A 288,358-nucleotide genomic window follows, 5' to 3' on the forward strand; every position below is an offset into this window, starting at 1 on the left:
CCAATGCTTCACCTGCCATACACTAAGTCCCACGCTGATCAGGGGCCCAAGGCTACTGGCATGCAAGGGTACATCTTTTATTATGGACCTGGATCAGCAGGGTTGTGTCCCGAGGGTGGGACAAGACCTGAGCGGAGTCTTAGTCCCTGTCCAAGTAGAAAGATGTCTGCTCCCATCTCACTGTCACCCTCCCAGCAACAACAGTACTGCCTGGTTCACGCTACACTCTACCACAAAGCAGATAGGAGTCACAACTAGGTTTTCAATGCCAGAGGCTGTGAGTTATGATAGGCTGCTATGCTGTTCGATACCTGTCTGATATTGAGGAGAGCCATGGTGGAGCAGTTGGCAAGATATTATTCATTACCTCAAAAAGTTTAAGCCTTCTTCTTAACCTTAGAAGTCTTCTTGTGAGACATATCTCTTCTTAATAATATTGTTTCTTCTGCTATGAGACCTAATTAATATCACTCTTGCTCTTCTGATTTGAATGGATTTTCACTGAGGAATATAATCCCTTAAAGCTTTAAAGCATTAAAGAAGCTAAAAGAGAAAAGAATTTCTTAAACAGACAAAAAATGTTACCCACTGATTTGTTTTTTTTCCTGCCACAGAAAAGAACACAGTTGTTAAAATTCAGCATCCAGGAGGTTAAGGCCTTCTGCTTGCCGAGTGGAAGATGTGGTTGCCTGGAAGTCTCTCACACAGCTCCAGCGATGCTCTTGGTCTTCATCAAGAAGGGGATGCTTCTGAACATGGCAAAGCCAATTGACAAGGTGACCGAGCATGGCTGCATCTGTCTTTGAACAGCAGCAGCCCTGTACCAGTGGCTGAGAGACAAGGTCCACCTGGTCAACAGCTAAGGCTCCTTTTACAGGGCAGAGCCCAGTATCCTAACTGGTACTGTACCTGCCTGTCTTCCAAACTTATTTAGGCTGAGAGGTTTGGTTCACTGTTAGCTCTAATTTAAACAGGTGATTTCAGCAATGTTGCTTCCCTAGTTTTGTTTTAAAGCTATCTGAAGGCAGCTACTGTTGTTTGCCCCTGTGCCACACACAGAGCTGGGGATGCAGCGCTGTAAAGGGGAGCATCAGCCGAGTCCCCTGCCCAAGTACCACTCTGCCTTCACATGTCCCAGGGGCACAAACCTGGCCAGATGCCCTCTGTGAGAGGCACCATGCAAGAACTGCACCCTTGGCGCATCCACTGATCTGACAGACAAATTATTCTGGGGTTTACAGCATCTCTGCCTCCATGGCTGATCTTCCTATCACAGCCAGCTGCCCAGTGCCAGCTGTCCCAGCTGCAGGGAATTATTTTATATAAAACTGCCTTTTGGAAATGCTCTGGATGCATTCTTTTCAAGTCAAGGAGACTACTCTCCTTCAAACAGGACTTTAAATTCTAAATAATGTCACTTGTTTTTATAGTAAAAGATGACACTCAGTCAATAGGATGCCAAAGTTCATACACTACTCTATAATTAAAAAACAAGGGGAAAGACAGACCACTTAAAAGGGTTTCCCGCTGTGACAAGTTCTGTGAATAATATTTTCATACTGTTGTAAAAAGCTACTGCCTTGGCTGGAAATTCTCCAGCAAGGCTAATGAGTAGTGTAGTTAGTCTTTCATTTGTTTTGTAGTTTGATGCTCAATCTTTTCTGAAAATAAAAGCACAATGCTTGCATCGCTTGATCAATTGATCTAAAATATATCTTAAAGAAACAGCTTTGCTTCCCCTTCAGTACCTAATTTCAGCTGTCTAATTAATGCAATACCATTTGCATTTCTGAGGAATATGACTTTTGGTCTGCACAAATAAATGCTATGTCCATGATTTAATTATAGTCTTTTTTTTTTCTTTATTCGCTCACTTGTCATATCTTTCTGTACATTGGCTTCAATTTATTTTACTTTTTTATGTCTTCTATTTTTATTTTTAATTAAGTGTCACAAACTCTCCCATCTTCTCCTTCCCCCATAAATTTTTGTGGCAAGGACAAACATCTTTCCTCATCTGCCAGCAGACTCTTAGCACAAAACCCTAGGTGAAGCTCACTTCACAGCAGATAGCATTTCAAATCCTAATAGGCACAACCTTTAAATTTCTTTTGCACCTTTGTTAACCTCAGAGTATAGCAAGTTCACTGCTATTTTTTTTTGTCTAAAGTATAATGAAAGTGACCCCTCCTCCCATCTTCCTATTTCCTCCTGAGATTAAATGAAATGCAGCCCTCTAAACCTCCACTAATTTGTTTTGAAGCCAGCTATTTCCTCAAGCAGTTGCAGAAGATGAAAGTTATTGATAGGAGCTGCAATCTTTTTTCCTGTTCCATTGCTGCATGCCAGTTAAATCCCTGGCTTTGCTCCCATATCTCTTGACACATGTATCTGAGCTCCCATGGATAAAAACCACACGGCTCAAATACACATTCATTTGACCTGCGAGAGGCTTGGCTTGCGGTCTGCCTCACAATTCAGTAGAGAGCTGTGAATGCAACAGCAGAGGAGGTAGGAGCAAGAAGCAGAAGTTTAGAATTTAAGGTTATCGTGTCACATGCTACTTCAGGGGTCGGATTTTTCCACGCTTTCCCAGTCTCAGCACTTAAAAGCACACAGCTGCTCAGCCAATGCAGGCAGCAGCAGGATGGAGGGCTTTTTGGTTCAGCTTGCAAAAACACTTGATTACAAGACATTTATTTGAGTGTTGGAATTCAAAGCAATATAGGGACTCATTTTACCAAGTCATTGATTAAGAGATTAAAAGTTGTCTTTAATATACGCATGGTAGTACTTGCAAAAACTGTTCTCCTCCTGAAGGCTACACATGGCTGGGTTGTTCAGACAAAGCTCTCACTCCTTTTTATTTTTGTCACTGCAGTTAGCTTGATTTCATCTGAGTCAGTCTCATTCTTCAAGTGTCATGCTCTGTGTATGCTTCCTGCCAAATTTACATCCTAAGTTGGTTGTGTCACAACCTTCTGTATAATTATATTTTTTCCTTCTCAAATGTAGATGTTTTATTCCTGGGACTGAATCCCAGTTTCCTTCTATTTATTGTTGTCCTTAGTTTTCAGATTGATTGGGGCAGGGGCTTTCTGCAGTCCTGTTGGTGCTGGAGGAAGCTGAGCTGCAATTGATCTAGTACTTGAATGATGTACTATGTTTCTATTTCAATAGCTTTCCACACAACCAACCCTAAAATTAAATATACATTTCTAAATCCTTTCAGAGAGGTGCAAAACCACCCATTATGCTCATTTATTTGCTGTATAGCATTTGGTTGGTTTTATTTTTTTGCATTGGTCTAGTACTTTGCATCTCATAAGTAAAAGATAAAAGGGGCATCTAAGGGCCACATAAAGCAGGAAGACATGTAACCACCAGGGTCTGAATCATGGGGGTGTTTATTTCTGCTTTTGTTTCCACTGGCATTGGCAATGTTCCTAGCCCAATACAGTCTGTAAGAAAATGTCTTCAAAGTGCAGTTCTGTTGCTGCTTGACTGCACTTGTCTGTGGGTTTTTTGGCATTGACTGAAGAATCACTGAAAACTAGCATTGATTTCTAATGAGTAAGACTTTACCAAGCAGGTATTTAAACAAAGAACAACAAAACTCACTTTTCTCTGCACTCCAGCTGCTTTTGATCCCATTGAATACTGTCAATTGGGTTAGAGTCATGCGTGAAGTTTGTCACTTCTGAGTTGCTGACAGTACCTACCTCAATGTACTACATGCTATGAATTTTAAAGGATTTTATTGAAATAACCCCAAATTTATTGAAGTATTGCCATCTGTTATGTAGCACAATTCATCCCACTGGCAGCTGGGAAAAACAAGACAAAGTGGTTGCATTTTGCCATTAGAAATTTTATGTCTGGGAAATACGAACATTTCAGTTGCTGGATAGAAGTAGTCAAAATACCATACTCAGCCCATTTATCCCAGCACAAGTTTGACACTAAAATACAACTTCCCACTTAGGGCTGTCTATGCTTTTACATACATAAATATGAGAGAGGAATAAATTTTCTGTAGGCTTACTGATACAGAATCTTCATAGCACACTAAAGCAGCTTCCTTGACTTCCAGCTTTCTAAAGGACACGCTTCATTCTAAGTTTGCCCTCTCTGTTTCTCAGTATATTTGCATCTATTCTGAAGGACCACACAAAATGACTTTTGCACATCAGACAATCTGTCATGGACCCATCCATGAGTACACACGACAAGATGCATAATGTCTCACTTTGGGATTCCTCCAGTATCCAAAAGATGCCCTAGGATTATATTCAGTGTTGTACTGAAGACTGTTTCCGCTATATCTTTTTCGTAGAGGAGAATAATCAAAGAGAATACTAGATCTATTTGCAAAACTCAAGTTTGACTGTCAGAAATGTCTTTACCACTTACTGAGAAGAACACTTAGTATAAAACAACCAGCTCAAGCCTCACAGCATCACCATTTCATCCTATGTTTAAGACCATATTTCCAAGAGCCATAAAGAAGAAAATGTACTCATTGGGAATGACATCTCTGTGGTGAGATATTAAATTAAGTTACTTTTTTGTTTTGTTTTTAACCTTCCAAATAACTACAAGTTAGAGCATCATGTTCAGTGGTAAAATGAAGGAGGCCCTTTTTAATTCAATCTTCCTGCCTGATTCATACCAGAAAGCAGAGTTGTTTCCTTAGGAGACCAAATCTTTGATAAGATCTGTCTGTACCCAGCTATCTGATAAGCTGGGAACCAGAGATCCAATGTCACCTTTTATTTTATTTAGTAATTTATCTGTTAGCAGTGCAGAGATCTGGGGATACAGCCCTTCCAAAGTTTTCAGAATATTTACTTAACCATAATGTATAAATTAAATCCCAAAATACCTTTAAAAAAAACCACACACAAATTAAATATGATTTTCTGAAAGGAAAAGAAAAAGGTTTAAAATGGTTTAAAAGGTTTAAAAGCTGTAAGTCATTTCTCCTAGGGATATCTCTTAACATTTGTAGTCCAAATCATAAGGTCTTGCTCTTACTATTCAGAGGCCATCTGTGTTGTACTGGCCTAGCATTTTGACTAGACAAATAATAAATCAGTTAGATTGTTAAAATATTAACCAGGCTAACAAGCAGTTCTGAACTCCCCAGAAATCATTAGTTGCTGGGTTTGCTTGGTACAAAATTTTGTGTGAAACACCTTGGACTAAGATTTTATGATGTGTGTATTCCCAGGCTTTGCATTTTCATCTGTCCACCTGGCTATTTTAAGGTTTAATGCTCTATTTTGAAATCCAGGCTTGCTATTTTGAAAAAAAGTAGCCTGGAAAGATGATATAAATAAATAATGATTAATCATTTATTATTATTCAAGGGAGACTGCGGCATAATGTATATTTCAACATCAATGGGATTTATATAATGAAATTATTGTACTAGTAATGTAATTACAACAAAACCACAGTTTGGGGCTATTTATTTATTTTTGTTACTGTATATGCATATATTGTGAAGCTTACCATAGATCCTCTATAAGGCTTTTTAATGCTCTGATTTGACTATATCTTGCTTTCCCTGATTAAGACACACCAATCTGCAACTCTGCCTACTGTATTTAAACTTTAACTTTAAAAAGGTTGCCTAATGTCTCTGTGAGCATGCCCACTCCATGCCTTTTTATCAGAGAAAACCATCAGGAAGGAGGAATCACAGGAATCCCACTCTGGGCTCTGCTGGTCATTAAAGCTTGACCTGTGACTCTGTGGCATTCCCCACATCTCCTGTGCCATCATTCCTTCCCTGCTACAGAAACTCCTGGTTATTGCTGGTAGCAAAGCCGGTTGCTTTGATCACCTGCCTTGCAGGGCACACTTGCGATATTGGAAAATTGTCTACGCTGTTCCAGCACAGATACAAAAGCAAAATCAAGTGTTTTCCCAGCTTCTTGCTAAGTCAATAGTCCCTAAAATAAAAGTACAAGAAGTTTAGGCAGTATTCTGACTATATATGTATGGTGAGCAGGATGCTCAGCTGGTAGAATTCCTTTAGAGGTATGACGACTGCGAGCAAAATGAGTATCTGCCTCATCCCTTGTTGCTGTGGATTCCCTGTACTGTGCTATTACTACAGTTCAGTCGATCACGAGAAAGATGGCAATTATATTTTTTCCTTAAACACTGAAAACCAAAACCTTTATTGCCATCCCTGAACTACAACTTTCTAGTGAATACATCAGCTTCAATTCAAAGGCTTATCCTCAGGGTTGTTCCTTATGTTGTATTACATTTTTCACATCATCAATATTTTTCATTTCCTTTATACAGCAGCACGGATATTTACATAACCATATGACAATTTATTTTTCCACACACATTTTGTTTTCATTAATTTTCTTTAAGATATTGTGGTACTTAATTTCAAGAACATGATCTTATAAATGCTACTGACAAACAAATCAAAACAAATTACATAAGGAACAGAGCCTTAGAAGTGCTAAGATCTTCTTTTCTGCATTGCACATGCAAAGTTTTTCTAGTTAATTAAGAACAAACACACAGACACAGCATAACTAGCTCCTACAACATGAATTTCATTTCCTTGAAGCTAAATAAAGACCAAACAAACCCATTCTTGTTACAATTTCGATCTTCAAAGGAGTTTATTTATTTCCTTTTATAGGTCTGGATAGCCTTGAGCTTTCTGTGTTTAGATTAAATCAGCTCCAGAAACCTCCTGTACCTCTTAGCTATAAGGCTAGACTCCCATGGTCTAGAGCCCTGGAAGGTCTCGGTCACAGGGCAAATGACTGAAAATAGTGCCACAATTCCCTTTTTATTTACTGCAAGGGATACCTGCTCAAAACACAGTAACTAGCTAGCACCAGAGCACTCATTTCCATCTCCACTAAAAGCTCAACTGCTCACCTAAATTAGACTGTCTCTCTAGACTGCTTGTAAACTCAATTTTCATGATTGGATAGAAAAATGTTATTCAAAATAATGCAATTCACAAAGTCTTTTACTACATTCTGGTTGTTTCTGTGCTGTCACTTGAGAGGTTAGCTGAGATTGTCTTTCACAGAAGTGAAGCAGTTTATATTCCAGGGTCGACCTTCCTACTCGGGGTTGAAAATGCCAGAAGGGAAGCCTCCCTGCAAACCAGTGCAGCCACCACAGGTTAGTATTAGAAAGGAAACTACATTTTAACACAATAATTCAATAGAATACTGTATTGCAATAACCCCACATCACCATTGCTTATTCCTAGAGTGTTGCCATTGCTGTTTCTTTCAGTGAGTTCTACACCAATTGTGTAGACCAAGCTGCTGCCTCATCTTAGGTATGAAACAACCACTGTGAGATCTCCCTTGCCTAATCCTCGTATTTTTATGTCCACTCCCTATCTTCCATCATTTTGCATGAACAATTCCCCAGGAAAATGGAATTGTTGGATACTCACGGAGATCAATCACTGCAGGGGTCTAAACAGGGCTGTGAGAAAAATTGTTATATCCAGGAATGAACTAATGTAAAGAGGAATTTATACCTGTGTCCATTGTCAGATTGCATGTAGTGCTCAAACTGAGACGGTAGATGTGCCCTATATCTTGGCCTATCTGTGGAAAACCCACTCTATGCATGAAAACAAGGATTCTGATCCCCACCATTTCCCACCCAAGGTGCGCCCTGGCACGAGTTCATGCAGCATTGTACCTTTGAGACTTAAAAACGCTGTTACAGTTCCCCAGTGGAGGCATGGGTGAAACCTGCATAGGGAGCACTGTCACCACAGCCTGCTATCACACTGCATGACTCACTGCCAGCCTAATTTCTACTGACAAGGGTTACACCAGCAAAAAATCTTGGTGCTGCCAAAAATACTGGCTCTTAATTTAAGTATGACTAAGAATCAGGGACAGTTCTGTGTTCCCCAATGTACTTCAAGGTGCTACACATCATCAAAGACACTTTCCATGATCCAGTCCTCACCTTGAAAACCCTCTGGAAGGTCCTGAGCTGAGTGTTACTCAAGAGGTCAGACGCAACGATCACAGTGGTCTGTCTTGGACTTTTAATTGACAGGTCAATGAGACCAGTTTTGAGAGTATGCAGATGGGTAAAAATAACAATTTTGAGTGTTTAAGCAACATTAATTATCTTTTGGATATATTCGATAGAGATTCTTAAAATCAGAAGTACAAGATCTGAAAAAAAGGGAGAGTGGTTATGAAGATGAGGTCATGAAAATGAGGTCTAAATAATGACATAGACACAGTATGTTCAGTCACAGGAATATGCACTCATGTGAATGTAAACGAGCACTTATAGCAGAATATATGCCCTCTGGTACACGTGGCAGCTGGTGTCTCACACCCTTGCTTGTTCCTGCAGTGGCTGCTGGTGCTGAACCAGTGTGAGCTACTGATACGTTCACAAAGGGTAAGGCTCAAAATTTTCTCCCTTGCCAGTAACAGGAAGAAAATAACCTAGTTCAAATAATTCCCTGATAGAACACAGGTCATGCACAGTGATCTGCTGGCACACTTTCATTAAATTGTTTTTTAAGCCACTAAAATATATAAACAATAAATGAATTGGATTGCTAGTAGCAAACAGAAAGTAAAACACTATTTATCAAGAAAATTATGATGAAATATTCTCTGAACTCTAGTTAGAAGGAAGAACCCCATGAAGATGAAAATTATTTTAAAATATCATTTTATTTGGCTATAAATGTATTTTAATACTTTAAAACTGTATTTTAGTACTTTTAATACTTTTAATATTATTTGAATGTATTTTAACACTTGAATACTCAAATTGATTCTTGTAAACACAAGATTACCCGCATTAGTTACATTGGATAGCTTTTCAATTGTTTGAATAAACATTCCAATTAAAATAACATGAAATACAGTGAAAACAACCTACACATAAACTGTATATAGAACCCAATAACTTTTTTCCCCCTCGTTGAACAGGGAATTATGTCTGTCACCACTCTGTAATGAACATTGTCTGGAAGAAATAGAAAACTCTCATCAGGACAGTACCATGTTGAGAGGGCTGCAGTTCAAAACCTGGATGTTGATGCAATCCATGATGATGTTGCAGTACCTGAGAAGAGCATATTACTTGTGGAAAGTTTTTAAAGTTATTTATAATGTGCATTATAAAGTAACTAATTCTCAGATTAACCCAGTGTGCAAGGAATTCTGTTCTGTAAAAGCCAAAAGCATTTTTTTAATGAAAGTGAGGCTTAATTTTTATAGGCAGAATAGTTTTAAAACACTTTGTATTGAAAAAACAGTAGAGACAAACACCTCAGACAAGATCACCACTAATTTATATCAATGCGCCAGGCATATTTGCAGGTTGTCTTACTCTTAATCTCTTCTTATAACCACAGGAATAGCTGCACTTGCCCTCCTCTGCACAATACTTTCAAATCCAGAGGTGAAAGTAATAGAAAATCATTAGGTGTTATCTTACCAGTGGCAAGTATATTAAAAATTACTTCAAATCTTACATGGAGCAAATGCTGCCAAAGTTGAATGTAATTTTTATTGCATCCTTTTCATGTTATACAGGCAATAATGTATGCATAATAAAACTGAAAGACGTGATTTTTTTTTTTTTTCACTAGATGTAATTTTGTAATTAGTTCCACAGTATAGTTCAGGAGACAAATGAGACTGATAAAAGCATTTAGCTGTTTCATCTTCAGCATGCATGACTGTTCACAGATTACTAAACTGAATTTGCAACCACCCTCTGGGATTGCAGATTGGCCATGAGCTGCTGGCTTCCCTGGAGAGGCCATCCTTGTTTTGCTCCAGGCATGCTACCTCCACCACCACCATCCTCCTAACACCACTGGCTGTGAAAGCCAAGTAACCCACCAGTGAAATGAACTGTTTGTTTTTATACTGCTAAAAAATCAGACGTGGACTGGAAACATTTCCAAACAACAAAGTTAGTCACAAGGAAAGTTTCAGTGTGATAACCCAGAAGAGGAAATCTTATCAGTGTGAGCAAGAACCAGAATAAACAAGTCATTACAAATACTTTTTTCCCCTTTAATAAGTATTTGACTGAGGTCATCAGCCTTGCCTGAACTGGACCCATATTTGATAATGCATTTTACAGCCATCCCATGCTCGTCACTAATGATTCAAAAAAGTTTAGGTGATCTATTCCTCCATTTCATTTGTCTCATAGACAATATTTGTTCTATAAGGAAGAAATAGTTCAATTATTGCTCCGGTCCAAATTTCTCATTTTATGTTTAGACACATTCAGTTTAATTGTGCTTAGGTACATAGGCTAAAGAATGGGAACAAATCCAAGAAGCACTGAAAATGGTTATTACCAGTCGCAATGTATTCCCTCTCACCTATGCTTTCTGAGCTTTCTACCTAAATATCAGACCTCATCCTATGGGATCCTAATTGCCAGGTATTGCAAATTGGGATGTTTCCAACCTTCACTTTGCTTTATAGTATTTTCACCAATATCAGCTCATTTGGCATTTGCTGCGAGATTATTTTCACATACCTGTAAGTTCACGGTCTCACTGTACAAACTCACCAGTTACTAAAACATCTGAGGTCCCAAAGATAAAACAGCCATCATCTTGAGTTTGGAGGAAGATCGTTCTGATTTCAGAAACAAACATGGCAACTCTCTCAAATCCTCCAAGCTGACATCATAGTCGCACAGAACATGCTCCGCTTCCCTCTGAAACACAAAGCAGCTGATATCTCTCAAGGAAACTGCCTAGGTTCTTGATAATCAGAAACAATGGTGTCATTTTCCCCATTTTGCTGCTGGAGCACCAAGTTCTAAAAAATGTGGTGCTCCTATCTGCAATGCAGTGTTTCACACAGCCAAATACTTCACAGTAACTGCGGCAAAGCTGTTGAAACTCCGTACAAGAGATTTTGTAGAATATATTACATCTCAAAGGCTGAGAAAAACATGTCACAAATCGCCTAGCTGTCTGAGGGCCAAGGTGTTTAGTGATTTTCTTATCTCAAACTGTGCCCTGTAAATTGGGCATAAAAAGGACTCGGATGTCAGCAGACTTTACAGTTTAAAATGCCACCACCGTTCATGGGAGCTGAGGAAAGTGCATTACAGGCTCTGCTTCATAGCCAACATGAAGGGGAAATTCTCAGACCTTAAAACTTTGCCCTTGCTGTCACATTTGCTGCCTTACTGTTTGCAGTAATTCCCCAGATCTTTGGCTTTGCTATGAAGGTTGATGTTCACAGATCTGTGTCACCCTTAGACCAGTCATGGGAGCAGAGTAGGCAAGGTCCCAAAACGTGGAAGAGTATCTGCAAATATACAACTCCAAACTTTATGAGTCATAAAGTCACACGTACCCCAGCCTCTGACATATTGTCTGTATGGTCTGACTTTGTCCAAGCCATGGCAGGATACCCACAACTGTTCTGTTTTGCTACTTCAGCCACCAGCAATAAAAATAAAGAAAAATGAACTGTAAGACAGATACAGACCTAGCTTTCATTTTAGTAAATTCAAAATACACACTAGTTTTGACTTCCACAGCCTGTGGCATATGTCGAGATCTGCATGTTTAAGAGGAACAAGCTTTCTCAAGCATTTTTGCACTGCAATATTTCTTCTAATATTATTTATATCTGTTTCTCAGTGTTTTCTCAGTACATCCAAAGAACAAGAGCAAAGTGTTTCTGTGGCTAGTATAGTGACCACGAATTCTCAGACTATAGTGAAAGCTTGTGTGACCTCATGGATAAAGTGTTTGTTTCATATTTCGAAGGTCATAAATTGAAATCCTCTTAATAGTCTTCTTTTATTACATGTCTCATAGCTTATTTTCAGCAGCATAATTACACTCTGGGTCAGTTAATTATTACTGAATTCCTCCAGCAACAACAAAAAGGGCAAACTACTCACTAAAAACAACTTAGAAAGTAACACGTACAAAATGATTAGCAATTTAAACAATCAAATTAAATGAGACAATTAAATTTCAGTAGATTCCTCATTAGAGTAATTTTCTGTACTTATAACTGTACAGAAGTCATATAAGGCTTTTTGGGAACTGAGGAGCTTGATGCATTTCTATGAATATAAGTGTGGCATGACTGGGGTTCACGTGCATGTATTTGATGAAAGAATTTGGCTGGAGGAATTTATAAACATTCATATGGGAGCTCTCGGTCAGAGAGAGGGAGATCTATTTTCTTTGCTAGAATCTTGTTTAACCTACTGAAAGACATACCACAGGCCTTTCCTGACTTTATTGGGAAGAACGGTAGTATTCCATACTATAAGAGTAAATGATGCCTTGTCTTGAATCTATATTTCTTGGAGATGGGAGAACATAATGCAAATAAAATCAGCCCTCTGTGGGACTTTATGGTTGTACATCAAAATTAATGTGCTGCTTCATTAAGTAGCTGTAACATTTTGCATGAAAATACCTTGCCTTTCGTCACTTGTGACAACATACATTTGTTTCTCAGGGCTCAGTAGCAAAGCTTTTGCTTACACTGAAGAACACTTGACAGAATAAATAATAAGCCAGGAAAAATGTTTGTGATATAAAGTACAGTCGTGTTAGAAAGTCAGTTTGTGTTTTTAAGTCATGTTCTAGAATGTTAAAGAGATTTCTGATTGTAAGCTATGTGTCCTTGAATCCTGTGTTCAGTTCTGGGCCCCTCACCACAAGAAGGATGTTGAGGCTCTGGAGCGAGTCCAGAGAAGAGCAACAAAGCTGGTGAGGGGGCTGGAGAACAGGCCTTATGAGGAACGGCTGAGAGAGCTGGGGGTGTTTAGCCTGGAGAAGAGGAGGCTGAGGGGAGACCTCATTGCTCTCTATAACTACCTGAAAGGAGGTTGTGGAGAGGAGGGTGCTGGCCTCTTCTCCCAAGTGACAGGGGACAGGACAAGAGGGAATGGCCTCAAGCTCTGCCAGGGGAGATTTAGGCTGGACATTAGGAAAAAATTCTTCACAGAAAGGGTCACTGGGCACTGGAACAGGCTGCCGAGGGAGGTGGTTGAGTCCCCTTCCCTGGAGGTGTTTAAGGCACGGGTGGACGAGGTGCTAAGGGGCATGGGTTAGTGTTTGATAGGAATGGTTGGACTCGATGATCCGGTAGGTCCCTTCCAACCTGGTTATTCTCAATAGTCACTTGTATGCAATAATCCTGGAACCCTTTGCTGTGCAGTACTGCAGGAAAAAGGAAACAGGTTTTTAACTCCTTGAGAATTGAATCATCACTAGCCTATGAAAGTGTAAACAGCAGTAAGTGTAAAGGAAGAGCAAAAATGAAAAACAAGTTTGTGGAGATGGAGAAGTCAATACTGCAAAGAAACAAACCCACTCCAGAGAGAGAATCTAGTAAGACTCACATGTCTGGAGGTGGTGATAAAACAACAGCATGAATGAAGGCATAGGAAAGGAAAACCAAAACAAACCAATTAAACCCAGTATTTTATATTTTGACCTTCCCTTAATCCAGTAACAGGCCAATTACGGGTAACATTGTTTTTAAAAGTCTGCTGTACTCAGGAAAACTTTAAAACCTGATGTGCTTTGATAAGCAACTTTCTTTTAAAGTAAACCTGAACTAACAGATTAAAGCTAAATAATGTAGAGGCCTGAATTAAAAACTTTGAAAGGTTGTAAGGTTAGGTCGATGAGCTTACTTGTACCTAGAAAATAACTGCTAGTGTCAGATATTTATTGAACAGAATAAGCATGAACATAGCTCATGATAGGAAATTCTCCTAGGAGATTGAAAATGAGGCTTCCTGTCCCTCCTCCACAAGCTTTCAGATATTTTATTTAGTAGTGATTTCTTGCACTGTGGGTGAAAAGCCTTGTGAAGAACAGATTTGCCCCTTCTAAGGGCTGAGATCTAGAAACAAACATATAAAATCATCTTCCTATTAGAAGATGAAATCATCTTTATTAGAAGGCTCCAATCACAACATCTAAATGAAGGCATCAGGGACTGCTTCTAGATTCTTGATACCCACTCCTGTCAGTCTGCCCTGCCTCAAAATCCGGCTGTAGCTAAAAGAGAAAATGCCTAGCTATAACCTGTAAGTCAAAGCAAATCCCTTCACATCAGACCTGTCTTTTTTTTTTTTTTTTTGTAATTATCCCAAACTCTATTAAACAGAAACAAGTAAAAGAGATAAACTTTGCCAGAAACAAGATTATCAACTGTTCAAAATCAATATAGCCCTACTACCTGAAAGATTTTTCACTAACACCTAATAAACAAACAAACAAAAACAACCTAAAAGCTCTTTTTGCCCTGAACTCTCCAAGGATCTCAACTCCCCTGGGATCCACCCACCATCCCAGGTGAAACACATAAGCTCTGGAGTCACAGTGTGGGTATTGTGATATATAAATAGTGCACACAGAGCAAGCAAGGAAAGGATAGCACTTGTTTCTGAGGTAGAGTTGTTAGCAGAAATGATCTAATACATAGTGGTGGAGACCAGGTAGAAGTGTTGTGTAGGTGAGTTTATTTTGCTTTCAAAATAAAGCAGGAGAAAATAGAGAATTTGTATAAATTACCTATTTTAAGCTACTTTTTTTTTTTGAGGGGGGGATGACAAATTCCAGTGTTTAAAGAAGAAGGTTTTTTTTATACTAAATGCAGTATATTAATGAATAGTTATGAAGACTGAAAGCTGTATTGAGGAATGTCTCCCGTGACAGGAAAAAGAAAGCAGAGATAAGGAATAGTGGTAGCAGAAGAAGAGTGAGATGAGTAATTTATGCAACTCTCTAAGCTTTTTTATGGATTTCTGTTTAGAGGTAAGGACAGCCTGGTGCAGGGTCTGAAGTCTATAGTCTACAGATCTATTCAATACTTGCTTAACACACCATAATGATTTTGGGGCTATGAAATAACTTTTAAGGTGTCAGCCAAAATGTACAAAGTTTAAATACAGGATTTCTCTGGTTCAGAGAAAGATGCACTGCTTCTTCATTTTCTTGCTGCTGATTCAAATGCTTCTTGACCTTATCATATTAAGCCTTGAAACAGTTTCTGTAAAGCAGGATATAGACTTAAAGAAATGCGATGAAACCCTTATTCTAAATGCAAATATATGAGGCTCAGGTTCTGTGCATGAATGGTACTTTTCTTACAGTCCAAAAGGTGTACAAAATTAAAATAAAATTATGAGGAAGGACTAGGTTATTAAAGCCATATTTCTACAATATAGTATTTGAATAAACATGCTTGTAGAGTTCAAGTACAGTGTGGTCATGAACAGTATAATTAAATTACAATTTAAAATATGTCAGCCATCTGCACTGTAATGTGAACCATAGTGCTATGCTGGGAATATTGATGATGAGCTTTGTGTTACGTAGTAAAATAAAATCTACCGAAGCTCTGCCTATTTTCCAGTCCTTTCAACATTTGCTATCAGTAGAGTGTTCCCCTTGGCCTTGTATAACTTATTACTGAGTGTTACACTTCTATGGCTCTATAACATCTTCAAAGACCTTGCAAAGGCTGACTCTAATGTGTTTTGTCTTGTGTGCGCCTTTGCAAAGTTCATAGACAAAATAAAAGGAATAGGAAAGACACTGAGAAAGCTAGATGCAGGCAAAAGTTTCAAATGAAGAAATTAAAGCAGGCTGGAGAAGATTAAAAATAAAAGTTCCTCCTGGATTGGTATTTTTTATGCTAGCAGGAAATATATGAAAGGGTAGCAGCTGAATTTAATTCAGAAATCTGTTGGAGACATGAATTTGTTGCTGATATTTTGGCTTCTATTTTTTATTCTTTTTTTTTCTATTTTTGGCCTTGAGAGAAAGCCTTAGGAAACAGACAGGAAAAGATAGCTGATGTACTAAGCCAACAAGTATTTTTCAGCCACTCAAAAACACTAGTTTAATTTAATTCTTTAATAGAAGCAATACACAAGAACACTTCTGTTGCCCCTGGCTTAAAGACTGAAACTTCTGTGAAGATCAGTGGGACTGTGAGTGGATGTTTGGAGGTCATGGTATATGTGCTGCTGACACTCCTCCTAGAGGCTGCTTCCCAGGAGCTATCGGGAAAGACCCTCTAGATAAGGCTGAGCCCTTTGTTCCTATCCTTCCTACACCTGCACTGAGCCTTTCTGGTAGGGAGCAGGTGGCACTGAGGACCTGCTTACTTTCAGCTCTTACTGCTAGACTTTGAAACTTCAATATCAGAAAAAGGATCTTTCTTTGTTTTGCTGCTCTGCTGGCTAGTAGCATGCTTCATTTCCCAGTTTTCATTGGGTGCCAGGAAAAAGGACTGAAATGTGATGTGATGGGGATCCAGCAGCATGTTGCCAGGCAATACTATATGGTAGCCTCTAGCTACCACTTGGTCTTGCTGTGATTTCCACAGCTGATGGCTTTCAGTGGGATTTCAAGCTAATTCAAGGAAACTGGGGTAGAAGGGAGGTGAACAAAAGGATTATTAGGGGCTCTGGCAGTGAGGGAGAAGAAATTAACAGGGGAACTCTCCGAAGAGCATGATCAGGAAGTGGTGGAAAATCTTTTAAATATTCTTAGAAAGAAGTAGATGGGATAGGAGTAATTTGTTAAGCTGACTGGGCTATACAGCTGGACACCCTGTTAAATCAGAAGCGCAAACTGAATTGGTTCTTGGTAGGATATTTCAATACAATTCCTCTCACTCATACATTTTTCCTTTTAAGAAAGACTGCAGGAAGACTTGGCTGCTTTACTGACCACGGTAAAGGTAGGAGAGCTCTCAACTGTTTTTTATCATATGTATTTTGGAGGTGTTGTTTCTTCATGGACTGTGATATGACTGTGTGTACAACCCCAGGAGTTAGAGGAGCAGAACAAAGCTCCCATGATCCAAGAGGAGGTGGTTAGAGACTTGCTTGGCTAATTAGACATTCACAAGACCATGGGGTCAGATGGGACCCACCTGAGGGTATTGAGGGAGCTGGTTGATGTGTTGGCCAAACCCCTTTCCATCATCTTCCAACAGTCCTGGAAGACTGGGGAAGTCCCACTGGACTGGAGGCTGGCTGATGTTGTGCCCATCTACAAGAAGGGTTGCAGGGAGGATCCATGGAACTACAGGCCTGTCAGTCTGACCTCAGTGCCAGGGAAAGTCATGAAGCAGGTGATCTTGAGTGCTATCATGAAGCACATGCAAGAGAACCGGGTGATCAGGCCCAGTCACCATGGGTTCACAAAAGGCAGGTCTTGCCAAACTAACCTGATCGCCTTCTATGACAAAGTGACTCGGCTGCTGGATGAGGGAAAGGCTGTGGATGTGTCTTCCTGGACTTCAGCAAAACCTTTGACAGTTTCTCACAGCATTCTGCTTGAGAAACTGTCACCTCTGGCCTGGACAGGCGCACACTCTCCTGGGTGGAAAACTGGTTGGCTGGCCGGGCCCAGAGAGTGGTGGGAAATGGTGTGAAATCCAGCTGGAGGCCAGTGACAAGTGGAGTTCCCCAGGGCTCAGTGCTGGGTCCAACCCTGTTCAATGTCTTTATCAATGACCTGGATGAAGGCATCGAGTGCACCCTTAGCAAGCTGGCAAGTGACACTAAGCTGTGAGGAAGTGTAGATTTGTTTGAGGCTGGGGAGGCTCCAAAGGGATGTGAACAGGCTGGACCGCTGGGCTGAGACCGATCCGTGGAGGTATTTAAAAGACTGGTAGATGAGGTGCTCAGGGACATGGTTTAGTGGCAGATTGGAATGGTTGGACTCGATGATCCAAGGGATCTCTTCCAACTTGGTGATTCTGTGAACTACTTGTTTGTTTTAGCTCTCAGATTTCTGAAAATCTTAGCAAATCCAGTCCTAAATGCACTATCCCATATTCTTGCAGATTTGAGCAAGGGGGGAGGATTAAAAGCTGGGAGTAGAGGACAAAGATGGTTTTCAATGGTTTTCCTAAAGAAAATAAATCTTTTGCATGGAAAAAATAGCAACAGTGAAAAGGTGGCTTCATTTGGATATTTAATGGCATCTATATTTTAAAAGTAAGGCAGAATAAAGAGTCTGGATATTAGAAAACACTTCATAGTAAAGCACAATAGGAAAGTCAACTATGCTTAAATGGGAATGATTTTTTTTTTTGTCCCATATTGTTACACCTGTTTGTAAACTTGTTTTTTCAGACCTAAGTTATCTGGGACATACTGTACAAGCATACAATCTTCTCCAGTCATTCCCATCCAAAAGATACTGAAACTATTATGGCAGATATCCCTACTGCCATGTCCAACAGGACACCTTCTCAAAAGGGAGAAAGGAAAGTATATAAACTAAAAGTGAAGAGGTTTTCTTATTTTTTTTAGACCAAAAAGAGCATTAGAAGCTGATGCACAATTGAGATTGCATCAGATATCCCTATATGTTATGCAATAATAACGTTACAGCAAGCTTGTTGACTCAAGACTTTTAACACCAAAGCTGTGACAGCAGTCCTAGATGACTGATTCTCTCAGTTGTGGAGACTGCATCTGGATCAAAACCTTATTTCAATTCAAAACCTATGCAAAAGATAAATGATATGCTAGTCAACATCCTTCCAGTAAGTTTTCAGTGCACTTGGAGAAATTAGTCATGAGCAGAATCTCAATAAAGAAAACGGGCATCACTGTTAATGGATTGTATAGACCAGCAGGATGCATTTATAGTTTAGTTCCTGCAGTACATTACTGATAATTGGCAGCTCCAGTATTGCTCACTGAGGGGATTACTGTTATCTGTATTAACTGTGGACTGTGATCCTATGTGGCCAGATAGCTGTGGTCCTCCTCAGGCTAGGAACATTCACAAAGAGTATTTTTGGACTGCATCTGTAAAGTGTTCCTTAGAAAGTCTAAAATACAGTTGTATTGAAAACCCCAGGTAGATAACTTCCTTTTTATAATCAAAAGAACAAATTGCGTAGATGGGCATAAGCTGTTAAAAGGAATATAATAGTTATTGCTTCTTACTTCCTGCAGAGTAATATGTTGGCATGAGAGAATGGGCTTGGTGGGTTTTTTTAAGCTAATTGTACCTGATGTTTTATCCTTTTGTATGCACTCAGAAATACTTGTTAAATGACAATTTCCTTACACTTAAATGATTCTGTTTTGGCTGAATAAATACTATTTTTTTTGATTTAAGAGTATAGAGTAAATCAAATTAATGTAGTTTCTTTTGTTACAACAAACCAAAATCTGTGGTTTATCAGTTCTTAAACATAGGTAACAGGCTATTTATGAATCTTAACTTGAGAACATTAAAAAACAAACAAACAAAAAACCCAAAACAAAGCCATTGAACTGGCTGACCTAAATCCTCCTTCTATTTTACATGAAGAATAAGAAAACTTAATGTCTTTCTTCATTGCAAAATATGGACATATTAGACCAATTTTTAATCAAATTTATTTTTTGTCTGGAACAATTATACTTTCCATAGCTCAGTGATATTATCAGGCGTGATTTGCATATCAAATAAATAATGTATATTCCATCTAGTCTCTGAAAACCCCATAACAAAGACAAACTCCCAAAGGACTGCTGGCAGATAGAAAATTACTATAAAATATATATAAATGTCTTAACAGACCCCAATTAAAGTATAAAGAGGTAATTGAAGAAGGTACCTACATGCCATGCTTCCTCTTGTTGTTAACATTTTACTTTTCAATAGTTTTCTGAGCTAAAGTAGCAATGCAATATAGCTTTACTTCACAAACAGATTTTTCAACATTATCACAGCCTGGTTTTGTTACATTTAATGTAAGGATGACATTATCAGTTTAGTAAAAATAGAAAGGAAGGGGAGGGGAAGAGAACTTCTGTGGGACAGCCTTATGAAGTACATTCCAGTTGGGAGCTTTCATTTTTTGTCTCTGGGATATGAACCCCTCAACACTGCAAGGAGCAGCAGTTATGAATACCTGGCCTCCTGGGTAGGTCTAAAAGCATTTTCCATATCTTGGGTAGGTTTTCATATGCATGTTGATGTCATGGCTTCCTGCAGAGCCCAATAAGAGCTGGAACATTCAGTTATAATGCAGTGTTCTCATACCATTTTTTTGAGGAAGGCTGGTATTGCACCTGCATAGGGAGGTTGCAACATCAAAGGCAACAGATGAAAGGGAGAAAAAAAAAACCCAGTAAATTTAGTGATTTGATTATTTGTGTAAATCATCATAGATATGGCATCTTTCTTTGATGTAGCCAGAACAGCAAAAGGTTAGAAGGTCATACTTAAATGTAAACTGCTTTCCAGCTCCTACATTTGTCGTACTGCAGAGCAAAGTTAGGTGCAATAATCCCTCCTCTCCCCTAGCTTCTGTACAGAGCAACTGCTCATTCATTACTTATGTTGCTGCTGGAGAGAGCAGTACCAAAAGATGCTGATGCATAGCCCAGCCTCCCTTTTGGTATACTGAGGTCTTCAAATAGCCTTCCAAATATAAGTATAGGAGGATATTTCAATGAAGCTGAAATCTCCTGGAAACTGGGTTAGAAGTGGCACAAAGTGATGGTTCTTGCAAAACTAAGCTCCTGGTGGAGACAGCCAAGTAGGGAAGGTGCTCTGAGCCTGAGATACAACTTACGCTCTTCTCTGTGCTGAGTAGTCTAATGCTGAATGTCATTGAGGTTCATCTAATACCCCATCTCACCCATACTGGAGTTGGAACCATTTGCATCAACAAATGGTAAATTAAAAGGCTTACTAGTGTTCAGAATTTTACATAAAATGTGTTCTTTTCTGTTTTAATCATATTTGATTAAGACAACTGTAGCTCATTTGCTTGAGCTAATTAACTGTGATACTGTTATCAGTGTCTGTCAAATAGCATGGAGTTTTATACAGGCAAAGATCCTTATTAAAAGGTCTAGATAAAACTTCATATAGCTGCTCCATATCAAAATAGCATTGCCTGACTTAGCAAGCTTGGTGCAACTATGTCTACATGAGCTGCAATACTTCTTTTTGATGTTAGCCATAGCATGCAATCAATAAGTCAGGTTTGCTATGGGAATCCTAGCAAGCAGTAATTTCAGATAACAATTTGAGCATTTTTTGTACTCTCTTCTACAAACTCCTACTCATAAAAGAAATCCCAGTGAAGGCGGGAGGATTACCTTAGCAAAACAAACATTTTTAAAGCCTGATCCTGTCCTTGCATCTCAGTAATTTTTTTATCCCACAAGACATCAGGCTTTCTATGCTTTTATCTATAAAGCATCTTTCAAATGCAGAATTCCAAGGCCATTTCTCCTTTGTATGAGGGAAGGATTTTAGGGCTGTGCATGTGAAACAATAAAGATGTTCCTAAAGTGGAACTCTTCAGCCTCTTTATTATTATTTTGCAGGTATGGGTGGAGTAGCAATACTAACTTTGGAGAAACAGTATATCCAAGCTCAAGCCAAATAGTTTCTGTGATCTGGGCAGGTACTTGGAGAAATGCATAGATGTACTGGTAAACTACCCACAGGATATCAGAGATCTGTCCCATGGGGCTGTTAAGTGGATTAATTAGTAATGCTTGGTGAAATAGTCACAATTAATGTATTTTATTAGCTTGGTGTTTTTTTTTATTTCCACCCATGAAATTGCCTAAGAGAAGCCTATGGATTTTTTAAAATGCATGTAATTGGGATAGAAGTCCATCTGGGTTTCAGATCCTTATCCAGCAAAGCAACCTTTTTGTCTGCTCTGCCACAGAGATCATGCAGTCTGAAGTTCCAAAATGATGCTGAAAATGTATCACCTTGTTTCTTCACCTGCCTTAGTAACAGACCGGCTAATGGCTCTCACATCTTGGACTATAACATCTCTAACTCTGCTCAGCTCTAGGACACAAAATATGGCCAGGTCCTGCTATTAGTGAATAGTAGTTCACCCTGCAAGAGTTTGTTGCATAATGTTGCACTCCAAAAATTTTGCCATCAGGCAACAGTGATGCCTTCAATAGCTTGTGCATCAGAGACTGAATTTTGCCTTTAACATATTGGAGATAAGCTGTTGTAGGTAAAGGCCTGCCTGCTTAACTCCATGAAGATAATGTGAAGAAAAAATTCCAGTGACAATATCTTGAGGGGAAAAAAAAAAGAAATAAAATGCACGTTGTGGGTTAGAATTTGAGCCTGTAATATTGAGAGAAGCAGATGATCTTTTGGATCAAACTAACAGTGACTTAAAGATACCGTAATGTTTCAATCTGGAATTTCAGACAGCTCCAAGAGAGGAAACTGCTGTTTCCTATCCCATAATAAGACATTATTACTTTAAAAATACTTCAAATGCATCCTGAGGCATAGAAAATTATCCTACATCTTGAATACAGATTATGCACAGAGTACATAAAACAGGAAAAGTATTCTTTGGAAAACACATTTGATACACATTTGTTTCAGTGAAAAAAAAATGGATTTTTTCTCTTTTACATCAATCTTAATTGTCCTAATCAACAGACTGGTTTGCATATGGGAGCCTCTAGTGAAGTAGAGAAAAAAGTTGTATTGTTTTTATATGTATGTGGCATACTAAAGCATAATAATAAGAAAAAAAATTACACCTATATCACAGCTTTTATACCTCATAGTAATAAATTGTGCTTTAAATCTTATGTGGTGGAGCAATGAATTAAATAAAATATGCGTGAAAGCAGGCTAGTCACTATTTCTGAGAAAATATCCCTTGATTTTAGAAGGAACCAAGCTCTTTAACACTTGTGGAGGGGTCATGTGTTGGGGTGGGGGACAGAATTAAAGTTCCCATGAGTCTGTAGCTAAGGATTAGCTTTAAAATTCCTTGAAAAATCACATCTAGGTGAAATGTGATATGGCATGCTTGCTTGTTTGTTTCTGGCAAAGCCATTAATTCTTATGTGACCATCTCATTAAAGGTATGATCCAGGTGTAATTTTCAGAGGATTGAAATGGAAGCAGCAAGTAAACTGCTTTGTATACATGGTCTTTCCCAGCCCTGGTATACTCCTGGCAAAGGAGCATTGAGTGTGTGTATTTGAAATCTTTCTTGTTTTCATCAAAAACCATCTGATTAGTTTCATCATGGGATTAAGAGCGCATTAAGAAAGCCTATCACATTATGGAAGTGATGAAGTCTTTCTTTGAACATCTGTACACACAGGGAGAATGTTATTTTTCAGCAGCAGTCATGCAGAAGGAAAGGGGAGCTAACTGTTCTGTGATCACAGCTGCAGCTTTTATTCCAGCATAAGAGTTTGCATTTCTGTGCAGGGATCCTTCATATCTCAGCATGGTTTAAGGTAGCAGTGCTAATTATGACAAGGTCCCCAAACCTTGGAGGGGTGATGTTGCTCCAGTGGATGGGTCTCTGAGACCTCCTGGTGAAAGCTCTGGTTTTGAGATTGCTGGTCTGCCACTGTTTTACTGCACACTGCTTACACTGATGAGTTTGGATGGATGAATTGTTTTGGAAATAGTATTATATATCAATATGCTCAAAGTGAGTCCTTCATTCCCTTACGAATGTGATGGTTCTCATCCTTTTGACAGTGTTTTGTCAGACAGGAGAAAGGCAGCTTGTGCAGAAGGACAGGAGCGGGGAAGCTGAACACTCAGCCCTCAAGAGCTGGTGCAATTGGAGCTGCTGCTGTTCACCATATTGTGCACATCTGAGGGGACTGGAAACACAAAATAAAATATTGAAAATTACATCAACAGTACTCCAGGTAGCAGCTTTAGAAATATCCAGTGGCTAATGCATACGAATGACTAAAACCATTAGCCTTTCCTACTAATATTTCTGCTAATGATTTCCAATTGGCTTCTCTAACAAGGAAAGCCACACAAGGGAAGCGAAAACAAAGCCATTTGGCATGTGCTAGGTAAAGCTTATCAGCTGAAGAAAATGGTATAGCTTTAATAATTGGATCATTTTTCTTTTGCTCTCTTCCCCGGAAAATTGACAAAAACTCGACCAATAATTGGCTTTATGTCAATGTTCTGTCTATAGCACTGAAGAGACAAAATCCTTCTTGAAAGCCCTAAAGCAAGCTGCAGGGATGCAGCATGGCTAATTTGTGTCTGCGCCTTCAGCCTCTGGGCTGGCACAGCAGCTGTTACCTTTTGCATCCCCGAAGAAGCCTTTCCCAGCTCGTTGTTTTGCATAAGCACAAAGGGTCTTTTCCCTCAAGTCTCCCCTCAAAAGCAGCCTTTTAAAAGCTGGCAAGAAGCCTACCTCTCCACTGAGCAGGCCTTTCTGTGGGACCCCTTTCTGCTCTGCTGCAGATTTACTTTTACAGCCCTACAACCTTGTAGCCAGTTCTCTGTGGGGGGTAAATTCAGTCAGGTAGCTCAGCTGTGACATCTCTTTGTGTGTCTATATATGTGTGTGTAACTCTGACAACTTCAGCAAAATGGCTTGATTGTTGGTTGATCTGTACTAGACAGCGAACATCCAGATTTTTCTTCCCCAAGCACCTGCCCACCTTTGGGTGAACCTCTGCGGCTTCTAGGAGCACAAATAGTTTAAGAAACAGCTGTGCATGTCCAAAAAGTTGTTCTTCCAAAAGACTTTTATATTTGTGCTTAATGGTATTACAAACCAAGCCTTCTATTTATGCCTTGCATATATTCATGCGCAGAAAGATATATCCAATTCCTTTCTTCTTAAGCACATATAACAGAAAACTCAATTAGGATTTAATCTGCCTGGTGCAATGCCTGCTTTCTGAGATAGCAGGTATCCAGTTATTTTTAAGTGACTGCAATGTTCTCTTCACCCTGCAGTTTTTAACCTGGAGAAGCCTCTGGCTCCTCTGAGGCACCCAGCAGGTCACATTCTGATTTGTGCCACTGCCTCAACCATCAGTGCTGTCAGGTTACTCCAGTGTTCTTTCCAAGTGATGCTATCTGCCTGCACCTCTCTTCCTAGCTTGCTGATTCCTCCAGCTTTGCTGGGGTCCCTGGGAGACAGCTCTGGGATGGTCTCCAGCAGACCCTCTGCTGCTTAGGGCTGTTCTCATCAGAAATGCAAAAATTAAATAAATCCTTTGCTTTTTTTTTTTTTTTTCCTGAGCTCTCCACTCTGGAGAAAATGGTATTTAACTACCTTATGCCCACTAGAGTAAATGTTGAAATACTGATGTTTTCAACAGAGATGTGGTTTTGATTCTTCTACCAGCTGTACAGCACTGAGTATATCGCCACCTCTTTGTAATCAATACACTAAATTCTAAACTTTGTCTCTTCGATTAGAGCCCATATTGCTCTTGGCTTCATGAATTTACTTCCCTGTGGTACGGACAAGGTAGCCAGATCTGTTAGCCACAAAAAGCCTTCATAAAAATGCAGGTCCTCCCATTTATGTTACGAAGCAAGGCTGTTCAGCAATTAGATAAAGGGGATCAGATGGGGAAAGATTAAAGTGGATAGGCTAGAAGCAGCGTCCTGTTGGGGTGGTTGTGGTCTGTGTGCATGACAGTCATGCAGGTCAGCAGGATGGGAACATGAGTTTTCAATCCTTGCACAAGATTGTGATCAGGAGGGGGATGGAGTGCTGCAGCTTCCACAGATAACAATCCAGTGGTTTCAGTCTTCCTGTGGGTTTTTTCTCCTCTTGGCCTCTGGGCTGTCATTTGAACACCATAATACAGGAGTTTATAATATTTCTTTTAGAAGCAGGAGGTGGTTAACCAAACTGTGCTCAATGTACCCTAGCTTGAGGGGTCACATATGCCTGTACCCAAAACTGTCTCCATCCCTAGAAACGGCAACTACATATTTGTGCTGTTCTTAAAGGTGCTGTGCAGTGTTCCTGGCTCAGGTCAGCTGCTTCATTAGGATGGAGGAGGCTGAATATCAGCATTGCTCAGGTACTCTGTGGTTAGTATTGCACTCGCTTCAGGGAGGGCAGTGCTGGATAACTATAAAATTATTATTTGCATGTAGAGTTCACAACTGGGTCCAATAGATGGAGGTTGGTTTAAAGTTGCAACTTATCAGACTTGAAAAGAAATTTGAGAAAGGGAATTACAGGGATTCACCAAAGGAGTGAATGCTATGGCAAGTGTGGAAACATTGAAGGCCAGAACCTGGGAGCACACAGCCCCTACTGTGCCCAGGGCTATTTTGTGCTCTGGGGCCAGGAAGCTCAAGGGAGGCAGCACTAACCATGGTTGCATAGACTGCTGCTGCATTGCTCCTCAGGTTCAGCCCTGACCTTACTCAGAACCTGCCTCCAGGACTCTGGCTGAAGGGGACAACTGCTGCCCACTACCTTTCTCCAGTGACTGTGTCCTGGCTCCCAGGGGCAGCCCCATCACCCTGGAACGAGCCACCAGCTTCTCAAGTTACCCTATTTATGATCACATCTCAGAGCTGTAATTTAAAAAAAAAAAAAACAACAAAATCAAGTAGACATATCCAGTTAATCTGATAAAATGGCAAAATACTTCAGTGTACAAGATAATCATCTGCAGGCTTTCTACAAGTGCTCATTGAGAATAATGGCAGCCTTGTTCAGAGAAAATACCTGGATAAAACAGCACCTTTTCAGGCAGGTAATCATCAGGAAGATATTTTGATAAAATGACCTGTGTGTTAGAAATGAGCTATAGCTTTTGCTGCAGAAGAACTTCCCCACACAAATACTTGCACATCAGTAGCATAAAAATTAAGTTAATACCCAGCTCTTACACATAAAAGGTGATATAGACCCCTTGCTTCCACTGTATCTATGTCTCCTTTCACCAGATGAGGCTATGAATTGATGTAATTAAAAATTTTGTTTTGAAAAGCAGTTATAGGGAGGGCAAAAAAATTACGGATGACTGGACCACCTCTTCTTACATTTGCAGTGTCTCTATGCTCATAGTTTTCATTTCTTCCAAGAATATCAAACCTAAATACTGAGCTGATATTTTCCTGGTTGATGGTCAACTTTCTGGTGCTTTTGTTTACTATTTGCTCCAATAGAAACAGTTTGATAATTCTATGCAGGAGTAAAGAGTGTATTTTACTTTATTAAATAATTCTGGCAATTCTCTTAAAGACCCCACACCAACCAAACAAAAAGACTAGATGTTCCCATTTTAAGGTAGAACTTTTATATTTAAGGAAGGAATGGTCTCAGTATCACAGGAGTTTCCTGACATGGTATTTTTTTTCCTTTTGATATTAAAATCTCAATAATATTATACTATTACTTTTCATATAACATTATTAAAACAGTGCAATAAATAGAATTACTTCATTTCCATCCAGACTGTTTCCCTCCTCTCCTTTCCGGTCCTTAAGGACAAAGAGATACAAGGCAACAGAGTATGTAAAAATCATAAATGGAAATGTGTCCTTGTAAGGCACAGTTTCAAACATGACTTTCTCCATTTCAGCCTTAGACTAGCTTTTCATCCCGCTTCTTCCCTGTGTGGATTGTTAAGGGTAAAAAACCTACCAAAACCAGCAGTTTCAAAATGACATGAGTATTTTGCTTCAGGAACTCCCTCTCAATCAGAGGCTGCCTTGCAGGCATTCTGTAATTGCCTGTTGTGGGTTTTCCTGTGCCTCCATCTCCCATCAGAGACAGAATACAATTGATTAAAACCAGGAGTATGGTTATATTAACTTTATTTTAAAGTTCATTTTGAGCTGGAAGTGGAAGCACTAAATGTTGAGAAGCTAGGGAAAGTTGCTTTTTAAACTTGTAATTGAGTTTAAACTCTGGTCTCTTTTTTAATTTGTCATTTTTCTCTACCACTTCCTTCTTTTTTTTATGAACAAAAGCTTGTAAGGTGATAACTTTTAGTATACTTTAATGAGTCTGGAAGGAAGATATTTCAGTGTCAAATGTATCACTTGGAAGCAAACATTACACTCCAGCGAAGAAGTTTATTTTCAAATTTAAAGCAACTCTTTCTATAGGTGCCTGTGGAGTAAAGGTTCAGTTTTTCACATGGGAGAACAGCATATTTTTAGTGTTTTAGAGGTACTGATCAACAGCAGTCTCACATCTGTGTCATTTGATGAAACATCTCAGACTAGAGGAAGCAAACAAACTCTTTATAATTCATGTGCACTGGAAGTTTCAAATAATCTGGCTTAGATGCAGTTTATTATTTTTCTTTGCAAGAAGAGATTTCAGCTTAAGGGGCAGGGGGAGTTTTACATCTTTCCCATGTTGTTTTGGATTTTCTCTGTTTTCTTTTCATTACCACAGTGACCTAATTACTCCCTATGCATGTGTGTTTCCTCTTTGCCACCCCCACAGCCCCCCCATCTATCTGCTACATCCTTTCTGGATTTCCCCTTCCATTTGTTTTCTGCTTCACCCCCACTTCTGGGCCTACTGATCCCTATGTCCTTGTCCTGATTTCTTTTACAGACTGAACTCATTTCCTTTCTTGGCCATATTTCTCCTGACCCAGTCCAAGCTTCCTTTACACCTGCCCGGAGCTATTTTCCTGCCAAACCCAAAATACAGGAATTGTGCTATGAAAATCTCTTAAAAACGCTAAACACTGAAAGATGCAGAAAATGGATGTATTGTCTGCAGTGTTGTGTTGTGCTTGTACAGCTTCTGGTGATCCGAGTACATGTACTAGTGAAAACTATATCAGATATTGGGTAGCACGTATCCCAAAAATGTTTCTGAGCAGAAAAGGACAGATGAAACTTTTCAGTTGTGATAAAACAGTGATATTTTATACCAGATGTGAATTTGTTCCCTGGAGAAGTAAGGTAGTAGAGATTACAAAATATAGCACACTGGGTTTGCTAGTTTGTTTGCTTTTAGTGCAATAAACTTCCAGAGCTTTGTTTTGCGTTATGATGACATTGCTAACATGTCTGTACTTTATCGCGTGGAAAAAAATTATCCCAGCCTGGTCTGTTTTGTTCTGAGCAAGAACTTCTCCATTTACACTGCCCTTTTCTGTTTCCTGTCTTGCACTTGAAACTTTGGTTTCTTTACTCACTTTAATTTAAAATTCCCCTAAAGGCCAGGCAAGCACTGAGCATTAACTCCGTTAAGATCTAGGTTTGACCAGAACTCGTAGTTTCATTCCTTATAGCCTCCCTTGCTTTAAAATTAGCTAGTGCAGTGTTTCCCACATCAGGTCTACGATAAAAGCATCATAGGAAACAAGTTAGTATCGGAAGTTACTTCATGGTATTCAAACTGTGAGAGGACTCTGTAGTCAAAGATTAGCTTTTGTTTTAAGTCTGGCTGAACTGACAGTAAAGACATACAGAAAATGGCCTTCTATGCGCCCACATGCTATACTATATATGTAATCTAATGAGCAATGATGCTACAGATGGTAAAGGATGTTGCAGCCATAGTGTCTCAGGCTGTCATCTTGCCACATCTTAAAGTAATGTAGCTTTCAGGGCCAGTCTGCCTTTGGGAAGCTTCCAAAGAAAACCCAAGTGTTACAAGTGATGTTGGCGATTTAAGAGGTGTCACTTTCCTTTCTGTATTAGTCTTAAGCCAATGGCCCAGCATGATGCTGAAGAGAATTGCATTTCTAGAGGTGTTACACTTTGGAGAAGATGCAGAATGGAGATCCATTGCTCATGTCTTTTTTAACTTCCTGTCATTCTATGATAACCTATGTGGAAGTTCCATTCATCAAAATGCAGCTTGGATAAAACTGTATTTCTACAATAATTTGTTTCATGCTTGTATTATGTCTTTGAAATGCCTTAGTGCAATGTTACTTTCTTATGATATGTTGCATGTACTAAATGTGGACAATGGCCACTGGTTCTTGATGATCTTTAATCAAATAAGGAGAAACATCCATAAAAATAACTTGAAGAATGCAACTAGTATGTAACCAAGTGCTCTTGCTAATCCTACCTTTTATATAGCAAGCCAAAGTTTCAAACTGTAGTTCTTGAATCATTTTCTCAAGTTATTCATATGCAAATATGCAAACCATGTTTCTGAATGCAGGTAGATACTTCCTCATGGAAGTAGCTGCTTTGGCTTGATGCACTTATATGGTCTTTTTGCTCAACTGTTTCAAGATGCATCTGATGGCTCTGTCTGGAAATGTATCCTAGCACATTTCGTGAATCAAGAGATAGATAATACATAGCTGGGAAAAACAGTTACTTGCATAAGGAGTCTAATAACTTCTCCCAGCTGGTGGTATCTATAAGATACAGATGTGGGAAACAGCAAGAGGTCCTAATTAGTTGTGGTAGAGGGATAGTGACAGTGAGAGAAATAAAGGTAGTTATAAGCCAAAATTTTTTTCCCTGTCTGAAAGAACATCTGTACCGCTGGAAAATACTAAATGAAAGAGGCAAACACTGATTTCACACTTATTTCCCACTGTTACATAAAATCTAACAGGGTCACATTTTCAGTATTCCCTCTCTCCCCCAAATGCACATTGAATTTGATGGAGTATATCCTGTTGGACTACATATTGTCCTGTAAATTCCCTCTGCTACATCAGCCCCTCTCTGTGATGAAGATCAGCTGTACCAGATCCCAGCTGGTTACAGAGTAGCCAACTTTCTCCTCAAAACTCATCTTTCTTCTTGGCACTTGAAAGTCAAGGAATGTTTTCAAAATTGCTTTCTCTCCCTTCAATTACAAATGACCAATTTTCTTCCAGACCTTGGAAGTCACCAGTTCCTCTGGGCTGCAAGTCCAGGAAGGTCTAGTGAAGAAAACCTAAAGGCATAAACCTCTTTGGAATGGGGGATTTGTTTGCTTCATATTACAGGGACTTCACCCAGCATCAGGGGTTCACTGCGTTATGAGCTATGAGCACAGGGTGAGGCAGGTCAGGATGAGGAGTATTTGCAGAGACAGCTGCAAGATTTAAAAAAAGAAAAAAAAAAAAGCAGTGCTTGAGCAAAGATTAATCAATCAGCAGGCAGCAATCACAACTGTTACATATAAATGCAGTCTGTGTTAAATGAAGTCATAGCAATTAAGTTTGCATCTTTTTTTTTTTTTAATGTGGCTGGAGAAGAGACTTTTTCTAATTGTGATGTTCCAAAAAAAGCCCACCCTCCTTCTGTTTTTAACACATTTTCTTTCTGAAACTTTTACTTCTTCCAAAAATTAATTTGCCTCCATATGTCATAACCATTGCTGAGTAAAGATGTCTGATGGTGTTAAAACATGTACATGAAACATTTGGGCTGAGATACACATTTCATGTGATATGTTGTGTATATGACATCAACTGTGGCTTTTCCTGAAACCAAGGTGCAAACATCATTTTAGTACACCGCCCCAGGAGCAGAGTCCAAATCCTCACCCAGTTTCCTTGGTAAACTGTGTTGATTCTGCAGCTAAGTTGTATGCTGGTCCACTTTCTGGTGTGCTTACTAGAAGCAAGTACAAGTCCTGCCTTTGACTAGTGTACTCACCCATGGAATCATAGAATAACCAGGTTGGAAGAGACCCACCAGATCGAGTCCAACCATTCCTATCAAACACTAACCCATGCCCCTCAGCACCTCGTCCACCCGTGCCTTAAACACCTCCAGGGAAGGGGAATCAACCACCTCCCTGGGCAGCCTGTTCCAGTGCCCAATGACCCTTTCTGTGAAGAATTTTTTTCCTAATGTCCAGCCTAAACCTCCCCTTGCAGAGCTTGAGGCCATTCCCTCGTGTTCTGTCCCCTGTCACTTGGGAGAAGAGGCCATCAACCTCCTCTCCTCAACCTCCTTTCAGATGTCCTTATTTCTCTTAAAGACAGGAAGAAAATACAAAGTAAAGAATTCAATCTGCCAGACTACTATGACAGCAGATGGACAGGCCAAGGTTAGACACCGAAATAGACACAGAACGTGGTATACTTATTAATCAAAAATATTATGACACCTTCTTTTTGCATTGCCACTTCAATCTTTCAGTCACAAATGCCTTTACACAATTAACATGCTATTTTGAGCTCCAGTCGGATCAAACAGCAATATTTATGGTTAATATAACCCAAAATGTGATATAAAAGGTTTTATTTCTTCCAAGATAACATGATAGCTATATACTTAATAATAGGAAAACAAACAAAAAAGAGTATCCTGCTTATAAACCCATGACTAAACCCGAGAAAATTCTTCATCGCTGTTAAGGCAATTCCAGATATTCACATATCAAGCTCTATTATCCTGTTTCTTGGGCTCTAGGAAATTCCACTTACATCATTGACTTCCTGCTGCTTTGGAAAATAGATTTTGGTTATAGCTTCAAGTTCGAATTAGCCCTCTTCTGCCTTGTTCTCTAGTTCTCAACCACGCCATTTAATTACCCAGAAATTATCAGCGCAGTTTTTCATTTTTGACTCCTTTCATTCCTCAGACTTTACCTCTATTAAATAAAATCAAATTTTTGCAAATCAGAGCAAAAATAGGATTTAAAGCACTTAATGATGCTCAGAGCTAAAACTTCCCTTACTCTAAAAGCTATGCCCGACAGTGGGAATCTGAAAACTGGAGGGAAAATCATTCATTTCTACCATCAAGAAGAACTGCAAGGTTCATTTGCAGAGTTTTAAGGACCAGCAATAATGCCTTCATTGCCCGGGCAGCAGGAAAGCTGCTGTTTCTCATGACTTAATCCAAAATGCAGCCATGAACATTAGATTAGGATTGCTGCTGTTGTATGTCAGAGGTGTCTGATAGGAGCTGCCCTTTTTGGTGACTGCCTTTTGACAGTTTCCAGAGGTATCAAGTAGCTGATATACCAGTGGGAAGGTTTTTCTGGTTATGGAAGTGGCAGTGACCTTCAATGAACAAGAGGGGAGGGAGGACACGCATGACTGAGACATTAGTGTGATTTATGCATAATGAATTAATAAGAGTTGGTTTAGTTCTTGTGCTTCATCTCCTCTTTCCATTCTCACTCTCCACAACAACATATATTTGTTGCTTGTGTCCGGCAAGCATAAGAAACGATGGAAATAATCCCTATGATACTGGCAGAAATTTGTGCTTTTTTTTTTTTACTGTATTTCATATATTTATAGTATTTTCAGGGATGAGAACTTAAGGCAACACAACAGCAAGAGGATGTGATCTTTTTATCCTTCTGACTGCTGAGAAAAGATTCAGAGCCTAGAATAGGCTAGAATAGGCTCTGAATAGGCATCATTCCTTGAGAGAAATTGCTTTATTTGTTTTACATTTGTACCCCTAATGCTGTATTTCAGGGAGGTAATGGCTCCTTATACTAGCTCTGGAATAAATATTTGTGTATTTTTTTTAATAAGAATTTTACAACTCTCTTCGCTTTCTCAGCAGAGGGCATTTCCACATGAGGAGGTGTCATGCTCATCCATTCCCACCTATTCCTCTGGGTTTGTTTTTCATCTGACGTGCTTGCCAGCAGCTCATTCCAAGGGCAGAGTTTTCTAGCCCAGGGTATATCCTTGTTTACTCAGATTATTTTGCTGAGAGAAATGCCCTGCTGTGATATCAAATGAGAAGAAGACAAAGCAGGAGATTTGATTAATGAGCTGCTTGTTGATGTGAGGATGCGTGGGCAGATTAGGCACAAGAGCAAAATTACCCAGCTAAGCCTGGGTGCTGAGAGGGCTTCTCAAAGTGTTAAGATACTTGCATGTGTTTCATTCTCTAGAGTGGCATTTTAATTCAAGGTCTCGGATGCAGCTTATTAATAGTGAAACTGGGAGGCTTTGTCATTTGTCAGCTTACATGGGTATTAATTAGCCATTAGAGTGCAGCCCTATTTTTTATAATTAACTTTGTCAAAATTTCTCTGTTCATTATCTGTGGAAAACACTTACAAAACAATCAACATCCATTTTACTAGAAGTACTGTTAAATGCTCTTGTTTCCTTCAAGCTAGTACCTTCCAATATTACCACAAATCCCCCTCCTGCTTGCTAGATCCCTCTCCTTATCATGCTTTGGAGGGACTGAATCTGGATGGTGTAAGTTTTGAGGGCTTTCTATTTGTATTATCTCTAAGAACATATTTGAATACTTAGCAAATCTCATTCAGTGCAAGTAAATAAAACATAACTTTAATATTTGGTTTTTTAGTCATACCTAGAGGCGTAGTATATATCTATCTATCTATACTGCATTATAGATATCTATACTATATTAATGATTGCAAAGCAAGGGAAATGTTTTAAACTAGCTATCTGGTTTAGTCCTACCTGTATACAAAGTTTGTTAGTAGTAATGTGTAATTCTTTGAGACCCAATGTACCCTGTTGATGCTGCCTTAGAGCATGTGCAACAGTTATCACATTCAGAAGGTGGGTGGCTAAGACAGTGTGTCAATCCTGACCACTCTCCTTGTTTAATTCCAGGAGAAATAAAGTTTTGGTTGCAAGTCAAGGCTGAGGATTAGGCATTACATATATTTTTATTTCCCCAAAGGCTTCAGTTCTCATGGGAAAAGAACAAGGTAAATTCAGCTTTCGGACTGCTCTCTAAAAACAGAGGAGAAAGTGGGGTCTGTCAGATAGGGTGATCACAGTCAAATACTCAAAGGAGATGTCTCCTTCCAATGAACTCCTTTTCTCATCTTCGGGCATCGTGTAGGTATTATATGCATTCAAGAATTCAAAAGGCAACAAAAACTCTCCCTCTCCCAAAAAATCATTCTTTTCACTCCCCTCTCACCAGCTGGTAATAGGCGGATCACTAGCGTTGATGTCTAGATGATAGAAAAATATCCACCTCTGCAAATACAGAGACATATCAGACATTGGCCCTTTGACCAGACAAGCCTGTTTCTGAATGACTTTACTGCCAGAAAGCAAGAATTTTACTAACATGGGGACTTAGTGATGAAAAAGGCAGAAATGCAGTAAGAGAAAGTCTGATTGACCCAAAGGACATTCTTTTTCTGCCAAATCTGAAGTAAGCTAAAGAAAATTCCTCACAAGGAATTGTGCACTAGCCTTTCCCATCCCAGGGCTCCCTGACCTGCCTCTGTGTGTAGAGGGCTGAGTGCTGGCAGGCAGGAGCAGGGCATGTGCCCCAAGGATTCACGACGTTTGTAAAAACCTTTCCCAATTTATTCAGGATCATGTGCCACTGTTAGGAAGTACTTGGCGGAAAAGTGTATATAGAGACAAGTTTTGTATTTTCAATAGCCCATTCACAACAAGGCACAGGGTGTCAAAACTTGGAGTGTCTTAATCCACCTACAAAGGAAGTGCAGAGAGGTCCCTCAAAGACTGAACAGGCTGGACCGCTGGGCAGAGTCCAATGGCATGAGGTTTAACAAGGCCAAATGCCGGGTCCTGCACTTGGGGCACAACAACCCTGTGCAGTGCTACAGACTAGGAGAAGTCTGTCTAGAAAGCTGCCTGGAGGAGAGGGACCTGGGGGTGTTGGTTGACAGGGACTGAACATGAGGCAGCAGTGGCCCAGGTGGCCAAGAAGGCCAATGGCATCTTGGCTTGGATCAGAAACGGCGTGACCAGCAGGTCCAGGGAGGTTATTCTCCCTCTGTACTCGGCACTGGTGAGACCGCTCCTCAAATACTGTGTTCAGTTCTGGGCCCCTCACCACAAGAAGGATGTTGAGGCTCTGGAGAGAGTCCAGAGAAGAGCAACAAAGCTGGTGAAGGGGCTGGAGAACAGGCCTTATGAGGAACAGTGAGAGAGCTGGGGTTGTTTAGCCTGGAGAAGAGAAGGCTGAGGGGAGACCTCATTGCTCTCTACAACTACCTGAAAGGAGGTTGTAGAGAGGAGGGTGCTGGCCTCTTCTCCCAAGTGATGGGGGACAGGACAAGAGGGAATGGCCTCAAGCTCCGCCAGGGGAGGTTTAGGCTGGACATTAGGAAAAAATTCTTCACAGAAAGGGTCACTGGGCACTGGAACAGGCTGCCCAGGGAGGTGGTTGATTCACCTTCCCTGGAGGTGTTTAAGGCACGGGTGGACGAGGTGCTAAGGGGCATGGGTTAGTGTTTGCTAGGAATGGTTGGACTAGATGATCCGGTGGGTCTCTTCCAACCTGGTTATTCTATGACTTCACCCTGACTCCTGCTTTTTCTGTCCCCACCCTTCAAAGTCACCTGCTCATCCCAGAGGCTGTCCCCAAAAGCTCATATAGGAAAGCAACTGACAAGGAAACTTGAAGCTACTGTGGTATAAGTCCTTGCAAACTGCGGGTTAGCATAGCATTCTCCTGACTTTTCAGCCCCTTCCTTATAGCTTCCTATTTCTCCTTTTAATCCTAAAAGCAATTGAAAAAGGCAGAATTTAGGGATTTATTTTCTTTCAGGCAAATATATTTCCTCTTTATGAACTCAAACCAGATCTTTAATAGATCTGTTCCCCCTTCATTTAAACAACAGGCAGCTACCAGGTATGGCATCACTGCTGTCCACAATGGTAAAAAAGCTTGCACAGTATAACACAAATGGGCTCCCAGGAGCCATAGGGGCTAAACATAATGGTCCATCAACTCTAATTCTCTTTTAAAGTGGATGGTATGAACTGCATTAAAGGAAGTAGTTAAAAATTCTGCATCACACAGCTATTTGCTTGAACGGCTCTCTCCCAGGACAATTTTATCCTAGGTTTACATTCTGGAATGCAATTCTTCCCTTCCATTCCTGTTATTTTCTTGTATAAGAGGATGTCTTTTTTAAAAAAAAAGTTCTGTTCGTTCTTTCAATGAAAAAAATGCCATCTTTAAAATCATGCTAAACTTCTCAAAATCTCTTGGGACATGTTCCACCAGTCACTGCATGAACATGTATCTCCTTTAAAACATCACAGGCACAAAACATTCATCCACTGAATGCCTGTTGCTATTATTTTTGTGTTTATAAGAATGGACAAGGCTAGCTTAACTCCATTATGTCCTTCTTTCTTCTGCTTAGCTGCATGTTTGCTTTTAGTTGTCTTCTCCCTAAAGTAAAGGGGCCCTTCTCCTCAGTCACTCAGGGCAGCTGTTCTCAACCTGGTTCACCCAAGCAAGGGCCATTTATGAGGTGACCTGAAGGCACTCTTCCTGCTGCAAGATACAGTTCCCATCTCCTTGTGCCCCAAACATACAGTAATTGCTTTAAAATAAGAGTATTGCATTTGCTTGCTTCAAAGGAGCAGCTTCTTGGCTTTCCCATTTCTAAGCCTGCTTTCCCAGCCAGCCTAACATTTGAAAAGACAAGAATCACTTCACTTTAATTGTGTCTTTTTGAGATGAGTAACATATACGGTATTTTGTAAAATAGCACAGAAGACCATAAAGCTTCAGAAAAAGGCTTCCTATTTATTGCAGAACACCTTGTTTTCCTGCTAGTGCCAAGACTAAAAGACACAAAGACCCCCTTTCCCTCTAATCAGGTTACAGCATCACAATATGGCTCTCTTTATAGGGGTCATTAGATCTTTTCTTTGGGGAAGAGAGTTCTTTCCATAGCTTTGGTGAATTAACTCTTTTGTCTGTAACAGAAGGTGCTTTTCTCAAGCAAGGGTTTTTAGACTCTACAAAACAATCTCAGCTGCCTGGAAGTTGCATGTTTATTTTACTCCCTTTGTTTGCAGAAATATTTATAATACTTTCTGAAGAAAACACTAAACAAACTTCATGCTACCTCAAGTGCCTTTCTTTACATACTGGCTTGTTGTTTATGTGCCATTAGGTCACTGAAGATATTTGGAATAACTACCACAATATTCAAACCACATAAAACTTCTCAGAAGGCTGTCAGTGAAAACTCTCTGGCAATCATTGCTAAACCTGAATTCTGGACAGCAAAGGAAATGTGTTTGACTTTTTATCCACTAAAACACTAATTTTAAGAAGGAACGCATGTCAGATGAAAAAAAATGTCTTTATTCAGTTGAGTGGTGTGTGTATAATATCATATGAATTTGTTGCTGATTTACAACTTCTTTTCACATTGGGCTAGTTGCCACAACCTTAGCTTCCACCTAAGAACATAAGACCCTGCTGACAGCACTCCACAACTGGGGTTAAGGCCTAAATCACATAAAAAGATAGATAAAAACATAGGAAGATAGATATAGATACGTAAAGTCAGAAAAGCCCATTACTACAGCTTTCCATTGGGGAAATACATGTTTTTTATCTTGGAGCTCATTCATTACTGAAGCAATGTTTCCCTGTGAAGCCAAAGTGCCATGACAAAGCAACTCCTTTCCAAAAAGAGGAGAAAAAAGGTATATTATAAAGCAGGCAGAGGAGGTGTTTTGAGAGAGCTGCAGTGACCTTGGAGTAGGCAGCAGTCTCTAGGAGGGAAGTGAATGAATCACCTTGCTGGCACGTGACTATATGACAATTAACAGATTTTACCATAGCTCCAGATGTTATCTACAAGGGGAATAATATCTCATTTTATTATACCCAGAGGGTATAAAACTAGCTCATGCCATCTATCTATATTCACTGTAGCAAAGAGGAAAAGATCCAAGCAGTTAAATTCTTTGCCTGTGCTCTGCTGCTGCAGAATTGTTTGGCAGACATGGATGGTCACAGACATTGAGAAAATTAGATGCTTGGTGGCACACGGGCAAGAGAAATCAGTCCCTCAGTCACCACGCTGGCTGACCCTACACAGCTTTGAAGAGGAAGGTGAGCAGCACAAAGCAGGGTCAATGATGGGGAAAGGTCACAGTGTAAAAGTGAATAAGCAACTCACTCTGGCAGGAAATCCTACTGCTGTCATTCCATGCCCATGATATGTTACCTGCTGGCTTTCACCAGATCCAAAAGTACCAAACACCCTCCTGCTGTGAAAGACCAAATTGGGATTGCAGGTGTCAGTCAAAAATCTACCAACTCCTGTAAATGATTATACTGTTCAGTGGACAGTAAAAAAGGAGTTAAATATGTCCAAAAGAAGATGGGAAAAAAAACCTGAAGAAATTACATAATTATACATTATTTTTACAAAAAAAAAATTGTAGGCATTGAATGTTCCCACTCGATATTTTCCACAAAGCCAGAGTAAGATGATGGCATCTAAGTAATGGCTGAGTCATCCAGAATTGCAGTCCTAAAAATACATTATGAAATCCTAGATGATCACGGTACACTACCATTGGTGGGGCTCCCATTGATCACAGCCCACATGTGATTTGGATGAGTAACCTGGAGGACTTTCAATTGAAATCTTATGGATCATTAGGAGAGCCTCTTTGTTATTTCTGTTTACCTTCAATTGTACATACCTTCAGTGCAGATCTTACTGTTACCTTTACTCTTCCACACTTGTGAACTGCTTTGACCTTAATCATCTTCTTCCATTTGATTTATTCCTGACATACCTGAATTTGCTAAATAGTCTGCAGAGTTTTATCTGGGCCAAGCAGTCATACCATTTAATTTGTTATTCCTTATACTTCAGGACTTTTATTCCTGTCTTTGCATGACATCTGAGCTGTGACTCTGATGTCTTTAAAACTGGGACAAGGATGCTGTTGGGAATGCATTAGAAGAAGTAACAACGGTAACACTCTAACTCCAGCTGAAGCTGGGACCCATTGCACATGTTGTTCAGAATTTTGGAGATGTCCTCTGTTGAAAGTTAATCAGACAAATCAGATAAGGGAACAGTAGTAAAAAGAGGTGATGTAATCAGGCTTTATTACTCTATCTGCAAGGAAGAAGACACCATTCTCCAGGTTCCTAAATTTTGTACCAACCTTTTTTCCTCCTGATAATGTGTTTTGCTAGCAAACAGTATTAATTATTATGTCATAAGCTGAATGACCCAAAGCAAACAGATCAAATCCAGCCTGGCAGCAGTAAATAAACAACAAAGCCATGGCAATACAACTGAAAAAGTAAGTCGTGGGCTGCTCTTCAAAAGTCTTTTCAGAACTGATACTGCCATGTTGTGCTCATTCAGTAACCTTTGAAAGAACAATCCTCTTTTGCCAAATATTATTTTGGCAGGAAAACTTATGGAATAAGTTAATAAATCGAGCGACATCTAAGAACCATTTGAAGAGTATTTGCTTCTACTCACATCTCCTCCTTACTCCACTCTCACAGTTTACACTAATGGCTTTTGTTGCTCCACATAATAAGTAGTGGGGTTAATGGGTATCATGCGAGTAGTCAGAACTTGATATGGCAGCAGGCTCATAAGAGATGCTGACTCCAACGTCTGTTGGATGGAGAATGACCCGCTTGGTTGCTGGAAGCCCATCAAAGCCTGTATGGCACGTACTCTCTGCGGCGTGGGTGCGGTGGCTGATTGAGGCTCCCACACAGTGCAAACCATACACTGAACATTTCTCCCCCTTTAGCATGATCACCACTGCAGTGATCAGCTAACAGAGAGAAATTGCACAAGCACCAGTAGAGAGGCAGCAAGGGTTCATTCTAGGTTTTAAATAAAGTCAAGGCCAACGTGCTTTCCATTCATAAACCTGCTGATCTTCACAATGTTTACGAATACAGCTGCAAACACTAAGAATTAATGCTAACTAACCTCTGTAAAGTACACAACAATAACTGAGGAATTGTTTCCCTTAAACATAACTGCTACAATAAAAATCAACCGTAAAACCATCTTTGAACTTACAGATATTTTCCCTACATTTGCACTGCTGTCTATGAAAATATCCATGAGTGTGTGATAGACTCCGACAACATGTGTGTTTATTGGCGTAACAGCCAACTACAAAAGCAGGAATGAGGGTGCATATTTCTATATCTGAGCCTAAGACAAGGACAAAACATTTGCATAGCTCATACTGGGTGTCATTTTAACACAAGCATTATTGAACAGCACAAAGCTGAACAGAACTGCTCCCACTTTGTTTCTGGGTGATGGTCATCGGTTTTTATGTTCTACAATTTCATACTGTAGTTATTTGAAGGCAGAAATTGTCTCAAGATTAATAGGTCCTGTTTCCACAGTTGGAATTCTACTTGAATCCTGGTAAGAACAGAAAAAGGAGTATATTCTACATCTTAAGCTGAAAAAAAAAAAAATCAAAGAAAAGGTAAAAGAACGCTTTGTCCTTCACAGATGCTGCCCTCTGTCTCGGTGAGACAGCTTTACTGTTCCAGACTACTGGGTTTATTATAGTTACTTTTTTTTCTTAGATTCATTCATTGTCACAGGTAACCTCAGCTTTACCTCTCAATGATCTCAAAATAAGCTAACAGAATACCTGAGGAAAATGAATGCTCTGAAATTACAGTGCTTCTAAGTGAAATCATTGCTGGTTGTGTCTTTACTGTCTGGGGTTTGCTTTTTTTTGGGGGGGGGGGGTTGGAGGATAGGTAAAGCAAACCACTGGTACAAATCTTTATTTATCAATATATCATTGGAGTTCAAGAAATAAAAACAAAATGATGGTACTGTTTAATGGTGGTGAACCAATCTTTTAGCTGATGTGAATAGTCGTAGATTCTGACTTCTCTATAGCTGTCACCTTCTGAACCGACTAACGCACATGTCAAAGTCAAAGGGTGGCATAGGCCACTTGGGAGCTTGCAGTTTTATGCTGACTTAACATCATCTGTCCTATCCTTGACCTCAGTTAAAATACCTAGGAAGAAGAAAATTCATCCCCACCACATCAAAGTTCCAGTTCTGTAATATGCCCTATCAGTACTTATTTTTCTGTTGCTCATCTTTATACATGTGGCTTACTATTTATTTTTTTTTTACTTCTTTTTCTACATGTAAATCTAGAAGCAAACACTTCTTTCTTAGGCTCAGTAAAATTGATTTTCCTTTTCTGGGGGAACTACAGAATTTGGTGACTTAAATTATGAGAGAATAGCTGTAGCTGCAAAAAAAGACAATTTCTGCTAATGACTTCTTCATTATCTTGCCTCCTGCAGCATGAATACGATATCTATAGTGTCTGTTACAATAAGAATATGTCTGTTGACAGGCAAACAAAAGAATATCTTTAGCCTGTAAATAATATACTCTACTAGCAGTTGAACAAAATGTTACTCTGACGAAAGACAAATAATCAGTGTTTTGTCTATGATTTGCAAAACAAAGCAGCTGTATTAAAATAGGAACTGTACTTATTCAGCTACTTTTGCTGTTTACATGTTCTTTCAATATTTGGAGCCATGTAGTTTAAAACAAAAAAACGTTATAAGTAAACTGGAAAGCTGTAAGCTTGCCAGCAGTTTCCCATATCTCAAATTTAAAATCAGCTCTCTGCAACTAGGTGACAAATAATTTACTGTCCTATTGATTTATGGAGACATTGAAAATATCATGAGGTTTTCCTGGTTCTATTGAACCTATCCTGCTAGGTTGCTTCGGCTCACGTCCACAGTACTGGGATTTGGTCAGCCTGGTTTTCTTGGACACTTTGATGTTCACATGCTCTGTTGGGCTTCTTGGGATTTGCTCCTTCCTGATTAGGAAAAAAAAAAAAAAAGTACTCTCCCAAGCCCATCAGTTCCTGGCCCTTCTCTGAGCTGTGAGTCACAGGAGGCTAATTGAATCAGTGGTGCTCAATTCCCTCCATCCTGAGACCTGCCCCCAGCATTCAGCACTGACATCAGGGTATTGCAACTGAGAGCTGCTGATACGCTGGATACATACGAAAAATAAAATAAAGAAGGATTCTATTTAAAAGGAATAAAACAGTGACAGTTTAGTGACACCTGAGTAAATATTTACTGCAGAGGAGGGAATAATGCACGTTATGAGGTCTACTCTGGGATTTTTTTCAGACTAAGAGAGATTTCACACCTCCCTGTTTATGCATTCTTTGCCATCTATGCCTGAGCTTGCTGTGTCTCCTATACTTTACCTTGTTCTCCCTTATTTTGAACTAGAGAGGCAGGCTCAACCATGCCCCATAACAGCAAGTCCAGTGAGAGCAGCCCTGTACGGGCCACCAGAAAGCATGGCTGGAGGAGTAAGCTCCAGAGATGCTCATGGGTGCAAAAGGCAGGTTAGATAATAATCCAAAAAAGAGAGTAGCCAGCATCTTTCTTTGCAAGACGCTTTTCACAGATTCTGTGGTATCTGTTACACTTCTCAAAACAGAATAGAAAATGCCTCTGTCTGGAGAATGAGCTGTGCACAGCACAGGAGACGGAGATCAAGCCACAAGTCTCCACCTGCCAGGCAGTGCTGCAGCCATGAAGGCAGGTAGTCATGTTCCTTCTTGCAAGGTCCAATTGAAAAGTGGAAATACAGATGGATTTTGCAACACCCTTGATTACAGTTTCTAAAGTTTACAGAGGAGCCAAAACACACAAATTATATAAAACAACAAGAGAAGCTGGATCTTCACGTTTAGCATGAGGTTTGCACTGCAGTCGTGTGTCTGGAAGGCAAACAAGACTTTCGGGTGGGTTTTGCTGGGACGTGTCCTTTTACAGGTCTTCTTTCTCCTAGAAGGCCAGATTGCAGGCACTTTCTAGTTCACAGGTAGTGCCATGATTTCTTTATATTGAAAAGCCTAGAGGAAAAAAATATGCCAGCTGTGACTATCTAAATAAAAGTCCTATTGATTTACACTTAAATGCAGCTGTCACTCGCCGGTTATAGCCAGGAAAGAAAAGGCAATAGGACACGGTACTAAAACACTGCAGGGTGCTTGTACTTTTATGTGCTCACAAAGCACCTCGCTCTGCTGCTGTCTGAATAGCACAAGGTGGTAGGAAGAAAATGGGTGGCAATGAATGTCAATGTACAGGAGTGAACACGCAGCCCTGTCCTTCCAGCTTAATAAGCTGTTAGTGCAGGAGCAAACTCACCCAGCTCTGGGGGTGAATGTAGGGGCTCCATTTGCTTGCAAGGAACAGGAGGAATTGGACTGGACAGCGGGAGCCGCAGCTGCTCTCCTTGCTGGCTCCCTCTCCCAGTGTCATATGTCAGCGCTTGCACGCATAAAGCTTTATTGTTCACAGCCAAAAAATTGCCAGGGCAGCACTGGACAGTATCGCCGCCTTATGGCATCAGAAACTGCATGTGTTCTGTCTCACACCCACACAAGCAAACAGTCATCCTGAGTGTTCTGCTGACAGGTGTGGAGTGGGGTACCAAAAACCGCTGCTGACTTCAGGCTGTCCCTTAGCAAGCTTCTAGGTATCACCTACACCCTCAGAAGGATGGGAAGCAGTGGACTTCCCCACTGAGTGTGCATTTAGGTACTGTAGCTGGCACATCCGAGCTCAGCAGTGACCATGAAGAAAACCTGTATAATAGCTGAATGAATACCTGGTATTAAACTGCAGAGCTAATTCACTTGTGTTGGAATATTTGATTTTTACATGCGATTCTGGGGGTCGTCGAGCCCTCTGAAACATTTCTGAGCATAGAGTGATATGTACCAACGATAAAAGGAAATACTTCCCCTGTGCTAGTTCTTAATTCTGTATATAACAAACACTTCTTTCTTTAGTATTTGTTTCAACTCCATTTTTGAAGTTGATTTATATCTGCCTCCTGTTTTGCTCCAGTTTCAACCTTCTGGCAGCGTTCCTTGACAAGCCAGCCTAATGCCCACATGAGCCCCATTAAGCCACATGCTTATGTATAGGCAGAAGTACATGTTTTTTCTGGGCTGAGCTTTGTTTGCCAAATCTGGGCCTGTTTTCACAGATAATTACTTCCTTTTTGTCTCTTTCTCCTTCTGTGTACTTCTTATTCACACACAGTCTTTTCAAAATGTAATGTGACCCTCATTCATCACTTTTATCAGCCTTATAAACCCAGCATAGTATGGCGTATGATGTATGTAAATTCATGCACCTAAAGTGAGGTAAAAAAATCTTCCAGTTCTCTGTCAGGAACAGAGGAAACCTCTATATCATTCAGAGTCAAGTTTTTTTCTATGTGAAACTATTAGCCACAACAGTCCTGTATCAAGGATAAAATAAAAGAAATACCTTCTTTTCAAGATGTCATAATTCGTCTCTCCATTTTTTTTTAAATGGCAAAGTTCAGACATTCTCTTTCTTCTTTTGAAAGCATTAGCCTGCTTGTCTCACTGTTAATAAAAAATATTCAGGAGAAATGCAAAAATATACTTTTGGAGTAGTATTCATTTTGGTCATGATTGTAGAGGTGCACCTGTGTGCTAGATATGGAATCATTGCCAATGAGGTCTTGGTGAACAGATCTTTGCCATTGAAGTAGGGGCATGGTTTAGTGATTGATAGGAATGGTTGGACTCAATGATCTGGTGGGTCTTTTCCAACCTGGTGATTCTATGAATTCTATGATTCTATGAATCATAGATTCTATGATTCTATGAATCATAGATGGTTTGGATTGGAAAGGACCTTAAAGATCAGCCAGTTCCAACTCCCAAAGCACTCAGCTTTTCCACACCAGTCAACCACAGTTTAGAGTTGGAAGCAAATTCTGTAAGAAGAGAGCTGATTTAATCAGGGGCACCCTGAGAATGGTGGGGAAATTTTATGAAGTAGAAAAAACTTTCTCAGTGTGTTATGAGAAAGCCCACAAGCACAGCTGAAGAGCAGGCTGTAGGACATTGGATGCTGGTGAAGGATCCTCCATCGTCGGCAGTTCATACAGTGCTGCACAGAGGAAAATTCAGGTCTCGATGTTACAAAAGCACATGGGGATATGAGATTTCAGTTTGTTATGTTATACCCCTGTTTATTGATACTCCCTGATAGCATCTCAGATTTCTGAGGACTACAGGGACTTCTGTAAATGAAGTCGCCTCAATGATGTTTGTCCTAGACTGAATATGTTGAGGCAGACAACTGATAAGGGACCTACAAGCTTGACATCAATACACAGTTGCGCCGTCATAACAATACAATCTCAGACTCTAGGTTACAACTACTCAGAAATAAGGAATTCTCATTAAGGGGAAAGATAATTGGGAGTGGTTTCCTTGAAAGGAAAGCTGCTCCAGGCAGCTGCAATGTTGAGGGCAGCCCTTCACAAGGGTGGCATTGTTTAGAAGCCATTGACGTCTGCAAACAAGAATCTATTTAACCCGGTGTTACATTCTAAGAAAAAAATACCAGGAATCTGTTATCCTTCTTCTCCAAATAGACATTCAGTAAAGCCACCTACATTTGCAGATAAAACAAGGTTATGTTTCTGAAAGCCTTAATATGAACGATACAGATTTCCTCCGAGGTATTTTGTCCTTCTCTGGTAGATGTGTCACTAGGCTATCTTGGCAAATATCAGAAGTCATGTAGGGCCAGAGCACTAGAAATATTTTTCAGCAATGACTGCAACGCAGAATACCACGGTGTCTTTTAACTTTAAATATTTATATTTAGGTTAAATAAAACCTTTTCTTTAAAATCTCCTAGTCATGATATGTCTCTCAAAGTTTCCAATTCTACAGGCATAAGATGAGGACTTTTCTTTAAAGAACATCTACCTAGAACTGAATAAAAAGTGTTCAATCTATTGACAAGTATCTCTGATGTACAAACATAGAGATAGGTAGTCTTTACCCTAAAGCTCGTTATTTTACATTTAAGAAGCGGAGTCTGAAAGACCTGCAAGCCAAGCAAAAATAGATCAGATCTTCTCAATAATTACTCTTTCCAATGTTACAGCAGAGACTACAGCCATGTTCTTTGGGCCATAGCCTGTACTTGCTTGATGTCTAGTGCAAGTCCTTTTTGTTGACTTTTAGACTACCCAGTTATTTTAGATCCTTCATTATGTGGAAGGAAGAAAAAAATTTGGCTGAAAGTGTGACAGACTCAACCTGTTACAACATGTCTTACATTCTTACAGACTGGATAAATCAGGGCACTTGTGGAGGTGTACTAGATCTGTGCCCTTTTGTGTCACAGCTTGGGTAAATGCTGATCAGTAATTAACACCTCTGGGGAAGTTTCCACCAAGAGAGCAATTACAGGGACAGCAGCTCCTTGATGGCTCTTTCCAGAACCTGGGTTAAAAACATATTTGTGAGACCATGTGGTACCTTTCCCAATGGCATTAGTCACTTTGTGTGCCACCTGAGAACAGACAGATCTCTCAGAGCGAGACAGCCCTTGTACAATATTTGTTCTGCCACCCCTACTGTTTCAGTAGAGCCACCTTCTTCCTTTATTTCTCACCTCATGCCTATGGAATTCCCATTGAAATCAAAATGTGCTCATGATCTTGCATGTTTGCTAAATGAAATTCCTTGCTAAGAAACACCAAGAAAAACAAAAGCTCTTCACATGCAGAGGAGCGATTACAACTTGAGTTATGACATCAGTATGTCTAACTATGTACACAGAGCGTGCATCTATGTAGGTCTACTTCATCCTTTTTAAGTTAAGATGAAGCTGGATTTTCTTGCTAAATAAAAAAAAAAATAAGAGAGAAGGTTTTAAACAGACTCAGTTATGTCCATATTTCTATATTTGTCCTAACTCCTCTTTCCCCTCTTTCTCTCACTTACATTCGAGAACCCTCTTCCTGACTCCCTCCCTCTCCATATCTCTGTGTAAAATGCACCCATGCATATACATTATGGCCAAAAATGAGATGATATCAGTGAAAGAAACTATAGAAAAGCTCTTACATATTTCAAGTTTGCAAAGTGAGGACAAATTAGTGCTTTTGTGGACCAAACATCTTTTTCAGGTTTAAAATTAGGAGCCTTGCATGTTTTCTTGTCAGCCAAAAGAAAATATATAGCTGGAAAAAAAATCCTTGATAGTCACCTGTTATATATCAGTAGTTCCAATATGCTTAGTTTTATGAAGAAAGAGGTAGAAGTGAAGTATAAGTTGTTTTGGTTTTATGACAAATAAGCATAATTATGAGAAGAAAATTTATTATGATATTCAGACAATTCTTTCCTTTTCTGTCCCTGAGGGATTATTCAATGGCTGTTTCTGAAATGAGACACAAACAAACAAGAAAAGATAAAACAGAAAGAAAATCTTTTAATCTCATCTTTTACTTTAAATCCAATCTGTGTGAGACAGAATAAATTATTTAAATAAGAAGTTTGTATCTGAGATGGCACTTTTCAGTTCTTGGTCGGAGCACTTTACTGCCTGTGTTGACCGGGGGTGATGTTTTTCTCCACAGCTGTAAATCATATGCTATAGCACTGCCTTACAAAAACAGCCAGAACATTTAAACTATATTCATGGACAGCAAGATCTCTGACTGCAAAACCCATATTTTCTCCATTCTTTCAGCTTCCATTCTATTAGCTATGGAGTTTCATGGACTGCTATAGACAAATTATGCCCCCTTTTATGCAAATTTAGATGTTATCGTCTTTTTTGTTCCTTCTTGAGGAGCATTTGATGGGTACAAAATGGAAGATTGCTGTGATGGTAGAACCACACTGGGAAACTCTCACAGCATAAGTTTCTGAGCCAGGCTGGATATTAAAGCAGCCCCTTTCTCCTGCTGTTTTTGTCCTGCTGGATTTATAACATGGTCCTCAGCAGACTATACATTATTGAAGAGTTCACTGGGTAAGCATAGCCTGCTCCAGTCTCCAGCTGTACAAGAGACATTAGCAAGATGAAACTGTTGTGACAGCAGCCAACTCCTTTCACTTCCATTTCCGACTCCAGCATGAATCCGAAGGAAGTGCCTTTACCACTGCTGCTATAGTCACAGAGAATGCACCCTGCAGCCTGACAGGCTTTTATCTGGGGTCCAGGAGTGTAACCCATGCAAGGTTCCTTATCTCTAATGATGGCTTTTACCTATCTGCTCTGGCCATAAATAAATGTAAGCTTGGTGTTACAATACTTTTGTACTCTTAAATAAAAGCAAGGAATTTTTTAGATCATCTTTCAGCGAGAAAATAAAGGGGGAGGATGTGGAGCCCAGGAACTTAGTACAGGTGGCTGAGAGTTGCAGTTGATAGGAGAAGCCCTCTAAACTTTAGATAGGCTGCTCTTCCAGCTCAAAGCATGGCTTAATGAACACAACCACTGCATTTTGTTTGGCTTTTGAACAAGCATTTGGTGCTTTGGCACTGGAGAAATCAATGAATGGTAGTGCCAGCCACAGAACGCAACTCACTAATCTGTGAAGGGAAAGGGGCATGTAGCTATTTACTGGCTACCCACTGGGAACCAGGGGTGAAATGAGCAAGATGATACTCAAAATACTTATACAAATAAGCATACATCGGTCTCTGTCTGCAAGACTGATGACACTGACAGAATATTATCATTATCTATTGCTAACTCATCATGGACAGTGGGAAAATCATCACAGAACAAATGTGACTGAGGGTGTCAGATGACATGAATAGCTGAAAGGATCAGGGCAACTCTAATTACAACTGCTTGATCCCATCCAAAGATAATTCTTTCTTTCAGCCCCCTGCTCAGGAGGTGGAGCAATACACACTCAAGTCAACAATTCTCTTCTACATATGGCATATGAGCTAAGATACTGCAAGTTTCATCCAGTATTTGCATCAAACAAAGAGTAAAGCATGCTGCTTGCTTATTAATTAGCATAAAAATTTATTACCAACTGGTTTACTGGCTTACAAATATATTTTGGTAATTACAAGAACCTACTGGATACAAGCGCAAGGTGAAATCCTGGGAATTTTTCCATTAATTTAAATAAAGCAAAGATTGACCTCAATTCAGTAGAAGGAAGATGAACATTTTATCTTCTTAGGCATCTCTCAGTATTTTGAAACCTGTTACATGTAGTGATTCACATATGAATATACACAACATTTTATAAGCTCTTGGCTTATTTAATCTTCTCTGTATTTTTTTTTTTACAATACCTAGACATATGGAAATGCTTGGAAATAGATGAGTGTGCATAAGGCCAGTGTATTTCCAAATTTTCCTCCCTTAAGAAATAATAGTAAATATGCCAGTGAAATTTGTGCTCAAATAATCTCTAGTACTGTATTCTACTACATTTTGAAAATGCAATGTTCCTGTTCCTTTCAGTTCACAGTACAGACATTGATTTCATGTTATCTTTATAGCCTTTACTAACAAATATAACTTGTATTCCAGATTCTGATGCCACATGCTATTATCTTGGAAAGGCTTTGGTATACGAAAGTGTAATAACAGCCAGTTCTATAAAATGTTTCATGGGTTCCCGTATTCCCATGCAGCACTGACAACATTTTGTTAATTAGCAAAATCAGATTTGCCCAGGGAGGAAGAAGAGGTAATCAATATTAATAATGACAAGATCTTTCATGACCTAAATTACATATTTCGTAATAATAATCACAAAATTGTAGTCTCTGGAGGATAGAAAGAAAATCAGTTTTGTCAGGCATCCATTGAACAAGGGTAGAGAGGTGCTCAAAGATGAGCAAAAGATTTGTAGACTGAAGTGGACATATAGCAGCACAAGCTTTCAGACACAATTTCAGGCTCTAATTGGAATTATGAGAATGCTCTGCTTTAAAATACTGGTTAACGTGGACTTAGCAGTGAACATCACAGGACTTTTCTATGATGCAGCATTCCAAAGAATGTCAGAATCCAAGATGGTATTTGACAAAACTGGATTAAGTATAAATGTGAAAGGAAGACGCTGATGTCCAATTACCAGATATGTAGAGGAGAGAGCTCTTTTAAAGAACAAAAGTGCAGCTGCCCTGGTGGCATAAAGTGATGCCAGGAAGGAGAGGGTATAAAAGCAGCGTGCTGCTCTGCAGCTCTAACGTGTGCAGTGCAGAGTCCAGGACAGAGATGATCATTGATGTCTCTTTTTTTTATAGAGGTGGGTTGTCAGATGATCTCAGCGAGGCTTTGAGGAAATACGCTGACTTGGAAAACAGAAAGGCATCGGGATGTACTAAGGGTACTGATCGCTGCCTTTGAAAATGTTGAAGAAAACGAGTGAATAGCGCAGGAGGATGATAAACTGGAGGAACCTTAGTGGACGTTGGCAATTCATATGGCATTTTCTCAGTAGCATGAACAGACTTTGAAATCGAAGTTGATAATGGAGCAAGAATCTGTGTTGTTTATTACCTCGAGATGTCTTTGTTCAGGAACAAAGGCACGTGGAACCAGCCAGGCAGCGCAGGGGCCCAGTGGTGTCTCCTGCAGGTGCTCGTAGGGGAGAAACCTGGGCAGCCATCTCGAAACTACAGGCAGCTGCTTCAGTGCAGGAGGGGGCACATCCACCCAGTGCACACAAATCCTCCACCACCAACCACTGCTGAGCAAAATACCAATTTGCAGTGTATAACATTTACGCCACAAATTTACCTTACAATGCACGTGAGCCAAAGCAGCATTTCCTAGCAAAAAAAAAAAAAAAAAAGTCCATTTGCTCTACTGCAAACTACCATAATCCAAAGATTACAGGAGGATCCTAATCAAGGATTGTAAGCTATTGTTCCAGTAACCAGTTATCAATTATTATTTTTCTACAGGTAGTCATCATTCTATTATCTACCAAGTATCCTCCAGAATATCCTATTTGACATTAGTGAGAAAGATGGCGTTCATGGATTTTGCTTGTTGCTGAATTTAATTGTGTCTTATGGGGATTCCCTTCTGTCCATGATTAGTTGGATATTGATCCACGTAACTGCAGGACCTTTTTATATTTTTTTTTTAATAATTGATCTATAAACAGACAGTTGAAAAAAGCCACACTAGGCAAGGAGAGCTTTCATTCTTCAAAATCCTGTCAATAAAAAGCTTACTCATAATCTCTAGGTATCTTGGACCATGTCTTTTGCTGATGGAGAAAATTGAATAGTGTTTCATTGAACTGAAGTCAGAGTTGTTGTTTGCGGGGTTTTTTATTATTTTATAAGACATTCCATTATTTTTATGGCCTACAACAGGTGCAGGGAAGATTATTCAGCCAAGGGCAGAAAGACCTAATCGGAGGACTGCTATTTAGATGCTACCACCTTGATTATCCAAATGTCATGGGGACAGTGAATATGTTTGCATAATTAAAGCCTTGGCTAATGGTAGTGCTTTTAAATGTAATTAATAGCTTTCTGGGGATATGATTATTTTGAAAAACAAGGAGATTGTGCTAATTGAGGTTCAGATAACTGTGGAAGAACTAACAAGAGCTAGCTTGAAATGAGTGAAGAATTATGTGAAATATTTATTAATGAAGAAATGTGAAGTTATCTTTAGTTTTTTGAGGATGTTACCTAAACTTATTAGCAGATGACTTGCGGTCACAATATGTATTAATTTTAACAGAAAGCATGAAGGCAAAACTATATTTACAAAATTTGTGCTATGGTAGATTTAGAAAAGCAACTGACAAATTCATTCCATCAATTAATATTTTCCTTCTTTGAAAGGCAGTCATTCTCACTTTGTTCAAGGTTCCTTCCTGTAAGCGTAACAGAGATAAGATACTTTTTTCCAGTAAAATTTGCATTTTTGGAAGTGATGTATGTGATTTGAGCGAATTCTTCTAAAAAAGTTGAATTATATACAAGAAATTATATGCCAAAAGTCAAATTATATGCAAATAACATTCAAAATACAGCCCCTTAGAAAAGCAAGACTCCAAAGTAGCGAAATGCTGTTCTGAGGGTCCCCCCAACAAGTCCCCCACCAACCAGGTGGGCAAGAGTGGCTCCCAGCACAGTGGCCAGAGTGGCTGCCTGGGGCAGGGCAAGGCTGGCCAAACCGTCTGTCCGTCCATGGGGTGGGGCATGGGGGGAGAAAGATGGCTTGGTGTCCAGCTTCATTTGGAAATCTTTTCATACGCTCACATCTAGGCAGAGACAGCAAAATGGCATAGAATCACAGAATAGTTTGGGTTGGAAGGGACCTTAAAGATCATCTAGTTCCAACCCCCTGCCATGGGCAGGGACACCTCCCACCACACCAGGCTGCTCAAAGACTCATCCAACCTGGCCTTGGACACCTCCAGGGATGGGGCAGCCACAGCTTCCCTGGGCAACCTGGGCCAGTGCCTCACCACTCTTATGGTGAAGAAATTCTTCCTTATGTCTAGTTTAAATCTGCCCCTCTCCAGTTTATACCCATTGCCCCTGGTCCTGTCACTACAAGCCTTTATAAACAGTCCTTCCCCAGCTTTCTTGTAGCCCCTTTCAGGTACTGGAAGGTCGCTATAAGGTCTCCTCAGAGCCTTCTCTCCCCTAGGCTGAACAAGCCCAACTCTCTCAGCCTGTCCTCGTATGGGAGGTGCTCCAGCCCTCGGATTACCTTTGTAGCCCTCCTCTGGACCCGTTCCAACAGCTCCACATCTTTCTTATGTTGAGGATTCCAGAGCTGGACACAGTACTCCAGATGAGGTCTCACAAGAGAGGAATAGAGGCACAGGATCTCCTCCCTTGACCCGCTGGCCACACTTCTTTTGATGCAGACCAGGATATGATTGGCCTTCTGGGCTCCGAGCACACCTTGCTGGCTCATGTCAAGCTTCTCATCAACCAGCACCCCCGAGTCCTTCTCTTTACATAGATGCTCAAAAAAAAAATACTAAGGGTATTAGTTTTCACAAAATCTTTAACTTTCCCCCCCCACCTTTTAAGAAATAACAGAGAGCTACTGTACCCTGCTGAGACCAACATCTGTGCAGACAATTAAACCCTTTTAGACTCCAAGCAAGGGAAACTCAGAGGAACTGGCCTTTTTCTACTACATCCTCTGAAGGATTACAGATAAATAAAAGATTTTGCAAATAGCTAGGCACATGCATAATTACAAAGAGGTCCTGCTGATTTGTTTTTAAATAAATTTGGTTAACAATGAAGTTTTATTTTCTGAAAAATACTTGCTGATATTGGCACTTGGATCTGAAATGCAGCACTAACATCTTTGTTGTGTACCCCCTTTGGTAGGAAGCCAGATCTAAGAATAAAGCAGCTGAATCAATCCTTGGGTTTTATTCTTCAAATTTCACAGGAAATGATATATCAAAATTTGATACGCAATGATATGACACTAAAAAGCTCATTATAAAGCATTCTGTATTTTCTTTTAAAGAGCCTTTTATCTTCCTTAACTTTTTCTGGCATTTGTCTAGGGTTGGGCAGGTGATGTGGAATATTTCTGCAACGTATTTTCTCTAATTAAAGTTTATACCTGGGATTATAGTTAAGAAAGGGAATCCAAACAAGGAGGGATGCCACTGTGGAATGGGTGGTTTAAATGTGGAACAAGTTCAGCCCCTTTTCTGAAAGGGCTTAAAATCTAAACGAACAAGGTGAGCGAGGTGAGAGACTGAAATGAAGAATTATGCAAAAGGAAGATGACTGAAAAAGACACAATTGCAGATAACATTTTTATGGCACTTTCTGCATCTGTTGGAATTATTCTGACCCAAGGCTGTGTATTAACTGCCCTCAGCATTGATCACTGTACATGCTGCCCAGTGCACATAGTGTTCTGTAGAAACAGAAGTGCACACGTTTATCAAATTACGTTTCGTTCTGGGAAATGCCCACCAACAATTTCAGGTTTCCAGGCAAACAGACAGATGAGCTGTGGTTCACCTTCTCTGCATCCACCCCGCGCCCTCGGTTGTGCTGCAGGAGGGAACTCCAGAGGACAGGTGGGTGCTTTTCCACACAATGATTTCAGCAGTGCTTTGGTTCACTTTGATGGGTGGAGATAATACTGAAGAAAAGTACGCTGTGGGAAATAAGTAATGCCTTCAACTTGAAATAACAGCATGTGACACTTCCTATCGGACAGAATATGCCTTAACAAAAGTAAATTTGAAGGTAGAAGATAAGGTAATTAAGGATGTTTGGGTATGTCTGTGCATATTTTGGTATGCCTGACCTATTACCTGGGCAGCACATATTCTGGGTTATAGCTGCCTACAAACCTCATTGTCTGCAAACCTGAGTTGGGCTGGCAGGAGCACCCCCAGAGAGAACAGAAGCCCAGATAGGAAGAAAGGTTTGCTTATAAACATGGAGATAAACCTTCCTTTCTGAATAAAGTGATTATGCTTTATATTTAAACAAATACCTCAAATCCAGCCTGGTGTGCAATACAACTATAATATAAACAGTGATGTTTTCAAGAGGCACCAAAACCAAAGAGATGCAATTGTTTAGCTTGCTGTGAAAATATGAACTTCCACAACGTTTAATGTGCATTTAAGTATTTGTCTCAAAACAGGGCTCAGACTACAAAGACAAATATTTTTAGAGGAAATAATTGTTTAATTAAATTTTCTCACCAGGTTAACTTCATAACAAGATTTATAGATTCATAACAATATTTATAGAACATGTAATTAGGAGTGTTCGTCTAGTGAATGGTCATGAGATGAAAGAACACTCCTGCTAAAGAAGAGCAGTCAAAATTTAGATACCTGCAGTGCCACCCCATGGTGACACATGCTGTCCCTGCTCTGGGAGAAAACTGCTGGTCAAGAGACTCTCCGCTTTCAGGTACATTGTGCTTGAAGGAATTAGTTATATTTTCTTTCATGAATGGACTGAAATGTGTTGTGCCTCTTTACTGCTGTGCCTTAAAATAGAGACTGTTGAATCAAACACAAGCTTTTGGGTGATGGGCACATTACGAAGGGGGAGTTTGGTAGGCTTGGTTTGCAAAGAAATCATCCTTTTCATTCCTCCACTGAAGTCCAAGCTCAGAAAGGCCAAATGAAAATATGTCTGTACAGCTCTGAGTGCCATCCATCCATTGTTGTTGCAATGACAGCTTTTACTGGAACTGAGGCACCTTTACACTTTTCTCTCTGACTTGACTTCAGTGTGAGTTTTGTGTTACAATTCCTACTGGTTCCTGAGCCTGACATATTCAGGTGATACAACAGAAAGTAATGGGAAAAATAATAACAGAAATTTCAACATAAATATGTTAATTGGGGATTTTCATTCTCATTACCTCAAAATCAAATCGAAGCAGTCAACTGAAAAAGAGAGGATGGATCCAATGTAATGGACAGTGGCTTTTCCATATGGATAGTGATTCCTCAGGAAAGTGAAGCACTTCAGCTTCAAATACACCTTGTATACAAACAAATAAAAACCCCACCCTTGCTCATATAAGCAATCTTGTACTCTAGCAAAAGTTTCAAGAGAGCGTTTATTCTGAAATAATGCAGAGTGTATACTGCGTGTGTAAATAAAGTATTCCCTAAATAAAACCAAGGCAGAAATTTTAGTAATTAGCACTCCAAAATAATTTCAAATAATGAAGAGGCGTGCTCATTCTCCCTCTTCTGGTTGTCCTTTTCTGTTGCTGTTTCATTCTTTGACAGAGACAGACACACATATGTATACACATACATGTGAAGTTACACACACCAGAGAGGTTTATTATTAAGGCATCTAGCAACCTGAAAGCTGGCATATCAAAGAGCATCAGATGGACTTTGCTTTTCATTCAGAGGAGTGCTCCAAGGGGAGGATTCAACTTCTTACTGCATTTGACAGCTGTGCAAGAACACATGCTTTCTCTGCATGGATGCACATAGAGAGCAGGCGCTGGGGAAGTTATTGAGACAGAGGTACCTGAATGCATGAAATCAGCCCCGGTATAGTTTGGTTATGTTTGATTGTGGCTGTGATGTAAAAGGCACTGAACAAAAGATTCTCATTTTATAAGAATGAAAGATGTTTGGTGCTAGGCATTTTGCCAGCTGGTGTACAAGGAATTTGCCTGCTGGGGTCCTCCTTACTGCAACAAACAGACCAGCGTCATTGCTGACTGTTGTGATGGAGGCTACAGCTATGGATTCAACACTGAGAGAGAAAAAGTGGCTTATAAAGAGGACACAGGCACAAAATTTACATGCGTGCTCTACATGTAACATTTAATTCCAGATGATTATGCCTTTTCAGCCCTTCGTTTGCTCTGGTATCCTGCAGAGGAGGCAGGCTGCTTATTCACTTCCCCAGTGACGGAAGGTCCTTTCACAAACCATTAATGTGATGCGTGTTGTCAGTTCTCAGACAGGAATGTCACAATGGGAGTCTGAGCTGCCTTGGCAACTACCTGGGTAGTGTGGCCATTGTGCTGGATTTAGTTGTCAAATCCTCAGAAGACTTCAAGATTCCACTGATGGCTTTTCCGCAGTGTTAATGAGTCAGTCTTAATACCTGTCAGCTATGCAAAATCACTAGATCCTAGTAAAAATCACAGTGATAAATAAGATTGTGGCAATTTATCCATATCTACTTATTTTTGTACTCAATAACAATCAAGAATTTATTTCCTGGTTAAAAAAAACCAAACCAAATCCTAGCATGACAAAAGAGCTGATTTAGTATAAACACTAGTGAATGCAATGCTGGAGAAGCCTTACATCCCAGGAAATTAATGTCTAAATACGTGGAAAGCAGAAGCTGATGATCCATACTATAATTAGCCAACACCACCATGCTAAGTGTCAATAGTGTTTGGTTGATAAAGCTTTTTCAGTAGAACAGCAATATTTGACAAAGAAGGGACTCATTCTGCATGTCAAATGTCTCTCCTTCTTTATGACATTTAAATGGCACAGATTATAATCAAACCCAAGGTTTTAATGAAAGGCCTTAATAGGAGTTGAACCAAATGGCCAACCCACTTTTATGTTTTAATGTAAAAACTTATTTGATACCAATTTCTATATACTATTTGACTTAGTTTCTAATTTGGTATTCCTACTGTAACTTTCATGTGCAATCTATTTCTTATCTGTATTTGAGTTTTTAATTTATTTTAATAATGATGCATATTTCCAACCCATAAATAATGTTAGTAATTTCATAGAATTTGGTAGGAAAAAAATAAATACTTCATAATCAGCATTGTATTTTCCAATAACACCTAAGTATTTTTTATCGTAGTACTATCTAGTGATTTTACATAAGACATTTGTCAAAGCTTTTTCTCTCAGTGTTCATCATTAACCTGACTGTCAAACACATTCCTGTCTCGTACTCAATTTTGTAACATTGTACATCAAAATGATTTGGCACAGCTCTCACATAAGTATTTGTTATTCAAGTCCAAGTCAATCAAGTAAACAATATTGTAAATGTATTGGATAGGCTTTAGATATCCCAGAGATTGGTCACTCAGAAGGAGAAGCAAGCAGTATCTGATTAATTATTTGCCTAATCGTGTCTTTACAACCAAATAGATATGATTTAATGAAAAGCAGCTTCTCTGTTTGGGGTCCTATAACTTAAGGCAAGACTAATCCACGTACATTAAGTAAGGGTAAGGCTAACTTTGAAGTTCATGTTATAATATGTTTACAGGAGTGCTTATATGTCTATCTAGACAGGTATCTGAACATCTTGAACAAATTTCAAGAGGAAGTTCTTGTTTTGCCCATCTCCAGATTAATGGGCATCTTGGGGTTATCAAATTCCTCTTGCCAGGGCAGAGGCTGCAGGAGAGAGCTGCTCCTGACCCCCTTTTGCTCAGGAATCAGCCATCCTTTTAAGGAAACATTTCTTACCTTTTTTCTTTTTAGTGACGCTAACCTTGAAAACATGAGGGCAAAGGGTGTCATGTGGCTATTTCTCACGAAGACTGATATTGTTTCAGGGATGTTAACTGCCCTGGTATCCCTAGAGGATATAATCTCAGCGGTAACATGGCTATTATAAAGGTCACATCCTTGCTCCTCAAATCCTGCACCGTTTTTCTGTGGGAGAGGAGTTAGCAGCTGCACAAGGAGAAAAAGGAGCTGGCACACCAGGGGATGCAGGGCCATGGCACGGCTGACAGCATAACCAGTGATTTCAGGTCTGCATTGCAGTCCTGTCCATGAGGAATCAAAATTGTAGGGTGGCACAGAGGCATTACAGCTGCTTCTCCAGTGATGAGTAATCATTCCTCATTTACTGTCAACTCATGCGAGTTTCAGCTTCCATTTACAATTCTCATTCAGCATTCAGTTTGTTATACTTTACCTTAGAATGATGAAGGTATTTTTTAGGATGACCACTGAGCAGTAATATAAAGTGATTATGCCTCACAATTAGGGTCCTCATAATATGTTAGAAAATTAATATTACTGGATTTTTTTAAAATAAAGTTCTGCCTTAGTTACTTAACCAGTGAAAGTTGAAATGTTTGATTAATGTAAAATATGATGTGTTTCACCTTCTGTACAGCCTGAAGGCTCCAAGGTTTTTCCTTTTAATATCAAAAAGCTTTCATAGTAAATCACCATATGATACTCATAATGAGATGCATTCAGGTTGCTCAAAGCCTCATCCAAACTGTCCTTGAGCACCCCTATCCGTGGAGGCGTTCAAGGCCAGGTTGGATGAGGCTTTGAGCAGCCTGATCTAGTGGAAGATATTCCTGCCCATGACAGGGGAGTTGGAACTGGATGATCTTTATGGTTCCTTTCAACCCAAACCATTCTGTGATTCTATAATTCTATGATTGTAGAAGTAAAGATGTAAAAGCCTTGTTCTGTGATATTCCGAGCCTAATCTAATTCTGAAATCTTTAATTTTTTATTGATTGTGAAACACAATGATTTACTTTCAGATGATATATAAAACACTTAAAACACTTGCATCTCACATGACTCAGTACAAAGCCTGCATGCTGTTTGCACTTGAATGCTGCACAGTTTTTCTAAGGTATTTTTTTTTAAAAATGAGGTAGATGTGTTGCTCCCCACCACCACCATAGTGAGTACACAATTCAGAACGTTAAGCACATATTGTTTCTTACTTAAATTTAGTTCCTGCTGTTTCTTCATAGATTATTAACTATTAGCAACTTGGGTTGAGCAGCAAAGTTTCCCAAAGATGAGTCTGAGGAGATAACCAGCAGCAGCTGAGCCTTGTTAGCTGTCACTGCACCAACAGCTCAACAGGAGCTCATTTATTCAGGTTTATAAGCAGCTGGAAGTAGAGACTTGTAGAAAGAGTTTAAGTAGAGATTTAGGTTGTTTTAGGACTTTTATGGCTTTCTGCACAGTGTCTGACTAGAGGAGTGCAAAGATGCTGGGAAGTGGGAGTTGCTTTTGAGTGATGATTTCAGGTTTGCAGATCAGCTGTGCAATGACTGGTGGAGACAGCCCTTTAAAACATATAAATTATGGTACTGTATGCAGAAAATCTTTCTGACTAGACTTTTTTCATAGTTTTTGGTGGTGGTTTTTTGTGTTTGTTTTGTTTTGTTTTTTAATTTATCCTCTAATTACATCCATTCTGATACAGCTGCTATTGTAGGCCAAATCTATACCAATATTTTATTCTTCTGTGCTCCAAGTACTTTTCATATTATTGGCTGTACTGCTTGAAACACTGCATTCGAAGCATTATGGATACTTTATTTCTCTTCCTTGAACAAATGGCTTCATGACAAGGAAGTCAGTAAAGCACCACTTAGTATTGGAAAGACTGTCAATAAATCTGTTGAACGTCAAAGAATAGATTTAATTTTCAGACTTGTAGATTTTTCAGAGGTGTTTTATTGTGTAATAGGCTGTCTTTCTGATTCAGAGAAAACGTTTGGTATTTTTTGTTTGTTTTTTTTTTAATGAAGACAGAGTAAAAGCCTGGTAGGTTCCGAGTAACTGATGTATGAAGATGTTTTAGAGATTTACTGGATTCCAGATAAACTGTTTTCTCCAAGTCTCATTGTCAATAGTTGCATCCCACTACTAAATAAATCGGATGAGAACTCCATCCACAGCATGGTATACAGATGCTTGAAGAAGTAATAAGATGCATTCATTCACTTTCTTTCATGTAGATAACAAAGGCTAAACAAGTAATGAAATGCCCTCCAAATGTTTACCTGGATTGTCAGGGAGGGGGGAAAGCTGAAATCGCTTGAGCTTCTGGAACATGAGCAAAATTAGCTATTCATTTAGTTATTCATTATTTAACAATGCTATGTGTTCAAGGCCCAGGCCACAGTGACTCTGTGCAGATTATCTCAGCTGAACTCTACCATCTTGTGGGTTCCCAGGAAATTACAGTCTCAGTATCAAAACCATGTTAAGTTCATCAATCTAAAATTACTGAAAACAATGCTGTTCTTCTTAGGACTAAATGGCATATTACGAGCAGAACACAATTAAAGCTTTTCTGTAATTTGCGCTTTCCATTTGTGACTTTCCAAGCCATAATAAAACACATTCATCACACATTACAGCATTTGCCAGTTCTTTTAGACACTTCTTACTTGACCTGTGGAAGTTTTACAGTGACAATAGGAAAGTGAACAATGCAAACCTGTTGCTACTTAGGCTTTTAAAATTTGTGACAAGGAAATCAGAACAACAAAACTCTAAAGAAAGAAGTAAACAAAAAAGAAACATTAGCAATCACTTTGAGAATCATTTTCTTTTTTCTGGCCAGTTAAGGTGGCCTTAACTGCAGGTGTTATAGTACAGTTTTGGCTGAGAACTGCAAGATTTTTATTTGTTTGGGGAGGTTTCTGTGCCATGCTTTTTTTTTTCTAATTTTTGCTTTTTTTTTTTTTTCCTGTTTGGAAGTAATAAGAATCTGATGTGAACCTTCTGTTCATTTGAAAGGAATCTGACTTCAAGTGGAATAAAGCTGAATTTAACACTGGAATTGTAGAGGATGTTTTTAAAAATATTTAAAAAGGAGGTAGCTGCTGGCTTCAGCAGGGTTTTAGCAGCAGCCAGGTCATGAGCTATGAAAAAAAAAAATAGCCCTTAAGGTGTAAAGAGAAATGTCACAGCCACAATATACAGTTAAGAGCACTGCTGAGTACTCTACTACTCTAGCTGTTAAAGGGAAAAAACCAACACAAACCATACTGTTGCAGACAGGTACTGAAAAATGAAATTGTGATGTTAGGTAGGCTATAAAACAGGACAAACATGTTAGTGGTTTTTGGTTTGTGTGTTTTGGTTTTTTTTTTTTTTTTTCTTCTTCTAAGTACAGTGAGTGCATTAAGTGCTAAATATCAAAAGACCAATTCAGCTCTCATTAGCGTGACTGGGAAGGCAACTGAGAATTGAATCAAACTCGGAAGAGCTGTATGATGCTGTCCTTATCCGGGATGACATGATCCTCAGTAACAAATTATTACTATCCCAGTCTAAATTCTTTAGTGTTGGGGCAAGTAGAACCTGTATGTTGCAAGGACCAAACATGACATATAAATAACAGTGCTCTGTGATGTTTAATCTATTTTGCCTTTTGATATTAACTCATTCTGCTTGCAGTGACATGTGAACCATAGCAAGCTCCCTTGCAGCCTTGGTAGGAGACAAGCACACAGCCACAGCAAGGGAAGGAAGAAATACTTGACTTCTGCTATTTTTTTCTGCAACCAGTGAAAAGTGTGTGTGCATGTTGAAAATAACAACACTGCCCATGTCTGCAGATAGGATTTCCTACATCATATCAATTTCTAGGAAGAGTTTCTGTATTGAGGTTATAGTTCTGAGCCCTATCATGGTGTTTGTCAAAAAGTCCTGGGCAGAGCTGATTCACGTCCCTGGGTCTCATTAAATCATACTTTCCCCTCTGTCTTTTCCAGGAATAGTAGCAATTGTATATATTCACATTTACAGATTTTAAAATATGATTTTCAACTGATGACATGTGGAGCTCAGGAGTTCCAGGAGCAACTCCTGAAAATCTCTATGAAAGGCAATTGTGGAAAAACAACCCTTTTGTCAGGAAGCCTAAATTAAAAGCAGTTTTACTGCTGCCTTGCTTACTCTTGACTACAGTCTGGCATGTGTTATTTCCATCTCTCCTGTCACCTCACAGTTGGCCACCTGTACTCAAGCCTCTGTTTTTATGCAGAATAATAATGAGAAGGTTGGGTTCAATGGCTATTGATTTAAATAGACGTTTTTGTGCCTCTATGACTGCTAAACTGTGTCGTAAGAAAAGCTATTATTAAAATAATATTTTTCTCCTATAACATCAAAGAGACAGGAATGGAGCAGAGGTATTTCCTGCTGCATCTGCCCCTAACTGAAATCCAAAGTGGTGTCACAAATCTGAACGCAGTCGGAGAAAAAGCTCAGTAAAAGAACCAAAGAGGACTAGATTTATTCATTCACTTAATGGATGTTGCACCTTCTTAAAAAGTAATGTCTCAGATGAGGCAGTGGAAAAAGGTGAATCCATTTTCAGATTAAAAGCTAGGAAAGTATTCTGAGAAATCAAGAAACTGAACAAGAAGCTGGTAAGAAAAGGCTGGAAACTCTGTATGTTTATAGAATACTACTAATAAAAGCCCTCTTTGCCATCAGTAGGAAATTCACAATTTTATTATAAGACCTAGAATTTCCCATTACTGGGCTGGTCTAGGGCCTGAAATAACACTTCAGAGGGGGAAACAGATTCCAAAATGTGCCTGTGATAAACCAGTATGAAGCCTGATAATCTTGGGCTGCTTTGAGGATATTCACAATTCTCAAGCAATTTGGTCATCATAGCACCTCCAATAAAGTCCTGCCAGAACATGGAAATATCACCTCTGAGGGGTTTTATAGGCCAATAAAACAAGCTGGCTTGAATTGGCATCAAGACATAGAATATAAGCTTTAACAACAACAAAGAAAGAATTCTCAAATGTTGCTTTATGTGAGTAATGACAAGACTGCAAAAACCTCACACTAGACTACTGATGAGGAAAACATTTGTTTTCTTCAAGCACAGAAATGAGAAAGAATTATAACGTAAACCAATGCTGTACAAGTCAAACCGTAGCTCTGATGTTGGCTGCTGTAAAATGATACAGCTTTACAAATTACACAAAACCCTAGTGAGTGACATAAATGGAAATCTACCCTGTCCTGCCTGAAATCAACCCTTCCCCAAAACTGACAAATAAAAATGAAGTTAATACCCTTAAATAAAAGGAGCTTAGACAATTGACCTGAAACGTGGACACCTGCAAATGCAACTTATATCTTAACCCCTGTATCAAGTGCTAGTTTAGAGGCCTATATCATATTTCAAGATAATAAAATTAGGTTCATTGACTTTCTACTGAACGTTAAGACTAGGAGGCAGCACGGCTTGAAGAAATGACTGATATATCTAAGTATGCGCTTTACATTTTGACTGAACTATAATTCTGCCAGGAAAGCAAATATTTTTGTTAACTGTATTCAGCGGTCTGAAAGATCTTCTCCATTCCTGGCAGCTGCTGTAGACACACTTTATAATCTCTTTTCCTGGCATACAATGGCTGGGTACAATAACGTCAGCAAAGCAGTTACTCTGAATTCTGTTCTTTTTAAAACAATAGGGAAAGAACAACATTAGAATAACTCTTGGCTGAAATGCTGATTTTAAACAAATCCTCGAGTATATTAATGAAATACTAAGAGACAGTCAAATTTTAATACTAACCTTTGACACAGGCTGGAGACAGATAAACTGGTTACTCTATTGTCTGTCACACAGCCATAGAAGGCTCCTGGGGAATGCAAGCACAGAAGTAAAGCAATGAATGACAAGCTGGTTTGTAACATATTTAAGAACAGGATTTATCTCAGAAACAAACAAATCTAATAAAAATTGAGTTTGATATTGGTTTTGTGAGTAGTGATACTAGTGGGATGTTCCTGCCCATGGCAGAGGGGTTGGAACTAGATGATCTTTAAGGTCCCTTCCAACCCAAATATTCTATGATCTATGATTCTATTTCATTTAATCCTATATAAATCCTGATAAAATATCCCTGCTCAGAAAGCAGTCTGTGTTCAATACAGTTACACAAGTTGACTGCTGGACCTAAAAATGTAAGTTAATTGGTTGCCCTCATTCTGTTAAGGTGTTTTAGTGGCTCTGCCAGGAGCCATGTCATCTTGGTCAAATGCCATTCCAGATTTTTATCAATGGTCTAGAAGGAAATAAAATCAATTCTGATAAAAACATCTGCCCACAGCAAAATTTCTGGTGTAGCAAAATGATAAGCCAGTTATTCAAAGCAATTTGGAATGATTTTTCACTGAGATACAGCACACACCATAGGAGTGGTAATGTCCCCAGACAAGCTGCATTATTGGTTATCTTTACTCCTGGGAAGCTAAATGTGCACCAAAATGCTTTTTAACGTAGCATAAAGTTGTGTATATAGTATCAAGGAGTGTAGTTTACGTGAACAGGGTAGCTCTTGATATATTGCTAAGATATACTAAGATTTGAAAAATCTATCTGCCTAATTTCCTGCCTACAAAGTTCCCCAGCTCGGTGCTGAAGAGAAGTAAATGGATTTCATTGCTTTCTGTAAAAGCACAGGAATATCTTCCTGGAGCCACTTCATGACACTTCCATTATACATCATCCTAGTAAAACCAGAAACTACTTCCTGGGAAGATCTAGGTGGTTTTCTGGAAAGCTTCCAGCTCCACCATGTGCCCTTTCCAGAATGACATTAGGCAGGTGAGAAGACCATGTCCACCCTAAAAGGACTCTGATGTCTCCTGCTGTAAATGATTTTATGGTCACCTGTAGACCCCAGCCTCATTTGTATTGGAACGGACCTTTAAGATCATTGAGTTCAACTGTAATGATGTAAGTATGGGCAGGATTCCAGCTGCCTGCAAGGAAAAGTGAAAATGCCCAATGCCAAGTCCTGCATTACTTGGGAGTGAATCAAACAGGTCTTTTGTGGTCTTGCCTTCAGCTCATCACATACAAAACTAAGACACCTACCTGCCAGATCCACTAAATTTGTAATCAGTTTCTATTTCAGCCATAGAACAAAGTTCTCTCGCTTGTCTCATTATAAGCCTGAGACTTCTGAGGACCGTGTGAGATAATAGGTATGCATCCAATTTTTGTTTAGCTTACACAGCAAGATAACATGCTTAAAAACTTCCTTTCCTTCCTATAATGTTTTAAATTGCATTCATCAGCCCTCCACTTGCTTCTGTACATTCTATGCCTTTCAGCACAACATTTCAGCAGCATCACTGGCCACCTCAGGCAAAACAGTATTGGAAACACATTAAACTTGACAGCCAGATGTGTTGATCTGTTGACACTGGACACTGAAGTCACTATTAAGACTTTGCAGTGGAGTGCAAGCTGGACAGTGTCGGGATTAGAGTGCTTTTTTTTTCTATCTGGAGGTGAAAGGCTGATGAAGTGTTGAGCGGTGTTATCAACAGAGCTGTAGGCAAGACAAAAAGTGAAAATGGCCTTTTATTCACTTTGTTTCCATTCTTACAAGTTATGAGTGGTGGAACGCTTCTAGCACAGCCTTAACTGTATCTAAATTTATTTGTGTTAATCTAAAAGGGTTCAAAACTCTACTTGTGCTTAGGCTAGTGTACCACCAGAGCAATTCCAACACCGTGAGCAGGGATACTCTGGACTTACGCTACTGCAATGTGAAATAGAAGTTGGCTTAGGATGTCTCTGTTATGGTTTACTCATAGGCTCTAAGAACTGCAAAGAGGAACAGATCTACATGTAAAGTTTATTGCTATTAAGTAAAAAAACTTTCTTAAAATGCCCAGAATTTTAGATTTTTGAAGCAACTCGGGTAGTACTTCCACTGGGTCATGGTTTTCACGAGCTTTAGTTCTTTAGCAGCTTTCTTAAGCCAAAAAAGTCATAGGTTTATTTTAGTTTCAGCCTGAAAATCAGAGGCAAACTCTGCTGGGAGCGATGAATGATTTCTCTCCTGCTTTCTGCCCCAGCAAGTTCCTCAAATCTACTTTTTTCTGAAGGCAGGGTGGGGAGTCCTCACCTCAGCCAGCACTCTTCTTACCTGAGCCACTCAGCAAGACCTGGATGCGGGGGAGCTGTGAGCCTGTGGCTTGGCAAACAAGTGTTCCTTATTGTCTTTTTTTCCTTACGTCTTAGCCTGTCTTTTTACCACTGATACGTAAAAATAATGCAGTGTTTGTGACAGTCACATATGTATTTTCATACAAAGTGCTCATCTTTCAGGAAGCAAAATTAGGGGCAGTGACCGAGGAAAGAATGGATGCTGAGGAATTTATCACAATGTTCCATTAACTTATTTGAAACATATTGTGCTGACAGTAGCAGTGACAGCACAGGGAGGCTTGTGTTGGTTTGTATCTACCATACCTGTTTCAATTTCAATGGATTTTTTTTCTCAGCCATTAAAATAACTTTTTTAAAAATAAAAAGAATAAAGTAAAATTGTTCTTAAAACATCTCCAGACTTTGGATATGTCTATGAGACACTGGAACAGGTTACCAAGGGAGGTTGTGGATGCCCCATCCCTGGAGGTTTTTAAAGCCAGGTTGGATGGGGCTTTGGGTAAACTGATCTAGTGGGATGTCGCTGCCCATGGCAGGGAGGTTGGAACTAGATGATCTTTAAGGTCCCTTCCAACCCAAACTATTCTATGATTGAAATAGAAGCTCACATTAAGAATACAATACAGCTACAATAAGAATGTTATAATTTTGTTTTGCCTGAAATTGTTCTGGTTACCGAAAACTGGCTGTAAAGTTTTATATAATCTTCTGTAAACATTATCATTAGAAAAGCACCTTATGAGTCCTGTGCAATGGAATTTTGATATATTGAAACATCAGAAATGTAAAAGTTGGGCTTTCTCTTTTGTGGGTAGCTTGTATCTAGAAATACATCTAGGCTAACTTTACATCTATGGATACAAAAGTCTTGATTGAATTCTGTTTCTGAAACAATTTGCTGGTATTTACAGGCTTCATATTAAATCAGCAATATAATTCCAAATATTAAATTACATGGCCTGTAAACTGACAAATAGATACCATTTGATTCATTATCATAAGTGAGCTGCAAAATTTTGCAATGCGTTGTTTTGTGTTGATGCAACACAAAGGGCACAACTCAAAATTCTGGTATCCAATAATGACAGGCATTATTTGTGAGTATCTAGAAGAGAAAAACCTGGTGTTCTAAACCCTATTGTTTAGATATTGTCTCGTTTTCTAGATATTCTCTTTTCCAGAATTTTATGCAATTTCCTTAACTCAGATGTACATAATTTAAAAGGCTGATGTTGACCTCTCGTATACTCGAATTTGCATACTTTTGCAGTAGTATCTTCAATTTTGACATTTGAGAGAAAAACTCAGAGGAAAGTGTAAACTGTGGGCACAGAAAAGCTTGAGCAATGTTACAGCAAGATTGTTTCTGTTCCACACATAAAAATACTTGGTTAATGATTCATTCTGACCTATTCATTAGTGAATGGACTCAAGTCCTCCCAGGGGGTGTGAGAATGCCCACTGTGTTTCTCAGTGCTGTGTTTTTGACTTAGAGGTAAAATTTAGTCCGCAGATGTGAAAAATCCCATGTAGTGAGAAAAAACACTATTGATTAAGACATGGTGAATGCCTAAAGAGTTATTCTAGGCAAGTCAACAACTCGTGTTGTTAATCCTCCCCCTCCACCCCATATAATGTGTTTTTTTTTCTTGCAAATACAATATTTACCTTTGTTTTCTGCTGATTCTAAACACCTCATCTAAACTGGGAGCATTTTTATAATACAAATAAAGAAGCCACCCAGACATGCAGGGCTGCCTTTTGAGGAGACCCAGTGAATTGCTCGCTGCAGGCAAGGGTCGATGCACGCCTGTAGATGGAGTTAAATATCAAAGAACCGGTGCAGACCTTAACAGTGTTATGTGATCCAGACAGTCAGACAGGACTGATGATCCCGTCTTCACTGTCACATCAGTTTACTGTCAAGCTCCTTGCAAGAGGAAAGGAGATGTTTCCACTAATAGTTTCTAGATAAAGTTGCTATCTCCTGCTGAACCAGCTAGTGCAGCTGGAAAACGCAGAGCGCTTTCAGGCACAAAAGTCCTTCTCCAGAATGGCAGCAGGTACTGAAAAGTGCAAAACTAAATATGGGCCGAGGGCAGCTGCATCCAAGAGGAAAGCTCCACCACGACAACAGTGCTGGCACGGGGTGGGCACGCAGAGGGGATGAGTGCTGAGCACCAGGTTTTCCAGCCACACCAGCCCTCCCAGCTGGATGCAGTGCCCGCAGGGTCAAGTCTGGCAATAGGCATGAAGCTCCATCACCCAACAGAAATGGGCATTTGCAGGAGTAAATGGACTGAAATATATCTTTGCATTAGATGACAATACCAGCCAGGGCCAGGAACCACCGCTGTTTCCTTACTACCCATTTCCAGTCAAGACTCCTACTAATGTTTGTTTGATCTCTCTTTTTTCATCATATCCAGAGGAATAAGGAGAAATAAACTGCCTTTGATGCCTTATCCTCAGAGTTCTTCCAACTCCACATTACTCACACGCTCTCCTCAATCCCTTTCACCTAACTTCTCTTTTCTTACTTTTCTAAGTTGGAAAATCCACTGTAAGGTTCAGTCCTCACAGGGATGGGCCACTAACCTCTGTATTTGCTGATTTGTCATATGGCTATGCTGGATTCACCTTGTTCGGCTTAAATGCTGCCTACAGGTTGTTTGGCCACCGTGTTTACATCCGTGCTTGCACATAAAGGTTGAAAATTTCAAAATTAGACTTTTGCTTCTATCGGCACTGCTGGATTTGAGGCTGTCCCTGCCCTCACACTCGGCAGTGACCACACGCAGACTGGATTAGAGCTTTCTGGGTCATTTAAAGGTCGCTTTTGGGGATGAGAGCATGTTTGAGCTTTGGGTATGGCAAGGGTCTCGCCTAGACCAAGCCCACAGCTTCCATGTGAGGCTCCTGCATCCAGGTGATGCTTTCCCTCTCCCCTGCATCCAGCACAACCCACAGCAGCCCCCAGTACAGCCCCCTGCACCTAGCGCAGCACCCAGCACTCTCCAGCCCCTAGTGCAATCCCTAGCACCCAATGCAGCCCCCAGCTCCCAGCAGCCCCCCAGCCCCCAGTGCAGCCTCCAGCACCAAGCGCAGCCCCCAACACAGCCCCCTGCACTCCGTGCAGCCCCCAGCCCCCAGTGCAGCATCCAGCAATCCCCAGCACCCAATGCAGCCCCCAGCAGCCCCCCAGCACACAGCACAGTCCCCAGCATCCAGTGCAGCTAACAGCCTCCAGCACATCCCCTAGTACCCAGCACAGCCCGCAGCAGCCCCCCAGAGCCCCCAGCATAGCCCCTAGCCCCTCGTGCAGCCCCAAACAGCCCCCCAGCACCCAGTGCAGCCCCCAGCCCCCAACACAGCCCCCAGCACAGCCCGCAGCAGCCCTCCCAGACCCCAGCGCAGACCCTAGCCCTCAGTGCAACCCCCAACAGCCCCCCAGCACCCAGTGCAGCCCCCAGCACCCAACACAGCCCCCAGCACAGCCCGCAGCAGCCCCCCAGAGCCCCCAGCACAGCCCCTAGCCTCTTGTGCAGCCCCAAATAGCTCCCCAGCACCCAGTGCAGCCCCCAGCACAGCCCGCAGCAGCCCCCCCAGAGCCCCCAGCATAGCCCCTAGCCCCTCGTGCAGCCCCAAACAGCCCCCCAGCACCCAGAACAGCCTCCAGCACCAAGCACAGCCCCCAGCACAGCCCCCCAGAGCCCCCAGCACAGCCCCTAGCCCTCAGTGCAACCCCAAACAGCCCCCTGCACCCAGTGCAGCCCCCAGCCCCCAGCGCAGCATCCAGCAATCCCCAGCCCCCCAGCTCAGCCCCCCAGCCCCGCATCCCCCGGCCGAGCCCCGTCCCCGCGGTGCGGGCGCTGGGCAGCAGGGGGCGCTCCCGGCCCGCGCTTGCAGCCGGTGTCGGTGCCGGGACGCCCATCCCGCTCCGCTTGGAAGTTCGAGCCGCTCGCCCGGCGGCGGAGCAGCGTCCCGGGGATAGCGCCTTCCCGGCTTTAACCCCTTACGCTCCCGCAAGACGCGATAACAACCCTCGCAAGCCCCTCCGGGAGCCGCTTTAAACAAACAAAACCCCGCGACGGGGCCGGCCCCCAGCGCCCCGGCCCCCGCCGTGGCCCCGGGGCCGCGGTCGGTGCGGGGAGCGGAGCGGGACCCCCGGCGCTGCGGGGCCCCCGCGGGGCGGGGCGGGGCGGCGGGCGGGGCGGCGGCGGCGGGGCGGCCAATGGGAGCCGGGGGGGGAGCCGGCGCGGGGCGTCAAGAAGCGAAGGGAGCAATGAGCGCCGGGCAAAGCCGGGGCCGGGCGGCGGCGCGGGAGGAGCAGCAGCAGCAGCAGGAGGGTCCGTGGGGTTTGGAGTTTGGCGAGCGCGCCCCGGTGAGCTGCCGGCAGCCGGGGATGGTGGAGGGGGGGAAGAGGAGGAGGAGGAGCGGCGGAGAGCGGGGCTGCCGGCGGTAGGAGGCGGCGATGCGGAGCGCGGTCCCCGCGAGCGGCGAGGAGAGAGGGAAGGGGAGCGGGGAGAAGGGGCTCCCGCATCCCGGCATGGGCTGCCCCGGGGCTCCGCTGCTGCTGCTGCTGCTGCTGCTGTCGCTGCTGCCGCCGCTGGGCGCCGCCGCCGAGCCCCGGCAGGTCTTCCAGGTGCTGGAGGAGCAGCCGGCCGGCACCTGGGTGGGCACGGTGGCCACCCGGCCCGGCTTCACCTACCGGCTGAGCGAGCATCACGCCCTCTTCTCCATCAACGCCACGTCGGGCGCCCTGCACACCCGCGCCGCCATCGACCGCGAGAGCCTGGCCAGCGACGTGGTGGACCTGGTGGTGCTCTCCAGCCAGCCCACCTACCCCAGCGAGGTGCGGGTCCTGGTGCTCGACCTCAACGACAACGCGCCCGTCTTCCCGGACCCCTCCGTCGTGGTCACCTTCAAGGAGGACACGGGCAGCGGCCGCCAGCTCATCTTGGACACGGCCACCGACGCCGACAGCGGCACCAACGGCGTCGATCACGGCTCCTATCGCATCGTGGCCGGCAACGAGGAGGGCCGGTTCCGCCTCAACGTCACCCTCAACCCCAGCGGGGAAGGGGCCTTCTTGCACCTGGTTTCCCGGGGGGGGCTGGACCGGGAGGCCACCCCAGCCTACCAGCTCTTGGTGCAGGTGGAGGACAAGGGCGAGCCCCGTCGGCGAGGGTACCTCCAGGTCAACGTCACCGTCCAGGACATCAATGACAACCCACCCGTCTTCAGCCAGACTCTCTACGAGGCGCGAGTGCCCGAGGACGCCCCCGTTGGGGCCAGCGTGCTCCAGGTGGCCGCCGCCGATGCTGACGAAGGCACCAACGCGGACATCCGCTACCGGCTGGAAGGAGGCGATGGGGGTGGTGGTGGTGGCGAGGGGGCTGGCAGCCTCCCGTTCGAAGTGGACCCCGAGAGCGGGGTGATCCGGATACGGGAACGCTTGGACTACGAGATGCGACAGCAGTACTCCCTGACCGTGCAGGCCACGGACCGAGGGGTGCCGGCGCTGAGCGGCCGCGCCGAGGCCCTCATCCGCCTGCTCGACATCAACGACAACGAGCCCCGCGTGAAGTTTCGCTACTTCCCGGCCACCTCCCGCTTCGCCTCCGTGGATGAGAACGCGGCTCCTGGCACGGTGGTGGCTCTGTTGACGGTGAGCGATGCCGACTCCCCTGCAGCCAATGGGAACATCTCCGTATCCATCCTGGCGGGAAACGAGCAGCGGCACTTTGAGGTGCACAGCAGTAAGGTACCCAACCTCAGCCTCATAAAGGTAGCAGCCGCGTTGGACCGGGAGCGCATCCCAGCCTATAACCTTACGGTGGCGGTGGCCGATAACTATGGGGCCCCGCCACCAGGTTCCCCCACTTCTTCCGTTTCCCCCGATGGGGCTGTGGCAGCTCCCGTGAGCCGCTCGTCAGTAGCTAGCTTGGTGATCTTTGTGAATGACATTAACGACCACCCCCCTGTCTTCGGGCAGTCGGTCTACACGGTGAACATCAGTGAGGAGGTGCCCCAGGGCAGCTACGTGCGGGGCCTGAGTGCCACGGACCGTGACTCGGGCCTCAACGCCAACCTCAAATACAGCATTGTCTCGGGCAACGAGCTTGGCTGGTTTCGCATCAGCGAGCACAGCGGGCTGGTCACCACGGCTGGCCCCGAGGGTGGCACCACTGGGCATGCTGTGGGCACATCTGTCTCCAGTGGGCTGGACCGGGAGACTGCTTCTCAGGTGGTGCTCAACATCAGTGCCCGCGACCAGGGTGTGCAGCCCAAGTTCTCCTACGCGCAGCTGGTGGTGACTATCCTGGATGTCAATGACAACAAACCTCGCTTCACTCAGCCTGAGGGCTACCAGGTGTCTGTGGCTGAGAACTCCCCATCAGGAACTGAGCTGCTGGTCCTGAGTGCCACAGATGGGGACCTAGGGGACAATGGGACTGTCCGCTTCTCCCTGCAGGAGGCAGAGCCACCACCGGCAGCAGTTGGCCCTTCCTCAGTGACACCTCGCCGTATCTTTCGCTTGGATCCTGTGTCGGGCAAGCTCAGCACTATCTCGCAGCTGGATCGGGAGGAGCAGGCTTACTTCTCCCTGCAGGTTCTGGCCACTGATTTGGGCTCTCCTCCCCTTTCCTCGATAGCCCGAGTTAACGTGAGTCTCCTGGATGTGAATGACAATAGCCCTGTGTTTTACCCTGTTCAGTATTTTGCCCATATCCAAGAGAACGAGCCAGCTGGAACTTATGTGACCACAGTGTCTGCCAGGGACCCTGATCTGGGACCCAATGGGACCGTCAAGTACAGCATCTCAGCTGGAGACACCTCCAGGTTTCGGGTCCATGGCCAGACAGGGGTCATTACAACAAAAATAGCCCTTGATAGGGAGGAGAAAACTGCTTACCAGTTGCAGATTGTTGCCACTGATGGTGGCCACCTTCAGTCGCAGAACCAAGCCATTGTCACCATCACTGTCCTGGACACGCAGGACAATCCACCTGTTTTCAGCCAGAGCATGTACAGTTTTGTTGTCTTTGAAAATGTTGCCCTAGGCTACCACGTAGGTACTGTTTTTGCCTCCACAATGGACCTCAACACCAACATCAGTTACCTTATTACGACAGGTGACCAAAGGGGCATGTTTTCTATCAATAGAGTGACGGGGCAGATCACCACAGCCAGTATTATTGATAGGGAGGAGCAAGCGTTTTACCAGCTGAAGGTGGTTGCTAGTGGTGGGGCAATAACTGGAGATGCTATGGTCAATATAACTGTCAAAGATTTAAATGACAATTCCCCACACTTTATTCACACGGTGGAAAGTGTAAATGTGGTTGAAAACTGGAAAGCTGGGCATACCATATTCCAGGCCAAAGCTGTTGATCCCGATGAAGGCGTTAATGGTGTGGTCCTTTACAGCCTTAAGCAAAACCCAAAGGGCTTGTTTTCAATTGATGAGCAAACGGGTGCCATAAACTTAATAGGGCCACTTGACATAAATGCTGGGTCTTATCAGGTTGAAATCCTGGCCTCGGATATGGGGGTGCCGCAGCTGTCTTCTAACTTTATCCTGACTGTCTCTGTCCATGATGTAAATGATAACCCACCTGTGTTTGACCAGCTTTCCTATGAAATCACTATTCTGGAATCAGAGCCTGTGAATTCCAGGTTCTTTAAGGTACAGGCTTCCGACAAAGACTCGGGAGTGAACGGTGAAATAGCTTATAGTATAATTGAAGGAAATACTGGGGATGCCTTTGGCATATTCCCAGATGGTCAGCTGTATATAAAAAGTGAACTGGACCGTGAACTTCAGGAAAGGTATATTTTACTGGTGGTTGCCTCTGATAGAGCGGTAGAGCCGCTCAGTGCTACTGTGAACGTTACTGTAATTCTGGAGGATGTAAATGATAATAGGCCCCTGTTCAACAGTACCAACTATGTATTTTACTTTGAAGAGGAGCAGAGGGGTGGATCTTATGTAGGTAAAATAAATGCCGTAGATAAAGACTTTGGGCCAAATGGTGAAGTCAGGTATTCTTTTGAGCACATGCAGCCAGATTTTGAGCTGAACACAGTAACTGGGGAAATAAGAAGCACTCATCAGTTTGACAGAGAAGCCCTTATGAGACAAAGGGGAGCTGCAGTATTTAGTCTCACGGTCATAGCAACAGATCAGGGGTTGCCAAAGCCTCTAAAGGATCAGGCAACTGTACAAATCTACATGAAAGACATCAATGATAATGCCCCCAAATTTCTGAAAGATCTATACCAAGCTACTATATCAGAATTGGCAGCAAATCTGACACAGGTTCTAAGAGTTTCTGCTTCAGATGTTGATGAAGGTGTTAATGGATTGATTCACTACTCTGTAATCAAGGGGAATGAAGAAAAACAGTTTGCAATTGATAGCAGCACAGGCCAAGTGACCTTAATAGGCAAATTAGATCATGAAGCTACTGCGTCCTATTCACTTGTCATCCAAGCAGTAGACTCCGGGGCAGTTTCCCTAAGTTCGACTTGCATGTTGAGCATTGATGTGTTGGATGAAAATGACAACAGTCCTTCCTTCCCTAAATCAACGCTGTTAGTAGATGTCTTGGAAAATATGAGAGTTGGTGAACTTGTGTCGTCTGTCACGGCCACTGATTCTGATTCAGGTGACAATGCTGACCTCCACTATAGCATTACAGGGACAAACAATCATGGGACCTTTAGCATCAGTCCCAACACTGGCAGTATTTTTCTTGCAAAGAAACTGGACTTTGAGACACAATCTCTGTATAAGCTTAATATAACGGCAAAGGACCAAGGAAGGCCACCACGGTCATCTACGATGTCAGTGGTAATACATGTTAGGGACTTTAATGACAACCCACCTAATTTTCCCCCGGGAGACATTTTTAAATCTATTGTTGAGAACGTTCCTGTTGGTAGCTCTGTCATTTCTGTGACGGCTCATGATCCAGATGCGGATATTAACGGGCAGTTAACATATGCAATCATTCAACAGATGCCAAGGGGTAATCATTTCCGTATAGATGAGGTGAGAGGGACAATATTTACTAATGCTGAAATAGATCGCGAGTTTGCTAATCTCTTTGAGTTAACAGTCAAAGCCACCGATCAGGCTGTTCCTGTGGAGTCCAGGCGATTTGCTTTGAAAAATGTGACTATTTTGGTAACGGATCAAAATGACAATGTTCCTGTGTTCATCTCGCAAAATGCTCTCGCAGCCGACCCTTCAGTTGTGATCGGTTCAATCCTAACGACAATTATTGCTGCAGATCCTGACGAGGGCGCTAATGGAGAAGTGGAATATGAAATAATCAATGGAGATACTGAAACTTTCATTGTGGATCGCTATAGTGGAGATTTAAGGGTAGCGTCAGCTTTGGTGCCTTCTCAGCTCATATACAATCTCATAGTTTCTGCCACGGATCTTGGCCCTGAAAGGAGAAAATCCACCACTGAGATGACTATAATTCTGCAAGGGGTTGATGGCCCTGTCTTCACTCAGCCAAAATACATAACCATCTTAAAAGAAGGTGAGCCTATTGGGACAAATGTGATATCCATTGAAGCGTCGAGTCCGCGGGGCTCAGAAGCTCAGGTGGAATATTACATTGTGTCTGTCCGATGCGAAGATAAGAGTCTCGGTCGCCTCTTCACCATCGGGCGCCACACTGGTGTCATCCAGACTGCTGCCATTTTGGACAGGGAGCAAGGAGCACGCCTCTACTTGGTGGATGTTTACGCCATTGAAAAATCATCTGTTTTGCCTCGCACGCAACGAGCAGAGGTAAGGGTTTCATTCAATAACTATTTACCTATTTGCTTTCTAAATGAGCCGGTTTGTGTATTTGTTGTTAGCTGTTTTACAGACAGTAGCGCGAAGCAGAAGACCTGAAAGCTAAATCTGCTGATGCATTAGTTAAAGATAACCCTTCAATTAATGTACCTCAAACTGTTCTCCTCTAAGCTGCCTCTAGAAATTTGGGAGAGGCTTAGGCATGCTGCTTAAATTTGTCTACTGCAGGCAAAATGTTGATCAAATAAATTTTAGGTACTGAATACTTTAGATGCTAAGAGCTTTAATCACGGGCATTTTTGGAGTGTTGCATACGTTCTCATTTTAGCAGTGGTTAATTATTTTAAGTCTTTGCATTACTATGTGAATTACAACTGAACTTCTACAGTCATCATGTCAGCATATGCCTGAGAACTGGCCAGTAAGAGATTGCTTTCTGAACAGCTTATCTGGTGTCTCAAGTCTTGGATGTGCTTTGGCATTCCTGCGTGGTTAGGTCCTTCAGATCTGTCTCCTCATGCATCTCCAACTTTACCCTCACTAATGAGTATGAAAATGGTCTTGTTTTGGTTTTTGGATGTCGCAGGTGGTAGAAGTGTAACGTTTTATCTGGTAACTTTCCTTATCGCGAAGCCATTTGGCTTGACTGAAGGGTCTTTAAATGTTCTCTGTGTAACTAGCTTGGGGAACAAATTGTGGTAAACAGGTTTGAAACATCATCATTCGTGAAGTACAGACGTTTTATTTGCGTTGTCTGATAACTGAGCCACAGAGCTAATAACTTACGCTATTCTTGATGTCTTCTGTTGGAATACCAAGGAGCCTGGTGTGAAAGGGAGCCTTGTATCTGTTTGAAGTTGCACCATCTTCTGGAGCTGTCCTCTTCACTGTGAGCCATTTAACTTGCAATTCCTAGAAGGTTGGAGCCAGTGCTGCTGAGTTGGTTGACCAGCAGAGGATGCTGGTAGTGTGTAGTGGTTCAAAGGTTTCTTTCTCCAGCTGAGCATTATTACCTCAATATTGCACCCTTGTGCATCTCAGGCGTTACCTCCAACAGTACTTGCTCTTGGGAATTACATTTTTAGTTTTGAACCACGAAGGACGTTGTGGTGGTTTGGGTTCTTTCTTTTCGATTTTAGCAGATGTGGTACTTCTAATTCTTATTTTGCAGCTGTCGCTTTTTCTCTTCCATGACAACTTTTTTGTTGTTTTACTGTAGTTTAAATATAATCTGTATAGGCATGTAACCTTAGTCTCCTATACCAGCAGTGACTGATACTCTACAAAGTAATTGTTAGACAGGGAGTTTGAGCACTGTTAAAACTCAAAGATTTCTTTGTGTGTATGAGAGCTCATCTTAATGTGTGCGCTATGTGCTGCTGATTATCATGGTTTGAAGAGCAGCAGTGTATTGGAAAATGACCTGTTCTAGTATATGAATAATACATGCTGTTTTTGTGAGAAGATTCCTGTTATGCAGATCTTTGTGCCCCTGCTAGTAATTTTGTAAAATAATAAAGCCTTTATCACTTTTTTATTACTATGTCATATTTTGTCTTGATGGACAGTTCTTTTAGGGGTTAAACTTTTGTCAGTGGGTATTTGGATCACAGCCCTGCAACTTGAGTCATGCCTGCATGATAGAAGAGTTTCTTGACTGGAGAAGGGCTCATAGAAGCCCCTGTGGTTGCAATAGGGTTGCATGTTGTAGAAGTATTTAACATGAATATTTGGTGAGCAGGGGAGAGAACAATCATGGACACTTAAAACAATTTTTACGTTGTTGAATACAAACCCCTTCTGAAATCAAGAGCAAATGTTTTATTCTGTATTGATGTTTTATTCTTTATTTCTGAACATTAAAGACAATACTTGGGAGCCAGGATTTCATATTACAGTTTGCACCTTTATAGCTTCTAAAATGCTTCTGCTCCCAAACATTATTAGCTTATCATGCTTTTTAGAAATATATTGTAAATTATAATTAACTATCAACTTTAAAAAGTCTTAAAACCTTATGCAGTCTTTCTCTTGACTGATACAGTTTCTCTGGAATGGCTTTTGCTGTCCCACACTTGAAGAAGAACTAATGTAGAAGAACTTTGTGGAAGCTGACTGTCAGTGGGTGCTGAATAAGCTCTGCAGCTTTTTTCCATGTTGCTTTTGGATGTTAACTCTTTTTTTGTTCGCTGGGGTGGTGGTGTGGTTGTATTGAGTGTATATATTTTGGTCTCAGAGTTTACTGACAATCTTTTTTCATAAAAACCAAGCCAGCCAGCACCCAAGTATGTGGATATTATCTCTTACCTCTGGGAAGGCACCTTGAAACACACTGATGCTAAAGTCTTCGTGCATTTCAGAAGCTTTAATATTTTCATCCAGTCCTAGCTTTTAAAATAATGGTTTGAGTGTTGGTATAACCAGAACACTGACGAGGGGCAATTTATGTGCATGATCCTCTAGAATATACTAAGCCACAAAACTTAAGTGGTCTTTTGCACATAATGTCTTAAACTATTGTTTGGTATATACATGGCAGGATGAAGACTGATCTTTCAGATTCCTCCATGAGATAAGTTGTAAAGCATTGGTGCAGGTGCGCAGAAAAAACCTAATAGATCCAGTACCACTATACCTGGCAGTTTTCAGAGCAAATAAAATGTGTGGCTAGAAGTCTCGTTTGTGTGTTTTCAGGGTTCTTTGTGGAGAAAAAAATCTTATGTATTCTCTGGGTTTCTTTTCCTTACTTTTCTCATGAAGAGTATTTTGGGTTTTGTTTATGAATCTGGTTAAAGAAAAGGGGAAAAAAAACAGTAATGGGATATGCTTAACAACGTCTTCATTCTTCACTGCCCACTACACCTTCTGCCCTGATGCCAGACTTCATCTTAATCACACTGTGGCTTGCAGGCGAACCACTGAGCGCTCAGAGCCACCAGACGTCAAACTTGCTGGCTGAGATTGATGGAGAGAGCAGCAGTAGCAAGAAAGTTAATAGATCTTTTGTCAAATGTAGACTTTAGGAGTGGTTTTAGATGGCAGATACCTGGTGTGAAACAGAGATGTTTACAGCTTTGAAACGGTGATTACGCTTTGTCTAGACAGGCAGTATAAAGAAGAGCAGACTTGTGTGAAAACACTTACAATGGAAGTGAATTAACCCATGTCCCTGGAAAATGGTGTGATTTTTTTTTTTTCTTCCTTAAGTTCAGGAATACAGGGGTTCTACGCTAGCCCTTACTGAAGAGAGGGCTCAAGGGGACAGCTATGCAGTGGCAAAACTGTTGTGAATTCCCCCCTGTAGCCAAAGCAGCTGACATGCCTTGAAGCTGAAGAGTTACATTATATTTTCAGTAAAGCAACAGCAAAGAGTGTAGAAAACAAAGAACACTTTTTATGGAGTTTGTAGATTTTTTGTTTGTTTGTTTTAGCACTAAGTTTCATATTTGTGTATGTTTCTGTGCTTATTATTATATGGAGAGAAAAGGGGAGGGGTGTCACAATAAGTGCAAGTTGTGAGGTAAAGCTTTGTTCTCAAAGTACCAAATACTTTGAGATTTGCAAGGAAAATCCATTGTATTTCACAGCTAAGTGGAATAATTTTGGATAGTTATTAATGAATCTGAAAGCTTTTTTAAAATTACTTTGGACTTCTAGTGTATTTCTGTACAATCTACAGTGACAAACCAGATGCTTTGACATTGTGTGAACATGTTCTGTGATCTTTCTTAGTTTTTCCCCTCTTGTATTAACCATTAGGTGCTGCACTGCTCTTCTCAGATAAGAAAAAAATAGTTTAGGTGTCCTTAAGGGAGCCCTTCTGTTTGCTGTTTTACAGCTTATTACGTGTTTATGCTGAAAGAAAAACTCAGGAATTGCTTAGCTCCTTGGCTCTTGGACTTAAATTCTCTTTTAACCTCTTCAGGCAGGGCAGGGGGTTTCATCATCATGATTTTATATTTAATAGAGAATGACTAATGCATATTGACATCTCTTCCAAACCATGTGAATCCTGCTTCCCAAAACAATGATCGTGTGCTGTGGAATCTTTTGGGTGGTCGTATGATGTACCCTTTTTCTCAGCTGGCAGTAATAATAGGAATCCTGGGACAATACCTTATCTTCTGTGCTGTGTTATTAGGGATTAAACAGAATTAGACAGGATCTCTAGTTTGCATACTTAACCCTTTGGAGGATGGTTTCTCGAAAGGAACAGTGAGTGGGTTTGCTAGGAACTAGTAGTGCTAACATGTATATCATATATGGCAAATGAGAGGGCAACAGTTTGAGAGGTGAACTACTTGTTCAGTTAAACATCTTTCCTATACTTTAAATGGGTTCATAGTTTCCAAGGAAGGGAAGGAAGAGTGTAAAAGAAGAACGCGTATGAACTTTAAATGAAGGGTTTAGTGATGGTATTGTTTTGAAAATTAAAATACTTGGAGAGGCAGATCAGTGATCATACTAGCACTTTTTACCTGTGAATGTTAACATGCTCTCGAAAGAGGGGCGATTGTCTTCATTTTCAGACAGGGAAGCATGAGGCACTGAGTGTTCTTTTGCATTTGTACCTTCATAGCTGCTTCTTGTGCTACATTTATTGACTTGCACTATTAGTAAGCTTGGACTTCCAAGTTGAGGGGAGGCTTTTACCTCCTAAATCCACAGTCAAGGGAAAAAGCGTTCGTTCTTTAATTAGGCAAGATGTGTGGATTTTAGACAATGCTTGCTGCTGGCATAGTGAAGACCTGGAAATTATCGAAGACAGGCAGAATGAATGGCCCTTGTGTCCTGGAAAGAAAGTCATAGGACATTTTGTCTTGACGCAGTGTAAACTGCAGCCATGGTCATAAAACTGTGATCACACGATGCAGCTCGTTTATGTGGAGCTTTTTGATTCAGCCTAGCCAAGGTCCTGTGACATAGCTAGCTCTATGTCACTCGTGCACCACGCATGTCCCTGCTAGACCTAGGAATGAGATGAAGGCACTAAAAAACTGTCTCCTCTGTTGCACGTATCTAGTGCAGGGTTCCAGAAGCCTGCACTAAGAAAGAGAAGATGCTTCTAAGCAGAAATGACAGAATATGTTGCAGAACAGGCTGCCCAAACCATAGGAGTGCAATGCATCCTTTGCCCTGTTTGGGTAGGGATATGGGCCTGGACCTAACATCCCTTTGAGAGAGGGAAAGGGATGGATTGGTGGGGGTAAACATTGAAGGTCTTACTTTTCTGACCAAGCTGGCTAATGGTGGAGGGCTTTAAATTTAGTCAGAGAGTCTAAGACTCATTTCAGAGAAGCCTTATCTGGCATGTCTCGTATTTACCAGTACAGATAAGAACAATGGAGTACTCCTTGTATTCATACTATTTATAAATCGTTTTATTCTTTAATGATACATGGCACATTAATTGTAGCTTGACAAAGGAAACTACTTATGAAACGTTTGAGTAAACAATGAAAATATGCTGCCTTGTCCCAGCTCCAAAGCCAGTTTTTTTTCTTCCCAGTGCTGATATTGCTGATTCTGAGAAACATGGATTATTTAAGTTATTGCTATCGTTTGCACTGATCTGAAAAGGGATCTCTAAGCTCTCCTTGAAATAGAGTGGGAGATGAATGTGGCTTGTGTCAAAAACTGTTCCAAACCAGTTTGTGAGTTTCAGTTCAAAGTTGTCCCTTTTTTTCATCTTCTCTCATTTCTTTAATGATTCTGCCCTGCTACATTTTCTTAATATCTAGAATTTCTCATTTCTTTGTTGCTTTAGCAGCCTTTGAACATTCTTGCATTTGAGGTTGCTTCATAGTTTTTAAGTTAAAAATCACTAGACTTTAAACCAAGTCTTCCTTATTACGGAAAATATGATTTGTCATGCATCACTAATGAAAACAGTAGAAATAATAGCCAAAAAAATGGGGCAAAATTTTAATGTGCCTACTTTTGCTAAGTGTTAAATTCTTCATACAGATCTCTAAATGATTCTTGGGTTTTGTTGATGTTAATAAGTGAGTCCATTTCCATGTAAAGTGATACCCTCCCTGAGCTGCTGGAGTGCAGGTTTCTTTCCACGTCCAAGTGTTAGATGAAACAATTGGTGGTGCCTGTGCTCTTGGTATCCCCTGCTGTCACCAGAAACCTTACTTGGGTAAGACCGCATTGTTGTAGGCTCCTGACATCTTTGCTGTTGTCTTTTCTCATTTCCTGTGCGTATCTTGAACCTTGTTTTTGCATCTCATCAGAAGACGTTTGTATCCTTTTGATTGATGGAAGGAGGCTCCAGATGTTTCAATGGTCTTTCCAGAGGTTGGATGTTGTTGAACTGCCCCTCCAAGGGCCACTTCCCATCCCTCCAATTACAAGGTGCCTGTTTAATTTGTATCAAAGCAACCCCTTAGCACGACATAGTTTCACTGTTATAGTCTGCTTTAACTGTGTCTAGACTAGGGAGTAGCATTGTTGTTAAGTCAGTTGGGTTTCTTACTCATGTAATTGTGTCTGTCCAAACCCTGTACGTAGACAATCCCCAGTACTCTCAGATTCTAATGAGAAAAGAAATTTACAGTGACTAGAATTGAGGTAAAACAGACAGTTTTCCTAACATATTCTCATAGCCAGGAAAAGTGATGCCAGATCAGTATGGTACATAAGTACCATACCAATCTGTTTCAGTAAATTTATAGCCTTACTTTACTTTGCCAAGAATAATACCAGATATGTTACAGAAACTGTGTCTTTGTTTTGCCACAATGTTTCTCTCTATTCTAATAAATCTTTTTTTTAATTAGACCCTAGTCTAGACTGTCACCCAGGTTTGTTTTTGTAGTGATCTATTTTTGTTTACTTCCTTAGAGCAATAACATACCAAAAGGACAGTAGAACAGATGGAACCTGATAGCTATGATTGCACTGTAAAAATACATATAGTCACATTAGTTAATGCAAAAGAATTTCAAAGAGCCTATTATGAAGTGGTAATTTATGTGCCAAGAGCTATGCAAAAGTAATGAAAACAAGAGTTTGCCTTAGTATTTAGAATTCTGCAGCCTTCATGCATACACACTGTTAATAGGGTCTTGCTCATATTGACATAGTGAACTTCAATTAGTATATAAGGGTTCTATATTTAATGCAGGCATCCAGACGTCCAACTCTACAGACAGAAAGGCATGCTTGTGGTGAAAACATTCAGAGGTCTGTGAGGCTCAGTTAGGCAGGAGGAGCTTTGTGGGCTCCTTCCTTTGAAGAAGAGCATCATCTCGCAATGCATCACCTTCCCCCTTTGTCTGTGGCCTGGAGGTGGCATTCCCTGACCAAGTCTGGATTCCTTGCAGTGGCTGGGCAAGGGAAGATAACTCCTAAGAGCTTCATGAAGTTGATCTTGATCCTCCAACAGAGCTGAAACTCAAAGAAAGGACTTTTGTCGCACATCTTTAGGGGAAACAAATGGGAATAGCTGTATGTGCCGTAGGGCTTGTATGCGAAGTATTATCAACATCAACACAAAATCTTAACTTTCTTGATTTCAAATGTCCACATTTTCCAGCATTGTGGCTAGTTCTTCTAAGTATGCATGTACATATCAAATTCTCTCTTCAGCTACTCAGCTGGATGTGCTTTGAAAGCCAGCAGACTGTATCAGCTAATGCTGCAGGTTCCTTCTCTGTATCATCTGCCTGTACTGTTTTCACTTATCATCAGGTACCTAGCTAGACTGTTCCCAGCATGGGTCAAGACCCAAGATACCATTATGAGCAAAGAAATGTGTAAAAGGCAAGGAAAGTGTGGCAGTATGACTATTTGCATTGGTTTTTAGGTGTTTCAGAAGGGAAATGGGGACATACTTGTTTCTTCCACAGTTTCTGTGGTACAAGGTGAGTGATGAATAAGGTTCAGAGTGAAATCGCTGTGTTTTGTGTTTGGCGTCACGTGCGTGCTCCTGTGTTGTGCTATAGTATGTCTCCAGTAACCTAGAAAAAAACAACAAACTCTCATAATTTGTTGGGGGATTTCTGGTTTGTTTTTTTAAAAAGAAAAGTTAATATAAGGGCTTAAGAGAACACTAAAGCTGCTGTTTCCAGGGTTGACTTCAGTAGGTGTGTCCTGGGTCTCTGCCGGCTGCTCCAGCATGGCAAGAAGTCAAGTGCCCCTGCCTCCCCTGGGGAGCTGGGGTTCTGTACCAGAGCTACAATACCCAGCCTGCCATGCCCCCATATCTACTTCTTATTTAATTCTGTATGAACAGCACTGATAAAACTGATGAGCTGGAGACTTTGTGTCTTTTGAGTCATTTCCAGGGCCTTAGTTGGATGTATCTTTTATGGGGCAGCTTATTGGTACAGAGCGTAGCAGTCGCTGTTGCTGATGGGAACAAAGAGTGGGTATACAAGCTGTGCTGCCAGAGCGACCGCTTTTGGAGGTCTCTGGCATAGCTGCACGATTCATTCCTATCTTTTCTCCTAGAGAGCAGAGGTGGACCAGTGCTGAGGCACTCGTGTGCTTTTGGAAGCAGGTTCTGCAGTCCTGCCAGTGGCTTTCTGCCAGGTGTCGGATACGGAGCTGCTCAGAGCTGATTCATAGCTCTGATCTGATATTGCTGCTGCTGTGAGTTTAACGTCTACTATGAAGCAAAGAATGAACAAAACCCATTTTTTTTTTAACCCAGTGAGTTATGCTAGTGAGTCTTAGTTTTAGCTATAAAACTATCTAAGCTTTTTTCCTTAAGGTTTCCTTTAGTGATAGATATAATTTTAATGCTTTTGAAGCCTTTTCAAGGTGTTTATCTGGAATATGAGTGAGTAAAATACTAATTTACAGCTTGAAGCGAGTGCTTCATATCTAGTCCTCTTTGGGGTTTTAGGCAAAAGTGTTAATTGGATAGGTGCAACATTTCTTGAAATAGAAATAACCCAAGAAAATACTAATTCTATAGAATACGTCTGTGATATTTCACCTATTCAAATCTGTAGTCTTCTTTTTAAGCTATATTCAGAATTTATATCCTGTTTAGATCAAATTAATTTAAATAGCATTCAATGCTAGATAGTGCAGAAATAAAGTCAGAAATAGCAGTTGACTGTCAAAACAAGAATTTGATGTATAGCATCCTGAAGCAACTGGGGAGATATTAAAAACCAAGTTTACATCATGAGGCATAAATGTGTATTAAGATAGAAAAAGCAGTGCTTACACACTCCTCTAGCTTAAGTTTTTTTGCCATGGGCACTGTGTATGGGGAAACATGTGATGATGTTTCCTTTGTAGTGTACTACAAGATAAATTGTTCCTTGGAGAGCTGGAGAGAAAACTGAGTTGAAGGCTTTTCATGTCAACTCCTTTTTGAATAATTTTTGATAAATTAAGATAATTCTACTTGAGTAGTTTAGAGCAATAAAAAAGATGCCTGAGCTATGGCACACATCTGTAATACATATCCTTAAAGTTGAAATTTCCATAAGGGTTTTCTTTTAGAGTATTCTTGGTGCTTTTACCCTTCCACATTCTTTCTTTTCAATACAAGAAATCTTTTTAATCTATCAAAATGTCATGCTGTCTGAAGTACGAAGACATGTTGCAATTACAGGATTGTTTAGAAACAGAAGGCAAACTCAATAGTTTATTGCACTGTTATTCATTCGAGACCTGTATTTTTGTTTGTGTGTATTTAAATGACATTTTTCTGAGCACCGTTCTATTCCCTTTGGAAGTTGGCTAGTAAAGTTTTTATGCCTGTCTGCTTTTAGGCAAGAATCTGAAACTTTATGGTTTCAGTGAACAAATTAATGAAAATTCAGATTTTAACCCCAGCAGGGTCATTTCAGATTGTCTGGAAACTAATTTGTATGGCAGTAGTGATCTTATATGAAGTGGAGGTGTTCTTTCCACTGTTTTCTCTCTAACAGCTCTCTTATCTCCTGCACTCCTAACTTCCAAGGAGGCATCTTATTGTATTCAATTTTTATGTATAAATTTCTTAATTCTAAATAATTTCTGTGGTCAGCTCAGAAAGTCTCATGGGTTTTTATCATCTATTTATTTCTTTGTGCTGTGTTATCAAATGGGGTTGCAGTTACATGGAATGAGGTTAAGTGTTGAGATAGTAATTAATTAAGCATAGGCACCGATACCTTATTATTTCAAGTCCTGCAATCAACAGACTGAGAACACTGCTTGACCCATGTGCTTGTGGAGAGGGGAGGAAGTGGGAGTGGACGTTTTCTTGCAGGGCAGGATAATATTGGGTAGGAGCAAGCTGCGCACATGCCTGCCAAAATACTTGGATCAGACTAAAGGAACACAGATGGCTGAGGCTGATAAAGGTGTCTCTTATTGTTTTGTTGGGTTTTTTTAATTTTTTTCCTGCTCAATACTGTTTTGACTTTTTGTGCGAGAGAGGGGTAAGAAGGGAGGAAGACAACTACGTGGGTATGTTTATTTTAATACATTTTTACAGTGTAGGAAAGAAGTTGTATAAATTCAATACTCTGCACGTCTGTGCTCAGTAGGACGCCAAAGGCTGGAGCTAAGCCCTCCTTTCAGGTTTCTGTAACAAATGAACAATAATGTGTCCTCAGGGATTTATGTCATGCTGTCCAACATTCGCTTCTTATCTGCTAATAGAAAAAATCCAATGGAATGCTTAAAGTAGCTCCTAAAAATTGGACTGAGAAGCCTTAAAAGCACATGGTTGCTTCTGCTCATAATTGGCCTCAATGCCAGCTGCCCTCTAACACGGTTCCTTCATGTCTCCTTGTTTCTCAGGTTGTTTATTACCATGATTATTTGTTTATTAACATCCTTTGTGATACGTATTTATATCTAAACATGTGTACATGTGTATATCCACACATATATAGATAATATGTATTCCTCCATGGAGTGCCTGAGTCTCTCAGCAGCATGTTTGGCAGAGGAGGAAGCTGAGCCACCACAGGGCAGAGGTGTGAGTTCATAAGGGAAGAGCAAGTCCAACAGGCTTTGTAATCTGAGCAAAGTCCAGTTCTTCTTAGCGTCTGTTATTTATTGTTGTAGAAATTAACTGGTCTCCCCTATCTAAAAGTGGTATGTCTGAGCTTTAAAGCAGAAATTAATCATTGTCACCATACATAGCGGTTGTTCCAAGTTCATTGGATCTGTTACACCCATGAGCGACACCATCCATCAGGGCAGGGCTGAGAAGAAGGGAGTAGAGGTGAGTCTTCTTTTACCCCATTTTTTTTAGTCTTAAAGAGGCAGTGTCATTAGCAGACCTTAAAGATTCTTGGTTTGTAAGTTACAGCAGTAATGTTCTGCTCATTGAAGCTGCAAAACCACAGGATGCTCTTCTTGGTGTGCATGATAGACGGTACTTGAAAGCAAGTGAATTTAATTTTGAATATAATTTTCAATTTGCAGTTGTTAAGTTGAGATATTACAGTTGTTTTTCATAGAAACTAATACATTCAAAATTGAGTTGCAAAGCCATGCTTCTAATGGTATACACTAAATAACTAAGACCAAACTTATCCAACTGTGCTATTGGTCTCTTGTCTTCTAAATGCTCTTTCTCTTCTTCCTTGATCACCCCATAGGTATATTTTTTTAAAACAGACATTGAAATACTATTTTTTGGGGGGCAGCAAAGCTGACCAAAACTTTTGGAGGGCAACAGTGTTTCGTTCTGAGGTTCAATGCGATAAAACTGAATGCAATTTTTTTGATGCCTTTTGGGGATGCACAAACACTCTCCTCTATAAATACAGCATAATTTTATGAATATTAATTGTGGCTGCTACTATACAAATAGAAAAATAAATGCAGCTCAACTACTTTAACTACATGCCCTCTAAAAGAAACCCCAAAAAAACCAACCAACCAACCAAAACCAAACTGACCTTTGTGTGAGCAGGAAAATGCTAATATTTTTCCTGTGAAAATGTATCATTATTATTGCAAGTTTGCTTCTGCAGAGGATATATGAGGATGAGAATCTGGAGTTTATAAAAGAGATTATTAGTAACAGTGGACTGGCTTTTCTTTGAGTTATGCTAATTTTCCATTACTGTAACTATATCTTATTTAATTAAATTAGTCCTCATTTACATTGGTGTAACAAAGCAGAAAATGAGGCCCTGGGTAAATAAGAAAGACCTTTTATTTGTGTAGATTAAAATCTATATTGAAAGCGACACAGGGTAAACACTAAACATGTAACAAAAACCTTGCCTTTGCCAAGGAAATAAGGAAATAGAGATGTTCTACGGTCTATAATTAGGCACTTTACATGGATGTAGCTCTTTAAAAAGGAATACAAGACAATGGTATTAGCACAGTACTCCAAGGAGAAGAGCTAGCAATAAATTATAGTGCGAGTGGGCTATGGGACAACTTAATGGACAACAGTTGTGTAGGAGCCTATGTCCAGAAGTCAATTAAAATCTAGAAATTCATTTGTAAACATACACATTGCTTGCTGTTTGTGTAATTTTAAAAGTAAAGAGGAGCTTTATCTAGTATTAATTAAAAGTCCTTTCAGTTGTGATGTAGCTTTAAAAATACAAAAATCAGCTGCTTTATCCAACACAAGTCAGGGAGTAGGTAATTAATGTTTGCATAGGCTGGTAAAAAGAATGGAGAAGCCATCTAAATTAGTGCAAAGTGGGCATATATTGTACACATATCACATCTATTTCAGCTACTAATAGCAGCTAAGCTCACCGACATAACTTTATGAGTTTTATCTGAATGAAGATATTATTTAAAGTAAAAATTCTTGGCAATAAGAATGGTTCTTTACTGGGGGGAAGATGTAGATCGTGTTGTGGTTGAGAAACTTGAGTGTGTGCACACGTAAAGACCTGACAACAAAATCCTGGTATCTTCACTTCTCTGGTTAGTTCCATAGGGACCAGAAAAACTACTAGTGTAAAGCTAACAACATTTGATGTTCTGATGTCACCAAGACTTCTTGTAGGCCACCTCCTGATTTACATGAAAGCAAAATGTTTCCTATGTAAAATAAAATGGGTTGCTCACTAAAATGGGAAATCCTTGAGAAATGTATGCTGCTTCACCTAGGACATTTTGAATGGAGCTGTTTTTTTACTGCTGTAAGAACCAGGACTCCTTTCAATTGAAGTGGTGGTGAGTTTTGGAGTCACTTGCAAGCTCTCATCCCCTGCAAGTTTTCTCTCTCAGTATTTGGTTTACCTGGGGATTATAACATTGAGGTATTTCTTCATTTGGCTCTCCAGATGCACCACAGTTTCTGCTCAGTGACGTTACTTACATTTGTCTGTAACTTCTCTCAAGACACATGGTTTACTTTCTGGGAGCTTTGTTCTTTCAGAGAGAGGTTTTTTCTTGTGTTAGCTGATAGAACTTTGTAAATTACTGTGATTTCTGCCCCCTGGCAAATCATGCAAAGAACAGTAGGATAGATCTATGTGATTCACCACAACTTTTTAAATACAAAAGTATGTAATGTGGCAATCTTAAATCCATTTAACAGATGTTATATATAGACTGATGTGAAAGTTACAGCAGGGTAGTTTCAATGTGTTCATTTTAATTTATGTACTTTTAAAGATAAACCCTTTGTAAAAGTACTTTATGGCATTGTGGGTTTACACTGTCAATGCCAGTCAGTAGCTTCCAGCTCTATGTTTTTTGCTCAGTCCCCTAAAAGTCTATTTCCTTCTGAGCTATTATATTCAAACAGTGATAGTTTCATAAGTGCCAGCTTGTGCACACCTACACATTTGAAATTTAGTTTTATCATGACAGATGCTGAAATTGGGTTTCTTGCGGCATGTGAATAGTATCACAAAAATTTACAACATCAAGTGGCAGCCTAGTATATACTTTTGAAGGAGTGTTTGTGTTACAGGCTGATAGGTTTTGTCTGGCTCCCCTGGCTTTCTAAAACATTGGTGGGATGATGGCACAGTGGTGTGGCTGTCTGCTGGTCTCTCATCTGGATGATTTACTTTTCTTTTGAGGAATGTAAATTTTACTCCAGGCTGGTTTGTATTGTTTTGTTGTGACAGTGGATTTACTTTCTGAAAGTGGCCTGTACTGGACCTTAGTATCAAAGCTTTCAATAGGCTTGGAATATATGGGCATCTCCTAGGATTTTGTTCCCTTCTTGTGAGTCTGTTTTGGGTAGGAAGAAGTAACTTTGTAAGGCTGGACTTTGGTCTCAATGGAAAGGGCCACTGTATTGTATCCTTGACGTAACTGGAGTAACAGAATGCCTCTTCTCTGTACTGGGTGTACATCTGGTTATTTTTAGTTTTCTATGAAAATCTATTATCTATCCTTGTATCTTTTTTTCCTTTTTAATAGAGGCTTGTGTTTTTCTTTATCAAAGATATAACCATGTTCTTAATTTTTAAAACATTTTTTTTATATTTAATAGCTATTATTTGGAAGCCAGAAATGTTGTAGGAGTCAGACTTTAACTGTATCTTGCAACAAGTCTGCCAAAAAATAAGAAAGTTATCTAAGGATTTAGTTAGTAAAGCAACTGCCCCATCATTTCAAATGCAGACTAGCCTGGGTGGATAATGGGATCCAGGAATGAGCGGAATGAAGGAATGCAGCTGGATTCTGTAGCTCTAGAAGTCAAGGTCGTCCACAGCCAGGGCTTCAGCAGTCTCTGAGGGTGAACACTTGGCCAATTGCAGAGTGATCTTCCCCAGGCACAGAAGGCTCGTGGTTATTGAGTGTCCTGGCAGGGAACACCCGTGTCCCTTTTGCAGAGTATAGAGAGCCTTCACTGCATCACATGGAAGAGCGGAAGAGAGGTCATCAGGACAATATGTTAGAAAATGGGATGATAGATCATATCACCTTCCCTAGGGCAAGAGATGGAAACCTTGACCTGAGTAACCATCCTTGCTTGCTCTGTTTGTATTTTTTTTTTTTTGTTCCCTGCAGTCCCCCCACCCCTTCTGTGCCCTGGCTCCAAATCCTGTAGCCCACATCTCCCAAGCATTATCCTGGAAGGAAGGTCAAGCAGACCATGGACTAACTGAATGCATGTTCAGTGACACTTGCTCCAAAGGCTCCCACTACTGCTTGTCTCTCACACTGTTTTGTGAACTACTTACTGGAACAGCCGCCCAAAGTGAAGTGACTGCAAGGTAATTCCTTCCTCAGGCCTTGGCTCAAGAGAATCACTTAAAAATAGGGAGGACAACATACCTTTACTTTAGAAGAAAGGTGCTGTTTCTTTCTTGCTACCGTACTATGGTTTTCTCTGTCATTGGTGGCACCTAGGAATACTTTACTCTTCTGTTTATTTCCAAATGTTAATTATATTTGTGTGTGTGTTTATTTTAGTGTGTAGTCATTTGTGTTGTTTTTATTTAACACTTCATACTGCTCTGTTACTGGCAGCAGTATTTGATTTATTTCTGTGATTAGTTCTTATCCCTTTGAAATCCACAGAGCCTTTAAAAAAGAAGAAAGAAATCCTAACAATAATAGTAGCATTCAAACTCCTTTATCTTCATTTTGTTTCAATCCAATGGTGGATATTCCAAATTCTCCATGGTAATAGAGAAGTATTTCAGAAGCAAATATCTTGCCAGATCTTTGCATTTTCATTACAATTATTACTAAGGAGAAAGAGTACTTTATCAGCCATAGGCTTTGTAGCACTAGAACATGGATGTTTAAAGCCGATGCAAATGAGCATTCTCCTTTCATTGTGAGTTTACTGCTGAAGCAGTGCAATTTTTTAAGAACCAAAGATCTTTTCTTAGAAAAACTTCACTGGCATCTCTTTGGTAAGCAAGCGGCGCAATGCATCCCCGTGGTTTCTTACAGGCAGAATAGAAAGATCTCCTTTACTCAGCCTATTTTCTTACCCAGGGATTATGTGCATTAGCTGTTATCCCATTATATGGTACATTCATAACTGTTTTGTTCAAGGTCTGAAGTAGCCAGGTTGGGACTGTGTATAGTCCCACTGACACGAAAAAAACACAGACAAAAAAGACCTGAGTGTTTGGCTAGTGCAAGGACAAGTAATTAACCAAAGATTTTTATTTATTTACATCAGTTCAACATTTCTTTCTCCTTGTGTGTTTACCTGCCAGACTGCTAGACTTGGGCAGGCATCTCCCCTCTTTGGTTTCATGTATCACATCTGGCCTCAGCCGCAAAAGGGGAAATAATTTGTTTCTCTTGAAGGTTCTGCCTTATCTTACAATGGTGAAAATAAAATTTGGCTCCCGCACTGTAAATCTTACAAAAATAAGGTTTGGAAACTGTGGAGCTTCTCTACATTAATCAAAGACAATGTCGAGTTGCAGTAACAATTCCATTTCTATTTTTACTTTGTTTCATTCTTAATTTAATCCCATAACCAAGGTCCTACTTCAGACTGAATTCAGAATTAGCACTTGTAGTATTAAAGCCTTTTAATATCCATTTATTCTATTACAGGGCAAACACACTACACTTTTGAAAGAAAGAATTTTTTTTTTTTAATCTAAGCTTTCTTAGATCAAAAATAGTTCTCATTGGGTAAAGGGTTGGAATGAATGCAGCACTGTCCTTGACCAGACTAATTACCGAATACTTCAAATTAAGGATATTCATCAAGTAAACCCACAAAAGAAGTGATCTAATAAAAAATAGTATTTAAAGAGCTTTCATCTCCAGTGAGATTGCTTGGATGAATCAGTGGAAAAACATTCACCTTTGTTCACTGACAATTAAGAAACTAAGTAGCTTGGAGCTACTCCTTATGTTGTAGTTACTTAATGCTTAACTACCAATTGATGTATCTATAATGCAGAGGATTAATTCTGGAGAAATTGCATATGATAGCTAATTTGATATTTAAGACTTCCTTAATTGCTAAGCTAAATGATTATTAAGAGTGAAACTTAAAAAATATTTATAATAATAATTAGCATAGTAAAATTGTCTCCATTTTGTTTGTGAATATAGTATAGAATCTTATTAAAAATTTGTATGCCTACCAAGTTTGGCCTGCAAGGCAGTAGAGGTTTATAAGGCTTGGGCTGACAACTGGTTCCACCAATGGAACCACTCAGTTATGGCTGGGAAACGTATAATAATGTAAGACAGAGTACGTGGAATTGTTTGCATTTGGATTAATTTATTAAGTGCCTTTTTTAAATTAAGCTGCTTTCTTCACCAGAGTTTAATTACATTCCTAGCAGCGTAAGAATATGCATATTGGTGGGAAGAGGAAAATAATAAACTATTTTATGGAATTGTGAGAGTTGAGCCTCAAGGAGAACGTTGCAGTCAGGTCTGTCATGTATGTGTGTCCCTGTGTCAGCTAAATATATGGAACAATATGTAAGTAAAGGAAACGGAATTGTTTCTCTACTTACAGGCTTCATAGACATGAATTTTCATGCTAATAGATTACTTTTTAAGGCATTCTTTTTATGTGTCAGAGACACTAGTCACCTATTAGTTTAGATTAATAAACTTTACAAATCTGTATTTGGCAGTTTAGGATATATGTTGCTGATATTTCCCCTGTAGCTTGAGAGCTAAGTCACAAGAAGCACATGTTATGGCGCAGTAATCTATACTAGTGCTTGAACCCTCTGCATCTGCCCTGCTAGCTGCAGCCCAGTCCCTAAAGGTCAGAAAGACCCAGTGTTGTCTGTGATCATATCTAAAGGCAGTTTTCTCCCCCTCTGATTCTTAAATTGTTTGTTTCCTAGTCCTTTTTAGTGCTTGAGCACATTGTTTTATTTTCACAAATCCTGCCTTGCAGGTTCTCCCCTTTTCTTTATTCACAGGCTCTCTTGGCAGTGGGAAAACTTAACAGTTCTCATTAATTTCAATTCTTAATTTTGATTTATTCGATTTTTTTTTACTATTAACTGAAAGGAATATTGGTACTAAAGGAACTCTAAAGATTGGAACTCTACCAGTTGAATATTGTGCTGCTTTTTGTCTTGGTGTAGTTAGAGCTCGCATCACTAGAATATAACCTCTCTACTGAAAAGGAAAGCATTGATGTGGTCAATCTCTTTGCACCATGCTACTTTTGAAGCATAATGAAGACTTTTGAATAAACAAACTAAATTGTACCAATTATATAAGGTGGGAACAACTCTGGAGACAAAACTGAGTCAGAGATGATGCCTGCCTGATAGGAGCGGTGATGCCTCAGGTGTATGTATGTATTGAATGAGCTTTGAGTCAGATAATCTTCTGACTGATGACAAAAGATGTCTTGTGGATGCAACTTATTTTCAGTGATTTGTCAGTGTCTACCTGTCAGTGGCCCCAGCGCTGCTGATGTGGATAAAGAGCATTTCATAATGAACTTGTTAGATATTTGCCCTCATCCCCATGTTACTACTAATACTACACATAGGTATTAACTTCATATTAATATTTCAAATATTTTCATTTGAAATTTGTCTTAAACTCTCGCAAATAAGAGCAAATGCTTAGTTGTCCTTATAGTGTCATGTTTAAAAGTTTCTTTTCTTTTGTCTTACGTGAGCCGTATCTTCCTGTTTTCACAGACATAGTTCAGTTCTGTTCTTGTGAGCTGTATGAGAGTACTTATTTCTTAGAAGCTATCAAGTTTTTCTTATTTAACTTGCTGTTGACAAGTGGTTTTTGAAAAACATAATGCTCTTAGAAGGTCATTCGGCTTTATTCACTTTGTTAGACCAAACACTAAAACCTTATGTCTTTGGGTTCTGATTAGTGACACTTTAATAAAGTCACTTGAAGTTCAGTAGACTGAATTTTCTACCTTTTCTAATGTTTCTATGGTCACAGGGAAGCGACCTGTATTCAATCTTTTAAATGCAAATCTTCTAAAAGTTACTGTGCAATTTTGTGTACCAGACTTCTTCAAGGGTTACAAAAAGTGCCTTTTTTTTTAAACAGCTACAGCACTGTCTTTTCTCATTCTTTTCTGTTTTCCTCCTCTCTTTCTTTCTAGTGATGTGACAGCAATTGACTAAACTTGGGTCTTTTGGGATAACAAAGGATTGAGAAAAATCTTAAAGGTTTTTATTGCTGCACTTCTGACTGGGCCAGAGCAGACAAAGGCCTTTCCACTTGATTAGATAATAAGGCTAACGTGGGCTTTGAGTGAAAAATATCTTTGCATTCTGCTCTTCTTTTTCTCCAACCCAAAAAAAAGAGGGGGGTGGGTAAAAAGAAAACTATGCCTAATCAGCCACAATTAAATCTTTCATGGTGAACTCACTTTGGAGGAATTAATGCATTTTGTATTGCCTAACAACTCAAGTGAACATTAACAACACGTGAGAACTGAGGGGAAGAAAAATTATGGCCGTCTTTTTTTTTTGGTTCTCAAGGAATGGAGAAGGGCAGGTCATTGACTTGATTTTCATGGGAAGATTGACTCTGGAGTGCTCGCATATCCAGGAACAGAGCGAGGGGGTATTGACAGCTGGGATCTGGGGAGGGGAGTGTGCAGGAGGAGTGATTGTACCATGGTTTGTTGGGGGGCAAAACAAGGGAAGATGAAAACAAAGCCCAGAGAGGGAACAGTAGCTGCAGTGTCCCAGGGCTGAGGGGCTGCTTCTAGTCAGTGATGGATATGTGTTGTGATTGGACTCCAGCAGTTGTGGTAGAGAAATATTAGTATAATGAAAGGGGGTGCCCTTAAGTGAGAAACAGTTTGTTCTTAATGAAGCTGAAGAAGTTGTACCATGCTCCTCCGTGCATACTGTGAAAGAGTGCAGGAGATGCTCTTTCAGCCCTTTCATCCTCCTGGCTGTTGGAAGAACGGCTCATGCAAAAGAAATTTGGGAATCCAGATGCGTTTTCCCAAGATACTCTAATAAGCATTACAGGCTAAGAGCAATAACTAAAGGCATTTTTAGTTATTATTTGAAGATTTCATTCTTCTGACACCTGTTTCGTTCATACTCTGTGATTAAAAATAACCTGAATGCTGAGGTATGCTCAGATGAATAAATCAGTCCACTTATTTTCCCTTCACCTGCATGGGTCCTGAACTTTGTCTGACACAGGCAACCAGGCAGACCCTTACTCATGCTTGGGAACACAAATATTCATACAATCTTCTCACTGCTTCTCCTCTGAGGGAGAGGTGTACACCCCATCTTCTGCTCATTGTGCAATCCTACTATCTCTGCCATGCACGTCCCAAACCTTTTCCTCCTCCTCCCTCCACTCATGCGTGCTCATTCCCAAAATGGTCACAGCCCTATTCACTTGCCTGCAAGACCTCAAATCATCATTTGTCTCCTTTTACTCAATTAATCTCTTGCCTTTCTCATTGCACCCTTTACCTCTACCATCACTTTCCACTCTGACTGGATGCCAGGAGCTCTACCCCCAACCAAGATTCCTCTAATGCTGTGGTTTTTCCGATTTCTTACCCAGGAAGGTTTTGGTTCCTTTTGAACATTGCATGCAGGATACAAAATTGCTAGTCAAAGTAAATAATTCTTTTCTTTTAAGAAGCTCACACTTAGAGTGAAGTTGTTATCTATTAAAACGTAGTCTCTTGAGCTACTGAAATAGCAAATTATATGTTGTTTTGCAAGTAAATAAAAGATGAAGAGAGCCAAACCAAACAAGTTTGGCCCTTACGTGCTGCCTGAGAGAAGGCCCTTGCCAACCTTCAAGGCTTTTACCTCGGCATCCAGGCTCTCATCTAGGCTCTGAAAGTTGGATACCACCCACAGCAACCAACAGAACCCCTCTCCTTGCTCAGAGTCCCACACCTGGTTGTATAACCCAGTCCTGAAGGTTAAGTACATCTTCATAGTCTCATTTTAGAACCAAATTGTCATTAACTCATTTGAATTGCCCATAGTGAACTTGTGAACGTATATCAAGCTAGGCAAATGTATGAAAGCTATTTGTGTTTATATAGGCGTGTATGTGATGTTTCTCTGGGATGTACTACCTCATTTTTCTCTCATTACAGTTCTTACTTGGTTTTGGGGTTTTTATTATTTTTCATTAATTGCTGAGCTGGTCTGTGCAAGTACTTTTTTTGAGGTTTTGGCTTTTTTTTTTTTAAGATCTTCTGAAATTATCAGCTGAATTTTCTGTTTTAGAAAGCTGAAGTTTTTTCACATGTTAACTCTTAAACAACATACACAGTTGCTCTGGATTCAAACTGTACTCTGAAATGACATATAAAAACTATCCAAAGCAAAGTCCACAGTTTTTGGTGCTGACTGAAAGCAAACTGACCCACACTCCCCATCATCCAAAAAACCCTGGGGTTAATGCCGCACGAAGATCACTGTAGGAAGTTTTTTTTACTACTGGCTTTTGTCTGAATCCCTGCTTTACTTGAGCTTTACAAGTCAAATGAGCAGAAGAAATGCAATAGATGATTTGAGATGTGTGTGGGAAGAATGGGAGCTGAAAGATTGGCTTTCTGAAGGCTTTGCTCAGTTCCTGCCTTCGCAAAGAGACCATGGGGAGGTTTTTCTTCCTGACTGCATCTCTGCAGCAAAATAATTGCCTTGAGGATAGCACTCTGGAAAAACACTTAGATTATCTTTGTTTTAATAGAGGTTAAAAAAAAAACAAACCAACAACAAAAGGCAGAGGTAGGAAATTGTTTTGCGTAAACTTAAGTGCTTTATGGATAATTTAATAATCATAAATGACATCATTAAAAACAGAAATGTGGATTCCTAAGCATGATGTCTTTTACTAGCATGCTGTATTTCACTAAGTGGCAGTTATTAGTGGTGGAACATAGCTGTGCTTTGTGAGCTTCTCAGTCTAGATGGAATTGGGGGTCTCTTTATGCTTTTAATGTGGTGGGGGTAAAATGATGCACATGATGGTGGAAGATCAAGTATTAGAAAGCTTAGGCAGCCTTGTGGACACTGCAAAAGTGGGACTTAAAGATGGATTCTGGCAGCAAGTGACTTCTGTCAACCTGAAATACCTCTTAGTAGGTGTCTTGCAGTGATCTGCTTGAAGACTGCTTCCTGCAGAGGCATGTTGCACTCTCCCTAGCACCCACCAGATCAAATGCTGTCCTCAGCTTAGACCAAGGGTGCCTTAATTGATCAGTCCTCAGAAGCACTTCCAACAGTAATTGGTCTGATCTGTAATCTTATCACCTCACCTGGCAGATTATCCATTTTTAGCTGATTTGTGAGCCGGTAACCTGCGCATCCCAGCAAACCGGTGCTGTCATTCCTTTTGCTTGCAGCATTTCTATAGATGCCTCTTTCCTTTATGGCAGCTCAGTGATCCCCTAAACCAGGGAAGAGAATTGACTGAAAAAGGAACATCGAGTCAGGAGAAGATGACATTTGAGTATTCAGAGAAAGCTATGTGTTATTGCTACTCATTCAACCAAAAATAAAATAAAATAAAATCTGCTTTCATTGAATTCAGAGCTAGCGTATTAAGATGTCAAATCGTGGTGCTGTATGTTGTAGATAAACAAATGTAATGTAGCAACATTGCATCAAATACAGCAATATCTGTAAAGAACTGAAGGCACAAAAAATGAAAAATTCATTCTTGCTCTTTAGTATTTCTGCAGGCAACTGCCATTTTAATTCCAAAGCTGTTTCATAGCGTTCAGGCTGTTATCTAATGTATTTCTTAAGTTGTAGCCCTTTTGTCTGAAGTTCAATGAAAAATTTCAGATCTGAGACATCATGTATATTGAAAGAAATTATTCCAACAAGAGAGTAGGGTGGAAAGTAATTTCTAGACATGTGTCTTTATTTGTTAGGATGTCAATGAGACTTCCAATTACTTGTCACACCTTCATTTCTGCCCTAATACCAGAAGTGAAAGCATTTCTATTGCCAGCATCCAGGGTCTAGTCCTTACTGCTGGCCTTTCTGCTGGCCTTTCTGCACTCCATCCTTTCTGACTCTTCAGGGAGCCTAGGGTTTTTGTGTTTCTACCTCTTTCTAAGCTTTTGAGCAGTGAAAGTTTGGTATCTCTGATTTATCACTTCCATTGTTTGTGTTAATCTAAGCCTTGAGTAGGTCTATTATCTATCTTAAGCTTTTTTAACTGATAGTTTTCCCAAGTTGATTGGCACTTTTCTATATGTCTGGATGTTGCAGAGATGTAACATGGTTTATTCCTAATTTTTCTGAGTTAGTTAAAAAGTTAGCAAAAATCACATTGCAGTTTGTTGCAATAGGGGTTTGTGATCTTGAAGAGCGAGATGATTCTCTAAGTTGTTGCTCAACTTTTTCTCTGCATTATTAGAATAAAGATACATATTTCTACCTGCAATTTGGGACAGACAATTTAGATGACATAGTTCTTGTAAGTTAGACTGCTTTTGTTTAAAATGCTTGTAACTGATTAGTGGCTTGGCAGCCAGTCAGAATGATTGCTTAAGTACTGCAACTTCAGAATAACTTTAAAATGGAAAAGCAGCTAGTTATTTAGTGATATCATTGAGATACATAACATTCTTTCAAAGCAAGTAAAGATGTTATACATAAGGGATAGACATCATCCCAATCATCCCATTGTTGGCTCATACACTCTCCTATGTGCTGCTTTGCTCCGTGTTAAGCAAAAATGAATGCTGAGTATTTTCTTTAATCTAGTGTGAATTTTCTGTTTTCTAAAGCCAAACAAGACATTAAAGTGCATCTACCCTAGAATTACAAACTCATGCTTTGTGCTATGTTAATTGGATTAAGTTGTTACTGTTATCTCTTCAAGAAGAAGAGACAAGCTCTCTTTGGCAATGTTACTATGGGACAGCTTGTTTATGTGGAGTGGCTGTGCTTTGTTGTAATCCTTAGGAAGCTAACTAGCAATGATTAGAAAGCTAGCCAGCAATGCTGGCTTGCTAGTGGTGATGTGTTTTTTCACCTACAGAAAACGATTCAGATTATGATTCAGAAATCCTTACCATTCCCAAGATGAGTATAAAAAGATAAAGACACGGTGAAGTGAGTCTTGTGAATCTCTCTCCAGTGCTGTCCCCTAGGTTTGTATCATTATACATTTTACTGACTTTTTTCTGAAAGTACTGTGTAGACCAATGGAGTGTGGTCCGATATGAGCTGGATAATTTCTGTCCTAGCTGCAAAAGCCACCTTGTAGTTCTGCCTGTTGTTGCTTTTCAAAACAAAAATGAGTCACAGTCAGGCTTGCACATCATTCCATGTTTGGTCCTAATACAGTGGTTGCAGAGCTTGCCATACACACATTTATATCATGGAAATGTATTTTCTTAAAAATGGGCAAGAGGAACCTAACAAACCATGGCTTGCTCCATTTCTCTTTGCAGAAAGGCTTAGTTGTGTGAATTGTCTCTTAGAAGCTGTTGTCTCGAGGCATGCGTCGGTATATACCAGTCTAAAGTTTCAGAGAGGGCTGGTGCAGATCCAGCAGCAGCTGTGTCAAAAGTGCTTGGAGTTGCTTGGTTGTGCTTTGGGAACGACAGTGTGCTGTGGCTTTCCTTAGGAGTCAAAGCAGCTTTTAGGTCTATCCCGGCATAATTCTATTCCAGCGAAGTTAAACCTGTCTAAAATTGGCACGGGCAAGCAGGCGAGAGTCGGGCTGCTTTGTCAAAGAGCTGCCTGCGTCGCAGCTGCATCCTGTGATTGACACGGTCACGTCCGGAGAGAAGCAGTTCTGCTGTTGACATTGTGGGGTGTTTTCTCTCTGGGGCATGTCTCATGTGCTTTCCTTGCTGGATATCACAGACCCCAAATTGATAGAAGGACTCCTTGTCACCATGTCCATCTTTGAATTATTTTGAAGATGGGGTGGCAGGTGAGGTGGTGTTCCTGCTGACCCACATGGTAGTCTTGTGTCTGTACCATTTCCTCTCCTATACAGGAGTGCACATCCCTAACTCGTGTCTCTGCCATCAACAACTGGAAATACTAATTACTGGATAATTTGGGTTTGCCTGAAATGACACTTCTGTGTGTTGTGTTTCGTAATGCCGCAGCTTTAGGGAAGGGAATGCCGATGGTTAGATGATAAATTTTAATGTGATTTTAAATCATGCTTGCTTTTGGATCAGAACTTGCTTTCTCTGCATGGCATGGCTTACAGCTCTGTCCTTGCGCAGGGCAAGGGCTTTTGGGGAGACTGAGGGCAGGAGTTGCCTTCATCCTCACTGCCTAGTAGCCATGGAGAAGGCCACTGGCCAGGGAATCTTACTGCATCCCTTGGGGCTGGTACCCACCCTGGGAACTTTGTGCCTGTGCTGAGGGCAGAGAGGAACAACTGACACCAAGGGGGTTGGAAAAAACCACTAAGGAGTTCCTGTGGTTCAAGTAGCTCTACGTGGTCCCAAGGGCAGGAGTCAGCTTGAAGGCACAAGCAAGCCTGATGTTTAACAAGCTGCCCGATGTGTAATCCAACCCTTAGGCTTTACCGAATGCCACTCAGTGTGGCTTTGGTCCGTGTGATGTGATGTGCGCTTCATTAAATTACATGCAGCAAGGGCATTAAGATATCTTTTTGTTTTGTTTTTTTTTTTTTTTCTTCTGCACAAATGAAGGTGTTTCCTGAGAGAGTGCCAAAAAAAAAATCCTGTTTGTTTGATAGGAAATGTTTGTGATGTTAGAGAAATTACAGCTTTAAGCATTCAATGTCTGTCAAGAACAGTTTGCTCTTGAGAAGATTTCTTAATAGTGTAAACTGTTAAGACACAGAAATGCCTTCAGTAATGACAAATTAGGGAAAATGCCCAAATCACATAACTAGAAGATAATTTAGGCAGGAATCTGTTTCTTAAGCATGGTTCTTCCAGCTAATGATATGCCTGTAGTCAGGGATATCTGCAACTGCTACCAGGTGGCAACATCCTGGGAGCTAAAACTTTAAGCAAGGCTTTTTCCGTAGCATTGCAGATTGTATCTGCAGACCTCATTGCTAATGTGTCAGTGTTGAACTAAGCCACAAGGTAAGTTGTTCAGAAGAAAAATCTACTCTGTAACTGAGAGAGAAATGGGAAAAAAAAGCTAGTCTAATGAATGAAACTTCGTCTTCCATCTCACAGGTCAAAAGTACTAACAGAATAATTGACTAAATGTGGACCAAAAAGATCTTTTGTAGCCACTTATAGTGCAGAAAAAAAAAGTGATCATACACTCTTTTTATTAATTTGATTTTTTTTTTTTAAATACCCACTTACTTTCAGTCCTGAGCAACATAGAGCGCTACTGTCATCCTTCTTTCCACTAGCGAAATGAAATGTTTAGACCCTTCCCCCACCTAATGTTATCCTTCACATGGTGACATTCAAAAATCCATTGGCAAGCTGCAAATGATGTGTGAAGCAAACTCCAGGATTAAGTTTATAACCTTTCCCCAGGGGGGAAAAAATTTGAAGGCAGGAATAAACTTAGGATAGTAAAACAAATGGGTACAACTTAGATGGATCAGGAAAACTCATAGTCATATTTAGCTAAATGAAAAATACCAGCCAGTCCCTAGTTTATGTGATATCCCGAGGGTTTTCCTCACAGGTATGCAGTACATTATTTTATAGCTCCTTCTCACAGGTTTTACAGCTCTCACTAATAAGAAACTACACCTCTCTTTCTCTCTTCAGCTTTGCAGCTGGGATTTGAAAGCACAATAAATAAAATATAAACGGTAGAAGATGGAGGGCTTATGTCCTGTAGATACGTTTGCATCTTGGGTTTCGAAAGGCATGCACCTTCCTCCTAGGGGGTTGTCATTTACTGCTGAGTTTGTTGTCGAATGGGAGTGAATAGCCTTTGGGGGCTTTTAGACACTGTTAAACTGCAGATATTAATGAAGTGATGGAGCTAGGGACCTCCTTCCCCACAGTAATCAAAGAAACAGCTAGTTCCTTCACATAGCTATAAGATTAGTTCCTTTCATCTGCTAGTATTAGTTTCTTTTGAAGTCATTTAATCTTTGCTCCATATAAATTGAGAAAAGTTATTTTAAGCAGCTCAGTGGGCAAAAGGGAGTCTTGTGACCCAGCATTCACAAAAAGAGTTAACCACAGGAGTTAACCCCTGTCACCCTGGCATCTAGCGCTCACCGTGGATGCTTCTAGTTGGTTGGCTCTTGCTGTCATCTGGATGCCAGTGTAAGCTGTGCCCAGACAGAAATGTGGCCTTAACTGAAAACAGATAATTGAGGAGGACCACTGTATAAAGCAGTTAATGCTTACCAATTCTGCCACTTCTTAAACAAACAAATAACTTCGGTTACAAATTCAATAATGGGTATAAGTGGGGCTTTGGGTAATTCCTAGGAAAGCTGATAGATACACTGAAGTAAAGTAAGCCTGGTGTGTTTAAAGTGGAGTTCCTCCATGCCCATAAAGTGAGCAGTGCATTTCATAGAATCATAGAACAGTTTGTAAGGGACCTTAATGATGACATAACACACCCTCCCTGCAGTGAACAGGGATACCTTCAACTCAATTAGGTTGCTCAGAGCCCAGTCCAACCTGATTTTGAATATTTCCAGAGAAGGGACATCTACCACCTCTAGGCAACCTATTCCAACATTTCACTATCCTCATTGTAAAACATTTCTTCCTATATCTAGTCTAAGTGTCCCCTCTTTTAGTTTAAACAGATCGCCCCTTGTCCTGTCGCAACACTCCATGATAAAAAGTTTGTCCCTGTTGTTCTCTGGAGCCTCCTGTAAGTACTAAAAGTCTGCAATAATGAGTGGTGATCTCACCAGAGCTGGCTTCCTTACACTCCTCTGTACGCATACGCTACTCAACAAAGTTTGACGCTTTGGCGTTTGGCTTGGTTTTGTTTCCTGACAGCATAATGATGAAAATGAAAAAGCATGATGCCTTGCTAACAGTTGCCAAAAATGCAGCTAGGCTTCATCGACGGGACAATACAACAGGACAAATTCCTCTTGCCAAATTAAGATGTATGCTTGGAATGAGAGGTCAGGGCCCTACATCATTACTCTGTCTAATGCTACATTTTCACCGATACAATAAATTACTGTCCTCTTCATGGTTAGTTGTGGAGTGTTGGTGCTCTTCCTTCTAGATTTCAGAGCTATGGATCATGTTTTGTGTATCTTCATTTCTAAAGAAAACATGACTTCCTTTTCCCTCTGCGAGTCACTAAATGCTTTTGGCACTTTTGCTCCTTCTGCATGGGTCACTTTTTTAAAGAAGGAATAGTGCTCTTTCAGAAATTCAAGACAGAAAATTATTTGGCATTTTTTTTATTAGATATCCTTCAGAAATATGGTAGTTCAAAAGTAAATATGAAGAAATAAATTCAGGAGGATGGAAAACAAGTTTACCTATAACTGATCTTTTGTATGTTGTTGGTATCACCTATTTTTCTTAATTGCCAAGCACGCGTTCATATTTGTGTTCTATCCCTTCTCTCAACTCCTAGCACTCACAGCCTGGATCACAGGCATTCATTCTGTGTGCACATCAGGGGTGACAGCAACAGGCAACAAATAATTTATTAAGGAGTTATTATGAATTATGGAAAATATGCAAACACACATTGTCTTCTGCCATTTCCCAAGTACAAAAACGTTCCTTGTAGCTGTACTGCCTCCTAGAAATTAAGGACAGGGCTCAATCCCTGTGAAACCTTTTGAATATGGTTTGCTGTGGGCTGTGCAAGGTAGACTGTGTGGGTCCTGCCCTCGCCTCTTGCCTGCCCCCTCAGAGAACTGTAGGCCTGAGTGTTTCTGTGATTAACAGAGGTGGTACGATGTGGAGGCTTGGAATGATATCTTACAATCTTTTCCTTAACTACACTTGTGTAAACAGTTTTACTTGCTGCGTTTCAGAGAAAGGAGCTTATATCTGTTCTCCTGAGTGTTGTACATCCTGAAAAGAAACTGAGTTATTGCAGAGTCTGCTTTGGTTTTCCTCCAAAAAGAATTGAAGTATCACCAATTCTGATTCCTGAAGTGCTCCTTAATAAAGTAGAGATGTACGTGTTCCGTCTTTGGACAGTTTATTATACTTGAAAACATGCTTCTACTTTTTTTTGTTCTTTAAAAAAAACAGAACAAAACCCTGTGTGTCACCATGTTTTGTAAGTACTTTTCATGACTGAGGTTTATTTTGTTAAATATTTAAATGTCTTCAGCAGTTGTAGGTAATTCAGCATCTGTCTTTCTTGGTCCTTGGGTCCCTGGTGTGCTGTGGCTGACCCCTGTCCCCAGATGTCACAGGGCAATGGTTTCCAGTGACCTGATACCTGGATGGTATCTCCAAGTTGTAAGTTGAAGATGAAAGGCTCCTCCCCTGCTGCCTGTGTGGTCCTCTGCCAGGGAAACTTCTGTGGGGAAGAAGTGGTGACAACAGGTGATATTTTACAGAGCTAAAATAAGTCTGTGAGGAGGGAAATTACTCTAAAGTGGAATACCTGACATGAGGAAACAGCTGAAGACTATGTTTTTGTTGGGCAGTCTGGAACAGCCCAGTCCTGCATCACAAGTATTTTTCATGTAGTCAGTATCAAGTGCTGAATGTGATATTTTGGCCACGCTACCAAAAAAAGCAGTCAAAAAGACTTTTTTTTTGTGGACTAGCACAATTTTCATTTGTATGTATTGATGTGTTGGAAGGTTGTGTGTCATCCTGTGCCTTTGAGCTGCAATATCCATTAGGTGCTTCCCTATTATTACTTAAACCTTTGCACCAGAAAACATGCACATTCCTTAGGCTGTTTCATTCGTGTTTTGGTGTTGTTGCACTTGTTGCTATTGTCTAAGTCAGAAGATGGAGATGATGGTGAAAACAGATGGAAGCTGAGGCCATCCAGAGACGTGGCAGTGGCCAGATGTGAGGATCCTTCAAGCTTGGCCGAGAGCTCATGCTGGATGTCTAGCCTTCTTGTTTTCAAATAGGCTTTGTTTTTCCTTGCTGATTTTTTTTTTGTCCTGTTTTATAGGAGAAATAAAAGTAATACTGTTCTCTGTCAGGAGAAAAGAAAATGAAGCCTTTGCCTGGATGTTCTTTGGAGGTTATCTCTGATGGTTTTCAGATGATTGTAGAAAGGGAGTCTGCCAAAAAGTTGAATCATTGCTACAGTGTCATAGTAGAGGCTTCAGCTATCCAGAATACTTTTGTGTCGCACATAATGCCCGCATCTTGGATGCTGAGCTCTGAAATGTTTCCTCGGTGATCCTGTGGTGCTTTGATGAGAAGAAGTCTTTTTGAATTACAGAGATTGGTTAGCTGTCTTTTAGAAAAATAAATTCCAAGTGGTCATTGTTAACCACAGAATGATAGGTTATTGTGGTATAAAATAGAAGTTCACTTAGACTGCACATTTTTGTTCTGAAATCGGCAGGAGGAGGAAATGCTGATATGGGTGTATGCATGGGAGGAAGATTTATCAAAGAAGCATATATTCACACACCCTCTCTTTTTTTGAATTTATGGTCAGTAAATGATAGGCTTCCTTCCTATATTTTTGAAAGCCAAATAGATTTCCAACAAAATTATTTATATACACATCCCTTTTAAAAGTATAAAGTCATCACCAAGTCAGTACAAGGCCTTGGCATGGAGTTTAAGTGGGAGATTAGGAAACTTCAGGCATAACCTCCAGCCTTTCCTGCCAGCACAATTTCTCTCGAAGAAGAGAAGATGGATAATGCGAATATAACATCTTATTGTTGATAGTTTGCATATCTGTTTCCCGCTGCTTATTTGAATGTGTATTGATTGCAACAGATGCTTCTTGCAGTTGCCCAGCCTACATCTTACTACTCATCTTTGAGCATTTTTTATGGCTTTTTTGCTGCTTCTTTGTTGAATAAGGCTCATGGTGTCAATGGCGGTAAAGTTGGGTGTCCAACTGTGGTAGCAAGGCTGGTGCGCCAGCAAATTGGTGCTGGTAAAAGGAGCAGGTGCTGTGACACCGATTGGTACCTGCTCCCTTGCAGCATGAACAGGTCTTTTCCTGCCTTCTTGGTCATCACAGCATCTCATGAGTTATGAGGTACCTTAGAGTTACTTTTAGAAAAATATGAGCAAACAGAAAAAAGAAAATTATCCAACCTGCAATTGTAAAATACTAGATACAGAAGGAAATATTTTTCCCAGATGAAGCAAAACTATATGTATAGAAACTTCGTGCTTCATAGAATCATAGAATAACCAGGTTGGAAGAGACCCACCAGATCATCGAGTCCAACCATTCATGTATTCTATTTATATTGTTGAACTTGCTGAGACAGTAGGATGTAGGGTGTAGGATGTAGGTTTCAAAGCAAATGAATGTGTGTGTGTGTGCTTGCATAGCCTTCCTTCTTCAGGGACATTCTTCCTGTTTCCTTTTCAGCGTTTCTCCTATAATTAGTTTCTTTCTGACAGTAAACACAATTGGGTGTTTTACATAAAATATTATGAGTAAAGGGGAAAAATGTTACTGGTTTGAATAGTCTTGATGTTAAGCCTGAGTGATGGTGATGGCAGCGATTAATTACTGCTGCTTATTGTTTTACTTAGTGTTGTTTAAGCTATAGAAACCAAGGGCGTGCCTAAACAGAAATGACCAAACCATCTCCTGAAATCTTTATTTATAAGTGGTTCGAATGATGTGTAATTTTGCAGAAATGTTTCTTTCTTTAGGCATTGTTACCAGTCTTTACATTTTAATGGACAACTATAACTACTTTTATGGTTACTATTTGTCTAAAGATTTAGAACAACTTCTTCCTTCCCTTCTGCCCCTAACATGCTATGGCCCCGCACTAAAGGTGTCCTTGCCAAAGGCAGAAAAAACAGTTCACTGTGATTACTGTATTAGAAATGTGCCCACTGCAGCACAGCAGCAGCCTGCAGAGGACAAGCAGTGGGTGTTGCAAGTGCAGGGAGGAGATACCTCAAGGTCCAGTTCATGTCACCCACACAGAAGGGCCAGCAGGACTTTTGGGTCCTGAGCAGCTTACGCTCCTGTTTGGATCTGTGATCTCAGGAATCACTTTGTTTAAAATCTTTTGTGTTTGCATACTTTCACTGATCTGCTTTAAAATCTCCTCCTCTTTTAAAAACAAAAGAAGAAAAAGGTAGAATAATTAGTGAACTAGAGCAATTGGCAGAAAACCTAGTGATAATTTTAAGTTTGATCAATCTCTATTTTGCTGTACTGCAGCAGGAGCAGCAGAGGGAGCACAAGTTAACACATAGCTCTTTTACCAAGAGCTGTACTGTTATCACTGATGACATTTTGCTTGATCGATGAAGATCAAGAATGAAAATCCTCCCCTAGCCTAGTGAATTTGTCACAGGACAGGAGGATAATGTCCTATATTAAACATGGCGGGGGGCGTAGCAAATGAAAATATATTATTTACAGCTTCTCAAAATTTTAAGTTTCAGTTTTTGCTCTCCATGCAGTTCCAGGTTGCATGATGTCAGTATGATTTCATGCCAGGGCACAACCGAGGGAAGATTGATGCTGTGTGGTTTCAGAGGACTTGTGGTACTGTTCCTGCCTCATGGTATTCCCCTAATAGACCTGAAGCAGCAGCTTAATAATAGTAGGTATTTAAAGGGAAAATGATGCTGGCAAAAAAACCTGACCACGTTTTCTTTGGTGAGTGAGATCAGAGCCATGAGGTGGTCAGGCTCTTGCAGCACATAGCAGCCTGACCTGGCCTCCAGGCAGTATTTAAAGCAGACCTTCATTTCCCTTGATTTTGTAATCACGTACAATCAATCAATCAATCTTTTCACAGAATCATAGAATGTCCTGAGTTGGAAGAGACCCACAAGGATCACAGAGTCCAACTCCTGTCTCTGCATAAGACTATCCCAAAATTCATGTCATGTCTGAGAGTGTTGTCCAAATGCTTGTTGAATATTATCAATCTTGGCACCATGACTTCTTCTCTGGGTAGCCTGTTCCTGTGCTCCATTACCCTCTGAGTGAAGAACCTTTTCCTAATATCCAATCTAAACCTCCCCTGCCATGTTTTCCTGCCATTCCTTCAGGTCCTATCATTAGTCATTAGAAAGAAGAGATCAGTGCCTAGTGCTCCTCCTCCTCCCCTTGTGAGGATGCAGTAAACTGTGAAGAGGTCTTCCCTTAGTCCCTCCTTCTCCAGGCTGCTTCTCCTTGAAGTCTGTTGTTTCCTTTCAGACCTAGGCAGTATGGGCCCTCTTACCACCTTGTCAGGGCAAGAATCACCTCTCTCGACCTGCTGGTCGGGCTTCTTTAGATGCAGCCTCTGGGTGTCTTAATAAACAAAATGTAAGCTTTGATTTTTTCCTTCAGTTTAGACATTTCCAATAGCAAATCTTTGCTTTGTTGAATTATTCAGCAGAAGTAAAGGTTATTGAAACATGCACAGATAAATGGCTGGAGACCCAGAGCAATAATTTTTAAAAGCCCTGGCAGCACTGCAGGCAGGAACCATTTTCCATCTCAGAGAATAGAAAGAGTAGAATTTTCTTTGAGTGGAAAAAATAAACTGCTGGTGTACTTTCCCAAATTCACCCTTCCACTTTGCTGTTTTATTTAATGGTCTACTTTTGTTTCCGAGGCCACCGCTGACTGTACACTGGAGATAGATGTGGACCAGTAAGACGTGAAAGGTTATCTGAGCAGGTCAGGCAGCAAGTTCATTGTTTTCCAGGAACACTTGTAGCAACACACAATTGTGTAATGCTCAGAGCTGTTATGCAGAAGTTGGACGGACAGATGGTGGCCTTTATTATTCATTACCTATGAAATTAATTACCAGCCCTATAGATTTTTCATGTAATTTGCTTGATAGCTGCTTTTAAATACCTCCTGGAAGTGGCTATTTATTCTCTCCTAAGTACTGATTTTCATGTTTCAGAGAAGCTTTCCTGATGGATGTGATTCATAGATCTCCCTTGAATCTCCACAAGGATCAGTTGCACTCTAAGCGTGTGAGATGCTCTTCTCAAACCTCTGTAGGGGATTCTGTGCATCAGAGCACCAGTTTTTTTCTGCCCAGGAGTTCATGTCCCATGGCCATGATTAATGAGTGAGTAGCTTCAGAGTTCAAAACCAGAGAGGACCACCATGGCACTCAGCCTAATCCCTGGCTTTCACAGGACACAGAGCTCCTCTGCTTATTAAAATGCATCTCAAAGATATTTCAAATGCTTTAGAAAGCTATGTAACTCCAGCACAAGCAGGAAAACCTTGCCTGTTTTCACTCATTTCAGCGGTGGTTGTTTTTTCTATGGGCAGTCTCATAATAGCTTAGAACAAGGTGAGATGTGGTTACTGGAAGAATCTGCTTATAAAAGCATTTAAGATCTAATGCAAGACCTCTGGCATTATGTATCAGATACAAATCATAGTTGCGTGCTGTAGTTTATCTTCTTGAATTACTTGCTTTCTTCTACCAGAAGCATGGAACTAGAGATCAGAGTAGGTATGACTATGGCCATACCTATTACCAGTGATGGACAGAAAGGTAACTTTGTCCAGTGTTGGTACTTTACCCATCAAATGCTCTTAATTCCTTTAAGGAAATAGTTTTAAAGAAATCCTCCAGCTGCTGATATTGGAGAGGTAGATTTTATTTTTCTCCTTTATAATGGTGTTGGCTATATTTCTGCCATGAGTATGAATATCATTTATCAAATGCTTTGGTTTAGTTTCACCCAGCTGTTTTTTATTGAGGAGCTGATCATGTTTCACCAGCAGGAGAGCACCAAAGTGATAGAAGTAGCACCCAAAGTTCAAAGTACAGAGTCTAGTATCATCTGTAAACTTCCAGCACTAGCTGTTTTTGCTTCAAACCTTTCCCGTTTGTTTAATTTAAAAATTGGGGGTTGATCTGTGACATTCTTGTGTGAGTGAGCTGGGAAGGTAGTTGTATGCCTCTGTCTTACCAATATCCTGTGTGGGGAGAGAAAAATATACATTGCAATGGAAAACCAAAATCACTGCAATTTGTGACCAAGTTAATTTTTGAGGTAGACAGCACAAAAAGTAATGTATAAGCATATCTGCCTGTACATATGTAAAAAAAAAAAATAAATCAAAAACAAGATCAGAGCTTTGGGGCTGGGTTTACACAGCCATTTTTGCAATTGAAAGACCTCTGCAAATAATGAAGCAAAGACAATTCTATTTGTCACTTTTCATTTCTTTCCATTATTCTTTTTCTGCCCTGAGGAGCAGCATTTGGCCTCTAGAGCTTTGCTTATGGTCAATTTTTAGTGATATTCCTCCTAGTGCTGCTTCACGGGTATACTATGTTGGTAGGTTTGTCTATACTATGTTGGCAGGATGCAGGTAGTTAGCTGTTGCAAGAAAACAGTGAAGAGGTGAACAGTTGCACACCTGGTAGAGCCATTTCTTTATATTTTAAGATCTAGAGAGCAGTTTACTTTATCTTAATCCAATGTTCTGTTAGTAAATTCTGTTGATACATTGATCCTACTTCCAAAATAGCTTTCCTGGGTCTTGAGGGATAAGACATCAAAATGAATGTAGGACTATATGGTCTATCAGATTGGTACTTGCAACACCACACATCATGTTCATTTAAAGAAAAAAAAAAAAAGTCGTTTAAGGAGCTACCGACTTGTTTATTCCCCAGAAGGAATAGATGGTGATGTTCTTTACACAGTTGATGGAGCCACGCTGTAAAACTCATTGCCAAAAAAATATTGTGGACACTAACAGCTGGTATGGATTCAAGGAGACATTGGACAGTATGTAGAAATCATATCTTTCTTGAGAGTCCTTGAACTAAAGATGGCTGGAAGCTGAGGAAGTGTATGCGGAACTATCCTTATGTATGTCCCTGTGCTTTTTTTATTTTATTGGTTTTAGACTTGATTTTTTCAGCCCCGAACTGAGGGAGATGGGAATGAGGTGATAGGGCAGGGACAAATTCCCAGCAATAAAATACAGTAAAATGTCTGTCTTAAGAAAATTTTCTCTACATGCTTTTCACAAATCACATCTTTCACAAATAACTACATGGAACTGAAGCTGGACTCTTGCTTACAGCAGTGTTGAAACCCTGAGCAGGTGAACCTTTGTTTTGACCCAGTATGATCATTCTTATGCTGTTACGTAGGAGTACAGGCAATTAAGGGACAAGAAGGCACCAGGAGAGATGCAACCTGACAAGAAATTTAAATCTATCATATTACTTTGAGATCTACTAGAGAGTAAACAAAAGGCCAAAGAGCTTTTGATCTTCATAGTTATTTATGAACCACATCAGTGCTCTGCAAAGAGCATGCTCAAATAATTGGGCTGTTTGCATTGAAATAAATTATTTTCACACCTGCCGATTACCTAAATGTTAGCAGACAAGAGAAGAGAAGATGTGCGCTAGCCGTCAAAAACATGGGTGGTTCCTGCAGCTCCATCTCTATTGGACAACAAAAGGAAAAGTGATTTTTGGCTTCCTACATCAAGACAGGGCTTACTTAGTCACTTGGAAAGCTTTTGTATAGCAAAGTTAGTAATGCCTTGTAAGGGCATGTCCAGGGAGTTTTCTAAAATAATTTTTAGTATACGTTTCTTAAAGTGGTTACAGAAGTACCTGTCTGGGATACCCCAGGTACTTCTCTCTGGGCATGAGGATGAACCAACTAGTTGATTTCCTGATCTTTCCAGCCATTTTTTTTTTCTGCTTATAAGGCAGGACAGAAGAACTTGGCATTGTCTTTAGAACTGCTAATCCTAGCAGTGTTGAATAACTAAGACGTACCCAATTGTTTAGCCCAAGTCAAAATATAGTACAATTAATAAATAAAAAAATCGAGCTGTTGTGCCCCAAAATAGGAACAAAAGGATTCTGAGCTGGTAAATTAATTAAGGCATTCACAAATAAATTGTTGTCAATGGTAGGAATTCTCTCTTCCTACTAATAACTGTTAGTCCTATAAACGTTCTAGGTAGGTTTAAACAAAAACCAATTGCAAGATTTTCCCCCCTTTTCCTCCTCTCCAGTGCATTTGACAAGAAGCCATGGCTCGCTTCCAACAACTTATCTTTATCTTGCAAATAGATTTTGCCATTTGCAGTGTTGTGTGGAGGTACAACAGAAATGCATAATTTCAAAAATGTGGGTAGAAGCCAATTGACTGTCTACCTTTTTCAGAACATGTACTTGACTGTAAAAGACACCAAGGTTGCTAAAATATTCATGTACCACCGTAACTCTAGGGAGGAGGAGATGTCACCTGAAGAGGTCAAAATGGGGATGAATATATAAATAAATTATACGCATCCAGAAACTGTTGCTGGTAAATAAAGGCTGAGGAAAACAAAGGTTCTGTTCAGCTAACATGAAGTATCTTATAAATTCTGTGAAGTCTCAGGTGGGAGATCTTTGGTCTTTTGCTGTTAGGGTTTGGTCTATGTTGTGTAAGGGTTTTATAGCAATATGTAGATTATAGCTTTAACTCCAGTGTTAATATTGTCTTTTAAAGCACATGGGTTTTGAAAATACATGCAGGTATGCATACATACATTAGGTAAAGACAACAAATAAATTTTAAACCTCACAAAGAAAAAACAAAGAAACCTGAGATAATATTTTTCTCTTTTTTTAGTTGTATTTTAGTCTCTGTTTCTTTAATTAGAACTGGAAAAGCCTATCTTCTGTCACCTACTTTGTCACCTAAGATAGTGTTAATAGTTTCAATCTTGAGTAAAGCAATAATTTGGAAGATCAGTATTTTTGTGGATGCTCTGGCATAGTTGTAACTGATGGTTGAAATCGTAATGTCCTTTACAGGTGGTATGGCTAAATAGATGAATACTGTTCTCTGAACCTTACAGATAATAATCTCTCTACCAGGGACAGATTTCAGTAGGAAAGTGATGAGGGTAGTTAGAATGAAGGGCAGACTTACAGAAATGGGAGACATTTGTTACTAAGAGCCCTATAAAAATATTTCCTTCTGTAAACACAGCTGCCGTATGAAATGTTATTTTAAAATATATTGTAAGTGTCATATAAATGTCTAATTGACAGCTGAGATATTGCAGAATGTAATCTGCGTGTATAGGTCAGGAAAAGAAAGTGATAATTCATTGTTTTTGACACAGTAGTCACAAATCCAAATTTTATATATGCTTCTCAGTTACATATTTAGAAGATGTGTACATTTTCTTATGGGATGTAAATCTTCCAGGACATTCCTCCTCCCCATAACACTGGTTTCAGCTTCATCAAGAGGCTCCTTAGAGCACTGTTAGTTGTTTGTGGAGAGGAGCAGTGTATTTCCCTGCTTTTTCATAGCTGGGCTGGGCATAAAAGCCTTCAGTTGGTCATGTGTAGATGGCAGCATTTACCTTCTGTACTTTCTTCTTAGACAACTTCAGGTGATGGGGGTGATTAATTCTCAGTGCTGGAATGAATAATCTTTAAAAAAACCAAAAACCTATAAGAATAAGCACTAATTTTGTCCGAACTACAGAAGTAAATGGGGTAGGTGAGTGGGTGAAAAATGCATCTGCACTGCTGACGGCCTCTTTAAGTTTGCCAGAAAGACAGCAATCCGTCTATGGGTATGGTATTTTCTCTACGGTGGAAAAAAATAATAGCACTGTTTGCCTTTGAGGGTTTAGCTGTTTGGCTAAATAAGGACAGTGCTGGATGTCGGTGGGTCCTGATGAGAAGCACTGCCTTGGGACATTGTCTCTCGGCCGTCATGCCCACAGCGGTGCCTTGCCTTTCCCAGAAAAAGCATTCTCTTGTTTTGGGTGTCATCTGTGTCTCTGTTGGATTTCACTGTGAAAAATCTATGAGTGTTCTGCAAACTGTTTTCAAATATTTGAGGTTTGATTTTTTTTTTTCTTGAATGGCTTATTTCTTGTTCCTTAACTTGAATAACAAATGTGAATAATACATAATTTCTTAGGGATCTTTCTGTAGGATTTTTCCTATTTATTTAAAAGCATTTTAAGTAATTGTGTGCAGAAGGATTAGAACTCCCCCCAAAAAACTTGCCATGAAGTCCAGCTTTTGGACAATTAAGACATAGTTTTTGGAGAGCAAACACCATATGGGACAGAATTTGAATGGCTGGCAAGCACCACACAAGCAACTCTCTTAATTGTGCAGCACTGGGAAGGCTTTTAAAGGAAAAATTTCAAATTGTGTTGCTGTTTGCTTTTGACCTAGTTTATCCCTCAACTCTGTAACGTGCTTATAATCTTTTACACTACTATCATTATTCCTCCCATCACCTTCCACTGAGCAATACACTGCAGGCAGCTCACAGGCAGCAGCTAATGTGCTTTTGAGCAGGCAAGTGGCTGGTACATGCGTGATGCTGTGAGAAATGCTCCACAGTGATTGTACGGACAGCTTTTTCTCTGGCAGGCTGTAAACTCAGCCTTAGCCTAGGACAACACTTAGGTGAGATGATTAAGCAATGTTTAGCGTGTGTTAGCAAGGATCACAATTCAGTGTTCTACCTTCTCTAAGCTCAGATGCAATACAGACTGCCTCTGCCCCAAGGAGTTTGTAGTATAAATAAAATCATTAGAGCAGAGTGCACTGGGAAAAGCAAAAAGGAAATACCTAAGATTGAAAAAAAAAAATAAAATATCTTCACATTATTATTATTGACTCATATTTCTGGCTATTATATTAAGTATAAAGTGAGACAAAACCAAAAACAATACCTGGAAACCCCACTGTGTCGAAAAGTAGGAGGAATCTCACTGTATGGGGTTTTAGTATCATAAGATTTTTATAAGAGTCCATGACTTTGCAAGTTCTTTTGCCATAAGGTTTGGCAGTGAAGCATAGTAAAGTAATAAAAGGGCAAGGCATAGAGCCAAATACTTCTGTTTGTAATTGTGGTGGTGATGTGCAGAGCAGCAGGAAGAGCAAATCAAATGCAGATGTTTTTTGTATGAAGTTTTGACTTTTATTGGTGATAGTGCTCAAGGTGGTGTTGACACTGAAATACTCCTGAATAAAGGTTTGTGTTATATTTTAAAAGGGTGCAGATGAGTATAATGCAGGTCATGGATGGTGCTGTGCTGCAGTCTGAAGCTTCATTTTAGTTGCTCTCTCAGTTTTCTCACTGAGGTCCCTACCAGCTTAGTCTTACCAACTGCTGCTAGTAAATGTTTTCTGAACTGTTATGGTATCACAGGAGAGAGGGTTGGGAGGGACCTGTGAGTTTTCCAGCACAGTGGCTGGACCTGGTGTGCCTTCATGGTTCCCAGCACGGGCATCTCTTCCTAGACTTTCCTCTCTTTCAGCACTGCAGCATTTCCTCCTGTTGCCAGCCTAAGTTGCTTTTTATTACCGTTTAAGTCCTCTGCTTTTTAGACATTCAGAACAATTTATTCTCTTTCTCTTCGTGCTTTAAAACTATTTCCATATTATTTTTCCCAGTTGTCTTTTTCTTTAGAGTGAATCTCATCTCTTTCCATGTCATTCAGTTGATGGGTCACATTTAATGACTACAGTCATCATTGCTCCTCTTTTCTGAGCCTCTTTCCTTTGGACCTACACTATTACTGGATTCCTATACTGTGATTTGATCCAAGTGCTGTAGCTAAGGTGAGCCTATGAGTAGCAGAACAGAAGGATTATTTCTTATGCCATACACATGGCATTCCTAGTTTTATGTCCTAGCATGTTTTGTGCCTTTCCTACAGCTGGGGCACATTATTTGCTTGTGTTCATATGGAAAGACCCCCTCTGACAGAAAGATGCGACATCTGTGGCTTTTCCCCTGGACACACAATCTGTTGCTCCATTGCCGCAGGTAATTAAGTCTGTTCTCTTGGCTTTCTGCTGTTCTTTATCTCCTTATTGTCTTTTAGAGGTGCATATGAACCCTTTCTTTGGTTGTCTAGGTGGCATCTCTCTCCTTTGCACACTGTAGACAAAAGTCTACATAAAATCTCATGCCAATGGCTTAGGATAATCTTTCCTCCCTCCCTCCCTTGCTTCTCCTTCAAGAGTGGTCCATCATGACACAGAAACTATACCAGGACATAACTGCTCTTAAGAAGGGGCACATTAAACTGCTTGTACCTCCCACATAAGATGCATGTGTTGGAAGGTCACCTAAACATCAGAATATATTGACTACAAATAGCTGTTATGCTGCATTCTCCACTGAGTTTCTTGCTTGCTCAGGAAGGATATTGAAGCTTGCAAAGAAGAGCAACAAGAATTATGAGAAGATTGCAGGCAGACAACAAGGCCAGTGAAGAAAACCTAACAGAGCTAGTTAATTTTTCAGTGGTTAGAAGACAGATACCTTAGCTGGTATTCAATCTGTCTATTTATTTACAGAGAGAGATGTATGGACTAACAGCAATGAAATAAAAGTAGTGAGGTTAAGAAGGGACAGTGACCTGAGTCAACAGAAGGAAATAGGTTGATTTCTGGAAAGCCATACCTTCTGTGGCACTACCAGTGCCCCTACTAGCTAGAAGAGGCGGGAGTGAATTGTGGGTGAAGTTGGGAGTGATAACTTAGGTGATCTGTTCTCCTTTCCCTAGGGAAGAAGTAGCAGATACTGCAAATCTCGCATTCCTGTGTGCAAGTAGATGAAAACTCTTCCAAGAAAAGCAATACTAGACTCTTCCCAAATAAGTCAGGTTTAATTAATACTATTGCATTAATACACCCATAGTCATGTTAACTCAACCCATTTATAATTCTACAGCTGTATTTTGAGCAAGTTAGAAATAGTGAAAGAGATATTGCAGCATTTTCCAAAAAAATGGGAGGTATTAGCAAGCAGAAGTTGCACCACAAAGGTGTGTACCTTTTATTAAATTCATTATAATCCAACATTGCTAGGCAATTAATATTTATGAAGGAACTCTCCAATGGAGACTTTTCTTTTGCTAAATAACCTTCCCTGGAGGTGTTTAAGGCACGGGTGGATGAGGTGCTAAGGGGCATGGGTTACTGTTTGATAGGAATGGTTGGACTCGATGATCCGGTGGGTCTCTTCCAACCTGGTTATTCTATGATTCTATGATTCTATGAAATACATACCTAGAAGTTTGGTGGTTTTTTTCGAGTTTCACCCAACCCTGTTTGTATTTGAAAACTTAAAACCTGGTCTTACTACACATGTTGTTTTTCAATTGAACTTTTGTCCACTGGATTATTAATTTAATCCTGTCAGTGGGTTCATAGCTACTGCGTGAAGTTAGTGTATTTTTTTCAATTGGCTTAAAGAAGTTGTGAGATGATCTCTGGTCATGTTTTTAAGGTTATTGTTGACAGTGCTGAGCATGTGCACACAAGCACATACCAAGGCTTTAACAGAAGATGCAGTAGTTACAGATGTACTAATTTGTTCTTGCTACTAAAACATGCATCGATAAATTGTTAAGAATTAGGTTTACATATTTTTTCCCTTTTTTAAATTTTTTTATTATTGTTTTAAAACTGTATGCTGTGAGTACAGAGATATTTTTCAATAGGGTCTGCTGAAAGACTAATTCACTCTAAAGCACTGTCCTGAATCCACTGGACTTTAAGGCTGTATCTGATAGCAAATGCAGTAAAAACCTGTTTTCTATCTGTGCGTCAGCCCTGTAAAAGTTATCTGGGTTACTGGAGCATTTGGCACTTGGCAAGCATTACATGGCCTTATGCCGAGTGAGATACACAGCTTTTGTTGCTGTGGTTCATAAGTTGTACAAATAAGAAGATTTTTTTTAAGCTTACAGGAAAAAAAAAACCAAAACAAAAAACCATGTCAATTGAAATTCTTAGTCACCTTTTCTTAGCCACGTTTTAGAGAAACAAGATGGTATGGTATCCATTGTACAGAGTTACACAATTCAAAGGGACATGTGGTAAGAGTAAAATAAATCTTTTTAGTTGCCTTATTTTGTTACAACGTTGATGTTTTCTGTTTTGTAGCAGATGACTAACATAATGGACCCTTTTCTGGCATAGTTGTTGAAGTCAATAGGATTTACACCAGCAGGAATTTTGTTGTAATTCAATTATGATTTCAATACCAGGAAATATGCCTGAGTTTGGAAAAAATACCCTAAAGTGCTGCTCTGTTTCTGTGTAGTCCAATGATATTATTTGTCAAACTGCATATTGAATTTATGGTGTTTAAGTAGAGCTACTCTTAATAAGGTGCTCACATAAGTTTATGAAAAGAAACAGAGGAGATAAGCTACTATGATATGAAGTAAGTGTGGTACAGAAAGTTTAATTAGGAAGTACCAGTGAGGTCAATGACTGTACAGTATAAAAAATAGTGTGGAATTTTATATGCTTTCTGTTATGATCTTATTACTTCACCAATATATTTGTAATGTTGAAGCTGTGTGTTAATTTAAAAGCTACAAATACCGGAAAACATGGTTTGCAGCACACTTCCTAAATCTGCTAAGTATGGAGTTATTAAAATAGCACTATATACTAAGCCCAAGACCCTAAAAGTTTAAAGTTCATTGTGGTCTTACTGAAATACAGTGGCTATGAATATGATTTTGAAGCTGCTTGCACACTCTTAATGATCTTTTATGCAAAATAAGTTATGATAATATGCTTAATATACTACTTTCTAATGCTGTTCTGACATCTGTAGTATCTTACCAGGGACTGCTAGAAATGTAGGAAAAGACTTTTGTGTAACATTGATGGAAAAGGGATGTCTTCATATGTGTCAAACTACTTTAGGTAATTATCTGTCAGCAGAAAATTGATTTAGGATTCCTTTTAACATTTCCCTTGTTCATTAAGTACATGTTCTGCCGGCTGAAAAATAAGAAACGAGAAGAAGTTGTGGCAGCAAGTACAAATTTACCAGAGGTGCCAACAGTGCCTCAGACCTCAGGCGTGTAGCTCGTACCTCCTCGGTGTGGGGACCTCCTTGTGTGTGAGACCCCAAAACACTGTCTGTAGGGATGCTGGAGCAGTTGGGCTCCTCCAGTGATGTCAGTGGTCACCTCTGCTTGGTTGCACCCCACCGCATGCCTTGGCTTGCCTTTGTAATGTTTTTCTTTTTAGGATTTTTTCTTTGCTTGTTTTTCTCAAAGGGCTAAGATGGGAAAGGTTTTAAAACCAACATAGCGTGTAATTATCATAGGCCTTAATTGTGGCTTTGCTGCCACCCTACTTGAAAGGTATTGCTGTCTGAAGTCTCCACATCAAAACAAAAGGAGTTTTCTTTGCCTGATTCCATCTGGCTCTGGAACAGACCTGTTTTGCAGCCAGGCATCAGCGGGCAGGATGAAGTCAGAAGGGTAGAAGCTGCCCTGCTGCTCAGCCACCAGCACAAGGAGGCAGTTTGGAGCTGCTCTCCCATCCCATAGTGCGATATAAAGCCCAGAGAAATAAAAGAATTCCCTACATTTCTGTGGCCCTTTACACCAAGATGATAGAACAGGATCTTAAAAGCTATGCTGATTTAGGTTGGGCAGTAGGAAGAAATTCTTCACGCTGAGGGTGGTGAGACACTAGCCCAGGTTGCCCAGGGAAGCTGTGGCTGCCCCATCCCTGGAGGTGTTCAAGGCCAGGTTGGATGGGGCTTTGAGCAACCTGATCCAGTGGGAGGTGTCCCTGCCCATGGCAGGGGGTTGGAACTGCATGATCTTTAAGGTCCCTTCCAACGCAAACCATTCTATGAAGTAACTGGACAAAATTAATACAGGAGAAGTCTTAAACCCACCTCTCACCCATTTTTAACAATTAAAAAAAAACAATTCTAGAAATCCTAGACAGGAAAGCAGTTAATTTCTCTACGTAGTCAACTACCAAATATAAATACAGACAGCCTTTGTTTATTTGGAATTCATCCAAGCTATTGTAATCATTAGTAGTTTTACCACTTGTCAAAGCACATACTCCTTATTCTACAATGCCTACTGAAACAAGTGGGTATACAGTAAACTGCTTAAAATATAAGCTATAAAGAAAAGCACATTGCGACTGTTTGTTGATTTTACTTAATCTCATGAAAGGAAATTGTTTATAAACATTTTTTCTTGTTTTTCTTTATGTAACGTCATCTTCCATGCAGTCTAGTAGTTTAAGTTGCTACATATTCTTTGCTGCCTTTAAGTCTTACCATTTTTGTGATGACTAGTTAGACAGAGAGTTTTTCTCCTCTTTTCCACATTTATCCAGCAATAATTCAACAGACTTTGAGTCTTAACATGAACTGGCAAATCAGATTTTTTTTTTAGTTGCATTTTTATATTGTTTGCACAAAATCAGTTTCTTTGTGTGTTTCGGGCTTTTTGCCTTTCCCCCCCCCCCCCCCCCCAGTTGCATCGCTAGGCATCCATGATTCATCCAAGGTTTTGGTCTTCGTTACTTCAATACACATTGTCATTTTTTTCCACAAATTTTCCTTGAAATGGAAAGAGTGGAAGAGGCAGCATTTAGCCATACTTTGCATAGTGTTTATTGCTTTGTTTAATTGACTATGACCAGATGTGTTTGTATCTGACTTTGATTCCAAGTCCTGCATTTATTCTTCTTTCAAAGTTGGCTACAGGAACTAAAGTTCTTTCTCTAGTCATATGTTTAACTCTAGCCAGAAACTAAGCACCATGCAGCCACTCACTCGTGCGCCCTCAGTGGGCTGGTGGTGGGGGGCACAGGGAGAATCAGAAGAGTAAAACTGAGAAAACTCCTGGGTTGAGATAAAGACAGTTTAGCAAATCAAAACCTGCACATGCAAGCTGAGCAAAGCAAGAATTTAATTCACTACTTCCCTTGGGTAGGCAAGTGTTCAGCCATCTCTAAGAAAACAACTCCATTATGTGTAACTGTTACTTGGGAAAACAGATGCCATCACTCCAAATGTCCCCTCCCCTTCTTCCTTCTTCCTCCAGTTTCATGTGCTAAGCGTGACATCCTATGATATGAAACATCCCTTTGGTCAGTTGCAGTCAGCTATCTTAGCTGTGTCCCCTCCCAATTTCTTGTGCATCCCCAGCCCATTCACTGCTGGGGTGTGTGAGAAGCAGAAAAGACTTTGACTCTGCGTAAGCACTGCTCAGCAGTAACTAAAACATTCCTGTATTATCCACACTGTTTCCAGTACAAATCCAAACCATAGTCCCATACCAGCTACTATGAAGAAAATTAACTCTATCCCAGCTAAAATCAGCACATAATGTTGGGGGCAAGTATGCCAGTTACATGGGTATTACACAGCTTTCCATTTGCAGGAATATTTTGTTCTCAGGGAGTTGTCTTCACGAATTGGAGGAGAAAGATAAAGTTTCCTTCCCTGTAGAAAAAAAAATGCAGAAAGATCTGTATTTCTCAACTTGTGAAGTGTATGATGTTGTTTATTTACTAAATATCTCTCAGGGATGAAAGTGTTCCATAAGCTTCTAGTCTGGATTGAACTTCTTGTAGTGTAATGCCTGTCTACCTTCTGAAGGTCATCTTCGTAGGCAGGGAAATGATCTTCCAAGGCCAAACAGTAGTTTTCTCAGATGAAAGACCTTGACCAAATGTACAACTTCTCCCTTGTCATTTGGAGTTTTACTGTTCCAATTCCAATTCTGAATCTTTAGGGCACTGTGGGCTCTTGAAAGTCAGCTGTAAAAATCTGAGAGCTGAACAGGGCAGGCAGCTGAGGAGCAGGGACTCAAAGGAGAAAGTTTGTCTATACTGACCACAGGGTGCAGGAAACTAAATACCAATTTGCACTGCATGCTGAAAATGAGGAGATAGCTGTCATCGGAGATAGGAGACATAGTAAAACATTTCCTTTCTACTGGTATTGTAAGATGAAGGATAATTAGGATCATAGAATCATATAATGGTTAAAGTTGGAAGAGACCTTAACGATCATCCAGTTCAGCCCCACCCCCTGCCATGAGCAAGGACACCTTCCACTAAAGCAGGTTGCTCAAAGCCTCATCCACCTTGGCCCTGAACACTTCCAGGGAAAGAGCATCCACAGCTTGTTTGAGCAACAAATTAATTAATTAATTAATAGGCCAGATTTCATTCCCAGGGAATTCAGACTCCCGCTTGCTCAAGGAGATGCCACGTTGTTAGTGGACTAGATGTATGAACTAGATAAATATTGCTGTTTCCCATGGTAGCTGGTTCTTCTGAGTTGCATTCACTTAGCCATTTTCAATGTATTAAATTCATTAGGAAGTGTACTGCACTGACCATTTGTGCAATTGCAGCTGGACTGTCACTCCAGCATATTTGCAAGTTGCATCTGGCTTTTAGCAGTGGAGGAGACTGGCAGAGCAGTAACTTCTCATGAAAACTGTTCACTCACACTGAAGCATGTCTGTTCATCAGGCTTGCTTTCAACAGTAAATGCCAAAGAAGTATATCAAACAATTTCAATAAAGTGTAAATAAGCAAGTTCAAATAGGACATGACTAGGATATTTTTCTAGTTTGGAAATTTGTAGAATGTCAAAATATGTAGCGGCACAGAAAATTAAGATAAAACAGCATCATAACTGAGCCTTCATTTTTGACCGGTGTGTTGTGAGACATGCCATTTCTTATCTGAGGATGCTTTCCAATACTTCAGTGGACTAAAGATGCAGGGATTCTGGGGGGTACGTTACTGTGAGCCAACTGCTAGAAAAATGAATTGTTAATGTCCCAACTGTCTCCTGCCTGTTTCATTCCCCTCTGAGCTGCACGTCAGCCTTTCCCAGCAGAGAGAAACTACAAGAGGGAAGGGGATCATTCCAGTTGCAGTCAACTGACTTGAGCTTAAGTTATGGATGCTAATGGATATTTTGTATTTACTTGGAAAATCAAAGTTAAATCGAGCTCTGGCAGCATTTTTAGTTTCTTCAAGTCACATAGCAGAGACCTCGGGCCTGATGAAAAAAAAAGGGACAAATTTTCTAGGAAACAAGGTTTTGTGACATAGCTGTAACTTTTCAATATATCACATTCTTTCCTTACCTTGAAGAGGTTTTTTTCTGTGGATTTGTTCCTTCAAGATGACTATCCATCGCTGTTTTCTAACAAATAGAACATTTTTGGCTGAGTAAAATTATCCAGTTTCTCAGCCCTGCCTTGACTCTTTTCTGGACATGAGCACCAAGTTGTGCCCTTGCTTGCCTGGTAGCAGCCTGGACCCTACTTGGATGTTCATTACGTTTGTGTGGGCTGTTACTAAGAAGTTTGGGGTTTTATTGCGGCCACAAGAACATGGGTTAGCAAAGATGATTAGAACAGTGGTGGATCCCATTGCTCAGTTAAGTCCTCCCTGTTGCATTAAGGGGGTAATGGACTGTATAATATAAATACCACAGCTAGAAGAAAGGAATAGGTTTTCAATAGCATTTATTAACGTGATGCAAACTGTAGGTTCTAATGCTCTAGATGGGAGAAATGTAGTGGTTCTTCTGGCCTTTCTCGTTAGTTTTGACAGCTTTGAGGGGTGTGCATTTCTGCAGAAAGAGATTTCAGTTAACCATTTTAACTTTCCTGCATCATAAGCTCATTTTAATTCATTCAACAGTGTTTACCAAGTACATTAGTTTGTGCAACACATGCAAAGAAAGGCATTAACCTCGCTAGAGTCTCTCAGGATTTGTTTTGGAGTAACTGAAAACAGACTGTGAATCCAGTCATCAGTTAGCTTTGGTACAAACATTTCCCCTTCATTTCTTTTTTCTGTTATTATTTTAACCTGAATTACTGTAATCATAACTTGTAACTTTCTCCTTGAAGTATAGTGCAAATAATTACAGGATTTTCCATACCATCTCATGCTGGGGAATTACCACGGCGTGGTTGGAGGACATAAGTGAATTACTGGGCTTTGATAAGTGTGAGAGATGTTGTGTTTTGTTTGGTGCTTCCTATTAAGAAATATGTTTGAAAAAAATGCACAGGGAATAGTTATTAGGAAGATGTTTTGAATATGCTAGTAATCTATAACTCATAATTTAAACAAAAAAAAAATCTTCTTTCGAGACAAAATATAACATATCAGCAAATGACACAGCAGTTTGTGTGTCATTGATTCATAAAGCATAAAGGAAACTAAAGCTACTTTTAAAAACACATTTAAGTATTGTGTTGAAAACTGTGAATAAGCATATAGAAACCACAAAACAAGGCGATGTATCTATAGCTATGAGAAATTTAAATTATCCTTAATATTTGTGAGTCAGGATGGTATCATAAATCTATTTCTAATGTTAAAAGCGCCACACTGAGCAAATACTCAAAAATGACCTTAAGTATTGTTTCTGTTGCGGAAAATAATTTCCTGGCTGCTTTTAATTTCTGCATCATTAAGTTTCATTTTAATGAGTTCCTGGTAGTTTACACAGTTAGCCCATCCCATAGCTAATGATGAGAAGGCTAAGCGGCAGGCTGTGTGTGACAAATTTACCTTAATTATTCCAGCTTCTAAGTTTTCCGTTCCTTGCCTGTTTCGTGATCAACTTGCTACCTTATGTAGCAGATGAGGATATTTATACAGTGCTGTAGAAAGAGAAGAGCACTTTTTCAGTTCATTATCTGTAGCCATCAAAAATCCCCCGGGGGAAGTTATTTTAAGTTAAGTTGATCTGGAAGATGAAGATATTAGGAGTTATGAATATAACTGTAATGTAAGATGTAGTGTAGATAAGGGATAGGTTTTTACCAGCTTGGCAGGTGCTTAACTTTTGCTACACTGTATTTGTAGAGGCATATGCAACTTGGGACTTTCATTGTGTCTATTAAGGTTGAGTAAATTAACATACCTCTCCTAAGTAAAAGAAACTGACCCTGTCTCAAATAAAAATGTCAGTGACTCAATTGAACAGGAAAATGTCCAATCTGAGATACAGCAAACAAAATTCCTTTAAAAGCTTAGCAACTGGTGGTGAGGTAATGAAAGTTGGTGCTACTTGTAAAAATTCCCCTTGAATATCTGAAGTGAGATGCAGCTTGGTTTTATAAAGCCAGACTGAAAGAAACTGCTACTAAGTCTGATTTGCATTGTACTGCACTAGCCTTCAACCAAATACCAACCACCAGTTCATCTAAAATTACTCATAGGACTTTTGACAGACAATTCTTTGCAGTCTGGGTATGCACAGGTGCTTATAAAAGTGTGGTTCATTAGAAGTTTATGCCAGTTGTTCTTGATCATCAGTTTTGTTTGTCATTGTGCTTATACATGTAAGTCATCTCACAATTTGTTATGCATTTATTCAGCTATTAAAGAAAAATTAGGCTTTTATATTAAGTCTTATTAGCACATTACGACATAATTGCTAGATACATCTGAATTTATTATACCATAATTTGACATAAAAATGAAATGCATTTTAATTCATTATCATGTTGGACATGGTAATGTCCTTTAGGCTTTGAATTTGATTGAAATTTCTCTGTGAAGGAGACGAATCCAGCACTGGCAAATCCACCACTGGCTATATAACTTGTATGTCATATGGTATCTTGTTAGGCAGGAGTAATCTTTTTACTTCTATTCCACCATGTTCAAGGTTCTTAGGATTATTCATGTCTCATGTAATTCAGGATTAATGATTTTAAATGCCAGTTAAATAACCAAGAATAAATTAAAGGCAACAGATACACTGTTTTTTCTTTATTCTTTGAGGAGTTTAATAATTTCATTCAAACGTTTCAGGCTTTAATTCATCTGTTTTTGACAACTAAGCTTGCAATATAGATCATGCAATACAGCAGTGGTTGTAAGTCACCAAATGCTGAATTCATAAGGAATATAGGATTTCCCCTGTATTCCATAGCACAGTGGTAACAGGCAGCAGTAATGGTATCTATGTTTAATCATTGCTACAAAACAATAATTCAGATCCCAGTGGAGGTACAGGTTTAAGCTATTATGTGTTATTTGGTTCGTGGTGATATCAATTAAGATGCTGGATATTCAAGAAAGCACAAGTAAGTTTGCTAATGTATTAACTGAACCATTTCTCAATGAGTTTTTGCTTTTACTTGCTTCTTAAAGGGTATCTGACCACATCAGAACTGAATAAATTGTGGAAAACTGCTGCAAATCATTTAATATTTTTCTGAACTTGTGCCTACCTTTATGGTACATACCTACTTAATAAATGGTATAAAAGTGTAGTAGTGTGACAAACTGGGATTCTTTTATTCTATAAAGAGAAAAGCTTGACACACTTCTGCTCATTTTTATATATATGTGGGGAATGGAGGGAACTGTAGCTAGATCACTTCACTGTTATGATCATCACTGTAGCAGTAGATGGTGAATTATCTTTGACCGTGTGGTAGTACATTCGCATTGTAGTTTTGCAAATCTAAGGTTACTGCATGATTAATTTTTCATCTTTGTGCTGCTTGGAAATTGTAGATTTTCAAATTGCAATGTATTTTTTTTTAACAATTTACCTTAGTATTCCAGAATTCCAAAATATTGTTTATTTTACCATCCTTTGAAGTATTTTTTTTGCACTAATAGCAGCTGCTGCTTCTCTGTACTATAGTTTGGTCATAGAAATCACTGAAGGAGTAACTTCATTATACACATGGTTTTAGGGGCTGAGAGCAAAACAGAGCTGTCTTGTGAGGCTTCTTTCCTCCCTTTGTCATTAGTGTCCATGCAGCTTTTGGATAATGTCACATTCTGACTGTGAAAACAAGGAATGATGAGGGCTTAGGCCAGCAGCCAGATCTGCCATAAAGTGCACTGTACTAATCATATCACTTTATTTCTTGGCACCTTATTTTTTTCGCCTGGAAGACAAATGCATTTTACTTCTACAAAGGTGCCTTTAACATATTTGAGAAGTCTGTTGGAAGTTTGTAGTAGGCAGCTATTGATAAATGCAAAACTTCATGTTATTAATTCGTCACAGATGCTAATAATGCTTTTCAAACAACATGTTCGTAGGTAGGTATTTATATTTTTAGTTATAGAATATTTTTAATCAGAGCATCTGCATCTCAACTTCCTATGCAATTACTTGTAGTGAGAGAAACAAATCCCTGTAAAGCACACCATGATGTCTTTGAGACACTTTCTAAATTGCCTTATCACAAACTGTTCATCATGAAATTACATTGTTTATTATTTTGTTGTCAGAATTAACACTACAGGCTAGCGGAGGCTTCTGAGCTGTTGCTGTTGTTCTGTTTATTCACAACTCTTTGCCTCCCTTGTTTTCCTTCTTTCCACTGCTTGATCACTTTCTCAGAAAGCTTTCAGGATTATTACATTCATACCTAAACAAGTAAATTTTTACATAAAAGTTTTGCTCTGGCATTATGCTGAGGGGAAAAAAAAAAAAAAAAAAAAAAGAAGCTGTGTCATACTCTGTGAAGGATCAAGCCAAACTGAGATTTAGAAAATTTAGGTGGTGATAGGAGAAACAGTACAAAGAGGGGGAAAAATGTAGCATAATTTTCTAGGCCTCTCCATGATGCCTAGGTTTGTTGCTTTTTTTTAAAGAGTCAATATATTACTTTCTTTGGTTTAATATATTCATTTTTGTTTACACAGTTTCTGTTACAATATGATGTGTGATGTGATATTATATGATAGAATAGAATAATTTTACTGTAAACCATTCCATTTTTGTCCTCAAAATACATTCTTCTTGATTGTGAAACTATTGAAATGCTTCATTTGTGAACACACAATGAATGATTATCCTCTAATCTGTTCCACGTGGACAGCAGGCCAGTTTGTACATCCAGTACATAGAACTTCTTGGTTCAGTTAAAACCAGCAAGACTGACGTTGCTACAGTTTAACCTTGCATATAATTTTTTTTTTTCATCCTGTGTTCCTTGGAAGAGAACTGGTGATTCTCAGCATTGCTAAAATTCTTCACATATGTTTTAAAAACCCCAGAAGCTTGTAGTAATGACCAGTGGTGGTGAACTGCGAGAAGATCAAGGATTTGGCATGATCAGGATAATAACTGAAATACCCAAGTGCCATAAGGCAAGGGATAGCTGGGTCACTTTAGTCAGGACATCAGACAGGGACCTGAGCAAGAAAAGTCTCTTTGGTTTCTCTTGTGTTGGAAATACCATGAGAACTGTTCTCTTGTGGTATTTCTGCTTCCTGCCACATTAAAATTAAGTTACGTAGAAACTCCAGCATGTTTCTTTCTTCTTCCCCTCGCCCCATTTAGAGTTTACTAAGATTATCACGACTCAAAGTTAGTTTTGACTTGATTGAAGGGAGGCTTTGGTTTGGTCATTCTTTGTCTGAAGTAGTCCAGCTGGCCTTCCTAACAGCTGTTTGTGTACTATAATTGTCAAGTGCTGGTGATATTTCTGACTCGGTAATCAGGGCTTGCTTAGGACTACCCACAGTAAAACCACTTTCTTCTAGCATCCTCTGGGAGCAGGTGTCTATGAGGTGTCCCCTAGGAGGACTGCAGGACAGCATGTACCATCAGGCATTAACCTCTGTCCTCTCCTCCCAGCAGCCTAGAAGTGTACTATACTAAAGCTAGAAAAAAAGCAAAGCAAATCAATCAACCCTTTAAGGAAGGAATTAACCGCAGAAACTTTTAAATAAATTTAGTTTGCTCATGTGTTATATACATATGTCTACAGTATCTCTTTGCTCTTCCCCTAAGGTACCATCTTTGAACTCGTTGACATCAATGAGAGATTATCTGCAGTGCAAAGTCATTGGTATTGTGGGAGAGAGGTCTAATATACCTCTTGGATATCAATAGAGGTTTCAGCCATATTAAAAATTGTCATTATTGTTTGTAGTGGCTGCAGAGTGTAACACGTTTTATGTACAGGGGAAGATATAGCAGTTCTTTAGGAAACAATAAAAGTCAAATCTCTGAATTTATGCTCAAATAAAGCACTTAATAATCTTTACTAAGGAAGATGACTGTAAGAATCACACATAAGCACCCTACTCTAGTTCTTCCTGTGAATGCCTGTTTTCTTTTGCTTTATTCCTCTTCAGCGCACAAGGTATATTTACAGAAGTGATGAAATTGTAAGTTTAAAAATTACCTTTTAATTACTCTTTTATGTTTGATTTTCTAAATTCTTCTGTGTCAAACTCAAAGTCCGACAGCTGAGTAAGAAAATTCAAAAGACAACTGTGCAAAATTAAAATTGTTGTTAGCTGACATGAAAGATTTTATAAACTGAGTTTCAGCCACCTTACACATTCCTAGGCCAAAATATAAGTGTTATTCAGCTATTCAGAACACTCCTGGAGATCAAAGTTAAATGTAAATTTGAATCTTCCCAGTTTGGTAAAGACCTGATTGTCTTTATTAAGCTTCAAAAAGGGATTTACTGCAAAATGTCATCACTAGCAGGTTTTTTAAGGAGGATTAATGCAGACTAGTTCAATGTTGCTGAGCAGAAAATTGAATTTGTAAGTTTGTGGGACTTTCTTTTTCATCCAAGTAGGTAAGTCAGTCTAATACACACTGCAACAGTCCACTGTTAGCAAGAAGGGCTTTCTTGATAATTGTAGTAGGGGTGGTATAGTCATGATGAACCAAAAAGGTAACTGGGGTAAGATTTTCATGAAGATACAGCTGCCTAACAAAAATGTCAATATATGGGAGGCAGATGGATAAAACAGGGCTGCTGTACCCAGAAAATTGAAGTTTTTGGCTGTTTCACTCAATTTTGATGGAGTCAGCGAGGAAAACAGCATAACTGAATATTTTGAAGATGCAGATTTGCAAAGAAAAGGGAAACATAAGGATCTGCTACTCCAAAGATGGGCTCCTAAAATCTGCAGCCCTGCAGGTTTAACCGTTTTCATCATTTGCAAGATGCTTGATGAGCCTGGAAGGCCTTTGAGTTGGGGGCCAAGGAGTGGCAGTGGAGTCTAAGGGTTTACCTTCATGAGCACTCATCCCATTGATATGTGTTTTGGTGTCCTTTTCCCACGTTGGCAGTACTCACGGAGCTTGTTTCCATGAGGAGGAGAGAGGCCTTTCCAGACAGTTCTCACCCCCCTGACCCCGTGGTGGAGCAATGCTCATGCTGCCTTTGGTGACTCGGGGGACATAGCTCAGTCACAATGTGCCCCTGGTTCCTGGTTGAATGCACGCACTCCCATTTTGGAGATGGCAAACAGCTCTGGCTTACTTGCTGTCATAGCCGATGTAATGCTCCCTGTCATGGACACTTGGGGGTTGTTGTCTGAGTCCCCAAATGAAAAAACAAAACACATTTCTGATTGTCCTCTGATCTGGTTAGGCTGAAGCCTAGTCTCTTTCATTGGCAAATTTCCTTAAAACCAAGGATGAAGCTGGATGAATCTAAATTCAATCTGTTTTAGCCTACCCAGGGCTTATGTTTGCCCCCAGAAATCTTCTAGAAGAATGTATGATATTTTTCAAGTCTCATGCGACCTGTGTTTTTTGAATAGACCTGCAGTGCCTTTTGCAGTCATGCAGAGGAGAGGAATGATGGAGTAGTACAAACCTGCCTCCTATAGCAAGATGGTGTGGATTTGCTGGCACTAAGCAAACTCATCCTAGCAAACCTCTTTGATCCTTTGAGTATTCAGAAACTTGCCCTGCTGGCAGAGGAGATCTTGTCACTATAGCCTTGATGGTCTGCTGCGTCTGCGGAGTGCAGCCACAATGAGAAGATCCATCTGTGTCTATGTAAAAAAGCCTTTCTGGCCACAAATGACTTGTGGCCACAGGGAGGGAACATCACTCGGTGCTGCAGGAACAGATGTGAAGCTGCTGCAGACGACTGCAGTCTGCAAATGAGAAATAAGGTGAGGAAGGCACTTCCCTGAAATTTGTAGGAGGATGCAAAAATATTTGGAGTTTCTAGTCCCACAGTTCCCTGCTAGCTGTGGGGGAAAAGCTATTAGACCTTTCTAGAAACTGTCCCTGTTCTTCTAAATTTGAAACTAGAAAGTAACCATCCTTGTGTGTTTTATTGGCCAAAATCTGTTTAGACACATATAGGGTTTCTTCTCAGAAAAGTACCACTATAAAACCCTTGTAACACTGAAAAACATCAGTAAGCATTCAGTCCTGTATCTTTAATTCCTTTCCACTCAGAAAAAAAAAAACTTGTGGTTTCTTAAGTGCCTTTAGCAACGCTTTTTCAACCATAACTCTGGGTAGAAAGCTTTTCTTCTGCTTTTGGGGCAGACTTCAGTGATGGAGTGGATTTAGCCTATTGTCCTGATGAATGGATGTGTCTTAAATGTCACACCTGTAAGTTTAATTAGGTGATTTATTTAATTTAGAGGTGTGACATTCCCATTCTAGAAGTGCTAATGCTTACTTTTTCTGTCTGTATCTCTTTGGGTTTTTTTTTTCTGGCACGAACAGAAATGTTCTTACCGATTCAATCCATTATTTATTACATAGCAGTAGACCTCATTTAATTAAATGCAAAGTTATAAACTAAATGGTTCCCAAATGTATAATGTTTTGAGTACTTAACAAAAAAAGAAACAGCTGAAACCAAAAGGAAAAACCTTACTAGCCAGTGTTTGCCAAGTGTTTGTATTGGTTTGGCAGGTATTTAGAATAGGTTTCGTAACTAGAGGTACTGCTAAATGCAGAAGAATTAAGGTCTTTATGAGAAAATCACCCCTTTTATCTGGGGAAATGACATAGGATCACATGTGTGTGCATGTCCTAACATCCATGAGTAGCCAGTGAAGAAATGTGTTGGGGGTGATGTTTTCTGCTGACTCAGACATCAAGGGGTGGATGGAGCCTCTCTGTTCTGCCTGCCCTACTTGCTGTGCACAGTGCCCTGATGGCAGTGCAAGAAGCAATTACACCTCTTAATGTGTGCCATAATAAACTGTTTCTTTAAACTGTATGAACATTGGCTGTGCTACACATGTTACTCATTTACCAGTACTGACAAAATAACCTGTATTTCATTATGGTTTTGATGGTGAAGGGGGAAAAATACATGACTGCTTGTGGCATTTCTTATCATTTTTATTCCTTGTAGCACTTGATATTTATCTTTCATTTGTTGTGAAGTTGGATTATTTCAGGTTTCCATGTATATGATTACGTATGTTTTGATGTCTGTTTTAAAATCAGCATGCTGTTGCTTTCTTAAATTAGCCAAGGTTTGAGTAGTGCATTCCTTAACCCAGTCCTAATTCCCTCTGTTGCATGTGAGACTGTGCTTCTTTTTAGAGAGCAGTAAATGATGTAGCACTTAACCACTTACTTAAAAATATTGATTTCAGAAAACAGGAATGGTAACGTGGCTTGCTCTGCCTCTAGGAAAAAAGATATATATTTTTTTTTTATCTTCTGCTTTTCAAAGGGACTAGGAGGAGAGGTAAATATGATATCCTGCCCTTACTAGTGGCCTTCTGCTGAAGTAGTTGCCTTTGCTGGAAGAGTGCTGTCAGTCATGGCTACGTGCATGTAACATACCCGAGCAATAAATAATTGGTAATTGAAACACAGCCAGAATTGTTTGCTTTGCTTGCCCTTTATCAAGATTTGAATATCCAACCCTGAGCCCCAGGGTGTGTAATGCAACATCATGACAAATCTTCGCCTGGAATGATCTGACAGAGTATCAGAACACGTGAGTGGCTTAGTTGAAGTGGAAGGAGTCAGTCTGAGAGGCCCAGAGATCATCTTTGCTTCTGACCTTGGACCAGGGAGCCACTGAGCAGCAGGGACGAGCACCCAGATCCAGTATTTATTTCATTAATGACTGTGTCAGGGTACTGCTTGTATCCCCTTCTGTATGGTATGCATATGAGGAGTAAGTGCTGCAAATAACAGTTTCTGAAATTAAATTCTGTGTGTTGCTCTGGTGTTTATTAATCTTCTTGTATGAGCACGTAGAGAGGCACAATTTATCTGCCACACGTTTACTCACAGTCTAATAATGCCATTTCCCACGTCACTGGGGTTTATAAAAATTCTGCCCTGGTACTGATGGACTCCTCCCACAAATTGATTTATCCTATTATATGTTTACTTAAAGTGTTATTTGCAGCTCCCTCACAAGAACAAGTTGTTTCTTTTCAGTGGCAGTATCATCTGGACTTTGCTGAAAAGTTAGATGTAACCACAGCAGGTGACGTGTTTCCAGACAATGCCTTATTGTCTGCACAGGCTGGATGCAGAGACCTTGCATACCTACTTAGAATCAAGATTAAATTACCAGCCTTTTCAGCATTTTTATGTAAAATGTTCTTTATTATGGTCTTCTCATAGCTGAAGCATGAGTCACTTGCAAGCCTTAATAGATTTTGGCTATGCTGCATGATGAAGTGTTCTGGATGCAGTGAAACATTTAATCAAGACTCCAGGCAGCGCAAGTCCCAGTGGTCACCTTTAACAAAAAAAAAAAGAGACAAGAAAGAAGAAACAAATTATGGCACTTTTTCTTTGTGACATTAAGATTAGTAGGAAAATCACCCAGGAAAGTGACATCTTTTTAACTTTAAATAATGATGAAAACAGATTAAAACCTGATTAAGCCTACATATAAGGAAGACTTTTTTTTTATGATGGGGTGGTGAAACAGTGGAACACGTTGCCCAGTGAGGCTGTAGATGCCCCATCCCTGAAAACATTCAAGGTCAGGTTGGATGAGGTTCTAAGCAGTCTGATTGAGTTGAAGATGTCCCTGATCACTGCAGGGGATTTGGACAAGATGAGCTTTAAGAGTTGCTTCCAACCTAAACTGTTCTATGGTTCTATTTTTTTTTTTCCAATTAATGTCAGGTAAATCACTCTGATATCCCAGCATTTTTTAGAAAATGTTGATGCTTTATAAAAGTGAGTTGGTTGCAAAACATCAAATCACCTTACTAAACTGTTCTTTAAAATATGTTAAAATATGTGTTAAAATACTGGAACCGGAGTCCACAGATTAAAATTACCTGAGAAATTCTAAGATTACATATAAATCTTATTAATTATGTTTCCATACATGTTTGTTGGAGGAGAAAATGAAATGTTGACAAAATGCATTCAGATGTAAGTTTCCAAACAGTTTCAAGGCTGGTAATCGGTAGTAATTCCTGATTTTGTTAGAGGAAAGGAAGTCTTGCAATAATCTCTATTTTGCACAAGCTTATACTATTGGCTTTTGTTGGTTAAAATTTGATCTGCATTGGGGTGATTGGAGTGGGCAGTCATGTAGCCCAGGACATCTTTTACATCCTCTCTTTTGTTAAAGTACTGGAGCCAAAGCATCAAAATTATGTCTTGTGCCCTGGTCTTCTATGGAGAGTTCTTAAGTGCTTACGGTCTTTAGCGTGTGGCTGACACATCTATTTATTGCCTAAGCACGTGTCACCGTCACCTAAAATTAGAAGCTTTGCCTGAACTGTACTAGAAAGAGATTAGATTAAGTTCATTGAACTGATCTTTTTCAGTGGTGTTACTGCAAAACTTAAAAGACAAAGCGACTGCTGCTGCCCCAGACATTCAAATTTGTCTTTTTTTCCCCCAAACAATGCCTTTTTAGAGTTTTTTTTAACATTTTCTCTTCACTTCAAATCTTCTCACTGTTGATAGTGGTATTCTTAACAACTTTGTAGTTCTATTTAACAGATTTGCTGGCCTGCAGCACAATAGACTAATGTGATTTTTATGGTACTAGCATGCAATGGGATAGTTTGCCTCCTGGAAAATGGGATATTCAGATGCCTCATTCAGCCTTTGTCTAAGCAAAAGCTATTGCCTTGTCCCAAGACATTTTCTTTACAAATGAGCTTTCCATCTTGTTGTGGAAATTGTAAATATGCATGGTCTGTAGTTTAAGTTTTCCACCTTCCTGAGTTTTGCTTTTATTGGTTTTTCAAGTAATTTGAAAACATTAGGGTTTATTTTTCACCCTCACACTTACTGTTTCCCAGTATTTTAGTTAGAGCAAGGTGGGAAACTGGTTTGTGATAGCCTGTGGGGTTTAATCATTGTTAGAAACATTGTTGTAGAGAATTTCTAGGAACATTAAGGTTTTATTTTTTTGTAAATATATATATGTATTAATGGTTTGCCTTCTTTTCTTTCTGGAACTAATTTTTTGCTTGCTTGTACTCTCATACTTAATCCTTCTGTTCCATTGCCTTTCTTAACTCTGCAGGATGCACGTACTGGTCCTGCAGGCACTTAGTGTAAGCAGAACTCCACTGATGTGAGTAGCCGATATGATTATTCACATCAATAAAAAAAGGAATCTCCACATGCATGTATATTTTTCAGGGTATGTGAAGCATTATTTGCTGGATGAGCAAAAAGGCCAAAGTGATGGAGACAGGAGAAAAATTACTAGTGTTGGCCAGGTTCTTCAGTTATTTACGTGGAAATGATACATTAATAGTTGAATATTCTTTTTTATTGTCATGAATTATATTATTTAGAATATTTACAAATGGATAGGGAATACAATCCTTTCACTTTTATTCTGTTAAAATTGATAACAGACTATGACAGTCTCTAGCAAAAAGCATAAAATGTTTAATTATTTTATTATGGAGGATCGTAGAATGGTGAAAGCATAAACGGAAATCTTCAGGGAGATGTGTGCCAATGCTGCCTGTAGATTATTAGATGGTTTCTCTTGAGAGAGGCAGTGAACTTCACAGCAGCAGGCAAAAGGAAGAATGACTCAACAACATATAAAATGAAAGAAAAGCTATTGCCTTTCCACTCTGTTTGATCTTTAATCAAATAGCTGTAGCATTTGAAGAAGTATCAAACACGTGATACATCTGGGAGTTCTTTTCTTCTTAGATCCTGTTCTATCTAGAGATCTCTGGTTGAGTGTGTAAGATGGATAGGGCGTCCGCAAGCAAAAAATATTCTCTGTTTGGGGACTCGTGATGAAACTTGCTGCTGCCGCATAAGCTCATTCAGTTTTCCTGTGGTATCTTTTATTCACGTCATTTTCATTCAAGAGATGGAATACTTTTCTAAAGTTCTTCCGTCTATAAACTCCTCTCACCTTGAAATAAAAGAAAAGCAAATGTTAATAAGTGTAATAAAACAGAGAGATTCTGGCCAAATGAGCCCATTGGTGTATAGAAGGTGCTAAGGACTGTATAGAATTTGGCTCGTTGCCTTCCAGTGCAATGTTTTATTTTACATATCTTTGTAGCTCATAAACCCAGTAACTTTGGTCACTAAAATAATTTTTTGTTCCAGAATAGAACTCTCATGTTTTTTATGTTAAGCCTGGAATTTGTCTAGCCTGTTTAGTAATAATTGTCTGGGGCACTAGTATTTTTTAAGTGGATTAGTTCTTCTGCTCTGAGAAATGAAACTTCATCTGTTTCTTAATTCAACAAATTATATTGAATAAGCATAAGAATAAATTATTAACATGCAAACTCATATTCATTTTGGTTAACCAAGAAATAAACTTTTTTCTTGGTCTCCCTTATAATTGAGTTTCTCCTTGCTCCTCCAGAATACGTTGTTTTCAGTATTGTATACAAACTATGAAACTATTGAAGACAACATGGGTAAAGAGTCTCTTTCACTTAGACACCTCATAAAAGCCATCAGTTAATTCAAAGAGAATATTTTCTGTTTTCTTCAAAGTAAAGACAGTGTTTTGAAACAACAGTGAGTTTCCCAGGGACTCCTTGTGTTCAGATTCATGTCCTAAAGGCTTAAATAGATACTGTATGTTTTATGAAGTGAGGTTCTTGTATGATTCCTTATATCTGATGAGACCTGAGGTTTGTCTTTGTGGAGAAAAGAACTCTATTTTTCTTACAGCTACGTTTAAAGTAAATTGAGGCAAAATCGTTTGAGGTGGATACTGCCCTGCCTCAATCTGTTCTGAATTTGTATATGGAGAAAAAACACAAGAGGCTAATTTGAGCAGCAAATAAGAATCTTAACAAGATCAAGGTAATTAATACTTCCTTTGCTTTGGAAGTGCCCATGATAGAAAGGTGCAGCAATCAGATTGTCATGGATGAAGATGGGTTGACCATCTGTAATAGTGTCAGGGGCATAGCATTGTTGTGAGAATCTTACCAACCCTGCAGAATGAGAAATTTGATTCAGACACGGGGAAATCTGTGGTATTGTTTGACTTGCTACTTTTGTATTTCAAGAATCTCAATGACACATTGATATCTTTATGCAAATGTAATATGAGATTAGAAAGATTTAAGAGTCAATTGGTTGGGGAGAGATTTAGTTTAGGTGTTTTATTAAAGCTTTGCAGATTTTTTTTTCGTTTTCCTCCCCAGTAAAGATGTAATAAGGCATGCTGAAATCTTCCAGTGCCCTGTGGCAATGAAAGACTTTGTGGTTGTGGTTGTTCTGTGAGCTTCTCCTAGGGGTTGGAACCTCTGAAATATTTTCAAAGTGAAATTAGTTTCTGAACTCCTGAATACAAGACTGGATATTCAGTTTACACCCAAACTCATTCAGGATGTGCACTTTATTAAATGAGGCTTTTGGCATAAAACTTAACAGACTCTTTTGGTTTGGGGAAAATGTGAAGATTTTTCTCAAGTCTTTCTCGGAGATGTATTACTTGAGTGAAAGTTCTGCTGGTGGCCGCATCCCAGGATCTTAAGTTTGCAGTACTGTGTGTAAGCTGAAGTAATAATTTATAGCAAAGTGAAAAGATAGCAGTGCAGAGGGATGCTCATTGGACTTAACCAACAGTGAATTATAAAGCAATATGCATTATCTAAGCCCTGTGGGTAAATAATGAATCATGGTGTAAATGATCTCTAAAAGTATTGTAGTATTTTTCTAAAAAAATTCTCCTCTTTATTTGAGAATTTCTTATTTTTCCACCATCAAAAACATGTCTTCAATATGAAATACAACTACTTTATTTACTTGTGAGCTGATTTTTTTGGGGGGTAAGATTACTTCGTCTATTATTATTCTCCTTTTTTTCAATTCTCTAGAATCTGACTTTAATTAATTTATTTTGTCCCACAACCCTTAGCCATCTGTATACTTGAGTTCTGACTGTTTTACATTATGCAAGCTGTAGGCAATGCACAGCTCCTAACCCAAAACCCCAGAAGCTGTCATGTATTTTTCATATGATTTGTAGAAAGGGCAATCTCTCATCACGAAAAAAGGGTTGTGGTGGTGAAATGTCACCTGCAGCTGAAACATTAGCTGTGCATGATATAAATACTATGAATAAATAAATTGCAGAGCTGTGCAGCTGCTTTACCTTGAAACTATATCTGGGGAAAATGCTGTACTTTGAGCAGAAGAGCTTAGTTTACTGTGCCAGTTCAGAGGGCGAGACCCAGTTGGCAAGGATAGCTGGCAACATCCTTTGTCTGTCATTTCTACTGCAGCTCTCCTATTTCTGTGATTAATTATTGCCCAGATGCAGAAGTCACCATGAAAACCAACGTGAGGTATTTTATTCTCTGAAAGTTAGTATCTGGTTAGTTAGTTGTCAAATCATTGCTTGTGATGCTCCAGTCAGTGGTTCTTGTGCATCTTTTGCTAGGGGTTTAAATTTGAAGATTTAAAACTTCCTGGGTTAATCTCTCTGAGGCCATGAAGTGTTTTATGCACAATCTGCAAATGGTCAAAGGAGTTAAATATGTTATGAATAAATAACGGCCTTCTACTTAAAACATATATCTATAATATTAATATAATATTTCCTCTATTTTTAAAGGCATTTCAGTTCTCTTTCATGTTGTAGAAAAGTTCTGACAGGCTGACAGTAAGCTACTGTGGGCATAAATACTGAACAAAAACTGGAAAAAAAAATCAAAATTATTAGCAGAAAAACACTCATTTACTTGAGATTATGGAGGATGGCTTAGATCTCCAGGTGGAAGGTGTCACCCTTTACAGCATATATACTGACCAGAGACCAATGTAGCCATAACGTTCACAACAATCTAGATCTCTCCACCCCCTGAAGAAATCCTGTTGGAGGAAAAATGCTTATCAGGGAAACAGCTGAGCTCCTTGTAGCCTTCTCTGCGTTATAAATGTCCTCTGAGGGAGAAGAGATGACTGTGTGAGGATCAAACATGGAATATTTACATGTCAACAGCAATTTACATTTTCATGATCTTTGATGAAGGACAGGAGCACAACACACCATATCTGTTTCATCACGACATCTAGTACTGGTGGAGATGTTAGGATTTCTTGAAGGGTTGCCTTAGGGAGGACAGAATGATGGAGCATCCTTCAGGATATGATCTTAGGAAGCCCTCAGAGGACTTATGTTGCAGTCACTGAGAGCTCGAGGAAAGATACAGCAAGTGAGCCTGGGTGACTCAGTTGTTCTGTGAGGACAGTCAAGCCTCTGTCACTAAAGTGCTTATCTTTTGGGATTGTCCTGGTGATCAAGTCAGAATGGCTTGGGAATTGGTGTTCTGTATGAAAACAGAATGGGAAAAAAAAAAAAAAGAAAATATTATGGCAGGTGACTAGAAATAGTAGAAATCGTGGACTTCAGATCTCCAGAGATGTCTGCATTGATTATGTCCAGAGCAGCCTGATCTGTGCATTTTCAGCTGAGCACAGGGTGATCTCTTGTGGTAAATTGCATGGAAATTACTATAGTAATATTTTGGCTGTCAACTAAGGTGTCTTCTTTAAGTGATCCGTATCTTTGCGTCTCTTCCTGTGCACCAGCCCTGTCTACCCATCTCTATTCCTTGATGAGCAGTAAAGACAGACTTCCCTCAGCTACTCAGTTTTCTCGTTAGCAGGTCTTCAGAGTTTGGTGGCCATTTAATATTTTGGATCCAAAACAAGCATTTTTTTTTCCATGATAATTGTAGAACAGCTGTGTCCTCTCTTTATTTCTTTTTGGGAGATGTTATATGCCATACCTGACAACAAGGGGAAACGGAGCTCTACAGCTTTTTGAATTAACATCAGCAGGGCAGCAATCTTGCTTATGAAAAGCTAGAAATAAATAACGTAGAACAAGCTTTCAGAAACTTCAGCATGCAAATATAATAAGTGAAAAATACATTTGTTTAGGTGTGCATAGGCAAGGAAAGTAGGTGCTAGTAGGTGCTTCTAAAGTAATGTTTATGTTTGCAGTTAGAGGACGATTTTGAGAGAAACAAATTATTTTTTAAAAAAATACAGAGTACAAGGGTGTTTTTTCCTCCCCCAGAACAGAGAGCTGCCAATATATAAACATTTCAGAGAGAATTTTACACCACCTCATCTTTATGTCAGGCAGCATTTAATGGTTGAATGATCTCCTGCCCCAGGACTTGGCAGCTATCCTCCAGGGGCTGACTTTGAGGATTACAATGACAGTCTATCAGTGGATCTTTTCCAATATAAACTAGCCTAGGACTGGTTGCTATCAACAAGTCAAGTTAACTTTATTTATGTTAGAGGCTTTCCTATGAGTATTTTATAACAATATGGAATTTTAATATCCAGAGGGGTTTTTCCTGTTGTTGGTATGATTTGGGAATGTCCTAATTAATGTGATTAAGAACAATTTACCTGATTTTTTTTCAAAATGATGTGATTTGTAACATTCAGGCCCTATTAAAATCTTACAGTACTTACAAAATTTTTTCCAATTCCTGTTTTTTACAGGTGGAAATAACACTTCAGGATATCAATGACAACCCACCAGTGTTCCCCACAGATATGCTTGATCTGACTGTAGAAGAGAATATAGGAGATGGTTCTAAAATATTGCAGCTGACTGCCATGGATGCTGATGAGGTAGGAGCATGGTTTCATATTGAGTATTTGTACTAAAAATGCTATTCTGGAAATACATGTTTTTACCTGTTCCCTTTCTCCCTGTGCGAGCTTGGCCTTGGAATTCTTTGTGGTCACACTTTAAACTGTGTTTGGCCCATTCACAATACTCTATCCAGTATCATGAAGTCACACATAGACAAACCCACACAAGAAAATAAGACAAATACTTTATTACTTGAAGACTGCTTACTGATTTATATATAATGAGTTAATGTTCTCCTAATGTCTATTAATGAACGGTTCCTCCAATAGCAAAAAACACTCCGCAATGTGGGTTGAGGTGGACTTGTTTTCAGTCTCATCATAAACCATACCTAATGACCTGGCAAAGATGTTGGACTGCCCGGCTTGATAAAGATTTATTGACATTCAGTTTAAGACCACAGCTTGAGACCTAAACTACCTTTGAAGCAGAGATTTTGTAGTTGAGCCCGATTTCAAGGTGTGCAATAAAATTAATGAGGCAAGCCTTGGAGAACAAGAAAACTTTTGATAATGCCTGCTCACCCTTTGACTAGAACTACGTAATATCAATATTATCCTTCCCTAAAAATGGTTCTGTTTCACCAAAAAGAGGGGAAAAATAATGCTGAAATATGTGCTCTCTACATGAACCTGTTTGCAAAATAGTTTTGCTTGCTTTGATTCATTACTGTGAGGACGCTGCAACTAAAGAGCTATAAAGAAACTAGCTTTTTTTTAGCTATTAAGAAACTAGCATTTGAGCAAATGATATTAAACAGTTGGCCTGTTAGCTTAGTGAGGGATATTGCAGTCTTGTTGTATGTGTCAGGCAAATATATCCACATATAATTTGATGTATTCATTTCTTTTGGAGCGTAAGTTATGAGAATGTTAATCATATTGTTTCATTCACTTGAACTGATTCTTTCCATTGGGGAAAAGCCTAAAGAGTCAATATGATCATGCAAAGAAATTTGTGTTGTCATTAGAATATCGGGTTACACATGACAACAATGAGCAATTCTTGCATTCAAATAATAAGGTAATTCAACTTCCTCAAGAGACATCTATTTCTGACCTTTTTTATGTTAGCGTGGTTAGTCGTCCTGTGATTTTTAATTGGTGTACTTAATCTTACTACTACAGAGGGAACAACTGAACACCCCCAGGAAGGGTACAAATGTGATTATGAACTTTTCATTCTTCACCTTATTTTCTAGTAACAGCCTAACATACAGACAAAAAATAGGGATTTGGAAAAGTATATATCTGTAAAAATTATTCTAGCTGGTTTGTCTTCAGATTAGGAAGAAGTAAATATTGAACTGCCATTCTCTGATGTGATATGGCAAACAGACACTTGAGATATTAAGCATTAAATTATGCTCCAGCCTCTTTTTGACCATTCCTAAACTGCACCTAATAAGTTATCCATTCTGAAATACTCCGTCCACTGGGAATTAATTTCTTACGTTAGACAGAAATAAATCTTTTTATAAAAAGGGATGATTTCCATTTCCATATCAGAACATTTGTAACTCAACCCCTTAACAAAAAGTCTAAGTGTTTTGAGCAATGTGCAGTTTAGGGTCAAGATACTTTCCTTTTCCCCCTCCCCACACCAGGTATTGCTCCTTGTTTTTCATACAATCCATATTTTTCATGTAATAGTCCTGTGACATTACATTTTTTCTGGTCTCTTTCTTTGCACAAGCAACTCTCATATGCAGCTCAGTAAACAGCATGCTGCCTCTGCTACATGTGCAGATGCTTTCAGAATCAAAGTTTTAGCTTGTAAAGGCTAAGTGACAGAAACTCTAAGAGTCATGGCCAAGTGGTGTGCAAGGACGCCTCTTAAAGTATTTGAAAATGGTAGTATGAGTATGAAGGCAGCAAATTTCACACCCATGTCTGTTATAATAAGGACATCATAGAGACCTGAGAAAAGATGTAAAGACGTTCTCTAGGTGCTAAATGGTACCAAAGGCTTTAACAATGACAGCAGTTTCTAGCATGCTGCAACTTTTGGAAGTCAGTTGTTGATGAGAAATTTCTGTACACCTTTTTAAGAGGCTTTCTTTGCATATCTGTCTTTTATTTCTCACCTAACTCATGGTTAAGCTGAAAGAGGGAAGACTTAGACTAGATATTAGGAAGAAAAAGGAGGTTGGGGTGGCACTGGCACAGATTGCTCAGAGAAGTCATGGATGCCCCATGGCTGGAGGTATTCAAGACCAGGCTGAATGAGGCTAGGAGCAACCTGATCCAGTGGAAGATGTCCCTGCCCATGGCAGGGAGATTGGAACTGGATGATCTTTATGGTCCCTTTAAGGTTGGGTTCCAACCCAAACCATACTATGATTCTGTGTAAAGTTACTAGTTTGATTAGACCAATATCACACATGGCTGTGGCTTTACCTGCACTCTCTTAGGAGGCTGCTGGCTCAACAAACAAGCGGTGAAGAATGTGGTCACCTCAAAATCTTAAATTATCATCAGATATTTCTGTTAAGCCCTGCAACTGGAAGAAATCATGTGACATCTGGTACACCTGAGCACATAGATGCTGAGCATGCTGAAGAACTGCACACAGCTCTTTAGGATTCAGCACCTTGTTTTCTTTCTAAATTTCACGTTATCAGTTAGCTCAGTCCAACTCTTGAAACAACATCCCAGAGGAAATGTTTGGCATGAGACACTCTCACAAGGTCAGGTAATTAACACATTTTCATCTCACAAATAAAAGCAGGTGTTTATCTCTGTTGATTCACTTCCTTAGGCAAGAATGTTTGAAACAGCTTTATAAAAAGTCTTTTTCCCTGATCTCTTTGATCTGTTGTTTACCGCAGAAATGTTACCCACATGCCAACAGCAGGTTTCAGCTGTGAAATCCAGGCTCTGGCCTGACACCAAGGAGGGCATGGAAAATAACTGCTCACCTACCAAAATGCTTTGCCAAGCACAGTCCGTGCATGGGGTGTAGGACGTGACCCCAGGATCTAAGATCTCTTCCCCCTCCACTTTAAAGACCAATGTCAGTATGCTAAGAAGCAAAATTTATAGCTTTTGTGGGAAATATTCCCCAAGTTAGTGTTGGGCACTCGAGGTAGCTGCTTGTATTTCCTGGACCACCCTCTTGCTGCAGCATCACAGTGTACAAACTGTCCCCAGGGGGTGGATGAAAACAGAGCTTAGGTAGCATCTCTGTTCCTAGGAAACCTCAGTCCTCAGAGCTAACACCTGTGAGGTGAATTGGTTTTCTCGTTAACAATTAAAGATACAGACTGGATGACTTTCTTAGTGTTTGTGACAAGGCAGGGCTGAGGCAAAATGCACTGTTCTCAGTATTTTTAGTGGAGATTTCCATATTTTTTTCCTACATTTTAATTTCAACCTTTCTTTTTGTGTGCACGTATGATCATTTCTTTATGTAACAACACTTTTCCTTCATTTTCCTTTTAACTAAAATGTTGAAAGTCCATATGAATCCTTTTTATTTCCAAGGACGAATGAGATGCTTTGACCCAAAAGCAAATGTATTTGACTTCCAGCACAACCCAAGAGATCAGAACTGTGATTGTAATGGCACATGATTTGTCATTTTAGGGCTGCTTCTTTACAGGGATAAACATATTTCCATGCAGAAACTAGCCTTTGAGGGGCTGCTGCAAGCACTGCTCCCACTCTCTGTTAATCGGGAAGATATTACACTGCTCAGTGATGCTGGCTTGAAATTAAAACAAGTATCAAAGCTGTTTGGTATTGACTGGATGCAACCCTTTTATGAACAGTGGAACAAAAAGTATCTGGGTAATCTTGTCATTTTACGTCTCATAAATAAAAATTGTGTGCATATGCTTCTTTACTGGGGAACTGAAGTAGGGACTGGGCAGGATGGTTGTTTATTAAAGGAAACTGTTATGAAAAATATTCGCCAAGTGCAGTTACTGGAATGATTCTTGCCTTACTGAAAATTATGATGTGGTTTTCCTGGCAAATAACTTGATTTGACCACTTCTGTTTTTGCTTAGGGAGCCAATGCCCTCGTCACATACACTATTATCAGTGGTGCGGATGATAGCTTCCACATTGACCCTGAGTCAGGAGACCTGATAGCCACCAAACGCCTGGACCGGGAGCGCCGCTCCAAGTACTCTTTGCTGGTTCGTGCTGATGATGGCCTGCAGTCCTCAGACATGAGAATAAACATCACTGTTAGTGATGTTAATGACCATATCCCCAAATTCTCCAAGCCAGTGTATTCCTTCGATATCCCAGAAGATGCTGCTCCAGGTAAAGAGAAAATGGCCCTAAAACTGACTGAATTTTTTCAATTAGAATCCAAAGGGTATTGAGGGGGAGAGGGTAGTAGAACCGTCTGACTTAGCCAGGAGACAAAAGGATCTGGAGGCATGTATCGGATATGGTGGGGAAACAGAGGAAATTACATCATGCTCAAAGTCCTCTTGTTTGGAAATCTGTATCACTAGTGATGTCAGATTTCTTTTCCATTGGAAATAGAGAAATGTTTGCCACTCAAATAAATCCTAGATGCAGAACAGGAATTATGCTTGTATCCCAGTGGAAGCCCCGGAGTGCATCTACTTAAAAAATATCAAACATAAAACCGGTAGGAGGAACAACTTACAGGATAAAAATAGTATACCCTATCATGAAAAAGATGTAATGTTGATGCTAGTATTTATTTAGTGAGCTGACTTCAGTGGATATAACTTACAGTACTTAATTCATCAAGTGTAGGATCACAAAATGGGCGATAACTGAGCAACCAGTAATACACTTGATTCCTTAGTTATATTACCTACATGTGCTTAGTTACTAAAACTGTCATCATATTTCCCTGATCTTATCTCTGACTCCTGTTTTTGACAAGGTTTTTGTAGAAAACCTAACCTTTAGATAATTAGTCCTGGTTCCTAAATATGATCACTGACTTAAGTTGTTTTCTTCTTTTAAAGCTTCTTTCATGTGCAGAAGCGTTTTAGTATTTCCAAGTTAGGTTGTAAAGTAGAAACTATTTAGATATGAAAATAGTTTTCAAAAGCTGTGCTATATTATATATCCCCAGATGAGAAATTAATATTTCTTACAATAAATAGTTTCCAGTATTTTTTAGAGAGTGCTAGTATAAAAGCAGTATCTGGTATTAATAACTGAAGCACCTTGTTCTAAGACATGGATGAACAAAGTAGATGTACATTAAACGGTGATAGCTTTCAAGCTTTTATTAGGGCTTTGACTTATAAGCATGGGAGGCTCTACATGGGACAACCAAGATTACCCTCATGCCTCCAACGCTTGCACTCTGTCACACAGACACAATCCTAAAAATCAGTGGTGTTTTGCATTAAAGAATTTCAGTGCAATCAGTGGTGCCTCAGGAATCTGATCTGGAAGTAATTGAGATGTCTGCGTAGCACGGGGCGGCTGGCAGGCTCATCCAGAGGGGAAGCACTGTGAGGTTTCCCCTTTGGGGCTCCGATCTCTATCCCAGAGAGTAATCTCCATTCCCCTTGCAGTCTGGCAGCTGCAATTGTGAATTGTACCTTCCTTGGGCCTCAGTGTGACTCTCTGCTGCACCTCCCTGACCCTGCTTGAGCTTCATACTTGCAGGAGGGTTGATAATCCCATTCAGCTCCGGTATAGCCCTCTTCACCAATTAACAATCAATAACATTAAAGTGCAAGGTAATCAAATGGATGTAAAAGATACCAGCATATTTAGCTGGATTAAAAGGCATTGTAGCACTATTCTTCATTCTAATTATAAATAGTTTTCATTGTGATGTTGCTTGAGAATAGTTAACTGTGCTTGAATGCATGTTATTCATCTGGTTCCGTGGAAAAAAAAGGAATTATTTACTTTCTTGGAAATAAGCTGATCTTAATTATAGTTAGTATTTGAAATACTAAAATGTGACACTTAATTTCCAAACTTTAGTAAGATAGGTCATTCGTACAAACACAGCTATGCAGAAATGAAAACAATGGCACAAATTCACAAGGAGTAGAATTTCAGAAAACAGGGAAGAACAAACCCCTATAAGGTTTCGAGTTTTCTAACCACAATTACCCTGTGAATGCACTTTTTCAAAAAGTAGAGCTGAGATATTTGGTATGAACTGACATTTCAGTTTCTGCATTTAGAAAGAACTGTCTAGAAGGTTTCAGAACTCATATTTGTCTGCAGACAGGAGAGGGTCCTTTAAGTCATAGAAAGAAAATACCTAGCAAGAGAAAAGGCATTTTTGCTCCAGATGATATCTAATCTACACGTGTTCCTGTTTAAAAATAAAAACAAATATTCCTGGTAATTTCTTGGAGGTTTTTTTAGTAGCCCTTTAAAATAAACATCGTCCTGAATACGGTTCCTTTCAGCTTTGAAGAACCTTCTGTAGTAATTAGTCATAGAATATTGAGACTTCAGTTTCTACCAGAGGATACCTCTTATTCTACAGAGCTGCTTGGCTCTTACCATGCCAGCAAACTGCCTTTTGTGAGTGACCAATTTTGCTGTCCTGTCGTACTGTGCAGGTTCCTTAGTGGCAGCCATTCTCGCCACTGACAACGACTCCGGTATCAATGGGGAAATCACGTACACCGTAAGTGAAGATGATGAAGAGGGTATCTTCTTCCTGAACCCTGTTACTGGAGTCTTCAACCTGACTCGTGCACTAGATTACGAAGCACAGCAGTATTACATTCTTACTGTCCGTGCAGAAGATGGGGGAGGCCAATTTACTGCTGTCAGAGTCTACTTCAATATCTTGGACATCAATGATAACCCACCGATCTTCAGCATGACCTCATATAGCACATCTTTGATGGAGAACCTGTCCCCAGGATCCGCCATTCTCAATTTCAGCGTCACTGATGCAGATGATAGTAGGTGTTTCCTCGTATTCTGTCTTTCCGATATATATGTGTTTCACCCTAGCAACATATTAGAAGACATAGTGGAAAGGGGAAATCAGGACTATCATTAGGATCCCTTCATATGCTTAAATTCACTGCATGCTGTGTAGATGGAAGTTATTTTTCTCATATTTCACGTTAGGTTTAATCAGGTGGTTTCTTCCTTATTTTTATTTTTGATAAATTAAAAATACAGTCAAATCCTGCTTTTACTTGCTGTTGCAGAAATGAGTTTCAGAGCTGTATTTTACCTAGAATATGTTACAACAGTTGAACGCCATGATTTCTCCCCTAGTGCTTAGGTTGCACATTTGAATTAGACCTAGGTGTACTTTCAGATTAAAGTTTATAATGTATATTAAATAAGGTTCTGGCAATTTTCTTAAGTGTCCACAGACATTAGTGACTTCATATAAAGTTACTCATAACACTCGTACTGACTTTACAGGTGAAGTTTATTTTTGTGACATGTTAAGCAACCCTCGCTCCTCTCAACTTGACACTGGCTCAGTAAAGCCAGTAGAAATGTCTGGTACTGAAATGTGTGCTTCAGGCACAAAGCACCTACATGCATCAAGGAATCCCAGTTGATGCACATAAAACAACTGAGCAGATCAAGTTTATTCAGTAAAAGAGTTTTTCCTCAGGAAATGCTGGGTTATTGAACTCAAACATTTTTGTGGGAGGATAAATTTTGTGCTGATGGATAGAACTTTCCATGGTAAAAATTGTGGAACTGGTTTTGAGATCAAACTGAGAAAATGTGTGAGAAGAGATTCCATAAGATAAGCCAAGAAGTTGGAAATATAACTTAGTGATATTGGGTATTCTTGCAGGAACTCTTTCACCAGTCTTGTTAAAGCTTTTATTTTATACGAGCTAACTGTAAATTGGAGGAAGAACTTGGACCTGCATCATGCATGTCCAGGGAAGGTATTTTTCCTTCAGACCTGTAGATAAATGTGTTTATGTCTAATCTTTCTCCTCTTTTATCTCTAACTTTCCTGTTAAGAGTATTATACTTGGTTTCAAATCTTTTTGGAAGTTAATTTTACTTAACCGTTATGGGTCAATTTTCCTTTTCTCTTGCACTTCATAAGTTAATTTCCATCTGCATACAGTGGACATGAACTGTATCATAGCACTGACATATCGTTTTACATTCATCATACTCTCAATTATCAAGGAAGCAAATGAGTATTTAAGGAGCACTGCAATGAAAAGTCAGACATCTTGCCTTCTATATTTTCTGGCACACTTACTTTTGTAATGGATTGCATTTAAAATTATTTCATTCCAAGAGCGTGCCAGGTTGAGTTCCCCCGTAGGACTGTAACTTAAGCCAATGTTGTGATCTATTTGTCTTTCTGTTGCAAGCCCAAACTTGTTATCCTGTATCATCTCATGTTTACCTAGAGTACAGAAATAGCTGTACTTCTCTGCATGTGCCTTCCAGCTAATGCACTCAATGCACACAATTATAATTTCATTATTTATGTTGTATGATCCCATAGCTTAAAGGAGGTCTGAAAGGGCATCGCTATATAATAAGGTGTGCCTGTTTGTTTTAGGATAAACACTGATAAAAGGCAAAAACACAGTGATAATGAAACTGCTCCAATTTTCATTTTCTTGCTCAACACTTCCCTTGGGAAACAGTAGCTATTTATCTCAGCTTGAACAATTTCATACAGAGATGCATACTAAGTGTCAGCTATAGCTCCTGGTTATTTTTGGAGCAATAAAGAACTCAGTTTCCTTAAGCACATTCTTTGTGGTTTTTTTTTCTATACCAAATTAACAGGAAAAATCTCAGGGCAAAGCACATGCTTGTCTACTTGTTAAAAAGTATAGCAAGATATTCCTGCAGGCAAAACCCAGTGACATTTCATAGTTAGACTCTACAGGTATTTACAGAAGAGGGGAAAGTCTCATTGATAAATAAATACAAATAGAAGCAAGACCCTTAAAATAACATTGTCATGAAGATGGTGGCTCCATGTCTAAGTGCTCACTCAGATTAACCTTCAGATTAAATAAACCTAAAGCTCAGGAAAAAGGATACCCCTACATATTCCCCCTTAGAAAAGTCCTGATGCAAACACGGGAACATGGGGTAGATGAGGTGCACAATGATAGCTTGGCATGCTGTGTTTAAAAAGAATAGTTCATTAAGTGGCAGTTCTGGTCACACTGGTATTTATCCTTCTGTTTCTCAGTTCAATTTGTATAAGTGTTAGCAGCATTGAAACCTAGAGAATACAGTACAAGGAATAAAAAAGGTACATGGAGGTGACATAAAGAAGCAGGAAGTTTTGTAGGAACATGCGCAACCACAAAACACACTAGAAAAAAAGAATATTTTTTTTAAAAGAATAATTTTCTTCTGTGACATCTAATTCCTACCCATCTCAAAGTCAATTGACAAAAATCTTTAATTTTCAGAAAGTGCTTTACTGAAATCAGAAGACTTTCGTCCATGTGATTACTGATTCGAAAATAGAGCTGAATAAAAAATAGACTAGCAGTAAAGTTTTACAGTACTTGACTTGATCAAAGTAATGTAGAAACACTAATACTGGCATATAAATGTATTAATTTCTTTAACTGCATTAAAATATTTTGTCCTTCATGTTTGGTTCTATATATTTTATAATTAAGTTCCTACAAGAGGAAAAGAGAGAGAAAGATGCCAATTAGAGTAGTCACTGGAGGGAAAACAAGTAAGACTAGGGTCCCCAAGTCTGAGCAAAATCAACAGCAGAGATTAATAAATCTAATACAGGAATAATTTTATTATCAAAGGAATTCAGTCAGAGGGAAAAGAGCTTCTGAGTAAAAGCGACAAAATGCAAAGCAAAATACTCAGTTACTTAACCAGACAGCTTGGTTTCTTTGCATGAAAATACAAGTTTGAGGGGTAAATTAGTAGTGAATGGTCTGTTAATCTATTAATCTTAAATCACAGTCTTTATGACTTTAAACAAGAAGATAATACATTTCAAAATTAATTGAACTAGGAGTAACATAAAGATATATAGATAGATGTATCTGTATACGTATGTATTAATGAGACAAGACTCATTTAATTTAGGTGTTCCCAAGAATTAGTTGTTTAGAGAGAGCTCTGAAGTTAAGTGGTAACATACATATGTATTTAAGGTCATTACACAGCCTTGTAAAGATTCAGAATGCATTTCCCTTACCAGAATTATAAATCTCTCCCTTGACCGTAATTGCTAGTTATGTTTCAATCATAAGACGAGGGCTGTTCATCTGATATTTTGGAATACCATTCCATGTATGGGAAGCATACTTCTCTCCAGTATTCACTCTTGGCTTGCTCCAGCTAGGCTTGGGAGTTTCTGATTGTGGTTTTTTTCAATTGAATGGAAGAATTCATGAAATAATTACATTAATAATAATGTTGCTTAGTTGAACTGGGGAGAATGGAAGAAAACAGCTGTTCGGTGAGCAGCAGAACTATAAAGTCTTGGTTTCTTAAGGAAAACCCTTCAAAACTTTTATCCATAACCACTATAGATGGAGAAAAATTATGCATGTTGCCACTGTGCAGTTCCTACTGAATGAAATACAGAGATGAGCTCTGCTGCCCATTCCCTCTGCAGCTGCTCCAATTAACATCCTTCTCTCTCTCTCTTCAACTCTTGTCAGAAAATAATTATTTCAAAGGCTTCTGCTCCACTGTGAAACTTGATGGAAATTAGCTGGTGGATTCAAAAATGGTGATAAGGAGGCCAACCAGGCAGCACAATCATACAGTACTCATTTCCATAGGAAAAGAGGCCAGAAACATTTGTATCTAGGTCAATGGGATAAAGTAATATTCTCTGCCTTTGTTCTCTCTGCCCCACCAGGCACCAACTCGCAGCTGTCCTTCAGCATCACATCTGGGGACAGTGCGGGGCAGTTTGGCATCGACAACAGCGGGGTGCTGAGTATCAGACAGCCTTTGGACCGGGAAAGCCAGTCTTTCTACAGCCTTGTTGTGCAAGTCCATGACCTGGCCCCTCTCCCAGCCTCCAGATACACAAGCACAGCCCAAGTTTCAATTATTCTGCTGGATGTCAATGACAACCCACCAAGCTTTATCTCTCCAAAGTTGACCTATGTCCCAGAAAACACGCCAATAGATACGATTGTGTTCAAAGCCCAGGCAACCGATCCCGACAGCGGTCCTAACAGCTACATCGAATACAGTCTGCTCCGGCCCCCGGGAAACAAATTCAGCATCGGCACTATTGATGGTGAAGTGAGGCTTACTGGAGAGCTCGACAGAGAATCCGTGTCCAACTACACCTTGATTGTGGTAGCAACAGACAAGGGTCAGCCATCCCTTTCTTCATCGACAGATGTGGTGGTTGTAGTCCTGGATATTAACGACAACAACCCGCTTTTTGCCCAGAAGCTTTACAAAGTAGAGGTGGGGGAAAATACTTTGACAGGGACGGATTTAATCCAGGTGTTTGCTATGGATGGAGATGAAGGTACCAACGGGCAGGTCCGCTATGCCATCGTGAGCGGAGATGCCAATAACGAGTTTCGAATTGATTCTGTGACAGGGGTGATAACAGTTGCCAAGCCTTTGGACAGAGAGAAAAAGCCCTCCTATACACTGACTGTTCAATCAGCTGACCGTGGAAGCAGCCCTAGGACTGATACCACGACAGTCAGTATTATTCTGAAAGATGTCAATGATTATATTCCCACATTTGAACTTTCACCCTACTCTGTGAATGTCCCTGAGAATTTGGAGATGCTCCCAAAAGTTATTCTTCAGGTGAGTGTATTCAGAAATAAATATGTACCTCCTACAATTAGTAGCATGCCTCTGTGCATAGTGTTAATGTATAAAATTAAAAAGATGAAAGACAATTGAAAAGTTGCCTTTTGGCTGTAATCTAACATGCAGCGGTTGTTGGCTTGTTTTCATTTTTGTTTGTTTGGTTAGGGTTTTTTTCCTTGTTTTTTACCAAAAGTTTATTTTATATTTTGAAGTTTTCTTTGTGTTTTCCCTAGCTATCTTCCTGCCTGCACTATGACTTATAAGAGTTTGCTCTGTCTTTCATCTCAGTCTCAACTTCCATGCAACAAATATCTCAGTCTGATCATTACCTTCATGGAATGAGGTTCTGTGACAGACATTGAAAATTCACTAAATGGGTTCAGCTGGCAGGACATGCAATGGTTGCCTTGATATGGAGCTCGGCCTATACTAGATCATCTGTGGTTTTCACTGAGCCCCAGACAGTCTTTACTATATTTATGCTTAAGAAATATAAATATTTGACTATTTAGTAATTTCAAACTACACTTTTAAGTCCATTACCACTGTGTTAAGTCATTTTTACAATTATAGCTAATTTATACTAGCCTTTAAAGCACTTGGATTAATTTGATCTGTTAATTTGGATGATTGTCATAGAGAATATTTCCTCTATCCCAATAAAATTTTACAGACCCTGCACTCATCAATTCCTGATAATTCTTCCCACTCGTTTGTTTTGCTTTTGTAGGTTGTAGCAAGGGACGATGATCAAGGCCTAAACAGCAAGCTTACTTATGTGCTGGTGGCTGGAAATGAAGAAGGAGCCTTCACTCTCTCAGCCAGTGGAGAGCTGCGCTTGGTGCAGAGCCTGGACCGAGAGGCAAAGGAGCAGTACGTACTACTGATCACAGCTGCTGATGCAGGTAAAACAAACAAGCTTTCCCTTCCAGTGAAATTTCATTATTGCTTGAAAGCATTGCATTCTGAACAGAAGAGAAATATTTTCATTTTGGTCTGAAAATTTAGTGGAAGGAGTGTGGTACTCACACTTCAGTTTATCTCCCTGTGGGAATGGCTGGGCTTACCTGATGTCAAAGGGAGTTTGGTTTCTGGAAATCCAGATTTTATCCCTTCGCCCAGTTGTCTGTTGTTATTAGGACTCCCTAGAGATGATAGGTAGGTTGGTTTTCACCCTGCAGTAGTAAGTGGTCCTACCCTGCAGCAGTAAGTGATCTTGAAAGCCTCATGCATAGCAATGAAAAAACAATATAAATATCGATAAAACTGAACATAATGTTTCCATCAGAAGTGTGCAGACAGATCAAATCAAGGGCTAGAAAACAGCCATGGACTAATCAGCTAATCTTACTGAAATCTTGCCCCTGGAAAGTAATAACAATTTACATTTTACCATTTTAATCTTCTCTGCTCTGCTCAGCATCCAGTTGTATGTTAGCTCCAGAATCCCAAATGTATTCCAGTTTCCCTCAGTTTAAAACAGGATGTGAATTCTTGCTTCAAAGACCAGTTGAGCCTTCACTTCAAGTGTCTAAGCACTAAGCTTTGGTGTCATTTTTTTGTATGAATATTGTAACTAAGTCATTGTGCATCATATTCTGGACTGACCTCTGGTTCCTCACAGTCTGATGAATTTAATTTACAGCAGAATCATTTCTAATAATAAACTAGAAGCAAACCCAACTTGTTGACAAGTGGATACAATTTTGTTTTCTGCATATTGTGTGCCGTATCTTGTGTCAGTGACAATATCTATGGCTATATTTTCCTATTGCAGCAGTGCTCAGATATTTCACAGTCTGAGCACAGCTGAAACTGTGAAACACAATTTTAGGACCTGACGTATCATTTGTCTTTGGCTTTGGCTAGAGATCCTGTATGCTTTGGGTTTTTTTTTTTCCCCCTGGCTTTCCATTACTCTGTAGCTGCATACTGCTCACTTGTGGCTTGGATTGCTTGGGCTTGAATGTCCTTATGCTCCTTCAGAAGCGGAGACTGGATATGTAAGGAAAGCAGAGATCCTTGATGTCTGTTTACTCTCCCAGTCCAAGTTGGCAGGAGTCAGTTAGGGCTGTACAGAAGTTCTTAGCTCTATATACAAAATACCTGAAGTCTGTCCTGATAAGTGATGTCACATAGCCAACAAATATTGTCATTTCTGGAAAAGGAGTGGAGCAAGTTGTCAGTTGTAACCTGTGCCTAGCATTGTAAACCAAAAGTTGGACAGGAGCACAATCTTTTCCTAAACTCTAGTTCCTAAATATGAAATCCAGGAGATGTACTCAACCATTCCAAATGAAAATATTTATTTATGTTGGGAGATATTGGAGTTTCCGATAATCTAGGGGAGACCTTAAAACATGAAGTGTTCATGGAGACTTTGCACTAAGTGGCTGGCAAGAACAGCTGCATGTTGCATTAGTTCCTGTATTTAAACATACAGATATTATGCTGATTTAATTCTGGTTGAAGCAAGTTTGATTGTTTGGTTTTTAATTTGCTATGTTCTCATAAAGGAAACTCACAAGTTATTATTTCCTCCTATTATTTCCTTTTGTGAATAGGTACTAGCAAAAGTGTTCAGAAGCAGATGTTCAATAGTAACTTTAAGCCAAATTTAACTCTTCAACTGTGTGCAAGTTTACAGTCGGACTAATCCACAGTTAGTGATTTGGTATAGTTTTCAACCAGGCTTATGAATAATGTTAGATAATATCTTCTGATCAGACTGGAGATTGTCTTTAAATTCGTACCATCAAACAATACATTTAAAACTCTTTTAGTCATGATTTTTCTAAGCTAAAGCATCACAGGAATATGTCCAGCTTCCGTAGAAGTCAATGCCAAAACACTACTTGATTTTGTGGAAGCAGGACGTAGTCATAATAGATACTTAAGCATGTGATATATTTCAAGTACTTTAAGAAGTTCTAGGGGATTCTTGTTATGTTTGATTTAGTCATACTGAAATCAAGCAGTCTAGATGGTAAAGAACACTGTGGCATATAATTTGTTGGAGACCTTAAAAAGCCATGTTTGTTACAACAACGTGTAACAAACGGACCAAGTTACAGACTAGGATTTCTGTCGAGCTGCATCTCAAAATTTATGTTCCTGTAAATTACATTATCATACACAGAATGTACTTCTGTAGATGTTTGGCAGCTGAGTTGGGAAAATATTATGTAGGAGGAAGACTTTCTAAAAGCGTTGCAGCTTATCAGAATAAGAATGTTATTACTTTAAAATATACAAAACGGTACAATAGCTACCAGTATAGATTTGTGATGGATGCCTAGGTAGTGACACATTAACCTGTGGTAGCTGGTACCTGCTTCATTAAATCAAGTAGTTCTGCCTGTACAAGCAGAAAGATGGCAATGACACAATCTTGAAATGGGTAAGAAAAGTGTTTTGAATATTATGTTCTTGCCCAGCTGCTAAAGGTTTATAAAACAAACTCTCAAAGGCACATCCAGCTCTTTGCCTAATGTAACTATTTCTTTGGAGTGTCTTAGTTTGTATTTGTTTGATAATGGTTAGAAAGAAGGATTTTGCATAGAGACAATTTAACCAGAAACATACATGCAAAACAGGTAGTATTCATCCGCAGGAAAGCCTGCCAAAACGTTAAAGAAAGCAGACTTGTCTGAAAATATCCACATCCATATTATCTTTGAAAATAAATCAAGGGGAAGGTATTATTCTTTGCACTTTGAGTTTGGCTTTTATTAGCTGTAATAAACAGTCTTTCAGATTGTCTTTAGGAGCCCAAGCAACAGTCTTGCCATATATGGTGCATCTTATTTAGTTGTTCTGTTTTGCAGAGATAAAAATCATTGTAGACATTCAGATGCGGTTAACTGGAGATGTCCGAGTAGTACATGAAGGGCAAAATTCTGTCTGTCTAACCCACTTCTGATGTTCCTTAGGATCTACATCTCATTTTTAATAGGCTACACTGACTAGCTTAAAATATTTAAGGATGATAACCTGCTCCTATAGAAGTCTGTGCCAATTCTTCCCCTTCCTTCAAGGAAGCAAACGTAATGCATGCTTACAAGCACCTTTAGACAGAAGAACTGATGGATTCTCAACTTGATTTTGGCCGTGTCAATGGTCTTCCTATATATAATCAAGGCTTTTTTACTTTCCTTATGTTTATTATCACTTCGTCAACCTGTGACTGTGGTTCTTGTGGTGTTACCCAACCCCGTGTATGAGGAAGTTGGTAGAAGAAGGAGTTTTAATTTTTCATTATTTTCATCTGAAGGTGTCAGTCTGTTGTTTTGAAAACCCTCAGAAGGCTCAGCCACTTTGGTAACGTCTGTTATCTCACCCTCAGTACCTTACAGCATGTATTGGCAGCACGTACACTGAGATTATTTGTAGCCGGTGAAGGATTAGGACATTGAGAAGCAGCAGCCTGCATATGTGAAGCATTGAGCTGTTAGGGCTGTGTGGGATGTGGTACCTGTGCTAGCTCAGAAACCTCTGTATTTCAATGTGCCAGATCTCAGTCCTGGGCACATGAGAAGAGTTGTTGAGTTATTAAGATGTTGAGCTGCTCGTATGAATGTTGGACAGGTCAGATGCAGACTGCCGGTGGGATTATATGCAATGGAAATTCAGGGAGTTGTCAAAAAGATGATTTCTCAAGAAAGGGTTCTCCTCAGGCCCGGAGAAGTCAGACACGATATATACATCATCCTGGTTTTGACCTAGGTATTCCTTGGCCTTGCCTGTCAATCCTCCACCCGGTCCCCAGGGTAGACCTTGGGTCAACATAGAGTCTTCCCTCTGCACTGGGGGAGGCAAAAGACTGATAACACATTTTCTGTTGCTTGGCTCAGTGATTTGTGGCTATGCAGCCTGCCTCATGCCCAGTTTCCACTCCGTACAAAGGTTCTTTGTTTCAATCTTATTCTATCATCACTCTTCCCTCACTTCTGCACTTCCACTTTACTCTGACTTCTGGATCTCAGATACTAGACTGCTGCTATAAGTGGTGAGGATACAAAGCATCCATCACTAGGAACGTTCAGCATCTTCTAGAGCTCTACACCTGTGACTTTGATCAAGAAATAAAATGTAATTCAACTCCAAAGTTTACCCATCCTAATTTAGAGCCCCTGCTGAAGCACAGGCCATAAGACCAGAGCGTGTGAATTATAAATACAGTGACAGGCAAAGTGATGGACTGTGGAATAGCATAATAGTGTTTAGATTGCGGATGCTCCCCCAAGATATCTGCTAACATAAATGCCAAGAAACCTACATGCTACTATTTGAATGTGTCTTCGTGGGTCTGTTTCTACCACATAAATCATTTGTTTTGCTTCGTTATACCCTTCATGGCAAAATAGTTGGTAAAAAAGACTTTCTAAATTTTTTTTTTTCACTCCATCTGGTATGGTAAACATTCAGTTCTGGCACTATGACAGGAATTGGTGCAGCTGCTTTTATCATCCCTGTCTTTAACTCTTTAAGCAGTTTCCTGGAGCAAATGTTAGCATTCCATCAGTCATTCTCCTTTTATTTATTGGTTGCAGGGATGTCAAGTAGCACATCTGGAAACCTGCTAGCGGCACAGGACTACTGTTTAAATAAACTACAACCACCATTTCTTGATTTGATTGGTCAGAATGGCACATTGCTACAATAAAACCAAAATCAAAATGTGATGTTTCTAACTAGAGGCTGTGCTCCTGTGGATTATTATTTTTTTTAATGATCTATTTACTGATTTAGATGAATAGTTTTGGAAGAAATGAGTCAGTGGACTATTATATTTAGTTAGCTGTTCTTGGTATACATCCCTGGCCCATACGAAAAACAACCATATGTTTTTTCTTTAGAAAATGTTGGCCTCCAACTAATGCGTTCTTTTCTTCAAGAATGCAGGAGGGCAACCAAGCAGAGAGGTTATATCCTCCTTAGGAATTCTCTTTTGAAGTAGACTTTTGGTTCATTTCAATCCTAATATCAAATGAAATACGACAATGTAGTTGTATTGATTTTTAACACCTTTTAAGGTACTTCCCAGTCTGAGGTGACAAGTAAAGGACAAATCTATTTCCTAATAATCGTAAGAAACAGTGACAAGGGTTAACACTGTGTGGGATTTATATGGCTTAAAGACACTTATAGTCATCCTATTTTCTTAGTGTACCCTGTATTTCTACTTAAGAGGCAGTCTACGGTTTGAAAAGGTATTGCCTGAAAATAATGAATTGTATTTTTAAAACAAATTCAGCTCTTTTAAAATCTTGTTACTGTAAAAAAACCCAACAAACTCAAAAGTTTCAGTTACAAATGTCCTGTTTTCCATGTTTTGTGCTTTAAGTTGAGATATACATATTGTATTAGGTTTCAGTAACCTAAATTAAGCTGATGTGTGCTTACCTTGGTGCTCAGCAGTTTATAGATTTTTCTCTTCTATGGCCTTGTTTTATGCCACAGCTGTTTCAAAATGCCTATTGGTTTCTGTCCCAGCTCCATTAATTTTCTTGCCCTTATGGAAGCTCTTCCTCATGTCAGTGCTGTCTACTTAAGTCTAGTTTTACTGGTTTTACTGCTTTTGTTATTTTTTGCTTTTTTAATACTGGTAATAAAACTATCATTTTAGTAGTTTTGCATGATTTTAATATTTCTTACTAAATCACACAGTGGGAGAATTGAAATGGTGACAGACTCCTCAGTGAGTTCATAGTGTTTGTTTTGTCTTACCATCGTCTAAAATCAGGAGAGGAGATAATTGAGAGTGGCTTTTTGTACTTGTGGGAAGCTAATAGCAGGATATTACCCTTTCACAAAACTTAAAAACTGTTAACACATTTTAATTTTTCTCCGGAAGACAGAATTTCAGAAAGGTTTTGGGGAAGCAGATTTATGGCAAAGTCAGTCCAATGTCTCCTAGAGAATAATTGTCAAGGAACAGAGTGTATCCATGTCTATTATGATATGACACATTTACTCCCCAGAGGAGACATGGGCTTTAGCCCATCTCTTCAGAGGACCACCCCACAAGATTGCCAGTCCAGTTGAAGAAATCCATTTGAGGGATTTAGTCTTCTATTTGGAGTTAAACCTTCATTATTAAGATCACTATTTTCAAAACAGTTCAGTGAGAGTCTCTGGGCTAAATCCAGGCATATGTATTCTCAGGAGTGGGGTGCAGGATAGACACATATTCAGGTCAGCAAAGGGCTCGGGCTGGCCAGCACTAGCTGGAATATCTGTGAAAACAATGAGAAGAGAGCCAGCTGTGGCAGAACTGACGTGGAAGGGGAGCATCAAGCACAGGGTGTTTCTGTCTGTGCTTTAAAATATAAAAACCTGCAGTCTAGCTACACATAAATATAGTAATGTTATTCAGGTCCAAGAGGTATTGAGAAAAATTCCATAGGTTCTACCTCAGTATGGATGCAAATCCCATAGTTGTTTTGTTGGGGTTTTTTTTTAATAAGTTGAATCCTAATGAAGTTAATGTAATTCTCATCTAGAATCTAGGAAAGCATAAGATAAGATGTAGTAACACAGCCAAAGATTTAATCTCTCTAAAGACATTCTTGGAATTACAGTTGAAATCTGAAGTTTTATTAGGTAACTAAATCTTTTGCCTATTTGTATCCATCATAAATAAAAGAAATCAAGTCTATTGGTAGAAACAATTATTTATTAAGAATTTTTGGTTAGCTGCCGAGAATTCTTGTTGTCTCTTTGAAGGAACATAATTTTAATTCACCTAAAAAGACTGAGTGTAGATGTGTAAGTGATGGTCTTTCTTTTAATAACCTTGTAAAAATAACAAATTAAAAAATAGAAATAAAGGCTATGAATACTGACTTTGTTAGGGATGGTGTGTGCCATGAACTATCAAAGCTGATTTCTGCTCCATCTCAAAGGGTTAATCTAATAAAAAAGAAAAGCATGGATCTAAATGAATGAAAATGTGACAGTCAGATCCTTAAGCTTTATTCACTGTTGTCCTCGCTTTTCTTTTTGCTTTACTTATTTATTGGGGTTTTTTTATACTAGTTTGAGGGGAAAAAAGCAGATATATCACTTTGGAAAAAAAAAAAGGAGATGTATTTAAACTGGAAAACAAGCTGGAATATTAATGCTTAATATGTAGGATTTAGTAGAGAATTGAAAATTTCAAGGAAGAAAGAATTGTCAGTTTATAAATTTTCAGGCTGTTATACTTCCTTTCTTCTCTCTTCATTTACCCATCTTGCTATGATTAGTTTGGAAGTTTTAATTGAAATTTAATTTAAAATTATTGTCCTTCTGTTTACATCACTTTTATATGAAATTCTACTTCATATGTGGTAATGAATTTGCTGAATGTAATCTATTTTGCAGAAGAATAAGATAAATACAGTAGTCATTATGCTATGCAATTTCTTGACCTTTGAGATATACTAAGGTTTTTCCAGTCGCAGTGATCTTAAACCATTTTTTAAATTAAATGTTACACCTTATAAATTGAAAGTCTGCTAGCTCATTCTTCAACTACAAAGCTACTATTTCAGGAAGCCTTAATTGCAAGGATAAAACAAGTAAAACGCACACATATGGCCTGAACACTTATCCTGCTGGTTAATCTTCACTATTTATACAGAGTGTTTTTAAAGCATAATTCAAAACCTTGTATTACAGGAATTTCGCTGTGGGATATTCAGGAGTCACAAGCAGCCAAAAATTGCCTTAGTCAGCAGTCCCTGCAGGAGTCAGCTTCTCTGTTTTTTCTGTTTACAGCAATAACTTATAACAAGGAGAAGTAATTTGGTGGGTTTAAGAAAACATTTTTTTTTGTTTTAAAATGTCTCTGCCCTTCTTTTAAGTTGCTGTTCCACTTTCTTTAAATCTTACTTTGGCCTTGGCAGTGCACATGTTCCCGAGAACCGCCTGCAGAGTAGGCATAGGGAGGAGATGCACTCTTATGACCAGGCATCTGCCAGGTTTTGTTATGAACATTATATTCAGCTGTGAAAAAAATTCCTTAAAGATTCATTTCTGAAATGTATTTGGAAGAAGGCAACTTCTTGCTCTGTTAATGAATGCAGTTCTGGCTAAGAAACCCAATACCTGCATCTGTCTTCAGAGTAACATCTCCAATGACCTGTACCTTTGATGTTAATAGATTACAAGTGTATGTCAAGGGATTTATGGCACATGGGATTAATGATTGTGCCTTTCATGGAAAGAGAATGAAACATGACAGCCACAAGTCACAAACTGCCATCTGCTTGTGCCAGCAACCCTGTATCCATCTTACGCCGTGGGCGGTGGAGCAGGACTCTTTCAGCCTTTCCTCCATATGTATTGAAATTTGCTAAACGAAAGCAGCAACGGGGGAAGATTCTAGACTGGAAGAATATATCATCATTTTTCAGATGTGTAAGTGATAAGTTTATGGTAATGTGCATGTGTATGTGTAGAAAGAGACCGTTACATGGAACAGCTTTAAGTTGTGCAAAATATATGCTTACTTTTGCTTTATTGCATGTGTGGTATTCTCGATCTCAAGGGCTCAGCTCTGCAGTAGTACCACAGATTTTCTTTCCTCGCTGGGTAAACAGCTGCAGGCATTTGTTCTGATGAGCAGGTCAGAGGAAGAGAACAGAGATAGAGAAATGTGTATATACACTACAGGGCTGAAACTCTGTGTGTGTGCGTGTGTGCACGCATGCAAGTCCCATGCTTTTAACAGCATATTAAATGTATTGCAATGTCCTGTTGCCCATTGGGAAACTGCAAAGCTTAGTGAATTTGTAGGTCACAGTCAGCCAGGAATTTTGATACAAAACTATCCAAATTTAAAAATCATGTGGAAAAAACCAGATGACAGATCCCATCTTGCATCACTATTTGGGACAGGATTTCTTTTGCAATCTCAATATGTGTAAGTGCAGGTGCATCAGCCTAAGCATGGCTGGACATGTAGATCTACTCCTGTATCACAGAATCATAGAATAACCAGGTTGGAAGAGACCCACTGGATCATCGAGTCCAACCATTCCTATCTATCCTGTAGATCGTATAACTTGCATAGGCGCCCCCTCTTCAATACAATGTCTTTGAACAAGTTGAGTAGGCATTCTGGCAATGCATCTTCAGCATTCAATGCCAGGGGAACCCTCAGGGACTTATGTAGGTGTGTTTTAATACTAGAAGTCAATAATGTGCCTACACACCTGGGCAGTGGAAACCTGTGTGTGATGCAGGGTCTGGTGGTAACTCTGCAAATCTCAGTTCTTGAAGAAAATGGGATGTCATTTACATCCCTTTCTGTGCTGTGGAAATTGAGACACAGAGAGGATGTGAGAGCTGTACAAATATGTCAGTAGTCCCACAGGTGTATCAGCTTTCTTCAAACTGGTGAGTTTTCCATCTGAAGTGTGCCAGGCCAAGACTATCTGCAGACACAGACACCACGGTTCAGCTGACTGAGATCACTTGCCACACTGCTCTGGCTCGAAGTGGTGCTGTGCCTTACACACAGTGTCCTTAGGCTGAGACAAGGGCGTAGGAAGAGAATGCCCCCTCCCTGGTGGTGTTCAAGGCCAGGCTGGATGGGGCCGTGGGCAGGCTGGTCTAGTGGGAGGTGTCCCTGCCCATGGCAGGGGGTTGGAACCGAATGGTCTTTAAGGTCCTTTCCAACCCAAACCATTCTATGATTCTATGATTCTATGATTCTATGTCATATCTGGAACAAAGTTGGAATCTTGTCTAGTGATTGTTAGTTAGTTACTTTTGATGGCTTACATTCTCAGATTTAGGTCTGGTTGCTCCCCGCTTTTTTAGGCTGGTTGATGAAGGAAGATTTTGAGTTTTCTAATATCGATGCAGTACAGAAAAATCTTTCTTTTTTGTCTTGTCAGTGCAGATCAATCCCAACAGTTCCCTTGTTTTCTAAGTACAAGTTCTGTTAAATCCACTTCGGGAACAGCTTCTCCTTTGTACCTAAAACCTCAGATTTAACACACTCAGAAATTTGGAAAATATAGGTTCCTGCGTGCTCACACTCACCAGTCACATTCACTGAACTTGAATGAGAGTAGGGGTTTCCTCTAAGTTTTTCATTATGTTTGTTTGTTAACTACTTATTTCAGCTTTTGTCTCAAAACATACTTGTTTCACCAGTTTTTTAAGACTTTGTATGGAGGCCTGTAGTGAAAATTTGAGTAAAAGGAAAACAAAACACAGACAACATATCCAGCATGAATGAATATTTGTGGCCCAATCTTGTAAAAAGAACTACTTCTTTTTCTCATTTTTGTACGCGCTTTCTTTCGTGTTCCCAGTAAAAAAAGTTAATTTAAGGCTACTCAGATTTCAGATGATGCTTCATATGCACTAGAAATCCAAACCATAATGCAAGCTAGTTGCATTTTAACTTCCTCTAGTTCCATATTTATTTTAAAAGTCACCAGTTGTGTGAGGCTCAGCACACTCTATCTGCATTTAAATGCATTTAGAAAGATTGGCCACTTCATTGTGAGAAAGGCCTGTTTACTTGAGTGAAAAAGTTAATGCTCTGTAATAACACCTACAGCTTCTAGTCCTGGGACTCATTCAGTGAATGTTTGACTGGAGAAGTGAAATCCGCTTTGTTGCAAAGCAACACATTTCAATTAAGCAAAAATTCCATTTCTGTTAAATCGCTTTCCAATTTTCAAGATAATGATGTATTTAATTTACCACAAAACATGGTAAACTGCCTGCAAAATGAGTTTCAATTAGTCATTTAGACTTATTTTATTTAAGGCAAAAAAAAATACAGATATAGTTCACTAAGTTTATTGTTAGTTTTCTAGCACTTAATTTTGATACTTCAGTGCTGGCAAAAACTTTGAGTTCCTGTTTTCTGAAAAGAATGATAGTTTTACTGTCTGCTGTGCTAACCATGGCACAGAGAGGACCCAGAAGCCATTAAAGCTTCAAACAATATGTGGATAACATGCTGAACACATTCTCCTATTTCTAATTTTTACTGCAAGCCATGCAGTACAATACAGCTGAGATAATTTCCAATGGCATCATCTTTTCCTGAGTTTTCTTGAAGAATGTAAATGGCTTTGCGAGTTTCCTTCAATTGTTTTCTTTTACTGCTCCAGTCCACTAAGCACTGTTACCATTTCTTACTCATGCTGATGTCTAGCTGTGGTATGGAGAGCTGAATGTATGCTGGAGCACACAGTGCCGTGTGTTTGGGGATTACAGGGAGCTGAGACACTTTACCTTCCCATTCCCTAGGACAAGGGTGGCTGAAGATAGCAGCTAGTGTTCCCTTCTCCTAAAGGTTCCCTTCTCCTTTAGGTGGATCCCTTTTGATTCCCTCGTGTCTCGTAAGCAGCAGCAAAAGTTAGGGGAATGTGTGACTTATGATGAGTTCACCCAGAAATCCATTTTGTCCTCTCCTTCCTTGTTATCCTGCATTTGGGAAGTAGAAATTGTCAATTTAGATGATATAGTCACTTTCCTGCCTTTAGTTTCTTTTCTTCTACCTGTATTGGTGCATGTAGCAAATATTTTTCATGCCTGTACTCCTGGATGGGGTAAGCAAAAGGTTGAGACGTCTCACTAACTTCTAAGCTGTGGTGGAATGAGGTGAAAGACCAGCTTGTAGGCTTTCCTGCCTTATTAGGAGAAGACACATCCTGCCCCTGTGCTGCTGCCTGCCTTCCTGGTGCACCCCCCACGACAGTTTCTTTGCATCTTCTTCCCTTCAGATGCCCCATGAGGACAGGGGAGACACAACCCAGTCCTGACCAAGCCCGAAATGGCCTCTTTTAACCTCCCACTGTAACTCATCCTCCACCGTGGGCCTCCTAGGAGCAGGCTCTCAAGGTCTGCTCCTTCTCTTCATCCCCAGACACATGTTTACTTGCAGATGTAAGCAAAAATCTTTACTTTTTGGAAGAACATCCGTGGGAAGCAATTTTCTTCTTGAACTTAGTGTTACTATTTTGACACTATCCCAGGTTAATCTTTATTTCAACAATGATGTGTTGACATTTGTGAGACTGTCTGCTTAATGTATATGTACAGCTGTCACCTAGAAAATAAACTGCCCGGTTCATAGAAACAGACCACAGCACACAGAGATGGGAAGTTAAAAATAATAATAGTAATAATCGTTATCATTAATGATTATCACTACTACTACAACAACATCAACAATGTAATTGTCTTTTAAGTCAAAGGTTTCATATTCAGTGAAGTCAATCTGATGTCTCTCATTTAGTTTGCCTAGCTAACTCTGTGTTCTATGGTTATTAATCATTTGATGCTTCTTTCGTTCATCTGCCTTTCCAGAAAATGTTTTTTCAACATGAATATCCTAAATGTCTGTGACACAGAGTATTTCAGGATTTGGAAAAAAACCTACTAGTTGTATAGCTGTAGAGAAATATTCTAAATAAGAAATGGCTAACAAAGAAATAGTTTTTGCTTCTGCTAAAAAATAGTTCCTACTATGATGAAAAATAAAATTTTAGTGGAAGTTCACTGAGGATATGTTCCTTTGTGGCTTTAGCCCTCAGGGCTGTTTGGAGAAGTATGCAGAGGCTTGTATGGCTATATAGAGCAATTTTAAGTAGGTTGTAATATGTCTTGTTTATTTAAAATCATTTAGGGGCATCTTGAATGTTTGGCTAATATTGCAGAATTTACATAAAAATTTAGTACACTTACGCAAAAATATTAAGCGTGGTTGGAAGAAAAAAAAAGGATGATGTTCTAGCATAATAAGAATAACCGACATGGGGAAGATTTGCTATCGAAGCAAAACTAAGATATCTGGGAACTCAGCCTGACCATGGAAACTACTTCTCTCACCACAAATATGACATGTACATTTTATGAAACCTACTTATTGCCAGGAGCCAAATCCTGTGGTCCTTATGCAAGCACAGTTTTCACTGAAAGTTCACTGAGGATGGTCGAATCTGGCCCCAAGATATTACTTTTCCATAAAAAATTACTTCATTTGTAATTTCCTCTTCTTATATTTCTCAGTAACTGCAGAAATGTGAGATAGTCATTAAATTTCAAGTGACTAAAAACTTTGAGGACTCTGTGAAATTGCAACTTTATCTTTCAGTGTAATAGAATAAAGGAGTAAATTTGTGGACGTGATGTTTTACTTAGAGGGAAAAAAAAACATATTTGGCTAACTACATAGACGGGAAACCACTGTAGATGCGTGAGTTTTTCCAGCTAAGTAAAATGAGAAAGGTTTGGGGTTTTGAACTGAAAAGCAGTGACTTGGGATGTTACAAACAGCTGAATTAATATTGGACTTCTGGGACGTTTCTGCAAACACAACACAGCCACAAGCTAGCGCTGAATGAGGTCTACGTTACTTACATTACCCTAGCTAATTTTATTAGTATGCTGCTCAACCTTGGCTGGTATATTCATTTCTCTGAGGCTAATATAAAAAAGTCCATACTGTGCTGTACAGAGCCTTGTATACACATCCATTGGGGAAGCAAGACTGGAGAGTAATGACACAGAATATGTAGGAGGCTGAGGCAAGGGCTGGGATTTGACCCATGGAGCTTTTGTTTGGTACCCTGCAAATTCAGCTTCCTCAGAGGGGAAAGGGAGCTGGGGACAAAGTCAAATGATTGAATCAAAAGCTGCTGCTACCAGTGTAATTCTGAGCAGAAGCATATCCATAGCCATGAAGGAGGAAGAACAACCTTTTGTAGCATTTTGCTGTTAGCATGTGCCCATGCAATGCTTTGCCAGCTGATATGAACACGTTCTTTCCCTTCTCCTCTCTTTGCCAGTCCTGTAAGCATAGCTAGAGCAGTGCCAAGGCCAAGCTCGGTGCTCCTAGGTGGCCAGGGCCAGCCTGCAGAGCTGTGCTAGGACTAGTCCCATCACACCAGCATTGGGTTACCTTTTAAAGAGCATTTTCGAGGAGCTGCCACTGCAGTTCATTTTTGTGAATAAACCAACAGCATGAGTTTTCCAGCATAGGCTCTTGGTGTTAGCAAATACATTTTAAAACAATGAGTTTCAGGTTTTAACTGCGAGTTAGCTTTCTTCTCCAGACTGTATTGTGTTACTGATGCTCTTTGAATGTGACTTATCCAAGATTAATTTCTGAATTATGTATAAATTGTTTAGTCACCTGTGAAACTTAACAACTTTCAACTTTTCATTTCATTAGGTATGAGATGAATGTCCATTAAATGTGTTTGGAAGGCCAGAGTGTGATGACACATGTGGCAAACACCACTGAGAACTCTGTTTCATTTAATGCAGTAATAATAAACACTCCATGGGCAATATTTCCGCAATCAAGAACGCTTTCACAGTCTTTTCTATCTATATGTGTTTGGCTCAGTGACAAAATTGAGGGAGGAGGAAGGTAAAAAAATGAGTCAGAGTTATTGCCTTAATGTAACCTTACTGGCTGAAAGTATATTAATTGGCCAAATGAATTACCTCAGACTAGAGCAGAGAAGGGCCTCCATTGTGCACGGCCATGGTGTGAAACCAATACTCTTTGGCTTGTATGTTCTTTCCTCAGCGTTATGATCCATCCTCTCTGATCAGCAGGCTTCAAAGTCAACCTTGCAAATTTTACAACTCCTTTCAATTGGAAGCTCTTTTGTTAAGTCTGTGCATGAAGTCAAGTTACCCTGGAGTATTTAATGCTCATAGCTTCTTCCTGCAATGCAGCATGGTACTTCTTCAACCTCTAAGGGTTAACATGTGAGAAAATGTGTCATTATTTCTACTTTTATACAAGAACTTGGGCTTCGGAGCCCTTGTCAAGACCATGTGAGACCCAAGAGCAGAGACTACGTCCTTCCCAGCTATAAAGTTGAGGTCTAGTAATTACCTCAGATATCAGTGACCTGATCATCTGCTGGAATGGAAGGACTAGGGTAGCACAGTCATGGCTAAAAAAGGCATGGTCATATGTCTTTTGGGTAAAAGGAGCCATAACACATGCATTTTATGCTTTGATATCACTTTCTCGTCCTCCTCTTAGTTATATATTCAAAGAAAAGAATGATCCCTTTTTTTTTTTTCAGAGACCTGAAGTGAAGAATTTGGTTAGAATAAGATGTTTTGCTGATTCTTGACTAAAAATACGTGTAAAAGACTGGCAAAACTAACATGGTCTTGGAAAAGTCTTTATTGTCCTTTTTTGGATTTGACAAGGGAAAAGCTGAAGAAAATAAATACTGAGAGGTTGCGCATGAATAAACATCCTATTTCTCACTCATTTCTGCTCATCAGAGTTAAGTATTAGAATAACAAGAAGGATGAAAGCTGTAGGTTAAATAAGTTCAGGCTGATTTCCTGTAAGCCAATATCTTATCTGAGTAAGCATTATTTGCTGCTATAGATGGTTGTTTCCACAGAGAAATTGAATCTGATTGGGGCTGCAGACTGTGCAACCTTCTCACTCACTCAAAGGAGGTCTCCCCAGGTCAGGGGTGTGACCGGCAGTGGAAAAGCTGTGTGGAAAGCTGGGGTTTGCCACTGTTTCCACTCTTATTTGTTCTGTGGATAAATAAATTGAGGGCTAGAGTCTTCACGGCTGTCAGTGTGCCACCTTTGAACGTCTTCTGTTAGAGAAATAGGAAAATCAACCACATGTTCAAATTGGTCCTGATTGTTACAGGAAGGCTTCTGAGCAATTCCAAGACCATCTTTTTCCACTGAGCTTGTATTACAAAATATTTCTGGAATCAGATGGAGCAAGAAAAATAGGAACTACATTGTTGGGGTTTTTTTTTTTTATCTTTCAGAACTTGTACTTTATGTTGAGATGCCTTTGAATCAAATCTGACCTTGTCCTGTGTGTTGAATTGGCTTTCTTGCTCTGTGAACTCTGACATGCTCAAGCACTAGGCTTTAAATTGGGGATGGCAGACCTTGGATTAGCGTGGTGGTATTTGTAACCTCTAGCATTTTGTATCCCACTTTCCCGCAGGATCTCCTGCCCTCACTGGCACTGGAACCATTGCTGTCACAGTGGATGATGTCAATGACAATGTCCCCACATTTGCCTTCAACGTGTATTCTGCCACTGTTCCGGAGGATGCTCCTACGGGGACAGATATTTTGCTCGTAAACTCCTCAGATGCTGATGCTTCTTCAAATGCTGTTATTAGGTAGGTCATTTGCTGCTGATGTGTGTAATACTGCCTCATCCCTTGCCTGAAGATTTTTTTCCCCCGGTGTCTATCACTAACATGTCATGAAGTTATAAGACACGAGCAGACAGCTGTATATGGGTAGCTAAATTGTTTTAGCTAATCTGGCTCTTTCTGGTTTTGTTTGTAGGTTTTTAGAATTATATTAAGGACAGTCAGAGTTATGGTGTTATTTTAGTCTTTTACTAAGTGAAAAGCAAATGAGTTTAACTACTGCCTGAGTGTAATTAGATTTACATGTCTTGGATGCCTCATACCTGGAGGTGTTCACGGCCAGCTTGGATGAGGCTTTGAGCAATCTGATCCAGTGGAAGGTGTTCCTGGTGGGTTGGAACTGAGTGGTCTTAATAGTCCCTTCCAACCCAAACCCTTCTATGATTTTTGCTTTAAATGCTGAATGGTTTGCAGAGCTCAGTTGATGCAACTTAACTGGGCACAGACAGGCTGAACACTGGCCATTCCCAGGTTCACAGACAAGAGTAATGAAGATGCTAAGTGACAGTGGCAAGCTGAAGGGGGCTGATTTATTGCTAATGGAATACAGAGCAAATTCATATTAGTTATTAATTGGAAAGACACATTGGTAATCTCATCGCATTTAACTGTTATGACTGTGAATGCTTGTGTCTCTATTTCCAAACTTACAAAACAGGGTGTAAAACTAGCTTCTTCATTTACTTTTTTTAGGTTCACATCAGTTCATTCTTCAAAATACATAAGAATATCACTGTGGTTTTCTTTTTTTTTTTAAAAAAAAAAGACATAAACCAGATCTGTGTTATGACAAAACGGGTGTGTATAAAGTACTGTAATATTTTCTTTCCAACTAGCTACAAGTGAAAAATAGAAACTTTATGTTTTGGTATCTTTAAATATTTGAAAAGCATCCAGAATTACCATTTATTAAATTGTGAAACAATGAAGCTCTTAATTCTATTCACTCTCACTCTAAGAAACTGTTTCTGGCAAGCTCCTTTAGGAAAAAGAATTCCATACAAAGCATGAATGATTTTAATAATTGCATCCCATAATCAGAAATTATCAGAGTGTTCTCAGATTTCTCTAGTGTGATTGAATTGCTTTAATATCTCTGCCATTAGTCTTTGTCATTCACTCAGTACCTCATAGTAGGACAGTTGATAAAAATATTTTTCTCCTTTGTCAGTAGCTATTCGATTTTTTTTTCAGGTTTTGTTTTACACTTTTCAAAGTCAGGAACATACTTTGTTTTTCTTGGACAGAATTTGTCCAGGTTCAGCATATAAAGTAATGCAAATCTTAAAATATGACTGGTATTACAAAACTGGCAAAAGCCAAAGGGACCAGAACACATAAGGTCGTCTTGTCAGAGGTGTTGAGAACTCCTTTTCAGTCATTACAGCCTTTTTCAAAATCAAATCCTTGGTTTCCAAAGGTGATATGTAAAATCCTCAGCTAAAATGTTCATCTAAAGCAAAAAAATGGACTTTGTTATGCAAGTAGGTAATTTTCTGCAAAACTGTTGCATTTCCATACATGCCAACTCTCTTTCTTTTATTTCTGATGATAACCTGAGGAAACTGATGAGGTTGTTAATGTCAATGCATACTTAAGTAGTCTTGAAGATACACATAAAAGGGGTCAGCACAAACTAGTTAAAAAGGCCAGATTTTAAGCACTTCAGTCAAATCCCTTTTCTGCTAGGTGTCACCATTAAGGGGTTTTGGGGGGAAGTTGGCCTGGGTATCGATTCTTTTTGTAACTAATGCTGAGACACGCTTGCATTGTCCAGTTGATTTGCATGCGGTTGTACTCAGTTAAAACTCAGAATATCCTATGGCAAATGTAATTTGTCTTTATTCTCCTTTTTGTTTTGTTTTTTTTGGGGAGGTGGGAGGGAAATCATAGCATCTTTCCAACACTGAGCCGTTCTATGCATTTAGAAACACGAAAGAGAAATTACCTGTCTTCTCTAACACCTCACGCAGGGTTAAAACTTTGGAAATCACAGGTGAAATTTGGCTGTGCTGCTGGTACTTAGGGAGATTTGAGTGATGCTCTAGGCTTTGTACACATTCCACCCTAGATGCACATTGCTGTGGCTGGAGAGTAATTACATATGGCCATCATAATTAATCAATTAAAGTATGCTCATGGCATTCTGTAAAGATTAATGACTGGATAGGAGAAGTTGCTACAGGTTATTAGAGAGGCTGGCTATCAATCTTCTAGGTAAAGCTTCTGGCCTGTGTTATTATTCTTGTCATATCAGAAGAAAGCCATTTTCTTCTGAATCTTTGATGGAATCGCACACTTAAGGTATACTTGTGCTGTACCAGGCTTCTCTGAAGAAGCAATGCTGGCCACAGCTGTGTTGTTTTTTGTCAAGGTAATAATACTGAATATGGGAAATTTTTGTTTTAGCTAGGTTTTTTTTTCCTTTGTTTTGTAGAAAACCTATTATCTGAATTAGTAAAAAATGTCATATTAACCAATTACCTTTGAAAATACAGCCCAGTGCTCCACATTTCTTTGAGATTCATTCTGCATGAACACAAGCTGGGTAAGCATTCAAAGAAATAGGACAAATTTTCTGTGCTAGTAACCCAGCAGTATTCCATACAACACACTGCAGTAAGCACACAGTCAGTTCTTATCAAATCACATTTTTGTACATGCATGCAAATGTTTGCATATAGATATACACCAATTAGAGATCAAATTCTGGTTCCAATTAGTCTCTATTAATGTAGCTCTGTGCTTACTATTTTGCTATGAATTACTCTGAATTAACATTGAAGTCTTGAATTGCAAAACTTAATTTAGTATCAGGAAATAATATCAATTCTACATCTCCATATTATTATGTAAAATTGTCATCCTTTCATTTCAGAAAATAGTATTTTGTCTAATTATATCCTGTGGATTCAGTTAAGAGGTACGACAGTATTAGCCCAGGGAAATCAGTATTTAGGCATTTTGAGAGCATGTCCAACTGTATCTCTGAATGTAGAAAGGCTCAGTGTGTTCCTCATTTATTAAAGATCTGTGTTAAGCAACCATGCTTGGAAATGTTTTTTTATGACAGGTCTCCAAAGTATGGAACAGAAAAAAGTGAAGACAGATGGACAGTCACAATAAATCCATGTGTTGATATCCATAAAGACGGTGGTCTGAAGAATGTAGAAAATTGGTATTATCTTAAGGCAGCAGGCCTAATTTTTCTCCCTTGTTTTTTCTTTCAAACAGCTATAGGCTTACTGGTGGCAATTCACAATTCACAATCAACCCATCAACAGGACAAATCATCACTAGTGCTCTCCTTGATCGAGAGGCAAGGGAGAACTACACTTTGGTGGTGGTGGCAAGTGATGGTGGCTTCCCCAAGGCTCTCTCCAGTTCCACCAGTGTGCTCGTCGCTGTTGCCGATGTGAATGACAACCCACCCAAATTTCAACACCATCCTTATGTCACCCATGTCCCATCACCTACCACTTCAGGTAATCTGATCAGTGGCTGTGCTTGGGATACTTCAGATTGCATGAACATCTTACCAAATACAAAGCTGTGCCATGAGAAATGCTTCTGAGCTGTTTCTCTGAAGCTGTTTTCCTGTTTTTTTAGCTTCGTGTTGCATGGGAATGAATAATGGCAAAGCTCAATATATCACCAACAATGGAGCAATTTTTTTTAGATCATTTTTTCCATCCAAATTCAGTTATTTTCCTGCAGTTATGTAAGAAGCCATAGTGTAAATGAAAATTCGCTCAAACAAGTGATCAAATTATTTTACCAGGGTTAGGAAGGCAATGGCCTCTTTTTTCTTCTGAAAGTCTCCTTCACGTACATTTCTTTTTCCACCCTGAGCAATTCTTAAAGAGGATTTTGTCAATCTCTTCCAAAAAGACTGTATCTGTTTCAGATGTTAATTATGTTGCCTTTCCTTGAGCCGAAAAAGTATAGCCAAGCAGCAACCTTCCTTTTGTTAAACCTATGCTCAAATTAAAGTGATTTCACTCAATGCAGGAACTAATTTGTGATTCAGTTTGTGTTTAAACCAGCCTGATAAATAAATACATTAGAAATAGGTTAGTCTGAAATACTCATATTTTCAATTTGTGGATTTGGCATTGCAAAGTGAAAGAAAACAGAATATATCTACATGAGAGTGGAGAGAACTTACTGAAAGATTCTGCTGTTCGGAGATTTTTTTTTTTTCCAAGATTTATAATGGACTAATACTGAGGCTTCTACTGTCTCAAAACAGTTGAAGGATTTTAAAAGATCACTGTATTACCACAGATTAACCAAACTGTACTCAGAGCAGTTGGCTGTGGAAGTCAGTAACACTGTGTGTTTTCATATGCATATGCATACATGGATATGTGATGCCACCAGAGAGGATTCCAAAACAATTTTGCTTTATAAAACAAATTTTCCTTTAAAAGAACAACAAAGGGGCTTATTTCTGTGTCTTAGGTTTTCTCTATATATTTTAAACAATTGCAAATACTTCTCCTTTTTATGGAAGAATGAATTTGTTTATATTTATTCCCTGTTTCCAGAGCAGCATTATGAAATTATTTTACTGTTGCATTGGTGAATCTTTGTTTTCTGAGTAGGGCACAGTGCTTTTGTGTGGTTCTTTGTGGGGTATTTCTTTAAATGTGCTTATGAGGAGTACATGCAGGTTTAACTGATGTTTTCTGGCACTATCTTTTTGAATGCTTTTTGTATGTAACCTGCTGTAACTAGAAACATGTAGAAAGCCTAAGCTATGTTTACTCTGTGTTTAACTTAGCAAAAACCTAGGCATGCATGCATTCTTTTTTTTAATTTGAAACTTCCTCAATTTATAGCTCAGTTTCATTTAAAAGGAAATATTAGTATCTTATTCACATTATTTTGAAAGGCTGTCAGCAAAGATATTTCTAGCAGGGAGGCATGTCATCCATTAAAAAAACACAAAAAACTTTATTGTAGTCCGATCTAGAGTCTGAAATAGCTTTTCAAAAAATAAGAGAACAAACTCGTTGGACTGGTTGGACTCGATGATCCGGTGGGTCTCTTCCAACCTGGTTATTCTATGATTCTATGATTCTAAACCCTCATAACTTGATCAAGATTTTTGGTTTTATTCCAGTCAGAATATCTAGTGTACATTTTTAATGAAAAGGCTTAATTTCTCTGTTATTTTTAAATCAAATTTAAAAGGGGGAACTAGTAATGATAATAATTAATAATATATTTTGCTTAACTGAAGCAAAAATGTTAAATTTTTCCTGTCTCATTTCTCACAAGAGTTTGAATACTGTTCTTGTCCAAATATTCCTCCCCCTGGAGTGCAAATCATTGCACATGACAAATAGTGACATGAAGTATAGTTTTAAGGGGACATTGTCAAAGTCATTCCTGCCTGTAAACGACTTTGCCTCCAGAAGTTGAAAATAACATGATTTTTATACAGGAATGGGTAATTTCTAAATTTCAGTAACAGTAAAACATCAGAAATGTGTTCTCCAAATTGGTTGGACAGTGTCAAATTTGAAAGCAATGCCATGCATGAGATCTGTAAAGTCGAGTACAAAAGAACCCCCTGGTGTCTCCTTGTAAACAGGCAGATATAGAGGTTAACATAAGTGGTGCCTGTATAGTTGAGCTCAGTGTGAAACTTAAATTCAGAAGACCTGAAATGTGATGTATTTGTGTTATAGCACTAGTTTGCAATAGTTGTGTATTTCTGTGTGATCTTACCACTATTTCAGAGGATACTTTTACAAATGTAGTCTCATTAATTACTGTCCTCATAATATTATTACGAAATCGGAAGCAAGAGGCTACTGGGGACAAAAGAGCAGCATCTGGGGAAAAGGAAAACAAGGAGCTGCAAGGGAAACTGGGTGTGTAGCGTGGACGTCCATGGATGCTGCCTGTTCACTTGCATAACCTTAATAAGTCATTGAATTCCAGTTTTATTTTTCACATGAATAAATAAACACTTGAGTAATTAAAGAAAGTCAAAATAACATTAAATATTATTAGATTTATGGCTTTCATAATGTGAATGTTCTAGAAATGGGATGCTAGACTTGCAGAATATTGCAGGTCCATTATCCAGTGCAAGGATATGTGCAGCCACTGACATCTGTTCAAACCTATGTTTTTTGGCCCCATGCATGTCTTGCAGGCTCACAAACTCACCTACCTCTTGCTGAACTTGTCAAAAAAGCAGTTCATTTTCAGGGCAGTTTAAGGAAGAGCATAATGCTCCAGGATGAGTATCAGAAGAGGAACCCTTTCAAGGGCTTCTGAGTGCAAAGCTTGGCATAACATTTCCCACAACTACTGCATTTGAAGATGCCTTAACTTTTTCTCCATTTCAGGCTCTTTTGTGTTTGCTGTGACTGTCACTGATGCGGATGCTGGCTCCAATGCTGAACTCCATTATTCCCTCGTGGGGAAAAACTCTGAGAAATTCCGCATCGATCCAACAAGGGGGGCGATCCTGGCTGCAAACACGCTGGCAGGAGAGTCTGAAGTCACCATTTCTGTACACGTGAGGGACGGCGGCCGGTACCCCAAGACAGACTCTACAACAGTCACTGTGAGGTTTGTGAACAGAGCAGAATTTCCTCACGTTGAGGCAGATCAGGAGACCTTCATGTTTCCTGAAAACCAAGCTGTTGGTACGCTTGTCACCGCTCTCTCCGGGTCTTCAGCCAGAGGAGGCTCCTTGTCTTACTATATTGCCAGTGGTAACCTGGGCAGCACCTTCCTGGTCGATCAGGTGACAGGACAGCTTTCTGTCGGGAGGGCTTTGGATTTTGAAGCCATACAGAAATATGTGGTTTGGATCGAGGCCAGAGACACGGGCTTTCCTCCTTTTTCCTCATATAAGAAACTGGAAGTAACAGTGATAGACGTCAATGATAATGCGCCAGAGTTTGAGCAAGATCCCTTCTTTGCAGAAATAGTGGAGAACCTGTCCCCACGGAAGATACTGACAGTGGCTGCAGTCGACAGGGACAGTGGTTTAAATGGACAGCTAGTTTATGAAATAATTGAAGGCAATACGGAAAATAGTTTCAGTATCAATCAAGACACTGGTGAGATCAGAAGTGTCAGGCCCTTGGATAGGGAGAAATTGTCTCAATACACACTAACCATAAAAGCTTCAGATAAAGGCACCCCGCTCCAGAGCACAACTGTCAAAGTTATCATTAATATTTTAGATGAAAATGACAATGCTCCGAGGTTTTCCCAGATATTCAGTGCTTCTGTACCTGAAAATGCACCTCTAGGTTTTACAGTAACCCGGGTCACGACATCAGATGAAGACATTGGGGTGAATGCAGTCAGCAGATACTCCATAAGGGATACAAGCCTCCCATTTACCATAAATCCCAGCACTGGGGACATCACCATCAGCAGACCACTAAACAGGGAGGACACAGACCGCTACAGAATTAGAGTTTCTGCACATGACTCCGGGTGGACAGTGAGCACAGATGTCACCATATTTGTCACAGATGTCAATGACAACGCCCCACGATTTACAAAGCCATCGTACTACTTGGAGTGTCCTGAGCTTCCTGGGATTGGGTTGAAGGTCACCCAGGTTTCAGCCACCGATCCTGATGAAGGATCCAATGGCCAAGTTTTCTACTTCATAAAATCCCAGTCTGAGTTCTTCCGAATAAATGCAACCACTGGTGAAATTTTCAACAAGCAGTATTTAAGGTACCAGAACTCCAGTGGTTCAAGCAATGTCAATATTAATAGGCACAGCTTCATCGTTACTTCTTCAGACAGAGGCAGTCCTCCATTAATGAGCGAGACAACTGTCACCATTAACGTAGTAGACAGTAACGACAATGCACCACTGTTCCTCATTCATAAATATTTTACTCCTGTTACTAAGAATGTGAGGGTTGGCACAAACTTAATTAAAGTTACTGCAGTGGATGACAAAGACTTTGGCTTGAATTCTGAAGTGGAATACTTTATCTCTGATGAAAGCAAAACTAATAAATTCAGACTGGACAGTAATACAGGCTGGATTTCTGTGTCATCTTCATTAATGGCTGATTTGAACAAAAATTTTCGGTTCAAAGTGAAAGCAAAGGATAAAGGTAATCCTCCACTCTCATCTGAGGCAGCTGTTGAAATAGTTGTGACAGAGGAAAATTACCATACACCTGAGTTTTCTCAAAGCCGTATGAGCGTTACTATTCCAGAGAGTCACTCAGTTGGAACAGTGGTCAGGACAGTTTCAGCCCGAGACAGAGATGCTGCTATGAATGGATTAATCAAATATAATATTTCCTCTGGAAATGAGGCTGGCATTTTTGCTATTAATACAACTACCGGTACACTGACACTAGCAAAACCACTTGATTTTGAGTTACGCCAAAAGCATGACCTCGTTGTTACTGCCACAGATGGAGGATGGGTGTCCAGAACAGGCTACTGCAGTGTCACTGTTAATGTCATTGATGTCAATGATAATTCTCCAGCATTCAGCCCTGAGGACTACTTTCCTAACGTGTTAGAAAATGCCCCCAGTGGGACAACTGTTATTCGTTTAAATGCCACTGATGCTGACTCTGGACCTAACGCTGTGATTGCATATGCCATCCAGTCCTCAGATAGTGACCTCTTTGTCATTGACCCCAATACAGGAACCATCACTACCCAGGGATTTTTAGACTATGAAACAAAACAAAGTTACCATTTAACAGTAAAAGCTTTTAATGTACCAGATGAAGAGAGGTGCAGCTTTGCTACTGTCAACATCCAGTTAGAAGGGACAAATGAATACGTGCCCCGTTTTGTGTCCAAGCTTTATTATTTTGAGGTTTCTGAGGCAGCCTCCAGAGGTACTGTTGTAGGTGAAGTTTTTGCAAGTGATCGTGATATGGGAACTGATGGAGAAGTCCACTACCTCATCTTTGGCAACAGCAGAAAGAAAGGCTTCCAGGTCGATAAGAAAAGTGGCCAGATCTATGTTTCAGGACCTCTCGACAGAGAAAAAGAAGAACGAATCTCTTTGAAAGTCCTCGCAAAAAATTTCGGGAGTATTCGTGGTGCAGATGTAGATGAAGTAACTGTTAATATCACTGTACTGGATGCCAATGATCCTCCTGTTTTTACCTTAGGAACGTACAATATACGTATTAGCGAGGGTGTTCCTCCAGGCACCCATGTCACCTTCGTGAGTGCCTTTGATTCAGATTCTGTCCCTAGCTGGAGCAGGTTTTCCTATTTCATTGGGTCTGGCAATGACAAAAATGCCTTTTCCATCAACCCACAGACAGGGCAGGTGACAGTCACTGCAGAGCTGGATCGAGAAACATTGCCTGTTTACAACCTGTCTGTCCTGGCCGTAGATTCGGGAACACCGTCTGCTACAGGAAGTGCCTCCTTATTGGTAACTTTGGAAGATATTAATGACAATGGCCCTACTTTATCCACCAGCCAAGGAGAAGTCATGGAGAATAACCGTGCGGGGACTCATGTGATGACACTTCAGTCATCTGATCCTGATCTCCCTCCAAACCAAGGTCCCTTTACGTATTATTTGCTCAGCACTGGCCCTGCAACCAGCTACTTCAGTCTTAGCACCACTGGTGTGCTGACGACAACAAGAGAGATTGACAGGGAGCAAATCAGTGATTTCTACCTGTCGGTGATAACAAGAGACTCTGGTGTTCCTCAGATGTCTTCCACAGGAACTGTGCAGATCAAAGTAGTAGACCAGAATGACAACCCATCTCAGCCCAGAACAGTAGAAATCTTTGTTCACTATTACGGCAACCTCTTCCCAGGTGGAATTTTGGGCAACGTAAAGCCGCAGGATCCAGATGTGCTAGACAGCTTCCAGTGCTCCCTCACTTCAGGAGTCACCAGCCTCTTCAGCATTCCCGGGGGCACCTGTGAGCTGCACTCGCAGGCAAGGTCCACAGATGGCACATTTGACCTGGCAGTCCTCAGTAACGATGGTTTGCACGGTGCCGTTACCAGCAGCATTCGGATTTTCTTTTCAGGCTTTGGCAACGCCACCATTGACAACAGCATCGTCCTCCGCCTGAGCACCCACAGTGTGCGGGATTTCCTAACAAACCACTATCTTCACTTCTTGCGCATTGCCAGCTCCCAGCTGACCGGGCTGGGCACTGCCGTCCAGCTCTACGGGCTGTACGAGGAGAGCAACCACACCTTCCTGATGGCAGCTGTCAAACGTGGCAACAACCAGTATGTGAATCCCAGCGGTGTGGCCACTTTCTTTGAGAGCATCAAAGACATCCTCTTCCGCCAGAGCGGGGTGCGGATAGAGGCTGTGGACCATGACTGGTGCCTGCAGAGCCCCTGCCAGAATGGAGGGAGTTGCCTGAGAAGGCTGACGGTGAGCCCAGCTCTGGAGAGCCACGAGAGTGTCCCTGTCATCATCGTGGCCAACGAGCCCCTACGGCCCTTTGTGTGCAAGTGCATGCCGGGGTACGATGGGAGCCTGTGCGAGACAGACATCGATGAGTGCCTCCCTTCCCCCTGCCACAACGATGGGACTTGCCACAACTTGGTGGGGGGCTTCTCGTGCAGTTGCCCAGAGGGCTTCACTGGCATGGCCTGTGAGAGGGACGTCAACGAGTGCCTTTCCAACCCATGCAAAAATGGTGCTGCCTGCCAGAACTTCCCAGGAAGCTTCAACTGCGTTTGTAAAACCGGGTATACAGGTATGCTTTTACTTCTCTCTATCTTACAGTCCAGAGAGATGGAAAGAGGGTGGGAATGTGCCTTCTTAGCACAAGGTTGTCTCAAATTATCATCCTCAGTAAGTGAAGAGGTCATGCAAAATGTGGCATTCGTAGTTATGAAAACTCAGAAGACCAGGTGCCCACAGTCTTATTTTATTGTAGCTCTGTCCTCAGGCAAATCTCACTTGCATGATTTGCATTAGAACAGAAAGATTGTTACAAGAGCTATTTTAATTTATTAAATATGTAGAAACCATTTGCAATGCTTAAGTATGATTTTTCTGTTCTTGTTATTGTTATGCCTATTGTGGTAGCATTTCAAGACTGCTAGGAGTGTGCCAAGCAAGAAAATCGTCCTCCACCCCAAATTGCTTACAGTCTTACAAAACAGAAAACAGATGAAGGATAAGGGAAAACAAAGAATTTGGGCAAAATGATTAAGCATGTCTGTTCCCTATTTTTTCCCTTTGTCATTTATTGTTTTCATTACCAACAGAAAAAGTCTGCAGCATTCCTACCTCTTCTGAGTATTTTTTCTCTAATATTTTTTACATGTTCAACCATAGCAGCATCTTATCCCTAGAAAAGCAGGCTAATATTTACTTCTGTCATGAGTATGATATTTAAGGAAGGTCTGAACAATTTTAACGATTGCTTATGGCCATTTTTTACAAACGTCATAAAAAATCTAACCAGAGAACATTAGGTAAGTCTTTCATTACATTTTCTAAGGAATATTTCTGTATTGCAGATGCCTCAGGGCAACACAGCCATGCTCATTATGGTGTGGATATTTGGGCTTGCCACCATTGCCATCAAAAATAATTTGTAAACAGTGGAGTGATCAGAAGGTTGATTGTTCCTTTGGGTTTTTTCTTGAACCAGATTAGTACAGGAGGTGTGATACACTTGATTGCAAAGGAGAAAGTTAATCAATTTCAAAATAAAGATTTGACTACTCCATTTAAATCAGAGCTATGGCAATGGTTACATATTTAGTCTGAAAAGTCTGTTAATAGGAAGGACACTGATGTGATCTGTTGCATGAACCTCACAAATGTACTACTGAGCCTCAGGTCAGGAACACAATTGTTGCTAATTGACGAGCAGTTCTAATTAAGTTAGCAATCCAGGATTTTATTTCATGTTATATTAGTACATCAAATTATTTTGCCAGGAGCATGGCAAAATAATTCTAGGGCACCTATCCCCTGTAACTCTTTAGGTCATTAGCACCAGAGATTACACAGGCATATGTTTGCTGTTGCAACGAAGCAAAACACTTCATTAACTCTAGCAGCAGATTTTAGTATATGCCTCTAGCCTATAATTTGAAACGTTGAAAAAATGTCCAGCTAATTATTTTCGGTATTAAAGCTCATATCTTAGTGTTCAACCCTTATGTCAGCTAAAAATAAAACTCTGCATGTGATGAGCTCGAAAAAATAAGAACATTTTAACTAAGAAAATGTGATGAGAGACTCCTACAGTTTGAAGTGCTAGACTACTTTCATGCCATGAATTAAATGTGGCATCTGATATGATCTTTCTTAAACTCCTTGTCAACACAAATAACTTTAAAATAGACTACTACTGAGGCAGACGTTTCTATTTGGGAGTCAGATCTTTTAAAATTGGTTGGCCATTGCAGAATCAAGAATTATTTAAGTGCCTGGAGATTAATTCGTCAAGACAGAAAACAAATGGCACCAACGTATGTAATTAAAATCTGAAATGTCTTTGGAGTTGAGTATCAGCAGAGCTTATTAGAAACAATCACAGTTAATATGCAGTATATTTAGACTTTTTATGTCTGTAAAAGCATATTTGAAATTCTACAAACTTAATATTCAATAGGTTCTACAAACAAATGTCAGAATGAAGATTGTTTGAGAATGCTTGACAGAGACTATTATGTCATTATTATGCTGTCAACAGAAAGAGAATACAGCTGCTTGGGCTTTTAATCCTGATTAAAGACAACCATAGAGAATGCAAAAATAAAGCCTAAAACTGTTTCTTTATGAATATGAACCTTAAGTGCCTCTGCAAAAGAAGAGAAACATCCAGAATAGTGGATTTCCAATTCAGTTTAGCATATACATAACTTTGCTGCTTCTCTTGGAATGAAAATACAGTCTTATAATTGAATTTGCATGCTTGGTAAAAAAATAATATTTACTCGGCACTGCATACAAGTAAAAATCAGTATTTTCTGAGACAGGCTCTCAGTTCACTGTAGAGTACCTTAACTGTAGACCTTTATAATGCCCTACCTGAAAACTGAGAGTCTTAACTTTTGCTTGATTTACTGTGTTTTGTCAGCTGCATTTTACTTCATCATACTGCAAAGGTAATGTCATTCTTTTCACTGAATAGGATTATAAAGACTGATTACCTCAGAGCAACATCATTTAAGTTTAAACAATCTGTTATAATTACATCTCTTAATGATGATCAAGTTTAGTTTTTAAAATAACCACTTTCTGAAGGGAATAGACTGTGTGATTTACAGTAGTTGTCTGCCCTTCCTTTGAACCCTTCATTTCCTGTTTTCTAGGACTCATTACAATGAAGGAATGTAGGTATGTGAAATTGTTTCAAATACAAGATTAAAATATTAGAACAACCACTTTAAGAGATGGACAGAGAACCAGAAAACTAAAACTCTCAAATCAGCTGAAATCCAACCCAAGAGCATTTTTCAATTTTTCAATTAATATTAAAAAAAAACCTCAGGAAGTTAGATTTTTTTCATCAGCCCCTGCATGTGATATCATCAGCTTGAGGTGATGAATGATAAATGCCAAATGCTGTCTGTTATCAATTATCCAGCATTATCCTAATTTTCATGGTCTTCAGGAAAGGGTCTTTCTGACAAAAAAGAAAAAAAAAACAAACAAGGAATACTCCAAATCTTTCAATATTTCAGCTGAAAAGAGATCTATAAACTCAACTAACTACAATGTTCACTGAACTGGAGTGGATTTGGTTTGGAATCACTCTGATCTGGAGCTTCCTTGGTTCCCAAAACATTGTGTGATGTGTTTCCTTCCCCTCACTGGATTTGATACCCTGAAACCCTTACCAAAGGTACATGATTAGCCTAATTCCTTATACTGTCTAAATAAAATTATTCCTTATCTGAGAAGTCTCTACAGCTTCTTCACAAGAGGAGGAGGAGGAGGAGCAGGCACTGATCTCCTTACTCTGTTGACCAATGACAGGACCTGAGAGAATGTCAGGAAGATGTGCCAGGGAAGGTTTAGGTTGGATGTTGGGAAAAGATTCTTCACTCAGAGGATGGTGGAGCACTGGAACAGCTCCCAGGGAAGCAGTCATGGTGCCAAGATTGATAATATTCAACAAGCATTTGGACAATGCCTTCAGACATATGGTGTGAATGTTGAGGCTATCCTATGCAGGGACAGGAGTTGGACTTGATGATCCTTGTGAGTCTCTTCTGACTCAGGACATTCTATGATTCTACGATAAGTGCACAGTCATCCAAATGTACAAAAATGCTTCTTAAAATTTGACTTCTGTAAGCCATGAAAACTCATACATCTAAAATTTTTTCAAGGCACATTACTTAGGTGAGATGAAGATCTATCAGAACAATATTCTTAAATTCTTGCTGTAAAACTTAAATCAGTGGACTGTTGTGAAAAATGACCTCTGAGAACCAAAACTACTCTAGTTTTGTGAGGTTAAAATCATTGGCATTATCTTTCCAGAAAGCAGTCGAGCTGAACAATTTGCTTCAGGTGAGGTCTACAAAGATCCATCTAAAACATGGGAGTTGATAAAAACTCTCTGAATCTCAGCAGAGTAACTAATGCAGGCTCCCTGTAATAGCTGAAATATTTTCCTTAGAAAAATATTTTCCTTAGAGGAGGGATGAGAAATGCATGAGAGTGTCTATCTCAGAGGAGTCTTGGGAGGGACTGATCAAAGTTCTGAAGGTAGCAGGAAATTTGGAAGAAATTATGAAGTTAAGAATTCTGCAGGAAAGGGGGAATGAGGCCTTGTAGCAGCAACTGTCTTCAGAAGAAGCTGATGTAAAGTAATTGGTAGGTAAAGTTGCCTGGAGGGATACACATAGAAGAAATTCAGGAGTCGGAATCTTTTAGAAGGAAAAATCTGTAACTAGAAAATATCTTAATGTGGGGAAAAAAAGGTGGATGTCTTTAAGAGTTTGAGGTGGTCATTCCAGGACTTTTTTTTACTTGAAAATTACTTACATACTGAATAAAAATAAGTTTCTGTCCTTTTGGTAGTTACATGAAATTATATTATACTGTTTACCTACATCAGTTTCTAGTTTATAACTCTCATCATCTGTTTACCAGGTTTTTCTTATGATCTTGCTTTATCAAAGTAATTTATTTTAAATCCTTATAGCAACAGACTAGAATAGCATTCCCAAGTTATACTTTTGTCCTGCTGATACTTGGCTGAAGGACTTCTCCTTGCTAGAGGAAGCATTCTTAACATGCATTTAAAGAGGACATCCCCTGTTGGGTTGTTATTCCAAATGTAAATAGATACATTTTTCCCAGGTTAATAGCACTTCAGTGAATGGCAAAGAATAGCCAAAATTTCTTCTTCATTTTAAATAAATATTAGTTTTAATAGCTCGGATGAATTGTTGGATCGGAGTATTTGTCTTCTCCTGTGTCAAAACAGTTGGAATAAATGCAAACACAGTTTTATTAGTTTCATGTACTATTCAAACAATTGTTAAATATGAAGATGATGTTGTTATTCACTAGATAAAAATATGTGCAGCTAAAATAAACAACCATATTCTGTTGCTGACTCAGCAAATACACCAGCTTTAATCTGAGCTGAGAAAAAGAAGAGTACTTACTTAGATTAAACAGCAGAAAAACTGAGTAAGCCTTATTAGCTACACTTGATTTTTGTGAAAACTGAGAAACATCACTGAGCTATTTTAAGCACCTTTGCCTCTCTGGTGCTACATGTTCTCATCGGTAAGTCAATGATCTATACTATGTACCATAATTTTAAAATAAAGAAAACAGCAAAATCTAACGTAAAAAGTTAGCTCATCCTGCAGTCATGCCCATTAGAGAATAAAATATAAATAAATACCCCCAAAGCATAATTAGATTCAGACACTGGAAATGTTTTGTGGATTTATGGTGAATCTACAAGTTACGTATTAACCACAGGAATCCTCTAGCTCTCCGTTTCCATCCTGTTTTCAGTCGCATATGGAGGCCTGCTGCTCACATGGAAGAGCTGCCTGCAAACCTCTTTAGGTTAAACAGAAAAGTAGCTGTGGGGGAGTGGTTTTCTTAATTAGGTGGCTGAAGTTGTGAAATTCTGAAAAAGCTAGCAGAGTTGATATAGCACAGTCCCGATCTTCTGCAGTTTTAGAGAACAGCAATCCATATTGTTCATTGCTGTCATGTGTGATGTAAGAATTATATGCGGTGTATAAGAATGAACACCCTCTATGGAAGCTCAGTTTGTACTTTTAACTGAAATGTATATTATGTCTACATGATGTGGGGAATGAAATAGTTCATTACCCGTGCAATAAGAAACATTAAGACAGTCTTAGCCTTTTGCTATGTGTATAGATCCTGGCCTAGATGAAGTTCCCAAAGAGGTCTGGAAGAGCAAGGCTGATTTTGCCAATTTTTACAGAGAAGCATGAGGGACAAACATGACGATACTTTCATGTTTTCGCTGAACAGGCAGCGAAGGCTGGCACTGCTGGCAGAAGGAAGGCAGGTACCAAGCGTAGTATATAGTAGAAGTGTTGCTAAACTGATAAAAGCTAAGCAATGAAAAACTTAGAAGTGAAGACCGATGCTTTTGTAGTTAGCGTTTCCATACAAAGAAAGCTTTAGTTCTGTACAAAGAATCCCCTTGTCAGTATTCAGCATCTGTTAAAATCTTCACTTTTTCTCTTGGTTCTCTTCCTTGTTGAAATGAATTATGTGATTTCAGTTTATTCTCTAGTGAATAATATTTACCACGTCTGACAATGTCTGCTTAGAAAAGGACTGTATCCAGGGGAGCTTGTTTTAGCTCTGGAGGGCTGTGATCCCTCCGAGTCAGGAAGCAAGTTATAATTAATGAGGAAAAATAAGAAAAATCATATAATGTACAATAGCAGCGTGTGTTCAACATGCTGTGTTCATAGGATCCGGCAAGGGCTGTCCATATCTCCTCCACACTAATGAGTACATTGCATTCAATGGTGGGGTGAATATATATATATATTTTTTTTATTTGCATCTCCTTTCATTTCACAATCTTTCTTTTTTATGGACACCAGTTAATAAAAAAAAAAACCAAAAAAAACAAAAAAACCCACCAAAAACCCCACCAATACCTATATGAGATAATTACCATGGGACACCTGAAGAGTAAAGTTAATGTCTCTGGGCCATGTATTTTGCATGTGCAAGAGCTGGGAGCAACCCGGCATTGTGTCTGTGTTTCCTTTCTCCATCCCACAACTGCAATTTGTCCCTGGCACCTTCCCTCTTGGCCACACGTTCAGTATCAGTTCATAAGCTTGTTATCTAAATACTAGCCAGCTTTCCTATTAACGTGAATACTCTGACTTGGAAATTGCTTTTATTCTCTAATTGCAGGGAAAATGTGTGACTCCACTGTCAATTACTGTGAGTGCAACCCCTGTTTCAATGGTGGATCCTGTCAAAGTGGGGTGGAGGGCTATTACTGCCACTGCCCTTTTGGTGAGTGCGTTCCTCCTCCTTTTTGCTTGGTCTTCCCTTGCCCTTTTAATGCTTCTCAAATCACGGTTTATTTTCACTAGCATAAAACCAATGGTTGCATTTATGCATCCCAGTCCATGGGCAAGTGTTTATCCTGGCCCCATCCTCTGCGTTTTTCCCCAGATGCAAGAGAGAGAAGCTGGTATTTCTGCTAGCACAGCAAGAGATGGAAGCACGTGGCAGCGTGGGGTAGAGGGGTGTGTGTCTCTCTCTGTGGCTGCTGGGGGGTATCCCAAGGGCTCAGAGCAGTTCTTGCTCTCCTGCCTCATGATAGACACTTTTAGGAGAGCTGAAGAGTAAGACCACTGTAAATAACATTAGTTTTCCTTCATCCTATGCACTTACACAATGCAAGGAACTTATCCTAATGTTGAACTAGAAAAAGGCACTTTGGGATGCTATTGAGCAGAGGAGGTTTGGATTTCTTTTGAGAAATTTGCATAATTTGTCAAAATTCCTGTAAAGCAAAAACGAGAACACCCACATTTGTTTGCAAGTGAGGAGCAGAACATCAAGTACTGGCACTTTTATATTTAGTTGATTTGATTAAGAGAACCTGACCAATTCACGACAACATTGTCAGCCCACTCCAGTACTTGCCTCTTCAATTTACTGAGTACTATTCTGAGAATCAAGGAAGCATATAGTAGTGCCAAAGTAGTTTAATAATTATTAGAATTTAGTTATCCCAAATTTGGGTTGTGGAATGACCCCAATAAAGACATAAAACAACAGAGATATTTTAAGTTATTATGGTATAATTGCAGCAAGATTGATTCTGAATGCAGATTAATCCAGAATTGTCATTGTTCATATAGAAAAGCATGAAAGTAAATGCATCAGATTAATCAAAACACAGATAAACCTGAGAACTCATCTGTAATGTTTTAAGGATGCTGAAACCCTCACACAAAAGTATGATTCTCAATACCTATTTGTAACTGCCTCTGAATGCAGTTTTCTACAAACATGTGGATTGACTTTTTTACTCTGTGTTATTTCCTTTGTTTTATGTTTCCTCAGAATTTATTAGTTACCTATACAATCATAGTGCATTGTAAATGTAACTAATATTCATAAATAAGGTAAGCTTTTTCTCATTGTTGCTGCAGTAAAAAAAAACAAACGCACAAGGGAAATTATGTGACAGAGATCTGAAAAGTAATGTATAGAATGCACCAAAATATTCAGATCAATAAAAGTACTAAGGCATAATGTTTTAATCACATATATGTTTACATCATCAGTATAAAAAATGAAGAACTGATTGAGAAACAGTTCAGATACAGCTGTAAAGAGAAAAATATGCTCAAATTGCAAATATATTTCCGTAACTGGATTAACAAATGCCTGATGATAATTAATAACCATATTTGACATAGCTGTCAAACTTGCTTTTTTTTTTTTGGTTTCTAAAGAAACCATAGAGCTCAATGAAACATTTTTCAATAGGCGTAACTCTCATTTGTCACTTAATTTTTAACTTTAAATATACATACTTCAACCCTCACCTGTGGGTAAGAGGATTCTTCTGTTCAAGTTGCATATTTTTACTTATACATTAGGGGTTTCTTCAAGAGCTTGTGTATCATAGCTCTATTTATATCAGTACTTTGGTTTTGGGAGAATGTTCTGTGAGGAAAAACTGTCTGGTATCAGATATTACTTCTCTTTTTGCAGGTGTTTTTGGGAATCATTGTGAATTGAACAGTTATGGATTTGAAGAGCTGTCGTATATGGAGTTTCCCAGTATGGATCCAAACAATAACTACATCTATATAAAGTTTGCCACTATAAAAAGTAATGCCTTAATGTTATATAACTATGATAACCAAACTGGAGAGCGGGCAGAATTTCTGGCCCTGGAAATAGTAGAAGCGAGGCTGAGATTCTCCTACAATCTTGGCAGTGGCACATACAAGCTTACCACAACTAAGAAGGTGTCTGATGGACAATTTCACACAGTGATTGCCCGGAGGGCTGGAATGGTAAGAAATGCTAAAATGAGAGTTTACGACAAGTTCAGCTAAGTCACTTTGGCTTCCATATGAACTGGGAGGAAAGCAAAATTAGCAATGTTGGCGTTTGCTAGCAGAACCTTCAACTTCAGAAAAAACCTTCCGCATTTCTGTTTTACTCTAGCTGACTCAAAGACTTATAATGATTTGTGGATGATAAAGAATAATTTGAAAAAAAACATGCAGTGCTCTGTACTCTAAATATGAAACTTGAGAACCTGGAATAATTAATGAAATAAATTACTGCTCATGAGGCTAATTAACTGATGCACATTACACGGATGATTATCAGGGAAGGCTAATTAACCATAGTACATACAAAAAGCATCAATATTTTTTCTCAACATTCAGAAAATAGAAGCAGGCAAATTCAAGATTTCAGGCATCCCTGGCCTCCTTGAGCTAGTTCAGAGATTAAACCAATCTCATCAGTGTGGAAGCCTGTTTTTCCTCTGTAGCATACGTGTAAAAACTTCAAAAGTGCTACATTGTGAGGGGTTTTGTGGGGTATGGAGGGAAGTTATTTTTCTTTTTGCCCTTCAGAAAGTATCTGAGGGGAGGAATTCTGCCAAAAACTGGACTGGGACAACTAATTCCCATACGCCTGGTTCTCTGACCCCTCTCATGCCTTGTGTTTTGGGTTTTGTTGGGTTTTTTTTCCCCAGTAAATGTTTTCTATTCCTCTTCTCTCATTTTTTAATAATATTTCCAAAGCAGAACATAAACCAAATGCTCTTTGAGTTCAAGCCAAGCTCTTTGACTCCACAGTGTTTGAGTTAGAAATGAAACCAAATCTATTTGCCATCCATAATCAGTAACTATTGCCTAACAGTTCCCTTCTTCAGGCAGAAATGTCCAGGATATGTGGAATCCTGTATTTTTACCATGTTTGAAATTGAAGTCAAATAAGAATAATATATGGTTTGGGCTCCATGTTTTGGTTTATATATTTCAAGAAGTGGAGTAGGGAATAAAAGAATAAACTGTTTTACCCAGTGTGGCTCCCTGGGAGTAGAGATTTCGCGTCACAAACTGCTGCAGAAGGTAACACTGAGATTACAGCCCTTTTATATTTTTATGGTGCTCTGTTCAGAGCACCCTGCTGAAAAGCTTCAGGTCTGGGGTGAGATGTCCATAGGCATAAATGTCCCTAGAGCAGCAGAGGGATTCTTATGATATGGGGTTCTTTGTAGGATCAGTGTTGTCTCCTGACCTTCATATTTGATGTTTTTCTCTTCTCTCTTCAAGAGTCTTGAGCCTGAAACTTCATTTCAGTTGCATAGTGTAAGACCTGTTTTCTCCATTTATTGAAGGGAAAATGGTTTAGTCTTCAATCAGATTTGCAAATCCCATTGTGTGTGTTTGTAGAAGCTATGTATCTAAGTAAGATGAAGAATAATTGTGATGTTGAGTAATGTCTTAATTTTTATGTGCCTTAATATCAGATACTTGAAAATTGCATCACACCTTCGAAACGGTAAAACCCAAAGGTGCAGCTAAATATTGAAAGGCACTGGGTTCCAATTTTAGCAACTAAATTAGTGTAATGCTTCCATCAATAAGATTTAAATGGCTAAATTTTGGAGCACACATTAAAAATTACAACAAATAAATGAAATACACTTAAATAAAAACTAGAGCAGGAAAATGTTTCACTTGTATATATGCCAGAGGTCTAGACTATAGAAGGAGAGATAACATAAAAAGGACTATTTACAGAAAACTTCAGTTATAAACGTTTCAAGCTGAAAGCAAATTTTTTTAAACAACCTATACACTTGTGTGAGATTTTTTTTTCTATGTTGAAGACTTCTCAGTAATGTCAATTGTTTACAAACACAGTATGTGAAAAGAATCACCTTTGTCTCAGATACTTCTGCTGCAAGAAAAATGTCTCCCAGTTCTGAACTGTATAAAATAGCCCCCCTTCAGGATTCCAAATCTGTCATTTCCTACAGCACAGTGGGATTTTATCGGAAACTGGTAAAATCATTAAGTTGTCAGTCCTGAGCTATTGCAGAGTGACAGGATAGAAAGTCTCATAATGCGGGAAGGTAACCGTAGAGTAATGCGTAAGTAACAAGCAGGAACATTTGACTAACATTAGAAAATATATTGTATGAACTCTGGTCCAAGTAAAATACATTCTCAAATATCTAGCCCTTCAGCTGGGGTTGTAGCTTGGCTTTCACAGCACATAGCAATGTAAGTTAGAGAGATTACGCTGATTGAGCTAAGAACAAAAAACTCATTTCATTTTTTGTTGTTGATACTCTGAAGGAAAATATGTGTGCGTGTGATGGCATACAGACCAGCAAGCTTATTATTCTTTCTATGAATTGTTTCATTTATACAGGGCTATAATCTGCTTTGGAACTGCAGACTGACATTTCTTGGGAGCAGCAGTTTGCTCATTATGTATGGAAAGACAATCAAAATAAGCTTCCACTAAATAGTAAATTGAACAATTTAGGTGGCATGATTTAGGGCTAAGAGCTATGAATTTATATGGTCAATACAATGCATCAACACACAGTATGTATTTGAAAATAGCACAGACAATCTTTGGGAATTTCAATGGGGTGTTGTTAGTGAACTTAGTTGTAGGGAGGAGGAAAGCCAATGCAGAGTAAGGATGTACTGATAGCTATTGCTGTTTGCTCAGCTCCTGTAGAGCAATCTGAAACAAAATATAAACCAAGGTATTCTTAAAAGTGACATTTGATTTAATGCTGTAAAACTGTACCACACATCTAGCTGAAACATGAGAAGCTGATATGTACAGTTTGGAGATTATGTTTATTTTTCTGAAAATTTGTTTTAAGGAAGAACCAACATTCAGGGGTCTTTTTGCAGCGCATCTGTTATTAATAAATCACTCTGGGGAAAATTCTCTGCTAAATATGGAATAAAATAAAAACTTTTTAAATCAGCAGGAATTATTTCATGATTTTAGTGAAAGCTTTTAGACATTACAACTAAAAGTGGCACAATCCACTTTAGTGTAAATGAGTGAGATGGGTAGTGAGGCAACCCCATTTTCTGAGGCTTAATGTCTTGGAGATTAAATAATAAACAGGAGAATGCTCTTAAGTGCTGGTGATGCCTGGTACTTCTTTGAACATCAGCTCAGTCCCACTCTAGATACCCACGTATTTCACCACTATCAATGTGGGGCAAATGTCCCTCATGACTTAACAGCCTAAGGATTACCTTAATCTGGTCCACTTGGTTACTCTTCATGTTTTATTAAGTGGTGGGTTATTATTTTTAAATATTAATCTCAGTGTTTGTACTCCCAACTTTCATAACGTGCTTTTTATCAAGTTCAAGCAATGTGTTTAATGTCATGATTGAGCCACTGAAGGAACGCTCTTTATGTTTGGTGGGAGCAGATCTCTGTTCAGATCAAGAGTAGGATACACTATGAGCCAAAATAAATGCCGTTTCAAGGAGTAAAGCAAACAAATATGAAAGAAACCCTACTCAAATCTGAAAACTTCGTGCTTAACTGATTCTCTGTATGAAGCAGTCAATTACTTCACTCTCTGTTAGTACCCAAATCTTGGTATTCACTATGTTGATGTAGAATGTGGTTGATCAGTGGCTCTGAAGCACCCTGCAATACCAAGTGACATAGTAATATACAAGTGCTCCATTCTAGCCATGCCCTTGTTATAATATATTTAATCATAAATATTTTATGTGGTTGGGGACTACAACCTTGTGATATTCGGCATGTTTTTGTGTGTGCGTGTCTTTTGCAGGCAGCATCATTGACAGTGGATTCTTGCTCTGAGGATCAGGAGCCAGGCTACTGCACTGTTAGCAATGTTGCTGTTTCTACTGACTGGTAAATAATTCTTCATTTTGTTGGGGGGTGGTTCTTTGAGTGAAAGGAAGAGTGAAATGAAAGAGATCACCCTCTAAAGCCAGAGAAATTTGGAGTAATGATTACATGCCCTTTGCCCAGTTTCAGGCAAGAGATAGATACCTCAGCTGCACTACTTTAGAGGTGTGCACAAACAAGGCTCTGAAGTGTCATTTGCTCCCATCTTTGCAAGAGGAAATTAAACTTTCTGTCTGTACTGCTACTTGCTAAGTCAGGATACATTTCTGCATGGAGTTTATTCATGACAAGGAATTTATTCGGAAATCCGTAATTCTCAATTCTGTCTCTGTCCCCAGGCTCTGCTGGCACACGAGAAATGTACGGCCCTGTGTAGTCTGCACTGTGGCATAAACAGGGATAAGACTTACTGCTATGCTATGAGATCTCACTTCATAATCTACAAAGAGTTAAATCAGAATATCAGATGCTTATGGTTACTGACAGCTTGTAAATCTTAGTTAGACAGTAAAACTAAAGTAAAAAAGCCAGCATGGCTTCACCAAGGACAAGTCTGGCCTGACCAACTTAATGGTGTTCTATGATGGAGTGACTACATCAGTGAACAAGGCAAGAGCTACGGACGTCATCTATCTGGACTTCTGCAAAGCCTTTGAAGTGGTCCCTCAGAACATTCTTCTCTCTGAATTGGAGAGATATGGATTTGCTGGGTGGCCTGTTCAGTGGATCAGGAATTGTTTGGATGGTCACATCTAGAGGGCAGGGGTCAATGGCTCAATGTCCCAGTGGAGACATGACAAGCAGTGTCCTTCAGGGGTCCGTATTGGCACCACTGCTGTTTAGTGTCTTCATCAATGACGTGGACAGTGGGTTCAAGTGCACCCTCAGTAAGTTTGCAGGTGACACACCTGAAGGATGGCATGCCATCCAGAGGGACCTAAACAAGCATGAGGGGTGGGCCTGTGCTAACCTCATGAAGTTCAACAAGGCCAAGTGCAAGGTCCTGGACCTGGGTCAGGGCAACCCCCAGGATCAATACAGGCTGAGTGGAGAATGGATTGAGAGTAGCCCTGCTGAGACAGACCTGGGGATACTGTTGGATGAAAAGGTGGGCATGAGCCAACAATGTGCTCTCACAGCCCAGAAGGCCAACTCTATCCTGGGCTGCATCAAAAGCACAGTCAGCAGGTTGAGGACAGTGATTCTGCCCCTCTACTCTGCTCTGGTGAGACCCTACCTGGTGTACTGCATCCAGCTCTGGAGTCCTCAGCACAAGAAGGACATGGACTTGTTGGAGAGTGTCCAAAGGAGGGCCACAGAAACGACCTGAGGGGTGGAACACTTCTCCTATGAAGACAGGCTGAGACAGTCAGGCTGAGTTCAGCTTGGAGACAAGAAGGCTGCAGGGAGACTCTATAGCAGTACCTCAAGAGGGATTATGAGAATGATGAATACAAACATTTTAGCAGGGCTTGTTGCAATACTACAATGAGTAATGGTTATAAACTAAAAGAGGGTAGATTTAGACCAGATATATGAAGAAATCTCTTGCATGAAAGTGTTGAAACACTGGAACAGGTTGCCCAGAGAGGTGGTAGGTGCCCCAGCCCTGGAAACATTCAAAGTCAGGTTGGATGGTGCTCTGAGCGAGCTGATCCAGTTAAAGATGTCCCTACTTATGGCAGGGCGGTTGGACTAGGTGACCTTTAAGGATCCCTTCCAATTTCAAACTATTCTCTGATTCTATGAAAATGCAAATATATTTTTTATGATCGACTCTCTTAAATATACAGCACTACTCTGACAGTCTGAAATTCTACAATGTTTAGTGCTACAAATCTTTAGCAAGACTTGCTCTGCTTTTACATTTTGAATTGTATCTATCTTGCCAAAAGCAGGCTCAGTCAAAATGCTATTACTCTGACAGCACCTTTCTTTCACTCCAGCACTCCTTTTTGGACATAGATTTGGGGTCTTGTATTTGGTTTTTTGTTTGTTTAAACTGCACCTCTCATTTCTTATAAAGGTGGAAGGAATTATATCATTTGATTACTACTTTCTTTTAAAACATTAAGAATAAAGAGAACAAACCTTTTTTCTTGTGTTTCCCATAACTACATCAGAAGCCTTTCTGTCTCATCTTTAGATCCTCTTTGGAGATAACAGTAACTTGAATCTCAATCACTTTTCCTGATTTCTTATGATAATCACAATCATATTTCCTGTCACACATGGTTTCCTCACTAGCTAAGGTGTTATATCTTCGTAAAATAATGGTTCCATCTTCCAGCTATTTAAATATCATCTACACTTTAAACAATAATTGAGTAAAAACCTATTCATTATGATTTCAAGCGTGCTGCTCAGTCAAGTGAATAGGTATTTTGATATGCAGCAGCCAAGTATGAATTTAGAGTCACGTCTATTGTAACTGTTAGTTCAAGTGCTACTGATCTCTCTGTCTCCCCTTCCAAATGTAAAGCATGAATTTTAGAAGAGGAATTTTAGCTGCAGACCATAGCTGGTGGTTGCAGTTCCTATGTTGTCATTGCTATCTTAATGTCTGATACTGATAAATTATTTTTCTGACTCTTTTATAGGACTCTCGATGTACAACCTAATCGAGTTACTGTTGGTGGCATCAGGTCTGTAGAGCCCATCCTTCAAAGGAGAGGACAAGTGGAAAGCCATGATTTCGTGGGCTGTATAATGGAGTTTGCAGTCAATGGACGTCCCCTGGAACCCAGCCAGGCTTTGGCAGCTCAAGGAATCTTAGATCAGTATGTCTGCTATATATGGTATTGAATGGACTGCATTTAAAATGAAGGAAGCTGTCGTGAAAGTCAGATGCTATTCTATTCAGACACCTTCAGATATTTCTTGTAAAAAAAAAATGGCTGTAGAATTTATTGTAAAGTGTGAAAAATTTAAGAAAGTGAATTTGGATGAAAGGCTCACAAAAGTTTCCAAAGGCTTCAAAAAAGCAAAATTATTACATTTCTAACGCGAGTTATTCTTAATGTTGCTTTGCAGACTGAAACAGAGTATCCCTGTTACTGGATTTCTTTATAATTTGCACCTGGGTTTGACTGTACTCACAAGGTTCACTAAATCTATACTCCCTCTTACTTCTTCTTAACCCACAATGTCTGTTCTATCACTTTGCCTCTCACTGGATTTCCCTCATATCCTCAAATTGCTGTATTAGAAATGATGGACTATCCGATAGTATCATTTCTTCAGTCTCAGTGTTTGAAGTCACAGTTGTAGGAATTATGTCAGTCTTGTGTTCAAATTTGCTAGCTCATCCTTCCTCTTTCAACCCTGAACTTAGTACTGCTTATTGAAATAAGAAGTCTCTAGAGCTCTGCAGCATAAAAAGCACCTAGAAGAGTTTCTTCTTCTCTTACATAACAGAGAGTAAGAGTTTAACTGTCTCTGTGTTCCATTCTCTTTCATAAAACCATTTTAACTTGATGCTTAAAATTGGAATCTGCTTAGAAACATGAGCTGTGTATGGAGAAGAACCTCTCCATTGTCACATTTCTGGGGGCAGGACACTTCCCAGCACATTTTCTCTCCTTCTTAGTGTGTCTGTTCTTCAGCATCTGCTATTCTGATTTGTTTTAGGTGCCCCAGACTAGAAGGTGCTTGCACAACCAGCCCCTGCCAGCATGGTGGCACCTGTGTTGATCACTGGTCATGGCAGCAGTGTCACTGCAAAGATGGACTGACGGGAAAGCACTGTGAAAAATGTAAGGAGAAGGTTTTACTGATTTTCTCTTTAATGTGCACCCAACTATGTTTTAACCAGATACCACTAAGAGTTTCTTTTCAGGGGGATGGGATAACGAATTTTATAAAATAATGAAAACAAGCAGTATGCTTGTGTCTTAGATAATTTTGAAGGAAAAGCCCACAACAGATTGTCATCCTTTCATGAGCTAAAAATTCGCAGCAAATTGCATGTTTTCTGGTCTGTATATCACATTTCAGGTAGCTTGCACTCGTTTATGCATTATTGAGAAGCAGTAGTTTTAATCAGTCACTAAAATAAAACTATCCCACAGGAGGGATTTGTCTGCTATGGGGAGGTAAGAGGGTAAAGAAAAACTCTTCCTTTCACATAAACATTGTGTGCATGTGCTTATAGCTTCTCCTGCTAATAGCCAGCCTTTTAAGCAAATGACCACCAGATTATATGCAAGAAAATATGGTAAATGTAAATGAAAGCAAGCCATTTACACTCCATGGTTATTAGCTCACATATGGACAGCTCTGTAAAGTAATATGGGATTGTCTAGGAGAGCAAAGTGATTTATTTCCATGTAGTTGTAGTATAATGACTTTGTCTTTGTTTTCTTACATATCCGATTATTGTATAGCTGATTTATATGCTTTTATTGCACTGGTTTACAAAAGAATTTAGCCATAATTTTAACAGCATTTGGTAGTCAATGCTCTGCCATTTTTTATTCTTTTTTTTTAATGCCAGAACAAATAGAAAGTCATTATCTCTGCCCTGAAGAGCTTAGAGTTCAATATATCATCAAACCCTGCTTGCAGTAATGGAAACAGTAACATCCCTGGGAAGGAATTACAGTTCTGAGAGCCAAATTTTTTTCCCTACTCCCTCACTTGTTCCCTAGTGAGTTTTAATTTACTATTGACTGATAGCAGCAGTAAATTACTAGCACACTCCCACTCTCAAAGACACATTCTCGTCGAAGCCAAAGAATAGAGAGGCTGAAATTGCCATTCACTCCTTCTGTGCCCCCTGACCTGCTCTGAACTTGATCTCTGCTCTGAAAGAAAATGGTCGTTGTTAGGCAGATGATCACTGGCTGTAATGAGCTGTGTACTCAGTATTTCCCCATCCTTGTCCCAGATATTACTGCTGACACTGCCTTATCGCTAGAAGGCAAAGGACGACTTGATTACCGCATTAGCCCAAACGAGAAGCGAGAATACATGATGAGGCACAGCACTCGAGGCACTGGCCTGGGACCCCCAAACGTGAACCGCTTGGAAGTGAAGTTCAGGACAAGAAGCGAGAACGGCATTTTACTTCACGTCCAGGAAAGCAGCAACTTCACTACTGTGAAGGTAAGATTACAGCTAATGCTGAATTCGATTTGATTGGACTGCTTTGTGCATGGTGATCAAAATTACATTTTTCCATTACTCTTGCTGTTTCCTTTATAAAGTATTAGGTCTTTAACTGAGGCTAGGCACTGCTCCAGTATCATTCAGCTTCTCAACAATTCCCTTGCTATTTGCCAGGGTATCAGAAGATCTTGATGGTTTTGTATCTAATCAGTTTTGTCTAGACTCCAAATAGTGACTGTTTGAAGGCCACAGGAACAGTACTCACTGCCATATTTGTTATCGTCATTAAGTTACGCTGTACAGAACAAATCATTTTGTTATTGGCCTTTTATCTTCTGATTTTTCAGGCCTCAAACCCAGACCTTCCTTAAGCTAGCAAATGATTGCCAAAAAGTTTTCATTAGTTCCTACTAGCATGGTTCACACTTATCAAACTAGGAAGCGAGGGATAACTTGAATTCATCAGGTTACCCATAGACCAATGTCAATATCAAATTATTTTAAGATACATAGCTGAATTAATGCTTTAAATGCCACACAGTTTTGGTTTTTTTTCCTAAAGAGTTTATTGCTGCAGAAGTTACCTTTCTCAAGAGAAAGCAATGGTTCAGTTTCTGGCTATGACTCAGTCCATTTACTCATAACTCTAAATGAGTACAGCAGTGATGTTGGCAAGCCCCTTTATTGGGTTGGTGTAAGATCCAAGTTTCCTTGACTGCTGTAAGGCTTTCCAATTTTTTTTTCCCTGACTTTTAAAGAAACTCATACAGAAATTCACACTTTCTAAGCTTCAGCCCCACGGATATTCTCCACCTGCCTGGTCAGAGGTACACAGCTTTCCTGACACATCAACGTATTTCTTCCCTGGCGTACACTTTTACCACATCATTTGATAGGAAGTTTCTGCCTCAATCATATTAACAGATAAGATCTCATTATTTTGAGTTCCAGAGAGAAAAAAAATAAATACTACATTTTTCCCCTTAGTAGAATTTGCTAGGTCGGCTCTACAAGCATTGTTTGAAAAAAATTAAAAATAAAGTTGCCTTTCCTGGCTGAAATCACTGGTGGTGTGTTTATGCAAACAGTGTTATTATTGTTAATATTGGTGAAGTTATACAAGCAAGCAGAGGGTGTCAAGTCCCAGACCCAGCTGTGCAAAGGCAAAGAGTGGAGGTTTGCTGGTAACAGATGATGGCAGTTTAAGGAAGGAGAGGTAACATCACTGTATTGATTATTGCCAAAAAGTTCCCACGTGATGCTAGTTAATAAAACTGTAGTAATTTCACTTTAGTTAGAACGGTATGGCTTCTGCACTGCCACTTATACCCGGCATAGGTATCACGACAACCACTTCCCTCAGTGGTGGCCCAAGATATCAGTGAAGCCAGCCCAGTCTCTCCTAGTGTGGAAGATGGTTTTTAGGGACCTCTGTTTACAACTGTCTTGTCAGTGTTCAAAACAGACAATTTTATAACATGATTTTGGTCTTTTTAATATGGTTGTTATCCAAAGTGTAAGCATTCAGAGAAAACCTGCTATTTTTAGTATTAAACTGCTAGGGAAAGGCAACAAATCATGGCTACTTCCAAGCTTCCACCTTTTTCCTCTTGTATTTAACTGTGTTTGGTGTAGCTGGGATTGGAGTAAAATGAGACATATGGTAACAAATCAGACCCACTGAGATTGCGAGCAGCTGATTCACTAAATGATGGAGGTAAACTTCCCTGAAAGAACCCAAGAGAGGTCATTATGATAGAAAGGGATCCTTTATCCAGGAAATATATAAAACCTAGCAGATTAAATTAAACAATGGTCAAATACATATGGAAAATGCTCCCTCCCACCCCAAACCCACAAAAAGTAAGAGGGTACGGGCTTCCTTATTCTTTATCACAGCTTGTTTTCCTAGTAATGGGATAAATACAGCACATTAAAGATGAAATTGCTTGCCTTGGTTTAGCTGAAAATCTCATCTGAAATCGGATTAAATTAGCATAACTGTAGCCCTGAGATCTATGAATTGTACGCATAGAGAACGTGAATTACATGTAAGCAATACGAGCTAACATATGCATATATTGGGATGGTGAGACACTGGAACAGGTTGTCCAGAGAAATTGTGGATGTCCCATCCCTGGAAGTGTTCAAAGTCAAGTTAGATGTGGCTTTGAGCAACCTGATATAGTGAAAGATGTCCCTGCCTGGGCAGGCACATGGAGTTGGACTAGGTATCTTTAAAAGTGCCTTACAACCCAAAACATTCTGATTTATTCTATGCACTTATCAAGTTGTAGGAATAAATCAGAATGTAACTCATTTAAATGATATCTCATCCAGTGGGCTATAAATTTGTAAAGGCCAGTGCTCAGATGTAAGACAAATAAGAAGCAATTAGTTCAGTAAAGGAGACTCATAATATCAGGAAAATTGAATCATCCTTGTAGTTAGGAATATGTTTGCTTTAGTGGCTTATTCTTTTCATTATGTTTTATTTGTCAGTTGCAATGCCATTTAAATAAAACCCAGAAATGGGTGTTACTCAACGTTGTCAGCATCATAATTTTTTTCAAATTTAGAAATAGGTTGTGCTTCAAGGAATTGAGAAGAACATTGGGGTTTTTCCTGGTTGAAGAATTCATGGACCAGTCTTGTCTCTTGAATTTCCAAATGCCACTAGTATATTATTTATGAGTCTGTTAACATTAGTCATATGCAATTTTAAAGAAACAGGAATAGAACTAGAAAGTCATATGTCAGTATGGAAAATACCAGTTGCTGACAGGTAAATAATTTTATAGTTCTTCTCTAATGTGGAATTAGAAGTTACAGATATGTCCTTAGTCTTCCCATAAGTTTAGAGGATATTGTCTGATGTGGTTTATTTATTTTCAGCTTACACAAAGACCAAAATAGAAGCTACTGTTTTCATGGAGCATGAAAGAAAAACTAAGACTAACAAACCAATTACATGTTACAGACCTATATATATGTATGGATTCTGCCCAGTTGATCTTCTTATAAATACTTTTGATTGCAGCAATTGTTTAATACGTTATAATAGTCAATGTGACTGCATTTCCAAATGTGTGATTTTCTTTGTGCTTATTGATAGTTTAGTTCTATGCCACCTATGTTTGCTAGTAATGAAAACATCTTATCTCTGAGGGGCATATTTGTCAGAGAGTCCTTCAAACAATACAATTTCAAATAATTCACATTATTGCATTTATAAATGAAGTATGTGCTCATATTAATCATTGTATTTCTTGATCCAAGTAGAATACGTGCTAGATACATTCAGCTCAGGCTGCTGCCAAGACATGAGCTTGGTCTTGCAGCCATGTTAAAGCTGATCTGTATGAAGAAAGTGCTCAGATTGCATCACTAAAGAAGTAAATCCAGAGCATTTAACAGCTTCTGGAAAGGAAAGCAGCATTCTTGTAGCCAGTGTGTCACCTCACAGTTCTTCCCAGGTGAATGTTATTTTTCCTGGAACAAAATGTGCAAGGGTTAGAGAGCTCACAACAAATCTGGAGCTTTGACCTTGCCTGGACTATGTGTGAGCACGTTCTGCATGCTCATGTTCCAGGTCACAGACCAACTGAGCTGTAGCGAGGAACATGGGAGAGGAAATAATCTTCTTATTTAACATGTAAGACCAAACGTACAGAGTATGGAAAAAACTTGCAACTGGTTGCAGAGCCATCCTATGTGAGCTGTACAGAAGTCTGTATGCTCTTAGGAGATCTGCTGATATACCTGACTCCTGTGTAATGTTTGAGAAGCTGGTAGGTTTGGATAGAATCATAGAATGATTTGGGTTGGAAGGGACCTTAAAAATCATCTAGTTCCCACCCCCCTGCCATGGGCAGGGACACCTCTCACTGGATCAGGTTGCTCAAAGCCTCATCCAGCCTGGCCTTGAATGCCTCCAGAAATGGGGCATCCACAACTTCCGTGGGCAACCTGTGCCAGTGCCTCAACACTATTGCAGTAAAAAATTTCTTCCTGATATCTAATCTAAATCTCCCTTCTTTCAGCTTGAAACCATTACCCCTCATCCTGTCACTACAGTCCCTGATAAAGAGCCCCTCTCCAGCTTTCCTGTAGGCTCCAGGGTTTTTTTTGAATTCCTGTATCTGAAATGCAGAATATGTGCTGTCACATTTTGGAATCATTTAATATTAAGGTAATAAAGATGTTTGGATTCCTGCATCTCATGATACAGTGGAATTGCGAGTCATCATTCTTAAAGGAAAAGCCAAAAAGGTTTTTGTGAAATTTAGTAGTACCTTTACATCTGACAGCTCACAAGTTTAAAAGCAGTTTGCTCAAGTAAGCACTATTTGAAAATTCACACCAAAAAATACACTTTGCAACTCTTCAGAAAGGTTTCTAAAATACAACAAAATGCAAATTAGCAGCAAACTTGTGTAGAAAATAGGAATCTTGTTCAAGTCCTTCCATGCCATATATATTCCTACTGCATTGTAATGAAAACTAAATGCAAGGATTTGGGGCAAAGACAACATCTGTTGACTCTGCAAAGCATTTTCCACACTTGCATTGAAGAGGAAGAATTATCCTTTTATTTGTTAAAATATTTTGTCACGTGTGCATCTTGTTACTGGCCTGTCAATAGGTTTTTCTCTTATGAGATTAGCCCGGATGGCAGCTCCAAGTTTTCTACAGATGCAATGATGTATTTAAGCGCAGCTAAGTTTTTAGTGGTAAATAATTAATGCATTTTTAGTACAAAACAAACATTTGGGGAAAAATGTACCTAGGATTCCTATTAAAACCAAAGCCATGTGTTACTGTAGCTGTACTGAATAGGCGTTACATTGGTTATGGATGTTTAAGAGTGGTTATGTGTGTATCATTTTAAAATTACACGTTTTACTCTTTTCTGATCAGATAAAAGGTGGGAAAGTGCATTACATATCTGATGCTGGAATTGCTGGGAAAGTGGAGAGAAATATTCCAGAAGTGTATGCTGCAGATGGCCAGTGGCATTCAGTACTCATTGAGAAGAATGGGTCTGCTACTATCCTGTCAGTTGACAAGACTCATAATCGAGACATTCATCATGCCACACAAGATTTTGGTGGACTAAACGTTCTTACTATTTCTTTGGGAGGAATCCCATCAAGCCAACCCTTCAAGAGCACAGTTGCAGGTAATTTTTATTATTTTTTTTAATATAGTGCATGTAAGCAGATAGAATCATTAAGGTTGGAAAAGACCTCCAAGATCGTCCAATCCAACTGTCAGCCCAACACTGCCATGACTACTAAACCATGTCCCACAGTTCTACATCTACACATTTTTTTAACACCTCCGGGGAAGGAGACTTTTCCAGTGTTTCTCCTAGTCTTTCAGTAAAGAATTTATTTCCAATATTCAATCTAAACATCCCCTGACACAACTTGAGGCCATTTCCCCTTGTTCTGTCACTTGTTACTTGGGAGAAGAGACCAGCACCCACCCTTTGAGCAGACAACGGTCTCTATTTGCTTAAAGGTTGCAGAATGTACTGTAATTATTAGTAACTACTATACTTCTGTACTTTGCCAGGAAAACTGCAAATTGAATGAGTAAGGATTGCAGACTTTATTGCTTCAATACACTTTGTAGCCTTCTTGTTTCCAAAGCAGGCACTCCATCTGCAGGGCTTTTTGGACATGGGGGGTGGTTTTGCTTGCTTGTCTGTAAATCAGTTGTAATTATTTTGTTATGCTAATGGAGAAAAAAGGATCTATTATTCACCTGGGTCAGAATCTAGAAAATCTTTAACCTGGGCAAAAATGCTAAATGAGAACTTTGTCTCTGTAGGGGTTTGGTAAGTACTGCAGGATTTAGCCTGGTTTTAATATGATTAAAATCTTTTCTGAAACTCAACTTCCTCCTGCTTTTTCCTGCTGTCAAATGAAGAATAGGATTTATTTCTGAGCAACAGAAACCCAGGACAATAAGGAACCATCCTCTGACCAAAATCTAGCTGTTAAGAAGTAAATCAATCTCCCTTAAGAGTTAAAGCAACGCTGGCAAAAGAAGTAGGTAACATATATTTAATATCATTCCCCCAGTGATAAGTAAAGATGGAAAATGTAAAACCGTGAGATACTCCAGACAGTGCAGATGTAGGTTTCACAGAGTTTTTAGATTGAAAAATCTTCCTGACTTCAAGACTTGCAATCAGATAAAAGTTCTTTGAGTGGAGCGAATTCGGACTTCACATTTGTGTATTCTGCATTTGTATGAAATGAGGTATGAAATCATCTGAATACTATGTTTACCTTTGCAATTTTTACATGTATGTTTTATGAGCAGTGTATGCATGGAAAAGTCAGAGGCTTTTAGGAAAGCTGGAACAAAGAAAATTGAGGACACTAAAATCTCACCACTGCTTGATGCTGTGGCAGACAAATTAGGAAAGTCTGGCTTCCATTAGCAATACAGAATCCAAAATCTCTTATTCATGTGATTTTATTTTATTTTAATGTTGGATTACATTGTGTAAGACATACCAAGGATTTACAAGGGGGAGGTATAAAACTCTGCATGAACTCAGAGAGTCAAAAATATCTGCAGTACTGTTAAAGGCAGACAAAAACACATGGGTGACAATTCCAGGGCTGTGAAACTGGTATATCCAATAACATTTTCAAACCCAGATAGACCTGAGAAAATCCCAGTTTCTGTTTATTACATCACTAATGCAAGGGACCACCAAGCATGCAGCAAGTTCATCATCCATTTTGCTTGTGCTCTCACCTAAACCTAAATCCTTAATTTCCTCTTTGTTTGGGAATGTAAAAACAGGAGAAAATGAAAATATAAGTTATGCTGAAATAAAATACCTCTCTTTCAGAATGGAAATAACACAGAGATATCATGCTTGCAAAGCTTAGATAGCTCTTTCATGTTCCACCTAACTTGCATCTCTCAGGAAAACATAGTTGATGTTGATACTTACTCGTATTTCATTTCTGACGTCAGGGGGTGTTCAAATTTTAAAGCAACATACTTTGAAGATTATAAATATTTTGTATCACATCATACAACTTGAGTATATTTGATGTTTCACAACAGAGTAAATATTCACAACATTTATCTCTGTACTTGCCTGTTTTTACAGAGATTTCCACAATTATCCACAAAGTTACCATTCATAGTGGCTGTTCTTCCATTCCAGCAATGTCTGCAGGAATGAACCTTTCTCTGACACTACTAATACACAGAAAACTTGTTTCTGTTCATTCTTTCACCCAAACACAATGCTGCAGAACTGAGTAATGGCACTTTCCTTCTCCTTTTTGATTATTTTTATTGATAACAGCTGATAAATTTGGTCTTGAAAACCATCCTCCTATAAACCTGGCACCACATATGGCATCCCAAAACCAATCCATCAGAAGTTAAGGAGAAATGAGCAACTGTGCATGTGGACACTGAGAGCATAATTTTCAAACACATCTCTGCATACCATTTTGTCCCAACTTGGAGCAGAAATCAGCATAAGGGTGCACTATCCTAAAACACTTGCAGAAAGAATTAAGTCTTGGGAATGAGGAGAATTATGAGGATGGCAAAAGGCTGGATTTTCCTGCGGCCTCACACACAACCACTGTACAAAGGTCAGGGATAATCCCATCTCCCTGGGCTCTCCCAGCTCTGAAACTCAGCATCACTGCTGACAGGGTAGTACTACAACCAAGCTATGGGAAATTTGGGAAAAGGCCACTTGAGATTCTGAAACATAGAAGTATTGCCATGATTGTTGGAGACAGTAAGACAGGAGGCTTAGCTTAGGCACGCTGGGCAATAATGGGGGAGCAATAAAAGCACAGAAGGAAGGGGGAATGGAAACTAATGTTTTCTGCTAGCACAGCCAGGCCAGCTGCACTCAGGTTTCTCTGTGTGGATGATAAGATATTTTAAAAACATAGGGAAATTAGGAAATAAAAAGAAGTATTTAAGTATATTGAATATAGTCATTAGAAGGAATAATTGTTCAAACTATTTTTAAAGACATTAAATACTATTAGAATAGATGTTTCCCTATGGTAACTATTTGAATTCTGAGCTTATTTACTGAACAATGCAGCCTTTCATTTAGCTTCAGTGAAGTGGGTTTATAAATTGAAAATTGGGTCAATTTAACAATATATTTTTAGAAAAGATAAATATTTCTGCAAAATGCAACTATTTTCTCATTTCTTAGTATTTTGTCAAGATAATTTTGCTCCAGTTGAAAAATATTCTCTAATAAAGATCTAGCAATATAACCTTCAGACCTCCTCTGATTAGTTTAATTGCCACATAAGCACGCTACAATCACAAAAGTATCTATTTGTATTGCAAACCTCAGGTCTAATCTGCTCAGTGAGCAGCAAAGTTGAGTTTACGTGTGAGCAAACTGTTTTTATTCAAAATACATTTTTTTCATTTCATTTTATATTACAATTTTTCCTTGATTTGAACTTTATTCCCAGTCCCCACGCTTGAGATATATACTTCCTAATCAGACAGTAGCTCCTTCTTCTGTGTATAGAATTCTGAAAAGCCAAATCAACATTTCAAATTATATTTAGACTTCTGCTTACAATTGCCTGGGTTTTTTTCAGATTTAGTGAAAGCAATGGGAGTGCAAAATGTCTTATAAGCCTTCTAGAAAACATCTTATGTTTATTTCAGCATCTTAATTGCAGGGTTTTGTACATTTTATTTACTTACCTGGTAATACTTTGTTGCTTTGAAGTTTTAATGTTGAAGACCATCATCTGTTTCTGAATTCTTGTTTGTCAGACTTAAAAGAACTGAGATAATTTGGTATCATTTGTATAAGTGTCATGAAATATCTTCAGATAAATTATTTGATTGCTTTCTTATCTTTAATCTCAATTTGTACGCATGGCTTAGATGTGAAAATCATTGCTTTTCAAACGTGCACGTATAGAAGTTATGTCAGAAGCTCCAGGCATGACCAGCCTTTACTTAATCTTGTTCTGCTTAAAAGCAGATTTCAGGTCCTATCTAACAGGAACCCTAAAAAGTTATCGAAAGTTTATGAACAAAACAGTCATTATAATGTAAGAGGAAATATTTAACAGAAGCAAAAAAATGGTCTTTACACCTGAGCCTAAATGATTCGGTGCAGATTGTCAGACACGGCTATAAATGGGCCATCCTTCTAGCGAAATAAGTGGTCACTTAAATATTACACCATTATTGTTAATATCACAAATATTTGTACATGTGTGTACTAACAGCATGATTTACCCTGCGCAGTGCTTAAAACAACATCACAACGTAGGGCTATCACCTCCATAGTAGTACTGGGTTTTCCATTTTGTTGCTTCTGCATTTGAGTTCCCGTTTTCATTTCAGGAGGCAAGAGGCACACCGCGTATCTTGTCATCTGCTGATCAAAAGCTTTCCTCATTAGCGTGATATTGATGCTTAGGGTGTCTTTGGCCTCTGTTAACAGTGCATCCTCAGACTTCTGGTCCTCATGTGACTGTTGCTTTTCCTCCTAGGCTTTGATGGCTGCATTTCTTACATCAAGTACGGCAGAGAGAGCCTTCCCTTCGCTGGCAAGCACAGCCTTGCCACTCTCTCCAAAACAGACCCCTCGGTGAAGATTGGCTGCCGTGGCCCCAATGTCTGCGCCAGCAGTCCCTGCTGGGGTGAGCTGATGTGCATCAACCAGTGGTATGCCTACCAGTGCGTCCCACCGGGCGCCTGTGCCTCCAACCCCTGCCAAAACGGGGGCAGTTGTGAGCCTGGGACGCACGCCGGCTTCACCTGCAGCTGCCCTGAGGCGTATGCAGGACGGACGTGTGAGGTAGTAGTGGCGTGCCTGGGGGTCTCGTGCGCCCCAGGCCATGAGTGTAGAGCGGCGATCAATGGTGGTGGCCACGTCTGCCTCCCATCCCCGCACCCTGCGGAGTTGTCCCTGCCCCTCTGGGCTGTGCCGGCTATTGTGGGCAGCTGCGCGACTGTCCTGGCACTGCTGGTCCTCAGCCTCATCCTCTGCAACCAATGCCGAGGAAAGAAGTCAAAAGCCCCGAAAGAGGAGAAGAAAAAGAAGGAGAAAAAGAAAAAAGGGAGCGAGAATGTAGCATTTGATGACCCTGACAACATCCCACCCTATGGCGATGACATGACCGTCAGGAAGCAGCCTGAAGGGAACCCAAAACCTGATATCATTGAAAGAGAAAACCCATATCTCATCTATGACGAGACTGACATCCCGCACACCACGGAGACAATTCCCAGTGCTCCACTGGCTTCCCCTGAGCCTGAAATCGAGCACTATGACATTGACAATGCCAGCAGCATTGCCCCCTCGGACGCTGACATCATCCAGCACTACAAGCAGTTTCGGAGCCACACACCCAAGTTCTCCATCCAGAGACACAGCCCACTGGGCTTCGCAAGGCAGTCTCCCATGCCTCTGGGAGCCAGCAGCTTGACCTACCAGCCTGCCTATGGGCAGGGATTGAGGACAACATCTTTAAGCCACTCAGCATGCCCTACTCCCAACCCTCTGTCTCGGCACAGCCCCGCACCCTTCTCCAAATCATCAACTTTCTACAGGCATAGTCCAGCCAGGGAGCTGCACCTCGCCATAAGGGAAGGGAGCCCACTGGAGATGCACAACGATGTCTGCCAGCCTGGAATTTTTAACTATGCAACTCGGCTGGGGAGGAGAAGTAAGAGTCCACAGACCATGTCAAGCCATGGTTCCCGTCCGGGAAGCCGCCTGAAGCAATCCATTGGGCAGATCCCTCTGGAGACTGCTCCTCCAGTGGGGCTGTCCATTGAAGAGGTGGAGAGACTGAACACCCCTCGCCCCAGAAACCCCAGCATCTGCAGCGCAGACCATGGCCGGTCGTCTTCTGAGGAGGACTGCAGGAGGCCTCTGTCCCGGACGAGGAACCCGGCCGATGGTATTCCCGCACCAGAGTCCTCCTCTGACAGTGATTCTCACGAGTCCTTCACCTGCTCGGAGATGGAGTATGATAGGGATAAGCCCATAGCGTACACCTCTAGGATGCCCAAGTTATCCCAGGTCAATGAGTCTGATGCAGATGATGAGGACAACTACGGTGCCAGGCTGAAGCCCCGGCGCTACCCTGGCCGCCGAGGTGAGGGCGGCCCGGTGGGGGCACAGGCAACCCCCACCAGCCCAGGGGAGAGCTCCCTGCCCATGAAGCTGGGACAGCAAGCGGGAAGCTTCAACTGGGACAACCTCTTGAACTGGGGCCCGGGATTCGGGCATTATGTAGATGTTTTTAAAGATTTGGCATCACTTCCTGAAAAAACAGCAGCAGCAACAGCAGCGGTGAGCGAAGACAGCAAAGGTGGTACAACGAAGCCTATTTCCAAGGATGGGGAAGGAGAACAGTATGTATAGGCTTTTTGTCCTGGTATTGCAACAGTGCAAAGCCATGGGGATTGGTCAAACCATTATATGGTTGTAGAAAAGCAAAGGTCAGCATTTGCACCGCAGGCCAGTTTGGTTGGAGGAGACTTTAAAAATAATAACCATTATGCTGCTGAAAGAGACTCAAAACATTTTTAATTTAATTATGCGTAGATGGATTTATTTCTCCTGCATGCATTGTATTTGAAAACAAGATATTTGGCATGCAGCCTTCAAAAAGGGTTTCTTATTTACCATGGTTTGGTTTGTGATTCTTAAATTAATAATGTTTTGTTCTGAAAATGAACTAATTTTTTTTTTTAATTGTGAAGGATGTGCATATTGTCTCCAGCTACTAACATGTTTTACGATGCAAGAGTATTGAGGATTTACTTTTCCTTAAGAAGTGCGTGGAAGAAGGATGTTGAATGAAGGAGTTACAGTATTAAGGTGTCTCAGAAAATGTAGTTACCATATCCTGCAGTTGCTCACATGTAACTTTATGGATGAAATCAGCTTGAATAATCGCTGGCAACAGTGCTGTTAAGTCTTATTCCATACAAGAGGTGCTAGAAGCAGCTCAAGCCAGTCAGCACTTTAGGAGTTTTTTTCTTTTCAGCTTATATGTTTGTTTGGGTTTTTTCCTTTTTTTTTTTTTTTTCATTTGAGTTTTTTTGACAAAGTTGTGTGAAAGCTTCTGAATCTTTATGAAATATTTGGGGATACTTAACCCCAGTCCCTGCCCGCCTCCCTCAGTGCTTCCAGTAGAAGGGGAGCAATTGGCATTCATCAGCCCAGCCCAACCAAGCAGCCTGGCTTATAACAGCAGCACAATCAATGGGAATGAGGGGAAAAAAAAAAATCTGTTTCCACATTTTTTGGCCTCTCGTCTCGGCTGTGCTGCTGCTGCAGTCTGTGCTTCTTCCCAGATTTCATTTTCCCATTTGTACTATGAAAAGGTAGGAAAAACACTTCATCACCTACCTCACAGGGGTGTTGTAAGGACTAATTAGTTAACTCATCTGAAACAATCGGACATTATAAAGCACTATAATAAGTACTATCATAATTATTATTAAAGCACTGCCTAGCCTTTGTGACCTTGGAGTGGCATTTTCTGCATTATATGATTTTCTATGATGGAAACTTTGAAGAATTATTTATTGTATAGAAAATTACTGCACTCTAGCATTTCAAAGCGGATATGAGGGAAAACTACTTGTAGATTCATTAATGTAGCTTACTGTTTGTCCAAAATTCCCTAAAGTTTTAGGTAAATTAGAACCTCACAAAGTCCTTACATCTTCGTGCAGATCTGATGAACCTATTGTACTGTGTAAAAATTTCAGTTTTTTGTTTGTTTTTTTTTACCTAAGCTGTGTTTTTATATCAATATTTTCCTATGCTGAATAGTTTTCTTACTTTCAGGGAAGGTAAGAAAAATACTTTTTTTACATTTGTTACTTATGTAACATCCATATTTTTCACGTTTTGATAAAATTGTAACATACTGTATGCTTTCTACCTGTAAATGCCAATAATAGAATTAAAATATTTATTTAAAATCTTTAGTGTGTGTTATTGCAATCATTTTTCTCTTCTTCCTCCTCTAATTTCCACTACATGATCTTCACTTTCCACTACATGATCTTCACTTTTACTATCTTTTAATTCAGAAAAGAGTGAAAAAGTTAAGACTGCAGGCAAGAGGTGAATTTTAAAGTTACAGTGTGAAATAGTGGTATTTTATTTGAAGAACTTAGAAAAAGAATAACAATTCAGGTTTATTTGTTGGGGTTTTTTTTGTTTGGTTGGTTGTTTTTTTTATCAGTTACGTATTTGATTTAGAGTTTTTTGGTCAGCTTTTCTCAGAACCAGCAATGAGGAACTTACTCTTTTTGGATAAAAATGCCGCCAACTTCTTCTTGCCCCACAATAGTGAAAAGATAATGAGCCAAAGTAGCCCACATTTGTATGTAAGTAGTTTCATCTGAAATAACAAGAGATCACAAATGATTTCGGAGTCTGAGAAGCTGCTGTAATTAAACATCTGTTAAAAAGCTGTATGTTTAGTTTGAATATTATCCTTTAATATAAACTGTACCACATACAAGCAGCGATGTTAATAACACATGAAAACTTTAACAAATGAAATCTTTTAAACGTAACACCAAACATATTGAGAATTACATTATGCCAGTTAAGCATTCTGAGATTATAAAAAAGCTGTGTTAAAGGAAAATAATATACAATATGGACTTACACAAAATTTATGTTGTAACTTTAATGCAATTTCTATTTTATACAGTTGTAGTGCATTCCTCTAAATTTTTACACTATGATAGACAAAAGCATATTTTACTGATTTCAGTGTTTCCCTGTTTTAGAAAAGCGCAGAGATGGTTTTGACACTTAAACACATGATCTATTTTTGCCTTTTTTAAAAATGCTTTCATGATGAGGCTCAGAAAACAGCTCCAAGTGAATCATATGAAACAACCATCCAAAGTTATTGGAGTCGTGAGGAGTGAGCTGCATAATTCCCCTGGTTCATCATCGGAACTGCATGGTTCTGTCTCAAAATCTGGGACAAATTATAAGTCACAAATATGTGGAAAGAAAAACAGTCTGCACTGCTCCCTTTAATGTACAGGATCCTCCAAACACATCTCATGTCAGCAATTTGACTTGGTGACCTATCTTTCTGGTAGCAACTTGCAGAGAGATACTTATGTTTCTTTCTTCTGGGATGAGGTAAGGAACTGTGCCACTGTCCACCTTCTTCTAGAGGTCTACATCTGAACTGTCATTGCCATCTCAGATCAGGATGTTTTCGCCTGATGAAAATGGACAAGGATATGACAGATTTACTCAGCATTCCCTCGTATGAGAAGGAACTACAGAGTTTTGAAATACTGTAATTTCTGGCAGGAGGATAAATTATTAAAAGAAGTGAAATCTAGATTTGTCTGATTCAAGACCTTCCAACATGTTTAGTCAAAGTGATATGATTTAAAAAGCACGAAATTTAAAGAGAGATAGCTCTGCAGTATAAAGCAACCTTAAGTCCCTCAGTCCTGCATGAAAACATCCTCCATCCACAGTGGACTATGAGTCTATGCTCCAGACTACAAGCTGTATCAAAGAGTATAAGTTAGCAGTGCACAATTCAGCTGGAGCTATGTTACTCCAGTGTGGAAGTAAGGCTTGGGGTGGAAAGGGGGTGCAGGATCTTGCCGCTGCCTTCAAAAATAGGAAATGGAGCCAGACCTTCCTCATAGGCGCACAGCCAAAGGACTAGAGCTGCCAGTGGTCATAAGGTAAATTCCCATTGGAAATGATGGAACCTATTCTCACTATGGGAGTGTTCAGGTGCAGGAAGAGACAGCCTGGCAGTGTAGTATCCCTGTCAATATTCAAAACTTGCTTGGACAACATACCTCTGAACCTCATCTAGCTTCATAGCTGGGCTTGCTTTGAGCAGGGTGTTGGACCACACGTCTTCCAGCGGTCTCTCCCAGATGGAACGATGTGAATCCAGGTATGTTCGGTATCCTCCATTTCCCATTCCTGTTGTTATAGTAAGAAATGAGTGAGACCTGCTGACCTGGGGCACCACTCCTCTAGCACTGATACATTTGAATATCTTTCCAACAGTCACAAATGAAGACTGCAAAGAGCACCTTGAGCTGATATCAACAAATTAATCTAGCTTCACTACTGCAATTTACTGTATTTCATTTGTTTTTCTGTGTAATGTTGATCATAATTAATTTTTGCAAGCCAACTCTTACAGGTGATAATCTGAAGTTCCCCTGAGACAACAGATGTTGTGCTTTTACTGATCACCTCCTGTGCCAACTTGAGAGTACTGTCTTTTTTATTATATTGTAGGTTATGTTTCTGGAGCATAAAATTCAAATCATAACATTTTCCTTGGTTTAACTATTTAATTTTCAAATATTGCCACGTAAAGGGCACTTTTTAAACTGAAATCCGCAAGAGGTTCCTAATTAATGTTTTCTGTTGTGGGTCTTGTGAAATTTGGGAAGGAGAATGAGAAGAAAAAGATTAAGAATATAAGTTGCTAGTTTTTAAGTAGGACAGAATGGAGAAGTAAGTTAAAAGGATAATCTCCCTGCTTTCTCGTGCTAGTTCACCCTTTTATTCTTTTCCCTGTCCATCTATGTATTCATTCAATGATCTTTCCTCTGCTCTGTGAAGTGAGTGGACATTAGGTAAAAATTCTTCACAGAAAGGGTCATTGGGCACTGGAACAGGCTGCCCAGGGAGGGGGTTGAGTCACCTTCCCTGGAGGTGTTTAAGGCACGGGTGGACGAAGTGCTAAGGGGTATGGGTTAGTGTTTGATAGGAATGGTTGGACTCGATGATCCGGTGGGTCTCTTCCAACCTGGTTATTCTATGATTCTATGATTCTATGAGTACTCTGTTCATCCCAATGCACTAACTTTAGTTTTCTATAAATAGCAGCAGTTAATAAGGATGACCAACAGCACATGTTCAGGTTGTTAGTGAGCATCACAACCTGTCTTTTCTAAAAATTTGTGTGCTTGCACTCAATTGGTCTTTCCTACATTTTGTATGAACCTCACCTTTCAGTCAGCTAAGCCTTACAACAGATTTTTCCAGCAAGCAAACCCGGTTGGATTCTTAGTCATTTTTACAGCCTTTTCTTTTTTTCCAATGACTTCCAGGTTTTGTTATCCTTCTGTACTAAGGTGATCAGCAGCAAATAGTGTTTCTAAATTGGATTTTGTGCTTAAAAGTACCTTTATCTCCTGCCGTCACTAACTAAATTCTCAACAAAATCACTCTTCAATTTTATGGCCACATGCATTTCATTTAGGACCATGTACAAAATAAATAAATAAATAATACTGTTGTAATAGTAGCAGGCAAATTTCTCAACAATTTCTAAACGGAAGAGGAAGAGTCTACAAAACCAGTGCCAGAAAGTTTGGCAACCTGCTAAAACAAAACTGTGGGGCATTTCAGTTGATTGCATTTTTCCTTGGGAAGAAAATACTGACAAGCACTTCTGCAGCTAGTGATGAAAAGTCCTTGACCTTTAACCAGCTAATGGTGAGACACACTCAGTAGAGACCCCATAGAAGCTTTCTTGGCCAACTTGCAGGCCTTAGCTGGGACCTTTTCTGACAGCACCCAAGGTCAGGAGCTCTTACAGCTTGCTTTGAGGTTTTTCAAGAGCCTTGGCTGAGGGCAAGTTCTAAAGTAATACTATCCTTTGCCTCAGACCAAAGTGAAGGGCTGGTTACCAGAGGCCATTCTGAAGTAATTCCACATGAATGACCAAAATCTGTTCCTCTAATTTGCCATTAACTGGTGGGGAAGAAAAAAGGTTCCCAGTCTGTGGTTCCAAGGAAGTATTTTATTTTGAGGGACGGGTGCAATTTTCAGAAGTTTCCACCAACTTGGCTCAAGCTCCTCAAGCCCTTTTACAGCTGAGAACTCATGAAGGGCTGATTATGGGAAGACACTGCACGGTGCTTTATGCCAGTCAAATGGCAGCATGCTATGCCTGTTCTTTGTGGTTGTTATAAATCACACTGCGGTCGATTGCAGCTTTACATCACCTTCTATCTTACATAATCTTCGCGCTTCTCTGCTTTCAGTGCACGGCAAAATGAGATTCCAACAAGGTGCTGCTTTCCTCCCTCCCTTAGAACTGGAAAGCACAACTAGCAATAGATGGAGAATGAGTACAAATGGCTCCTCCTAACCACTAGTAAACACTAACTTTAAAGTAAATGCATTTAACTTTGAATTAAATCCTTTTAGGCGGAGCATCTTCAGTGAATCATCAGTGTCAGCAAGAAGAAAACTAAGATAAAAGCCCGATGTCTGAAAATTTGTTCCTATCAGGACAAATCACCAGCATATTGATTAAAAGCCAAAATCATTACAGTCTGCCCAGACTTCTGCCTAAGTTCCAAGGATGACATGTGATATTACAGATAACTCATATGATGTGCCTACTGCTGTGTTAAAATTGTCAAGAGAAGAAAGTGAGATAGCTTAAGGTGGAGATCAAAAAGCAGTAGCCCCTGAAGATCAGAAACTTCAGTGTCAAAAGATGTGCCAGACTGAAAATCCAGGAGTAAAACGGGAGGTTGAGGAAACAGCAGCAGAACACAGAATGTCATGATGGAATTAAAATTTAAAATATTTTTCTCAAGCACTTCTGCCCTCATCAAACACCCTCATTGCCACAATTAGCACACATAAGGGAACAGTTCAGGTGTGTGTGATTAGCAGCTATTGTGTAGCCTTAAAAAAAAAAAAGTCAACAGAAATTCTCTTTACAAAGGAGAATGGTTTTATGCACACGTGCCGAAGTTGATGTGTACATATAGTAATATATGTATGTAGACATTCCTGTACATGCTTTCCATATGGCAATTAATACCTTGCAAACTCCCTGGCAAGTTTCCATGATTGGAAAACACATTAGAAACCTCTATCCCCTTAGCAATTAAAAAACCAAGCCACTGTTCTGTATAATTGTGTGCATCCTCTTAAAATACTGTGACTTTTGGTGTAGCTCATCAGACAAGGAGTAGGGAAAATAAACAGGTCCCTGTCTTGCCGTTTGTTGGTTTATTTCCCCTGAGTCTTTTAAAAGGCAGAGATTGATTTAGTAATTAGTGTTTGTTCATGTATATCTTGTGTAATTAGCTAAAACGGCGAATTAGGGAATAAGAAATAAACATTAATATAAAAACCAAACATTAATATAAAAGAACACACACCAGATGAGAAATGGATATTGTTGAGTCATTCAAAAAGCATACTTTGGTGTAATGATCTACAATACTTCCAAATATGCATTGTAATTTCCTTTAAAATACAACTCCCTCTTAATAATGTAAGTTTTTATTAAAACAGTTCATTAAACCTTGACAAAGACACTACTTGACAGCATCATTTTGTAAGAATTCCTTGTATTTTGTAGATAGCTAAGTGAGAACGGGAACAGTTTGTCTCTCAAAGTAAGTGCTGGTAGGCATATTAAAAAACAAAAGGAACAATATCTTACAATTTTTTTTACACCTGTAGAATTCATTGTTATCACCAAGCAGGCTGTACTTTTTAAAGCCACATAACACCATGTGGCAGAGATAACCAATTCTATAATGATACAGAGATAAGTCTGATGACACCTCCCACCTTTGCAGAAGTGGGTTACAATTGACAAGACACATTATTAAGAAGAAAGCCACTACACCATAGTGCCAGAGACAGGATGTTTGAGACAGAGCAGTGAGCTCTGATACAGAAAATCAACCCTCGGCTTCAGAACACTTGGATCAGGCTCAGGTCCCAAATGTAGCCATTGCCTGAGATATTGCCAGAACAGCATTCATAACTGCCTGTGAATTTCTGTCTACATGTTTATTTACAAGGGAGAAAATGTTTTTTTCAACGGGAGGTTGATTAATATTTCTGTCTGAACCTATTACTTTCACCAAGAAAAAGGATAGGCATAAACTTGTCATCTTCTCACCTTCCCTGGTTTTGTTCTCCTTCAAAATATTAGTAGCTGAACAGGTGAGCAAGTAATCTCTGGGGAGCAAGAAAGAAGCATGTTTTCTAATGATGGATGTAGAAGCAGTGATAATAACAAATATTCCTTTTCTTTGGGAGATTCAACTTGAACTTCTTTCCCTATTGTTAGCAGAGATTCTGTTGTTGTTTGCTGTTCTGTATGCCATTTGCTTTCCTCAACATTAGTATTGTTCACCTGTTCTTGGCACCAAAACCCACAGCAGCTTTTTATTAAGCTAACCCTGCAAATATGCATGTAAAGCCTTTCAATACTGCTTAGCAGTTTGTAGTGAAGGGGGCCCTTCTTTTTCATTGATTTGAGTATGCTTACTGAATAATTGCATCTGACAAGGTTCTGAAGCTTCGTCAAAGTTTCCTTTGCCTTCTGATTTTGGTTGCTTCTGTTTTGACTTTAAGATGTCCCTGGATGTTTGTCACGGGAAATGAACTTGGCTATTTGTTTTGTTTTAAGTGACATTCAATACTCTGAAGAAAGAAATGGAGTATGACAAGTCTGTAATTGTGTTGATTTTGTTTTTCCATCCATGAAATAGCTAGACATGTACATACCTAACTCCTCTGCTCGTACAGTACACTATGTCCCACATTTTTAATAGGACTTCTCTGTAGCCAGTTTAAGAGTCTAGGATTAGGAGGTTTTTTTATGCTTATAAATGAACTTTATGACTTTTATAGAGCACTGAGTGTTTTCAATCTGGCAAGTGTCAGTGACAAGAAAAAAGCTGTGGTATAACAACTACGAGAGCTTTCTGTAATTTGTCTCATCAGCATTTCTCTGCCCTTTGGCAGGAGATGCTGTCACTTTGTGAAAAGCAAAGCTGTAGAGTCTATAGTGCCTGAAAAACAAAGGTAATAAGGAAAAACATTGAGCTCATGCACAACAAGCAACAGGTTATCATCAAATAGTGCAGATTCCTGGGTTTAACTGCCTCATACTGTTTTTTGCTCTGAAGGCTTGACACTCCTTGTGCAAAACTGGCCCCTCTTTGCTGAAAACCAGGGCATTTTGCTGATTTATAGCAGCCAAAGAGCTGACTCTTCATGGCCAGTTTAGAACAATATGGTTCCCCAAACATATGTGAGTAGATTTCTGTCCCCTCGGTGATGGGCGTGTAGAGTTCTGAATTGGCCAGTCTGGGTGAAGTGCATTAGCCCAATTAGATGCTCCTCCTATAGGTACATAAGGGCTGGCTTCCTACTGATGCACTGAGATAACAGCTGCACCAGGTGTTGACTCAAATGTATAAACTCCTCATGTTAGCAATTACCATGGCACATTTTACACACAGCAGGCGTTTCCCTGCTAATTAACCAGCACCATTATCAACGCAGGCCTGTTCACCTTTGGCTGCAATTATTAGAGCATCGCTGTGTTAATTGTTATTTGTGCCCTTACTGATACTGACATCATGTGCGGATCTCAGCGCTTACAGGCTGCTGTATTTCAGAATCAACACAGTAAGGGTGAGTGAGTGAGACTCCTAAAGAAGTGAGTCAGAAAAGGCTTAATCCGGCAACAGATGGGCTCACAAGTAAGCAGAGAAGGGGAAATCTGTATTTCAGACCCACGTCCTGACGCAAGTGGTGATTTCTGGTTTGGACAAGATGCTCTGGCGCCTTGGAAGGGAGCTAATTTACAAACACTAGTGATTCATAAGTACTATTGTTTTTCACTGAGTGGCAATAGGGTTACAAGAATGAAGAACTTGTTCTAGTTCAACATTGCTCCATATCTGTTGACTACCATGGCGTGACAGTAACTCTGAGGGAATAAAAAATAGATTTGAAGCAAAAAAATGCTGCCACCTGTGAACCTCTTTTGCTACTTAAAAAAGAATTTTGTTTCTCTAATAATAATCCTTTACTAGACTTTTTCTACATCTTTTGAGATGAAAATATAATATGAAAGACATTAGAGGATGAGGCAAACAGTGTCTTAATCAAACAGCCTCAGCTTTGTGTCCGATGTCTGGCTTGCATGATATTTGCTGTATGATAACATTTCCATATCTCCACTGAATTGTCTCCTTAGCTGTATAAGAAAGAGATGAATCCTTCCCCCTACCCCACCCCCAGCCCTGCTCTGTATTTTATACACCTACAGCTGTAGGACATCTGGTGAGACAGAAGATTCTACATAAATAAGATGTTAATGTAAAAAATGTTATTTACATTACTTAAAATGAGAACTATTAGGGAAATATCCAAGAGGCTGTGTATCTTTCTTGTGACGGCTGGATGGAGGTTCCTAAAAAAAAAGCAGCAGGCAACCTAATGTTTTCAAGAAGTCCTTGACATCTTTGCAAACTCTAAGTGTTTGGTGGAAAAAAATTAAACTACCTTTTCCACTGCCCTTTATATTCTTAATAGCTCTATTGCACTTTTCTTTCTTCCTGTGGCAGTAATGATGATTGGGAAGGTCAGACAAACTTCTGGATGACCTTCCATACCAGACAAAACCCCCAAGGAGGAGAGAAATCCTTGTCCACCTTTGAAAGGCACAAAGATTCAGCTTCCAGCATAAGCCTGTTCTTTTCTTTCTTCAAGATCCAATTTGATGCCAAAATAGTCAACACAGATCTGGTTTTTGTTTAATCTTTTTACTTGATCCCAGGTAGAATTTTGTTATGATCGGCACCGTGCTGCATATCCAGGGATTTGGGCCATACAACTTCTTTTTCAGAAGACGCATGTTACCTGAACAACAGTTTTAACAAGGTTATGCAGATCCCACTGCCAGAGGAAGGTACTCAGCCAATTTCTCAGCTAAGGGATCATTAAAGGTAACGGCTTCTGAGTTTTCACAGCCAGCACTGAGTTGTGAGGTTGTGAACGGCAAGCAGCTCCATGTATCCACAGCTGCAGCTGCACCAAAGAAGTTGCAACACTCTTTTGCTGCAGAAAACCATATCCAAGTGACCTCAGTTTTTGAAATCCCTTTTTCTTGATTATACTGACCTCACATCTATGCATGGGTGACACACAAAGAATTGCCTATTGATTATAATCTTTTTAGTTACAGAGAAGGCAGACTTTAAGTTTGCCTGGCTTCAGCGCTGATGTGGCAAGCACAGTCAGCAGGGAAAAATGTGCTGTGTCATCAGTATAATATGAACCTATCAAGCCATCAAACTATTTGTGGTTGGATATTTGTTTCATGACTTTCTTGTCATTCAGCCGGCCTTCTCTTCATTTTTTTTCCTTTAGTGCTAAACCACTTTGACACATTTTCTGCTCTATATGTCATCGAAGGCTGCTGTCCTGGGAGTGTCTGTGGTAGAACACATTCCTTCCTCTTTATCCCTAATCTCTCATATTTATAGTGAGGGAAAGGTCCTTCATAGTGTGACCAGGTGCTCTTGGGGCTCAGGGACCTCCTCATTGCTCCCTGGCATCTCTTCTTCTAGGAATGCAAATTAGTGTTCCATAACTCCTTGCTCAGCACAGAATTAAATTAAAAGATAAACATGAGCAAAGCTGTGAGATCTCCTGCTGATGGGGTAAGAAGTAAGGGTCTGGTGAGACCATGACATGTTGCAAGGATATTCTGTTCCTCATATAAAGCCTGATCATTTCCAAATTATGTTGATCCCAAATGTTTAGCTATTTTAACTTCCATGAGGTATTCATATGTTTTAGGTTATTCTTAGCCACCAGTTTTCTACAGCTTATGTGATGCTTTTGAGCCGATGCAGGACTTTTTATATTCACAGCCCACTTGGAGCTGATTTACATTGCCACTGATAAGTGCAATATCTCTGTTTGCCAGCTGGCTTCCCAGAAGCTAACCAAGCAGACGAGAGCCAAACCTGGCTTTTTGTACAACCCTGGCACTCAGTGCAGCTCACAGACCGAAACCAGCAGTGCTCCTTGTGACATCGAGTGCCCAGACCAGGAGTGCCCAGAGCCATATCCAATCTCAAAGCAGTGTAAAAGGTAACAGTTTGGTGAAAAGAGGCAGGCTTTATTAGCGTGAGAGCCACAGCACAGCAGAGACTTTGCTGCTGGTCTCCCGAGTGATCGCAGTGGAACAAAAATACAGTAGAGGGGAGGCTGCTGCATGGTAAGGCAGTAAAACTATCTGACAATCACAGAGGTGCACGTACAAAAAGGCACCACAGGGATGTTTTTCAGTGCAAGATCCTGACCCAATGGTTTTATTCTGAATGTTTCCTGCTCTTGGTTTGGCTCCTGGACTAAGAGCTGCTGCAGCATAGTTAGATGTTTCCTCGGCAATGAGCTGAGGACATTGTTTTCATGGGCTTATTTGGTTCTATGATAAAAGGTGAGCCTTCCAGGTAAATGGCAGAAAGCTTATGAGCTCTAAAAGTGGTTTCTCGGCAATTTCAGATCTGATAATGGATGACCCATACTTTGGATATCTTTGTCTTTAAAATGGTATAAACAGCACATAAGTTTCTCAGCAGTGTTTAAAAGTCATTCAGTATTTTAGTATTTGTTATTCACTTATTATGTGCAGTTATGAAATATCTACTATCATGAAATCTAAGCACACAGCATTAAATTGTGTCATTTTGAAAGGACCTCCAGCATTGGGCCTCCTTTCCTTGCAATGAGTGACTGCAAACTGCTTGTCTTCAGATGCTTTAAGGAACGTGTTTACAGTAGTTGCTGATTCTAGTTTTAATGTTTCCACCAGGCCTATGCTGAAAGACATACCGTGTTTAGCAAATGTCTCTTTTGGACTTTCAGTGTTGCAGAACAGGCTAATGGATTTCTTTGTGTGCTGCTTTTCATTTGGTGCTGTTTCTCCAGCAGCTGCTACAAAAAGAACTCTGTCAAGTGCTGCACTCCAGATTTGTGTGCATGAGAAAACCTACATGAGCAAAATGGACAGAGGAGAACTTTTGTTCTTAAAAAATCAGATGCTGTTGCTTTTTATCCTGATTAAATTTTGTTTGTTCTACAAACCAGTCTCTTCAGTTCCAGCTGTATCTAGGTCTACCTCACTGCAATGTGGTGCAGCATCTGGGGCATGCACACCCAAGTTCCTTGGCACAGAAACCAGAGCTGTGTAAACAAGAAAATGTCTTATACCTGAATATGGGTGCTAAGATGTTCTCCTGAGGATTAGAGCATCCACAAAGATTCATAGACTGAAATTGAAATACATGAGAAATTACACCGGATTAAGTGGTAGGATACAGGTCAAAACATCAAAACTTTCCTTTTTTCAAGTTAGGCACAGAAGTACTGCAGTGGCTTTCATTAATATATCTACTGTGTTAGCTTTTCCCTGGGCCAGTGGTATCTGGGGTCAAGAATAAAGAATAAAGAGAAAAATACACATAAGCTATGTTTTCCACCATAATGCTCTGGTCACCCACTAACCAAAAATGCTGAAATGACTAAATAAATGAATTCGTCTGATGCGGAGCCACATGAAGGAGTATCTTAAGGAGCTCCCCACTGCAGACTTGCCACTCTCCACTTTTTTCCCCTAAGGATACCAGCTGTGGTTTATCCTCTCCTCCTCTCCTTTCCCCACTTAAAAAGTGCCACATTCTCACTGAAGTCTCTGTTCCCAAAGCAAAGAGAATCATTTCTAATGAACACTTCAAACTCCCAAATCGGCCTCATGTGAACCTCATCTCAATAATCATAGAATCATAGAAACCCAGAATGGTTTGGTTTGGAAAGAGCCTTAAAGATCATCCAGTACCACCCCCCAGCTGTAGGAAGGGACATCTTCCACTGGATCACGTTGCCAAAACCTCATCCAACCTGGTTCTTGAACACCTCCAGGGATGGGGCATCCACGACCTCTAATACATAAGGACGATGTACCACTTTTTGCTAGAGCAAATCCCACCTAAAAGAACTCAGGGCCCTATTGAGACACCCTTCTGATTCCTTCTTGAACAAAGGATTATCCTCCAAACTCTATGCTCCAAATCCCAGATATGAGTGATGATATGTGGGCAGCATTTAGGCCCATTTCCTACTTCCGCAGTCTGCAAAGAACTGGGATAATCAATCTACATTTTGTTGTTCAGTCTTTCCTGGCTTTGGATAACTTTTTCCACTCATTTATACTGCATTTCTTTTAGCAATTTATGTAATCCGTATATGGCTGATCAATTATAGCTAGAAACTGTAAATCTAGGAAAAACTCCAGAGAGTTTAGCACTTAGCAAAGTGCTGATGGAGGCACACCCAAACAGAAGTTTAACCTTCTCTCATCTGTAGATAATCCTCATAGTGTTCAGTGTTGCTTGAGAAGAAGTTATGTCGTGAAGAGACCACATTTCTCTTTCAGACCATTCCCCACTTTCCTCTCTTGCTAAATAAAGGGAGGTTTATTTGGCCTCAGTGATGCCAACAGGGGTTAGAGCTGCATAGGGGTGTGTGAATTCGTTACTTCCAAAGGACTGATAGCACAAGTCTTCCTTTGCCCCCTTGTGTCCAGGCACCTAAGGCTTTGGGAAGCTCTGTGTTTTTGGAATAACTATCGTAATAACATTTATTTCATGTTTCATGCCGCAAACTACAATTATATACTTCTCTAGTGTGCAGGTTCAATGTCATTAGTTACAAAATATTCTGTATTCTCCATGTTTTCAATGGTTTTATCTAGGAAAACTGCTAATGAAACCTCTGCCCTACTTGGAGGGTTCCTTCTTTAAATAGCACATAGAAAGGGATCATCAAAAAAGCAGATTTGATTGCACACCCTGGTCTGCAGAAGGAATAAGTGCCTGTGCTGGCCTCTTCTGTCACAGCCTGGTGTGAGCAGCTGTGATGGACCTTGGTTCTCAAGCAAGCCCAGGACCTACCTGCTGTCAAAACACTGATTTCAGCCTATCGATTTTACATTTGTTAAGGCCAGTTTCAGGTCTCTAATTTACTCAGATGATATATCAGAGTGCACAACCACAACGGCATAGCAACTGCTATCTTTAAGGATGTAAAAGTGGCCCCACATTAGCCCTCTTGCTCTGCCCGCATGGCCCCTATACAGCATTTATAAATGATGTCATAAAAAGCAGGGCCATTCTGTGTCTTACCAGTTAAATAGTTCCTTGCATAGACTTTTCCTACAAAATCAAAAGCTAAGCCACCATCTAGTGATTCCAAATTATGTAGTTATTAAGACTTAATTACTTTTCATTTGCTTTCTTAATAACGGGAAGCATAGCAGAGTGTTGTCTGAGTGGCTTATTTTATAATTGCTGTTGGAAGAGTTTGCTGGCATTTATATTGTGAATGAGTTTATTGAAATAAAGATAGACTTAATAAGGATTAACTGGGAGCAAACATTTGACCTTACATAAGCAAAAAATAGCCGCATTATTCTTGCTATCTGCACACTGTATTTACAAGAGCAATCTTCTTTGTGTTGCTGGGTGGTTCTTTTCTAGAAGAGGAAGGGTTGTTTTTAATACTCATTGATAAGAATACCCTGAAACAATAAATAAGCTTGCTGGGATTGAGGTGGGGAGGGAGCAGGACTGCCCTCAGTAAACCATTGTGTTTCCAAAGCTTTACTCTTTCAACAGCCTGGCTCTGGAATCATGACTCTGTATGTTTATTATTGTATTATCATTGTATACATTGACAGTCTGACCGGTAAAACTCTACTAGCATCATTTCACAAAATACTGGTGAGAGAAAACAGTAAAGAACCGTTTAAAACAGTACTGGCTGCAGCTATTTTCAGTTGTCGAGGAACTAGCAAACTGCAATGAGTTTGTTCATATGGCCCCTTCCTTTCCCTTTTTTATTCCTCTGTTTTTTGACTTTCTCCTCTCCCGCTTCCTTATGTTTTTTACCCATATGGCATACGTTGGCATCACACCAGGCCACAGAATATTTGGTAGCATTTTTCAGGAGGGAGGGAGATAATTGAGCTAAAACCTCAATCCAAATTCACTAACAAGCTTGATAACTGTCTGAGCTGGTGGCAGGGATGGGAACAGAATCTTGAGAGCAATTTATTTCAAATTCACGGTACTGAATTATAGTCAGGCCACCTCTGAGACTGTATAAACTAGCTGCCTCAATTTAATCATAGCTTCAACATGATTTCTGTATGGCCTGTTAGCCCTGAAAAAGGTGAGGCAAAACCCTTATTTGATTCTGGGCTGCTGCTGTATCACTCAGATGGAAGTCTTTACCTCCCTAGAACTCTTTTTTCACAGCTTTCTAGACTAGCATCATCTTCCCACCCCCTCCACACGTGCTTTTCCTCCTTTTGTTTTCCTTCTTGACTAACTACAATCAGCTTCTGGACTAGTCAGAACATCAGCAACTAGTCAGTCAAAGTGCCTTGAATTTCAATAGTCTTGAAAGGCAAGCAAAGGTAAAGCAATCCTTTTTTAGAGAGGAAAACTGGTATTTTTATATAGAGACCTCATTGCTCTCTATAGCTACCTGAAAGGAAGTTGTAGAGAGGAGGGTGCTGGCCTCTTCTCCCAAGTGACAGGGGACAGGACAAGAGGGAATGGCCTCAAGCTCCGCCAGGGGAGGTTTAGGCTGGACATTAGGAAAAAATTCTTCACAGAAAGGGTCATTGGGCACTGGAACAGGCTCCCCAGGGAGGTGGTTGATTCACCTTCCCTGGAGGTGTTTAAGGCACGAGTGGACGAGGTACTAAGAGGCATGGGTTAGTGTTTGATAGGAATGGTTGGACTTGATGATCCGGTGGGTCTCTTCCAACCCGGTTATTCTATGATTCTATGATTCTATGATTTTCACTGAGTGAGGCTAACAATCTAGCATCTATCAGCTGTCAGTGCTTTGTAAAATATGTTTGCAGGTTTTCTTCTTAGGTTGAATTATCTGAAGGCAATGGTGGGTTGTGTGGTGAGGTGTTAACTGTTAGATGTTCCCCAGCTGATAGCATCGATGGCTGGGTGTCCTTTAGCAGATGGCTTCCTTATTTAGGTGTTCTCTACCTGAGCAGCATCTGGGTGTGGTGGGCTGGGGTTGCAAAGCCACTCTGTTACTCTCAGCAAGGAAGAGGAGATGAAAAGCAGCAGTCCAGGTTTATGAAATCAGCCTCAGGCTTGTAACCTCATAAGGAAAACTATGACTTAATAGAAGGCAGTAATTGGCAGAAAATAAGGGAGAGGGAGAATTCAGCCCAAGTCTCTATTCTCATTAGTTTTAAATTAGCGGCACTCCATTAGCTTCACGGGAGTTATTTCTGATTTACACTGAGATAACTGAGATCAGAATCAGATGCAAAACGTATTGAAACCATTCATGTTTACAGTGTGTGACAGTCCTTCAAAAATAGCCTGGATGAGGCTGTATTGTGCTGGCTGCCACGAGGCCAGGACCTGACAGCGCCTCAACCAGCACCCTGGTACCCGACCCGCAAAAGAGAAGCAAAGCATAAAACCATTTTGCTGCCAGCCTTGCATCGCACCAAGCTTTGCTGATATGCTGACTGTCACCCGTCAAGCATAGAATGCCTTTTTCACAGAGGTAAGGAAAATCCATTAGCAGAATCTCTGCTTCAAGAGGTGACCTCTCCCCAAGCAAAAATGCTCTTTCAGTCGAATACAGTTTGCTGATAAATAGTTTGTGATGGTGCTGAAGGCTTATTTATACTATGTTATAGTGTATCTGCTTTGGACAAACTGTGCTGCCGGTCCTTCAAACCTTATTTCTCAAAATGAAATGTTCGCTCAGCAGCCAAGCTTGTTTTAATAATTAATAACATTTAAAGTGACAGAGGCATGGTTTCTCCCCACAATTTTTCTTTCAATACTATTTACACTGGAGAGATCCATTGACTTCTTCCAGTCAGTACCAGTTAAACATAACCTAACGTTATTGAGGTTTGCTGTTCCTTGATTTTGTTTCTAATATTTTGGTAACACTGATTGCATTTTAATTGGATAGGAAATCGGCAGAGTCTGGGGAAGGCAGAAGCAGTGAAACCTGAGAGTCAGGGTGTCTCAGCAAGCCAGTCACACTCAGCGTGCTCAGCGGTGGCTCTAGCTGTCCTCTGCTGACAGCTGAATTTTCATAGTGTGGGCTTTGCTGAGGTTTACCTCTGCACTTGTGTAGTTTTAAGTAGTTCGCTCTGCATTATCTCAGATATGCACTGAGGTAACCAGGAGTAGAATACAGCTTACAAAATAAACTTAACCGTGAAACCAGAATAATGATTTCATAGTGACGTCATTAACATCATTTAAAAGCCTTTAGTATGCTATGGCCTTGCTCCTCGACTGTGTGCAATGTTTTAAGACGTGGGCAAGACAGCATTACTGAAATTCAGTGAGAAAAGCTGTGTTTCAGTAAGGCCCAGAGCTGCTGGGCTTTTGCAAGCAGAATAAGGTCTTAAAAGTACCACAAATCCTTCATGAAAGCACACTCCCAAACTTACCTTTTAAGGAAGTTTATGATGATTCAGATAAGACTGGAAAGAATTTCCAAACTTTCAAGCACTTGCCCATTTCTATAAACAAACTTAACACCTAAACTTTTGATAAATGACTCAAGGATTTGCCCACTGCACACTGCAGTACATCCAGATGCAGTGCTGATGTGTTCTGCAGTTAGGGTCTGGTAAAGGCAGCGGAGGGAAATTAAGATGCGCTGCAATGATTTCATGACCTGAACCAGAGTTATTAATTTTGGTGTATCCTGTTGTATTTCCACCACAGTCTCTAACCACACGGCTATGATTCAGCTGGGAAAACACAGAGTTTGTTTGCAGTGACATTTTGGGTAGCCTTAAAGCTGTCTTCCCCCAGCCTCAGCTGCATGAGCTCATTCACAGCCTGCGCCTGCATATGTGATACAGCTGTTCACTGTACGCGTCCTGACCCTTGAGCAGATACCACAGTTCACTTAGTCCTGCTTCTCTTTCTAAGCTTGTCTTTGTTGGCCAAAATTAGAGGCACAAAGCATAATATAATTACATTATAGCCTAATAAGAATGAAAAAGGTAGGAAATCAGAGCTAGGGTCTGGTCTGATTGTTCCTGGTCAAGGGGCTCTGGATTTGGGATGTTACAGACAGACTGGGACACTAGAGCCTTATGTCTTCAACACTGCTGCCTTTCCAGGCTTGGGCAGAAACCTGCACAGCCTTAAGATTTTTAGTGAGCTGAGGAACATAAGGTTGATGATAATCATAGAATTGATGCTTAATGTCTGATCAGTCCTTACTGATTTGGGAAGGGAGGGAAGGTAAGGTTGTAATTCACAGAATCACAGAACAACCAGGTTGGAAGAGACCCACCGGATCATCGAGTCCAACCGTTCCCATCAAACACTAAACCATATCCCTCAGCACCTCATCCACCAGTGCCTTAAACACCTCCAGGGAAGGTGACTCAACCACCCCCCTGGGCAGCCTGTTCCAGTGCCCAATGACCCTTTCTGTAAAGAATTTTTTCCTATGAAGGCAGCAAAACATTTAATGAGGGCCACACTTATAAGATATGATCCTAAATCAAGCCTTAGCTTTGTAGTGCCATCCCTGCACCCCAAGCAGGTGAGTGGGTACTTGCTTGACTCCAGCTCTAAAGGCAAAATGCTGAGCATCTTTACCTGGTTGCTAGATTCAAATGATTGTATTCTGCAGTGCCTCCAGGATTACGTCCTCCTACCAAAGGTAAAGTAGACACTTTCCCAAGCTTGTATGGCAAGCTTGGGACCATAGTCAAACTATATGTGTTAAAGGATGGTGCATACCTATGAGAAAGAAACCTTTTAATGCTGTGGAAAGTCCCTGCTTCAGAGTGGGTATTCTACAACAGGATGAAAGAAGACATGTAAGATGATGTTTGGTGGCTGTTCCATGAGTATTTTGTGGTTTGCTAGAAAAGTGACTTGCTAGGAAGGCAAATAGAATTCCTCCTAATAGTGTCAAGTACAATTTCAGCTGGGTACTCTTCTGAGGCGAATTGCCAAGTGAAGGTTTCAGGGGTTTTTCAGAGGATGGGCCAACCCATTAACACCCATTCAGCTAATGATGCTCTGATCTTCTGCAGAAGGAGCTTTAAAGCAAGTAGTCGAGGAAGGAGGAGAGAAGAGACAAAAACTGTCATCAGTCCAAATGTTCCTAAATGCTTATGCAAGGGGTATGGTGTTAATTGCATTTCACATTTCCAAGCCAGCTCATCATCTTCTTCATTTGGGGTTTTCCACAGATCTGTGTAAAACGATTTTCTGTAAATCCTAAGCCTAACAAACATAATCCTTTATTGTTTAGCACTTAATTATGGGTCACCACTCCAATTCTAAACAGAAAAAATGACTGTTTACTTGAAGGGGGAAACAAAAGGACATCCCGCATCGAATCTAGTAAAAGTCACTGAAGTACATAGGTAGATCTGGGAACATATTTTTTCGGTAATTAAACATCAGTTTAGCAATCGTTGGATGAAAGTCGCTGTGCTTGTCAACTTCAAAATGGGTGTGGGATCACTCTGAAGATTTCTTACTGTTAAGTAAACTCAGATTAACTGTGTCCTTCTGCCCTGGAAGACAAGGCACTGTAGCAATACAGACAAAAAGGAAGATGCTTCCCTCATGGGAGATATTGAATAAGTAACTAATTAATAATATAAAATATATTAATAACATTTTTGTATTTGATGCCTAATTCTGAATTGCTGCTGGATATTTGGAGCACCTGGCTATTAGAATAAGTATGTAGCAAATTCTTTCCTGCTGTGACTCTAGCAAACTTATTAATTTCAGCAAAGCCAGGTTGGCTTATGCTGCATGTGTGTGTAACTATGTGGGACTCCTCTCAAGCTACGAGATGCACCAGCAGAAAGCTGATATACTCTTACACTATTTTGAGCAGGTCCAGTCCCAGTTTGTTTTTTAAACAACTGTTGTTTCTTTACGGGAAGAAAATTTAATGTGAAAATCGCTGGAAGACATTAAATATGGACCTCCACACTACCACTCCGATAGACACTCTTGTAACACCACAGCCACACTGATACTGCTTAAATGTTACTTTTCGTATGCTGATCTAATTCTTGTTTCCCCTTTAACGGTCAAATAACATTGGTCTAATTAAAATCAGGCAAATATTTTGTGTCGTGTGTAATAGGTAATATAAAGCACATATGTAATGATTTAACTGAACATCTAAGCTTTGGATAAAGAAAAGTTTTCATCTGGCATTAACTTTGCAGTAGACAGAGACTAGTGAGTGTTGCCAGTCCTATTGAAGCTCCCTGGTAGATGCTGTACGGGTAGCACTTACAATTCTATAGGAATTATTCAAGCATAGCCAAGTCAAGATTTTTTCGTTTTGTTTTTGGTAGATTTCACTTGCATGGGAAAATTATTCTCAATGGTAACGGAAGATGAAAGAACAACAGCATATTTTTTGTGATACTTCTGTGAAAGAGTCCCAATCTAATCTCCAGTTGGTTATGGTAGTTGGATTAGTATGAAACATTCACAAATTGGTTCTCTGGCCTCACAAAACCAAACACAAATATTTAAACTGGCAAAAGATTTTTAATTAACAATTCCCCAAAAGTCTAAGAGAAAATAGGCTCAAAATACTTTTAAACTGATAAAATACCCATGTGCCAGGCTTCAGCCACTGTTCAAGAATAGCAGAAAGGAATTCTTTCCAGGCAGGGATATCTATTCAGAAACAGATATGTAAGTAAGTTGTAGTCCCTTATGAATGCTGAGAAAGAGCCCACCTCAATTCCTGCTTTTCCTCTTCAAAACTGGAGAGGTGAAGCGTAAATGAAGGTAGTTTTCTGTAGCTCTGGCTGTGTGCAGTATACCTGAGTTTTAAAACAATGCAGTGACTGGAGATGGCAAAGACATTCAGTGGCCATCCTCCAGAGGAAGGTATAAATGGAGAGCTATTTCACTGTAGAAAGAAGAGTTAATTAATATTTTTATTCTCTCCAAGGTTTATGACTCTGTAAATTGCAGAGTAAAATTATAAATCCTTTCATCTTGTTTTCCAAATTTACGTACCAATGGTGGATTTCCTATTCCGTTTTTAAATAGCTGTTTGCTGCTATTACCATTTTTCTTGGCTTATTAAACAAAATCAACTACAAAACACAATGACAGCATTTAAAATCTTGGAAAATACGCACACACAAATACACTTTTATATGTATTGACAAGTTACAACAAATGTGAACTGTTCTCAGAATTTATTGCTAATACAAATGTTGTGACGGGAATTAAGGAAATTTAGTCATTTACATAAATTCATATCTGCATTATGCAGGATTAAAAAGTAGTGTAGGATGAAAAAGAGAAAAAGAACTGAAATCTTCATGCTTTGTGGCAAGAGCCAATTGTTAATTCACAGTACCTTCCCTGGGGACCTTTTCTTCTGCTTGTATCCTCTTTTGGAGGCCTCTCCTACAGACTTTTATCTGAGAGAAAAAATAAAGTGGATCAATATATGTGTATATTTAAGATGTTTCTCCCACTCTCCTCAAAATGAGAGCCTATATCACGAATCAGCATTAGCGAAAGTTCCCAGAGTCCAGTCCCATTCACTGCAACCTCTAAGGCATTGTTTTTCATATGAGGAACTGAAAAAATATAGTTTATGTTACAGGGAGGAATTGTTTCCTTAGATTCTTTTTTTTTCTTTGGGGGGGTGTTGATTTTTAAAATATTTAGACAGCTAAGCTGTTAAAAAGTTCTCCTCACTACTTCAGAAACAAAACCTTCAACTTTCCTAGTAAGTTTCCTAGTAATTTGCATAGACAGTATTTGACAACTCTGAAGAGAATTAGTTATAGTTTTCTTTGATTGTATGTTTTCTTCTCCCCTAAAACTGCAATCTGCAGGTGGACTCTATTCTCAGTCATCTCCCATTCCTGCTTTGCTGGCTGGGTAGGGATGTGAGTCGGACTGTGCAGCGCTGGCCCCCTCAACAAAAAGCCCTCTGACACCTTTAGCAGAGAAAGAACAGCCTCCCTGCAGTCCTCACTCCAGCCAGCCTTCACCACAACGAGGATACGGAATCAGAAGCACCTGTAGCTTGGTCTTACCTGATTTGGATATAGCTTCTCTGAAGCAGACCACTCGAGGCAACACTGATTTTCATTAACTTCCTCCTCTCAAGTTCCTCATCCCCTTGCCCCAGAGCATTTGTACCAGCACAGCAAAGGAGAAGCTGGGTGCAAACAAGTGCCAGGGACTTTGCTGTGAATTTCATGAGCTCTCTGATAGGTTCAGGCTAAACGCATACAAAAACAGCAGAGAAATACAGTTACCAAGAGCCCAGTTCTGTAAAGGAAAGCATCTCTTTTTTTATTAAAAACTATGGACTTTTAACCTACCCCAAGCAGAGTTTTGAAAGTTTCATTTGACTTGCAGGGACTGTAAATTGCATAGATTTTATTTAGTCAAGGCTCCAGGCCTTAATTCCAAATATACTTTAAGTCATGCTCATAACATAGCCAATCATCCTAGTCCTAATGAGATATGCTGATTTTTCTTATGACCAGTCAGGAACTGTACTGTTTTGTTACGCCTCTCCCTGTCTCCTCAGACTGTGCCTCCCATCCGTACACCCCCACATGGTGGCTAATTGCAGCTTCATTCATTTTTTGTTTCATTTTACCTGGAATAATTGCACCATTAATGAACTGGATTGAGAAGCTGAGTGGCCAAGCAGCTCATGGACTAGAGGGGTTTTCCAGGAGGAAGGGAGTGGTGAATCCAAGGCCTGCTCCAATGAATTTTGAATATTAAAAAAGAAATCGAATTCACTGGAGTAAGAGGTTGAAACCTAGATCTGCCTTCCAGGCATGACACCTGTTTTACAGAACTACGCTCCATCTTCTGGTTGCATAATTAATTCCATGCAAAGTGGAAGGGCCTCTTTCTATCCCAAATTCCAATGGCTCAGGGTAAAAGCACTGCTGCCAGGTAAATTCTTAGTTCTAAGCTTAGAGGTCTTTGGGAAGAGTAGTGCAATGTGTGTTTTGTGGTGGCTGGCAATGTACAAGTTCAGCTGACGCCTGAAAATCTGTCATCGATTGAACTGTCACTGCTGACTCTGAAGAACTAGATTTGAAGGACCGGGTAGGAACTTTAAGTCGTGTTACCAAAATCAGGGGGCCTAGGAAAGAAGTAGGTTACATTTATCTAGGTGTTTCATATAGAAACATTGAATCGTTTATGTTGGAAAAGACCCTTAAGATCATTGAGGCCAATCCTTAACCTAGCATTGCCAAGTCCATCAATAAACCCTGTCCCTAAACATCTTTTAAATATCTCCAGGGATGGTGACTTAACCATTTCCCTGGACAGCCTGTTCCTGTGCTTGACAACCCTTTCTGTAAAGAGATTTTTCCTGATGCTAAATGGGAGCATCTTGGTTAATGGGGGGAAGGAGAAAGTGGGCAAAGGTACCTTGGTTTTCTGAAAGGAAAAATACCCACATTGGCTTTATTCACCACTCTAAGAGCCAGCCCAAGCATATGAATTGTAACAGGATGGAAATATCTTTGCAGCTTAATGGATAAAGGTTTTTGAGTCCCAGGCAGATGTCAGGATGCTCAGGTGTTGGTATGTGGTATGGCCGAGTTTAAAACTGGTCTATGCAATTAGGTGTAGACAGACACGAATCCTTCTGCTGACACCTCCAACCAGCTGGATCCCTGTCACCTCCTGCCCAGATGCCCTAGTGCTGTGTCAATGCCACATCAAGCCTAAGCTGATGTCGCAGAAGGAGGTGTTATCTCAGGCACTCACAACTGTCTCTTAACATCAAGCTGGCCACATGGAGCTAGTTTTGAGGTCAAGCAGAGCAAGGTTGGGCTTGCAGGCACAAAGGCAGCACCTCACAGTGTGGGAGCTCTCCCTACACCCTGTATGAGCATAGCCTGATGCTCCTGGGTGTTCCAAGGGAGGTGCAGCCTTAGCTAGTTAACTTATCACCACTAGAAAACTTTGCAAAGTCTTCGTATAGTGAGGAGATATTGATCTGCCAAAGGAATACTGCTGTGCTAGTGCCAGGCAGGGAGTTTCTGGTAACAGAGTTCTGGGGCTGGCAGCAACAAGTTACCTCACTTCTCATGCAGTACTTTTTTTTCAAAACAAGTATAAAAAATTATACCAGAGCAACGTAGTTGCTACATGCAATTGAAGACAGGTTTGTCATTTTGTGGCCTTGCTGCTAAGGAGAGTGGCATGAACACTGAGAGGTACTTGATTCCAGTTTCAGAATCTGGCAGAGGCAGGGTTAAAATACGAGTCCTTCCCAGGGAAACTCCCTTTGCAACAATTGTCTGTTGCAGGGAGAATAGCCACCTGCAGCCCATCAGCATGGGAGGTGTTGATGAAGGCTAGTGGCTCTTTTCAGTGCTCTGAGAAAGCTGCACCCCCAGGGAGTTTATAAAGCCTAGACAGGAGGCTCTTGGAAGAGGATTCTCATCCTTAGGCTCTTGTAAGGAATAAGTTATTATTTTTACTATTACTACTACTATAAAGTCTTTTTCTTTTCACCACATTAGGAATATTCTTAAACCTTCGCTTTTTTTCTTCTCCCTTCTTTCCTCTCTTTTAGAACTCTTTTCTGTTCCTTGTGATGGATTAATAGAGAAGGATTTTTACCTCTGTAATTTGGAGGCAAGGGGATGTTTGAAAGTGAGCACAGCTTTGCTGGCGTGCAAGGTGTTTGAATTAAGCTAAGCTTGTTTTCAATCTTAGTGATAAGGTTGGTGTGTTTTTATCAGCCAAAATGAAAGAGCTGATAAGGTCCTGAGCTTAAATCACTAGGATAGTAGTTTAGAAGAATACATCTTGATCTGCGTTTCCTTCTGACAGCTGTAAATAGCAGGTAACCTACTTCTTCAAATTCAACTGAGCTTTTAAATATCATGCAGATTTTATGTCTGACTCTGCATATTGTAATTAATCTCATTTTATATCTTTAGACTAAACCTAATGATTGACTCAGAATAGAATGAAGCATTTTGATTCTCTGTAAATCTGGCTATTATTCAGAATTGTAGATGGGGGGCATACCTGTCTAACTCCTATTCAGTAAACAATTTATAGTAGCTGAACTATTTCTGTTTGATCCCAGCCCCATTTCTTCCTGTGGGGGTGGGGAAAGTCTGTATATATGTGACCTGTGGGCAGTTTCTCTGTTGTTTCTGCCAATCCCGTGGAGTAAGATCTATCAGACCCTTGCTTCAAAGTCAGCGCCTTGAAACATGTCTGAGGAGTAAGGTTGTGGTGGCAAAAACGTGCAAGGTTCTTGCTTTGGCTACTGTTGAAGCAGCAGTACTGGCTGTATCTAATCTGCTTTTAAGGGTTATCGTAGCTGTGGTTGCCAGCAGTGTTATTCCCTAGCTGGGAGAGAGCTAAACCATCCAAATGCTGTTTGGGTAGACAAAGTAGTAGAAAGTAAACCCAAGAAAATAGTTGGCTGCTTTTCCTACTAAAAATAGCATTGCCAGTCTAACAGAGCACTTCTGTAGAGGAAGGAAACTAAACGTTTGCTGATACTGATTAAGTTTCTAAAAAGATTTAAGAAATCTGTTTATACATAGGCTGGCGGTGATATCATTTTGTCTAATGTCTGGGAAGAATGAAGAATTCTTTAATTTGCTTACTCGGACGTTAAGGTCTGAGAGGGGGACAGAGAAGGCACCACACTGCCTCCTCACATCAGTCAGAAAATTCACACACAAAAAAAGCACAAGGCCACATAGTCTAGATTCAACAAGAACAGCTGACTTTGAAAGACGGCAAAATTTTATTTGTGGCTCTCTTTTCAGGCAGGAGCCTTTGAGTAAACTTGTGTAACGTGCCTGCTGGGCAAAGCAAAGGAGCAGAAAGCTTTGCTCTGCAGTGCCTAGCGCTCTATTGTCTGTCTGCCTCCCCCACTCCTCATCCACTAGGATGCTGGGGAAGGGGTTTTAAAACCAGTCCTTTACAGCAGAACAGCTGTTCTTCCCCAGGAGGCAGTGGATGAGCTGGTCAAGCAGTTTGCTTAGGAGCAGGAGGGTTCCTGGGGTGAGACCTCCTCCAGTGCTCCTGGGGAGAGCAGCAGATGATAAGAACCAACACAAGGCAGGCAGCTTTTGGAGTAGGTGTAAAAATCTAGGAGAATCTAAAGGTTTATATTTATAAAGAGTACAAGCCAAAGTATGTGTTTCACCTAGGAAAGTGAAAGCAAGCATAAGAAGGGCTGCAGGAGGTAAGGCTTAGCTAAAGGTAAGGTTTTAATTAGCTCAGTGTCAGGACAGAGCCTGGCATCACTTGCTTTCATGAGTTGAGAGCCAGTAGCGCTGCTATGGGGTCCTATGGGGTACAGGACCACGCTAAAAGTGCTGTGAAGTGGTGGTCACAGTGTGGGTGAGAGAAAATTCAGGACGCCTAGGGAGGGATGATAATTTATGGATATGGTAGACTGCAGAACAGGATCTGATGGTGAGATTTTAAAATTTACTTGATTGAGTAATTTAGTATTTATAGATACTGAGGGCAGTTACATGTCTCTGGCTTGATTGGAAGGTGTAGTTAATAATTTGGCGCTCAAAGTATCAAACCAATGTCAAATCCCAGCCAATGTTAATGTAATAAATCACTGATAAATAGAAACTGGAGAATGTCAATAAAGTGTTAAGAGTACCAAGTACCATCTCCTTTAAATGCAAGTGGATGTTGTCCCAAACATCCTGCAGAATGATAAGGTAGGTTGTGATTAAAACTGAAGATGCTCCTTCTACATGTCTAACCTCAAAGACTATTATTTCTGCCGTGGTGTACAAGGGAAAGTGTTTTTTCCCACATGGTTGGGGTCAGAAGCTGGTTGTTATTCTGTAAAGTAGAATCTGCTTTGGTTTATAAGCCTTACTTCAGGTTTGCTTGGTGTGTCTGTATTACACAGATTATCTGGGGACCCTTAGCAATCTAAAACACGCTCTACCTCCTTCGCGTGCCTGTAATGTCTTCTTTCTTATGCGTTCATGCAATTCTCTTTCATGTAGCATCCTGTTCAGCAGCAGTCCTTTATTAATTTCAGGTAAACAACAGTGTGAAGAGAGCATAATAACCTATCACGTAGGGAAAATGCAGTGTCAGTATTTAGGAAAGTTGAGACATAAGGATTGGATTTGGAGGGGAAAAAGGTGATTGAAGGAAGCCTAGGGCCTGAATGCTTTTAAAATACTGGCTCGATGTCTGCTGTGCTGTTAATTAAATCCTGATCCCTTCTAGCCTTATGCATATTGTTAAGTGTCACTGAAGCCAAAGGAATTTAAGAAAACTCTGTTCAGCACATGACTTCTAGCATTGCTCAAATTGCTGCCCAAATTGCTCAAGAATGTTATTAGTAAAGATCTGAAGAATTACATATTTCAATAGCTTTATTGTTTTATAGGGCTCTTCAGTGTCATGATGAAATTTATACCCTGGAGTTGGGGACACACCCACCCACCCACACACCCACCCACACACCTTATGCAAATCGACACCTTCCATCTCCAGAGAAGTGTAGGTATGGAGTAGATGAAGAATGAGAAATTTTCTCTATTTCTTTTTGTTATTACAGAATCAAAACCATATTGAGCACTTAAAGCAAAAGTCCTACATTAGCTTACAGATAATAAATGACCAAAATCCAGAACATCATTGATATTTTCAAGTCTACATTAATAATTGTGAGTTTAATATGACTTTGAAACTGATGATGATTTATGCATAGTAATAACATTTTAAGGCTGTAATTACTGTAGAGTTTAGTTTAGCCATTATTTTGTTCCTCTCTTTCATTTAGTGCTTTTTGCATCCATTATTTAGCCTGCTTGTTGGAAATGATTTTTATATTTTTCAGTCAGATACACGTGTCTTTAATGTATTGGGAAGATAAAACACTCTCTGTTGTCAATCAAGTGAGAGGCTGTAGCTAAATCAACTTGGCAGAGCAAAAATGAGTCCCCTATTATTCTGGGTATATGGAATCCTATTATTATTACTTTCTGTTCAGGTTTGAGTTAGTATAGGGACACCTACCCCTTCTTCCCTCCAACCTCCTCCACCTGGGGGTAAGCATGGCTGTTAGTATTTTTATATCTTCCCAGGGCCTTAGATAGACTTGAGAGAATATGGAGAAAGACCGACTCGGGGATAAAACAAAAATGGTCATTATATGAATGAAGAAGCCTTCTGCTCTTCTTGATTAGATAGCACGCTCTGAAGATGATAGGGTTTTTTTTTTTCTTTATTATATCCAGTATTTTACAGAGCATGTTTGCACTCTGTGCTCCTGATCAAATGCTGTGCAAATATTTAAGCTTTATGTGCAATAAAAAAACACAACAAAATCATGGCCAATTTGAAGGAAATATGCCTGACTGATAGGAAGTGCAATAACATCTTCTGGCCATTTCCATGGAAGCATGATTTCTGTATTTTTTTTACTTTGATTCTACATGTGGTTTTGCTCTATATGTGTTTGCTTATTTGAATCAAACACTCGTATGCACTGAGGCGAAAAACACTAAATGTTTAGCATTGGTGGTATGCAGGGTAAATACCCTGCTCTGGGATTTAGATGGATTTGGATGCTATTAGTTCTCATTGGCAAGATAAGTGAGCATGGACAATTGTCATAATTTTGTCCAGCCTTCTTTAATACTGCCAGGTTTTTTTTCTCTTGAATGCTATTTCTTTAGGCCATGGCTATTCTTGCTGTCAGTATTAGCTGGTTAGAACTTCCAAGGTCTCTGAAATATAAATAATATTCATGCCTGTCCCAAAGCCTGATAGGCTTCACAGGATACCTACATGATTTTGAGGTTTGTTGCTATAATAACAATCTATTGGTTTCTTACCTCATGAAAATACATATTCACCATCTTGAAATTTAAAATATTTTACCAGACAAATCTTTCAAGACTGAATTTATTTTTTTTTTTTTTTTTTTTGCAAAATGGTGTATTGGGAAAACAATGTTTTATAACCCTAGTGCATAATTTCCAAACCAGTATATTCATAGGACAAATGCCAATAAGCTAGAATGTTACACAAACAAGAATGCTATAAATTACACGTGGACTATTTACATAAAAACTTCAGTTTGAGAATTTACACCATAATTCATTTTTAAGTATTTTACAACATATTCAGTAGAAAAGAGGAAGGTAACAGAGTTAAACCATTTATTTTGTGACTTAGAAGTTTAGAAAGTAAGATTTATTGAATGCTTAGTCAAATTTTGTATAGTCATGAACACTAAACCCTGAAGTTACTACAGCTGCAGTTATTTGACAGAAAAGACCATTCAGCTACCATAAAACAGTAACACTAATTGTCTAGTTGTCACTGTAAACAAATGTTTATGCATTGAACTCCTGTGAGGAGAGGAAGTAATTTTGTAGTGTATCAGGTACTTCTTGCTTAACATTAGTCATGTTATACGTTCATTAGAAAGGAAGAAATCTTATTCACCTTTCTGACAGTAACACTTGCACAACTAAATTCATATCTATGACATTAATACTTCTCAAGTCTGGCAAAGTCGGAGAGTAAGGAACTGGTATGAGAAGGTTGAGCCCCTTGCTGCCTGTCAGTGGCAGAACTCCTGTGCCAGTCATGTGTCTCTGACAAAGCCTCTTTCTTCACAGTGGGTACTTTGACAGGAGACTCAGATTTAACAGATTCTTTCCTTTGCATCAGCGAAAGGGAAAATTTTAACACAATTTAAAATTGTTCTCTTAGTTTTAAGCAAAAATCTGAAGGGATTAAAGCTTCACATATGAGAGGTCACAGGCTGAAGGTTAGGATCTGACTTTTCCTCATGAATGAAGAACGTATCTGGACTTAATTTCTGTTAGAAAATACATTAACGTACGTTAGAGCTGGAATACAGAAACACCTTTGTATATAAAATAAAGATGTTTCTTTATCCTCTGCTTTCTCTCCTCTGATACAGAAGGTTTAAACAGGTTTTAATAAAATAAGTAGTTATGATCTACTTAAACCTGCTCCGTCAGCAGAGAGAAGAAAACAAAGTTTCTTATTACAATACTTTCATTTATGATGAAAAGATCAAAGCTTATGATGATCTACCAAGTCACAAAACTCATTTTTCTTCAACTGAGTGGCCACAGCAACCCAAGAAAATGTGAATCTCTCCTTTTCCTTCTTTTTCTCTCTTTGTTTCTTTTCCTTTAACACACTTTTTGCAAACCAGTGCCAATTTTATTCCCAATAATGCCTGTACAAATAAAGTCCTTTTTTGGACTAATCGTTTGGCATAATTTTACCTTTATTATCCCAGTGGGTACTGAACCCATAAATTTTACAGGGAGATCCAGGGTCTTAACCTGGCAACCACTAGACTGTCCAGGCTGGGTCTTGGTATTAATGACCGGCTAGACATTCAACCACATTCAAGAATTTCTGGTTTTGTAACTTGGAAAAAAAATGCTCTTCACAGTAATACCCCCAATTCAGTTTGTTTCTGTAGAGATAACACTGATGCTTATGAACAGAAGTTCACAGAAATTGGGGTTATATGACTTCTAATATTCAGAAGCATTTATTTCATTTGGCTTGTAAAGGAGAATCATGTTCATTCTTTTGCTTCTTCTGTCGCCTTTGTCAGAATTAAATGCACAAATGTAACATCAGTGAATCTGTATAAAGCTAGCATTTGTGTAGCAGGATAGGGATTTTTGTGTCTACGTAGAAATAAAACTGTATCTACGTAGCGAAAGCAAAATTAACGAGTTGTTTTGAACAAGTGACTGACTAAAAATTGTAAGTTTGTATGTTTATGCAAATTCATTTTGATCCTGTGAATGGTTTATGTAGGTCAGGATGACTGGAAAACTCAGGAGAGCTGTGAGCTGACACCTGTTGGAAGCAAGTATAGGAAGGAACAGGCAATTGAACTCAAAGACACACTTTTTGTAATGTCAGACATAATTGATGGTTTAGTGATCCCTCATCACATTTTTCTTCTAAAATGAATCCTGGTTTTGTACGCTCTTTTGTTGTACACCATTTTGATTTAATGTGCAAACTGCATGAGCAGAGATATGACCATAAAGCTTTTTACCTTAGTTTTAGGTTTTAAATTTTATCTCAGTAATATGTACACACACATCATTACAAGTGAACAGGACTAGAAATCATAGCAATTGCTTTGTTTTCTTAGATGAAGTGTAGGGATAGGACAAGAGAGAAAAGGGTTTATTTGAGTCTCAGATATAAATACAATCTCTTCAGGATAAACTTTAGTCAGGGTTAATCCAAACTAAACTTAAGTCTGGTTTTGGCCAGTATTTCAGTGCTGTTTTAAGTATAGCAGTCATAAATAAAATTGCAGAAGAACAAATCACATTGAGTGACATCTCTCTTAGTCCATTCCCTGGAGTGTATTGTCCCAGCTCTGATGAAGTATAACCTCTTCTAACAGACTAATATGTTTATTTTAATGTGGTAAGTATACCTAGGTACAGCTGTATTTAATTAGATCCCTGTTGGCACACATGTTTGAACCCTGTCTGGGGTGAAAACTTACGGTATTGGAAGCCTCGATGGAGCTCTGTCCAAAGAGGTCCTCCATGAGGTATGAGGATATCTATGTTTGATCTACCATATTTCTGCATTTTCTTTTTCTTTTGAGCTATGTGTTCTTTGTCCAAAATTTTTCAGTGGTTTCCAGCAGTCAATCAGTCTAATAAAAAGACATTGCATCTTCTTACAAATCCTCTCCTATGCCCTTAGACCATCACAGCTGCAACAATACTGCTGCTATTACAATCGTTCCCTTAATCTCTGTTGTTATTACAAGTTTTTCTGTGAAAGAAATTGGAGTTTACTCTGGTAAATATCTTTTTCTTCAGGAAAGCAGTAATTCTGTGCATACGTAGCAACTCAATTATTGTTTTATGCAGATTTAACATTTCTTTTACATTTTTTTAGGAAAAGTTATGAGTTTCACACTAATTTATACAAGAAAAAGTAGCTCTTCTTTTAGAAACATTAATGAAAAATCCCTAGCATAACCACGGTTTAAGTGGTTTCCTCATCTTTATATTTTAAGATTCTATGAACCTGATAAATACAGCACGATGCTATCTTCTATAAAAAGGAATGCACGCACTCCTGATTTTGAAAGACAGATTCTTTGGTCTGCAATACAAAAGTATCAGTTCAGTGGATATTAACATGCTTGCAGTTTGGTTTTCTTAGATAAATATTAGTTGCTGTTGAAATGGCCCTCACAATAAAATCTTATCACAAAATTACCATGTTTTTACAATGCTCACAGAGTGTTTGTGCTAAGCAGGCAAAGACTGACAGATAAATCTCTCCGCTCTGCTACTTAGAAGTTGAACTAAGGAGGCCAGGTGAAAGTGCAAATTTTTGGCTGTGTCTTTCAGAGTGTTGCTTGCAGAGTGAATACCCGACACTGGTACTTTATCCTCATTGCCTGCATGTCGGTATTAATATTTCGGCTCCTTTTTCTTCTTTTAAGGTAGCTTTTAAAATTCCGTTTTGGTCTGCTTTTACTTTGTTTGCAATCTTTTTTTAAAGATCAAATGTTATGCTAAATATGCATATTCTTTCTCCCTCTCCATCATATATCTACGTAATAATAACTTAAACTCCTTAATTTCTTAATATTGCTACTAGACAATTCAAGTGAACTTAATTGGAATATACAAGAAATTAAATCTATGTAGGGCTTATGCATTTGGAGGTTTCCGATTCCAAAAGAACCCATAACCTTAAACAAATAATTTCAGTTCCAAAGGTCTTCCATGGATAGTGATCAGAGGTAGTGTTTCTTCAACTCACAACATTCTTGGTTATTTTTCAGCAGTGTACACACAGGAGGTAAGGATGCATATACTTAAAAAAAAAGTCCCAAATCCTGTCTGATCAAAATTCAGCACCCTCCCAAGATTCTTAATAGCTGTTGGATGAACTGTACTTCTGGACAACTCTATGAATCTGACAGCTCCTAACAAAAAATGATTTGTTAAATGGCAATATTGACAAATTAACAGAATAATATTTGCATGTGCTTTCTTTACCAGGCTTAGGCATTCCTCCATACAGGTTAACAATTTGACTTGACCTTTCAGCTTCCTTCTCCTGTTTTGTTTTTTGAACCTTTGTAACAGCATCTGTCTCCTTCAGAAAGAAACTTTTTTTTTGCTCCCTTCTTATTAGCTATATGCTGGGAAATCAAAGTCTACTTTGATGTATTCACTGTTAGAGACTATAGCTGCCCTGCTAGAAAGATGTCTGCTGCACTCTTGGATTACCAGCAGAGAACAGATTAGATGGTAGGATTTTTTCTTACATGTAAAGAGAAATGGGGTAAAACTGCAAGGCGCTCCTTTCTTATCACAGTTTGCAATGAGGAAAAAATATATCAGTGTGTCAGGCTGTTACTTAGCTGTGGTGTGACTGATGATTGAGGGCTGGTGCTTCTTGTAAGACTGTGCAGGCTTCCGCATCTGCACAAATAGCGTACAGCAAAACAAATTAATTGGTTGGAGTGATGAGCATTAAAAAGAAACTTGAATTATTAGTTTGTTTAAGAGAAGAAAATTTTGAATACGATTATTATTTTACCTATAGTTTTTAAAGACCCTGTTAATAGAGTCTTGTCAGTCACTAAATTCACATGAACTGTAGTCACAATCATACACAGAAGTGTTCTTTAATCCACCAGGCTGAACTATAATTCAGAGGCAGGCTATGAACTTTTAGCACACCATGTGACCCTCCCATAATACATGTTTTTTACTGACTTGCTCTTGGTTTATTTCAAGCTTTCTCTTTTTAGTTCCCTCCCTGTCCCTTCTTTGTTTACTCATCAAAATGGTCATTTTAATACTATATTTTTACATGCATTGTTTGGACCTGTGGGAAACTATGACTGAATGTTGCTTAGGTTTCATCTTTAAAAATACACTGAATTTGACATAACATATTATTTTCTCCTCATAGTTGATCAGGCTTTAGATACAGTTTAGACACCTAACTTATTTATGCCTGAATGATATAATTCCATTGGTGAGAAACACCCTGTGGCCAATGCAGTCATGCCCACTGCTCAATCTGGCCACAGCTTCTGAACCTTTCCTGCAAGTTCCTTGTCTGTTTTCCTTGGAGAGAGAGAGACCGTGCCTTCCTATCCACCTGGCGTGATCAGTGGCAGCAGTCAGTCATACTTTGCTTTCTATGAGTCACAGGAATGGGAATCTGGACACCTCATTGCTGCTTTAGTTCACAGCTTGCAGTCACAGACACGCACTGTCATTTCCTGTGGTGAAAGCAGAATTATCTTCACTGATGGCAGCCAACAAAACATTGCTTTCCTTCCTATTTTTCCTGCCAGCTTAAAGAGGGAAGAGAGGTATCCAGGAGAGGCAGCATTGAAAGATACCTGTAGAGAGAGAGGCAGAGAAGAGTCTAGTACAGGAACCATGTTTCTATTCTTACTTGCTGCTCCCGAACAAGTATCCAACAACCCCTTTTGTGAGGAGCGTACGTCTTGCTAGGTATTAAAGCTTTATCTACACTAACCAGCAAGACTGTCTCCTGGTGTAATTAATTTCTTAAAAAGAAGATACATAATTTTATGATTTGATGATCCTGAGCTCCTAAACGTGGCATCAAAGCAAATGCATGTGTCTTGCAAGGATAATTGTATTCAACTGCTACCTTTATGTGCCTGTTTAATTAGCATCATTGGAAAAAGTGCTAGAAATTCACTGTGGACGGATGCATCTATACATGTTATCACAAGTTTTTTCTTTTTAGCAGGGGATATATTAAGCTCATACTGTTATGAACTACCTAATTTGTCTGGGCATGTGATATTCACGAGGAACAGATAAAAGAAAAGATTTAATAGTCTCAGTCCTTGGCAGTATATTTTGTTCCAGTAACCGCACAGAATTTAAGCTGTTTGTGTTAAACTTGAACAAAGCTAAACAGAAGAAAAGAGAGATCATGCTGATTTTCACAGCCAGTCAGAAGAATCTTTTTGGAAACTTACAAAAGGATGAAATATTCCTTTCCTCGGAAAATATTCTTTAGGATGAGTAAGCTCCCATGCCTGCAATTTCTCTGAGGTTGTTCAGAACAAGAGGCAGTTCTCTTCTTGATCAGTCAAGTGGCTGCCAGGTACTGAATGCCAGATACTCTAAAGCAAACAGAATTATTTTTATTAGAGTTATTTAGAAGAAATAGTATAATCTTGGACATGATTCCAACAATAAACATACAAACAGGCAACCTGAATTTTCTATAGGTTGGTTTTTTCTACCATCTACTTTTTTCTACCATCATTTGTACCAATATCAGATGAATTCCCAAAGTCAATCTTTCTGGTGCATTTATCATACTGCATTTTTTGCCAAGTCAAAATCAGAATGAGGACAAGTTATCAAGCTCTTTTTCTTGCTTGCTTTGTCAATCCTCCTTGGTTTTGCTATATGTGTAATAAAATTAACATTTTGTGCAGAAAATAATGGAGGTGAGGCTTCGCAGTAACTCTGTGATTGACCTCCCAGGTGAACAGGGAATGAAGAGCTGATTCAGTCTTGATATTTCCTATTCTCCTATTCTTCTTTGTCAGGAACTATGGCAGAATTGAAGTGAAGGATTTCCAGAAAAGAAAAATAAATTAGTGAACAAATATAATATATATAGTCAAGTTGGAAAGAAATATTTTGAGAGTTTGCTAAACTTCTCAGCTCCTATGCACTATTAAAGTAACTCATAATTAATAACTTTTCAGTACTGGCTGGCAGCTGAAGAACTTCTAGAAAGAAATGAAGGAAAAGCTCACATCAGAACATAATGGCATTATAATTTGCACAAGAACATTACTCGGAGAGGAAATTATTGCTAAATGCTACAAAAGAGTCCTATAACAAAGGAATCTTATGGGAGGAAATGTTCAGAGTTTTTTTATGGTCTGTTCTCTATTTCAGTGCCTGATGTAACAACTAGCTCTAATGTGCACAGTCAAGGTCATTTAGTGGAACTTGAGCCAGCAGCTATTTGTTCCAACAGTCCCTCTTTTTCTTCTCAGGTCTTACTGAATTCCTGAAAGATTTTCTTCCCATTGTTTAACAGAGGCTGTGTGAGGTCTAGGATTTGTCTCCTATTCTTTTCTTTTTATTGCCTTCTTTATAATATCTTATTCTCAGTTTTCATTACCCTTACATACTTAGTTTTCTTCCACAGATACTATGTGTGAATTCTCCATGTCACAAGAAGAAAAAATATGTAGACATAGGTGTAAAGATGTTGTCTTTATTTTTCCCTGTTTTATGCATCTTCAAGATGTATTGTTCCTGTTTGAATTTCTCTACTGTGCTCCAAAATCAGAATAATTTTTCTCTAGCTGGGAAACCTTCTCAAGCCAAGAAAACTGGCCAGAAGTTGTGATGTATTTTGCCCCATACTTGTGTGTCTCCACGCTTGTGAGGTCTCACAGTGTTTTGTGAGATGTAATATTTGGAGTGTAGTTTAAGAAGATTCAGCATCACAACCTTGGTTAGAAAGGCTGGACTTTCAGAATGCATTGTCTCATGTAAAACATGAATTTTATAAAAATTCTTCTTAGATGTGTCATTACCACAGATGCTATTGGAGGCATCTGAACGCATCAGTATGTCATCTCGGAAACCTTCCACAGACACTAAAATCAGGCCAGCTGTTGTAAATTCAGTCTAGAGATGGGATCTTCCTTTGGCAGGGTGATGAGAGCGAGAAGAGACTTGAGCGCTACAGCCAGTCCTGCCTTAGGGAAGAGAGGAACACGACTCTTGAGTATGCAGCCGGCTGGTGAGGCGACAGTAGTGAGTACTTCCTAGCTGTGTCTATCAAGATCTGGAAGGGGTTACTCCAGGCAATTAACTTGAATTGTACACCTCCAGTATCTGCCTATGTAGGCATACTTTAATTTAAAGAAGCAGTATTTCAGAGTGGTTCAAGATATTTGGTTCAAATGAGTCAATCCTAATTCTTTACATAATGACTTGCGCTAGAATAAGTCTGTTCATTCAGCAGTTCATCTATTTTCATTACTAGTTTTTGTGATTATATATTGCCAGCATTTTCATAATTGTGTCCCAATTATAGCTCTGTTTGAGGTAAAATCAAGTGCGATATTTTCAATGTGGGGTTCAGAGACCTAGTTAGAAAAAATGATTAAAACTTTTCAGGTTTAATCAGTTCAGCCTGATACTTAACGCAGTATTTAAGAGCAGATAATCCTGTTTCATTTTCTCTTTCGCTCAGAAATGACCGTGTAACTAAGAGAGATCTTTCCAGCCCATGACATTGCAAGCAACTATAAATGGAAAATAAGTAGATTATAAAAAATATCTCTCCCATCTCCAAAAAATTGACTGCACCAGTTCTTATTCAGGAGAGTAAGTGCCATTAAGTCATTAAATTGCTTATGATAAAACCAAAGAAAGTGTGAGTGAAAATGTAAACAGAATGATGACTTGGTGGTGCCAAAATTAAAGCTATATTACACCAGCTGATAGCTAGCTGGAAGTCAGAAATATGATACATTAAAATAAACAGTTTGAGATTAATCTTCATCTATCTGGCAGAGCATGAATTAAAGTAAATTTCAAATAACGTCAATATCAGTTTAATTCTCCTTCCCTTACACCCTCTTACATTCCCTCAGCCTCATACACATGCTTTTATTTGAAGGTAAGGGGATGGACTTTTAGCTGCTAGCTAGAGGACCCTATTTCACATGCCCAGACGTCTGGAAGCAGAGTATTTTAACAGGAAATTCCCCAGGTCATCTGTAAAAGGAGTGGGACTCTCCATCATTTGCCAGCTGCTTTCAGAACAGATTGCTGTGATACTTTGGGGGGTATTCATTTTTTTTTTTTTTTTAATTTATCTCAGTTTCTAGAAAAAAGCCATCTGATGTTTGAAATTCAGGTTTGTCTTAAGTCTCTCATTACTCTATTTCACCTACAAGAAAACTTTTTGGTTTTGTTGCAAAGAGCCGCAGGCCAAGGAAAATTGAATAGTGTTTGGATTTAATATTGGAGCAAGGGCAGATCATACAGAAAATAAAAACCACTCCCCTGTTGTGCAAGATATACTTATATGGCTCTGTTCACTTGAAAATCTGTTCTCGTTGATCTTAGGCTGACTCTCTGCAGGGTTTCCTTGGTCAAGGAGGCTAAAATTGATTCAAGGCCCAAAGCTCTTCAGCTCAGTGTTGACAAAACCTAGAATCCAACGTCCTTGTGTCAACACGCTCTGACTTTCTTGGATCTTCAAACCACATTTTGCTGTATGACCAAAAATGGAAGGTGGATCACAATGAGAAACACATGGCTGGGAATGGAATTTCAAAGTGGAGGGGAAGAAAGACGGAGGACGGAGATTGAAAGGAAAAGAGTAGAGGAAAGTAGAAAACGAAAATTGAATTTAGGCTTCTCTATTAGGAAGAAGAAAAACAACACTCTAAACTCTTCTGGTGACCTTACATGGGAACCTTGCAGAGCTTTGTTTTTATGACTTATCCCTCTTGCATTTATTTCTTTTCACTGTTATTTCTATAATGTGCTAGATGTTAGATTTGCAGATAAGTTGGAGAGCTACAAATTTTGAATTATTTACCTGCTTTCCAGGGTATCCTGAAAGGGTATGCAATGTGTTTGAGTATAAAGGCAGAAGCAGCTTTTGAAATTAAGAATTTTGGCTATGACTCTGTAGTTCAAGGCTATTCACAGAAATATCTGAAACAAAACCTCATCCATTTAGTTCATAATTAAAGCTAACTGCAGGGCAACAGCAGTTCTGCTATGTGGCAGCTTGTGAGGTCCAGAAATTTGGGTTTGCTCAAACGTGGCTGTATCTACTGGGAATTTAAAAATGTCCACTTTTCATTCTGACATGGAACAAGGTTTGGGGCTTTTTGTTTGTTTTTGTAAATTACCAATGTGTTTTTATAGGGAAAGGAAACAGTCTTTCAGCGAGCTGTACTTAGGCTTAGTTAGAAGAAAGAACAATGTATGGGCAGCATTCCTTACAGGTCCTGCCTATATGTGCAATGTGCCTTTGGCTGTCACTGAAGGGCTGTGTTGGCCCTTGCTGGTGGCTGCAGAGGGGTTCTTCAGATGCATTGCAGCAAACCCACTGCCCTTTGGCCTTAGTGAAGGTCCACAGTGTGACCAAGGAGTCTTGCCAAACAGACACGAGGTGTTAGCTCAGCCAAACATAAGACAGGTTGGGGAAGGAGAAAACACAGGAGCTGCAAGCCACCCACCCTGTAAGGACCACATGGTCTGCTGATCACCCTCCAGAGCTAGAAAACCAGCCGGCAGTGAAATGACTGTGGCTTGGGGCCAAAGGTAGGGCGGCTGCAAGGAACTAAGCGGTATGACCTTTGTGGTCATACTGATGAATTTCCATGTGGTCCTGGTGGCTGCAGACTGACTGGTGCCTGGTCCAGAAAGGCTAAGAGTGAGCTTGCAATACAGTGATGTTGGAGGCACAACGGGGTGGAGGGTAAAAGGGAGTTGTCTCAGGAGGACCTACTGGGCTTCTGTAGACAGCGATTTCAGCTTGGGTGCAGCTGCTGTATGGGGGCACCTCTTGGGCAGGAGCACTGAATTTCAAAATTTGTTCTGCATGACAGCTGTGTCTTACAGTATCTAAAACAGCACAAGGTACCCTATGTCTTGACATAAATCTAGCCTGTGCCGTCCGTTGTCTTTAAAGTTATAGGTGCTGGCTACATAGAGCTGAGAATGTTTGTATCATTTAGATGATATATACCCTGCTTCTAAATTCACCATATACTGACATTGCTGTCATCTAAATTGTTAACAAAGATCCCAGTGATTAGACTGAGTGGTAATAACTGAGCTGATTATAAATGATTCTTGGTATGTCAGCTGAGATTTCAGGGGGTAGAACAGAAAATCAGGTTACTACTGACAGATGCTTCTCTACATGATCTTGACAGTGTAAAACGCTTTTTATATGGATAAAGAGCATGGTTAAACACTGATGTAAGCATCAATATGTGCTAAGATTTCTAATAGGGAACCAGATTATATTTGTAATGCATTGCCATATTAGATGCAGTAAACACACTTCAGATTTTGATTTATAAAAATAACTTCATATGACACTGGCCAAGGTTATGTGGATGTTAACTCTTTTATACAAATGGATGTCTTGGAGCATTCTGAATTTGTTTGCTTTTCAAAAAAAAAACAACCCCTCATCTGTTTTGGACAGCTTATTAAATACTACACAGTACAGACTGCTTTAAAAATAGCATAAGCTAAACATTGATGGTTTTTAATAAACCAGACTTAAACACTGAGTAAGTTTAATAAAGCGGATACGTAAGACAAGCATAATGAAAGGTGAAGGTCTGTTTTCTTTTTATTCCATTTCTTAACCTCTACTCTTCAATTCTATGTTTGGTTTGGGGTTTAAAGTAAATTATTCTCTTAAATGAAGTAATGAGAGAACTAGAGTAAGGAGCTGACCTGTGCAAAGAAATTTATTGCAGAGAAACTAGCAGGCGGGGAGAAAAAAGTTCCTATATGAACTACAAAACAGTAAGTGCTAAGACTTTAATAACTTTATTGCAATGAAAATGTTTTTTCATAGAGTCAAAACAGATTAGTTGCAAGAAAAAATATTTAGTTCTTCTACTTGAAACCAAATGGTGAAAATTTTAGTTAATCTAAATAGATTTATGGCTCTCATCATAGTCTGTTCCTTCTGATGATTTGGCACCTTTTTTTTTCTGTAACTGAACACCTTGAGACTCTAATCAGACTAGAGGGAAAAGGCATTGGATGTGCCCTGCTGCCCTTTCATTGCTTCACGTATCTCACCTCCCCCTGGTTTCTTACCAGCTTGGATCAGTGTGACTATGGTGCACTCACAAGTTTCTGAGTGCTGGTTTGAGGTGGTGCATGTGAATTCCTTCCTCTTCTTCCCATCTTCTACAATTTGAGGAGATACTTGACTTCAAATTTTATGATTCATTGCCTCATTTTGCATTAGTAATTTTTGCAGCTGCTCCTGATTTTTTTTTTTTTGCCAGCACTACCAGGTCTCAGTAAATGCAGAGAATTTCCCCCAAAGCTTCTGTTTGTATTGAAAACAGCCCCATGCTCTGAATATTTGAAGTGGAATTGTTTCTGGCAAAACCAATCAGTTTCAACATTAAGTAGAAAGTAATAATTTTCAGTTTTCATTTTACCAATCCCTGAAAGAAATAGAGAGAAACATACACACATCTAATCTACTTTAAACTTATTTGTATGTGAACAAGTAGCAAAAAGGGTTTATTAGTCATATAGTAATATTGAGAAGCGCTTCTTCAAAGAAGTGGTACTGTAAAGTTATGAAGGCTATGAAAAATTTAAATTTGACAAATGAAGGAAGAGGAGAAGGGTTTTTGGACTGCAATCTTGCATATGGATGACCACTCACTTTTTTTTTTTTTTTTTAAGACCTCTATCAATTTTATCAGGAGGGACACCTCTATATCACTTGTTTGCAAGTTATAATTCACAGCTATTACATGACCACACTGAAGTAATATGCTGCTTTAATAGTAAAATTCTTGTAGCTGTTTTAATTGTTTCTTCATTATATCTAAGGATAAAAATGAAAGTTTTCCTAATGACAAATTTTTGTCACTGACATTAATAGAAAGAGTCAATTACAGTGGACTTAAGTGACTGTGAGCTGGTGACTGAAAAAGATGCTTAAGACATATATGGGTTTTGCTTTACTGAAGAAAAAATTTAGAATTTAAAATTGTTTTCCAAGTTTAAGTATGTTGTGTTGCTAAAACAGTATGATGTCAGTGTAGATACAAAAGAGAATACCTCTGCTGAAAAAGGTGTTAGGGTAATTAATAGTTACTCAACACCATTTTCTAATCACCATGTTATTTAGGGATTCTCTTGAACTTTCTCTTGCTTGGTCTCCTTTTCAGATAAAACATTTCTGATGAAAAAAAAATCAGCAAATTCTCTAAGCTTTATGTGATATTACCTAAACAGAGGCTCCTTTATGAGACTTTAAAAGTTAGATACACATTAAAAAAAAATTTTAAAAATTGTACATCCTTGTTGGTAAGGCAGTCCAGATGTCATGAGATTTCTTCTTTTTCTTGTTTTTGTTTTCCTGGAAGCAGGTATATAATTCCCCATTTAGATATCCTACACAAGCTTAACATTCAATGACTAGTCAAGCTTCTGAAATAATATAGCCAGCAATTTGAGAAGTGTTCACTTTTATTTACAGTGTTGTCGGTACGTTTAACTGAAAGTTGCATTCTTTTTTTTCCTCTCTGTGTGTAAAACCATTTACTTGTGCTCCTACTGTTAACAATGTGCTCCAACTCTATTTTAAGTAGGAACATGTGTTGTCCAAGAGACCACGTTGTCTTTCCTGAGACATCTCACCTGTTCACTGTTATACTGAATTCATTAAAATAATTTGCAGTTGTTGTTTTCATGACAACAGCCTTAGAACTTCATTTTAAGAGAGATAAACATGCCTGTCAGGCTGATGCAGCTTGGAGAAGGGATGGCTTTCCTCTGGACAGACATGGTGAGGCACGGATGGACTGTTCCCAGAAAGCATGGCCCTGCTCTGAGCTGTGAACCAGAAACCAGCTTTCTTTCTCTTTAGCACCATACTGTGAAGAAAAAGAAAAAAACTTTTATGCTTTTCCAGCCGCGATGTCAGTAGGTAAGTCTGGGAAATTCTGGTTACAAGACAGCAGTGGTTTGGAGAGTCTTGTTTCATTTTTTTATTAGTTCACTGCGACAACAATCTTAATGCTTTAAGGAGCAGTCCTTTTTGGAGAGGTGGGCTTTCTGGAATTGTGAAAATGCGCAAGTCAATACGTATTGGTTCAGACACCACTTCTGACGAGACTAACTGTGATAACGTGCAGAGATTAATTTCAAGTGACTGTTTATGCAAGATAATCTCAGAACATCAGAAGAACGTGACCGCCTCCCCAGCCATGTGCGCTTTCCTGGCCTCATCCCAGTGGGAGCTCATGTATAATTTCATGTAAGCCTCGCTCTCTGCTGGGTGGATCAGCTATTTCTGCCACTTCAGCTGCAACTATTGAATTTGGTATGTGACACATTAAATAACTCTGCTCCAGATCCCAAAGTGGTTAACCATTGAGAAGACTCCGTGCAGAACCATAGATACTCTGAGAAACCAAATATCATACAGTTACTTGGGTTTGCAGTTTCTCTGCACATGTGAAGAAGCTGAGATGCTTTTGACTGCGTACCTGCAGTATTTTATCTCCTTTCTTGTTCTGCTGCTGCTACTTGCCCAAGTCTTTCTTGTGGACAACATGAGATGCCATGTCCAGAGCAATATCACACAATGCGGTTGCATGAACCTGGCTGGCCCCTTCTACCTTGTCTGTCCGTCTTTCAGAGCCCTGCTTGCAATTTCAGCTGTAGGGGCAAGGACTATGTCTGTACTTAGCAGGTATCTCCAGGAGGATCTGTCACAGGGGATCGGAGAGTGTTGCACGAGCACAAGCACAGAGGTGGGTGCCTTTCCATGGCTGGAGTGCAACATGTGCAACAAAGGGTCTGAGGATGTTTGAATATTCCTCTTCCAGGCTAGAATGTGTAGGTCACAAGCAGTGTTCCCCAGGGCTCAGTGTTGGGTCCAGTTTAATATCTTTATCAGTGATCTGGATGAGGGGATTGAGTGGTCCCTCAGTAAGTTTGTAATCAACACCAAGTTGGGCAGTAATGTTGATCTGCTTGAGGGTAGGAAGGTACTACAGAGGGATCTGGACAGGCTGGATCACTTGGCTGAAGCCAGCTGTATGAGGTTCAATAAGGCCAAGTGTTGGGCCTTGTACTTGGGCCACGGTAACACCATGAAACGCTACAGGCTGGAAAGCTGCCTGGCATAAAGGAACCTTGGGAGTGTTGATTGACAGTTGACTGAATGTGAGCCAGCAGTGTGCCCAGGTAGCCAAGAAAGCCAGCAGCATCCTGGCTTGTATCAGAAACTGTGTGGCCAGCAGGGCCAGGAAAGTGATTCTGCCCCTGTACTCGATACTGGCAAGGCTGCATCTTGAATAGTGTGTTGAGATTTGGGCTCCTCACTACAGGAAGGATATTGAGGTGCTGAAGCATGTGCAAAGATGGGCAACAAAGCTGGTGAAAAGTCTGGAGCACAAGTGTTATGAGGAGCGGCTGAGGGAACTGGGATTGTTTAGCCTGGAGAAAAGGAGTCTTTCTAAAACTACCTGAAAGGAGGTTGCAGTGAGGCAGGTATCAGTCTCTTCGTCTAAGTAACAAGTTATAGGATGAGAGGAAATGGCCTTAAGTTGCACTGGAAGAGTTTTACGCTAGATATTAGAAATACTACTTCACCAAAAGTTATCAAGCACTGAAACAGGCTGTCCAGGGAAATGGTTGAGTTACCATCCCTGGAGGTATTTAAAAGATATGCAGATTGGTACTTAGGGTTATAGTTTACTGTGGGACTCGATGATCTTAAAGGTCTTTCCCAAATTGACTCTGTGATATAAATATCTGCTATGTCTTTGCCATCCCTCATTTCCATAACACAATGGGAGCCTTGGACAGATGAATTATAACTTAAGTTATATATCTGGATTTTCTAGATTATTTTTATTTAAATACATTTTATTAAAGTTTATTCTACCTGGAAATAGTAGAGAAATATTGTCACGCTGGTTATTCTATGCTGGTGCATATAAGATCTGCCATATAAACTGTACTTTGGTTGCATGAGGGATCCTGATCCTTCACTTGTTGAAGAGGAGGCAACTGGGTTCATCTAATTTAGGTATTTTGAGCCTTTCTCTAGAGCTGTCATAACTGACAAGCTGAGTTATTTTTTTCTTGGTAGTATAGGAAACTTACAGTTTGAAGTAAAACATCTGTTCAGTGTTTTGTTTTAATGAGAAGCGTGACTTAATATTTAATACCTTTGTAAAGAACTTGGTCATCCAGCAACATGTTGAAGGTAATATTACAAATTCAGATTGTCTGTGCCATTTGCCAAATGCCTTACACCTTTTGAAGGCCTGCTCTGAGCTGCTTTAAGATCTCCTGGGACAGAAACACAATAGCTGTTCACTGCAGCCACACGTTTCCTTGATTACAACACTGGGGTGCTTTATTCCTACAGCTGGACTGTTGCTCAGAAGGTGGTGGAGCGCACAGCTGTGCTGACTCAACATTGGTGCGGGAGCCCATCTGTGACGGTCACACTTTGTCTGCAGTTTCCTCCCTGCTGCTAGGGGTGAGTTGTCACCTGGCAAGGCAGTGTGGATGCTTTTCCCTCCCCGCAGTGCCTGTCCTAGGCAGGAGTGCGTGAAAGCCTCCAGAAAGTCCCAGGATTTTCCACCAATTCACATGAGAGGATGGCAGTATCCTGTAACAGGCTGGACAGCCTCCTGGGGACGAGGGTTTCATCTGCCCCATGTAATGATGCTCAGAGAGGCTGGAGGCAGCTTCAAAGAAAGATGCAGACAGATGCTAACTTGGGACCCAAAAGCAGTAATGTCACAAATATGACACATTAGGCTCAGCTCAGAAGCCTGCAAGTAAGCACAGCTGTACCCTGCAAGCACAGCCATACCCTTTCTAGCTCACACTTTTTGTTCTGTGGAAACATGTTGTGTGCAGTATGCATACTCCTTAGTAAGCCTATATGTTTTATACACTAGCAATGGTATGCTTGGCTCCCTGGCTCCTTTGCTTTTCTTCTGTCCACCTTCTTCCTTCAGTCCAATGTTTTCTTTTCTCTTTTTTTTTTTTTTCTTTCACTAGTCTAGGTATGTGGTGGACATAATGGAATGAGTTGAAAGGTGCCAAATTAAGTTAATTCACAAGTCTGGAAGAAAGCCAGTCAGGAAATAGCAACTGCTTTTATAAGAAAGCATAAGAGAGAGGAGGATGGGGAGGGTTTGTCTACCTGTGTGCATGTGCAATCGAAAACCCTGTGCCCAAACGCAAAGTCAAATGATTATAAATGGAAAAATATCCTGGAAAACTCCTTTATTTGTTCATAGACACAGCCAGAGGTACAGCACTTACTGGGAATGGGATTAGTTCCTGTGCTGGTATTTTGTGTATTTGTATATATATATGTCACTATGCTGAGCAGTGAACAAGCTACCATCTATACCTTATTAATTTGATGTAAGAGCACACCATAGAAAATAAGTGCAGTGTATTCAGCCCACTAACTACATAGTAATGGTCTACATCACTTTACTTCTCCTTTGAGCTTAGTAACACAGCAGCCATGAGGAAATCTTTCCAGCTACAGCTTGACTTCGCTTTACAAGTTGATCTCATTTCATTTGCTCATGTGACTTCCAGCAAAGTTAAATCTGTGGAGGCTTCCCCTCACTTCATTTCATCCTGAACTTAAAATAGTCAAAACTCTTTTATATGGCTTGCAACAGAAAACAGCCGTGGTGGCTTTCAACCAATTACATCATGATTATGCGGTAATCTGTGTTTTCTCTGTGTTCAAAAATGTATTTTTGTGCCACAACTGCCTGTTATAGTAGATTTATAGAAGAAGAAGGGGCACACTTTCTGCTTTATAAACTGAATATTTTATTATATTAGGGCCTTGCCAAAGTTCTCCTTATATATATTGTGTCAGACTGTTGTGGGAAACAGTACAAAATGGAATGAATTTCTTGCTTTCTCATGGTTACTAATCTCTAAAGAAAAGCACAGACCATGTTCCAGCAGTTTATTCTTGATGCAACACTAAATGTCTATGTGATTATAACTCTTGAGTAAATTCATTGTACTCCTTTAACTCCGTTATCATTGGCACACAATGTATTGAAATACATTGTTTGAAATATTGAAATTGTGGCTATTACATTTTTGAATAATTTGTATGTATGTACTTCTCCTGAAGGTGTTCAGAGATACAAACGGCTGCATTTGTTTATTCTACATGTGTAAAATAGGTAGTGCAAGTACTTAATACATATTAGATATAATTTACTTTGTAATGATGCAAAATATATAAAGCCACAAACCAGGAGAAATGAAATAAATGACTTGCCAAAGCCAGAGAACAACTGTGTGGCAATGTTAACAATGCAAATTTAACAATAAAAGTCAGGAACAGTGATTCATGGGCACTTGTTCTGACTAGTAAGCAGTAGTTTTCAGATCTACATTGGCATTTTATGAAAGCTTGTTGTTTTGGAGAAGAAATGTGTAATGAAACTGCATTGAGGAAATCTTCAGCTTCCCAAATCTGAAGTACTTTGATAGTACCATATAACCACAGCTCCTTTAGAGACCTGCTAATGTGATAAAGGCAAGTAAATGAATAGGTGGGAAAAGCCAGTGTGTCTTCGGTGCAGGAATAAATGGTAATAGGGACAGTAGTTATCTTGCTTCTCTCTCCTTCCCCTGCTCTTTTCCAGCTTTCAGCATCCTAACACTGACCATCAGAAAAAAAGAGATCACTTTCTACATATGAAACTGAAAATGCTTGCTAGGGCTGAGGTGAAGGGGAAAGGATAACCAGCTGTTCAGACTTTGCTCATAGTATAATAGATTAAGTGACAAATTTCGGGTATATTTACAGTTAATCTCATAACTGGATGAGTGAATGTCACTCAGTCCCAGAAACTAACTTCTAGTCTGGCTGAGTTGTAAAGTGTAGGTTGCTGAAAAACCTCTTTGCTCTGAAAATAAAGAGGACCCCAAACAAAATATTGTCAATTGACTAGACAGAGGAGCACTTGTTCCACTAAGATGCGAAATCAGAATATCTTTCAACAGAGAAGTACTTTAGAAGTTCAGTGTGGGACTTGACACAGACTCACAAAATCATTTAGGTTGGAAAAGACCTTTAAAATCATTGAGTTCAAGCATAAACCTAGCATTGCTGTGTCTACCACTGAACTATGTCCCCAAGCACCACATCTACATGTCTTCTAAATACTTTTGGAGATGATGACTCAACCAATTCCCTGGGCAGCCTATTCTAATACTTCACAGCCATTACTGTGAGATAATATTTCCTAGTATCCTTTCTAAACCTCCCCTCATTTAACTTGAGGCTATTTCCTCTCATCGCTTGTTATTTGGGGGAAGAGACTGATAACTGCCTCACTAAAGCCTCCTTTCTGGTAGTTGTAAAGAGCAATAAGGTCTTCCTTCAGCTTCCTTTTCTCCAGACTAAACACCATTGGTTTCACATTAGATCTTGACTTTCTGCTCATATTTCTCCTCATCTTCCTTCTCAGTACTTCCATTTTTCATGTGTGAAGGTCACTAATAGAACCAAATGCTTAATAATTTTGTAACTAACTAAGCCTCTGACCTTAGTACTTAATTACAGTGATTGTGACTAAAATACTTTCGTGAATGATTCTAGAGCTCATAGCCTCTGTACTTAAAAAGGAAAGAGCCATGGAACAGACTGTGTAACGATATCAAAACTGTCATCTTCCCTGTGTTTGTGAAATGAGACTCTTGTAATTTACTTGGCTCTGAAACCTTTTACCTGTTTCACACAGGTGAATGACTAAATTCTGTGCATTTCGAGATGCTTTTCTGTTAACATCACCTTCCCTCGCTGAGATCAAAATGGTAAAAATATTAATCTGTCTTAACATGGGGTTTATTTAGCCACATCTAAGAAATGTTTGTGAACAGCATCTTGTGTTCCATGTTCCCTTTTTGCCATAGAACTGTAGTGTCCATTTAGATGCAGTCACCCAGAGATGCTTGTCTGTTTTGCAGTCTACGTCACCAATCTCACAAGTGTTTGTAAAGCGACCATAAGATGTCTTAGAGCATCTTGCTTCCGGAAGATTCCTTGACGTTGTCCTACTGGTGAATTAAAATCAGGCAAAAATAGGATATATCATGCTTATTGTGTTTCTGAGAGGAAAATGAGACTCTGAGTTTTTGAGACTGGGAGATACAATGCATTTAATTTAAATGAATGTTTTGCCTCTTTTCTTAAGTACATATCCTTGAGAATACCTCATGTTCTGAGCTTTATTTCAAGTTCAAGTTAATTATTTATATGATTATTTTTCTTTCCTAGGTACCACCATTCCGTAGTCTAACAATAAGTAATATAACTAACATACTTGTACTTTAAGACCAAGGAAAACACACTTAACTGAACTTATTTTTTGTATGGCAATCAAAGTTCAATAAATATAAAGAATTAATCTGGTTTTCATTTATAGAAGCACAAAAATGTATTTAAGAAAATTCAGTTTCCTTTGTATTTTACACTCTTTAAACTCTAACTTGGCTTTAGTGACTTTTTTTTCCAACTTAAAATCCTGTTTGCCAAGATTCAAACTGAGTGAATTTTTATTGCCCAGTTATAAACCATTGAGGGGGGAAAATTATATAATGGAAAAAAGTTGAAATAACATTAACTCCAAAAATGTAACTAGCATACAGCACCCATTAGAGAGAAAAAAAAAAGGTCATCGCTAATATTTTCATCAACACACTCCTATAATGCTTCAAAATGCACCCAGGGTGCATTTTACAGGTGGAATCAATGAACATAATTAAGGAGTAATGACCAATGGGGAGGGCATTTCTTGACAGCTAATGACTAGTTGGGCTAAAAGGCATGGTGAAACCCCAGGTCTGGGTTTCACAGGTCATTAACTGCCAGGAAATGTCAGACTTGAAGGTCATCATTACAAATGCAAGCTGTGAAAATCCAAAGATATCAGTAAAACTAATTAATGTTTTTATGTATTGAAAATGGATCTGTTCATTGCATCTGATACATATTTCTCTTTATGGGACATGCCTTCCCCTTGCTGGCTGCAGATGATGCATCCAGAGGAGCCAAGAGAAAGGGAAGCATGATGTTAGTTGAGTTCACAGCATGGGGAAAGTCTGGTGAGTGAGCTTGAGACTTTGCTCATGTTCATAACGAAAGAAGTTTTGCATCAGGTGAAGACATTCAGCACAGGAAAATAAGTATGCTATATTTATTATTAGGCTCACCATTAATTATAAGCAGAAAGATCACGTTCAAATATCTAGTCAAAACTTCCAGTCCCAAAGTCAAGCTCAAGTCTTATTTATCAGTGCCTTGTTTATGCTTTCCTGCAAGTAAAAATAATGTACTGATTCCCTGTTTGGCCTTCCTTTCACCAAACTTAGTGGATGCAGATGGTGGGTACAAGCAGAATGAGGATATTCTGGAGAAGAGAAAGGGTAATACTGGGATCTTGATGATGTTTATGATGTGATGCTTTAATTCTGAATGCCAGATGTGCATCCTGATGCTCCTATCTGTGCAAAAGGAAGAAGAAGAGAGGCCAGAAATACCCAGGGATGTGTCAACTTCATAATAACCACCCAGGAAAAACTGAAAAATGTTTTGTCTCTCTTAACAATGGTTTGGATATGCTTCCAATTTTTTCTTTTTGAGCCTGACAGCTTCCAAGATCTTGACTAGTTGTTACTTTGCGTATAGGGATGCAGATCTCTGTGATTATGTATCCCAGCAGAGCACTGCCTCCAGTATTGTTCAGCATAATCTGTATGGTCAAATCTTTGGCTAGTTCAATGATTTAAACTGAAATACCATCTGGCAGCAATAAAAGTCTAATGTAGTTGCTCACCGAGACTGGTGAGGGGTGAAACTGAAGAGTGAAAAAGGATTGGTAAAAAGATGTGACTGGGGAAGAATTTCTAAGAAATTCTACAGTATGTTTGCTTGGTTCCTTCTTATCGTTATGTTTTATGAGAGTTCTGTTCATGAAAGAAGACACATAGCTTTGAGGAAAAGAACCAGGTTTCTTCTATCATAGGAAATTATTTTCCTTTGGTGGAAGATGACTATTGCCATTTACAAATGTGTAATAATGAAGGGAAACAAATAACATTAATTATAAATAACTTGAATCAACAACCGCAGTCTGTTTAAAAGTCAGGTGTCTAGAAGTACATGAATTAACTTGACAGAATTAGGAAAATACTATGGAAACTGGAAAATGTACTACATAAAGCCGAGTGTGTTTCCCCAATTCATACTCTAGTGCATTTGTATAATTTTTATACATAAATGAAACATTGTGTAATCTGTGTAAATCATTTATAAGTACTGGGAACTGTACTATCTAAAGCATGAAGTGTACGGAGCCAGAGAAAAAGCTCAGCAGAAACAGTAATGTTAATGTGATGACTGAGAAGTAACCACATATCTTAACTGTGTGTAAAATAGAAAGTTAACTGTTATACAAAAGGCATAACTATTTTAGAACAGCTTTTGAATATATATATCTTCAAGTTCTGTGTTTTTACATCAACGAATACACCAATTTTAGAACAAACACAACTTTTGTCCTTCTTATTTTAACTTCTGTTTTTCTACTATTATTTTGCTATTATCACTCTAATAATGAGACAGCAAAACATTCCCATCTAATGTAGTTTCATACTGTTTTTATTAATATTTGATATTTAATTTGGTGAAACTGCATTTGTAATACACCTTTCCAGTGAACATTTTTTAAACTAATTTCTTCCGGTTTCACAGATGTCATTTTAAATATGAGTTTCCTAATGTTTGCATTAGGAGCCTTAGGTTTTGCTCTTTAAGTGAAGAAATCCTGTTAAGTCTGAGCTGTTGATTATGTTCAGAGAGCAAATGTCCAAAGGCTACATACTCAACATCTGGGAAAAAAACCTCATTGCAAGCTCACTTGAGTTACTTTGCACGACCTCTTTCTCGTTATTCAACAAAAATCTCCTAATTTTAAACAATGGGCTCTACTGGCTGCCATTGTCCAGTAATTCTGAACAGCTCTTATTTTAACAGAACTGTTTTTTCATCAAGACATTAAACTAATATGAATGTAAAATATCTGAATATAGACGCAACAATCTCACGTAACATTTTTGATATGAGACTATTGAGAAGCATACAAATAAGTTGATATTCAGTAAATCAAACCAGTTTTGCATATTGCAGAAGGAATGAGACTTGGAGAGTTTGAAAAATGAGGAATCAATTGTCTTTAAAAAGAGATGGAAGGCTCAGCAGAAGAAAGAAGAGGAGATGGTTAGGGGAGAAAATTATAAAATCTCTATTAAAGGCAAGCCAGAATGGATAAGGAATAATCAATTAATGAAGTTTACTAAATAATTATCTTATTTGAAGGCTTTCAGATTGTTCCACATAATACCATACTTTTTTTCCTTTTCCTAGGATAACTGTGGTCTAGTCTTCATGGACTGAAATTCCTTGTGTCTGACATCCACAATATGAGCAGTGGTCCAGATCTCTGGAACAAAGCAGCAGAATAACAAGTTTGCATGGGTAAGTAAAGAGGGACACCTGAGCTGAATTTCCTTCAAGTGAGCTGACTTGTGAATTTTATTCCAGTAATGCTATGGTGCTTTAGTCCTTAGTATGGGTCACCAAAGGATTCTTTGTTGGGTTTCAAGAACAAATTCACTCAAAACCCTTGTCTTCCTGGATATCTTCATAGTACATGTAAGGACCAACCACTTTCCCTAGCTTTTGGCAGAGTATGAAGTACCTCTATTCATTTCTAGGCCAGAAATATTTGAAACGTGGCTGTTAACAGCTTAATAAAGAAGCTTTCTATTGAAAAATACAGAATATTGATCCAGACTGTAATCCATCTTTATCCATTAAGCATAATTCCAAGATCATCATTTCAGTGCTCTGTCATGAGTGTAAAAACCTGCCCCACTGTGAGGGATTTCTTATTAGATTTTTCTGGGGTGTAGATGTGAACCTGGCTTTATTACTTGCTCCTTTTTAGGAACAAGGAAACTATCTTCACTGACTGATTTAGAGCTATGTTTTCCACAGTCAATAGCTGCTGAAAAAGCAGCAACCTATCCATTTGCTGACACAGGAATCAGATTAATCAAAGAGTTTTATTATTATTTCCCCTGACATAAGGCTGCACAGTGTCTTTCTCCAAGAGTTAGATGGGTCGAAAAACTTCTTTCTTGTTAAGCTTTTTGGTTGGAACTGAGATTACCATAGGACAGACTTGTCCTACAGCAAGTAGGCAAAAACTTCAAAGGCAAACTTCTCATTAGAGATTTGGCAAGTAAAATACAAGAAGTCTCTGCCAAGTGTCCTATGTTGAACAGTGCCTAACATCCTAGGCAGAATGAAGTCTAGTGAAACTTTTGATACCTTAATGAGCTAAAGAGGCCGTAAAAAAGTAGTGTTTATAACATGTATGTTGTGCCAGCAACCAAAATCAATCCACTTGTTCTCTCCCTGCGCAAAGTATAAAGGGGGAATTCATGGCAGAGAAATAAAACAAATTACCTTAGGCTTACAAGATTTTTTTTTTGTTGTTTGAAACTTTTATATATGACTTATCAATTAATTAACATAAAGTAATGTTTATATCTGTTGCTTTTCAGTGGCTGCTCTGGCTCCTTATGATTTCTTTCCAAAGTAAACGTTTGAGTCTCTTCAACCAAAATGACAGAATATACCATTTCCATTAAAAAACAAAGTCATAAAAGTCACGTAAACAGTTTTTACAGACTTCGTAGTCACCTGTATACGTTTCTGTAAGCAAACCAAAGGACATAGAACTCTGCCAGAGTAAAAAAATTAGCTAGTGATTCCTGCTGGTGACTAACACTGCAACCTGATATACGTGGGCAAGTGTTTGTGCCACTGGTGTCAGCAGGGTGCTGGGGGCCAGGCAACTGATGTCCCAGCTTACCTTTCTGTTCCTGCAACTGTTCCTGAACCCACATGCACTCATTCTCACTTGAAGCAGCTGCTCTCGCAAGTCTGGGTCTGCTTCCACCCTTGGCCAAAGATGATGGGAATGTTTTTTGTGAACTATGGAGTGAGGCAAGACACTCAATGTGAAAATTTTCATTAATATGATGAAAAGCCCATTGAGAAAAAACGCACTCTCGCTTTGCACTGAGGTAGGCTGTTATCCAGGGAATCTACTCTTTGTTTTCTTTTCAGCTTTTTAAAAATGTATATTATTTTGTATTTTATATTTCAGTATATATTTTTAAGACTTATTTACACCTATTTATATTATGCAATATCAGATGCAAAAACCACTGGGAAACAAAAATGTTATTTTTTAACAGCAACATATCTCTAGGGATATAGCCTGTATATATGATTTAATATGTATACATATACAGTAGTTATACCATCTGACCACGGATTAGCTGTTATTCATAATCTCAGCAAGATGCTGACTATGTCCTGAACTTCAGGTGACTGAGCCTCTAAAGCAGGTCATTAAAAGGCATGTGCTTACACAGAGGAGGAAGCTGCTGTACTATCTTGGAGTTTTCGTTATGAGAGAGCATGAATTTTAAAACTCAGAATGTCTCTTCAATTTCCTGGGCTAAGACTAAAATGGTCACAATGGTTTTAAAGCTTTCTGGGAGGTGGGTCTAATGTCTATGGATGAAAGACTGATTCAAGAAAATCACCTTTGATGCTGATAACTCAGGTCCAGAAGGCAGCATGAAGGTTTCAAAACTAGTTAGTAGTTTAAATAAATATCCAAGGCTGTGAGCTCTACTATCTAAGGAGATAAGGACCAGTATGCCTTTACAGGATCTCTTTTTATTCATTGAGCAGCTCTGACAAAAGGGCACAGTGGACACTTGTGCCTCAGGAGTTACCTCAATGTGAATCTTAAATTAGCTGGTAAAATGCTAGATAGATTTCCTCTGCTTAGGGTTGATGTGCTTTGATGGAAATGCATCTTGAAACATGCTGTATAAGCTGTGCTCCAATAGGAAATAAAAATAAATACTTTCTTTAAATGCATTCATGATATTTTGAAGTAAAGGTGTAAGGATATATTAGATGGACTTGTTAACCATGTTCCATCTCTCCTTATACGTGTAAGTATAGTCTTCGGTTGCTTTTCTCTGCACTTTGTATTCCTTGAATTGCAGAACTGGTTTTATGCTGCTTGGATGGAAACTGATTCCCCACTGAAATACTGTCTATTCTGACCACACCAGCTTTGTTTAGTAAATTGCTAGAGGCCTTTCCCTAGTTTTCCTCTTCCATTCATCCCTAATGCCCCACTAATAGCTGTAGGAAAAAAGCTTCATTACTTTTCTTGTTCTTTTAGTTAAAACTTCTGCTGGAATAAGTGCTGCTGCTAAGAAATTAATTATGAGTATTTATCTATAGCCACTTATGCATACTTATTATTATGTCAGGAAGTTATCAGAGCAGCTACTGAGCAGTGTTACCCTTTTGAGTCCAAAAATTTGTTCACTGACTTAAGATGCATCATTGCCACATCAGACATCACTCTCCTTGCTAAAGATTCCTGCTGCAAAGGGCTTTGCTTGGGATTTGCTCTCCGGAGTCACCAGTGCCAGGCAGACAACCATTTGCATAGGGCTTGTGAATAACAACAGGACAAAACTCTGGTGGTCTGAGTCTGTTTAAAGCCTTAGGTCAGAGTTTCCAACTATAAACATTCTCTTGTACGTTTATGTTTTTATACAGCCTGATTTATTGGAGGTGAAAAACACTGTATACTTACTTTTTCAAGCTAACTGATTAATTATTGTTGATAGAATATGCTCATCAGCAATAACTTGTATGATCAGCACATAACGCCATTCTATTAACTTCATTTTTGTGATGAGTTTTGCAGTTACAAGTCAGGAAAATGACTATGGATTTTCTCACCTTTTGAAAAAAATGAGTTTTGTAATTATAATGTTGCTGTTTTAAATTATATGTCTCCAAAACAGATGAAATGTCTCTATTAAATTTCTGTCTGGGTGAAATCACAGACCTCTGGTACACTTAATAGGTATTTGTTCATAGATTTTCAGTGTGAAAAGAGCTTTATACTGGGAAACCTGGGAGTCATTCTTTGGTCTTCCCTCTAGACACACAGACCTACTTCATGTTTAAGGGTAAGACATTTAAACTTTGGACTGTACTTGCATTGGCAGTAAAATAAGACCTTACTTCTGTTTGTAAAGCACAATAAAAGCTCCTCGTTTGTTTTAAGATGAAATATATGAATATATAGCAAGATAGTTTTCATACATACACCCTCATAGCACACCTCTGAGCACAAGGCAGTTCATAGATATGCTACTGCATGAACTATCAAGTGAGCTGTATAATTTGTTCCTATTTGAGCGCTTTATTCCCAAAACAAAGAGGGTTTGCACAGCTGCTGGTCAGACACAGAAGGTGTCTTAGATCTGCATTATGCTCACTGCAGCCCTCCTGTTCTTCGGTCTGTCTTGCCCCAGGGTAAGAAAATGAGTTTGTGTGGCACTGACATCCAATGTGATCTTCTTGCAAGGCTGAAATTTTCAGTAGCAGTGCTTCAAGAGAGGCAGTATATTTTCCACTGAAAACATAAATTTTCTTCTTTTTTTAAATACCAAAATGTATTTATTTATCGTATGTTGTTACTATATCATTGCTTACTACTTAAGCAGCACAGTAAAGACCTGTAACTTTTCTGAGAGGTTTCTCTTTCATCTCCATATCTATGGTACAACTGCTTGTATTTTGTAAATTATCCAATGTATACTAAAATAAATTTTAAGTTCAACTTTCCTTTTTTTCTCATAAGCCAGATTCACTTCCTTCAATTGCAGAGCTTCCTGATCTTGTAGCTCCTTGTAGAGCTCCTTGCAGCTCTTGTAGAGCAGAGTACCATTGTTGTTGTTCAGTCCTACAGAGTTCAAGCTAAGCCCCAAGTACATAAATATAATGAAGTGATAATACAGTGATGAAAAAAGATTTCTTTGGGTGTATCTAGTAACCCAGTGTTTCCTAGTAAAAATAAAATTGGCACATATTATTGCTTTGAAATCCAAATTCAGTAACTGTTTTTTAATTAGTAACCTCCTATTGAATCAAGTTTTTCCTATTTTTTTTTTTTTTGATCCACTTGGAGGCAGACCTGTGTGTGTTATTTTATGACGTGTGATCTAATCACAGGTACAAACACTTTATGTCACTGCATTCGTATGTAGGAACCATCCAAGATCAAAAAGCAAACAACCTCTCTGACTTTCACTGTTACACTATTCGGAAGAAATTTAGTTCCTGGACCTGAATTAGCAAGCAGGCATGAAATGCGATATTGTTCAATGATGAATTTCAAACCTTTCACAGAAGGAATCCAAGAGAAAAATGACCTCTGAGCATCCACCAGACGCTGGCTGCCAACTGCTGACATTTGTACTTCTGGTGATGCTCTGAAATTCCTGACAGATGAGGTTGAGCAGAGTAAATTAATAAACCAAATGTAATAACTCTGGATTTCAGTTCAGTTTCTTCATGTTAAAAATAGCAAGCAGAAAGCTTCAGCATAGCAACTGTTTCTGAAGAAAGCCCATCTTCCTTTGATATCCCTCTGATCCAGATTCAGCTCTGTGCTTGAATTGGTTAACACCTCCAGATTCAACCTTTCATGCCATGATGAGGAAGTGTTCTCTCACTGACCTGATCTTGCATTCTTTCAGTGTGAGATTTTCTCAGTCTTGAGATATGGTTTGCTAGCAACCAAGGAGTTCAGGACCCAAATCAAAGCTTTCAGCAAGGTCAGTCCAGCTCCAAATGTTAAAGCTCAATTTCTTTTTTTTTTTTTTTTATTTTGTGACTTTCATACCATTATTCAAATAACTACAGGGAAATCCACTATATAATCATCCTTTTTCTGCTTTCTGCTACAAAGTTTTTATCTTTCTGTATTTGTTATGATGGTAGCATAGTTTCTGGTTTGGATTTTATCTCACATAAAAACTGCCTAAAGGAGCAGACCTAGATACTATTCTATTATTCCTTTCAGATTTTGGCTGAATCTGAAACATGGAGGGAAACCAATTGTCCTCCTTTTTCCTGTTCTAAAAGATAAGTGTGACATGAAGCACATGCCTCTCTTAAACGCTCTTGCATGTGCCTAGCATTTTAGGTCAATAAACCCAGCTCTGGAACAAGGCTGAGGCAAGCATTATGGATTTGAGGGCCAGATTCCAGGCAGAGGTTTCTTTGTTCCTCCAGAAGAGTTTATTCATACACATTGCTCCTCTTTTTATTTCTCTGCTTTTCTGTGCTTAGTCATTAGATACTAACAGGATGCAGCCATTAATTCCTCACCATCCCCAAGCCTTCCTCATGAGCTTCATCCCTTGCAATGCAAATGTTCGAAGGCTGTAGGTACAAATGCCTACGCCAAGTCTTTCTTGGTAGATGAGAGGATGTGATCACTTCTGAATTTCCTGGACTCCTAACAACCCAGAATTTGCAGCTTCTTTGTTATCTTTTACATATACCCTCACCTTGACAGGCATCTGAGCTTTAAAACACTTTAAAGTAGCACCTAGAAGCTTTTCCTATCAGTGGAGGTGCTAAACTTGTTCTTGGCAGAACCTCTTTGGGCCACTTCTCAGCTTGAGCCCAATGCCAACTGTCTGTGTGACACCACGTAGCATCTCATTGCGGGCTGAGTGATGGAGTAATTTGTGTGCTACCAAACTCATGGGTCTGTTATGAGACAGCAGCAAAGGGGTGGTACCCTGTGAAGAGAGAAAGCTGTGCCTGTGTTGAAAAAGCCCTTTCAAACTTCAGTCACTCTCACCACATTTTAAATTTCTGTGGTTCTACTGTGTCTCAGTGGAAGCCTCCATCTTCTAGGAGAGGGTGACTAAGAGTTTGCATTTGTTGCGACCTCTTGGAAAGCAGCCAATTCTCATTTGAAGTGAATTGCATTATCTGAGCAGAATCTATCCAGATAGCATTTGCATTTTTTGTTTGTTACCTGCCTAAAGATACCAGGAATTGGTGCACCTATTATATATTCATATATTAAAATAACAGTTAATCAATTAACAGTTGATTCAAGCTTTTCAAGAGAAGATTCACACAAAGGAGCCTATGATTTCAGACAGCTAAAGAAAATTAACTTACTACCAGGCAGCTGAGACCTTTTATGTGGTTTTTAAAGTAGAGCCACTTTCTGCTGCTTCATTTTTCAGGTACCCCCTTCTCTTTTTTCTTCTGCTGGTGTGATTTTTGTACCTGGAAGGAAGGTAGGAATGCCTGTGTGAGCTCTGTTCAAGGGGCAGAAAACACCAAGGCAGGAGAGCTGGGAATACTCAGCTGAAGAGAGGCTTTGTTTTGCCTTCCAGTGCCTCCACTCCTGCAGATTTTCTGTTACTACATATTGCTGTTAATAAGATTTAGTCTCCCATAAAAATAATTAAATTAAGTCTGTCGAAAGACTGTTTTCTTTTCTGACAGAAAGATGGGAGATTAATGATCAATTGATTGTTCCTTTCTCTCACCCCTTTAAAAAATACTATAAATATAGATTTAAAAGGATATGAAAGAGGTGAGAAATAAAAATTATGGAAAGACTGGGGCCTTGTTATAAGCCTGAAGAGTCCCTAGCACAGCCTGTGTCTCATCACAGGAAAGGCTGAGTGGCCAGTGTTGGTAGCCAGAGCCGACTGCCTTACACACTTTCCTATGATTTGGCTTAGCTCCTCTTCCCCTGTTATTTTTGCCTTTGTTCAGCCTTGTCATCTACACAATTTTCTCTTTTATTTCAGCCCTCCAAACTGCTGGGGTGGTTGAGGATTAGTGTGCTGGAGACGGGGGTGTGTACAGCCTTCTCCAAACAGAGAGTTAGGAGAGTAAATAACCCTGGGTGAACCAGTCCTTGTGGGATTGAAAGGGAGAAATCTCTTTACATGAGGACAAGGAAAATTAAATGAAGTAATCTGAAAGAAAGTGTCTGGCTTAAGGCTTGTGTGCCTGCTTAATACCTGGGCAATGAAATAAGATTTCTAGCTACAGAGAAGGTATTTGTCTCCATATAGGACATAGCTAGTATGCTAACCTCGTTGTCCTAGAAGAAACAGCCCAGAAGGAGAAAGAACTGAGTAGTCCAGTAGATATACATAATCATTCTTGGGTGCTGACAACAGTTCCATTTTATATCAATGGGAACAAACAGTGGAATTTAAATTTCAACATGGACTCCCTGGGAAATAAACTAAGCCTGAACATTTATTAATAGAATAGGTCACAAAAACTGTCTTGGGGCAAAATTCCACATTTACTTTGAAAACTATTATGGGCAGCATTGGAGTTGACCTCGAAATGAGACTCAGTATCTATCCATTTCTCTGACTTGACTCCTTATTGAGGGTTCTGCTGCAGTGCTCTGCTGTGAGTAAAACAGGACTCATTATCATGACGAGGGCAAACCTGTAGATATGCTCTTCTGCATGCACTTGGTGAGTGGGTAAAGTATTTGGGGAGGGAGTGGGAACTCATAGTAACAGGAAAACAGTAAATACAGTGAGCAAGCATCCTCCCTACTTATCTTATTCCAATAAGGAGTCTAAAGTCACTAAAACTGTGCATGTGGAAAGTAAAAAATAGCTGAAATACTGTTGATTTGTGATACAGCTTTTCTAATTATCTGGAAAAAGTGCAGGGTACGTGGCAGAAGTTTTGCTTCCTGAGTAAGGAGAGGTGTTAGGAGATAGAGGGAGCAGCTCAAAGCAGAAAATTTCTCCTGATCGCAAAGTCTATAAAAGAGAAGACCTAGCTTCACAAGGGTGGGCATCTCCAGCAAGTCTTTGGTAGGACTTAGTAGCCAAACCTGAAATTCCAGCCTTCAAATTGCAGACTTGACTGCTTAACAGTCCTATAAACCTCTCCAATCTATATGTGTTTTGGTTTTTAGAAGATGAAGTTCTGATTTCACCTTGCATGTATTTGATACCCAGATTCCTTAACTTATCCTGTCTGGGCATGCAAATAGACACATACATGTATAGGTGCATCTACTATACTAGAATTTATATGAAAAATAGTAACACTTATTGCTTTCTTTTAAAATAATTCCAAAAACACTTGGAAGTTGTACCCTACCAATACTTCTTCCCCACAGTAAAATGCTCCCTGCTTCTACACTGTAGTTATGAGGTTCAGTGTAGGAAGTTGTACTTTAAGGAGGCTCTTGCAGATAGAGAGCAGCTGTGCAGGGTTTCACATTAGGGTGTGGTGAGCAGGTGGAATTCAGGTATTAAAGGAAGCATTTCTCCTCTCTGATTTTTGAGTGCTACAGAGGAGGCTCAAGGGAGACTTTATTACTCTCTACAACTACCTGAAAGGAGGTTGTAGAGAGATGGGTGTTGGTCTCTCCTGCCACATAACAACTGATAGGACAACTGGAAATGTACTCAAGTTGCATCAAGGGAGGTTTAGATTGGATGTCAGGAAGACTTTCTTCACTGAAAAGGTTGTCACCATCCCTGGATGTTGTGCTTAGGGACCTGGTTTTGTGGTGGAGTTAGCAGTGATAGGCTAACAGTTGGACTCAATGACCTTAAAATCTTTTCCAACCTAAATGATTCTATGATTTTATAATCAGAAGGAAATGGCCCAAGCAAAATAACCTGACATGGAATAGTGAGGCAATGGAAAGCTCCACCAGAGCAGAAGGAGGATGAGCTAAAAGGATTCACCTGTGTTTCATTTTATAATAGCAACAACAGCTATCAACAGAATGAAAACAAACAACTTCCTAATGATTGCATCTTCTGGAACACCTGGATTAAATCTAGGCATTTCCTGTTTCACATTTATTGGATAAAAGCAAATTGAGCTTAGAAGAGGAACTGAAGTGAATGAAGAATTTCTCTACAACAGGTACTGTCCTAGTATTGAAGCAAAGTTTCTGCTCCCTCTTATTGACTCATCTCTTTAACGAAAAGAAGTTATTATTTTAACTTCAGCACTTCAGAGTGTCCGTGTACCTACTAGACTAAGTAGAAGGAAATATAGCCTCCTGTTTTGTGCTTTGCTCTGGTTTCTAGTGGAGCATTTCTGATTGATAAGTTTGAAAGTATATAGTATGGAGTAGAGATGTTGTCTGCATTAGCAATCTGGAAAGACTAACAGAAAACAGAGACCACCACTCTAGATGTGAAGCAAAATCTGTTCATGTGTTTTCCCAGTCTGCTGCAATGTTTAGCAGAACAGGCTTGCATTATCTGTGGTCCTATCACAGCTGAAGGTGCTGTTTCTTTCTTCTGTGTTTTATCCACAGGTCCTTGAGATGTAGAATTTAAATCTCTCTCCTATCCTCAGTATTTAATGTTGGAAAGCTTTATGCACTTGCCTATTCTGTTGTTCTCGTCTTGTTTTAAGGATCACAACATGAGGCAAGTTGCTCGAACTGTTCATACATGCTCATAGGTGGAATATTTATGCTATAAGCATATAGGAGGCCTGGATTCTCAGGTGAAGGCTACTAATCTTTGTGGTGTCCAGAGGGCTGAGAGTTTAATACAGTGGCAGTTGTGACAGCCAAAATTATTCTGTACACCTAGATTTTGATTCTACGACATCTGCCCTCTCTGCTTAGCTAGAAACATTTTCCTTAATGGGGAGAGCATGATGAATTGTATGGCTTTAAACTGGTAATAAACGTTACAAAATAGAGGTCCTTTCTTAAAAAGGAAGAATAATTTTTTGGCCCTGAGGCTTCTTATATGTTTACTTTGTCCCTAATGTAAAGGAGGTAAATGAAATGAATTTCTGAGAGGAAATAATGTTACTTCAGAAGATGGGTAGTTACATATACTCCAAGAAGCTTTCTAGTAGTTATTATGCCGGAGATAATTAGCTGTAGACTTAATGGACATGTCTTGCTTCTGATCACGTAAGAGAAACTTTTAATAACGCTGTTCTTTGAAAAATCTTCTGTGTGGTTGTATTACCTTAGTTGGGATTATCTAATGATTATTTTTAGCTGTCCTTTGAAGACTCATTTTACAACATTACAGATATTGCACAGAGAAAGAAAATAACAATAAAGAGCTGCCCAGGGAAGTGGTGGAGTCACTAGCCCTGGAGGTGTTCAAAAAATGTGTGATGCTTTGGGACATAGCTTAGTAGGCTCAGTGTTGTTGGGCTGATGGTTGGAACTGATGATCTTAGATGTTTTTTTCAACCTTAATAATTCTATGACCTCATATCTCTCCATGCCATTCCCTAGGTCTTTTGCATATATCAATTACCCTCAGTAATGACAAAGGCACAGAAATAACTTTGTGTGTACGCATTGAAAACCATATCAGCATTCTGAAGAATGAACAATCGTATTTATTTCAGGTTTTCTTCTGCCTGCCTGGAACTGCCTGAGGAAGCAGAAGTCCCGAGGTGTGCCACGCTTCTCATGTAAGTCAGTCTTAAGTAAAAGACTGGGGAATAAGATATGTTGTTTTGCTCTTTAGCAGTCTACTGAGCTTCAGATAAACAGAGGAATGATTCATTTGGAAATATATAAATGTTAATATTTCAGCTTCTTCAGTTCTTGCATTTTTTTGACTTTTCCTATATTTTGAAATACATATTCAAACACTATATATTTCTAAATAATCTGAGCCAGTGGTGGCAACATCAGTGTTACTACACAATGCTGTTCTACATCAGCAGACATCATCTCCTCTGGTCCAGTTCTTCCTCTATTATGTCCTGGCCCTGCAGCTGGGGATGATGAGCTGCCCTGGGATCAGCTTCTTGGTATGAAACATCCAGGCATGCAATGACTGGTAGGAGAAATGTTTCTGGTCATACAGGTAAAATCCACTAAAGGAAGGTCTCTTACCTGTAGTCCTGTAAGAAGTAAGCAGGATCTTGCCTGACTCTTTGGTTCTGCCATGTCCACATGACTTAAATGCTGGCCTGGAGTCAGTGTTAAAGGGCAACATAGCAGAACGGCTGAAGGAGCATCTCTTCCCTTCAATCCAGGGTGGTTCTTGCCAAATCAGGACAAGGGCTTGTGCCTGGCTGTGAGGGCACATCAGCAGCAAACCAGGGAATGCCATAATTATGTAACCCGAGGAAAATGATAATACAGAAAGGACATGGATCTGTTAGAGTGAGTCCTCAGGAGGCTGCAAAGATGACTGGAGCACCTTCCGTACAAGGATAGGCTGAGAGAGTTGGGATTGTTTAGCCAAGAAGAGAAGGCTCTGGGGAGATCTTATAGCAGCATTCCAGGACTTAAAGGGGGCTTTTAGGCAAGATGGGTAGGGGCTCTTTTCAGGGAGTGCAATGATAGGATAAGAGGTCAACATTTTAAGCTGAAAGAGGGTAAATTTAGATAAGATATTGGGAAGAAACTTTTTACTGTGAGGCTGGTGAGGCGCTGGAATATGTTGTCCAGGGAAGTCACAGATGGCACTATCCCTAGGGGTGTTCAAGGCCAGGCTGAACACCCCAACCAAACCATTCTATGGTTCTATACTCAAGATCCAGGTAGACCTGCTGTTTATTGCCTGTCATGGTAGCAATAGCATATTAAGCATATACTTTAACTTAGAAGGATTTCCCAGAACAGCCCTCTTATCAAGCGAACATTTATATAGGAAGACTTGTCATAGCTTTTTCTGTTAATCTGTAGCTGAAAAGAGGGTGTATTAAATTACTTTGTAGCAGCTAGGGTAGATGGTTCCATTTTGTCTTTATTAAATCACATGCCAAGGGAAGTTTAAATCATTTGAACAAAACAGCAAATCAAAGTTCAGTGCTGTTACAAACTCCACTGATTTCAGCTGAGTTATATAATTTTCACTAGGGCTGAATTATTTATGAAAGCAAACCTTTCAAGGCTGCTATTGTGGTAAAAGGAATGGAATCCCACATTATTTTATATATGATATTGTTCTGGTATTTTTCTGCTTCAAGTCCTGTTTTTTACAACTGTCTTTAGTTTAATTGGCTTCAAATAAGAATTTGCCCACATTAAGTTATCTAAGCAGAGCAGATAGGAGTAAAGCAAATTATTTATGCTTTAATTTTAGTTGAATAAAATGATGAGAATATAAAAGGTGAAAAGACTAACACAAATGCTAACATTTTAAGGTCTCAAAAATTAAGGTTATGAGTTCAAAAAGTATCCAAGTAATAAATCCAGAGTCAAACCATGTAATTTTAATAAGTTTATTACAAAGAAACACAAAAGCTGATGGGCACAGGTGCTAAGCTAAGTTGGGGCAGGGGGGGAGATTAGCAGCTTCTGGTGTTTGTGGACTCTTAAAAGTCAAGTTGTAGATCATCCAGGCTCAATGGTTTTCTGGTAAGACTATGGCAATCATCCCTGCCCCTAGAGAGAAGCCAGGCTCGAGGTCCACACAGTTGGGTCAGAGCCCCATATGTGGGAGACTGTACAGTCTCCATAGGACAGAGGATGGGCAGAGGTACCAGAGAGATACCTGTAAGGGGCTATAACCTTGCTGTTGGATTTTTTTTTTTTTTGTGAAGGAAGTGTAACTTTTATTCCTGTATAGCCTGGCAGATTTTGCTGAAAAACAAAGAAGATTATTCTAATTCTTATGAATATCAATAAAGCCATTTACAAATGTTGAATAAGCTATTCTCCTGCAAATCCACTGGGGACTTAATTTAGTCTGATGCACTCAACAGAGAAAATAAATAAAGCTTTACTCTGAAATTTCTAGTTGCATCTCAGGACTGACAGAAAGTAATGCTCTAGAAATCAGCAGTTTTGAAATGGTAACGAATGGCAGACAGAAATAGTTTTCAGCATAGTGCTTACTCCCAAGGCACCACATTTGCAGTTACTTTTCAGAGGAGGATTATGTATTACATACTTTTTTTATCAGGCCCGAATCTGATGGATATTTTTTTCCTGTTTTCTCTCACGCCATAGCTCTCTACATTCATTCAATGTAATGAAACAAAAGGAATGAGGGCCTTTTTATCTCTTCCTTGTAGTTTGTTGTTGTACTTCTTTCTGCCTCTAAGAATCTGGCCATGAAACTCACAGGAGTTGTGTCCCTTTTCCTGTGGTTGCAAATAATTCTTCCTACTTCTCCTACTTCTTCCTTTGTCATGTTCACATTTTATTTGGGAAGTAACTAGATGGAAGAGCTTAGAAATGAGGGACCTATTCAGACCGAAGTGACGCATCACTGCACGTGACATCACATTTTCCTATAAATTTATTTTTAGCCCCCGTAGTTGAATATCCCACTTAAGTTATATGGGTAGCACAAACTGACAAAGGTGTTAACTGATTGATTGGCGCAGTGGAGTAACTTCTATTTCTTCCACATCTTCCACCAGCTCTACATTTTCCATGCAGTTGGGCTGCCAATTTTCACACCTAACGGGTGAGCCCTTCTATTTGGTCTTGCTCAAGCAAAATTCCGTTGGCATTTCCAAACTGATCCTTGCACCCAGGCATTTCCTAGCTTTCTGGGCAAAGTACTGGAAGGTGACGGAGATCCTGCATGGAACAATCTCACTTATCAATTATTCTTGGAGGTGCTTGCAGCCTTTCTGGGCAATCCCAATTCTCCTTGACTGTCATAGCCTTCTGACTGCTCTATTTCATCTCCATTTAGTTCCTGCTGTTCTTCTTATAACACAGCAATGACAAAGAAGTGTAGACTCCCTCTTCTGACACTTCTCCAGCCTTACTGGGATCTCCTGCATGGTTTATTTCCAGGTGTTGCTGCCAGCAGAGAGCTTTGGATAATATTTTCATGAACAGAATTGTTCAATGCAGATTCTGGAGGTGTATGATGCACATCAGGTGCCTTACAGCTGACAGATGAAAATATTATCCAATATTATGCTTTTCCTGAAGGCTCCAAAGGAAGGGGAGGATATTTTGTCTGCCCTGGTTTGTTTTGCGTGTGCTAAGCGGTATGGTCTGGACTAGGCACAGTTCTTCACTGGTCATCCATAAGTATATCATATGGTTGCAGATTATTAAATTAGAATCTTGGGAATCTGTGTTTGTGAAATTAATTTTCCATCCTAGCAGCTCAGCCTATCTCAGGATGCACCTGTGTATCCCATCACAGCTGTGTGCTGCCGCTACAGGAGGGAAGGAATTCATGCTTCAGGATCACTACTGTGCCATACAGTCAGCTTTTGCTCTTTGATTTGGGGAGGAGAAATAGGGCTAATCAGTCACAGGAAGGATGCAATGGGCCAGAGCACTTGTAATTTTGTCTGTCTAAGTCAGAGAAATCTGAGGTACGAAACTGTAGGTGCAAATACTTAAAAGGGTTTGGCAAAGTCTGGAAAAGGTGGACACCAATGCATGACTACTCTAGGCTGTAGCCTTAAGTGGTTTTCAAGTATTACTGGAATTAAGAGGGGGAAGGACATGCTTTGGGGGTTTTTATAACATCTGAGATACAGAGGATAAGAGTTCTACTTCTTTTTTCCTGTGCACTGAGAGGCAACTTTTACCTAAAATTTACCAGCTCTGCTTATGTTTTTTTTTTCGAAGCATGCACTTCTATAGAAAATATAACATTGTTCAATTTATATGTGCAAAAATAATTTCTAGAATGGATTTTCCAGATGCAAATTCAATCATCTGTTTAGCCAGGTGTGAGAATCTATCAGCTGTGCTCACAGGTGTTAATGCTTGAAAAAAGATCCAGTTTACTCTTCTGTAAAGAGTCTGCACAGGGGCCTGTGTCGCTGAAGTCTGTCTTAGGTTGCATTTTCTGGATTTAAGTGGAATTCGAATGGCACTTTCTGTGCTGAAGGCCTTCTGCATGGGGCAAACACTTCCCAAAGTGTATGCACAGATGGGCAAATTTGGCTGCCCATAAGTGAGGCTGGGCTTGAGGCCCAAATAGATAATCTTGCCCCAGATGTGTCCCCTCCTAGAATGTGTTTTACTCTTGTCAGGCTCATTAGAGAGGGATGATTTTGGCTGGTTTGCCCTTTTTTTCTTTTTTTTGTGTGGAAACATAGCATTTCTCAGAGTATGGTCAATGTGCCCAAACTCAAATATTTAATAATCTCCACTATCTAATACCGAACTTGGCTTTGCATTAGAAATGAGTGCTTGCAAAGTGTTTATCTATTGAGTGAGAATGATTAAAAGAAAATATAAAGTTCTTCATATACTATTTTGGGGCAACGAAATGACCTTGGTGCTATTTTAAATATTTCAGTATAATTTATATTAGCTATAATACCATCAATAAGGCTGCTTGAAAATTAAGTGTCATTCTTGGCTTGAGACACTGGGTGTGTTGTGGGACTGAATGCCATGTGCCAGAAAAAAAAAAATTAAAACCAAAACTGTGGTCAAGTAGCTAAATTTATGAAGAATTCAAGCAACGTGGGCCTGAACACCACAGCTACTCTGAACAAACAGCAGTGACTCCACCTGGGGAACCTAAAAGTCCCCCTAAACCCTAATAGCTGATAAGTTATGGTGGGGAGAACAGCAGCAAGCTGACAAAGCTGAAGCTGGCAGTGGTGGTGTCATTCTCCAGCTGGGCAAAGCAGAGTGCACTAGAAAGCTCCAGGAGTGGACAGGGACTCACTGGTGTTTGTCTCCAAGTGTTGAAATATAGTGATCTTTTCCTAAGGGAAGGCTAAGATGCCCAGCTCAGTCTTTTATTGATTTCTTCAGTGGAAATCTCACCTTTACCCAGGTAGTTTTTGCCTCTAATTCTTCCCGTGCAAGCCAGTTTTCCTCCAATGTGGAGGATATTAAGTGTGCCATACCAGATGAGGCCCCTCCAAGGGTTTAATACTTCCTTATCTCTGCTGGAAATCCCTCCCCTGTTAGATCTCAGGAGAGCATTTTGCCTTTTTCACAGCTGTGGATGGTTTCATCAGCTGCGGATGGTTTCATGATCCTCCTGCGCTCTGCTAAAGCAAAGTGAATATTGTGGGATTTGGCAGTTCTTCTTAGCTTCTGGGTCCAAGTGCAGATCCTGGACACATCCCAGCTTTGTGCTGGGAGGGGATCTGGATGTGCATTTGAGGCCTTTTCCTCCTACCTGTCCATTCCATAGTTTCCGTGGAACTAAATGCAGAAGTGCTAGCCAAAAAAGACCCTCAATACTGTACGTTTAGGCCAGGTCTTCTGTATAGATAATCACTGAACAAGGTCTTGGAAAACACTGCAGTTTATATCAGTTGTTTAGACACAGCCATATATGCCATCTCTTCCCTGTCCCCCCAGCCAAGGTGTTTAAGCCAGACTCCATTCCACTCAGCTGAATCTCATTTGACATCTCCTTTTCTCTCGTACTGCACCTACATAAGATAAGAATATTTTGTCATTCTGTTTTCTACAGAGGAACAGAATCACATCTTTTCCTTTTCCTTTCATTTAATCTGTTTATCTCCTGGGCATTTTCTACTGTGGTGACTGCAACATTCTCTTCTCTTAGATGTCTTGAAGAACCATCTGCTAAAATTATTCTTCATACCTTCATGTAACCAGGTTGCTCCACATTTTGAATAAGTCTACAAGCTCTTTCTTCACACACTATCAAATTTCAACTCCTTCTGTGGCTTAGTATGCAATCTAGGCTGACACTATATAGCTGACTGCCTGCCTTGTCAGGACAGTCACCATTTCATAATACTTTGTAGGTGACAGTTTGCTTGACATAATTTCTAAATCTGGTTCATTCACTGATTCCTCTCTCTTTTAAGAGCTTTGACAGAAAAATGTTACTACTATTGTAGTACCTTTAAAAACAGAGGCAATGAGGACACTAGGAAGTATAATAGTGCTGTTAAGGTGTTCATGTTCTCAATAGGCAAATTGATCTGATCCGTCTCATTGCGCTGATCCGTTTACTCACTTAAAGTGTCAAATCTAAATTTAAGATATAAATCTTCAGAGAGAGATTTACTGCATCTTATTTGGAAGTGAGATATACTTGGTTTCCAAAGGATCATTGTAACAAGCATACCTAGTCACTCTAATGATGGTTCTTTTCTTGCAGACTTATTCCATTAAGCCATAATTCTGGCTTCTTTCAAACAATCTCAGAAACAATCTGTTTTTGTAGCTTTGCAGTTGTGCATATTTTTGCTGAGTTGGTGAACCTCTTTAACTTTTTAGTATGCACAAAAGACCCATGACACTGAGATTTATGGCACAAGCCAATAAAAAAATACCTCCGGTGGTATGCAAAATATTCAGAGGGGTTAGGAAAATAATAGCCTCTATCTATTTGTGGCAAACTGGTATTAATAAGTTAAAATTCCCTCAAAGGAAACTTTAAGTTAAAAACTAGTCCTGCATTTTACCTTCAGAAACACTGAGAAATATTTTACTCTTCTGTTCGCATATTTGCTATCATAAAGACTTGTGAAATACTGAGGAGAATTTTCAGAATGTTTCAGACATATGGAAATAAGACAGCATGTAAAATCTCATACAGAAGCTCTCGATTCATGGCATCACCCACCCCCTCGGACACTCAAGAGTAATGTAAGATCTGACCTGTCCTGTCATGACATCAGAGTTTTTCCTTTAACTTGAACCCCTCAAGGTATTTTCCCTCTCTAAAACTTTCTCTTGTGTGAGTGAACAGATTACCAATAATCTGCAAAAAGGTCTTATATCAAAACTCCCATTAAAGTCAATGGGAGTCCTGTGGCTAACCTGTCCATATAAAGCTCTCAAACTCTGTGACTTAATACTAACTGCTTAATATTGCACGTGTATGTCTTTTAAGCACATTTATTTTAAAAAAAAAACCAAAAAAACAAAGCAATAATATTTTGCCAGAAACACAAGAACTTCAACACACTAGCCTTTTTCTTTCTCTTTCAATGATCCTGCCTGCATGAAGCAGGCAGCACTGGAGGGGTCTCAAGCTCATACTGCTTGAAGGACTTAATTGCCCTAGGGAACAGAAAACAGAATCCAGCTACAAAGTTTTGGTTTCTATCCCAGATACTTAGTCTTTTAAACGAGTCAGGAGGTTACGGCTGAAAAGAAATAAGCCCCACAGCAAAAGTGTATTTTGCAATCTGCTCTCTTTGGAAAGGTGCTGTTGCAGTCAGATTGCCAGCATCAGGAGGTGCACAGATTGCTATCGAACCAGATGGGTGGGGGGAGGGAGGGGGAACCCAGACCTTTGCAGGCTTGTTGAAGAGGGCAAAAAGTCATGCTTTTCTACACCTTTAGATACTTGCTCCCCATGCCCACCCCCTCCAAATGTTAGCACAGTGTTTCAGCAAGATGTGACTTGAGGCAATAACACTTTCCTAATGACATAGGCTATTGAGTTTCTGTGTGACATGACTGAGGAGTGCGGGAGGTCTAGTAGCTGGGAGCAGAGGTCTAGGAGCCACTGGGTCACTTTGTCACTTAGGGCAAGTTACTTGACCTTTCCACATGGGCTTGAGCCATGTCAGATAAAGAAAGTGGCTTAACACCAGAATTTCATGCGATACCTGAAAGCTAACCTGAGAAAAACTTCCTTTAGCTCCCTGAAGAGGACATCTGTATAATCCTGAAATGTCACCCATGTCAGCTGGGTGGAAAACTAGGAAAATCTTCTGTTCACTTTCCAAACCCCAGCCTAGCTCTACATTTGCATAGAAATTTAAGTGTTTATAAGATATAATAAGATGCAAACAGTGTTTGTGGGCATAGAGGAGGTAAGTGAACTGTGACTCAGCATTTTTAATTGCTGCAGTTCTTAGTAATTGAAATCTGGTAACTTACCATGACGTACATTTGAAATTAGATGCTGTTTCTGAAAGGACAGGCCTGTACAGGTTTTTCAAATTGAATCAAACAGTTTGAAATTGGAAAAAGTATAAAATTGGGAAGCCTTCTCTTTCTGGTCACTCACAGATAGTTAAAACTACTCTGAAACAAATTATTGAAACATTTGAATAATTCATAGGCATAAAATATATTACAGTTCTTGTTTCTCTTTTCTTGCTTAGGTAATAGAAAAAAAAATCATACAGTCCTCAAATATCATTTCTGCTTGTAGTGATTTCCCTCTGGTCTGACTGAAAGGTGCATATTTACACACTGGTTCTTGTACACAAAACTGCTCACTGAAATCAAACAATTTTTTGAGGTCACTGAGTACGTAGAATAACTCCTGTAAGTTCATGGACATCATTGTGTAAAAGGACAGGGTATTATGGTTTTCATCTTGAATTACCATGCACTGATTTAGAGGGAAAAAGACAAAGGATTAAAGAACTTCCACAAAGAAAAGAGAAATTCATTAAATCTTTGGACTGGGGAAATAAAGTCTGTTCGCTGAGGTCTATATTAAATACACTGCTCACTTTAAAATTTTTGCTGATTATTCACACAGAATGCATGCTTGGAGTTCACTGTGAAGAGAGTAATCGAATGGCTGAATTGATTAATGTCCTTGCTGCACCCAAATCCCTTAAAATCAAACCCCTTTATACTCAGAGTATAAGGAACATACTATTAAAAAGAGCATACTATTTCAGTGTTTGAAACTGGTTCCATATGAATGTGTTCCTGTGCCAGCCTTGCATAGTTAAGGCCAAATTTAAATGTGCAATGCTTCTCCATTGGGATTGCAATGGGAGCAGAGGAGTTAATGATAAAATACCTATTTTGCTATAGTGCAAATAAAAGCACTAGATGTATGTCTTTTAAACAAAACGCATGAAAAGGGAAAGGCAAAAGTTTTGTCTTCATTTTAAATGAATGAAAAAAATAAAGGTTGTATTTTTCTGGGTATTTACTTTGAGTCTTATTTGCTTACATCAGTGTAGCCTTCTCCTTGTGTTTCATTCCAGTAAATGCACTGTAGTCATGTTTTGCAGTTGTAACACAGGTTTGACCTATTTGATCAGACTCTGTTCTTCTGATTCCTGCACAAGCTTTTGCAGCTCTGCTCCTCCTCTAACTTGATAACTGCACATAGGAAAGCCTAGAGTTAATAATGAGGAGATCTAGTGGGCACTGTGAGTTAAAGAACATGAGATGTTCAAGCAACTTTTCTTTAAATGTATGACATATTCCATGAGTTTGAATACTCTGCAATTACTCTGCAGCTGAAGAACAGATGTACCTTGCAGTTACATAAAGCACTGCCTGTTCTAGTTCTTAGTAATGATCCCCGTGCTTCCTACTTGGGGTTCAAACTCTCGGTAAAGATTGGAACGTTGTATAGGTGATGTTTTCAAATTGCCTGAAGGCTCAGAAAGAATGAGTGCCTGGGGTATTTCTGCTCACTGCACACAGGTCACTTGAGGAGGTGTGTGTTGGGGAGTCAATTGTTTTCATACCTAAGTATGAATTATTCCTTAGGCCAAGAAGACATCACAAGATCAGTTAGTACAAAGTTGTAAAACACAATTACACATCTGTCAAGTATTCTGCATCAAGAACAAGACTTCAATTAGTCTGTATATTAGTGCTCAAAAGCATAAAACTTGACTCTGTGGGCAACGACCCTGCTGGGAGGATGATTGGATGGTTAGATGGATCCCCTGGAAGGTATTTTTCCCACCCTTGTGCTGTAGGGAAAGCTGAAAGCCAGAAATGTCTCCTTACCTCTGGCTGGTGAGGAAATTTCTTCTGTCCCCAAATAGGCAGAGCCCTGAGAATGATGTACTAAACATTCAGCAAACTGAGAGGATTTCTCTGTGCTGCCACAGAGCCCTATCCTCTGGGCTCAGCAGCTCCCTTGCTGCAGTCTCTGATGGCAGGGAAGGAAAAACAAAGAATTATTCAAGCAAAAATAATTCTGCTGAACTTCAGAGAAGAACCTTTACAAACAGGACCCAATTACAGCTGTTGCACAAATGTATAGTTGTTAAATGTGATAGCACATTGCAAGCAAAGATATTTTTCAGAGGGATAGTGGATGAAGGTGATAAATGGAAGTTTCTTGTCCCAGTCTTAACACATATGCAGGCTGCAGAAACTCTTCTGAAAACTGATCAAAGCGTACTTTAGCAAGTTATCTGATCGTATGTCACAGCTCACCCATCTTCTTGGTAAGGGATTCTAATGTTTACCGTTCATGACTTTGCAGGTGCCTATTTCAAGGTTGCACTAGCCTAACTTTAGCTCTGAGATGCTGTAGGGCTTTAATTAGAGAAGTCTTAACAGCCTTCACTGCCAAACCTCTTGTCCACCTATACTACGTTGTTCCTGCCTTTCTTGCATTGCTTAGAATAAGATGGTCTCCTTTGGCCCCACCTCAAAAAAAACCCAAAAAACCAAAACTCTGTTCCTGTTCTGAAATATCTCAGTTTTCACTAGTCCTGGCTACGTCTTCCTCATGTGAAAATTCAAACCAGAACGCATGGTTTTTTAAGATGTCCTAGCACTAACATTCTTGCTAGTATTCCTTTAAAAATTATATATAAAGTAAAAGTAGCCACGTTTGCTTCAGCTTTGGACCAGGAGCTCATGTGGAGGTAATTATCCACGATGACCTGTAAATTCTTTCTGAGTCATAGCTTCCCAAGACAGTCCACCATTCCATAAGAATACTCTGTCTCCCTATTTCCCAAGTGTATTACATTGCTTTCGGTTGATTCAATGTGTTGTGTTTTTAATATGTGATCATATAAACCAGTGAGATAATCTGTTCCGAGTGGTAATCTGTGCTCTTCTTTTGCTTCCCTACCAATCTCTATCAGTTGCAAATGTCACCAGGAATCTTGTTTGACCATTTTTTATGTCCTTCTATGAAATTTCTGAATAATGGGCATCAACAATTCTGATAAACCTCTGAGGAAAAATTAATATACTTGTTGAATATGTTGTGCTGTCTTCTGATGGCTACATCTCACTATCAATTGCATTCAAGGTGTAGTAAGGACCCAGGTTTCCACAGCAAGACTGAGTGAAATTTGAGCGAGTCTTCCAATTAGGAGCCCATGATTAATGGCAAGGAGGGGATGACCATACTTGTGTATATTCATATTCACGTGCCTCCTTTGAATGAAGTTCTTTTTTACACTGTTGTCTCAAAACTGAATCAAATGTAGGAAAATTAAATGTGCTAAGAACATTAGTAACTGTCCTTCCTACATGTAAGGAGAAGAATTGCCCTTTAAACTTCTAATTTACCATCACATTAAGCAACCCTTTTTGTGAATGTAAACAGTGGTGCAGCTGATTGTATAGGTGTGCTTCCCTACCTCTTAAACTGGATGACTATGAAGATAATTTATTTTTCTGCCTTGCATACTCAGACAAGGGCTTTCAAGTGTACAAATCTGTTTCAAACACAGCAAAACAAATTTAGTCTTTTGGCTCCCATGGTCAAAGTCTGGAGTTCTGCTTTACAGAAATTCCTCTTAAAAACCTGTGATAAGTTTACTTTCTGTAGCCTTCTGCAATAGAAAGAATGAGAGGAATTTGATGTTATTTTAATCCTTTCCTTACTCAGGTAATGGAATGTAAAGTATGAAAAAACTGTTCCCAGAATACTGAATAAGGTTTCTAGGAATGGATTAAATAGCAGAGTTAAATTTTCTGCAGCCTTTAACTTAATCATTTCCCATTAGGTCACTGTGATAGAGCGCACCAAGATCTGAGTATCTGTAGAGTTCAAGGCCAAAGTGTCACGTATCACTTCACTGCTTGCTTTCTCATTGTGGCCCAATAACAATTAAAATGGCTTTTATGCCAATCGTTTCACCCCTTGCTGCTGTGATTTGCTGCTTGCTTTTCTTTTTCTGCCTGATGATGTGTGTGGCAGGAGACAGTCTCAGCAACGTCTGAGCTGGACGTATAGGCAGTGTATTGACTGATGGCACAGTATATATATACACATATATAAAATACAGTCTGCAAGGTCAGAAAAGCAACAGAGAGGACTCAGAAGGCTCTGCCTGCAGACAGGTGAGGAACCATCTGGAACAGGAGCCTCTCGTCTTCGGCAAAATAAAGGGTGCAGGGTATGTTCTGGGGTGGCCACCTTCCCACCAGCTCCAGGGCCCCAGTTCTGCCCCAGAACTGACTGGAATCTGAGCTCAGGATCTGCAGTGTGTCTGGAGCCTGGAAGGTGTATTGGGAGTGTGGGGGAAAGGAGGAATAGTGTTTCTACTTGGAGTATTAAATTCAACACTTGGAAGATTCAGTGCTGTTAGCTGACAGAATGTAGTAGATGCTGGAAAATACTTCTGCAGCCAGACAAAGTGTCTAAATGCATGTTTTTCTCCAAAATGGTGATGAATGTAACTTAAATGAAGGAAACTTTTGGGACTATAACCTTTTTTAGCTTACTGTAAAAATGTCTAGTTTAATGGGCTTTCTAATGACTTTAATACATTTCGTCTATTAAAATTGTAACTTACGTGAAGAGTTGTTTCTGGTCTAGTGGGCTTACTTTCTGTTCCATGGACATAAATAACAATTAAAAAGAAAAGGTTGAAATTAGATCCTTAAAAACACAGCATTTGCAGGGAAATGTGTTGGACACCATAGCTTTAGAATGAAGAGATGTGCAGGAAAAGCCCTTTGAAAGTCGTTTGGTATCCAAGCAGAACTGATGATTAACAACTGTCAGGTGACCATTTGGTGAAGGATTAATTTTCTTCCTTAGTTATCTCGCTCCAAAAGCTCTTTCCCAGGTACAAGCACTTTCCAAAGACTCAAGGAAGGAGGTATAGAAGGCCTCATGATGAGTTAAAAAAAAAAACAAACAAAAAAAACAGGGAAAGGACAAAAATAGAGCAGTCAAACATTGTATTTGTGAGCCGAGCTAGGTATTATACAAGATGCTTCCACTTCAGCCTGGTGTCAGCCAGGCAAAGCTACGTACTGCCCACTATCTCTAGGAAGAGGTTCATTTTCATTTTTCTCAGTGTGATGATAACTGAGGCTGCAGTAATGAAAGGATTACATGGCTATGTGATTGGATATTGCAAAAGAGTCTTTGTAACCAAGCAGAGGAAGGGGTGCTTACTTTGTTTAAAAAAAACAAAGCTCATATTCTGAGGGAATCTACAGCACAATCTGTGTTAAACGCTAATTCCCTAAATCCATCTGTGCTTCCACCAGTATAGAGAATTACTGACTCTAGCAATGCCCCAGATGGCAGATAAAGATGCAGAAAGGGATTGTTTATTTTATTAACTCTACCGTGGGGGAGGGGCTAAGCACACCATTTCAGATTGAGGGCACAGAGGATATTTTA

General features: G+C 39.6%; 1 protein-coding gene across 1 annotated transcript; it reads left to right on the forward strand.

The window, feature by feature from the left end:
• Positions 1-71,020: 71,020 nt before the first annotated feature.
• FAT4 (FAT atypical cadherin 4) lies at positions 71,021-212,271 on the forward strand. Its single transcript, XM_069854967.1, has 17 exons — positions 71,021-76,363; positions 141,732-141,863; positions 145,901-146,162; positions 148,424-148,774; positions 152,683-153,605; positions 154,342-154,516; positions 170,587-170,767; positions 174,038-174,288; positions 177,172-181,521; positions 188,181-188,285; positions 190,005-190,312; positions 194,110-194,195; positions 196,793-196,972; positions 197,823-197,947; positions 199,081-199,298; positions 204,222-204,483; positions 208,847-212,271. The coding sequence occupies exons 1-17, from the start codon at positions 71,021-71,023 to the stop codon at positions 210,727-210,729; spliced, it is 15,135 nt and encodes a 5,044-aa protein (XP_069711068.1). The 3' UTR covers positions 210,730-212,271.
• The last annotated feature ends 76,087 nt before the right edge of the window (positions 212,272-288,358 follow it).

Source organism: Phaenicophaeus curvirostris, chromosome 4, assembly GCF_032191515.1.
Source record: "Phaenicophaeus curvirostris isolate KB17595 chromosome 4, BPBGC_Pcur_1.0, whole genome shotgun sequence".
NCBI classification, from domain to species: domain Eukaryota; kingdom Metazoa; phylum Chordata; class Aves; order Cuculiformes; family Cuculidae; genus Phaenicophaeus; species Phaenicophaeus curvirostris.

What these genes read in the sequence shown, in the direction of transcription:
- FAT4 (XM_069854967.1), top strand. Translation starts at nt 71,021, where the DNA reads ATGCGGAGCGCGGTCCCCGCGAGCGGCGAGGAGAGAGGGAAGGGGAGC. An exon ending in GTTGCTGTTTCTACTGACTG is followed by an intron (nt 194,196 to 196,792) that starts GTAAATAATTCT and finishes ACTCTTTTATAG; the next exon opens with GACTCTCGATGTACAACCTA. An exon ending in GCTCAAGGAATCTTAGATCA is followed by an intron (nt 196,973 to 197,822) that starts GTATGTCTGCTA and finishes GATTTGTTTTAG; the next exon opens with GTGCCCCAGACTAGAAGGTG.